This window comes from Pteronotus mesoamericanus, unplaced genomic scaffold, assembly GCF_021234165.1.
Source record: "Pteronotus mesoamericanus isolate MK-2021 breed Mesoamerican mustached bat unplaced genomic scaffold, CSHL_Meso_final scaffold_408, whole genome shotgun sequence".
Lineage (NCBI taxonomy): Eukaryota > Metazoa > Chordata > Mammalia > Chiroptera > Mormoopidae > Pteronotus > Pteronotus mesoamericanus.
Genome location: NW_026555315.1, coordinates 6,436,176 through 6,713,705, shown reverse-complemented (window position 1 = coordinate 6,713,705; position 277,530 = coordinate 6,436,176). Strand labels below are relative to the sequence as shown.

At 53.8% G+C, this 277,530-nt stretch overlaps 10 protein-coding genes across 19 annotated transcripts in view; 5 read left to right on the top strand and 5 right to left on the bottom strand.

The window, feature by feature from the left end:
- Positions 1-3,666, bottom strand: part of C1QL1 (complement C1q like 1) — a 6,171-nt gene extending 2,505 nt beyond the window's left edge. The window contains exon 1 of the mRNA XM_054592930.1: positions 3,070-3,666. Within this exon, the coding sequence (XP_054448905.1) occupies positions 3,070-3,666 (597 nt within the window). The remainder of the gene's footprint in view (positions 1-3,069) is intronic.
- A 40,775-nt stretch (positions 3,667-44,441) lies between these two features.
- Positions 44,442-71,588, bottom strand: DCAKD (dephospho-CoA kinase domain containing). Of its 2 annotated transcripts, none has more exons than XM_054592965.1 (5): positions 71,463-71,588; positions 53,233-53,454; positions 52,614-52,817; positions 49,125-49,212; positions 44,442-45,865 (listed from the first exon to the last, which is right to left on the bottom strand). In XM_054592965.1, exons 2-5 carry the CDS (start codon positions 53,342-53,344, stop codon positions 45,574-45,576), a joined length of 696 nt encoding a protein of 231 aa, XP_054448940.1. In that variant the 5' UTR covers positions 53,345-53,454; positions 71,463-71,588; the 3' UTR covers positions 44,442-45,573. The 2 variants fall into 2 exon arrangements, with proteins under 2 accessions (XP_054448940.1, XP_054448941.1); XM_054592966.1 differs by lacking the exon at positions 71,463-71,588 and adding an exon at positions 63,441-63,493.
- Positions 71,589-71,845: 257 nt separating this feature from the next.
- Positions 71,846-102,721, top strand: NMT1 (N-myristoyltransferase 1). The gene is made up of 12 exons (XM_054593162.1): positions 71,846-72,018; positions 85,696-85,804; positions 89,035-89,179; positions 93,834-93,952; positions 94,466-94,557; positions 95,407-95,523; positions 96,224-96,394; positions 97,264-97,372; positions 99,611-99,781; positions 100,402-100,569; positions 101,611-101,748; positions 102,357-102,721. The coding sequence occupies exons 1-12, from the start codon at positions 71,888-71,890 to the stop codon at positions 102,375-102,377; spliced, it is 1,491 nt and encodes a 496-aa protein (XP_054449137.1). The 5' UTR covers positions 71,846-71,887; the 3' UTR covers positions 102,378-102,721.
- A 5,117-nt stretch (positions 102,722-107,838) lies between these two features.
- PLCD3 (phospholipase C delta 3) lies at positions 107,839-125,995 on the bottom strand. The gene is made up of 15 exons (XM_054593274.1): positions 125,800-125,995; positions 115,761-115,922; positions 115,440-115,668; positions 114,958-115,087; positions 113,821-114,049; positions 113,287-113,488; positions 112,971-113,115; positions 112,195-112,347; positions 110,972-111,115; positions 110,705-110,855; positions 109,834-109,950; positions 108,721-108,887; positions 108,399-108,534; positions 108,142-108,291; positions 107,839-107,977 (listed from the first exon to the last, which is right to left on the bottom strand). The coding sequence occupies exons 1-15, from the start codon at positions 125,942-125,944 to the stop codon at positions 107,889-107,891; spliced, it is 2,349 nt and encodes a 782-aa protein (XP_054449249.1). The 5' UTR covers positions 125,945-125,995; the 3' UTR covers positions 107,839-107,888.
- A 1,640-nt stretch (positions 125,996-127,635) lies between these two features.
- On the top strand, positions 127,636-242,482 carry ACBD4 (acyl-CoA binding domain containing 4). The gene is made up of 11 exons (XM_054592972.1): positions 127,636-127,730; positions 128,093-128,215; positions 128,459-128,579; positions 128,650-128,734; positions 129,015-129,135; positions 129,391-129,477; positions 129,786-129,856; positions 129,935-130,013; positions 130,708-130,847; positions 133,340-134,100; positions 242,466-242,482. Exons 2-10 carry the CDS (start codon positions 128,122-128,124, stop codon positions 133,463-133,465), a joined length of 924 nt encoding a protein of 307 aa, XP_054448947.1. The 5' UTR covers positions 127,636-127,730; positions 128,093-128,121; the 3' UTR covers positions 133,466-134,100; positions 242,466-242,482.
- HEXIM1 (HEXIM P-TEFb complex subunit 1) lies at positions 137,628-140,239 on the top strand. Its single transcript, XM_054592971.1, has one exon. The coding sequence runs from the start codon at positions 138,614-138,616 to the stop codon at positions 139,691-139,693; it is 1,080 nt and encodes a 359-aa protein (XP_054448946.1). The 5' UTR covers positions 137,628-138,613; the 3' UTR covers positions 139,694-140,239.
- HEXIM2 (HEXIM P-TEFb complex subunit 2) lies at positions 146,419-151,890 on the top strand. 7 transcript variants are annotated; one of them, XM_054592973.1, is made up of 3 exons: positions 146,419-146,873; positions 148,425-148,534; positions 150,960-151,890. In XM_054592973.1, the coding sequence occupies exon 3, from the start codon at positions 151,038-151,040 to the stop codon at positions 151,740-151,742; it is 705 nt and encodes a 234-aa protein (XP_054448948.1). In that variant the 5' UTR covers positions 146,419-146,873; positions 148,425-148,534; positions 150,960-151,037; the 3' UTR covers positions 151,743-151,890. The 7 variants fall into 7 exon arrangements, with proteins under 7 accessions (XP_054448948.1, XP_054448951.1, XP_054448953.1 ...); XM_054592976.1 differs by having other exon boundaries at positions 148,422-148,534; XM_054592978.1 differs by lacking the exon at positions 146,419-146,873 and adding an exon at positions 147,482-147,569.
- FMNL1 (formin like 1) lies at positions 177,904-203,611 on the top strand. Of its 2 annotated transcripts, XM_054592967.1 has the most exons (27): positions 177,904-178,249; positions 186,720-186,803; positions 188,446-188,559; positions 189,255-189,328; positions 189,668-189,751; positions 190,082-190,219; positions 190,513-190,530; positions 191,821-191,929; positions 192,499-192,575; positions 192,788-192,881; positions 194,009-194,083; positions 194,381-194,491; positions 196,554-196,703; positions 197,247-197,348; positions 197,505-197,757; positions 198,013-198,297; positions 198,472-198,596; positions 199,259-199,461; positions 199,923-200,157; positions 200,324-200,392; positions 201,053-201,133; positions 201,217-201,346; positions 201,503-201,666; positions 201,943-202,044; positions 202,193-202,288; positions 202,560-202,680; positions 203,197-203,611. In XM_054592967.1, exons 1-27 carry the CDS (start codon positions 178,121-178,123, stop codon positions 203,298-203,300), a joined length of 3,327 nt encoding a protein of 1,108 aa, XP_054448942.1. In that variant the 5' UTR covers positions 177,904-178,120; the 3' UTR covers positions 203,301-203,611. The 2 variants fall into 2 exon arrangements, with proteins under 2 accessions (XP_054448942.1, XP_054448943.1); XM_054592968.1 differs by lacking the exon at positions 190,513-190,530.
- Positions 208,774-216,405, bottom strand: SPATA32 (spermatogenesis associated 32). Its single transcript, XM_054593103.1, has 5 exons — positions 216,393-216,405; positions 211,696-211,750; positions 210,768-210,822; positions 209,456-210,423; positions 208,774-208,987 (listed from the first exon to the last, which is right to left on the bottom strand). The coding sequence occupies exons 1-5, from the start codon at positions 216,403-216,405 to the stop codon at positions 208,795-208,797; spliced, it is 1,284 nt and encodes a 427-aa protein (XP_054449078.1). The 3' UTR covers positions 208,774-208,794.
- On the bottom strand, positions 217,485-256,893 carry MAP3K14 (mitogen-activated protein kinase kinase kinase 14). Of its 2 annotated transcripts, XM_054592969.1 has the most exons (16): positions 256,807-256,893; positions 235,650-235,925; positions 234,375-234,444; positions 232,687-232,897; positions 231,967-232,584; positions 230,917-231,054; positions 225,947-226,076; positions 225,590-225,721; positions 225,007-225,111; positions 223,566-223,729; positions 222,919-223,069; positions 221,290-221,664; positions 220,999-221,105; positions 220,391-220,535; positions 219,428-219,528; positions 217,485-219,118 (listed from the first exon to the last, which is right to left on the bottom strand). In XM_054592969.1, the coding sequence occupies exons 2-16, from the start codon at positions 235,903-235,905 to the stop codon at positions 218,954-218,956; spliced, it is 2,868 nt and encodes a 955-aa protein (XP_054448944.1). In that variant the 5' UTR covers positions 235,906-235,925; positions 256,807-256,893; the 3' UTR covers positions 217,485-218,953. The 2 variants fall into 2 exon arrangements, with proteins under 2 accessions (XP_054448944.1, XP_054448945.1); XM_054592970.1 differs by lacking the exon at positions 256,807-256,893 and having other exon boundaries at positions 235,650-235,977.
- Positions 256,894-277,530: the final 20,637 nt, after the last annotated feature.

The following is a 277,530-nucleotide window of genomic DNA, read 5'->3' as shown; positions in this document are numbered from 1 at the left end:
ATTGACGGGGTCCCTACCGTGCCAGGGGCTGCGCTCTGTGCTATCTGAAAGGCACCAGAGGCCAGAGAGGAGAGCTGCCGCCACTATTCGGTGAAATGCTGACCTCCAGGCAGGCCTTTATAGCACAGCCCTCAACTCGTGTACCCCCCACCTCCCACCTCGCTCAGACTCGTATCTAAGCCCCTGACCATTTGTAATACTCGCCTTCCTGTAGGCTCCGGCCTGACCCCACACAGCTCCCTCTCCTCCAGCCCAAATGATCAATTTCAGGTTCTCCTTGACTCATCTTGTATCCGAGAGGCAGCTGCAGGGAGCTCGCCTCACCCAGGTGCCAGCCCCATCCTAGAGCCCCTTCCTCAGGCTCCTTGGGTCCCCGTGTCCCAGTATCTAGGGCTTGGTCCCATCAGGCTGTGCAGTAGTGACTCAAAGCTATGCCTGGGGAGAGGGGCCCATGGGACTCAGACAAGGACAGACACGGGCCTCACTCAGCACCAGGCAGGAAGGCGGTGACTTCCCTCCTCTCCATCTTGTCCAAGGAAGGGCCAGGGCACAGGTGCAGCTCTGCCTTCCTGAAGGAATTCTAGAGGACTCTCTGCAGGAAGAAAGCCAGGGAGAAAAGCACAGAGCGGACGGCCGCCCCTCGTCTTGAAGGCGTGGGAGGTGCAAGGTCCCCTCTTCTGTTTCCACGCGTTGCCCAGCCCTGTCATTTTTTTCCTCTGCTCACTTGAATGTCCTCTTTCCCCTGACCCCCTCGTTCCCTACACCTGACCTTTTTATTTTCTCTCTAGCCGTGTCTCTTCGACTTGGGGACCCAGGTTCACCATCCTCTTCCCCAACCAGATTGGTTTGAGCCGGGGCAGGTTCCACTGTATCACTCCCTCCAGCCAATGTGTTTGGGGACAGGAGCTGCCAGCCGGGCTCCCAGCCCTCCTCTAACGCAGGAAGCGCTGGGGTATGTTGCTGTGCAGTGATTTCTGTCTCCCCTGCCCAGACCACGGGGTCCTGGAGGGCAAACAGATTGAACCCCTGGAACCAAGCCTCAAGCCTGCCTCCTAGTAGGGGCTCACAACAAAAAGGTGGAATGAGTAGTGAAATTAAATGAGTCTCTGGAAGGAGAGGTCACCAAGGATGGGGGAGAGGGGGATATCCGCCCCACTATTTGTCTTGTTTTTTTGGAGGAGGAAAGGTAATGGTCTGAGTGACTGTTAAAATGCTGGGTGTTTGAAAGCCCTAGTTAAAGCCACCTCCTCTCTTCTACTAGCCTGTGTGGTCCCACCTCCTTGCCAGGCTCCGGCCAATGCCCTGCCCCTGCCGGAAGGGAAAGAGGAGGCTTCTGAATGGGTTTCACCTCCCAGGGATTTCCACAAATGCCCCTGCCCCAAGCACACACCGTGTTTGGGGCCTCCTCTTGCCTCATCTGGGTGGCCCTGCTGCAACCTTCGGAGGTGATGCAGGGTCTAGAGCTCGCTGGTGGTCTGGTGACCACTTCCCCCTCCAGACAAGCCAAGCCCCCAGCCCTCTGAAATCTCAGCTGGGTGCCAGCCCAAACTTTCTTTGGGAAAGGAAGAAATTCCATTGATGAAGGTGACATTGCTGCGTCCCTTATTTGTGATTAATAAGGGGAATCGTGGAGCTGTCTGCAGGATGAGCCCTCACAGGATACTGGGGCCTCCCTTTCGGTCAGGAACCAAGGACAAAGAGGAGAGATACAGGGAGCTTGACAGACACAGTGGGAGAGAGACACCCAAAGAACAGAAGGGGGTGGAGTTAAACCCAGGAGACCAAGGCCAAAAACCCAGGGAGAGATGGATAGGACTGGTAGACACAAGAGAGACAGGCGCAAGAGACAGAGAGATCGAAGAAAGAGGCAAGGGAGAGGCGGAAACCAGTGAATGAAGCAGGCAGTGGGGAGAGAAGTGGCGGGGGCGGGGGCGGGGGGAACGCACTACTTACAAGTACTTGGTGGGCCAGCTTTTTGCTGACTCCCACCCCCAAGCCAGGGTCTATCTCAGGGCAACGCTGTAGTGGGAAGGGTTCCAACAGAGTCTTGGGCCTCAGTCGCAGGAGATTCCTCCCAAACTCCCACTAGCCTAGCCTTCGTTCTGACCTGAGCAGGTCCCCTTCCTCCCCATATATTCTTGGCCCAGCGACCACCCCAGAGCCCCCAGGCCACCGCAATCTGGAAGCACTGGGAAGGGAAGGGTTATAAAAAGGGAAGGGAGCTGGGCAAACTGTTGCCCTGGGCCAGGGTTAGGTCGAGACTGGTCCTGAGGTAGCAGTTGCAAGAAGAGCACCATGCCCTGCAGCAAAGGGTCCTTGTAGCAAAGCCCCGGCATGCTCCACACCTTCCAGCTCCTGGGATGGGGACAGGGAACTAAGAGCATTCCTCTACTCTCCAGGAGTCAGGAGTTGCAGCTGGGAAACCAAGAGGAGAGGGAGTTTGCCCAGCCCCAGGAGGAGAAACTTTCCCCTGCCCCCAGGCCACCTTCTTGCTCCAGTGGCTCTTACACAGTGCCAAGGGGCCGGGCAGCGCCGGGCTTTGAAAAGGGAGTCAGATCGGCCCAGTCGCCCCTTCCCAAGGGCGGGGGATGTATTGCAGCGAAGGCTTTGCGCACTCGGCTCCCTTTGCCTTAGTGCCCAAAACATCTACAGCTCCCCTTCTCGACTCGCGAGCATAGCCGTCCACCTGGGAGCCCACAGGCGCAGCGGCTGCCTTCTCCCGTCTTGCCCTCCCCTAATCTCCCGCTGGTGTCAACCAGACTCCCAGCTCTCAGGTGCTTTTCCCAAGGGCCAGTCCGCGCTCCTGGGAGTCCTGAGCTCTCACTAGCTCGATTTATCTCCCGCATTTCCGTGCCGCGGGTGCCCAGCTGCGTCTGCCCTGGAATCGGCGCGCAGGAACTGAGGAGTTAGGGGTACCAGCCAGCCCCGACCGTCCTCGCATGCCATGCCTTAAGCCAGGCTGCTGTAGTGTTTTCACTTGCGCCCGCCGACTCCGACCTGGTACCCATATGCCTCAGGCTCCTCGCGTTCCCTGCCCCAAGGCCAACCCCGTGCCCCCGCTGGGCCCACCTGGCCGTTCTTGCAGAGGTCAGCCCACATACTGGTGCCGTCGCCGCCGCGCATGAGGACGTGGTAGGTGAAAAAGTAGGTGCCGGGAATGTTGCACGTAAACTTGCCGCTGGTCGCGTCGTAGTTGTTGCCTAGGTTGGTGACCACGTCGTCGAACTTGAGCACCTCGTAACCCTCGTGAGGGTTCTTGAGGCCGGCGTAGAAGGCCACACGCGGCACCGTGGTGTAGGTGGCGGTGCTGATGGCGCCACTGCCCCCAGCGCCCGGCAACCCCGGAAGACCGGTCTTGCCCGGTTCACCCTTTTCCCCGGGCGGCCCTACAGGGCCTGGAGGACCCGGGTCCCCGGGGGGTCCGGGGGGTCCAGGCTTGCCTGTGCGGCCCGGCTTCCCCTGGGGGCCCTGCACCAGCGTGGAGGGCGGGGGCGCGCCGCTCTGCTCGCTCAGGGCGTCGCCCCCGTCGGACCGCACGCCGGCGCCGGGGCCCCGCGCGGGGTAGGGGTCGCACACCATGCGGCAGGTGCCCAGCATCTCATAGTGGCCGTCTGGTCCTCCTGAGCTCACCAGCACGGGAATGAGCACCACCAGCACCAGCAGCATCACCACGCCCGCGGCGGCAGCCAGCAGAGTCTTCCGGCCGGCGCGGAGCCTGGGGAGCGCCGGGCCACCCGGCCGCGCCGTCGGGGCAATGGTGCCGGCGGGCGGGAGGCCCGGGCGGGGAGCCCGCGCTCAAGGGCGGTCCGGCGGGGCTGCGGGCATGGGGCCGGACCCGGGGCGCCGCGCTGCGCTGGATGCGCTGCCGAGCCCAGCCGCCGGGTCCTGCCTCGCGCCTCCCTCCCGCTGCGCGGCCGGACTGAGCGCGGCAGCCGCAGCCTCGCGCCTAGCTCCTCCCGCCTCCGAGCGTGGGGGCCACCGCCCCCTCCGCCCCGCCCCGCCCCGCTCCACCCGCTTCGCTCGACTCAGCGCCCGCGATGGGTGGGGCTGAAGGCGGGACCGGCGCCTAATTGGGCCGCTGGAGGTAGGGCTCCGCCCACATAGAGGGGCGGGGCAGAGGGGCGGTACCGCGGCGGGGAGGACTGGAGCCTGGAGAGGAAAAGAGAGTGTGGGAGCGAGATGAGAAGGGGGCTTCAGTCTGAGAAGAGGCCCCTACAGGGACGGGGAGAGGAGGAGAGGGCCCCCGGGAGAGTTAGCGCGGAGGGAGACCGGGAGAGGAGAGGCCTCAAGGGTCGGTTGCAAGGAAAACCAAGGGAGACAGAAGCGAGGGGGCCACGGTCTGCAGGGGGCGGAGGCGAGGGGGGCACAGAGAAAGAGATTGAAGGGAGGACGGGCGGGGAGCAGAAGGGACGAGAAAGAGGGTCAGGAGGAGGCAGTAGAGGAGGAGGCAAAAGAAGGGGGGAGGGGGCCATCCCGCGCTCAGGACTCGAAGACCGCCACCCGGGAGAACCAGCGGAGATTGCTTGTCTGTCGGGGTGACCGGCGGGCTCCCGAGCACCGACAGCGGCCGCCGCTTCCTCTTTTCTGGCTCCTGGCAGTTCCCGGACACGCCTCCCCCCAGAGAGGGGCGGAATCTTCTGCCCCCTCCTCCCCTCCTCCGACCCTTCCTCACCGAGCTCCAGGCCAGACTAGGCTGCTTTATCCTGGGGGATGGGGGCGCCTCCATTTTCCTCTGATCATTATTTCCCTTACCTTTTTCGGACAGGGAGAACCGGGGGCCCTAAGAAAGTGGGCACCGCCACCTTATTTCTTCATTCTGACCTGTACAAGTGTGACCGGCATCTGGGAGGACAGGCTGAGCACACCCAGCCCCGCGGCCCCTCCTCTCCGTCCCAGCCGTCTCAGCAGCCCCCTAATCTTCTCTCCGTCAGGTTGCATGAGACAGTCCTCTTCCTCAAGTGCAGTAAAGTGTTTAGGTTGCATAAACTGAAATGTGTCTGCTTCCATAAAAATATTTGTCACATTATTGGAGGCCGAGCTCGCGCTGCTTCACTGCTCCTCCTTCACCCTCCTTTCTGCAGCCCACCAGGGGGGGCTCTGCCTTTCTGGAGGTCTCTGGCCACTGCTAGGAGATGACCCTCCTGCCTCTTTCTTCTCTCCTGAGTGGTCCCCTCCCTGTTCACACTCTACCCCTGCTGACCTGACGCCGGGTCCTTATGATGCCCTGGCCCCCACTACTCAAGGCTGAGATTGCTGAACCTCGCCCAGAGCTGGGTGGGTGTCAGGGACAGCAGGACACCGAGTGGGGGGCTGTGAGAGAGGACCTCCCAGCCTCTGATGGCTGGTCCCGGGGTTATAGTGACACCCACGGCCGAGGAGGGAGCTAGAACAATTCGGCAGATAGCACTTCTGCAGGCCTTCGGATGTGTGTGCCAGGCCCTGTGTCGAGCGCTGTACGTATGGGGTCACACGTGATCTTCACACCAATCCATAGAGGTAACATCCATCATTATTCTCATTTTACAGAAGCTCTGGCAAATTAAGAGAGTGCCCAAAGTCACACAACTACTAAGGGGTAGAGTCGGGACTCAAACCCTCAGCCTCGCTCTGTGCTCTTCCAGTCTCCACGCGCGTTCAAAGGGAGGAAGATGTCAGGCTCAGGGGGCGGGGCGCTCCAGGCAGCTAGCGCCCCCCAGGCTCAGGAATAGTAGGCTCCTTTCTCGGCTGTCAGCGGGGCCTCCTGTCCCCCACCGCGGTCTCCCCCAGCGTGAGTCGCCGGAGAGCGACAGCGCTGGTGACCCGAGGGACAGGTGCGCGGTCATTCGCGTATGATTTGTATACCCGCACCCTCTCGGTTCGCACGCAAACGGGTCCCTCCTCCGTTGCGCCGCTGGGGCCCGTCCGCCACCCCCTGCCCCGCGAAGCCCTCCAGAGCCCGCCTGAGAAACTGCGGCGGGCCGCCCGAGGCCGAGGGGGCGCGGGAGCACCCACCGCCCGCGCCCGCCCGGGCGTCCAAGGCGGCCCGCCCCCCGCCCGCAGAGGACGCCTGCTCCCCTGGCGCGGTGTGGCGTCTCTGTCAGCCCAGCCGGATTCTCCCCGCTTCGCTGGAGTGGAAAATAACGGCTTCAAACTTTGCAGAGAGGAGCTGGTGCCAGCACTTTAATTAACAGCCATCTTGGCCTGTGAGCCTGGGCCACCGGCCCGCGTCTCCCGGGCTCTCCAGGCCCTGCCTCGGCCCCACCCAGGTACCGAAGACGGTGCGCCCCCGCCGCGGCGCCGGGCGTCTCTTCCCGAGGGAGACGAGGGTCTAGCTGATGGGGGCGGGTGCTGCCTTGTGGGAGGATTCTCTCCAGCTTAATACCTGAGGACCCCCAACACTCTCAGCCTATCAACCCACCTCCCAAATTCCCTAAGCCTGGCGGTTGAGGATTCTGGAATCGCAGACCCGCGTGCCAATATCAGCTGCTGGTTTTAGGCTGAGGGGTCAACCTGCAGCGCCTCGAGCGTTCTCCCCGCGGGAAAAGGGTTGTGAGGATTGAATGAGATATAACGAATGGAAAGCTTTGGGCTCATTATCTGACCCTTGTGATGTACCCAGTGAATGGTGGCTAAGAACATTATTTCACCTCAAGGCTAAGAAGCCTCTCCATCACCTCAGGCCTTGGGTCTCCTGGTCCTGCCTTCTTCCCACAGACTGCTGTGCTTGGTTGGCACTAGCAAAAGCGGACGATGGCCTATCCCTCACGGTCCAGAGACAGGGCTAGATGAGCGAGGAAGGAACCCTGGAATTCTGGCTCCCCAGCCTCTACCTCAACCGCCTCCAAGATCAGGGATCCAGGTTTTCAGAAAGGGAAAGAGGTGAGCCACGGGGTGAGGAAGGGCAGCGCTACCTGAGGCTAGGATGCACTGGTGCGGGGGCTGAAGGTCTGGCTTGGCTTTTCCTCTGGACAGTGGGAACCGCTCACTCCTCCAGTCCCATTGCTCCTAAATGACCGGGTGTGGGTCATTCGGGTGGTGTGGAGGGTGCAAGACAGTGGGTAAGTTCCGCCCTTACGTATGACTGACGTTAGGAAGCTGGGCGCTGTTCTGTGGTCTGTTGGGGTTCTTTGCAGGAATGTGCGTGGGTGTGAATGTATCAGAGACTGCGATTGTGTCCGTGTGCCCCTGGGCTTGGGAGTGGTGAGAGGGGTGCTGTGCTCCGAGTCACCAGCTGGCAACTCTGCACTCATTTGTTCACTCAGTAAACATTTACTGAAAACATCTAGCGAGGCACGGCCAGGTGGTAGAGGTGGTGTGTCCAAAGTCAAGGCAGAAGTGAGCGGTACCCGCAAGGAGCTCGCTCTTTGGCAGGGATCACAGGAAGGAAGAAATGATAAATGCTATGATAACTATTGCAGCTAATTTTTTTTTTTTTTAGCACTTACTAAGTGTGAGATCTTGTTCTAAAGCATGTTATGTGGAGTATCTCATTTAAATTTAACAACCTGTTATTAGCATGGACTCAAAACTATTACATGGCTTATGCCATTTAATATGAATAACCCCATGAGGTAGGTACTCTTATTTTCCCATTATATCGCTGAGGAAACTAAGTCTTGGGTAGAGGTTTGTAGTGGGCACCATGAAGCACAGATGGAAAAACTCCCTGCTCAAAGGATTCCAGGAAGACTTTACAGGGAAGGTGTCATTTTTCCATTTATCCATCCATTCATCCATCCGTCTTCCATCCATTCTATAAACCAATAGTAAGTGACTGTCCACCATTTTCTTATTGTCACAAGACACAGTGAAGATCATGAAAAGACTTCTGATCTCATGTGGTTTACAGTTTTTACAGTTTAGGGCAGGAACCTGGACAATTAAACAAGCAAATGCTATCTAGATTGACAAGTGAGCTGCTTGGGAATGCGTGGGGTGCTGTAGGAGGGTGCAGCTGTGTTGCCTAAATTCATCTGGAGACAGGAAATCACGGGGAACTTCCAGGAGGAGGTGATGTGTAAACTAAACCCTGATGAAAGGATGGCAAGGTGAAGAGGGCAGCCACCAGAAGTGGAGGAGAGAGGGAGGCAGGGCAGACTATTTCAGGCAGGGGGAACAGCATGTGCTAAGAACAAGTTTGCAGCATCTTATAGGCTGTGACAAAGAATGTATAATCTATCCTGAAGACAGTTAGAAACTACTGAAGGGTGTTGAGTGAGTGATATAATCACATATTTCAGATTAGAAAGATCACTCTCACTATTGTGGGGAGCGGGGATTAAAATAGAGTAAGAGTGTCATAAAGAGCTGAGGCTGGAGGCAGCTGCAGCGGTCCAGAGAAGAGCTGATAGTGTCCTGCTCTGGGTGGGATGAGGGTGGGCAAGGGGCTTTCAGGTTTTTGAAAGATCTTGAAATGTTTACGAAATGAACTAAGAATGGATGGGTGTTGTTGCTCTCACCTGGGTACCGATATGTGCCAGGCACTTGACAGGCTCTATTTCATTTAATCCTCACCGGAAGTCTAGGAAATAAGCCTGTGGGAGGTGAGGACGCTGAAGCTCAGAGAGGTTCAGCAGCTTGCCCAGATCACATGGCTAGTAAGAGGGAGAGTCAGGATTGAATATCAGGTCTGTTGGACCCCAGGTGGAGGCTCTTTACTGCCTGGCCCAGCAGGCACATACCTGGTGGGGAAAGCAAGGAAAGGGGAAAAACCCAGCTTAGGTCAAGGCCAGTAGTATAAAAGGCATATTTTTGGTTTTTGGTTGAAGACACTGGTGTACAGCCCTGGCTTGGGCAGGATGGGGAGCTGGGCACCCAAGAGGCAGAGGCTCTCAAGACCCAGTTAGGCGACCGACTTTCCACGTATGTTTAGGGAAGTCTCATCTCGCTTAAGGGCTTCTCTTTCTTTCTCTGGGCTGGAGAATCACCCAGGATGGCTGGCTCTAAAAGGCTGTGTTTCATGTAAGAGAAAACTCTCCATTGACATCCATTAAAATATTTTAAATCCCTTTATGACATTTAGATTCAGACACTCCTGGATCCTCTGTGGGAAAAGCCTCCATAATTCCAGCCCCCTTTGGGGGAGGGGCATTTGGACAGACTGTGTGGGAGAATGGAAGTGGCGCTGTGACTTGGCCTGGGGGGCCGGGACACACCTCGGTGAGCTGCAGCAGGCTGGGACTCAGGACTCCTGAGTCTGGCCCGGTCTCCGAGGTTAGTCAGGACCCTTCTTCAGGAGCCCTGCCCCCAACCCCATATCCTTAGGTAGAGACTGGAATTAGGGGGCAGAGCCCGAGTACCCCGGTCATAAGCAGGTTTTCTCATGCTCCCCCACCAGAGAGCTCTGGGCCTTGTGCCTGGGGATCCAGAGTGATGCCCTGCTCTGGGCCGCCTCCCCCGCCCCCTCTGACCTGCAGCTGTCTGCCACCCACCCCAAATTCAGCTCCAAGGAGGCAGCTCCATAAAGGCACCTGCCATGGGAAGGGAGACCTCATCCAAGGGGCCTTCTCCCTTCAGCCAAGCCTGCATCTCCCAGCTGCATGTATAAATAATGAGGCTCCACAGTCCCAACAGGAACCAATATAATGGCGGGTGCGCGGGGTCAGCCTGAGAGACAGATAGCAGGACGCGCGAGTGACAGGCAGTGCAATTATGCTGAGCCTCCTGCAAAGGCGCAAAGAGAAGACCCCGCCTGGCCAGCATGGCTGCCTGCTCTCCACCCCTCTCCCACAGGCCTTGACTCTTCCAGACACCCTAGCCCCAAGGCCCAAGCCCCAGCCAACTTCCAGGCAAGGTCAGGGGAGGCGTGGAGGCAGAAGGAGGAGGCATGGGGGGGGGGCGGGGCCGGTGGGCAGCAGCTGGTTTTCCTGGGTTCTGGGGAATACACTCCCCCACCCCAATCTGAGGGTGGGGGCATACGGGAGAAAGCCTCTTTTTCCCCAGGATAATGAGGAAGGCTTTGTTCTTTGTTGGAAACCCATTCTTTCCAGGAAAAACCAAACCAAACCTTTCTTACACTCCCACCCCAGGAGAGCTACAACTTTGGGCCTGGAATGGTCTTAGAGACCCCTCCTTTGACAGACAGGGAAACTAAGGCTCAGAGAGGGCAAAGGCTTGTCCAAGGTCACAGGCCTACCTGAGGCAGAGCCAGGTGGGGACCCTGGGGGTCAGGGAGCCAGGGGAGGAGGAGCTGAGTGCTCGCCCCTGTGCTAGATGGTCTCCACAGGCCCTTGGAGGTGGTAGCGGAGGGTGGGCTCACAGCCAGGTGTGGGGTCACAACTCTAGCTGCGGCGGCAGTGTCCTGGGAGAGCGCAAATCCGCCAGGGTTGCGGGCCGCCCAGCCCTCCATTGTGTTCGGAGAGGGGTCTTTGAGCACTTGAACTCTGTGCGTTTGAGGACAGGAGTGACTGAGAGAGATCTCTGAGAAGACAGAGCAGTAAAGCAGCGGTGCTTAGTAAATAATGTTCACTAAAACCAACCTCTGAACAGGGCCAGCGTCGCGGATGTGCAGCCCCTGCGGCGGCCAAGGTCCCACACTCAGAAGAGATCTGTGCTTGGCTTAGCACTCTCCCGTCACTGCCTTGAAATTCTTAACAGTTTTTGAACAAAGGACCTCATGTTTCCATTTCACAGTGGGCCCTGGATATGATGCAGCTGGTCCTGCCCTGAACCAGAGATACGGTTTGTTCTTGGAGAGACTCCCCTCTTCCCACCCTGCCCCAACCTCGTCCCAAGATGCCCCCAAAAGAGGGCAACATGGAGATAGGAGAAGGCGGAGTTTAATGGGCTTCCTGGGGGTCCCATCCTACAATGGCTGACTGTGCACGTGTGGGTTTGGGGGAACTTGGCTGCTCCTTTCCGTCAGCCTCGATCTCCCCCACAGGCCTGCACTTTGCCTCCCTGTTCATATGTGTGCTCATCGCTGAACCAGGGGTGTGTGTGTGTCCGCTGGGCCCGGCCACAGGCCTCCTGGTCTCAGCTGGAGGGCCCTGTCACTGGGGAGACAGGGCCCCTCTGCCTACTTCGCCCCCTCCCCTGCTAGGGCAGGAGGGGCTGGTGCAGGGGAGGGGTGGAAGGCTTAATTAGTAGCCCCAGCCGGGCAGCAGGCGGTGGGCGCAGAGCAGGCTGACTCTTCCTGCTATAGATCTGCTCTCCGGGAGAGGTACTAGCCGGCTGGCTTAGGCTTTGGCTGGGCTATTTTAGGAATATTCTTAACTCTTCCTGCGCCACTGCCATCGCCGGACCTCTCTTCCAGAGCACATGGCAGCTTCAGACTGTCCTCCTCCTGATCCCTCCTCCCAGTCCCTGCTCTTCCTTTCTGGGAGCTGAGAAGGTCACAGTTTTCTTGGGAGTGGGGCCAGTTGCCTTTCACCAAGGAAGGTTCCCATCTCGGCCGTGTCCCGTGCTCTCTCCCTCCCCAACTCTTCAGAGCTCTGGACGAAGGAGAGCAGATTTGAGCATCGCCCAAGCCCCTTCTTTCCATCTTATGAAATTGGGGTTGTTAGCCCCTCCCCCTCCCGGTGAAAACAGCGCCTAAGTCCCTGTTTTCACCGGGAGGGGAAATACAAAGCCACAGTCCTGCCTTCCACCCTCTGGCAGAGGAGCGGCCCCTGCCTGCCTGGCTTTGATGCCCCAATTAGGGTGTCCACACAAGTAGCCAGAGCCCCACTATGTCATGGGGTTCCCTCTCCCTATTTTGTCTCCCGCTCCCGTGTCTGGCTTCGCAGACAGATCTAGGCCAGGAGAGAGGCATTACCTGTGCAAGCAAAGGGGAGTCCAGCCAGGGGCTGGGAGGGTCCAGCATTAACAAAGCTGAGATTCTAGGCGAGACAGGGAAAGAGATCTCAGTTCACTGGGTGTCAGGGGTTTCTGTGTCCATGCTGCGGCTGCCCTGAGCTGGGCGGTCCAGGACACCTGGGACCTTGGTGCCATCCCTTAAGCACATGCCTTTTGGGACTCGCAGTTGGAAGCTGCCACCAAGTGCTATTGGAAAACTTGACCGATTACTCCGCACAAATGCACAATGGCCGATGGTGCGCCTGACACGGCGGTGGGCACCGGGTATAGAGGGTCAATAATCAATAATTAATCTCCGGCTGAGGAGGTTCACCAGGTGGCCTGGCCACAGTGTTGATGGGCCGGGGCAAGTGAGCCCTTCCCCCAGGCCCCACCTGCCGCCCCTCCGCCCGCCGGGTTTCCACAGCCGGCCCAGCTCCAGAAGCCACGGCGCGGCGGGGAGTGGACGGTGAAGCCAGGTGGAAGTGCTTTACTGCCCCTCGGGGGCCTTGCTGTGGAGGTCACTGAACTGCAAGCCCTCCAGCCTCCAGTTTAGAAAGATTAGATGGATTTAGCAAGGTGTCCTGGGGAAGATTTTGCGTTCAGAGAGACAATACCCTCTAGGGACTCAGGGAGAATTCTGTGTCTTAAAAAGCAAGAAGACCCCTCCCTTTACCCCTAATTGAGAGACAAGCTAGGAGGCAAGAGCCTGGCTGCGAAGGACGCGCGTCCCGTCAGGTAGGGGTGGTGCAGGCTCCCTGAAGCAGAGGCATGGATGAGGAGATTGCTGGCTCCACAGCTTCGATGAGCACACACTGGGGAGCACAGGCTAAGCTTTGGCAAAACTCGGAGCTGAACCCAGGCACCCTGGCCACCTGCCTCTCCAGCGCAGTCCCTGGGCCCCTCCCCGGTACTCCCACCCCATCAGCTTCCCTGCTTGGAGCCCCAGCTGGCGGACGATGTCTTGCTCCTCAGCAGCTGGGATTTGTAAATATTTATAGGAACATAGAACAGATCAGTAGCTGACAGGCGCAAGGAGCGGACACGGGCCCTGCCCAGGGCTCAGTGGCTTCATTCTCCCTTCCCCACAACCTGACCTGATTTGAGGGAGCCCGGGGTGGCAGAGATGCGGGTAACCAAGCAGGGAATGCGGCCAGCAGACTCCACATTCAGAAACGCAAGCTCTGAGGACGCCCGTGTCCATCGTCTCTGCCTCCACCCGCAGCCACCCCGCCCCAGGGCGTGCTCGCACCCCAGTGCCCCTGCGGCCCTGCCCTCACACATTCTTCCAGCACTCGTGCACGTTCACAGTCACACTCGTGTGTGTACATGCACGTTTTCTAACTTCCACATCCACATCGATGCTCACGCTTACATTCTTTGCACACACACCAGCTCACTCAGAAACCACCTGGAGAGCCAGGTCCCAGCCACTCCCCACAGGCCTTAATCACAGGTCCTGGGAGGGAATCTCCCATTTCCTGTCTGAGGTGGTGCGCGTGCGTGCGTGTGTGCGTGCATGCATGCCTGCGCGTAGGGAGCAGGAGGGAGTAGGCACTGAGGTCAGGGGTAAGGAAGAGGGGACGAAGGAGCAGATAAGAGGACTGGACCAAGAGCCGTTCAGGCCTTGTATCAGCCCAGAACAGAAGCAAGAAGAGACAAAGGAAAGGCAGGGAAATGGAGACTGACAAGAGTCAAGACAGATGGAGCAGGAGCTGGGGACAGAGCCCCCCCACCCTGCCCTGAAAAGCTGTCACATTGCTGCTCCAGTGGCCTGGGAGCCCCCCCGCAGATGGAGCCTCTCCCCTCTGGATCTTGTCACTGTGGCTTTGCTTTGCTGCTTGGGCAGCCGGGAGTGGTGACAAGCAGGGAAGACAGTGCCCAGGGCAGCTGGCTGTCTACTCTGGCCCAGATGATAATTCACCCATCAGTGACCATCTCGTCACCCACAGGGGCCCAGATGAGACCAGTGACCAGCCTGGCTGCCCTTACCTCACAGAGCCACTGCAGTGGGGGAGAGGCAACTGAAGCGCCCTCCCCGAAAGGCGGGCAGGGCTAACCGGATCTTGCCCAGACCCCTGGCCTCTGGAGCTGGCCTTGGGGACCTTGCTCCCAGCCACCCAGGACCCACCAGGCGTGGCCCGGAACCAGCGCATGAGGCAGGGCTTGAGGAGGGGCTTGGGGAAGAAAGCCGCTATGAGAAACCAAACATGTTTCGTTGTAAACTTTTTATTTCATCTCCCTCACTGTGCACAAGGATGGTGTCCCCACACCCTGTATCCCCGGATGCTGTGTTAAATAATCATTCTTCTCACCTGAGGTCTGCCTCAGGGTGTCCGTTCTGGGGGGCCGATCAGTCAGTTGGTGCTCTGCAATTTTGGAACAACCATTTCTATAAAATCAGAAAGGCAAACAATAATAATAATAATAATAATAACAACAAGCGGGGGAAATTGCATTGACTGCTGCTTTGCTGTTTGCTTGTTTAAGTCGGTGCAGCTCTCCACCCACGTCCTGACGGATTCCTGCTTTCACAGGCTCAGTCAGGTATTTACTCGACAGCCAATACTCAGCCAGGTGCCGGGTCCTGTGCTGCGTGCTGGGAGCCGGTGCAAAAGCCAGACAAGGTTCTCACTTGCACAGTGTTGCGAGTTGAAGGAAGAAGAGAAACAAATGCACAACAAAGCGCCAGAGGGCCAGGGGAACACTGTCTGAGAGCCCTCCTGGGGCTCCAGGTGTCCTGTTCCTTCAGCTGAGTGCTGGAAAATGATACGGAATCCCTCTCTGGTCCCAGGATCAGTGTTTCCTTCTCACCCCTCTGCTGCCTCTGCAGCGCTGCCCTCCTGGGCCACCAGGCCATCTGAGAATGGTGGGAGGAATATGGATGTGAAACTGAAATCTCAGCTTGGATACTTGCTGGCTGGTGACCTCAGGCAAATCATTCATTTCTCCAAGTCACAATTCCCTTCTCTGTTAAAAAGCAGCAATTGGCGGTGGCTGGTGTGGCTCAGTGGATTGAGTGCCAGCCTGTGAACCAAAAGGTTGCTGGTTCGATTCCCGGTCAGGGCACATGCCTGGGTGGCAGGCCAGGTCTCCGGTTGTGGGTGTGAGAGAGGCAACCGATCAATGCATCTCTCACACATCAATGTTTCCCTCCCTTTCTCCCTTTCCTTCTCTCTAAAAATAAATAAAATCTTAAAAAGTTTTTTTAAACATGCAGTAACCAATATCTATCACAGCAGTACCATCAGCATCAAATGAGGTTAAGTGTACAAAGATGGTGCCTGGCACATAGTAGGGCCTCCCCTCATGCTGGCCCCTTCCCTGCCCCTTTGCCTGTGGTATACACTGCATCCCTCCTCACTGGCAGGGGGAAAAAGCTTGAGGGCGATTTGGGGGTGCAGGAGGACCCCCCAAATCGCCCCCAAGCTTGTCACCACTTTGTCTTCCCTGCTTGTCACCACTCCCGGCTGCCCAAGCGGCAATTTGGGGGTGCAGGAGCGGGTGCTGGAGAGTCCATACACCATGAATCTACGCTTCACGTCGGCCTTCCAAGAAGTCTGGTTTTGCTCAGCGGGGATTTGAGAGGAAGAAGGTAGAAAGGTGTACCTTTGCCTCCTGGACCCCCCGAACCGTCCAGAGAAACATTCCCTTTCTTCACCATTTCCCTACCCTGTGGCTCTCAAGTTTAAAAAAGCACATTGTGTGCGTGTGGTGGCCGTGAGATGGTGGCGATGGCGATGAGAGTGGTGGCGAGGGAGGGGATGGTGGAGGTCGCCACGGTGGTGACGGTGGCGCTGCTGGCGGAGGTGGCTATGACGGGGGAGGGGATGACGGTGTTGGTGGCAGGGGTGGTGGCAGGAACGCATTTCTGAGCCCTCGGGTTTTGAGCGCGTGAAGAGAGCTCAGGTCCAGGTAATCCACTGGGGGCCTCCCGTGCGGTGGGCCCTTTGACGCTCGCCTCATTTCCACAGCAATTCATGGAGGTTATTGTCTCCTTTTGTCGATGAGGACACTGAGGCCGGACATAGCAAGTGGCCTGGCTCGAGCTCCTAAGACAGGGAGAGGTACTTAAACCCTGGATCCTTTGACTCCTAGCCCCCGTTTCTTCTCTGTGCCATGAAGCCACCCACGTGCCACAGTAGGGAACATGGAGACCTGTGGAGGTTAATTGGCTTGCCCAAGGTCATGCAGCAGTTCAGAGCTGAGCCTGGCTCTGTTCTCTGTACTTCTGGGTCTCCGCGGCCTTCCCACCACCGGGGGCCGGGTCTCACCGCGCGTTTCCTCTCACCGCCCTTGCAGAGCCCCAGAGCCCAGGCCTTTGCAGGCCCCTGGGGCAGGCTCTCTATCTGCTGTCCTCCCGACCCTGTGCACTGTCAACTCTAGTCTCCTTCTCCAGCCTCAGTGTGAACGTGACAGACACCCCGCTGCTGCCTGACCCGTTCGACTTGGCATCCCCGCCCCCGAGCCTCGGGCCTGCGCACCAGGCCACAGCGGCTCTGACTGGGATGAGGAGCAGAGAGGGGGCTGGCACCCTCTACCCTCGCCCCTGTCTGAACTTGGCGATGGTGGGCTTGGGAGGCCCGTCACCTTGGTCTCTTCGTCCTTTTCTGGTTCCGGATCTTAATGTCTTACTCAAAACAATGATTAGCTCCACCTTGACCGCCGCCCCCCGCTGCCCCCATGCCTGCCGGGAGTCAGCGAAAAAGGGAAGAGGAGAGAAAATTGAGCCTACGCAGGCTGCATGTCGCCTACAGACTTCCTCCGCCTGGAAGACTTCTAGACTGACCCCACACAGCTCTGCTCTCTCTGACCCCTCCCACTATCCCTTCAACCTCAAACTATGTCTGACTCTTAAGTCTGAGTCGTGGTGATGATGACAGCGGAGGCGGTGGAGGTGATAATGGTGCTTAGCGACAGACATGGTGGCGATGGTAGTGACCGTGGTGGAGGAGGTCAAGGTGATCGTAATGGCAGTAAAAGGAGTGGGAATGAGCCCCGGCCGGGTGGCTCCGTTGGTTGGAGCATCATCCCACACACCAGAAGGCTGCGGGTTCGATTCCTGGTCAGGGCACATACCTAGGTTGCAGGTTTGATCCCTGGCTGGGGCGCATAAGGGAGGCAACTGATTGATGTTTCTCTCTCACATCAATATTTCTCTTTCTCTCCCCCTTTGTCTCTCTCTCTTCCTCTCTCTAAAACTAGGAATAGAAGGGTATCCTTAGGTGAGGATTAGTAGTCACAGAGGTGGGGTGATGTTGGTGATGGTGGAGCTGGTAGCAATGGTGGTGGGGATGGTAGCTCTTGGGTGACCAGAGGAAGGTCAGGCTTCCTGAGGGAGGAAGGTTGATTGGTCACTACCTTCCACTACCTCTTCTCTCACCTCTTTAATAATAGCTACTATTTACTGAGGGTCACCCATAAAACAGGAGCATGCTCAGTACTTTACATGGAATCATTCATTTAACCCTCCCAACAATCCTGTGAGGCAGGTCCTCCTGTTTTAGAGACGAGACGGCTGAGGCACAGAGAGGTGAAGTCACTTGCCCAAGGTCATACAGCTAGCAAATAGCAGAGGCTGGGCTCAGCCGCATCCCCGCACCAGGCCCTCGACGCCTGCCCTCTACCAGCTGAGCAGAGCCCTGCACAGGAAGGAGAGCTGTCCTGTAAGTGTGTGTGGGGGGGGGCGGGGGTGTCTTTAGGTGGCCCCACTCTCATGGGGCTTCCATGACCAGGCCAGGCCGTCCTGACTATCTCCATGCCTCCGCCTCTCTCAGAAGCTCTGACACGGAAGATGCGGATCGTGGGTGTGGGGACTGGGCTCCATTCCCACGGGTGATGGTCACAGAATGGGGGTGTGGGGCTCTCTGCCTGACCCATGCGGGGCCCTCACCCCAGCTCCTGGCCAGGGCTCCTGCCCTTGGGAGTTCCATCCTGCCAGCCGCCCTCCCTCCCAGGATCTCATTATACCCCTAAGAGAAACTGACAGCCTCAATATCTTACTTTGCAAATATAGTTTATTCCTTCAATAAAGCCGCCTGCACAGGGGAATGTTTAAGCCCGCTCTCCCCCGAGATCCACATTTGAATTTCTAAAGTCTTTAGTCTGCTCCTCCAATGGGGCAGCTGGGTAATGAAAACGCAGTGGCTTATAGCAGGGGATTCATTTCCTGTCCGGTCTGATCTCTGCCGCTAGCGCCAGCCGAACGGCTCCCGGAAAGAACCGCTTGCTACCTGGATGCTCAGGGGTGGGAGGGCAGGGAGGTCTTGACTTGGGCATGAGCGCTCAGGGACCCACAGGTTCTCTGCGCCCAAGGGTCCCTAGACACCACCCCTTAGGTGCTTCCCCAGAGGCCCAGCCCACCAATCCCTGGGGGTGAGGCCTCCTCCCAAGTTGGACCCCTTCCCTCCGGGGCAGCCCCTATCACAGGACCCCATGGGAGTCTCTAATTAAAGGACTGGCACGCCCCTCCGGGACTCATTAGGCCCGCTGTGCAGAGAACATTTAATCATTGCTCAGAGCATCGATTGGAAAATCAATTTCTTTGTCTCTCCGCACGCGCACGAGGAGCTGGAGAAGTAGGGGGGGCACTGACCTCCTTCTGCTGCCATGTAAAGTGCCGCACATTTAATCAGGGAACAGAAATCAATTAGCCACTTACGAGGTTGGCTTTAGTTACCGAGTCGGCAGGGCCCGCACCCCAGCTCAGCCGCTGACAGAAGTGAATCTCCTCACACTCCGCGTGTCAGGCAGCGGCATCCCACCGGCTCTCCGGGGGCCCCCTCCCCGTGCCGGGCCGGGCACCTGTCATCCAGACAGGCCCCCAAAGAACCTCAGTGAAGCCCTGGGAAAACTCCCCAAACCCTAAGGTCACAGTCACAACCTCCCTGGATGACCCCCTTCCCCAGACTCTGAGAAGCCACGTGGAGACTTGACACAGAGGCCCATTCAAACCTCAGCGTGGCTTCCTGCTGATTTCTGTGATGTCTGCGCGATTTCTTTATCACAAAATGGGAATAATAGGAGCGCCCACCTCACCCGAGCGAGGTGACAACTCAGTGGCATCATCTGAAGTGCCTATGAAAGAGTTGAAGCTCAAGGAGGAAAACTTGGCACTCACTCCCGCAGGGTGGGCCTTCCAGCCCCGCAGCCACCAGGTCAGACCGGGGACAGTGTGGTGTTAGCTGGGGGGCTCAGGCCTCTTGCTCCCCTCCCCTTCGTGACCGGGAAGGGGGCCCCACGCGCCCACTGCCCCGGCTAGCCCCCCTCACCTGTCCCATTTCCCCATCGCCTCCTGCGGGCCTGACTGAGTCACCTCTGCATCCATCCCTTCCTGTCTGTGCGCCGCCCCCAGCCACACGTTCTGGCTGCTCTCTCACCTGTGAGGGTGTGCCCCCTTGTCCCCAGGCCCACCCCACACAGCTCCAGGGATGCCAGCTTCCCCGGTGACGTTTCACGCACGCGGAGTCACACACACCCAGTGACACGGAGTCCTGCACAGCCTGCGTGCCCCATTACACGCAGCCTCGCAGCCTCCTCCCGCAGGTGCAGGCCCGGGGCTACCGGCCCTCCCAGGCGCTTGCGCACACCCCCTTCTTCCCACACACAGCCGCCCCCGCTGCTGCTCAGAGACCCGAGCACCGTAGCCTGGGGTCACACGCGGGGGCTCATCCCGGCCCACCCGGGGCCCCCCACGCCGCAGAGTTGCACGCTGGTGGCACACGCACTCACACGCACACACATGCGCACGCACACTCGCTCTGTAATAATATTAGACATGCCATTTCTTTTGCATGACAGTTCCAGTGGAGATGCTCAGAGCTGTCACTTGGATGAAAAATAATGCATAATCCTCGTCTTCCTTCCTTCCCTTCCCTTTCTTTCTTCCCTGTTTAATGAGCTCCTAAAAATATTCCTTGCTTGTCTCGCCGAGGCTGTGGGCTAAGTGTGAGTCAAGCCTCCCTACCCCCTCCCATCCCCATTCCCTCCCTCGGCCCGAGTGGGCCGCAGGATGAAGGGTCGCAGCTAGTTTCAGGGCTTGGCTGCGCCAGGCCAGGCAGAAGGGCTCTCCCGCCGGCCTCGGACGACCTCTGGGTCCTGCTCCTCCCCTGGCCTGGCTGGCCCACCTGAGCTGGGGGTGACAGAGGCAGGTGAGGCCCCGGGGGGAGCAGGGAGAAAGGAAGAAGCCCTTCCGGGGTTCTCCAACTACCCTTGGCAACCCCCTCCTCAACTCCCCATCAGTCTCCCAGGAACCGCCGTCTGTCCTCCCTCCCACCTCGGGGGACGGGGGACGGTTAGCCAAGGTCCCCCCTCCGCCTCCTTGCACACCTGCTTCGTTCTGCCGCCCAGACTCAGAGGAGGAGGAGGAAGGGCCTTCCGAAGCCCCCCAGCTTTCACTAGCTAGCTCTGCTGGGGAAACCGCCATTGTCGCAGCTTCCTCCAATTCATCCTGCGAGCCCCAGACAGAGTCACCTCCTCCCTGAAGCCTCCCTCATTCATACGGAAGTAGCTATTTGTTCACTGTACGTATTGACACACTTTAATAACGGTAAATTTACTGAGGAGAGGCAATCGCATGTCGTGCCTGGTGGGACCTTTGTCTCGCCATGGGGCTCTCCACTCTGTGTATTGTTTCCTTATTTACGTGTATCACTCCCACCGTATCTGCGCTTCTTGGGCTGGCAGACCAGCTTGCCTCCTTGGGTGCATGGGTGGGTGGGTGGGTGGGTGTATGGATGGGAGGTGATGTGGAGGGAAGAGCTCAGGGTCATGAGTCAGGGGCCTGAATGTTCACCCAGTTCCTGTGACACTCACTGTGGCTTTGGGAAGCCAAAAGCCCCTCCCTGGGCCTTCGTCCCCATCTGTAAAATGGCCAGGCGGTGTCTGAGGTCTGTTGCAGCCCCGTCCGTCCGGCAACGCTCTTTCCACCACCCCTCACCGTGCCAGATGGGAGAAGCTTGTCGACAGCCTCTAACGCCCCACCCTCCTGTGCGCGAGGGGCTGGGGTGCTGTGGTGAACATGGCCCAGACCTCTCAGCACAGCGACCTCGGGCTTTATTTTCCCAACCTTTTCTCTGCCACCCACCCCTCCCACATCTATTTCTTTGCTCCATCCTCCTCTTCCCTGTCTTCCCTCCATTCTCTGTCTCTTTGGCTTTTTTCTGTCCTGCATCCCTCCCCTTAGTAGATCAGAGCAAGTGCCCTTCCCACCTCTCTTCCTTGGCCTTCCCTCCCCCATCCCACCTGCTCCAGGCGCCCCCCTCCCCATGGGCCCCCCATCTCCTCCCAGCAGCTCCAGTCCCGAAAGGTTAAGCTAATAGCAGCTCCTTTCCCATCAGCTGCTCTTGTTTGCTCTACATAATTGCAGGAAAGTGGGCTGGGAGGTGGGCTCTCTGCATGATAGCGGGCGTGCAGGGAGGGGCTGTGCCGCCTTGTCCCTGGGAGCGGGGCTGGGGAAGGCGGCACAGAAGTGGACGGTAGTCTGGGTGCGGGCTGCCATGTGGGATGAGGGCCGGACAGAAGGCCCAGCTGTGGCAGAGCTGCTCCGAGGAGGGGGAAGGGGGCCCAGACAAGGGCGGTCAGAGACGTTCCTCCCCTGGGAAGAAAATAGCAATAATAGCCATAAGTGACACCTGTCCAACATGTGGTATGTTCCAGGTCCTGGACCAAGCACTTTACTGGCTTCATCTCATGATCTTCACAATAGCCCCAAGATGCAGGCTTAGCTCTTATGCCCATTTTACAGAAAACTGTGCATTCAGAAAGTTAAATCATTCCATGACGTCACACCTTGTTTAATAGCAGAGCCTCGGGCAGAATCTGCTCTCCTATTCCTTGGGCTCAGAGATCAGAGTGTGCAAGGACCTGAGAGGCTACGAGGTCCAACCAACTCGTTGCCCAGAGGAACAGAGGGAAAGGGACTTGTCCAAAGTCACAGAGCAAGTTGTTGCCACAACCAGGCCGCAGATTCAGGCCTGATGCAGAGAGAGGGCTTTGCTCCCGTGTTAGCCCCATCCGCTCTGTGCATGGGGTGCTTGGCCGAGGGGCGACAAGGAAGACATGACAGGCCGTCGCGGGGAGGGTATGGGGCCGGGCGTGCACGTGTTCACGGTGGACGGGGAGCACCTCTTCTCTGCCAGGGAGCAGCAGCTCTGGCCTCCTGGTGGTGTGAGCATCTTCAATAATTCATCAGGGACAGAGCGCAGCCCGGAGCAGCGAGGGAAGGTAGGGTGTGGAATGTCACAGCCAGCGCAGTGAATTCAGGCCAGCGCCAGGCGGGTGGAGGTGGGGCGTCAGCGTGCCTGTGTCCTCAGCCCAAGTCCCCTCAGCTGCAGACTTGGGGCCGTGCTGGCCACCACGTTCCTGCCTCCCGTCTCCGGCCTGGGGGACCGGATCTCTGCTCCAGGCAGGACAAGCTGCCTCTGGTTCTCTTCCCAAGGGATGGATAGTCTTGAGGAAGTCACTCTTTTCCCCGTAAGACTTGGGGGCGCCACAGGCAGAGACTGTGTCTGTACCATCAGACTGGGGCACAGGGCAGAGAGTGAGTCTCTCCCATCAGACTCCTCCCCTTCCAGCCTCTGCGCCTGTGATCTCCTGGCCAGAGAAGCGGCAAGGCCGGCTCCACCTGACCATCCCTGGCCCCAGCTCACAGCAGTCCGCAATGCCGCCCCTTCCTGGCTCCGGCCTGGGTACCCGCCAGACTCTCCTTGCGGTGACCTGCAAGGATCCCAGTTTCCATTCTTCCTTCTGCCTGGCCCCTTAGTGACAGTCAGCACAGCGACCACTGCCCTGTCCCTGCAAGCTAAGCGTCATGTGCCCCTGGTTGGTTACGGCCATTTCCCACCATTCACACCACTACTGGGGTCCCTGATGACAATCCAGGAGCAGAGGTGGTGAGGGGGGTGACTGAGAGATGAACTGGCACTCTGCTCAGCCACGTGGAGCCTCGCAGTAAGGTGGGCGGGTAGGGGGTAGGGACAGAGGGAAGGTATGTGTCACAGCCCAGAGGCCCTGCAGGGGCCAGATCTGATCCTCTATCTGGGCAAACTCTATTTTTTAAAGATTTTATTTATTTATTTTTAGAGAAAGAGAGGGGGAGAAACATCAATGTGTGGTTGCCTCTCACGCGGCCCCTACTGGGGACCTGGCCAGCAACCCAGGCATGTGCGCTGACTGGGAATCGAACCAGTGACCCTTTGGTTCGCAAGCCGGCACTCAATCCACTTCCAAACTCTGCTCGGACACTTCCAGTCCAGGGAACTTGGTGTCCCTGGACGTAGGCACGCTCTTGTGGAAAATGACATTTTCCTGGAACGTACTACATGTTGGATAAGTGTTACTTATGGCTATTACCGCTATTTTCTTCCCGGGGGAGGAACATCTCTGACCACCCTTGTCTGGGCCCCATTTCCCCTTATGGAAAAGCATTTTCCAGGAAAATGTTTTCTGGAAAAACTGTCCTCACTGGAAGCCAGAATTCATCTTCTGTGACTCCCCGTGCAAGCCTGATGCTTTCCGCACTTGTGCCAGCAAGTCTCCAGGCTGCCCAGGGCTAGGCAGCTGCAGCCGAGAGCTGCCGCCCCAGCCTCCCACGGGTCCCCCGGCACCCACATTTGCCCTCGTTGCTCGCCTTGGTGCACGCTCCCACCTCTCGCCAGCACTGGAGGGGGCTGCTGTAAGGGGTGAGGTGAGCAGGCGGTCTCATTTGTATTCTGAGTATCCAAGCTGGACCATGACTTTCTCCCTGTGAGAACCCCATCCTCTCTCCCAGCTCCATCTTTCAAAACTTTTCCAAGCAGCATCAGTAATGGGAATCAATTGATCAATGGGCATACTGGCTTTGAGGCTCGCAGCCCCTCTGGGGTTTTGCTGCGTCCCTAAGCATTTCAGCTCCCTGCCCACCCCACCCCCCATGCCCCATGCGTCACTTCTAGGGACCTGGCCCTGCCTTCCCATCTGCCACCATATCCTAAAAGACCAAGCCGCAGGACAGCTATGCTTTGACTGCGTGTAGCCTGGGACTAGAGGAAGCTCTGGGGCAGGAAACCGAGGACTGTTTTTGAGCTCAGAAGTGCTTGAGTCTTAGGAGGCACCGGCGAAGTAGGAGAAGGGATGTCACACTTTCAGGGCTTGGAAACTGGTCACTTTATCTCAACCTCCAAGCACTGACTACTCAACACCTTCCTCTCAGCACTGACCAGCCAAGTGACCATCCCCAGCAGCACTAACCACCCATCACACCAGCTCCAACCTCCCAACACTGATGGCCCACGAGCCATCTAATGTCAGTGATCTGTCACTGACCAGCCACCCTGATAGCACGATATCAATATGCTAATGCATCCTCTCAATACCAGTCACCCATCACCAACGTCTCTACGCCAACATACAGGAATGACCCTCAGTACAGGTCTCCCCAAACTGACCACCCCTAATTAATCACACCAAACCGCTCTCCGTTGCCATCTGAGACTCTACCCAACAAGGACCCCCCCTCCCTAATCCCAATCACCTATTGCTTCCTGCTGGGCCCTGTGCGGCTCTTCAGCCATCTGCTGGTCGCTGCCCCGACGCTGGCCGGGCACTAACCCGAACTCCCCCAACTCCTGGCACTGTCTGCTCAGCCAGCGGTGGGGCTCTTGGCTTTCCTGTCTCATCCCACTCCATCTGATCAGGCCCTAAGGACCCCCACCCCAGCTGGCACTGACCAGCAAGTAGAGCTTGGCTCGGGGGGAGGGGGGCTTTCCTCACCGTCCTTAGGCTGTTCTTGGAGAAGCCCAGCCGCTGCTTGCCGGCCGCCTCCACCACTGCCCTCACCTCCACCCCAGGCTGTTAGTTTCTGGCAGTGACGGGTAGGAAGGTCGCGGTTCTGGGCTGGATTGGGCTCGCAAGGAAGCCTCAAGATTGCTGCCTTTGGTGTGAGCAGTGGGTGGAAGGACGTGCCTCTCCCTGCCCGTTCCCCTCCAGCAGCCAGGGTTCAAGGTAAAGTAGTCGAGGAAAGGCTCTGAGCTGAGCGGGGGCGGAGGGTAGGATGGACTGGGTCTAGCGGCCGAGTGACAGGAGAACACAGTCCCTGGGAGCTCTGGCCTAGCCCTGCCTAAAGGCAGCTGGGGTCCAACCTTGTTCTCTGTGGAGCCCACCCGGGCTGCTAACTTTTGCGCCGGGGCCCAGGCGACCCCATACTCCAGGTGGGAAACTGCTTCCTGGATTTGGTTGTGACGTGTGTCCGTGATCGGGTTTCCTCATATCCCAACGGGGAGGCGCGGGTCTTCCTTCGAGGACTGATGCTGCCCCAGCTGCCCTGAGTGGGGATCTCTGGGCTCCTCCCTCCTTTCCCGGGAGCTGGCACAGGCCACCGCGCCCTGCCCTCAACCCCCACCCCCACCCCACTGCCTTAACTTGTCCTGAGCTTGTTAGCAATGACTTCTGGATTTTGGACCCTTTTCCTGCTCTCTAGCCCCACCTTGGGGATCCAAGGAGAGTTACCATCTGCCCAGGCGGTGGACCGGAGGACCCTCACACCAGGGCATGAGGGAGGATGGGCTCAGGAGCTGGAAAACTGTCCAGGGCCCACTGGCTTCGGACAGAGGACAGGTACGGGGGAAGCACAGGGGCCCTGGGAGAGGAAGGAATTGGAGGCGAGGGGACAGGAGGCGGACTAGAAGCTGAGATACCTTTCATCCCTTCCACCTGCCAGCCCCAGACGATGGGGCAGAAACTCTTAGGGTGATGATGGAAGGCCTGCCCGTCATCACTAGAACTTTCTGAGCTGATGGGAAGGAGACAAGATGCTGCTGAGGTTCCTTCCAGTTGCAGGAGTCTCAGAGGCCGTGGGTCCAAGGCTGACCGGGCAGCCGCCATGGGCGGTGCTGTCTACTGCGGCCGCGAGGATGATGGGGGCAGTCACGACAGGGCTCCTGGTGGCCGGGCACTTACTGTCCAGTGGAGGAGATGGGACTCTCACCCAAGAAGCCACAGGACATCTGGAGCCTCCTCTGAGCCTCCCTTGGTAGACATTCTCTCTCTCTCTCTCTCTCTCTCTCTCTCTCACACACACACACACACACACACACAGAGACTCAAGGAGATGGTGAGAGTGAGGTTGCTGTACGTATGGGACAGACCACAGGAGGTCAACCCCAGAAGGCTGTCGACAGCTAGGAAGGCTCAGCGGGAGGCAGGAGTCCGTCTGGATCTTCAGAGTTGAACGGATGTGCATTCACGGAGAGGAGACGGAGAAGGTATTCCAGGCAGAGGGAACAGCCTGTGAAAAAACATGGAGGGGAAAACGTGGGGGCCTGGGAGACATGTGCCAACTCCAAGGAGCCTAGAGTGCAGGCGGGAGGGGAAGAAGCGGAAGAGGGGGTGGTTAGGGACCTCTCTTTCAAGGCAGGAAGGTTGTGTTCTGATCCCCAAATCTGAGTGTACGGGTGTGACTGGCTCTGTGTGCCTAAGGGCCTGGTGGGGCAGGGCATTTTAAGTCTCGGTCACCTTGGAAAAGCAGGTATTTTGAGTAGCTGAGCTTTTTCCTCTTGTGTTTCTCCCCAGTTGCAGGCCATACAGTTAGATTCTAGGGTCATTTCTGGGAGGCTGCCTCCCGCCGGGCAGATGGATTGAGGGTGCCGCCGCCCCGGGGCCTCGCTCTAGGCCCTGGTGCCTCTGAGGAGCAGCAGCCCGATGTTCTGTCTCCTGATTTTGCCCTCCTGCCCTAGGCTCTAGTTAAAACTGAACCCCATCCCTGCGGGTCCCAGGGCTCCCCCCGACTGGATAGAAATCAATGTGCAATTTGCTGCTATTTGTAGAAATCCTTTCCCTGCCGGCCCCCAACCCCAGCGGGTCCTGACCAAGGATGCGGCCTCCGTCCTGAGCCAGATGAACTGGCACTCTGCTCAGCCACGTGGAGCCTCACAGTGAGGTGGGCACAGAGGGAAGGTATGTGTCACAGCCCAGAGGCCCTGCAGGGGCCAGATCTGATCCTCTACCTGGGCAAACTCTTTTTTTAAAGATGTTATTTATTTATTTTTGGAGAAAGAGGGAGAGAAACATCAATGTGTGGTTGCCTCTCACGCGGCCCCTACTGGGGACCTGGCCAGCAACCCAGGCACGTGTGCTGACTGGGAATCGAACCAGTGACCCTTTGGTTCGCACGCCGGCACTCAGTCCACTGAGCCACACCAGCCAGGACATACCTGGGTAAACTCAGGAAATATTTCAAGAATCTAGAGGAAATAAGGACAAAGCAAAGCCCAGTAATCTGCATTTTTAAGAAAGTCCTCCAAGGGATTCAAAGGGGGCTGGTGTAAGTACTGCTGGGGAATTCACAGCATTAGCTGCTGTCAGCCTTCCTTCCACCTGTGTGGTCTTATTTACCTTCTCTTTGCTTCAGTATCCTCATCTGAAAAATGAAGGCAATAATAGCTTTGGTCTCCTATGGGAGGATTAACAGAGCATGGGGTTTAACTCAAAGCCTAGCACTGGACAGGCACTCAATAAATGACGGATGGTCCCAGTGACGGAGGGGGGCGGTCCCCAGCACACTGGCCTCCCTGGGGGTCCCTGGGTGGGTAAGCCCGGTGCCTGCCCCGGAGCAGAGTGCCCATGCCCCTCGCTCTGCTCTCTGGAGGCCCATCACCTATCTCCTGGCTCGCAGGTGAGAGACGCTTCTCAGGAGGATATGCAAGGGTGGGTTTTGACCCCTCGGGATGGAGGAATACAAAATTTTTACCCCCTCGGAGTTTCTGAGCTGCCAGCCGGGATGCTGCTTGAAGAAGCTGTCAGATGCTTTCCATTGGAGGGGTCTGGGGGTGCCCAGCAAGACCTGCCCCCACCCCGGTGGCGAGTTCCCCCCGTTACAGGGAAAGCCACGGAGAGTCTGGGGTCGTGGGGGTGGGGGTGTCAATAAGGCAAGTGAGCTGAGTGCTTCCTCTTGGTGGGGGCAGGTAATCAATTTTAGAACCACAGCCCCACCTCTTCCTGAAAGGGGCTTGAGGTGCCCACTGCTCGCCTGCCCCTCGCAAGACCCGGGGCATAAATAGCTCCAGGTGTGGAGTTCAGCTCAGCTTACCTGGGTATCTTTTTTCAACTGTATTGAAGTATAATTTATGTACAATAATATGCGCGCATTTTAAGTGCTCAGTTTGATGAGTTTTGACAAATTTATACACACACAGAACCACCTCCACAGTCAGGGTTCGGAGCATTTTCATCATCCTCAAAAGCTCCCCTGTGCCCCTTCCCCGTCCGTCCCCGCCCTTCCCCCAGCTCCAGGCAGCCACTGCTCTGCCTTCTGTCGCTGTAGATCAGATTTGTCTGTTCCAGGGTTTCATATAAACGGAATTATGTCATGTGTGCTCTTGGTGTCTGGCTGCTCTTCACTTTTCATAAAGTGATTCATCTATGTTGTTGTTTTGTCAGTTTACAACTTTTTATTGCGGAGTAGGATCCTGTTGTATGAATATATGACCATTTGGTTGCCTGTTGATGAACATTTGTGTTGTTTCCTGGTCTGGGCTGCTGTGAATAAAGCTGCTATGAATATGTGTGTTCAAGTCTTTATGTGAATGTATGTTTTCATTTTTCTTGGGTAGATAGCTAAGAGTGGAATGATTGGATCCTGTGGTAATTGCATGTTTCATTGACAAACTATGTCCTGAAGTGGTTGTATCGTACATTTCTAGTATCGGTGTTTGGGAGTTCCAGTTGCTCCTCAGCCTCGCCAACACTTAGTGTGGTCAGTCTTCTCATGAGTGTGTAGCGGTGATTGCGGTTTTAATGTGCGTTTCCCTGATAATGAATGATGTTGAGTATCTTTCTCATGGGCATATTGGCCATTGCATATCTTCTTTTGACCATTTTAAAGACAGATTGTTTGTGTTCTCATTACTGAGCTGTAAGAGTTCACTGGATACAAGTCCTTTGTCAGGTGTATGTACAGCACACACTTCCTCCCGGGCTGTGGCTTGCTTGCCTCATTATTTCCTTAGCTGCCTGAAGCTTGACTCTGCTAGTTCCATGTGAGCAATCTTGAGCGAGTTACTTAGTCTTTCTGACTCTTAGTCTCCTTGTCAATAAAATGGGGACAACAGTAGGCACTACACAGAAGTGCCATGGATTTAACTCAGTTCGTGTGTGTAAAGTGCCTGAACCAAGAGGCTCAGGGCCGCCAGCACTGGCGTTATCCTCAGGCAGTTCATGCCTCTCCTTCACCTCTGCTGGGTCCGGCCCTGATGGAGCCATGTCTGCTTTCTGTTCTCCTGGCTCCTGGGGTCCTGTGAGCAGCCAAGGTAGGGGCAGGGCAGGGGCAGGGTGACCAGCACCATCATTCCATGTGGTGCTGAACCTCTACCCTGGCTGTTGGCCAGACGCACAGATTTGGGGACCACAGGGGCTGGGCCTAGGGGTCCACCATCCTGAAGCTTCAGAGGGAGGAGAAGCGTTTCCGGAACCCATGCCTCCTACCTGTGGACCCACGCTTGGTCACGCACACCTGCAATCCCATAGTCTCCGCATCCACACAAGCATGCGCATGCAGCCCCGTCACCCTCCTTCTGCCACCTGCGCTGACTCAGACACTTACACCAAAAACGAAGCTCAGGGAGCACCTACTCCCAACCCCCGTTGCCACTGATCAAGAGGGTCAGGCTCGCCGGCCAGACCATGTATGTATAATTCAGAGATTTGGCCCAAAATAATTCTGTTCAGGCTCAGCTTCCTGGATAGGGGAGGAGGGACAGCAAGAGCAGCAAGAGAGGTGGGGACAGGAGCCTCAGCCCTGGGTGAGGATCCTAGAGCCTGCCTCTTGCTCCAGGGGCCTGGGCGGAGCCTGGGGAGAGCGGGGGGCTTGACGAGCCCCCTGCAGGGCTCCCCCCAAGTTGAGGGGCCCCTGTGTCTCCTTTTCCCACTCACATCCCCACATCCTCCAACCTGGAAAGACAGGGCCCCCTGCGGGGCAGCCGGGAGAGTAACCGAGTGAGCTGCCCTGCCCACATCAGGCCACTCTCGCCTCCCGGGCCCGGAGCCCCGCCTGCGTGTCTTTGGCTCCTTGACTCTCCCACGAGCCCCCGGTGAGAGGGACACTGCTCAGTCCTCAGGCGTCTTTGTCCCAGGCCTCCTGTCTTCACCTCGCCAATCAATTAGTTAAGTCCACAAATATTTACTGAGAGCTCACCCAGGCAAGGCTGGGTCCTAGGACATCGGAGGGCACCCGGGCTGTGTGGACAGAGGCTCACAACTTGCTGAGGAGGCAAGACGTTCACAGGAAGGACAAGGGCTCATCAGGAGAGGGACGGGCCGCAGGGGTCACGGGCAGGAGGTACAGGAAGGCTTCCGGCTGAAGGCCTGCCTGGATCGGGGCGGCCTGGCTGGCGGGTGTTAGTCGGGGAGACAGGCAGGAGGGAGCGGTGTGAGCTGGATGAGGGGCTAGAACGGACAGGGCTGTCTGGATGTTAGTAATACTGGCAGGTGGAAGTGGGGCCATGGGGTCACGGGTCTGGCCTGGTGTGTTCTTCACCCTTCCATAGTCAACAAGGACAGAGACTGCGCCATATTCAGTCCCTGGGGATCCCCACCAAGATTCTGCCACTAGGTGTTAACCACTCTGCCTTTCAGTCGCCCTGCTTGGGTTCAAATCAGGACGTCGCTACTTCATTGTCCCATGACCTTGGGTAAGTGACTTACCTGTACCTGCTTCCTCACCTGCGAAGTGGGGTTAATAAGAGTCACTGCCTCGTTGTCTCATTGAAGGGATCTGGGAGAAAGGCACACACAGCCCTTAGCCTCACAGCCATCCTGAGGCTCTCGCACGTTCTCCCCGCGCACACACAGACAGAGGCAGCAGTACAGAGTGTCCCCAGAACTCAGGGCTGGTGGGAGAGAGAGCTACTGCCCGAGGAGAAAGGGCTGGTGCTGCCTGATAGAAACCGAGAGGGCTTCCTGGCAGAGGAGGCCTTTGAGGTATGATTCGGTTTGCAGTACCCGACTCTACTCACCTGGCGGCAAAGGCACTAGTGGGCCCAGGGGTACAGGGGCTGTGTTATATGGACCCCAACACTCCCCATGATGCCATGGGGGTCCCAGGGGCTTTCATTTTGCTTTGCTGTGTTTTCACCCTGAAGAGTGAATGTGTGGGTTGCAACGACCCTAAGTTCTGGCAGTGTCCTCCCTCCTTCCGCCCCAATCTCCATCCATCTCTTTGGGCCTCTGGCTCAGTCTCTCCATCACTCTCTGCCTCCACTTCTCTTAGTCTTGCTAATTTTGTCTTTCCCTGAGTCTTATCCGCCCCCCCCCTCCCCGCGCCCCGCTTCCAAATCTCTTTCAAGTTCCGACTCCATCTTCCCTATCCGTCCCTTGCTCTCCAGGGACCCCCCTTCAACTCTCCACTCTGTTCCTGGGACTGGAGGCACCTGGGGCGCGGGCGGGGGTCCCTGCCTCTGAGGGGCCCGCCCCTGGCCAGCCATATCGATCAGGGCTTTCTTCAGAGGGAGGGAGACATCAATGACTCTGCTATAAGCCTCGCCAGCGCTGCTAATATTAGCCCAGGAAGGCAGCTCACTGATGGATTAGGAGAAATTAAGAATTCAAATTCTGTAATTTGAATCGGAGGGCTCTGCTTGCTGACAGCTAATACTTCCCCAGAAATTAATGAGTGAAGGAGGGATGGGAGGGTTGGCCGCGCTGGTTCTCCTCTTTGACAATATAATCCCCCTCATGGTCTGTGCCTTGGAAACCCACATCCCCAAGCAAGCGCTTGCCTGGAGGGCCGGGTCCTCTTTGCCTCAGATCTTATTCCCAGAGCCTCCTGGATCCCAGAAGTTCATGGGCTCCGGCCTCCGAATGCCCAGCAGAGCCCTGAGCTCTGGCCTGCTAGGTGCTCCCGCACAGAGACAGGCGAAGTGAGGCCAGGACAGACAGGCTGTGGGAGACAGTGAACCTTGCCGTCTGTCCATCCCGGCTGTGTGTGGCGCTGGCATGTGTCTGAACCTTTCATTTCAGGACCCTGGTTTGTAAAATGGAAATAATAATTGCCCCCCACCTTGGGGGTATTGTGAGGTACAAGATGCACAGGATGGTTACCTTCCTTCTCTCCCCCTCCCTGCCTCTTCTCTCTGTGCATCTCTGCTGTGTGGTCCTTCAGGACCCCGAGCAACGTCCCCAAGGCCACGCCACGCCCCAGCCTCGTAGGGGGTTTTGTCCTGGTGCGGTGGAGGGCTCCCGAGTCTCCAGGGCCTCATTTCTTCACCATCTTTTCTGCCAAGAATCAAAGTCCCAGGTTATCCCAGGGAGGGAGTGTCCTGTCTCTCAGACCAGATTGTCAGCCTCCCCAAGGCCACACGCTGGCCCGCGCCTGGCACCCAGTAGGTGCTCAATAACCAATACACACATTAATCTATACCTTCTATTCCCTTTGTGCCCGCCACCTATGCCCACCAAGTGCCCTGGAAAAGCTTGCTGATGACTGGCTGATGCTGGAGTCTGCCAGGGCCCGGCCAGTCCCCTGCGCTCCCTGTGCCCATGTCTTGGCGGGAAGGGGGCAGCGGCCACATTCGCTCCTGCTGTGGGGAGCACCCCAGAGCACCTTCTCCCACATGGCAGCTTTTAAGCAGTTTTCTAAAGTGTCATTAGGGTGACGGGGAGTCTTTAGAGAAAGCCAGGGGAAGCCCGGAAGTGGGTCTTTCACTATGTCCTTCCTCTTGAACGCTTAACCTTTGGGACACACACCCTGCCCCTGCCCCCTGGCCCCATGCCAGGCTCACTCCCGCTACCTGGCACCTGGCTGAGCTCCAGCTCAGGCGCGAGGAGGGACATACTTGGCGAGCGGGGCAGATGGGCCCTGCGAGGCTGGGGGCCCACAGGCCCCCACAGGATCGGCCACCGAGTGGTTGGCGGTGGACTTTCTCCAGCCTCCCAAGAGCCAGGGTACGCGGGGAATCAATGGAAATGGCTTCCTTCGGAGCTGGAAGGGAGCTTAGGGCCCAATTGCTCTTTGACAGTTGGGGAAACTAAGGTTTGAAAAGATTCGTAGGCAGTTAAGTCCCAACAATTGGTCTAAAAGGGAGAAAAGCTTTTAGGCACGGTGATCCCCAGAGCAGATAACACCAAATCCCTCTAGAAGGCTCTGCAGAATTCTGGAAAATCAGATGTTCTCTCCAATTCTGCTTCCTCAAGCTAGTGTTTGAGCAAAGATTTACTCCCGGGTGGGCTGGGGCTGGAGGCAGAGAAGGGAGGGCGGCAGAAATACAGGTTTCTAAGTGAGTGAGATCTGCTCTGGGCAGGAAACGCGGCTGCTGGGATCCTGCCCCCCCCCTTACCCGCCCCCGCCCCCCCCCAATCGTTCTTCCCGAACCTGCTTTCCTGGGAAGCCACCCAATCAATTTTCCTTTCCCGCTGAGGCTCACCCAGATCCTGGACGAACCCCAGGGAGGGGTGCTGGGGGGAGTGGCTCAGAAGCATCTGCTGCCCTTCAAGGCTCGGGGCTCCCGCCTGACATTCCCGAGCTGCTCCCGCAGCCCAAGGGCCCTCTGATGCCCAAATCGCCTTTTCCCGGATTCAATTAAAACGGTGTTGGGAGCAAGGCTGAAATAATCACATAATCATTTTCTCCAGTAAAGTTACTAGCTGGAGCTTGATTTAAAAGCCGAGCTGGAAATTGAATCTGAGGGGCAGTGACAGCGAAGGGCTGCAATGGTGGCGGCTCTTCATGGGGACCAGAGGTTCCTGGCTGTGATCATCTCTCCCACCACAGGCAGTGGGGGCGTGGAGCTGGGAATGGAACAGGTGACCTTTCGCTTTGGAGTACGATGCTCAGTCCACTGAGCCACACTGGTCAGAGCCAACTATCTTCACGCTCCAACCAGGGCTCTATCTCCACTGCAGATTTCCTGCCTCCCATGTAGGAAGCCCAGCACCCACCCACAGCTACACCCTCCCTGCCCGCTCTCTCCTGCCCTGCCCACCCCCGTCTCCCATAGTTCCCTGGGAGGGTCCCCCACATCCTCTGCACGGGTCGGGGGACCATGCATGCCCTGGGAGCCCTGTGCATCCCCAGCCGAAACGCCCACACTGGGCTGCACTGGCCTTTGTCGGGCCGTTCCTCCCAGCACTAGATGGGGGGTCAGAATACGTGCTGGGTGCGGCGGCTCACTCCTTTCTTCCATCTTCCCTTTCTTCAGCAAACATTCCCAGGACTGGGAGTCGTGGGGGTGGGAGAAACTACGGAGTTGGCAGCTGCTGGCGGGGCTGAGCCTGGCCCCTGTGGTCAGTGTCCAGCTTCCACACAACAGTACCTTCTGGGCCTTGGGCGCTCCCTGAGCGTTAAGGTGAGATTCTGGCGGGATCTAGTCCCCTCCCTGCACCTCTCAGCCAATTGATACCTGCTCTGCCCTCCCTGCCTTCAGCAGGGTCACCACCAGATCGGGAACTGGCTGGCTGGCTAAGAGAGGAGCCCCTCTTCCAACCCTGCAGAGTCCCCCACCCCGAGAGGGCCCTGGAGGAGACCCAGCCGTGCGCAGGCTTTGCGCCTCCCTCGCCAGTGGCACCAGCCGCCAGGCATCCCGCCCCTCCGGCCCTCTAAGCCCAGGCCTGTGGCCCCAGCGCCCTTCCTGGCACAGCTGGCCTGGTCAGCAGCTGCAGGCGTGAGTCACAGCTCTCATTAGAGCTTAATTAATCAATTGAGTTAATCAGACAGCTGGGATGTGCTGGGGCTGCCGATGGGGGCGCGGGGAGAGAAAGCCGAGGCATGAAGGGCTGGGTCAGGCGGGCCGGGGCCAAGGTCGGCGGCGGAGCCGGGCGGGTTGGCAAAGAGGAGGGTGCTGGCCACGTCCACAGCTGAGGCCTCTGGAAAGGAGGGTGGGTGGGCCCGGTGAGGACCCGGGATGGTCCCTCTGAAAGTGCCCTTTGCTGGGGCCAGAGGCAGAGCCTGGGGAAGGAGGAAGCAGAACCTCTTCCACCCCCGGTTTCCGCTCTCATTTTTAAAAAAAGACTATTTTTTAGAGAGAAACGAAGGAATGGAGAAAGAGAGGGAGAGAAAAGTCGATTTGAGAGAGAAACATCAATCAGTTGCCTCTTACATGCCCCCAGCTGGGGGCCTGGCATGCAACCCAGGCATGTGCCCTGACTGGGAATTGAACCAGTGACCTTTGGGTTCGCAGGCCAGCACTTAATTCACTGAGCCACCACACCAGCCAGGGCCCCTCTCTCATTTTTTATCTCGTCATGTGTGTCTTTGAAAGCTAGTTGAAATCCTTATTTGAATGGAGTGGAGAAATGAAAGAAAAAAATACCCACAAAGGTATGTCCTCACATCCCCAGTAACGCCAGTGACAGAGGAAACCAGACGTCCTCTGGGACTGCAGACAGAGGTCCAGACTCAGAGATAAGAGAGACGTTTGTCTCTCCAGTTGAGCGGCTCGGACTCTGGACATCTGGACTGGGGGGATGGGAAAGGGCCAGAAGGACCAGAGCCAAGGTTGGGCTGGAGTCCAGGAAGAATATTGGGAGGAAGGGAGCACTTGAGCGGAGTTTACACTGTGATTTGCAAAATGTTGTTTCATCTGTTTTTTCTTACACCTGACCTTGGAATTAACTTGGAGGGGGGCGGGGTTGCAGCCTGAAGAGGACAGGAAGGGTGAGGGTGGGAAATGTATTCAGAGAGGGCTCGTGGACATGGACACCCCCCACAGACCCCTCCCTCCAGGGCCTTACCGTTTCCACATGACGACGCGCTAAGTGCAGTCTCGAGTGACCCAGAGTCTGAGGCTGTGAGAAATAAGGGTCCAGGGCCTGAGACACACAGGGAACTCTGGGAGATGGATTCAAGGGGGTCCGATTCTGAAGAGGCTATGAAGGGCTTCACAGAAGGGGTGGCATGGGAGCCAGGCCTCGTAGACGGGTGGGGTTTTATTTATTTAATTGGTTGAGAGAGAGAGGGAATACATGCATATACTCAGGTATGTGTATATGTATTTGTGAGTCTGTGTGAGTGTGCATATATGTGTGTATTTGCGAGTGTGTGTGTGTGTGTGTGTGTATGTGTGTGTCTAGAACAGTGGTTCTTACCCTTTAAGGAGTCATGGATGCCTCGAAGCCTTGACAAAAGCTTAGACCCTTAGCTCAGGAAAACGCACACACCCGGTGCCCTCAACGATGGAAGCCGGGGTGTGTTCCCAGGTCTCCTGAAGCCCATGTGCTGGACCGCATAGGCTTAGGTCTCTTAAAATCCCAGCTCGCCCTTAGCTGAAGAGTCTCACCAAAGTTGTAACTGAGGGCTCACCGTGGTGCCCAGGGCCTGGCAGGTGGGCTGAGGGCCTTAGGTCCTGGGCACGGTGCCTCTTCCCACTCTCTTCCCTCGGCAGGACGACTGTGCAGCCAGAAGAGGGGGAACGGTGGGTCGTAGGAGCTGGGCCACTTGGGCACAGGAACAGCCAGCCCAGGCGCGAGAGCTCTAGGATGCCCGGCCCCTCCCTGGCTCCCAGAGCCAGCGGAAGGTGCCAGGCCGGACCCAGGAGGGCTGCCTCCCGGTCAGCAGTGAGCGTCCTCCGCTTTGCTCAGCAGTGGGCTTATTCACCCCTTCCCACGGGTCCTCGTGCTGAGAGCCGAGGAGCAGGGCCCAGACATCCTGGCCCCAAACTGGGAGCCCCCACTAAGCCATTTCTGGGTTTGCTGTGTGGCTCCCGGGGAATCACACCCTTCTTGGGCCTCGCTCCTACCCTCCTCCTCCAGCTAGAACCTGCACCCAGGGAGAGGGTGGCCTCTAGAGACCCCGAGAATCTGCCCAGAAGGAGCCACCAAAGAGGGGACAGCATCGGAAGAGGCTTCCTTGCCCTCCCTCCCTCCTCTCTCTCTCTCTTACTCACACATTCTCACAGCTTCTAAAGCACACATTCTTTGTGTAAGAATCCCCTCTCCCCCCCCCCCAGCTGAAGTAGGGGTCATGACCACCCCCATTTGGGAGAAGGTGGAGCTCGGGAGCAGCCTTGACTGAGGCCCCCAGCCGGTAGGCAGAGGCACCGGGAATGAAAGGGATTTCCAAGCCCAGCTGACAGGTTCTTTCCTCTCCTCCCGGCTGCTCTGGGTACCAGGGGTGCCAAAAAGGGGAGCTCAGTGTCCACGCCAGGCCGTGCCCAGCAGGACCTGCAGCGGGCCGGCTGAGGGGAGGTCACAAAGGTCACTGCCAACAGTCTGCCTCCCCCAGCGAGTCTCCTGTGGGCCGTCACAGGCCCCCTGAGTCGATAAAATTCACCCCGCACTCCAAGGGGCGCTCTGCCTTGAATGGCACAGGGGTACACCTTGCCCTCTGCCTCGAGTCCCCTCCCCACTCAGAAAGGGAGAAGTCCCTTACCCCGTGGGCTTCTGAGTCTAGATCTCTGCTGGTCCCACATGGTAGCCACTCACCACACGTGGCAACCAAACACTTGGAACGTGGCTAGTGCCACATGTTAAAATGACAATATCTTAAATATGTTGATTAAATTTAAAAAATTAATTCCCGCTGTTTCTTGTACTTTTTCAGTGTGGCTACCAGGACACTTAACAGTGCATATGTAGCTGACACTCAATTTCTATTGGACAGGGCCGTTCTGGACAGCAGCCTCCCCTCCCCCTGGGCAGCGTTTGGTATAATCTCATACAAACTCTGTGAGATGAAACTGAATGTCTGCTGCAATTGAAAATTTAAAAAAAAAAAAAATTTAAACTGTGAGATGAGAGGAATAGGGGTTACAAGCCTTCATTGTGCAGATAAGGAAGGTGGGACTCTGTGAGGTCAGATGACTTGGTCAGATACAAGGGGTGGAAGCCAGGTTTTCCCGATTGTACAACTGAGACCACTTTCCAAGAGATGCCTCTCTCTCCACATTGGCCCCCTTCCCGCAGGCCCTTCTGAAGCCCCTTTCCCCTTCCCACGCTCCAGGAACCTCCTGCTAGAAACTCCCTCCTGACAACCCTGGAGGACGTGCCTATTGACCCTCCACTGCAGCCACAGTCTAATCAAAGCGGGTGCCTTTGCCCTGTTGTTAAAAGCATGCTCCTTTGTACCTGCTGCCATTCACAGAAGTGCCCCAGGGCAAAAGAGGCAATGGCCATTGCTCCCAGGGACACACCCCACCCCCGCCCGCCATCCTCAGCCTGGGTTCCACGCCTTCTGCCTTCTGCCTCCTGCATGTAGAGGAGTGCATTCAATGAGGCTAAGGGATTGTTTCTTTAATTTCCCCCCTGTCCTTCGTCCCTGGAACATGATAAAAATACCCAGCATCGATCTTTTTTTTCTTCCCCTTCTGCCAGGGTAATGTTTACCCAGGTGTCAATCAGGAGAAGAATTTGGCTTCCTAATTTCTCTTCTCCTCCCTGGGGGCTGCGTGTCTCCCTGCCTCACATGGACACTGAGCTGGAATCAAGGTTACTAATAATCCCCCAGCACACACAGACACTGAGAGCACATATATTAAAGTCACATATTGATTTATATTTTCAGGTCCCTCTGCCTTTCTGCCTAGCCTCAGCCTTTCCTTCTTGCCAAGGAGAAAAAAGAATTACACAGCTATATTTATCACCAAGCTGTTTCGTGTAAAGAGCATTGTGTCCGAAGGTAATTCCCACCCCCTCTGCCCTCTTTGAGGATATTTTTAAAAAATAGTGTGGCATCGCCTATTCATAAGCATTTATCTTTTGTTGTCCATTCTTTAACTTTTCTGTGAAGGAAGTGGCAAGATTTGAGGTAGACTTTCTGACTTAACCAACGGTGCCCGCCGTCCCCGAGGGGGTTGCTGGGATTGTCTTGCCAGCAGAGACCATCCTGTTGCTGGTGGGGGTCAGGGCGGGTAGGAGGCTGTGTGGAAGGTGGGGCAGTGGCCTCAATGACTTCTAGAGGTCACCTGCCAGTTCACACAGATCCTCATAATTAGTGGCTCACCGCCTACGGTCCCATTCCACAGTCGGGAAAATCAAGAGGCCTGAGACGTGCGTTTACTTCCCTCTGGGGCTCCATATTCCATGTCAGCCCTGGAGTCCCACCTAGACACCAAGCTCGGTGGGGAAATAAAGCTGTCCTCCAGGCCTAGGTGGCCGCTGCCCTGCGGAGCGGAGGTGGGGCACAGCCGTCTGGGAGGTGGTGGCGGTGGAAGCCAGGAGGAGGCCAGAGTGGAGGTTCTTGTTCCTTAAGGTGATGTGAGGGGAGGAAGGGCCCCCAGAGCTCTAAGCTACGAGCACCTGTCACTCTGTCTGGCAGAGCTGCTATTTAAAAACGCCAAACTATTTGACTCTAGTTCCTTCAAGAGGTTCCTGGAACAGAAGCAACGTTGAGCATGGGAATTCACACGCGAACTCTCACCACCTCCCTGGCGCCTCCCGGAGAGTTTCCTTCCCACTCACATATATCGTCTCCTTTATTACTCACGAGTGCTCTGGAAGGTAGAGGGTGTCAGCCCCATTTTACACATGGGAAAACTGAGGCTCAAGGACTCACTCAGCATCATACCGCTGGGACGAGGCAGGCCTCGGCGGCCATCCGGTTTCCAAGTTCGGCGGCAGCTCCCAGCCTCGCCCCTGCCACAGAGGTCGCCCACGGTGACCTCCAGGGCCCTCCAGCGTCCTTCCCTGGCCCAGCCTGTGGTCATGGCTCTCAGCTCACCTTCCAGCCCCGGTGACTCCCCATCCTTAGTACTGAAGTAACTCCTCTGGTTGCGCTCAGGTGCACCTGGGCTGGGGATCAGAACTTTGCTGGTGGATCCTGACCCCATCCCGTGGCCTGCCAGGGACCATGGGCCACCGGCTGCCTGCTGCCTTCCCTGTGGTATTTTCCACGAATTTGACTGAGTTGCTTCCCACCAGCGTCCTTCCCTTCATTCTGGAACCTGTTCTTTGCAGTGGCAGGACTGAGAACTAATGTCTGTAGGGAGCCACTATGTGCCAACCCAGTGCAGGTCCGGACCTGCTGCCTTCCTGCCCCACAACAGCCCTGCAGGGCGAAGGCAGAGCCCCCTCTTCCGGAGGAGAAAACCGAGAAAGGGAGCAAAAGTGACTTTTCCTAGGTCACCCAAAGGGTCAAAGGTGTTACTGAGATTAGGTCAGGTCTGTGTGACCCGAAGTCCCGAAGTCATGGCTCTGGAGCTCACTCGTTAGCTCTGCTACTGCCCGGCTGTGCCCCTCAGACACTGCTGGTGAGGGCCATGGGTGAGGGGGACGGGGAAGGGGGCGACAGACAGCTCAGGGCGCCGCATGAATCAGCAACGAGGACCCTCCGGGTAACTTTCCCATTGAAAATCTGTTTCCCTCGCGGCCACGGGTGATGTATGGCTAGAGCTGATGAGAAACGTGCAGCGGGAAGGAGACAGGCAGCGCGGGCGGCGCGGCAGCCTGGCGGGGGCAGCGCGGCATTGAGATTCCACGGGACGCCGGGGGCGGCGCAAGCCCTGACACGGGCCGGGTAATTGATCTGGAGGTGCCAATTTGCAGCAACTAAATATTTGGTTTCTGCCTCTGCCGGCTCCGCACTGTGCTCAAACAAACTTCAATTAAAAGTGAAAAGGGAGGGACACGGGGCGGGGGGGTTTCGGCGGGCAGGGTTCCCTGCGGCCGGATCGATGGCGTGGAGCCTGCGGGCTGCGGAGCGCTGCGGCGGCGGCGCGCCGGGCCGGGAGGGGGCGGGACCGCGGACGGGTGCGGGGGCGGCGCGGGGACGGCGTGTGGCTGGCGCCCTGCTCTAGGCACCTGGCCCGCCAGAGGCAGCGCCTCGAGCCTGGAGCAGTGGCTTAACCTCAGCTGGCAGAGCAGAGGTGCCCACTGTGCCAGGAGAGAACACAATACGGCTAGCCCGACCACCCCGCTCCGGACGTCCAACCCTGTGCACCTGGGCGGGAAGGAACCCCAGGGCGCTGAACCCCCTCTTCCAACGCACCCACCCCCGGAACGTTGGTGATGGCCTTGCTGTTCAACAGCATCACTGAGTGTCCTGCCCGAGCGCTGCAGGGCGCCAGGGGCACCGGGTGCCGAGGTCCATCCCCTCTTCCTTGTCTGCCTTCAAGTAGACAGGAAGATTTCAGGAGGAAATGAGTGAGTCTACACTGGGGTTGGCGAAAGGTGAATCCGACCCAGGCTCCACCCCTGGAGGGGTCTGAAGGAGACAGTTTGGAATCCGGGGAGCAGGTAGTGAGATCCTGGGGCTTGGGGAGAGGCCTAGAGAGCTGGCTGCGGCCCGGAGCAGGGGGAGGCATCGTTGGGTCACAGTTGCCTCTTTTGGGGGTTCAGGACAAACACAGCAACAAGACTTACTGAGTGAAGTTAGTCCATAGGGAAATTTCTGTCCCTCGAGGATACTGCAGCACTTTGAGGGAGAGACCCCAGCACTGGGGAGGGGAGCTGAACATTGGTTCTGGGAAGCTGGGGCTTCTCAGGGTCTGCTGGGGGGTCAGCCTGGGGGTGGTTAAGACAGTTCTGAGAAAGAGATGATGTGGGTGGGGGTGGGGCACCCAGGTCCAGACAGATGGAAAGTGGAGGGGATTTGAAGTACTTTCACCTGGGTGAAGGTTTCTCCAGGGTTAGAGGTGGGACGAAGGCTGAGAGGCTGGGAAGGCGAGTCAGGAGGCCACTGTCCGGGCCCACGCTCCTGTGCCCGCGACCTGGAGTGAAAGGGTGGCTGCCCCCTGAGCCCCTTTCTTTCCCTTTCCCCTTCACCCCCTCCGCCCCCCCCCAGGACCCTCTTGGTCCCTGACTGGGTGTGGACGCACAGGTCACCCCGCGAGGGCCCCAGCTTCTAGGTAACCAGGTGGCCCTGCAGGCTTCCCTGGATCAGAGGTGCCATCTCCATCCCCAAACACAGGGCTCTGGGGGAAATTGGCTCACCACTCCCCTCTGTCCCCTTCTACCTCAGGCAGTTGTCTCGTAATGCCCCCCACCTTCCTCATCAGCCCTCAGCCCCCACTTCTCCCGCCCCGCCCCGTTGCTTGGGGCACCAGTCTGTCATCACGGGGAAGCCGAATCCGGAAGCCTCCCCGTCCCCGCTCCTCTCCCTCCCAGCTCCTCCCAGGGGCTGCCGCATTCCCTGCCTCGAGCCCCTTCCCAGCCCGCAAGCTGGGCGCCTCCTCCCTCACATTCCCTTCCTCCTTCCCGCCGCTCCCTGGGCGCTGAGCTGTGGAGCAGAATGATTTCCTGTAATTGGCCAGCAATCTGGCTGCCCGACTTGTTCTATCGACATGCTGGTTAGCTGGAAATTGTATTGGAATCTGAGCGACAGGGCGGGAGGGGAGGGTGGGGAGCACAGAGAAGAGGCTCTTTGGCCTCGGTTGGGTGCAGCTTCAGCTCTGCGGGGTGGGACAGGAGCCATAGCCACAGCACCCCTTTCTGGGAAGGGGTGGGAATGCAACCCACCTCCTTCACTTTGCTCCATCTCTCTCACCATCTGGGGGGGTCTGCCCTGTCCACCCCTCTGAGCCCCTCTGCAGGTCATCATGACCACCCCACTCCCACTCCTGCTCCTAGGACTGGTTCCTCCTGTCCTAACGTGTCTCAGCCAGAAGTAGGGGTGCCGGGCAGGCATGGCCATCCCTCGCATCTGACTTCTAGCCATGGAGGCTCATCGTGGAGTGTCCCTAACTTTCCTCTGCTCTCCTCAAGCAAAGAGAAGCTAAACACCAGAAGAGAGGGCAGCACTCCTAGGTAAAGAGCCAGGTGTGATTAACGGCAGCAGGGCAGGGAGCGGGAGCATTGTATTGCGAGTCCCCTAGGCCTGCCCCCCATGCCTGTTGGTCTTCCGACCCCACGGATCAGCCGCGGAGCCTCTGTGAAGTTCTAGCTTGGCCTCCTTCACAGAATTGGGAGATTTCAAGAGAATAACCACGTGAACATGCTTTGCAAACTGTAAAGCTCCGCGCATTATCCTAGGGCCAGTCTGGCCGGAGTGAGGGGGACGGGTGGTGTGCGGTTGTTTTAGGGCCCACCTGTCCCCTTTATACCCCGCCAAAAGGCCAGTGCTACTGCCACCCTCACTGGTGTCTTCATTGCTTCTTGTCCGTGCCCGCGTGGTAAGGCCCAAGTGGGGAACAGAGCGCGGTGTCCAAGCACGAGGCTGGAGGGTGGGAGCCCCGGGTCTCTTGCCCTGGCGGGGGCCGGGGAAGCTGGTGGGGCGGGGTCGGGGGGTGAGAACACAACTCTCTGCCCCGCAGTGCCAGGCGAGCAACGCAGCTTCTTAATAAGCGCCTGGGGCCAGGCAGTGCTCCCCCGCCACCCCCGCCCGTCGGCGCTCCCACCGCCGCCGCTCAGTGGGCGATCTGAAGAAGGATGGCGGGAACACTACAGGGACAAAGTAACCGCTTCACCAGCTCCCGCCGCGGAGGTCGGACCCCAACCCCGGGCGGGTGCTGCCACCTGCCGGCCAGAAGGGATGACGCCCCCGGGGCGCGGGGCTGGGGCTCCCACTGCAGCCTGGCCCGGCTGCTCCCGGGGCTTCGGAGCCCCGTGAATGGCCTAACCATGGCGTCACCACCTTCCCCAAGTCCCCCTCCCGCGGGAAGTGGGCCTTCTTCTAAGGCCGCCTTGGGCCACCGAGCCTGGAAAGGGAGGCGGTGAGGAAGGAGGCGTGAGGAGGGAGAATGGGCGCTCCAGTGGCACTAGGGCACCGGGCGGACTCGCCGCGCCGTCCAGTTGGCCATCCTCCGAGATTCTGGCACCAGGCTCAGCAGCCTGGGTCAGGAAAGATTCTTTGGAACTTTACAGTCTGCAAAGGGTTTTCACCATCCTCCACTGGGTCCTGTGACGGGAGCATCGTGATGCCTACCTGACAGGAGAAGCAGGGGGCCAGGAGGCCACACAAGCAGCAAAAGAGCCGGGTCCCAAGCCCAGCTCTGCCTCGCTCCGGGGAGGCTCAGGGCTACAGCGCGCAGAATCCTGAAGCCTGGCCCTGACCCGAATCGGATCCCTCCACCTCCCTGGGCCTGGGATCGGAATAATCAATGTCATGTCACCGCTAGGGCAGCGATTTTCAACCTTTTTCATCTCATGGCACACATAATCTAATTACTAAAATTCCGTGGCACACCAAAAAAAAAATGTTTTTCTGCCGATCTGACAAAAAAAAAGTTTTAATTTTTATGATTCATTCAAACTGGACAACTACTGTTGTGTTGGCTGTTGTCATTTTTTTATTTGACAAGTAAGGGAAAAGAGGTCAGTGCCCCTGACTAAAACAGTCAGGTACTGCACGTTTTAAAAACCCTTGCAGCACCGGCCGAAAATTGCTGCTCTAGGGTGTTACACATGTAGCAAGGTGTCCAACACACCGCAGGACCCATGAAGCCATTTTCTCAAGGAATCGGGTAATAGGGGACCCTGGCACCTCCATGGGGGGGTCCACACCTTTCCTCCCCTTACCCTTCCTGCCAGGTCCTTCTGAATCTGGGAAGCAGCTGCCTTCTGCCACTCACCCTGCCCTTGCGCCTGGGGGTTCGCAGTGAGCTAATGAGCTGGTCTCTGAGGTATGAGCAGCCCTGGGAAAGGCGGCACTGAATATGGCCACCACAGCATTCACATTTGTCACACTCATTTCTGGCCTTAATAGGCTGCTGGCCACAGGATCACCACATAAGCAGATCTGCCAGCTCGGGCTGATGTCCACACTGGTCTAATTGGGTGAGGGAAGGAAGATGGAGTAAGCGAGTGTGACGCTGCCCCAGCACCTCCACCTGCCTCACAAGGGAATGCCTGGACCTGGCTGGGGTCCTCCTGGGTCCCCGGAGTCAGAGGGCTGCTGCAATGTCTGGGGTGCAGCCGTCAGTGCGGCGGAGGCCAAGTATAACCCAAACAGGTAGCAGCCCAGTCTGAGGGCTTGAATTCGCCCACAGTGCGCTGGGGAAAGCACGGCAGTGCAGGGCACTTCCGATCAACACACTTTATTAAGCACCAACAGCGATGCAGGCTCTGCACCAGGAACAGAGATAAATAAGACAGTCCCTGCCCTCCAAGGGCTTCCAGTCTAGCAGGAGAGAACATCCAGCTTTTGGTCGATTATTATGCTGTGGATTCAGACAAACATGGGGATGGTCATGTCCTAGAGCACCTAGCCCAGCCTGAGGCTTCAGAGAACCTGAGCTGGGAGTCAGTTATGGGGTGGGGGTGGGTGTGGGTGGGGGTTCCAGATCAGGGAGGAGCATGGTGAAGGCACGGAGGTCAGGAAGTCTGGCGCACGTGGACTACCGAGAGTTCGGGGCTAGAAGTCCGTGGAGTGGGAGGTGGTGGGCAGCTGGGGGGAGCGCTGGACAGATGCCGAGGTGGGGCAGTGGGTCATCCTGGAAGAGGCCTGGCCTCTTCCAACTACTGTATTACCCCCGGGGGATCCTCACTGCACCCCCGCCGAGGGCTGAGTCATCCTAGGGGAGAGTCATGTTTGAAGGCAGTAGCCCTTGGTCCAAAATGATTGGCAATGGTCCACGAAGGATGTTTTGGCCACAATGGGGCACGTGCTCAGAGCCCAGGGACTCTCCCAGCTTTAAACACTGACGAGGGCCATTGTCCCTCACCCCCACCGTGCACAAGTCTCCCACGGTTGCTTTCATGTCTCATGCGGACACTGTTCTGCGGGTGGTTCCAGGAGGGTCCAGGAGAAGAGGGGGAGGGACATCTATTGACAGGGCTGTTTCTTTGCCTCAGAGAGAATGTACCCCAGAGAAGGGTCAGTCCAGTACAGGGCTCCAGCCGAGGGGGGGCGGGGGAGGGGAGAGAGAGAGAAAGAAAGAGAAAGAGTGTGTTGAGGGGGGCTGAGAGGAACCAGGATGCATTCGTAACCTAGCTCCAGCCTCTGAGGAGACCGAGGCCTGGGGCTTCCTGCCTTGCAGTGCCCAGCTAGGGGGAAGGCAGGAGGTAGCGGGTCAGCAAGTAGAGGAGGCTGGCAATGCCGGCCAGACCTGTGAGGACGCCGAGCCTCAGCGGCAGGTACTCCAGAGAGCGCTCCAGCTCGGCGTGCAAAAGGATGACCTGGCGTTTGGTGATACTCCACTCGCCCGAGTTGTCCAGAACGTGGCGGGCCATGCGGGCTTTGTCCTTCAGCGGTAGCTGGGCATTGATCCGAGCCTCTGCGTCCTCGCGGTTCAGGTTGTTCCGCCGCATCAGCCGTGCCAGCTGTGTGTCCCGGTCGCTAAGGATGGGGAAAAAGGGCTGATCAGGCTTTGTAGGCCCTACCCTCTGCCCCCGCAAGTGACAGGGGTGGGCAGCCTCCTCTCAAATCAATTTAGGGTCCCACAGCCAGGGAAGGAAGCCTGGAAGCTCTCACAGGGTCCTGCCACCTCACCTTACTCTGTGCGGACCCTGGTAGCACAATGGGCTTAATATAAACAAGGGGAAGGGCTGTGAAAGCTGCGTTCTGCCACCTGGGAACTCTCTGCTTTGCCATGGAGCTGAGACTTCCCAGTCATACGGTGGGAGGGTTCGATCACCTGGAATCAGCTACACCCTGGACCCCTGGGCGGGTGGCCTCTACCAGAGGCCTGTGCCTGCAGGCTGAGCGTTTCAGTGCTTCCCCTGGAGGCCCGGGCCTATGGGTCAAACACAGATTCCTGGGCCGCCACAAAGACCCTCTCCTTGCCCTCCCACTCTCCCTCCCTCATTTTTAGAGCAAAAGCATGATGCTGAAACAAGTGGCCGCTGTATTTGATGCCACCAACAAAGAGGGACAGGCAAGCCCCACGATGCTTATAGTGGAGCCAGGGCCTGAGAACCGGATACCCTGGTCCTTGGGACAGGATAAAGCCCTCACTGCACTTTAAGACAAACAACCCCCCAGTCTCCCAATCCCAAAGGAAACTCAAAGGATACCTCTTTGGCCCACTCAAATGTTGCCACCTGGGTCCTTCCTCTGGAAACTCCCTGTCTTGTCTTCGGCCATAGAGGAAATGCCCGCTGTGCTCGGGAACAGGGTCTTCTCAAACTTCTCAAACTTCCCTCTAGCTCTGTGGCTGCCTAAGCCTCTCAGCAGGAACAAGGGGAAAGGGTGGCAGCAGTGGCTTTCTGCCATCGGGGCCTCTGCTTTGCCACTAGGCCTGAGATGTCCCAGTTATGAGAAGGGATGACAGATCACCACCAGTTTGGTCTTCCTAGGCGTGGTCTATGCCAAGGGCCTCCTGGGATGTAAAGGCAGACCCTCTAAGGGCAGACATAACCGGAACATTAGCTAGTTCAGTTTCAGTTCCATTCAGAACAAAATGCTTCAGAAAAGCATTTCTCGCTGGCTGATCAGGGAGACCTTTCAGGAGAGATGGCATTGGTAATGGCCTTGAAAAGTCAGTATGACTTCTGATTTCCTTTGTTATGAGGACAGTGTACTGTCAAGGTCATGGGCCTACCCCTGCCTGCTTGAGAACTGTATCTCCAACCTTAGGAACCAATCTCAAGTCTGGGGCTGGAAAAATCGGGGGTGAGAGAACGGAGATGGCGTAGGGCCACCTGAGCACGCGCGCTTCAGAAGGTGTGGCCTCGACCAGAGGGCCTCCCAGGCGGGGCAGACAAGCGCCCCGCTAGGCCTTCCCGGGGCTCAGAAATAGTCCCATGTGGCTAGTTTAAGGTTCGATGCTATTTATGGTAATGAGATTTTTATTACTTATTCCACAACTGGCACATTCCTTGAAAATGTGAATTACCATGTTTTGGTATAATCATGCTTAAGTAAATGCCCCATATTATTTCAAATGCATCAGGGGTAGTGTGATAGTTAAAGAAGCCCATGAGGGGAACCTCATTTTTGCAAAGTGTAGGTCCCTTTTATGAAAAGCAAATAATGCCTATCTCTGGCGTCTCTCTCAAGGCACACACCCACAGGTGCCAGAAGCGGGGCAAAAACAGCAACCAGGACCTTGGCAAAGGTTCTCAGGCTGGTGGTGGGCTGAGGATCCCTTGGAGAACGGACAGTGTCTACACAGCCACAGCTATCAGCCGGGAGCCACAGCAGCCACAGCTATCTCTGCTCTTAGCCAACAGACCAACCTCGAAGGACAGTGCGGGAGGGAGGTGGCAGGGGAAGGCACGGGGTCACCTGGTGACTACAGGTGCTATGTTTCCTTCTGTGTTCTCCCCTACACTCAAGATCCATTCCCCCCCATCCCTTGATACAAAGTTTCAATTGCATTAAGACCCTTAAGACTCCAAGGCAGAGAGAATTCCAAGTCTTCATGGAGTTTGTTTGGCCTCAGTTAATAGTCTCTCAAAAACAGGGAACAAAGAACCCAGGGAGGCTGCAGGTTTCCATGGGGAGACATGGGTCCAAGTGGGAGCTATAAGAAAGCTTGAGTCTCTATGCCAGGCTCAGCAGACTCAGATGGTATTTTTTTTTCCAATCCCCACCTGAGGGTATTTTTTAATTGCTTTTAGAGAGAGAGGAAGAGGGAGAGGGAGAAAAACATGAACCTGGTTGCCTTCAACTACATGCCCTGACCAGGGACCGAATTCACGACCTTTTGGTCTGAGGGATAATGCTCCAACCCACCGAGCCACACCTGCCAGGGCCAGACTGGGTTTTAAATGAGTTTATGGTGGGGAGCGGGTGGGCGGGAAGGGTGACGCTTAGGGAACTGAGCACTCTGGGCCCCATCTCCAGCGTGCTAGAGCACTCCCATGCACGGGTCTCCTGAGAGCCCCCCAGTGCCCAAAACACCCGCAGAGCCCAGCGCCCACCTCTGAGTCTGCTGTACTTGTGGGTGGCATTCAGGAAGCTTCCGGGAAGCAGAGACACTTATCTACTCCCTCACCCCACTGGGACTGTGACTCATTTTCTCTGACAGTTTGATCCTCCTCTGTTTGTCAAACCTGGATTCTAGTTTGCTTCATATCCTCGGGGAGTCTGAGAACAAAGTTCCTTCCTTAGCTGTGCTCTGCCAGCTCCCTCCCTGCAACTTTCCGTCCACAGGTGTTGCCAACGGGAGACCCTGGACAAGTTCTGTTGCCTCTCCCTGTGCCCTGCCCCCAAATTTTCTGTAACTCAGAGAAGTATCAACTAATGACCTGAATACCTCATGCTGAAAGGTAAATTCGGTGAAGTAAGAAGTCTGGATCTGTTTGGAAAGCTGAGGAGGGCCAGAGGAGGGAAAAGGGATCCAGTGAATACAACATGGTAGCCCAAGGCAGCGCCCGGCACCTGGGCTGAAGTGCTTGCAACAGCCAGCAGGGGGAGTCCTTCCCAAATGCTGGAGAAGCCTGGGGGTCATCCCTTTCCACACCTACCTGGGGGCACATCTGGATCAGGCACAGGGGTTGGTTTCTATAGGCTCTGGGTACTGCTGCCCCAGCCCCTTGTGCTTCCTGGATGCCCTGTGGGGAAGGGGCACAGTAACATGGGCTATTTCTCATGTACATGGCTTACTTCAGGCTCCTTTTCAGCCTGTCAGGCCAGACAGTACCACACTCACCAGTATACCACCACCGTGTGCTTCATGTATTTAAGCAGTTTCTTGGTCTCAAACAGCAGGGGGATATCCAGAATCACATAGCGGTATCCTGGAGAAAAGCCGGGAAAGCCACAAGGTCAAGTCTGCAAGTACACAGCGAGGTCTAACTATGGCTTAGGCATGGGAACAGAGGGGAGGCCACTGTCTCCTACCACTGGAAGCTCCCCAACCGAGGGGGAGACCTTCCACGGACAGGCGTAATTCCAGTGTCATTCAGAACAGAATGCTGCAGAAAGTCGTTGTTGACTAGACGAGCAGGTAAGCTCTTGTAGAAGAAATGTCATTTCTACTGGCCTTGCAAGGCAGGTAGGAATTCTGATACCTGAAAATACATGGGTGGAAGCGAGGGTTCCAGGAACGGGGAACAGTGAGGTCCTACCGCTGCAGTTGAAGTGGAGGCCTTGAGCGGTGTGAGGCTGAACTGACGAGATGGCCAGGGGAGGCACAAAGCACTGAGTTCGCCTTGACCTTGGACCCAAAGCATTGTTATTTCTGAGCAGGGAAATGACATAGCCCTAACTGTAGACTGGGAAGAGTCTCTCTGAGTGAGGGCCCTTTCTGCCCTACTTCACTCACCTTTGTTTAAAAAAAAAGTTCTCTCTGAAGAGTCAGGTCCAAGCCTGGTTCCCTGCTGGAGTCCTGCGTAGCTGCCTCTACCAGCTCTCCACTGCGTGGCGGCAGCAGCAGCCCCAACAGGGAAGGGGCTGCTCTTTAAGGAGAGGCAGACCTCCAGCCCGGGACTGCAGGGACAGGCCTGGAGGTGCCGCAGCAGTTGTGACTAACACCGCGCTAACTCCAGTGGGGTGAAAGCGCCAGCGGCCCTCCCACCGCGAGCCAAAGCCAGTCAGGGGCGGCACCCACGCGCACTGTGAGCGGGCACGTCCCTGGGCTGCCCACCCAGGAACTCTGTGGGCTCCACTCCTAGTTCTCTTTATGCCAGTGACCCGTGTGTGGGCCTAATAAGATTGGCAGGGCTCCAGGAGCAGCAAAAAGGAAGGAACGAGCACCACTTCTGCCTAGAGACCCCTGCCTCGCTTGCATGGCGTCCCAATGCAAACACTTCCAACCACAGAGCACACATGGCACCAATTCCAAGAGTGTTACAGTGAAGCTGGCACTCTAGGTGATGCAGGAACAGGGGCGACACCATAGTGGCTGGGTTTCCTGTTCCCCAGGGTCTGCTGCTCAGGGAGCCTTCCGCTGAATGAGGGGCTAGAGCGTGCTCTGCTGACACGCCTGGGTTGTCGCCCCCCACTCACTATGTGACTCGGGCCCCTTAACAAACCCTCTCTGTGCGGATGAATGAAAAGACCACCTACCTCACGGGAACATGGGAAGACTTAACAGAGTGAAGTCATGTAGCCCACGCAGCGCCCCTCACCCAGACCCACAGCGAGTGCTCCGTAAATGACGCTTATGACTGCTGTTCTCTGCGGAGGGCGCCTGCGGTGCTGGCTCCCCCGCGCACCCCCCAGCTCGGAACAGGGGCCAGGGCCTGACTCTCCCTGGGCCGCTTATCTCTCTTCCCTGCTCTGCTCCCACCCCTTCTTCTGCCCTCACTGTCCTTTCTCCTCAGCCCCTCTTGGGAGCCCGTGGCCAGCTCTTTGGTTCACCGGCAAAGGGCTATTCAGCTGTCACATCCCTCTGCTTGATAAGCTCTGCAAACTATCCTGACTGTATTAAGACATCCGTCTGCCTACACAGAGACCTCCCCAACAGCTGGTGATCTTATCTGACGTTTGATTATACCAACTCTGACAGTTGTATTTGTTACAGCCATCAGGGAAAAACTGGGACTGTGGAAGCCACAGCTGTCGTCCCCATTTTTCACCTTATCGAGCTGAAAAGAGCTTTCTGGCTTTTATTTAAGTGGTGGTGGCTGGAGAGAGGGGAGGCTGGGCGGACGACACTGCGGGGGAACTTTGGAGCGGTGACATTATCGGATGCCTAATTTCATAAGGGGAACGCCACCTTCGCCTCAGAGCCCTGCAGATGTACTCGCGCCGGCCTGGGAGTGAAAGCGAAAGGGCAGGAATGAAAGGCAGAGGCTTTGCTCCTGAGTAGGGGCGGGAGGGGTTCCTGGCACAGATGCGAGAGGTAGGACAAAGGAGGAATCTAGAGACTCTCCCTGAAGCGGGGCGGGAAGGGAGAGGGAGGCCCAAGGCAAGCTGCTGACACACAGAGCAAAACTGGTCCTACAGGGAGGATGCCTGGAGCAGGCTCCCACCCCGGCCAGAGCTGGGGGCGTGGGAGGGGGTCAGCATCATGGCTGTCTGTCAAGTCACCTCTTTCCATCTGGAGGAGGGGTCTGGCCAGAGTGGGGTGGGTTCCCCACTCTGTATATGAGACCTTGAGCCTGAGAAAACAAAGGGTTTGGCCATGATCACAGTGCAAAAGCCAGAAGAAAACCTAGAAGCCTCCCTCATACCCTCCAGGAAGGGAGCACTCGGCATCAGGAGCAATAATGGGGAGACAAGCGGCTGCGCCTTCCACAGTGAGACCCAGACTGGAGGCCACATGTGCAAAGGGGCAGAGGCCGTAGGCCAGCCTCTCGCCTCACCCAAGCCTCTGCTCTCTTCCTAACGCTTCTGGTGACTGACCCCATCGTGGGTGGCAAGCATCAGGTCACCCCTGCCCAACACCATCCTGAGGAGCAGGACTTGGACCGTGGCGTATGGCTCAGGAAAGGCTAGCAGTAGCTGCATAAGGTTCTTGCCAATTGACCACAGAGCCCTGCTTTTCAAACGCGCCCCTTCTTTCAGTCCCGGCAAGGCACCTGTTGTCTCTGCACAGGGCGGACCCACCCCTGCTGGCTGAGCCCTCGCCTCCAAGGATTAACCCCTCGAGACCCCCTCCACCACCTGCCCTGGCCATCCTGGGGCCCCCCAGCTCCCTGTCTACAAACTCCCTTTCCCAGGTGGCTCGACCAACACCAAATCTGACTCCAACTGCGCTCTTTTGTGTGGGGTGATGGACAGTCACCAGCGTGCACCCTGAGTCCCCCAAGAGCTCTGCGAGGTTGGCACTATTAGCTCACTATGCATACGAGGGAACAGGCAGAGGGGCTGGCTCATGACAAAGTCAAACAGCTAGAAGCTGTGAGGGCCAGGACTTCAACTTAGGTCTTATGACCCAGTATCCGCCAGCTGTTACTACTCCCATCCCTACTAGAAAAAGCAACTTACTTCCTGGGGATCATGGCTCAAAAGCCTCAAGTGTCTCTTCTCATTAAATTGTCAACCTCCTTAAGAGCTGAGGGATATGTGCTTCTTTCTTCTGGGGCTGGTTTGGGATTCTGCATGGGGGGTGCCAATAAACAGTGTAAACCCTGTAGCCCGGCTATCCAGCGCCCCCCACCCCCCCACCCCCTGGCAACCTTTCTGCAGAGAAGAGCCCTGGCCCTGGAAGGAGAGGGCTTTGCCTGCCCCGGTCTGAGGTCTTGGGTCTTACCCCGAAGGAAGTACTTGAAGGTCTCCTTCATCATTTCCTTGCGGATCTCAGGGTGGGTGATGGTGTTGAGCAGATGTCGCCGCTCAGGCTGGTTAAATATCAGGTCCCCTAGGACCTTTCGATTAATGTCACCATTCTCCAACAAGACCTCAGTGCCAAAGGCCTCCACGATGCGCCGGTGGGCGGGGTATCCCGGCTGCACAACTGTGGCATGAGGAGGAGGCTGGGTCACTCTCTGGAACCTCCTGGCCAACCAGAGGACCCCAAGTGACTAGAAGCAAAATGATGGAGGAACCCAGGGGTGCTTCTTTCAGTTCAAACAAAAATGAAACGAGGGGACGGAAAGCAGTTAAGGAGGAGAGCAAACTGCAGAGTCCCCGTGTTTGTCATGGGGTGAGGGGAAGGAGGGGAGACATCTGACAGGTAGCGGTAAAGAGAAAGCAAGAGGACAAGATGGGGCAGGGAGTGGGATGTCAAAAAGGGATGTCTTCCCCTCCTCAGAGGCCCGGGAAGGCCTTATAGAAAAGGTGAAGGGCCTCATCTTTGTAAGGAAGACCTTATAAAAAGGAGCACAGGGGAGCTGCCATGTGTCGTCCCACAACCTGACCCTCCGACTCACCGTGCCGGGCGATGACGTCGACATCAATCACTGCGCATCCCAGCTGCTGGAACACCTGGATGACCGAGCTCTTGCCTGAGGCAATGCCCCCTGTCAGGCCCACCAGGAACATCTTCCCAGGAAAAAGGCAGTTGTGAGGCTAGAGACTCAGAGGTCGGATAATCACTGGAGTGGGGCAAACTCAGCCGATCAGGACGGGCCACCACAGCCGGAAGGATCTGCCTGTGGGACAAAAGCAGGCCTGGTTAGTGCCGGGAGAGAAAGGCAAGGGAAGGGGACGGGGACAGCCTGGTGGGGCAGTCAAGCCCAGAGCTTGGGGAGCTCTGGGTCCATCCTGAAACAGAAAACTTTTTCAGGAAAGGCCTCCAGTATTCTTTCAAAAACACTCTGTCCTGGTTGGTGTGGTTCAGTGGATTGAGCACCGGCCTGCGAACCGAAAGGTTGCCTGTTTGATTCCCAGTCAGGGCACATGCCTCGGTCCCCACTTGGCGGCAACGAGAGGCAAGTGATCGCTGTTTCTCTCGCACACTGATGTCTCTCTCCCTCTTTCTCCCTCCGTTCCCCTCTCTCTAAAATAAATAATTTTTTTTAAAAACCACTCATAAAGAAGGCAAACTAACAGTCTATAAATTTAGCAAAGTGTGAGGTGGCAGTAACTGACGCAGGCATGCTTCCAATAGGAAGGGGACACCTGTCCCTCTATGGTGAACCCAAGGCACTTCCCAGGTGCCCACAGAAGCACCTCGCCCTCCCCAGCCTCCATGTTCTAGGCTGGGATGGTGAGGCTCAGGGGACGAAACGGACTGCCTGGCCCACCCCAAGACCAGCTCTAGGGCTGTCTGAGTGGCTCGTCTAGAACAAGATGAGCAATCCCTCTCCATCAACCAAGAAGTGGATCAGACGGGAACCTCTACAGCAGGCGGTGGTTCAGCGGCCACTAAGCCTTAGGTTCAGAGGAGAATGGGCGTTGCCAAGAAGGAAGGTGAGGAGAGGGTGGGGGGCCTGGGCGGGGGTGGGGTAACCAAGCACGGTGGGATTTGCAGCTCTCTGCCTGGAGCAGCCACCGCACAGCACAAAGCTTGGGAGCAGGGGCCTCTTCAAACCCAGGTCAGGTCCTCGCGCCCATGCTGCGCAACCCTGGTTGCCGCTTCGAATTGCAGTTTTCTCATCTATAAAATGGGGATGATTGGATCTGCCTCACAGGCTGCTGTGCAGACTGAATGAGAAAATGCTTATCCAGTTTTTGGTGCACTGCCTGATGCAGCAAAGGAAGTGGGGGTGGAGATACGGGGTGGCAGGTGGGGATGGCAGGTTTCAAGAAAAAGACTTTCATGAAGTTATGTCCCCATTCCTGCCATCTCAAGACTACCTAACAACAGACCTTTTTTTTTTTTTTAAAGTCATGTTGCATTACCTGGAGTAAACAGGGTTATTACCATGTCTTGAACTTTGTTCCCAGACCGAAAGAAATTAAATTGAAGGCCAGGTCTTCCTGTCCTTTCTTCAGCATCAAATCACGTCTCCAGGACCTTGAAATCTGTGAGAGGACTTTGTTGTTGTTGTTGTTGTTGTTAAAGAGATTTTCTGTCCTAGTTACACTTCAGCTTATACTGTCCTAATTTGCTTAAGCTTATACTGAAATGATTTTCCTTCCCCGAGGACACACCGAATGGCAGGGGGAGGCAGCTGCTCAGATGTGAGCTGAGAGGACGGGTGGCTTAAAAGCAGTGGAGGGACCAACCTAAAAGTTTAAAAATGCCCCGGCTCATTCTCACCCAGGGAAGCCAGGGGCGGAAAAAGGAAACTATCCACCAGCCTCATCATCCAAATGGAGAGACCTAACTGCGTTATTAAGCCATTTACAAAGCATTTCTTCTCAATCTGAGACTAGAGTCGTCCCCACATGGTCTCCCTCCAGCTTAAAAAAAGAGGAGTTAAGGGTAGAGTTCAGTTGCCCCCCCCCCCCAAAAAGTGTCTACTCCACTGAGGCCTGCCACGGAGAATTTAGCAACGACATTTTTATATATTTATTTAAATTGATTTGAAAGAGGAAGGGGGTGGCGAGATTCGATTTGTTGTTTCACTCATTTGTGCATTCTCTGGTTGATCCCTGTGTGTGTCCTGGCTAGGGATCAAACCTGCAACCCTTGAGTGTCAGGACTAAGTGGCCATGGCCTCCAGCAACTACTCACTCCTGTTATCTCTAAAACAATGAACCTGCTACTCTTCTGTTGAAAACCAATCTGGAACAATGGGAGTGGAACTTGAGAATAGGTTGTAAAGGAGCAAGGAACAAAGGCCAGTACTCCACAGGGTCCCAACCTCTCAACATTAAAAGCCAGCCACTGTCATGGGTCAGTGGGGCTTGGCCACAGTTGGCTGAAAGGGCCTGGAAGGCCATGTGGCTAAGACTACACCCCCTGCCCATGCATGGGACCAGGACACGCTCAAGACCTCCCGAGTCAGCATCCTGGGGATGGGGGTGTCCAGGCGGTTCTGCGGCAGTGGAGCTGAAGGGTCAGAAGGCAGAGGACACTTGCCCAGAGCCACAGCTGTGAGCGGAGCCTGGATGGAATAGGAGGCTCCTGACTCCGAGTCTAGATCCCTGCCCGCCTGTACTCAGGGAATAAAAATTTACCTTTAGGACAAAATAAGGATGGTTATTCTGTCAGCAGGCAAATCAATTCAGAATCAAAGAAAAATGACTTCTTGATCATAATGGTGTTTTCCCCAAGCAGGATAAAGGTGGGGCTTACGGAGAACAAATAGGCAGAGGTAAAGTCCCGGCTCAGCTCTGCCCCAGGCTCCTGGGGTAACCTAACGAGTATCTTCCCTTCTCTGTGCCTTGGATGACCATCTATGGAAAGAGACCAACAGCTGCTTGGCCTCCGTCAGGAAGGCCAAGGGGATGGAGGAGCACAGGTCCAGGGAGGCCCAGGGCCCCTAGCTTACAGGGGTTGGACAAGGACCAGCTGTTCCTGTCCAGCAAACCCCTCCGTAACTCATTCCTTCCACCTGCTGACTGAGCTCCTCTGGGTTTTGCAGCGGATGCCAGAGGCCTCTTGAGCAATCAAAGGAAGACACAGGTCTTGCCCCTCAGGTAAAGTGGAGAGACAGACAGGAACAAATGCAGCCTGCTGACAGGTGAGCAAGGGTAGGCCTATGGAGCTCCTCCTGGGCGTGGGGGCTGTGTGTGTAGACCTACTCACAGGTTTATTCACAAATCTGCCCAGGGAAGGAGCTACCACCAGCAAGAGCCCACTGTCCCTCAAGGTTTATCAAGAAACTAAAGGCTTCGGTTCCAAGCTGTCTCTAAGTCCCACCCTAACCTGTCCCTGCAGCTCCTCCCGAGGCACCCATGGAGAAGTGGCCACCTTCAATGATCCTTGTCCTGCTCTGGCTCAAAAGCCATCATTCTGCAGAATCTGCTCATTTCTCCTTACTCCACTGCCATTTACACGGAAGAACCCCTAAACCTGGCTCTGATCTGAATCCCTCTGGAAACTTCAGAGAAGGTGCAGAAGCCCAGGCTCCAACCCATACAACCAAATCTGAATCCAGGGCAGGACCTCGCATCTGAGCCAGCCAAGCACCAGAAACACTGCTAAAATGGAGCATGGTGGGCTGGAAGTGGGGAGGCCTGGGTCCCAGTCTCTGAACTCTGTGCCACAAAACCACCTGCCGGAAGCCCTCTCACCAGCATAACCCAGGGTGGCAAGTGTGGGGTAGGCTTAGCCCCAAACACCTGCCCGTCTCTGAGCCTCAGTCTCCGCACCTGTGAACGAGGGAGAGACGGGACTTCCAGCGCTAATACCAGCATCAGCTCCCAGGGGAGGCTGCGATCTCCACCATTGCCTTCCTTCTCTGAAAGTGCTCTTCCCAGAGCGGTCGGTAAATGCTCGCTGGAACAACCAAAGAACGACATGACCTTGGTGGCCCGGGAATCCTCCCCGCCAACACCCAAAGCTGTTCACAGAACTGGCTTGGCCGAGGAGGGTCAATACCGAGCCCCACAATGAGAAAGGAAAGCTAATGTCCAGTGCAAGAGGGATGGAAGCCGTATTCCAGAACCAACCCCAGGCCTGGAGTTCGTCAGCCAAGGTGGGGCTCCAACCCCAGGGCAGCCACCTCCAGTCCTTTCCTGCCCCTTACTCTCCGTGTGGTGGAGAGTCAGCAGGGTGTAAGGACAGGGGAGGCTGGAGTCAGAGAGGTGCTGTCTGCGCCTGCGGAGCGGAACGCAGACCTGCTGCGCTCCGTAAACCGTGGCCCTCTCCCTGGGCCTCTCCAAACTGCCTTTTGGGCTTTACCTATTGGGCCCCCATAGCCCGGAGGAGACATGGAAAATCCTTTCAGGGAAGAAGAGTCTTTCTTAGACTCTCCCCTGGCAGTGTTTCTTAGGGGGCAACAAGAGTGGCCAGCTGCACAGGCTTCCAGACAAGCAGCACCCCGCCCAGTGCTGTCTGCGGAGCTTTAACTGCCCACCTACGCCGCCAGCACGTCACAGCCGGACCTCTGCAGTCTCCTGTGACGGAGCCCTCCAGTCCCTGCATTACTTCTCCCAACGCAGCCATGGTCAGGGCTTAAAGGACATCTGATTCCATCACTCCGCTACTTAAAACCTTCCCTGCATTCTTCCTTCTCCACCTTGGCCCATCGCAGAGGGCTCTGTGCCCTGTGTGACATGCTCATTGTCGACCCCCCTCCCTTAATCACTCCTGTGCTTGTCATACATCTGCTTCTGTCCCCAAGGCGCAGGCTTTCCTCCCTCAGGGCCCCTGCCCACCACACTCACCATCTGGCTAACTTCTTTGGATTCATTCCTCATTCATTCCTTCACCCTGCCAGGCACCAGAAACTGCAAAACGAGACCGCCTGCCCCCCCCCCCCCCCAAGCACACATTCTCTGCGCCAGGAGGGGTGGATGATATAAACAACGAGCTCCTGTGGGTGGTGGTGCTAAGTAGGGGAGGGTCAGATGAGGCACAGGAAGGTCTCTCTCAGTGAGGACCTAAAAGCAGCAAGTGAGCAAGTCACTGCTCCTTCCAGAGCAGCCTCTTCCACCCCAGCCTAGGTCAGCCCCTGACACTTCTCACTGCTCCGTTTCCTTTCTTTCCCTTGTGCCCCTCGTGCTTTGTACTTTTACAATATTCATTTCACCATTTTCAACACATTATACAAAATAAGCTCCATGAGGCCACGATCTCTGTCCATTTTGTACCCCTTTGTCTCCAGTATCTAGCACAGTGTCCAATGCCTGTCACTTACCAGGCTGTTGGTTAGGTTACTTGACCTTTCTTCAATTCAGTTTCTTCATCTGCAAAATGGAGCTAATGGCACCTACTCTCAGTTGCTGTGAAAAATAAATGAGTTATACGTGCAAAGGGCCTACCTAGAATAGTACCTGGCACACGCTAAGCATTCAGCCAATGTTCCCTGTTAGTTATGAGAGTGTTTGATAACTATGATAGAATGAATGACTGAATGACCAAGGAAGGGGAAGGGAAATCCTTGGGGTCACATTTCCCTCTCCGTGGCAAAGGGGAGGCTGGGCTGGAACCAAATTCGCAGCCTGCTCCTTTTTACCTCAGAGTATGCTGCTTACTGCTTGTAAATCCCTCCTGGAAAAAAAAAATTAAAACAAAACATCCAATGGGTTAAACAGAGTAAGAAACTGATATTTGAATGGATACTCTTCCTTTCCCCCCTTGGGAGAGCTTGGGACTTAGGCTGGAAGCAGTTCTATTGCCTAGTCAACAGCCCACACCTGCTCATGCAGGAGCAGGACCTGGCTCCCTCATTAGCTGGCAACTTCCTTTCCTCATCCTTTTGCGGCCTCTCAGGATCTCATACTGGGCATGTCTGACCAGCCAAGCGCTTCTCCTTTGAACTGCACTCGAAATGGGGGATGTAGCCATTTTGCTCCAATGATCAATATAATCATTCACGAATAGAGTCACTCCCTGTCTTGGGACCCAATTATTTTCTTGTGGAAGCAGTGGTTGCAAAAATATATTGTTTTCCAGTTAACTAGCAAGTGCTATTTTTAGCTATGGTTTCCCCACTCCTAATCTTGTATTATTGGTTAGAGGTCGCTGTTTAAGCCTGAGTCCAAGCCCCCTTGTCGGCTAAGTCTATGAAGTTGTCACCTCCTCCAGATTGCCAGTCATCTGAAGGTGCCGGTGGGCGGTCTCCCTCTCCCTTTGCCTCTTGCCCGCACCAAGGGGAGGGAGGGAACAGGCCTTCTTCCTGAGAGCTCAACAAGCACTAACCATTGCTCCAGGAAGCGTTAGGTGGGCAGGGAGGCTGTCTGAACTGGGCCGCTATACTGGTGCTCACACAGAAAAAGGACTGAAAGGAATGCCACCTCTCAGGAACTTTGAAGTTGTAGGGGCCTTGGCTGACATCTCAGCTCTGTCCCTTAAACTAGCCATGTGGCCGTGGGCAACACGCCAGCACTGTGGACTTCTAACTTGCGTATAAAATGGGATTAATAGTGACCGCTCCCAGGGGCTTTGTCAGGATTAAATGAGGTAACATATGTCACCGTTACCTCATCTTCTGCAACTCAGCGTGTGGTCAGTCTCTGAAGTCGACTCCATTTCCTTAAGTAGCACCTTCATCCTTGCAAGTGCTCAGGCCAAAAACGTGAGTGTCCTCCTGGCTCCTCCCTCACCATCTTCATCCAACCCATCAGTGCCCCCTGCCAGCTCTGCTTCCCGTCTTCACAACCAGCTAAGACACCCCGTTCCATCTGCCACCGCCGTCTTGCTCCTGGATTACTGCAGTAGCCTCTGAGTGACTTCCTTGCTGCTATGTTTGTTCCCCAACAGCCTATTCGTGATGACCCAGCAGCTAAGCTAGCGTGACCCGTTACAAATGCAAGTCCGATCACGTGACTGCCATGCTCAAATCCCTCCAAAGGCTTCCATGTCATGTGGAGTACAAGCTAAATCCTTACAGAGTCCTACAGGGGCTTCATGACAGACGTGGGTATTTCCTCTGTAGGTATCTCCTGCCACTCTCCCCCTTGACCGTGCCCCTCCTGGCCCACAGGCCATCTTACTGCTCCTTGGCTATGCTAAGCACACTCCCACCTTGGGCCTGGGGACATGCTGTCCCCTCCACATGGAAAGCTCTTCCCCCAGGGGACTGCATGGCTACCTTCCTCCTCTGCCCCATTGTCACCTTACCAGGTTGTCCTGAATATATAAAATAGCATCCCCACTTCACTCTCTTTTCTCCTTTTGTTCCACTTTTCTTCACAGCACATCAACTCCCCTCTGCCCAACATACTGAGTGCCTGGGTTTATTTATTGTGATCTGCCTCTCTCCCTAGATTCTGGGCACAGCTGTAGCCAAGGTGCTTAAAACAGGGCCTGAAAGTAGAAGGCCCTCAAAAGACTTGTTGAATTAATATAGAAAGCATGGAGCAAAATTTCCAGCTCATGGGTAAGCAGGAACTCCACATTAACTATTTGAAAATAAGAACACACGTGGTCTAGAAAACCTGCTATGAGAATCACAACATCTTTTCACATCACTTCCCACCCACACTTCCCTGGGCTGACAGTATCTTGGGCTCACAGATGAGGAAACTGAGGCAGAGTGCCTAGGAAGGTACCCATCCCATTGGGCAGGAACTAGAGTATGAGAGCAGCCACCCATGGAGTGCTGTCCCTGTGTCTGGGACATCCTTGACCCTACGTGCTCAACAGAACAACCCAATGAGGTCAGTTCTTTGATTTATTCCCATTCTACAAGTGAAGAAATGAAAGTTAAAAGAAGTAAGGTATTTGCCCACAGTAGTTCCAAGTGGTCTTCACACTAGGGAATGAGAAGCAGGGATGCATTAAGATTTTTCAAGGGGCACAAATGCAGTTTCAAAGGAATCAGTTTCAACCCAGTTCCACACCTTCTTCCTATGGGAACAGATCAGCCATGGTTTTTCCTGTAGGCTCTCCTTTCCCAGGCCCCCCATTCATACTCACTCACCTCCTGTTGCTTCAAAGAAGGCATAACTACCCACCCACGGCAAATCTTACTAAGGTGCTTTGTCCCACAGTGCAAAATATCCCTGGCCCCACAAAGGGGCAATTCAAAATATCAGTATTCATGCTGAGACTGTGACCGCCTACAGTGACTATGTAATAAATCCTCCTGCTGCCTCGGGTGGTTTCCAAACCTTCGCTTTCAATCAAGTTAAAGGAGGACCTAAAAGAACTGTCAGCTGACAGGTCGTTAATAAATGATTTCCATGATAGATCACTGTGATTTTTTGGCCCATAACTCAGAAGGTGTCCAAAGAATTGAGTAATACTGCCACAGCAAAATGCCTTTAGTTCCTGTGTATTTATTTACATGAACCAACTTTTTCAATGCTTACAGCCATGGAATAAAAAAGCTGTGCTGACTGTAGCAAATCAATGCGGATGAATGCATGGACTAAAACAAGAAGTTCCACCCAGCTTATTAAGAGAACCATTTCATATAAAACTTTTTATGTTTAACAATGATCAAAACTAATAATGTATTTTAAATTCTAAAAACTCAATCTCAAGGAAAATGTTTACTATGACAACACAAAATTTTCAAATGTTTTAATTTTTGTGTGTATTTTTGTTGCAGATTAGTAGGATGACAAACCAAAGGCTTTCAAGCATAAAATCGATTATACTAGATAAAAATTCTGTGGAGGAAATAAAGTAGAAGTATGAGTTCAAGGGTGAAAAAGGAACAATGTAAAACTCCAACTGTTAAAAACCGGTTTATATATATTTTTTCCCCCAAAGGATGAGGGAAATCAAACCAGTCTGGTATTTAGATTCCACTGAAGATTTAAATTCCTGATGTAACAGTTTTATTTTTAAAATGTCAATATTTACAATTAACTACAAATCATATCCTTTAAAACTACTGAAACTTCCAGAGAAAAATTTTAGCTACCTAGAAATGTGTAAGTGTGTTGTTTTCAAAACAAAGCTAAGCCCACGGCGTGTCTGCCTCCCGCTACCAGCCCTAGTCTTTTCTTCTAGTCGTAAAGGCAAGGAAAGGCTCCGAACCCTTTAAACATTTAATCCAGGGCAAATTTCGACTGCTCGAGATAGACGATTTCGCGGGAATTCAGGGCTCTGCGAAGAGGAAACCACCCAAACTGGCCGGCCCACTTTCTATTCATCAGCCAGCTCTCTGCAGCATTTCACCGTTTTCCAGGCCTATGCTTGCGTCCCGCCAAATCAACTTGATTTATTTACGTAAAACCAGCTCCCCCATCCCATATTCAAAGTCTGCCATTTCCTCAACTTTAAAATTAGAATTTAATGTCAAAGAAAATTTGGGTGATAATTTTCCCATAAGTGAGAGAGAAAAATATTTTAAAACTTCATGAGCGAACTCAACGCCAAAGGTGCTAACGCCACCACTTGCGCAAGGACGAGAAGTAGGTGGTTCGGCCGCCCTCTTACCAGCCCCCAGGGTCTGCGGGGCGGGGTGGGGGGGAGTCTTCTCTAAAACTTTGCAAGTAGTTTAGCCTCCGGGGGAAGAGAAAAGCGGAGGGGAGCCTGCCAGGAAAGCGAGGATGATCACTTAGGAAAGCGAGGATGATCACTTAGCAAAGCAGCAGCTACCTAGCCTAGCACTTTACACCCATCCACCCCGAGACAGGTATCACTCTCACTTTTTCAGATGAGTAAATTCAGAGTCGGAGTGGTGCCCAAAGTCAGAGAACAGGGAACGGCAGAGACTGGATTCAAAAATCAAATTTAGGCCTGATCACAAGGTTCTAAAAGTAACGTGGTTTTGATCTGAAATTGGGTTTGAACCCACTTTTTCCTCCACTTTCTACTCATAAACCTTTCTCCACAGCTGTAAAACAGGGAAAATAACATCTCGCTTAGTAGGGCTGCTGCCGAGGCAGTGAGCCGTGGATGTAAAAGTGTTTGATCCAGTGGCTGCTACATAGTATGTGCTCAATAAATTGTAACCAAGGGCTGGAAAAAAAGGCGCGTATTCTAGACCCCACCACGCAGCACGACTGGCGCGCCTCGGGCTGTGGCTCTGCGCGCCCAGGGCCCGGCCCAGCAGCGGGACGCAGGCCAGGTGGCCTACAGACGCTGGAGAAAACAAAGCAACCCCCGGAGCCGCCCGCCGGCCCGCCCATTTCTCGGGGCTCGGGCGCTATCACCCACACGCCCGCGCGGCGCGCTACCTACCCGGGGCCTCTGACCCAGCCTGGGCCGCCGCCGCTCTTCCAATCTCAGAGACGCTTACTGAGTGACTACCGGTGGGCAGGCGGGGCTTCGGGAAGCACGCACACCGGAAGTCCACTCAGCGGAAGGGGCGGGGCCGGCAGCTGGGCGTGGCCGGGTAGCAGAGCAGCCCAGGAGCACTGGCCGGGGGCGGGGGGACCTTAGTGTAATTCCTCCCTCGGAACCAAAGCCTTCCCACGCGGGAAGCTAGGGGGCGACTTGGAGAGTACTAGCTTCAAATCCAGGCCTGGCCATCATTGGCTGTGCAGCCTCTGTCGAAAGTAAGGACAGCTGTGCTACTTCACTGAGCACCCTTTAACTGACAGAGCCTTAGAGCACTCTGTAGGAATGATCTCATTCACTCTTAACAGCCCTAGAGGTGGATGCTGTTGCTATTCCCACGCAAGAGGAAACTGATATTTAGAAATTAATCAGTTCGCTCTTACAAAGCCACTTGGCTGCGGAGCTCAGATTCTGTTCATAGAAGCCTATCAAGTCATTTAGCCTCTCATCCTGTCTCCTGTAATAGGGTGCAAGTAATCGCTGTGTCGTTTGTTGAAAAAATTGGAAATATAGAAGCCCCCCCCTTTATCCGCGGTTTTTGCTTCCATGGTTTCAGTTACCCGTGGTCAACCTCAGTATGAAAAATATTAAAGTAAAAATTCCAGAAATAAATAATTGATAAGTTTTAAATTGCATGTCTCTGAGTAATGTGATGAAATCTCATGCATCCTGCTCCATCCCACCCAGGTTGTGAATTATCCCTTTACAGCTTATTCACACTACCCACCAGAGTAAGTCACTTAGCCAACTCAGATTAACTGTCACAGTATCACAGTGCTTGTGTTCAAGTAACCCGTATTTTTTATTTTATTTCTTGCAGCGAAGAAATATTGGCTATTTTATTATAAACGGCACCACCCAAGAAAACGGGAAGCTAATGCTCAAAAGCCCAAAACTCCCCAATGGTGTATAGGTTGCAAATTATGTAGGGCACAATCACAAGACACCATAGGTTATGGGATTTGGGGTCATGCTGGGAGCTGATCACTCGAAGGTGAAATAAAGGTAATAAATCATTCCTTCAGGTCTTGAGAACAGTTCTCATGTCCATTCCAGCATTCCTCTGTCTGGTTTCATGGTAAAGTAGCCAAGGTCATTGCACCTTAGGGCTTAGGAGCTGAAACAACTTAGATCAAGGTGTTATCTTTAGCCCTGGCTGGTGTGGCTCAGTGGACTGAGCACAGGCAAGCAGACCAAAAGGTCGCCAGTTCGGTTACCAGTCAGGGCACACTCCTGGGTTGTGGGCCAGGTCCCCAATTGGGGGTGTGCAAGAGGCAATCAGTCGATGTATATCTCACACATCAATGTTTCTCTCCCTCTCATTCTCCCTCCCTTCCCCTCTCTCTAAATGTAAATAAATAAAATGTTAAAAAAAAAAAAAAAAAAGATGTTCTCTTCAGCCTGCCAGATGTCTGGACCTTGTAACCATTAGTCAGATCCAGGCTACGTTCTTCTGCTGCCTAAAGGGTTGCCGATTATCCCAGGGAAAGGCTAGATTTCTAAGGGGCATATATAGAGAGGGATATAAGTGATTTCTAGAGCTAGGATTTAAAGCTAAAATTAATCAGGCTTCAGGCTTAGGTCTAGTATGGAGCCTATCTGATAGTTAAAATGTTCAAAAAATACCACAAGGGTCAGAGCATTAGAAAGCTTAGGTGAAGCCATCAACTAGGACAGATGAAGTGCTCTACACCGGACCTCAGCTCTTACTCTGTAGCATCCTCACCACTTAGGCTTCTACTATCCGGTCTGCAGTTTAAATGATATCCTTTGACTCCCACCTATGACCCATGCACCATTCATTGAGCTTATTCTACATTTCCCCTTTGCTCTCAACTTAAGCTGTATTTCTATTTTGTCAGAGAATGTTCTTCAACTCTTATCTCTGTATTTGTTTCAGTCTTAGATTTATAATTAAACTTATTCAATTTTCATTATCTCTTTGGCCGAAATTTTCCAGTCATCTCTTAGATTGGATGAAACTTGACCCCTAGTAGAATCCTCAACAGGAGTTCTTGAATATAAAATTTCTTGAGTTCTGAAAGTTTAAAACTGAAATGCTTGGCTCACACTTTTTACCCGAGTTTTTAAAAATGTTTCTTCACTGTCACTTTCTGTAATCCTGTCAGGTAGTTGATGCCACCTGATTTTCATTTCTTTTTTTAAAATAAGTTTTTATTTTTCAATTGCAGCTTATGTACATTAGTTTCAGGTGTACAACCCATCTAACTGATTAGATATTTACATAACTTATGAAGTGCTTACCCTGATAAATCTAGTGCACATTTGACACCATAATACTTAACAATTATTTAATAATGGCCTCAAAGCCCAAGAGTAGTGATGCTGGCAATTTAGATACACCAAAGAGAAGCTGTAAAATGTTTCCTTTAAGTGAAAAGTTATGTATGTATAGGAAAAAACAGTATGCATAGGGACTGGTCTATCTGTGGTTTCAGGCATCTACTGGGAGTGTTGGAAAGTATCCCCCACAGATAAGGGGGGGCTACTACACATAAAAGCATCTAATGGTGCCTCATATACAATAGGTAGTCCTTAATTAACTCCTTCCCTGACTCCTTGCCCTCTCCCTGTACTTCTGCATTCTGCTTCCTTTAAGGTAAGAATCAGGTCTACCTTCACCCTTGGTATCCCCAGTGCCTAGCATAGTGCCCAGCATAGTAGGGATCCAGTACACTGAGGAATAAAATAATTCACCATCTTTCTCTGCTCATTTCAGTCACTGAGACCTTCCTCCTTGACAGCAATAGCACTGGCAGGCACTGCTCAATAAATAGGATCGCAACTCATGATCAAAAGGCCCATTTGGTCCAAACACCCTTTTGGTGTTCGAATGTCCTCCACATCATCTTTCCTGTCTATACTTGGATACATCTAGTGTCAGGTAACTCATTCACTGATCTTTGAGACAGCTGCATGCCGTCTTCGAAGTCCAGTCCTGTCAGAAAAGTCTTCCTTAGGTCTTCCCTCGTTCTGATCCATGAGGTCATGCAGACCTAATACCTATCCCACAGAACCAGATCTGGCGGCTCAGCCCCCTTCCTGGATCAAAAGGCTTACAGATAACCTAGCTGTGTGGTTCTGAATCTTTCCCCTACTCCAGGCATATCAGAGGGATACCCAGATTCCCATCAGTAACCACGGCTGGCCATGGCAGGGATAGGGACACTCCTGTCCGCCCCCCAGTTATCGGGGTCTTCCTGGGGCACGCTGTCAGGAAACCCCCGCAGATGACGCAGCCTTCCCCAGACAATGCCTCACAGCACTGTGAGCTACTGGTGTACGAGTGGGGTTTTGACTTCAAGGTCGGCATCCTTGTGGTCCAATCTGTCAACAGCAGCTGCACCTGGCTACGGGACGGTCCCCCAGGAAAGGCTGCGGGGCTGCTGCAGGGGCTGCTGCCCAGGCGCCGCCTCAGCACCGAAGCTCTGCCTTTGCAGTTTTGAGGTGCTGCCATCAGGGCTTTTTCAGCGCCAACACATGTCCCCCATCACTCAGCACGGCAACAGTGAACTCCGCGCTGCTTCTAGCTGCTTACACGATCTCCCTTCATCCTGACAGTGACCTGCCTCTCAGTCACCTCTGTGTCCTTAGCCTCTAGCGTGATGCCTGGAATACAGTGCTGCCCCAAGTTGTGTGTGATGAATCCGGAGAGATGACTTCTTTGACTCCTGGTCTTTGACTCTTGGTTCTTAAAATTAAACTTACTTTTCAGATGTTTATTTTAAATAAATATTAATGTGCAATTAAACTTATACCGTACCTCACAAATACCATTAATATTTATCCTTTATTAAAGAGCTTCAAAAGAATAAAACTCCCAAAGGTTGTCACTAACTAGAAAATAAAACTCTTTAGCATGAAACTTAAGGCCTTCTGGAACTTGGCCCCTGGTCACCCCAGACATGTCTCACCATATGTCTCGCCACGTTCCCCCTTGGGAAAGGCCAAGGAGGATGGTAACTCCGTTACTGCACCAGACTTTGCTAAAACACTGGGTTCAAGTCTGGCCTCATATTAAGTAGCAGTGAAACTTTAGGCAAATCATTGAATTTATTGTTTTCTCATTGTAACGCCTGCCCTGCTCATTGTACAGGGTCAAACAAGGCAGTTGATGTTAGGGATCAAACAAGATCGTGTGTTAGTGCATTCTGTGGGCAATAAAGCATGGTACAGACAAAAGGGGTGACTATACTGTGTTCCTGCCTCGACCCTTTGCGTGTATCATTTCTGCACCCTGAGGGCTTTATCCCTTCTTTCTCACCACTCACTCATTTACTCATTCATACATTAATTAATCCAACATATATTGAGGGCCTACTGTGTGCTGGCCCAAAGGATACAGGGGGGAGGAAAATCCAATCTGTTCTTTGCCCTCACAGAATGTAGGGTCTTGTGGGGGAAAATGGTTACAAAAACTAAAGCTGGGACTTAAGCTCAGCAGTGAGTCCACAAGGCCTGCCCTCAGAAAGTATAACCGGGGGGTGCAGGGGGGGCCGTGGTCCAGGATTTAAGCTGTCTCCAAGGCCATGTTCAAAGTCTGCTTTCTCCAGGAAGCCTTTCCTAACAACGCTACCCCACAGAGCTGCACCCTTCGCCCTGCCTCCAATTTCAATGAACTTATCTATCCAGCTCATTTCATCATATCCAGTCAGGCCTTGTTACAATATCTTGTTTTCAAGTGAGCCTGGTTTTCCGGATTTCACGGCAAGTGCCTTCTGGGCAGGGAATGTGTGGCACGCTCTCTTACAAAGCACAGCATCAGGCAGAAGGCTGGACCCACTGCGCTCCAGGCTCGTGGGTCAGGGGATGTCCCAGGGAGGAAGGGCACCCTTCCAGAAAGTGAGCTCCAGGGGAGACAGGAAACAGCCTAAGACATCTCCTCATCCCTTATTTCACGATTGAGCCTTCCAGCCCTGTACTTCTTCAGAGGCAAAAACCTCTTTCCCTAGGACATCCAGTCGGCCCCCTAGAGTACTTACTTTCTCCAACAAAAATGTGATCGTATCTATCCCCAGCTAACAATCATCAGTGGTCCTGAGTCTCCTGGGCACAGGCCAAACTCCTCAGCATGGCATCCATACCCCTTCATGGTCTGACTCCTGACTACCCGCCAGCCTCGACTTCCAAATGCTCCTCACACTCTAAGCTCCAGTCACACCATTCTTGTTGTAGCACCTCACTCTCAGGCAGATGGACTTTCATACCTTCAGCCTAGAACATCCACCCCAGTTTGTCTGCTTCTCCTATGAAAGCTCAGTTGCCTTTTCCTCCAGGACCCCCTTCCCCACATTGGGTCCCTTCTGCTACATCCTGTGCCCCCCACTCTCCCATACACTATTCTGCAACTGTCCGTCTGTGTGCTGACCAACTCACGGAATGAGCCCAGTGGGGACTGCGTTGTTCCAGCTCTAGCTCCTGACATTATGAGAAAGTTTTTCTTTGATTATCAACAGTAGTGATACTGAGTTCCTGGGAAGGGAAATAATTTATAGGTATTGACTGTCCCAGATGCTTTACGAAGTGTTTTGCATACACTGTCTCATTTTACAGATGACAGTATCGGGCTCAGAGAGGTTAAAAGACTTGCCTAAGGTCACTCTTGAGGCAAAGACAGGGCCAAGATTTAGAACCCAGGCAGTCAGGCTCTGAAAGCCCGTTCTCATAACCACTATATTCCACTGTCCGCAATAACAACCATGAAGGGATAATGGAAGTATCTACACCAAGCGCATATTCCAGAATCTGCAGAATTTCACAGGCATATCCCTCAGTCGCCCTCTGGGCCCTGCTGTACCCTACCCACTTCCTTCTTATAATGCCCCTGCCAGAACAGGTGGGTAAGCAGAGCCAGCAGAGCTAGATGGGAGAATCCTGCTATTCCCGTGTGCTGAGGTGCTCAGAAAGCTGGGAAGGTTTACTTTGGGAAAAATAAGAATTTTAGAGAATCCATTATTAATTGTAGAAGATGTAACAACTACCTAGAAGGACACAGGATTATATGTTTCTACATAACCCCATAAAGCAGAACTCGGCCAACTTTCCACCAATGACAGCTGGCTGAAAGAGGAAGGCTGTCTCTTATGAGGGAGTGGAGAAGAACAAATATGAGAACTTGTGGAACCCCAGGAAAGCATTTATAGACCAAATTTAGGAAACTCTGTATTGCACTGTGACTGTCAACTCAAAAGAAAACTTAGGCACCAAAATCATAGATGATAATATTCACTTATCAAGTGGTCATTTAAAAAAAAAAAGTCACATATACTCGATTTATTTTTAAAAACATAAAATTTACATTTTATTATAGAGAAATCATGGATCCTACAAAATCTAAGTGAGGATTCTAACTTGAAAAATCCTGAGAGAGAGGGAGTAAGAGCCTCTCTTAGATCCCTTCTAATTCTGAACTTCTCTGAGGTGCTGGATTCCAGAATTTTGGGCGTATGTTTGCATTCTGAGCTCAGTTACGGTCACACTGCCTGCCTACCTCCCAGGAAAGGCTCTCCACTGAGCAAAAACTGCTTGGTTTGCAGTAGAATGCAAGGCAGAATGTCTTAAGCCCTGAACAAGAATGGCAGGGTCCACAGAAACCAGCACCTTCATTCCCTCCGTCGGGTTTTATTAGCCTTCACTTAACCTCTGTGTATCTGTGAGAAAGAAAATACAAGGCTGGGAATTCGGATACCAGATGTGGATGCTGGTTCTGCGACTAGATTATCACTGTGGTTTTTGGGGTTTTTTTGTGAGCATAATTTTCTTCAAGTCCCCTTCCCTACCTACTTCACAAGGTCACGTGAGCCACAACAGGTGAAACTAACACGTGTAAAGCTTTACTGTTATTATCTCTGACCTCCTCCACTCGCTGGCAGCTGCAGGTAAGGTGGCCCTGGAGAGATGTGTGTAAGTGACAGCTCTCAGCCTGAGCAGGTGTCTTGCCTTCCAAAGTCAAATATAAATAATTGGAGATTATCTGACTTGGATCACATTTACTTCTGCTCTTGCCACTGGTATAAAAACTAAGAGCTGGCAACACTGAGCTCTGTTTTGTTTCCCTGAGTCAGACAGGAGCAGTTTCTTACCGTGGTGAAAGTTTCCCAAAAGCAAAGATCATTTCCCGTTTTGGCCAACGAGTGCTCTGACGTTAAGAAGTTCCCTCTGCTCGCCCCCCACCACAACCCCACCTGAACGCTGTCTCCTCAAAGCTCACGTGCATCAGAGCGCACTTTCGATTTCCAGCAGAAGCTGCATTTCCCTGGTTTGCAAACTATTCATCTGAATAAAGTTTCCAGAAAACCAAACAAAACTCAGGTATGATTAGTCAATCACAGGGATGAGACCCAAGAGCTTGAAACATTCAGTCAAAGCTAAAAATAGATTAAGACGTTGCAATTACCTTCTAACACCTAATTTCCTTAGGTAGATGCATGAGACAATGGAATTTGTGTGGTGGAAGAGAATTAAGCAGGCCTAAAGGCAGACAGATTAAGATTTATGTACTGATTTTGCCACTTACTAGCTAGGCGACCGCAATTTACCAACTAACCTGGGCCACACTTCTTCGCCTGTGCAAAAAAGGGAACGGAGCCCACATTCTAGGCTTGTTAAGAGGATTAAATACGTTCTAAAATCTTTACCACAGAGTCTGGTATGTAAGTGCTCAATTAAGAGTAACTGTGGAGAGGTGCTGCGGTCAGTGAAAGGGACGCTGTGTGCGGAAGAGCCTCGTGGACCGGTACCTGGAGGTCCGAGAAGAGAGAAGGGCAGTCAAGCCTCCTGGCTCTGGATCAGTGCTCGGCACACCACAACCCAGCGTCTCTCGTGAGGCCTGAAGGAAGGCGGCCAGGAGCCATTCAGGCTGCCGGTGGGTCGCGCCCGCGGGTCTCAGGCTCTCTTACTTACCCGGGAATGATAACAGTCCTTAACGGCAGTCAATAACGGTTCCCCTATGGCCCGGGAACTAGCAAGGGTAGGCGGAGGTCAAAGCTTGGACTTAGGAGCCTCCACGGCCGAAACCCTAAACGAGCATCGAACTACAATTCCCAGCAGGCTATACGACCCGGGGGGTCGCGAAGGCTCAGCCCTCAAAGCGCGGCCGAACGCAGAGGGCTTCCCGAGTATTGCTGGCCCCCGACCTAGGACAGCCTCCCCTCTTAATTTCTGGGTATTGTAGTTCACTTTGTTCCGGTTTCCCGGGAATGAGCCGCACCTCGTTGCGGCTCCCTTCGCCACCAAAACTACAAAACCCAGAATATAGCGCCAGTTCCCCTCGTCCAATAGGAGCCCCTCATGTAGCCAGGTTTGGAGGCCGGTCCTCGGAACAGAAGATGGCGGACGAGAGTGAGACAGCAGTGAAGTCGCCGGCCCCTCCGCGGCCGCAGATGATGGAAGGGAACGGAAACGGCCATGAGCACTGCAGCGATTGCGAGAACGAGGAGGACAACAGCTACAACCGGGGGTAACGAGATCCTCGGAGTTCAATTCCTGTCCAGTCTCCCACACCCTGGGTCTCCGGGGTGCGGGGAAGTCGCCGGGAGCTCAGTGTAACCCCACCCCCATATTCTTATTGGCTGAGACGTTGAGATCCTGCCCGGCGATTGGTTTTTGTCTCTGTCACTTACCAGGGGTGGGTACTTAATATATTAAGGGCCGGAGACATTCAGTACTTTTATTATATAAAAGTTCTTCTCTCTGCGTTTAAGACGCGTCCTGGGGAAAGAGCCTGTAGGATGATGGTTTTAGATGGCACAACACAGGTCAATGTAACAGTACAGCTCAAAGGGAATGTTACTTATAGAGGTGTTGTGTGAACAACGTGATCAGCAGTAAATGAGTAATAAAACATTTCGTTACAGTCCGTCTTCAGTGAGGAATTCGCCAGCTTATACAAACCATAATTATATTGTAAAATGTCGCTACCATAGAATCTCAAAATATAAACTCACCTTATAAACCCTGCATAATTACTGTATAATAATGTTTTGATGTATACAGTGCCTGTTGCTCCAAATAATCCATAAGTTTCCTGAACAATATATAATTAGGTCTTCCAACATATTGGTTCTGTTAACTTTGCGAAGTAGCCTCAAGCTTCAAGAAATTGAATGATGATGCCTCTTGAGTAGTGTTTGGAAGTGGATTTAACACTGCATCTCCTATACTTTAGGATCTTGCCTACTAGTAACTATTTGTTCCTTCTGCAGAAAAAATGTTTCAAGTGTTTTGAGTGTTGAGTGCTGTTTCTAAATCAGTTTTTCACTCTTGAAAGCCACACCCTATCATTGCTCTTTCTTCACTTTGTTACAGTGGCTGGAGCTGGCGCACACTCTTCCTATTTATATATTTACATATGTGGGTTTTTTGTTTTTTTTTAAAAAAGATTTTATTTATTTATTTTTAGAGAGAGGGGAAGGGAAGGAGAAAGAGAGGGAGGGAAACACCAATATGTGGTTGCCTCTCCCATGTCCCCAGCTGGGAACTGGGCCTGCAACCCAGGCATGTGCCCTGACTGGGAATTGAATTGGCAACCCTTTGATTTGCAGACCTACTCCTAGTCCACTGAGCCACACCAGCCAGGGCGTGTATGTACTTTTTTTTTTTTAAGGTAAAGTCAGCAGCGACTGCTTTGAATGTATAACTTCTGCTGAGTTCGTGGTCTGATTTGCATAGCCATCTTGTCATTTGCAGTATTATTGGTATTCCTGGAGGTAAGGTAGAAGGGTGAGATCTCTGGATAAACTTTTAAAAAAATCCTGCCATCTTGTAGAGATGAGAGAACATAGAATTATTACAGAGGTTTGTAGTCTACTGGTGATGAACCCTTAGGTTAAAAGATCTTTTATATTCTTTTTTAAAAAATTGTTTTTTAATTTATTGATTTTAGAGAGAGAGAAACATCAGTTTGTTTTCCCACTTATTTATGCATTCACTGGTTCATTCTTCTGTGTGCTGTGGCGGAAATTAAACTGGCAACCTTGGCATATTGGCAGGATGCTCTGACCAAAAGGTAGAGGAAAAGGAAGCTTGTCAAATTTGATTTTATAAAACTGTGTTGTTTTACTGTAACTCAAAACAGATTTAATGTGATAAAAACCTAGTTTTGAAGTTTGAGATTCCTAAGCATGGAAGGGTGAGGAAAGGAGAAACTGAAAGAAGGAAAAGTGCAGCCCTTCTGAATGGAGATCCCACTCATAAATGAGAGCTGTTGAATTCGAAGGTCATTTCAGAAGTGAAAGTACGGTTTCTTTGCTCTATGTGTCGTTGCTTTCTTTTTTTCTGCTAAGCTGTTGCTCTGACCAGTATCTATAGCTCTTTAATGGGTTTTGTTCTCTATAATCTCTGAATCATTTTGCAAAACTGCTTGGCAGAAAGTACTGTTTTATTAAAGTACAACAAAGTGGTAACCCTAGGAAACTTTGAAGGTGTTTCTTTTTTCGGTGACTTTTGTTTTGTGTATGGTTATGGTCTGGGTGAACAAATTAAGTTTATTAGCATTCTGAATCTAGAGGTCTTTATAATAATTGAGTTTGGAGGTGGCAGGTGAGAAACAGAGGACCCAGCCTAGAGGGTAGTCTAGTTCTGGCCTTTAGACCCTGAGGGAGAGTCAACATTTTTCCACTGACAGAGTAAACGGTTTTGGGAAGAAGGTGTGTGGCGCTGTGGGAAAAGCGCAGACTTTGGAGTCATTCAAACCTTGTTCAAAGCTAGTTCTGACTTAATAATCTTACGACCTTGGGAAAGTTACTTAACCTTTAGTTATAGGGATTAAATGAGATAAAGTCTGGAATACAGTCTTCCTCCTCCCTCCTAGTTTTTCTTCAAATCCCCTACTTTTCCCAATTTGCCTCCCTGCCCTTACCACATAGGGTGTTTTTTGTAGCTTTTAGCATAACTAGTTAAGTAACGTGTGTGTCCAGTCCCTGCCTCACCTGGGGTGGCTGAGAACAGGGTTCATGTCTTTGAAATGCCTGGTACTTGGTGTGCATTAATGAGTATTTGCTGGATGAATGAAGGGCCAATGTTAAAAGTTTTTAGCACAGTGTTAGTGGAGTTTCATTTCTCTTCAGGAAGGATGTGGGATTTTTCCTATACACCTTCTTTCCCCAAATAAGTTTCACTGTAAACCTTACTACAGCTTTTGTGAAATACCTACAGAAATCAAGGATCCTTGAATCCACTGTGGAAGTTTTCCACTGCTTTTTGGCTTCTTGAACATCTTCTTATGTTATTTAAAATGTTTTCAAAAATTACATAAGAGTTCAGTGAGACTATCTTCTTTTGATGCTAATGATTCTAAAGTATAATAAGCAATTAGTTAATGATAGTTCAAACTAACCCTTATTCTCTTAGGCTTTTCTTTCAGGATGAGTTCATAGTGCTTTACACTAATGAAATGAGCTACATTCATGCAGTTGTTCTGGTTTCTTATGTTCCTATATGTATAAGTTTAATTCTTGACTTTTCTTGTCATGTGTTTCTTCCCTAATTAAACATTTGGTGAGTATAAGTTTCATATGTACATAGGAACACATGTACACATGCATACTATAAAACATGTGTGTATAGATGTATCTGCCTGCAATTTTTCTGTCAGCTGTTGCTTTAAAAATTCACTGAACAGAGGAAAGGAGGGCAACAGTTTCACCCCAGGTACTTGCCTGACATAGTCAGCTACCCTGAGCAACAGAGAGGAGAGTCAGACCAAGATGATCTTTACTCCTCATCCTCCTGCAGTTCGTGATTCATCTGTAAGGTTTAATTTGCTTGTTTTTAGTGAAAGCCTTTCCAAGAATTATCAGTAAAGAATAAACCTTAATCAGCTGGCAGATTTTTTTTTTTTAAACCTGTCTTTGGGGGTATTTGTCTTGTGACTTCTCCTGGCAAAGATTGTATCAGTCACTTGGGGTGCTTCCAGGAAAACAAGCTGCAGGAGACATTCTGGGGAAGGGGGGTTAATGTGGGGGTGGTTGCCACAGGTGATGGGGACCAACCATCTTGTTACTGGCTATGTTGGCTGCGAAATGGCCCCAGTTGTTACCAGAGAAATGGGACCTTGGTTCTTGAGTTCGGCAAAGAAAAAAATTAAGATGCGGGAATTTAAATTGTAAGAGAAGTTACAGAGGTAGCAGAAGTGAGCCAGCTGGGCTGCGTGGGCTCAGGAAGCAAGTTGCAGAGGCAGAAGGAGGGCCTGTGGAGCTCAGGAGAGAGAGAAAGGCCAAGATATCACGCCTGGGGGAGGAAGTGGGGAAGGGAAGCTGCCGGCTGCTTCCAGAGGGAGAGTGTGCTCAGCTGGCAGGTTTTAATTTTGCAGTACCAAGTAGGTAAAGTTTATCTGGGTGTTTGGAACTGGAAAGCACCTTTAAATTATTTTGTTCCTAGGACTCTTTTGGAATTTATTTTTGCAATGTCATCAACACCATTGAGAAGCTGGTAAGCCATGGATCAAGAACCCTTTGATAAGGGATGTCTTCTTTCCATCCTGTTCTCTCCTTCCGTGGCGACAGGTTAGGATGGGTTCTTACAAGTGTTCCTCACTTCCTAATTAGGAGTTACTGTCCCTTATGAATAAACTGAAGAGAAAAGAAAGGTCTTTTTGAAAGGAATTCCATAAGCTATCCTTACTTGCTTTTTTTCTTATTGTTCAGATTCTCCAGGAGTGGTTCTTTCCATATTTATTTGATGGCTTATGGCTGCATCTAGCTCTTGGCAAGAAGAAATCTTTCTAGTTTCTTTTTCTTAATCTCTCCCTTCAGCCTTTAGTTTTTCAAAACTAGATCAAAGCAGAAATGAAAAGAGAAACCTCATCACTCATATCAAATAAGTGTTCTAATTTTATTTCCCAATTAAGTGGCAATTAAAAAGAAACTAATCAAGAGCTGCTTCAAAGAGAAGAGACTGGAAAGCAGAAGAAATGAAAAATAAATGAGAGCCTATTTCAGGGAGGCTGCTGCTCATGACAAACCAGTTTTGCTGATTTTTCACATTGTTTAATGCGCTCCAAAATTTCCCAGCTTTACTAAGTCTGCAGTTAACCCCTTCCCTGTGGAGTCTATAGAGTTTGGAACCATAGATTTAGTAACTTTAGAAGGACGATTCTTTAGCCCTTCCTTTTTAACTGTGTTCTGAAATCTCTATGCTGGTAGCCTCTCTTCTAATTCCTCAAAGAAGGTGCTTTTTTGATTGTTGCATGTAAGCCACACTAAACATGGTGTTTTCTATTGAGAGCATACACACACACGTGCACACACAAAAGAAAGACACTAAAATTCTTCAACAGGGCTAGTCCTTCAAAATTCTTTTCTACTGCCACTTACTTGCTTACTTTGAGAGGCGGCCGAAGAGGATTCACTGTTAAGTGTCCAGTAAATGTTATCTCTTATCTCTTGCTCTTATTACTGTGTGCTGGGCACTTGGACAGTGTGCTGAGTAAGCCCTTTGCATGGATTATCTCAGCTAGACTTCACTTATAATTGGGTTAGCTTTTGTAGTGAGGCTTGGGATTTGCATCCCCACCTCTCCCTGCAACGGCCTAAAGGACTCTTTTTGAATTTAGGGATTTCTTTTCCCTCCTGTACTGACTTTATCCTGACTGGAGTGTGAGTCTTGTCTTTACATGCATTCCGGAACCCACGGACTTACCCTAACTAGGAAGCCAGTTGATGATGGAGGTGGCTGACCCCTTTAAACTCTCCTGGATGGACCAATATCTTTTGCAGAGGGCATTCTAGGTTGTGAAATTCCTGCCAGCATTGAGTCATTTTTCAAAAACTTACTAAAAAATGGTCTCTAAATAGCATTTGATTTGACCTTTGAGTTGTCACGTTACAGTCTAGCTCACCCCACCAACCCAGAGGGTGTGGAATTTACACTTCTGTCTCATTCCTGTTCTGTTGAGTATTATTATCAGAGTTTTTGTGACCCTAAAAAAAACAAACCCACAGTAAAACGTTCTCCTCTCTGACAGGAATTGGCTTGTTCACCCTCAAAACTGTAGCTGACTATCCAGGAGGGCAGAGGGTGACAGTAAAAGCAGTCTTTTGCAATCCCTTCCCACATCTGCTGTTCTTTTCACAGGCCTCCTAGGGTATCTTGATGGCTATGTTTTTATTTTCCCTGTCATGAGGATTCACAGGCAGTATTTTACGTAAATAACTGATCTGTGGCAATTTGCAGAGTTTGCGTGAAGTGACCCTGCGGTCACAGCAGCAGGGAGGGTAGACAGCTGATACTGATTCATACCATGTGGCTTCTACCTGGGCACCCTTGTAAATGTCGCTTCGGGCATCTCTCTTTGGGCCCGCTGAGTACTAACAAGATTGCTGTTGAACGTATCGTCCTTTGTGAGTAAATTGATCTGCAGACGGACGTCCTGATGTCTAAAAGAATCAAAAGGATATTAGAGGCTAGGATTCATTTAGTAAGCTTCTCTAGAAATTTTGAATTTTAGTCCAAAGAATGAATTTCCAGTTTTTAGGAGTAGAAAGCAAGTGACTGAAAATTGTGAATTTTATTTTCTGAACTCTTTTTTTCCTGTTAATCTCATAATCAAAGATAAGCCTGTGGTCTGTGTTTAATAAGACATTGGAACCATTCGATGTAGTTACAGTGGAGCTTTTTTTGTTTTAACTCTCACAGGCACAGGACAGGTCCTAAGGAGGGAGAAGACAACAAATAAGAAAATTGACATGAAAGTTAGTCATTCAAAATCTTAACTAATAGCTCAAAAGAACACAGCATATTCACTGCTTTCATAGAATATTAACACAGCTGTCCTATGAAAACATTACTAATGATGTTTTCTGACCCTATTTTTTTTAACATTTTTTTAAAAAGATTTTATTTATTCATATTTAGAGAGAGGGAAAGGGAGGAAGAAAGGGAAGGAGAGAAACATCAATCGGTTGCCTCTCACAGGCCCCAACTGGCAACCTGGCCCACAACCCAGGCATGTGCCCTGACTGGGAATCGAACCAGTGAGCCTTTGGTTTGCAGGCCGGCAGTCAATACACTGACCCACACCAGCCAGCACTTCAGAGTTTTATTTTAGTCTGTTATACCTGGAAAGCAGTAGTCTAGCCCATATTTATTGAACTGTCTTTGTAAAAATTTTTTTTATTGATTGATAGGAGAGGAAGGAAGAGAGGGAAGCATCAACTTGTTCTACTTATTTATGCATTAATAAATAAGGTCGCTGCTTGTATGTGCCCTAAGTGGGGATGGAGCCCATGTCCACTCCAGCCGACTGAGCAGAAAGCTCGCTTTCCCATTGCCTTTAATACCCACTCTTCTCATACCCAAAAACTTGTTTCAGGGCCCTGTGTGATGAACCAGTGTTCTTTTGGCTTTGGAGATTCTCAGGTAAATCCTCACAGGAAAGGAGACTGTGGTGTTGGGAGAGGGATGGGCCAGGTCTTCAGAGGTTGGTGGCTTTCCCCTGGGTCCTAGTTGGTTGGTTGGTGACCAGTTTGCTTCACGTCTTGGATTTTGGTTTCCTCTTCTGTAAACAGGTTAAGCCAGATAGTGCTAAGATTTCTTCCCCTGCTGGTGGCTTAGCTCCCACAATAACAGCTTTCTGTCCCTCGCCACGCACCTTCGAGTGGATTTTGTCATCCAGTGGCATTGAGAGGAGGCCCATGTTATGACCCTCGCTGCTGGTGTCTGAAAGTTTGCTGCTCCTGTTGCTCATCGGTCATCCTGCCCTCCCCTCCTGCCCACTTAGAACCCTGACACTGTAGTCTATTTTTAGAAACAAGTGCTGAGGTTCATTTCAGTCTCCTCCCCCAGCCCTAACTTTCCACCCAAGCATCTGTAGGATTTCTTTCATGTTTGAACTTAGAGTATTTTGGCCTTCACTAAAAGATGACATTTCTTCATTGCTCTTCTTCTGTTTCTGGGTCTGTCATTCTGCTAATTCATCCCGTGTTCACTAGGTTGTCCGTTAATGACTTGGGTTGATCAACTTTACTTTAGAATGTAATTTTCAAATTTTTTTTATGTGAACTCCTGCCTCCTTTTCCATTGCAGGCACACACCAATCCCCTCTACCCCTTCAAAAAAAGAGAAAAAAAGGTAAATTACACTAATTCTCTGCTCATTATTTTGGAACCAGATGAACCAAAGTTGGATTTTGATTTGCTGTATTCCAGTGTACTGGTCGATCTCTTTGGAGTATGTAAAGGTGACTGGCAGGCTTAGAGAACTCTTGAGAGATTTCTGTGTCAATTTGCAGAATCTCAGCATGCCCTTGGTGAGTATGGACTTCAGATCCTGTTAAAAAATGATGTCGAATTCTTAGAGAAGAGCTAGCCTGGCTTCTCTGGGGTCCTCTGGTTTGGTTCTCCCCAAATCCAAATTGAGGCCATTCTTCTGTGAAATGATATTGGCTTCCTAATGCTTCTTGAAAACCTACTCTCAAGGTCTTGGAGCTTGGTTTCTTGTGAATAATTATAATCACCTTAAAAGCTAACCCTAGCGGGCTCCTTGGAAATTCATCTCTGAGTCTGGGGTGTTGACTGGAAGACCATGGTGAGCTCATAATGTGTTCTCATGGATATGGCTCACTACCTGGCAGCTCAGTAAAAATGACTTTTTAAAAAAACTTCCCTTTGTTCTTCAGTTGTCTCTGTAGGCTTGATGTACAAGTTGAAACAGGATTGTTCCTCAGTAGCTGCATGTGCAAAGTGAAGCCAAAACAAAGAAATGGTTTAGTTTGGGTCTTGGAGTTTGCCAGGTACTTGTATTAATACCTTTATTTGTATTAATAGTTTATAAAAAAGAACAAGAGTTCAGCTCAAGATCCTTCTATAAAAATGGGGTTGTTGAGGAGATGGCTCTAGAAGTGTTTCCACTGAATATAAAGATCAAGGCAGGAAGGTAGTTTTTTAGTGATTTTGCACACTTGTAAAGATGTCTAAAGTTGGAGGAAGTAATTTCTTCTCTTTTCCTTATGTGAAATTGCGGTTAGTAAGTATCCAGTTGATTAATATATAATGGTTATTCACCTTGACCTTTTTGGTTCTTTTTTCCATAGAATTATAAAAAAACGATTCTTATGATAATTCATATCCAGGGACCAGAGAATTCATTCCATAAGCAGAAATGAATAAGGATTTAAAAATTGTATCAACAGTGGGATGCTGGTTTTTCTCCTAACATCAACCAATTTCTAAACATTGTAATTCTGCATATAATCCTGAGATCAAAGTGAGAATATCTCTGGAATCAAAAAACCACGTAGAGTTGTCATAAGCTACAAATGGCCCTGTGTGTAACAAAATTGAGTTATTAAGAGAAAAAAATTACCTTCGGGGCATAAATGACTTATGGTTCCTATTCTTTTCATGGCCTTGGGGGTTTTGCTGAGCGTCTGATTTTCAGCAGTTCACATTAAAATCCCATTCACCCCTCTGAATGTTATCAGTCTTTCTTCCATGTTCACGTTATGCCTTCTATGTCTCATTAATATAGTATGTGGGAGGTTGTGCTTGCAGGTGACTTCATGACCTTACGTTTGCCCTAAAGTAACCTCCAGCCTTCACTGGATCTCCCTGACTTCAGACTTTGCATCAGGGATCTGAGGAGAGGCCCGGCCAGATGGGTGCGGGCAGTTATTCCAGGGTGGGGAGAAGTAAGGGTGGATGAGCTAGACGGGCGCTGAGTGTCTGGGCCTAGGGAAAGGTTGGGCCTGATGGCCTCCAGGCTAAGAAGATGCTGTCTCTGTGGGCTTTCAAGCATGGGAGGGACACGTGGAAAGCCATTTACGCAGAGGTGTGTCCCAGAGCTATGTAGACTTTAGGATGGTGCAGAAAGGTGAAGTTAAGGAGACCCAGCAAGAGCTGGTGGTAACTGTAGTCCACATGTAAGGCCACGGAAGCGGGTGCTCCTCCTGGGACGAGGAAGAGATTAGCCGAGGTGGTTCCACAACAGGAAGTGGCAGCGTGTGGTTGCAGATTGCCTTCTCCTCACATGCTGTGAAGTTATAATTAATATTCATAATCACCCCAAGTCATTTCAGGACCACAAAGGCTTTCTGAATTATAAAATGAAGCTTGAGGTATTTACCATAATGTATGGAAAACATGTTTTATACTGTCTTAATTCTTGGAAACTGTTCTCTAGAGTATATGGCTAAAACAACGCTCTGAGCTTAGCTGATCCTGCAGATTCAGGTTTACTGTACTCAGATTGGACTCCGAATTTTGACTTTTTTTTTTGCTTTCAAATTGTTGTTCTATTGTCCACCAAATTGTAAATTCTTCTTCAAGAACCATGATCAGGTAATTATGAGAAGTTATAAAATATACAAGAGACGATTATGGTTCATAAATTTTACTAGTCAATAACAGGGCACGTCTGAACTTTAAGGGAGAGCGAAAGTTTCTTGCATATGAAGTTCGGCCTTACCTTGAAGTATCTAGGGGTGAAGTGTAATGTCTGTAACTTACTAGGAAATACATTAAAGTGGATGAATGAATGGATAGAGGGATGGGTGGACTGTCATGTGATACAATAAATATAACAAAAGAACCTATGTTAATTGCAGAATCTAAGTGATAGGTGTGTTTACCGTAAAATTCAACTCTTTTCAACCTTTGAAAAATTTTATAATATGTTGGGGGGAAGCTCTGCTATTTGTACTTAAGACTACAAAGTCATGTTAGGTGCCTTCACATTATTATCTCAGACAACCCAGTGAAGGTGACATTAGCTCCATTTTACAAGTGAGAAAACTAAGGTGCAGAAATGCTGAATAATATGCCTAAGGTCACTGAGCTAGTGGAAGCCGAGCTGAACCTGGAATCCAGGTCTGCTAATTAAGGAGCGGCCATGTGGTGAAGTAAAAATAACACCCAGTGCCCGTTAATAATCATCTTTGGAACCCAAGGCTCAGAGAAGCAGGCTTGTTCAAAGAGGCATTTGAGCCACCCTGCACCCCCCGGGCTGCAGACAGACGTGCTTGGCCCTACCCACCTCCCTGCTGCTCCGTCAGCAGTTCCTCCTCCTAAAGTAGGACTAGTATCTGAATGGGTCAGAAGGGTCTCTCTGAATCGTTGACCCCTCACAGAAAAAATTAGACTGAAGGAACTCTGCCTTCATTGCACCTCTAATTACAGGTAATTTACTCTTTTTTAAGTCCCTAACGTTACATATTTCCAGCTGCTGTGGCCCACGAATATATCTTTATTCAAAAGATGTAAAATCCAGAGAACGTGCAGATACCTGAAGAAGAAAAAACCATTTCAGTCGCTGATTCATAGAAGTTTTGGGAAAAATTAAAAGTCATAAAGCTTAATACTTCTGCTCGCTGTGCAGAGAGAGGTGGGGCCCGCGAGTTCCCGCCGGAAGCCGTTTTGCCCCCCACGGCCACCTCCAGGTCTTCAAGACCAAAGAGCGCCAGCAGTGCTGGGGACCGCGCCTGTCGCCTTCCCAGAGGTTTCACGTGCACTGACTGGAAGGCGGAGCCCTTGGATGAGCTTCCCCAGTGGGGACAGGTCCAAGGTGCACCTTCCGGTCTGGGAGGTTTTCACGTCTAAGGGACCCCATCTCTGAGGAACAGGAGAGAGACCAGAATGCTCTGAGGGAGAGAACAATCCAGAAAGAAACCTCAGGTGAAATGTTTGCTGTCAAGTAACCCCAAGTGGGACTTGGAGGTGGGAACAGAAACCTCAGGAAATGGGTCAGAACTCAGGTCGTCGTTCCGATTCCTTCCAAAGGCCCTTCTCTGCGCCCTCACCTCTGCACACAGAGCGTTGTTTTCCAGAAACGAGCATTGCCTTTCCTTACCCCACCCCCCAGCACAGAGATGTTGCCTCTTCCTTTCCAGAGAAAACTCCAGTCACCTCGGGAGCTCTATCCCCCATGTAATTGGAATATATATCTGGAAAGTTACCGGAAGTGAACTGGGGAATCCCTGCCTCCCAAACAGAGGTTGGCCGTGGAGGCTCCACTGCGGGCTGCCGCCAGCCTGGGCTCCTGCCGGAACGGTGGGTCCCCCCGGGGGCTTCAGGCCATCCTGGCGCTGGCGCCTTCCCCCGGCCCGCACAGGAGGGGCCGCTGTTAGAGTGGACGTGCTGGTGAAGGCAAAGCGGAGGCCACAGCAGGCAGGGGCGGGCCCTCCCCTCTGTGTGCGCCTGGGGGCAGCGGCGCGGAGGCCCGGTGGGGGCAGCTTGCAGGGCTTTTCGCCTGTGTGCCTGCGCTGGAGGGCGGCAAGGAGGAGCGGGCGAGTGAAGCGCCCCTTGCGGTCAGGGCATGGGAGGGGCCTCTGGCGGAAGTGCCGCGTGGTCCGCAGGAGTCGGGCTTCTTACCTGCGTGGATGAGTTTTGCTGGAACTGATACTCGTGCTGGGAGACGTGGACCTGACCATGGTCACAGGGGAGGGGCTGCTGCCCACGGTGAGCCCACTCGCGGTTGGCCAGGAGGGAGGGGTAGCTGAAGTAGTAGCCGCAGTCTGGGCAAGAGTAGGGCGGTCTTCAGGTTGGCGTGTCCTCGCGCCCTGGCTTGAGCACCGCCTCGAGTTCCAGGAGAGCTCGGGGCAGGCAGCTTTGTGCTTTGGGCCAGCTGGCGTGCGGGACCATAGCCACTCCTTGGGAGACACTCCCATGTAGCATCCCTTTTTGTTTGGACTCTCCTTCAGCCCTTCTTCTTCCTCATGCCCACCCCGGGGTCCTGTGACCTTTCCCTCCCCACTGCTGACAGTTGCTGGGCTCACCCTCTGGATCCTTGGCCTCCTGGCTCTGAGTCTCCGCTGCACCTGCAACGCACGATAAGAGCGGGTCTAAGGCCTGAAAATCCAAGAGGGAGCCCAGATGAGACGTTGGACCCCACAGCATGAGAAACCAGTGGATAATGATTAATTTTGACTTTTTAATGGGAGAATTCCAAGGAGGATGGCAGAGTGGTATCAGTCATTACCCGCAGACTGACATCGCCACCCTCAATTTAGCCATAGCAGAAACAATGACAGCAGTGATTAGGAAAGCAGGCTGCAAGGTGGATTTTCAGATCCATCAATAAAATGAAGAAAACCCAGACTCAAAACTATTATCCTAAAATCAACAGGAATTGGAACATTTGGAAGCAAATGAAAATGTCGAAGAAACAGGGTAATACATGATTTGAGTCTCAATAAAGACATTAAGAGATAATGCAGAAAACAGTAAAAAATGGTAGGAAACTTAAATGTGGCTATGAAACTTCTTGCTGCATTCACTGGGTATGTCACAAAGAAGGAGAAGGGCATGAGGAAGTCCCCTTTACCACGGCTACGCTCACATGCACGTTTCATATAGTCTCTTTGTGGTGGGAATGGCTGGGAGCTTCGCTTTTGCCAAGATCCCTAGAGCTGGACTCTGCCTGCGGTGATAGCCAGCCTCAACCAGCCGACAGGTGTCCTCAATCTTGCAGGCCTGATTTAGGCGTTTTTTTCATGATTGTTTGACTGTTCTGGACACAGTACAGCAATGTTAAATTGCCTTTTTCCTTGTTGCTTCCTCCCTTTCCAGTACTGCCTTGCGCCGTATATCCAGCTTGGGAAACTCATTAAAATAGTGCATTGGGAGGCTGAGAATGGGTGTGGGGAAGGGTTTGCCAAAGACCACTTTTGGCAGTCCTTTTATTTGACTTTATTTTTTTTAAATTGGTTTTAGAGAGAGAAACATCGATTTGTTGTTCCACCCATTCGTACATTCATTGGTTGATTCTTTGTGTGTTCCCCGAAGAGGATAGAACCTGCAATCCTGGTGTATGAGGACACTGTGTCACCCTATTAAATTTAGGGCTCTAAGGATGTATAGTAACAATTATCGTTGCTCTTTGGTGCCAGCATCCTGACACTCTGAAGAAAATAAACATATAAAAGCAAGAATAGAAACAGCCCTTTCAAACAAATAAGACTATCTTTGCACAGCGCCCCCTCCCTGGGAGCTGATGGGAGTGGGGAGGAAGCTGTGTCTGTCTTCTGGTGTCCTCCAAATGCCCCTTCTGGGAACCTGGATTCTCTAGTCCGCTTCTGAAGCCAACAGGCTTGATGAAGGAAGGCCTGGCTCCACACAGAAAGCTCTTTGTCAGTGGAGCCCAAAACAGATGATTTAAAAAAAAACCAAAAAACACCCTGCATCAGTATTTACTTGTTTTACAGTGGTTTGAGTCCAGCCAATGACACTGGAGCCAAAAAGAAGAAAAAGAAACAAAAAAAGAAGAAAGAGAAGGGCAGCGAGACAGATTCAGCCCAGGATCAGCCTGTAAAGGTAACAAGGACACTCTGTTTTCTAGTGACTGAGAGTCGATTTTTCAGATGAGGGAGTTTTGGGGTAAATGTAACGGGACGATTTAGATTGACAGTCTCCACTGGTATTCCTTCAAGATGGAGGAGTTGTCGCCCTCTGCTCCCGCTAGATCTAGGTGAAGAATCTGCTCTCATGCCTTAAGACACAGCAGGCTAGACACCGACTCCCAAGCACAGTGTCCCTGAGAATGCACAGGTACCTCACTGCATGTGGTGCCGCAACAAGGTGCCAGATTGCCAGACAGAAAGTAATGGCCTTGTGCCAGCCCCTGATGCCTAAAGCTGGAATTCCTAGCCTTTTCCATCTTTTTTTTTTTAAGATTTTATTTATTTATTTTTAAGACAGAGGGTGAGGGAGGGAGAAAAAGGGAGAGAAGTAGCACTGTGTGGTTGCCTCTCGCACACCCCTTACTGGGGACCTAGCCTGCAATCCAGGCATGTGCCCTGACTGGAAATTGAACCAGTGACTCTGGTTCACAGGCCGGCGCTCAATCCACTGAGCCACACCAGCCAGAGCAGCCTTTCCCATCTTAAGTCCCCTCCTCTGTTGTGGGAATAGAAGCCTATTTTTTTTAAGGCAGACCTTTATGTATTGCAAGCATTCTTTAAGTGAAGTAGTCATGGTAATGAAAACCAGGAGTCTCTCAGTCAGTTTCTGAGTTCTGCCAGCTGAGAACCACTGACCTACCCAGAGTTTATGACCTAATACAGACCTGAAACCCAGAGATATGAGAAAGGATTGTTTTTTGTAAATAGAACTACATTTAAAAACAAAAAACAAAAAAACCCTTTTATTTCAGGTTAAGTACTTTCCTCTTTAAAGAAGGCCCTAGGGGAAGGTCAAAATCTATCCATACTTTCTCTTTTAGAATTGCCTCCCAAATGGTTTGTAAGCCTCACAAGAAAATCAGTCTCACTTTAGTCTACACGCACTTTGCTTCATTCTCCATCTTCAGTCTTCTTACTGAGATACAGCTTCAAGTAATTTTTTACTTTTATCAATATCAAATCCCCTATGGAAAAAAAGTACCACCCTTATCGACCACAGTGTTGGCCAGGTTCTTCCCGGGCACTTGAGTATCCCTACGAGGTAGGCGAGGGTCTTCCCATTTTAAAGACGAGGCGGGTGGCTCACCGAGGTCTTTCAGTCAGGAATTCTAGTCCAAGGCTGTGCTTTGGCCTTAAGGACTTCTGTTTGTTTGTCTTTTGTTTTTTTGTCTGGGAGTGGGTATTTGGATGACTCCAGGGGGATTTGGGCTTGAGCCTGTATCAAAATGGTTCCCTTTGAAATTAGAAAATTTTAACAAAATACCATTTATATAGCTCTTCCATTTTCCTTTTTATAAGACTGATGCAGTTCATTGCAGAGAATTTGGGAAAAAAAGTAACAAGAGGAAGAAAACAAAAATCACTCATAATTCTGTGGACAAAAAAGAGGCCACATACTAAACCTGACACGCTTAGGGGAAGTCTGCATGATGGGCCTTACAAACTTAGACCTAAAGTCACTACATAAGATGATCTGAAATGAGAACTCTCTAACCAAAACAAGCCAGGGCGGGGAGTTACATCCTGGGCCAGTATCTTACCTGACAAGGTCAGCCTTTACCTTAACTGAGCCTGCCTATTATTTTTACGCATCTGGGTAACATACCCTTGGAATGTCAGGGTAATGTCATTCCATACCCCATCCCATCCCTCTTCGTACCAGAGCAGAGACCACAAAACCCCTCACTGTTAACTGTGTTGTTTGTTGCTAACTCTCCTATACCCACAAACATGAAAGACGTATGTGTCTTTTCATTTTACTTTTTATCCAGTCCCAGAGATTTTCCCGCTTTGCTTTCTCCCACCTTCCTCATCTATTACCCAGGAGTTCACGCAACCCATTAGGCTTCCTCCCTTGATTGTACTATATAAAATAAGGTACAAAACTGCCGTTCTCTCTAGTGCTTTCTCAGTCCATTGAGATTTTGCTTCCCCGCCAATTGTCAGTTTGACTCAAATAAACTCATAAAAAATTCTCTGCGGGTTTAAACGTTTCTTAATCGACAGTCCTGCCTCCCAGGAGTCAGCAATGTAAACATGTTGGTTTATAGCCTTCCTTTCCTTCACAATCTAAACGAAAAAGAAAAGCAGTAGTAAAGTATTAGAAAAAATTATGCCTATTTTATAATCATAAGCCTGAATAAGACCCAGAACCAATAAAGAAAACTTGACAAATTTAAATTTCTCTGTAAAAGTCAAAAGATAAACAGTAAACTGGGAAAATATTTATAATACATGAAGCAGTCAATTTAAAATAATGAAATGAGTTGGCAGTTCACAAAAAACATAAATGTCCAGTCAGTGTATGAAAAGATGATTAAACTCACAATGAAAGAAATGAAAATTAAAGCAACATTTTTTCTCCTAGATTGGTGGAGATTAAGGTTTGGTAAATCTAATGATAAGAGCCTGGAGAAACACGTGCTGTCCATTGGTTTAATAGCCGCTTACTATAATTTCGCATGTGCATATCTGTTGACCCAGCAAGCCTCCTTTCTTAGACTTTATCCTGCAGGAATACGTATCCAAATGAACAAAAATAGATGTCCAAGAAAGCTCATAACAGCACGTCTGTAACACTGAAGAACAAAACCACCAAGATGCCCATTGGTGGGGGTTGGCCGAATATGCTATTGTCCATGCGTGATACTTAGAATGGGCAGTGTGTGTAGCCACGTGGAAAGGTCTCCTAGACGTAGTGATTAAAGAAAAACAGTTTGTAGAATAACACTTCATGATCCAATTCTAGTTTTTGAAATTGTGTGCTTGGAACCTGCAGGCAAAAACATCTGAAATTCCATTTGCCTCTTCTCTCTCTACTTCTCACATTAAGACTGTTGATGACAAGGGTTACATTTGAGGAATGGGGTTGTTGGTTTTTTACTTTTTTATATGTATCACACATTTCTGCATTGTTTGGGATTTTATACTGAGCATGTGTTACTTCTGCCAGCAAACATCACAAGAAAGGGACAAACCCTGCAGGAAGGACCCGCATCATATTGCTCGTTGTCCACGACTTTCTCCAGTTGTGCAATATGTGATCTCTGGGATTAGAACAGAGGAACCCCATACCCCTGTAATTAATCAAAAGTGCTTATTTACAGAATGGGCCTTTTCTCTCCCCAACTTTGTCTTGTCCAGATGAACTCTTTGCCAGCAGAGAGGATCCAGGAAATACAGAAGGCCATTGAGCTGTTTTCAGTGGGCCAGGGACCTGCCAAAACAATGGAGGAGGCTAGCAAGAGAAGCTACCAGTTCTGGGACACGCAGCCTGTCCCCAAACTGGGTATGTATGAGCTCTCCTCCCCAGTTGAGGGCGGGGGCAAGGCATGTGCCTTAACTGTGCTAAGGGGCCACGCTGAATCTGTGGGGGAGGACAGGAGAGCCCTGGAGTGCCTTGGTGGTGATTTTTAAAGGATAGTCTTGAAAGTGCAGTGTAGGAAAGGCTGTTGTTCAGGGACCTTACCTTTGCACAGTAGCACACACTGTGAACAATTAATGGTTCTTTCAGTCCATCATCACTGAGCATAAACCTACGAAGAAAAACAACTCATCGGCACACGACGAGCGGGAATGTCTGCCTGGGGGTCCATCATTTCACATAGACCCTATAAAGAGACCACCTTGTTTATCTGGGCAGATGTTTGAGCCTGGAATGGCCAAGTCCCCAGTGCCTTCCCATGGTCTTTAGCCAATGCACACTTACTAAAGACAAAGTAATTTGACATTTTGCTTAACAGTGATGATTCAGCACCTGGAATACCATGTATAGGTTTGGTTGGCACTCCTTAAGAAAGCTATAATGAACTCTTAAAGGGTGGACAGGCAAAAAACCTAAAAGAATTCCAGAAGAGACTGGACACAGCAGAGTCAGAGGCGCCCGCTGAGGCCAAGCCCCAGCTAACCCTGCTGGCTGCCGCCAGAGGGTCGCTGCCGACAGTTTCTGGTGCCGTTGCATCGTGGTTCTGGGCCCGCTGCTGGCCCAGCTCCTGTTTACTATGTGATCGGGAAAGTAAGTATGGTGACAGAAACCGGTTTTCCAGCCCCAAATGTGAACGACCTTCAGGATGTACATGTTTCTGCCACCCTCCAGAAACGGGGTGTGACTTGCCTGTCTTTGGGGGAGGGCGGGAGCGGGCCAGGCGGGGCCAAAGACTGGTGAGGGGCAGCTGTGCCCAAGGAGATTCATCTCCGGAGGTGGGGCGTGTGCAGCACAGAGCCTTGCTACTCAGGTGTGGTTCTCAGACCGGCAGGGTGGCATTGCTTAAGAGCTTGTAGAAATGCAGAATCTTAGGCCCTGCTCCAGATCTTTTGAGTCAGAACATGCAGGGGATTTGTGTCCACTTTGAAAGTTTCAGAAGGTCTGCTCTAGAGTGATGCAGTTCTTAGTCACAATCCAGAAATAAGATGAGGTACGCCCCCTACAGGCAAAACACTGCCTGGATCCTTGTGAGCCTTGAATCAGCAAGCAGGCACTATTCCAGAACCCTGTCCCAACCCATCGACCTTGTCTGTCAGGCTGCCCTGATCACCTAGGTCCCAGGCCCACTGGCGAAGTCCTCCAGCAAGGCTTTGGGTCACTAATGCCATTCCTAGGGCATTACTAGTAGCCGATCCCAGTGATCCCTCCATCTCTTTACAGGGAGCAGGAAGAACGCAGAGCCACAGGCCCTGCCTCTGAGTGAAATGCATGGAGGGGCATTCTGTGGTGACTCCCAGACATCTTAGCCCAGTTGTCAGAAGGGGCCTGTGATTTTGGTTTGATTCTGTTTTTCATTAGGAGTTTGCAAGTGGGTAGTAGCCCCATTTTTTCAAAGACAATGGGACCTGGGGATGGGTGAATTAGGTAATGGGCTTCTGTTCCTCCTCAGTCTGGTTATCCTTTGTTCTTTGCCTCAGTTTCTCCGTCTCTACTTACAGAAAACGCTGCAGTTTTCTGCAGTTTTTGTTTTCAGAAAGCTCATGAGAAAGCCGCACAGTTGCTCACAGGGGCCCTGGCACGCTCAGGAAGGTGCAGCGGTGCTCAGCGCTGTTGCCTCTGCACGCGCCATCTGTGCAGCGTGAGCTGCAGGAGCGCAGTCGCTCTGAGCATCTGATCGGTCTGCCTTTGAGGTCCACAGCCAATCAAGGCAAATGCAGGGCTGCTTTGCTTCACAGCCCGCAGGGAGTACCACATTTCGGGCGTCAGCTGGTCTGCGTGGCTGAGGTGCCACCCTCATTCTGCTTCTGAGTACCGTTAGGGAAGTGAGATTCCCAGCTTCCTGCTTTGTATTTTCCATTTAAATGGGGCTAATGATTTTAAAATTCAGGCATATCAGTGAACCATGTTTTCAGTACTCCTACCTTGTTGGGAAAGTTATAATTAGATTGTATTCTGCTAAGGAGACTGAGAATTCTTTAGAAGTTTAAAATCATCCTACATTCCCTATTTAAAGGCTTTCTAAACAGCTAGTGTTTTAGGTTGTATAACAGTTCTGTGTGCTCCCAAGTAAAATTTTTGTCTCCCTTTTCAGATCATGTCACTTTACTTTTAAAAAGCCACTTGTGTCCATTTCATTTACCAGCTCTTGCCAGAGAACTGGCGCACTCTCAGAGTCCATGAACACGTGGCGAAGGGGAATGGAAGTGTGTGTTGCATGTAGGTCCTGGTAACCAGCCTTAATGAAGAGAGTTGGCCTTGAGATTATTGTAATACAGTTGTGCATTGCATAATATTTTAATCAACAGCAGACCACATATACAGTGGTGGGTCCATAAGATTATAATGGACCTGAAAAAATTCCTGTCCCCTAGTGACATAGTAGCACAGTGCATTGCTCCTGTGTTTGTGGTGACGCAGGTGTAAACAAGCCTGCACTGCCAGTTGTATTAAAGCATAGGGCACGTGGTTATGTATAGTATGTAATACTTGATGATAAATAACTGTTACTGACTTCTGTATTCACTATACTGTTTATGGTTATTTTAGAGTATGTTCTATTTTTAAAAAATGGCTTGCTCTAGAATAGTATGCGTGTTACGCTGACAGCAGCTTTACACATCCAGCGTGTACAGCTCTGGGTTCCATCATTCTCTGTTGCACCCGATATGATGTCTTGCTGTTTTGTGCAGTAACGTGCTATACAGGCTGTCTCTTGGAACGGCAGGCTGTGCAGTAGAGCCTAGGGAGGGAGCCGGTTAGACCACCTAGGTCTGCACTCTGTGCTGTTTGTTTGATGAGACACTCACCTAAGGACACACTTCTCAGAGTGCATCCTTGGCTGTCAGTGGTGGGTGACTGTACAGTGCGGGAGACACTCCTATCTTGTCCATGGAAATCACTTAGGAAAATAATAACAAAAGATTCTTAAGTTAAATGTATTTTGGGAAAGGTAAAAGTTCAACAGGAAACTGGGAACATTTAAATTAGATTTAGATTAGATTAGATTAGATTAAGCACCTACGTAAGGTGGGAGTAGAAATCCTTGGTCCTTCCCAAGGGTCCAGCCCTTGGCTCTGTAGGCTCAAAAAATTTTACAAGGCAGTGAATTGGCAGTGGATTGACTCATATTAAACTAATTTGATTTATGAGTAAATTAAAAGGTCAGTTTATAAACTAAGGAAGAAAATACCACCTCTCTCCCAAGCAAACCTTTTGGGCAACCAGACTGTAAATAGGTAGCCAGCTGCTTCCTTGCTGTGTATCCCCATCGCTGCCTGTAGTTTCCAGTTTGTGATGCTTAGCGTATTGGTAAAGCCTCATTTCTTGAATATTTCCTCAGAAGAGGGTATATCTTGTGGAGCTGAGGACCTTGTCTTTTCCTGGCTGTATTCTAGTGCGCGGTGTCTGATGTATCTTGGGGACCAGTAGATGCTGAGTGAAAGAGAGTTAGGTGATTAGTGCTGGTGGCCCTGTCCTCAGCTCACAGCCTCAGGTTGCCATTCCTACCTCATCTGCCCCGCAGCTCTGTTACTGGGAGGGTCTCGAGCTGCCTGTTACACATCAGAATGGTGTATGTGGGCCAGGAGTCTGAAGTCAGTAAAAGCCTGAATTCAGTGTCTGGTGTATACGGTGTCCTATATTAGGAGCAAAGATTATACTGATGGGGTCCTTTTTGGAGACTCAGTTTTCAAAATGTGCTAAACATTGCATTCTTCCGAGTGTGAACATGAGTGAGCTCTGGGTAGTAGAAACTAAGTAACTCCTGTGGCCAAAATTAAGTGGGTGATTTGTCCAGCATTTATCAAATGAATCTGATTGGGCCGTGAGTGGGAGTTGGGGCTGTGTCTTCTGAGCACCCCAAGGACTCCCCATGCGCTCCACGGAAGAGTGGTATTGGTCCCGGGCGGGGACATGGTGTCAGAGCCCAACTTCCTGGCGGCACCGTGTGGACTCAGGGATTCGGCCGAAATGCGTTCGCAGGACTCCGTGAGCCCCGAGGCCCACGTTGGCAGCAGCACTTCGCTGGCCCGCATTGCTGAAGGCCGAGGCTGGCCGGGCCAGGACCCAGGCTGGCGCCTAGATGCCATCATCTGGTTCCAGAATGGGCCCAGGACATTGTTGTTGCTGCTGACACAAAGGCATCCTTGTTGCAACTCCTTATAAATCCGGCCAGTTCGCCGGGCCGGGGCCATGGCAGCACTCTTTGCACCAGCAGGAGGCAGGAAGCCAAGTTAGTCAATTGTCATTCCGTAACCAGAGGGAGACGTAACAGGATTTCCAAAAAATCAACCACCTTAGATCCCAGGGATTGTTCTGCGGCTTTGCCATGAATTGGCCCTCAGTTAGGGGCCAAGGGTAGCTGGAGAGATGGTCTGCAGTTGCCAAGCACAGAGTGTTCTTTAGCGGGGGGCGGGGGGGGCTCCTGGGGCAGGAGGGATTTGTTCTGATTGGTTTTGGAGCTGAGCCCCTTCACTCCCTGGGGGACAGGGGCGAGGCTCATGGCCGTGCTCTTCTTCAGGAGAAGTGGTCAACACCCATGGCCCCGTGGAGCCTGACAAAGACAACATCCGCCAGGAGCCCTACACCCTGCCCCAGGGCTTCACCTGGGACGCCTTGGACCTGGGGGACCGTGGTGTGGTGAGTAGGCCCGGGCAGGCCCCTCCCACCAGGAGCCCCGCAGTCGCGCAGGAGCAGCCCCCTCAGGCCCTCGTCAAGGACTGTCTCAGAGCTGAGCCGACCCCCAGCGATCGCCTCTGGGGCCGGCCCAGGGCCTCGCAGGCACAGCACTTGGCTCCTCTCAGTAGCGCCTCGAGATGGATGTCCCTTCTTCCTGCTCCTTTTTTCTTGCCCGTCCATCCATTCGTTCCGTGTCTCAGTGAGGGAGTGGTTGGTTAGTTGGATGACATTCTTGGTCGTCTGCCACTTTTTGTACTTAAGTCTGCCATTCTCCCCCTTGGTGGCTCAGCTTTCTGTTACAAGTAGGGTGCTCATTCCAAAAGAGTCCTGCCATGCCTGGGATGGAAAGGATTCATGAGATTAAACATAGTTTTTGGTAGTTTGCTTTGTCCTTCTGCAAACTTGGAGCCCCAGGGCATTAGGGTTGGCCCCATCTGGCAGAATACCTCTAAGGCAGCACCTGTTTCTCTACAGCTAAAAGAATTATACACCCTCCTGAATGAGAATTATGTGGAAGATGATGACAACATGTTTCGATTTGATTATTCCCCAGAATTTCTTTTATGGTAAGTTGCAAGGGCTTTCTTGTGGTTCTCCGCCGAGGCAGAGAGGAGTCTCCACAGGGCATCAGAGTCTTTATCCCCGCTGAGCTAGCCTTTGGATGGCAAGTCAGAGTGTAATTTCTGAGTTCTTGCAACTGAAGGAGGCTTGCTCCCAGTGGAACTTAGAATAGAAACCTTATCTGAGACAGAATGACTGGGTGAGGGAGACTTTGTGGAATTGTACCCAGGAGAAAACATCATCTGTTGGATGGTGGCCTTATGTAAGAAGGGAAGAAGAGAGGAAAGCTACTGAGACTTTTTTTTAATTAAAAGAGAAAAGCCATCTTGTATGCAGCCCCTGAGTATGTTCGGTTGCGTGGAGGTGGCCTCGCCTGGCTCAGCCATCCATCGTCCTGGGCCACACTCAGTGTCCAGGAAGGTGGAGGCATGAGGCTGAAATGCGGAGGGGCTGCCTGATGGAGGAGGGAAAAGCAGGACGGGAAGCAGGAGGAGGGGAGTGAGGAGGGGAGTGACAGGGCCTGAGGGCGTACTGGCTCCACCCACAGGACCCTGGGACTCAGAGCCGAGGAGGCCTGACCTCTGGCTTAAGCTATCAGAGTGAGTGAGCGTAAAGAAATTGGTTGGGTGTAAAACCTCAGTACGACAGTCTTGGATTGGGTGGGTAAGCAGGCCACGAGGGCTGGGCAGCAAGAAACGGCTGTGGCCCCATTCCATTTGTGTCTAGGAGGGCTTGCCCCTCAAGCGAATTTAAGGGCTAACCCCCAGGAGGTGGGAGCAGGAGGTTAGAACCACACTCAGCTGCCCTGCGCCACCAGCAAGCAGCACTGCAGCGGCAGCTCCTGTCTCTTCCAGGGCTCTCCGGCCGCCTGGCTGGCTCCCCCAGTGGCACTGTGGGGTTCGAGTGGTCTCAAGTAGGAAACTGGTCGGGTTCATCAGCGCCATCCCAGCAAACATCCACATCTACGACACGTAAGCGCCGGCACCATCTCCCCACGCCTGCGTCCCCACCATCCTCGGCCTGGGAGGGACGGGAGAGAAAACAGGCCCCAAACCTTCCTCAAAAGGCAGAGGGAAGGTCCCGTGAAGGGAGGGAACTCAGGCCCTGGGAGTAGAAAGTCATAGTAAGACCCACCTGTTTTCACTCCGAATTGTTGCCGACTCCCTGGCCTGGGCTGGAACAGGGCCACCCTGAGGGCCAGCCCACTGCCTGAACCGGGAGCTCGGTGTTTGCGCTCGCACCAATCACATGTCGGTGCGCTCGAGCAACAGCGGAGCCAGTGCCACTCTCGATCAGATAGTCACGGGGCCTGGGAGGTCTTCGCTCTCCCTGGAAACCTCAGAACCGCCTGCCGCAGCTTCTGGGTCTACAGACTGTGGGTTCTTGGTGGTGTCAGAACCTGTGCAAATCCTAGAATAACCCTTGCCTTGTGAGTTTCCCTGTCCGCTAAAGGCCAGACTCCCCCAGCCTGTCCCAGTGGGCTCATCAGGGAGATGCTGGCAGTGCCTTCAAGTAGGCAGTTTGCTTCAGCCCCACTCAACCTTTAGGGGTGGAGTCCGTGCTGAGGGGCCAGTGCTGCTGCCTGGCGGTGGAGCAGCGGGAAGGGGCCACGTGCTTGGAGGGCTTGCCTTGACTGTTAAAGGCCTTGTCACTTTTTTTCTCCCTCTTCAGGGAGAAAAAAATGGTGGAGATTAACTTCCTGTGTGTCCACAAGAAGCTGCGCTCCAAGAGGGTGGCTCCGGTCCTGATCCGCGAGATCACCCGGCGGGTCCACCTGGAGGGCATTTTCCAAGCTGTCTACACGGCCGGAGTGGTGTTACCGAAGCCTGTCGGCACCTGCAGGTAACAGTCTCCTCCTGCGTGGCCCTGGAAGTGCTAGCCTGTCCCCGTCACTGAGGAGCGGTGTCACTGTTGGTCACCGCTCTGCCCCGCCCAGAGCTCGCCTGAGAGCTGCTCGCTGCTCCGGTCTCTGAGAAGGAGGTTGTGGGCTCCCTCAGGAGCCAGGAAGGCAGCGTGCAGGAGTGGAGAGGTTTGTAGGGACCGCAGCCCGGGAAGTGTGTGCCCTGTGCAAAGGAGCTGGCCAGTCCAGCCCCTTCGTTCCTGCCACTTGGAAATAAGGGGTCGAACTGCCAGGGTTTTGTTTTAGTGTTTAAGGATGAGCCCAAATCTGGATTTTTATGGTAAATGTGCGAAAGTTTTAAATGGTTGGCTTAATTTTGTTTAGTATTGTGTGGGCCAAAGAGAGCATGTCTGATCCCTGTGTGACCTGACACAGTGGATCCCTGTGTTTCTGACTCAGAAAGCTGTTTGAAACAATCACAGTCTGTACCTCAAGAACTTCAAAAGTAAAACCACCAGGCAGATGCCGTGGAGGAGGGAGAAGGAGGGTGAACACTTAAGAGAACTGTGCCTCTTTTCCACTGACTTGATTCTAGGAGTGGGGAGTGCCCTTCCCAGACAACTGCTGTAACAGGAGTTGCTTTTGAAATTGAGAAATAAAAATAGGGAGAGAGAAAATCCAGGAAGGGCTCTGGCAGCTCTGCATTCATGGCGGGGGGTGGGGGGCATGGTGGGGGTCGAAAGGCTGGCGCTGCCACTGGCTCAGGAGACTGTGCCACTCATGCCACCTGCTGGCCATCTGGGAATCTCCATCGTCCTCTTAATGGCACTTACCAGAATCCTCTGAGGACAGTACATTCGTGTCCCCACAGGTACTGGCATCGGTCCCTGAACCCACGGAAGCTGATTGAAGTGAAGTTCTCCCACCTGAGCAGAAACATGACCATGCAGCGCACCATGAAGCTCTACCGCCTGCCAGAGGCCAGTGGTGCTCCAGGGCCATTGGGGGGGGGGGGGGGGGGGCGGCTGTGCCTGTCCTCGGCAGGGAAGGCGTGCCGCTTTGAGTGGAGCGGGGGACAGAAAACTGACTCAGCCCATAGTTTCCAGGTTCCTAGACTTTCCATTTCCATTGTTTCTATTGCTTTTAGCAAGGGTTTTATTTTAGTTTGACTTTCTCCATTCTCCTGCGTCTGCGCCTGCGCCTGCACCTGGGCGAGCTTTCCCGTCATCTGTTGATAGGCCCAGAGGACACCTCTTTTCTGTACTCATAGTCTAAGTGAGCTTTAATAGTAAGAAGAGTCCACTCACTGAACAGCAGTACCTGCCCGAGCCCAGTGTAAATGAGTCCTAGGGCTTCTGCTGCCCCCTCTGCCACGGCAGGCGAAGGACGGATGGCCTGGGCGTGTGAGGGAAGCCCAGGTTTCCAACTCCAGTACCCCCACCCCGACTTCGCCGTTGAAGAGCTGGTCTGCCTGGAGTGAGCTGGTTTCTATTCTGGGCCTCAATTTGCCTAGTTTCCCAACAAAACAAATGTTCCACGTTCCCCAGATGCCTGGCTTCCAGGTCCTAATGGATCCAGGTCACTTCCCTCCCTCAGAGCTCTTGCAGGCGGTGCTGCTCGGGTACTGGGTGCCTGCTTGTCAGAGGGCTGCCCCGCTGGACTCATCAGCCCCCCAGCTGGACCTGTCCCTCCAGGATTGAGCTAATCCACCCGTAGACTGGGGTCATTAGGGTCCCATTTTGAGGGATCGCTGCAGCACAGTTAGACACAGCCCCAGTAAAAACAGACTCGAGGGGCCAAGTTGGGTGTCTTCTTTCTGTTGTTACGACAGTGTTGCCCTGATTCCCGGGCGGGCAGAGCGTTCCTAAGGTGCGTAGCACCCAGAGGGTGTCTCTGCGTGTCTGCGCCCGTGGGCGAAGAGCCCTGGCACGGCTGCATTTTCAGTCCAGGACTGAGGTGGCATTGTGGGAGCTGCCGTGTAGCAACAGTCAGGAAGTGTTCCCTAGAGACATCAGGATTAGCAAGGAATTTTGGCAGCGAGAGGTCCTCGAGCTGCTGTTTGGAAAGCATTTCCTGTGCCGAGAAGCAGTTACATCAGGCAGTGACTGAGGTGTAAAGGCTGTAGCTCCCCTGTTTGCAGACTTGGCTGCCCCACTTTGCAGAGTGAGTCTTTGGGGATGTTCTCCCAGCCCCAGCATTCACCTCAGAGCCTCACACAGCTCTGCTCCACTGAAGCGTTCCTTAAGAAAAAGCAGTTGCGGGGTGGGATTCTGGTTTGAGATTAAATTCCAGGAGTCCGGTGCTTTTCTCCTGAGTTTAACCTGCATGAGTGTTCTGTTGGGGGACTGCTCGCGCAGCGGTGTCCGCGTGGACAAAGCGAGCGCCCCGTGCAGATCTGCCGGGCCCGGGGGCTGCGCAGGGCCTGCGGCCGGGCCTGTCTGTGAGAGGCTCTGAGCCTTGAGAGGGACCAGTGCGGCTGAGGCCAGCTGCCTCTCCGTGGGAGGAGGGCATAAGGGCTCAGCGAAGAGGAGCCGAGAAAGGCTTCGCAAAGCCCAGGAGCAGCACTGGGCTGGGCCTGCCCAGCACGTCCCCCGGGTAGTCGGGGGTTTGTCTCCATCCTGGCACCATTCACATTTTGGGCCGGGTAATCCTTTGTCCTAGGGACTGCCCTGGGCACATTGGCTGTTGTAACAGCATCCCTGGCTTCTACCCATTAGATGCCAGTAGCACATTTTGTGACAACCAAAAATGTCTTCTAGTATTATCGGATGTTCCCTGGGGGGTTGTGGGGGCACAACTGCCCCTGTTGAGAACCCCTGGACCAGAGGGACAGAAAGCGCAGCAAGAACAGCCAGCCGGTCCAGGGGTGGAAGGTCCTGTGCTCTGTGTTGAAGAGTTTGGCGCGGGAGGGCTGTGGTGTGGGTTTCCTAGGAAGACGGCATAAGCCATGAGAATAAGAGGTTGAAACAGCAGCATTAACTAGGATGGAAAGGGCCAAAAGACAGTGGAGCAGCAGGCCTTGTGCCTGGTGCATGTGGACGGGGGAGAGGGTCACCCCCCAGGGTGACCGAGGGGTCAGTTTTGAGGGCTGGGTGGGTAGATCTAGGGTCAGGTGGGAAAGGGGACAGCGTGAAGTTTTTGGTGCTTATAGGACCTGAGAGGATCCAAGATGCTCACAATCAGCAGCACATCTGATACTGTCTTTGCCTTCCTTCCAGTCTCCCAAGACACCCGGACTGCGACCAATGGAGAAAAAGGACATTCCAGTAGTGCACCAGCTCCTCACCAGGTACCTGAAGCAGTTCCACCTCACGCCAGTCATGAGCCAAGACGAGGTGGAGCACTGGTTCTACCCCCAGGAGAACATCATCGACACTTTTGTGGTGGAGGTGAGTGGGGAGGGGTGGTCTGGACCTCTGACCGGTCACAGCAAGGCAGCCTCCTTCCGTGCCTGGGCTTCCTAGGCTCCAGGACTAAAGAACCAATAGGCAGGAGTGTTGGCACCTGGACTTCCTTGACCATCCATGCTTGGTCCTCCCTAAAGACAGGAAGTTGTAGTTTGCATTCGCTAAAATGATACCCTCTGGACTTGGTGTGAGCCCTTCTCCCTCCCCCCACCCCTCATCCCCATTGGTGACCAAGAGAACAGAGCCCCTCTTAGCCAAGTAAGCCTGCAGCCCCTGCCCCTCCCAGCTTGAGGTGGTGCCGGCCAAGCATTTGGGACAATTTGAGGGAATGTGAACTGCAAGGTGTGCCCGGCAATGTGCAGGTCAGGAAAGAAAGCTGGCGGATTAAGCCCACAGCCTGGCCTGGATTTTCCTCCTGGCTCTGTCCTCAAGTGCCCCGGCCAGTGTATTTTCTCCTCCCTGCATATCCTGTTTCAGTTTCCACCCATTCTTTTAGCGGGGCACCTGTGGGTGGTGTGGGGGCAAGAGGGAATATTTTGTTCCCAGACTGCAGGGTCCCTGTGCATGTGTGACATTGCTTCCTTTTATTGTCTTTGCTTCAGAACGCAAACGGTGAGGTGACAGACTTCCTGAGCTTTTATACGCTTCCCTCGACCATCATGAACCATCCAACCCACAAGAGTCTAAAGGCTGCTTATTCTTTCTACAACGTTCACACCCAGACCCCTCTTCTAGACCTCATGAGTGACGCCCTTGTTCTCGCCAAAACGGTGAGGAGCAGAGTGGAGGGAGGGGCTGGAAGCCCGCGGGGCAGGGGCAGGGGCAGGGGCAGTGGAATGGCGGTGAGCACAGCTCAGGGAGGCAGCTGCCGTGGGCTGGGGGCTGTGAGCCTTCCAGGCCCTCCTGCTCCCCTCAGGGAGGACCCAGCCGTTCTCGGCAGCGAGAAACTAGGAGGGAGCAAGGAGCATCCACGTGAAGTGAAGGCATTGAACTCCTCCTGATTTATTTCAGTGAGTTTCGTTCTCACGGGAGGCGCTGCCAAGGAGCCTGAATAGCCAGGCCTGCTCGGGCAGGAAAGGGGTTCTCCTTACGTCTTCCCCAGCGTGGGAATGGGGAGATTGGTCTCTGTCGTGGTGAGTCATGGAGCTGCTGACTGTAGAGCATGGGGGGAGGGGTCCAGGCTTCTCACACCGTGAGGTCATCTTCAGTCAGTTCTCCGCTGTGGGTCCTGCCTGTAGTGAGCCCAGCCCACGGCGAGCCAGCTGGGCAGTGGGCGCTCCAGTCCCTGCCCTGGGAGCGCTTCAGGTCGAGGTGGTAAGATACAGGAAGTGGCTTCACCACAGCCTCAAAGCAGCGTGTCAAGTGCCATGAAATCACAGGGTGTGCACCGAAGGCCTGAGAGCCAGGGTGTCCAGGGAGCGAGGGAGCAACGCAAGTGCTGACAGGAGCAGCTTCTCCAAGAAAGGGGTGCCGGGCTTGGTCTGCAGAGAAGACTCTGGAGGTTACTAGAGTGTTTCAGGGAGAGTCAGCAAGGAACAGCAGGAGCAGTGGCCTGGACGCCGAGTGCACCAGTGTGCTTGGAGGGACACTGAGGAGAGGCCAGGCAGGGTGGCCGCAGAGTGGCCTGGGAGCCCCCACTAGCGAGTGGGCCCTGGCTGGAGATGGGGGTGAGCATGGAAGCAGCTGGGGCTTCAGCAGGAAGAGTGCGCCCATGGCCGCCTGTAGAACAGTTGACGAGATCGGAAGGGCAGGGAGGCGAGGTGGCGTTTACCTCTCTTCATGGGTTCTCTGTGCTCCCTGCTGTTGTGCAGAAAGGGTTTGACGTGTTCAATGCACTGGATCTCATGGAGAACAAAACCTTCCTGGAGAAGCTCAAGTTCGGCATCGGGGACGGCAACCTGCAGTATTATCTTTACAACTGGAAGTGCCCCAGCATGGGGGCGGAGAAGGTGCGTAAGCCGCAGGCCGCTTGGCCAGGGAGCTGTGGGGCAGCGATCCCGCGTCGGTCTGGGCCCTGGTTAACTGGGTTTGGCCCCCTGAAAAGTCCCCTCCCTCTGACGGCCGGACCAGCAGGGTCAGGGTGCCCTTTTAGCAGCTGGTATGAGGGCGGCAGAGGGGATGGGCTCCAGAGCCACCCAGAGCCATGTGAGCCGAGTTGCCCACCATTAGCCAGAAAGTTTAGGGTTGAAGACTTTTCCCTCTGCTGGGCTGCTGCCTGCCTCCCAGCACGACCCTCCTCAGCCCTTCCTCCACCTGCTCCAGAGGGCAGCCCGCGGCTGTGGGCGTGGTCAGCAGTTACAAGAGTGAGTGACCGCTGGGGGGGCCGGCCGGCGACTGGTGTGCTCGAGATGCTGGCAGTTGCTCTCCAGAAAGGACGTGATAAATGCGTGAAGCCTGGAGCGGAGGGTGAGCGTGAGCCTTGGCCCACTGTGCATCTGCTCACGTGGCCCGGCGGCAGTCGTGGGCTGTTGTTTGGCACCTCAGGTCTGAGTGGGGAATCGGGAGAGGCCTCGGACTTCCGTCACTCAACTCTGCCTCTCCCCGTTGGCTCTCCTAGGTTGGGCTGGTGTTACAGTAACCAGTTGCCAGTGAGATTCTGGATAAAGCCACTGAGAATTCAAACCAGGAAATGGAACCCTACCACTTGTTGGTCCACTTTTCACAAACATGAGAATCCCTGGCAAAGGGAACAGAAGCGAACCGGCTTTACCAAACAGCCACTGAATTTGACAATTGTATTGTGATGGCGTAGGCTGCGTGATGTCACCTCTGGCCGTGTCTCTGGTCTCCCTGTTTTCCAGTTAATCACATCCTTATGCAGCCGTGATCAAGGGAATGTAACTGCTGAAAACTAGCTCGTGATTGGCATATTATGGAGTTAACGGGTGAATAATAAAAATATATATATTATATATATATAAATATTTTAAATATCTTTCATGTTCCAAATGTACAAGGATGTTTGGTCTCTAATGAAAAGCTGAATCCGGATCATTCCTCAAAATTAGAATCAAGGACAGTGCCGTACATACACATTGGTACAGTGACTGACTTCCTTCTGAAAGCAGGCACTGGCTTTTCTTGGGGGAGCAGGAGAAAGAGGATGTGGGGAATTTTGCCCAGTTCCCCTTCTCAATCAGCTGGGGTGATTGGCTTGGAGAAGGCGGGTGAGGCGGAGGGACTGTGCCAAGCTTTGAGGAGGGCTCAGGTCTCCCAGGCTGCAGGTGGAGTCCTGGCCGGGGCTGCCCCTGCTCAGAGGCCGGCCTGCTGGCCCTGGGCGTTGTCTGCGTTCAAAAACTGGGCGGCAGTGACGACCTATGAAAGCAGAGTTCATTGAGTCCCTTCCTCCATCCTCTTGGCCTGCTCCCTGTTGGAAGTTCTTCTGCCAACTCTTCAGCCAGCTGTTGCCAATCTTATAGGCACGAGTACCCTGTGAGGTTGTTTTTCCACTCCCACGGGTGACTGGCAGTTTGAAGGGGACCTTTGACCTCCTTGTAGCATTTGAGACTTTGAGGAGACCACGTCAGTGTGATCCCTGTTTAGCTCATCTTAGAGCAAAGAGCCAGCCCCCGATGCCCCGGGGCTGGTTGGGTGAGGAGGGTGTGGGGCCGATCCCCAGGCCCCTTCAGTCCAGTCCCTGGCCTGTGCCTTCCAACCCCCTGGCCATCTCTTGTACGCCTTTCCAAGACACACAGTGTTCAAGGAACGGCAAGGAGCGGTGGTTAGACACCGATCTGAACTTGGCAGCAGACATGATTGTGTGTTGCCATCGTCCGAGTGTCATTTTCACTGGTGGTGGTTGGTGGGCGTTTGTGGTGGTGGTCACGGTTCTTGCCGCTGCCCGTTTCCCCACAAGGAATAGGGCCTCCAGGCACGAGGCTGGGCAGGCCTTCCCCTTTCATGCTGGCCGAGTGGCTTGGGAGGGGTGGGGCCGTGGGGTTGTCAGCAGCCCACACCCGGCCTCTGTGTGACTTTGGCTCTAGAAGAAAGTAAACGGGTGGATAGTGTGGTGTGGGGTTTCCCGGCTGCTGGCGGGGGAGGGAAAGGAAGCCTCAGTCGGGCGGCTGTCTCGGCCTGGCCTCGCCCCCTGAAGCCAGGCTCTGCAGGCCAGCAGGGCTGTGTTTCAGCCTGCACGTTTTGCTGAGGTTTGCCAGAGGCTAATTTTGCAGTCCCCAAAGCTGGAGGAAATTGTGTGCTTGGGACAGGGGCTGTGCCACCTGCTGGGACATTGCCCGCTCTTTGCAGACCAGATTGGATTTTCATAAGAGGCCTCTAGAGGCCTCCCTTTTCCTGTTGTCCCTGTGCTGCAGCCTGCAGGCACCAAAGATCATGGCTGACCTTTGACTCCTTGACTCCAAGATACCCAGACCAAAGAAGCTGCTGTTCTTAGCAAGATACTCACTGCATTCCGCAGACAGGAGGAGTCGAGAAGCGGGGCTTGCCTTCCATCCTTCAGATATCAGATACCACCCCGAGCAGCTCGCTCTGCTCAGGCTCCTGAGGATATCAAAGAACAAAGTGCCCGACTCTTTCCCACCCCGGGCAGGACCTGGAACTCGGAAACGCTCCCTGTCAGAGGCTGGGTCTGCTCTGGACCAAGTCCCAGCCCGAACTGCCCCTGAAATGCGGGGTGCCGGACAGCCCCTGGAGTGAGCTTTGTCTTGGTTGACCCAGGTCATGGAATGGAAACTGAGGCCTGTGGCTGATCTGGAAGAAACAGGTCTCCTGGAAAGGCCTCAGTGTCTCCCTCCAAAACTGCGTGGCCTGCTCCTTGGACTCTGTGGTTCATGGTGGGGGCCCTGCCCCACCCTCAGCATAACCCCCCAGGCTCCGCGAGTTGGCTCGGTGGCTGCGTTATCCTCCTTTTTGTCCAGACAGCCCTTGGGTTCCTCAACTCAACCCCTTCCAGGACTCCAGGTCTGAGAGCTCAGAGAGAACCATTGTTCGGGGCCCCAGGCCTCCCCACAAGGAGCCTTGCAGGATGGCGGAGCCACAGCCGGCTAGAACCAGACAAGGGAAGGACCTGGGGCCTCCTCCCCTGGGACCGGCCCCGGGCGGCTGCTGCTGGGGAGCCTCCCAGGCATGGCCCTCCCTCTGCGCCACCAGCACCCCTTGCGGGCACCGGGCTTTCCGACTCCCATGTGTCTAAATGTTTCTCCCCTGCCTTTGCATTGACCCTGCATTTGACCCCAACCCTGTGGCGAATCCCCATGGCCTCCTGCCTCCATGTAGGGAGGGAGCTGGGGAGGAAGGAGGCCCGGGCTCTGGACGAAGGTCTGTCCAGGGCTTGTTACCCCACACGCCTAATTTCAGAAATGCTAACGTCTTGTTTGAAGGCTGGCCCGCGCCAGGCCACTTCAGACCTTGCCTGCACCTCCTTTCTAACTGCCATTGCCCCTGCCCCCCCACTTGCTGGCTCGCTGAAGCCTCCGAGTGGGTGTCCCAGTGGTCGTTAATCCTTTGCTCAGAGATGACCAGCATTCAACCAACCCAAGGGATGGCCCAAAGGCCTGGAAGCCCTAGGGCACTGCAGCCCAGCGGGGTGGGCGGGGGTAGCTGTCCGACCAGGGAAGGGGGCCCGGAGTGGATCTCTAGCCAGTGCCTAAGCCTGGACAGGAGACCCAGGGGGTGGGTTCTGCCTACTGCAGAGTGAAAGCAGCCCTGCCAGTCCCTGGGGAGGCTTCGCGGGACAATTTCGTTCAGTTAAATTAAAAAACCCTGGTGGACTGCAGGCAAGGTGCTGCCTCTGGGAACAGGGAAGGGGGAAGCTTCGCCTTTTTGTCTTGGCTTTCTCTGGGCTGTGGGAGGGGCATCCATTTCCAGGGTGGGGGAAGAACTGCATTGTTCCGCTTGATACATCTCACTTGTTTCTAATAAAGGAAGCAGCTGAATAAACTCCTGCCCTCCTGGTCCTCCTTGCTCAGCAGGTGGTGGTAGAGCAGCTAGAGTGTCCCCCCCCCACCCCATTAAGGGCCAGAGGGCCCCCTCCCTGAGAGAGAGCGCCCTGCAGGGAAGGCTCTTGGGACCACCAACAGGACAGCTTTTGAAGACACATGGCAGGGCTGCCCTTTCAGGGCAGACTGGGCTGTTTTCCCCCAAACCTCTGCCCACCATTGCAGAGCTGGTGCTGACCCGGCTTCACTCCGCGTACCGGGAGCAGCCGGGCGCTGTGCCAGCACCCAGCACCTTGGCAGAGGCGTCGAGCCCGGGCCGGGCTCCTGCCACCCAGGGCAGATCGGCCCCTCAGTCCCAGTCAGCACCTTCCCCTTCCCCTCGTTCAGATGCCACGTCTCCCGCTGGGCCCGGGGCCGGTGGGTCTGGGGAGCCACCAGGGCTGCTCTGAGCGCTGGAGCTCAGCAGGCCCCGCTGCCCTCCCACCGAGCCGGCCTCTGGGAAGGGCCCGAGGAACTGAAGGTATTTTAAAATATATGTATGTATACTTTTAAAAGATTTCATTTATTTTTTTAGATGGGGGGAAGGAGAAAGGGAGAGAAACATCAGTGTGTGGCTGCCTCTCATGCGCCCACCACTGGGGACCTGGCCCACAACCCAGGCATGCGCCCTGACTGGGAATCGAACCTGCGACCCTTCGGTTCGCAGGCCGGCACTCAGTCCACTGATCCACACCAGCCAGGGTATGTATTTTTAATATATAATTTTTTTATCCTCACTGAGGACATGCTTACTGGTTTTAGAGAGAGAGGGGAAGGGGAGGGGGGCATCAATGTGAGACAGAAACATTGCTCCATTACCTCATGGGGGCCCTGACCAGGGATCAAAACCTGTGGCTTTGGTTTACAGGACGATGCCCCAACCAAGTGAGACATGCCAGCCAGGGCGCCCTCTCAAACTGCTCATTCGTTCCCTGACCCTGTGCTCCTTTCAGGCTCCCATGGCTGGTGCCCCTGAGCCCCTTTCCAGGGACCTGGGCCCGGAGCTGCTGTCGAGCTCTGTGCTTGCTCAGTGTTAGCGTTGTTGCCTGATGGGACCCAAGGAGCCAGGGCTCCACATTTAATCCCAGAAAAACGCCTTTCTGACCGGCGTTCCCTGGATTCTATCATCGGCTGTCTCGGCACGCTCTCCTAGCATCTTTGGAGACAGCCCGCAGCAGCCTTTGCCACCAGGCCTTCAAATGAAAGGCTGCTTGGCAGGTGGAAGGTGGGCCCCAGGTTTCTGGGATCTGTGTGCCCTGCCCAGTCTGCAAAGTTGGGGATCTGCATGAGGCCCCTCGGAGTCCTGCCCCCACCCCTTTAGGGCCCTAAGAGTTCTGTCCTGGTAGAAGCCCGTCCCCGGCTGCCACCCCATTTAAGGCTCCTTCGGGGGTTGGTGGGACAGCTTGTGACTGGTGCCCTCAGTCTTAAGGTGCGGGCAGCAGCTTTAAGCTAAGAAGAGGGGTAGGGGCTATTTGAGCGGCAGCCCCTCCTCCAGTGCCCCCAGTAGCCCTAGACAAGTTCACACCCTACCTGCTGGAGGTGGAGGCCCGAGGGGCTCTGCCCCCATCCCTCCCCGTGGGCTGGTTGAGGCTTCGGGTGCTCGGGGTGGCAGTGGTAGAGGAAATTTCCTTCTTTATTTTTAAAAATAGTCTTGTTCTACCTACCGTCCTCTCCAGGGCTCTTCTAACACGAGCTAAAACCTACTTCTCGGTGTCCCCCGGGCTCCCAAACTCAGCTTTTCTGGCTTCAACCAGAGAAGGGAGCTCAGGTTCAAAGGCTAGAGCGAAGAGCCCAGGAAAACCTGATGGAGGGGTCCTCAGGGTGGCCAGTGTCAGGCTGGGGGCCACGGGGTGTGGCTCAACGCCTTTCAGGGCGCCGATGGGATGAGGGCACCTATATCCTCCCCAGGTCTCCGGGCGGCAGCAGGCCCGGCTCTTCATTTGCTCCAGTGCAGGTGGGCCGAGGACGCAGGAGCTGGGGCCGTCCTCAAGGCTGTAGGGCGAAGATGAACCACCCGTTCTTCCAGAGGGGCTGCGGCAGAGCCTGGTGAGCAGGCAAAGGGGGCAGGCTGGGCCTCCCACCCCCGGGGGGAGGCGGGCCTCTGCCCGGCAGGCGCGCCTGTGTCGGCAGAGCCCCGAGGCCGGTCCGCCCGGCCTTCAGGAGTGCTGGGTTTGGATATGGACAAAGAGCGTGGCTGGTGACAGCGAGGCCCCGTCCTTGGAAAGCAGGTGGATGTGGCGGTACCCTGTGGGGAGGGTAGCCAGATGTCGGGGCTGTGCAGGGTGCAGCCCACACCCCACCCCGGGGGCTGATCCCAGCTGGGGCCTGGCTCAGGAGAGGCTCTCACGGGAAGTTGCCAGCCCGAGGCCCGGACCCCTTTCCCTTTCCATCCCCACCGGTCCCACCCACCTTGCTTCAGGCTGTTGAGAGGCAGTGTAAACTGGCCCACAAAGTCATTGGGGGACGCGGTGTCATAATCTTCTACCACGAACCGGACCAGCACCAGCTCCGGAACTCGCAGCTGGAACTGCAGGGTCTGCCCCCAGCGGGGGTTGAAGCCTGGGGCACGCACAGGCGTGACGGTCACGGCCAGCGGCCCCTGCCCCCCGCAGCGCGCTGCCCTCTGCTCACCGCCCGACTCTGTTTCCACCAGCACGCCCGCTCACCGTTGTTGAGCACGTAGTTGGTCTCCTTTCGAGCACAGTCCACTGGCACCCCATGGGTCTCAATGCGCACCAGGGGGTCCACGATGGAGTTCGGCTTCTCCGCATTCAGCTTGGGCAGCTGCTGTGCGGTCAGCACCTGCAGGGGGTGAAGAGGGGCTTCAGCCTGGACGTCCCTGGGGCCCCTGCCTGCCCTCGGCACCCACCCAGGACTCACACCGCCCTCCCACCACGCAGGCCTCCGCTGCTTCCTCCATGTCAGGCCGGCCCCCCCCAGGACCAGGGCCTCCCGAGCCCAGCGCGGCGCCCAGCCCAGGCTGCTGACCTGGATGGTGAGGGTCGTTCGGGGCGGGCCAGGGCACTCCGGGTCAAAGTCGGTGTCGGGCCGCCGCAGGCACTCGGGTTTCAGGATGTAGCCGCACTGCCCATTGACGAGGAAGCGCCCAGCGTTGAGATCCATCTCATAGCCCGGCGTCTGGAAGTTCAGGGCCACTGTGGACACAAGGGGGTCAGGACGGGGCTTCAGTGGCCCTCTCGCCGCTGCCCTCTCTCCCAGACAGACCTGCAGGCAGAGGACTTGGTTCCTCTCCAAAGAGGGCCCAGGGCCCTACGGTCCGGGGAGCACTGCCCTGCCCCCACCGTGGCTGGGAGCTGGGGGAGCATCATGGCAGCCAGGCGGTCCAGAATCCATTGTTCCCTGGTGTCACTTGAGGCTGGAAGGTGGGGCTGAGCAGGGCATGCCGGAGAGGCCCCCAGAGCCGGGGCCTGAGGTTTCAATAAGGTACCCCAAGGGGCCACACTGCCCTCCTCTGGAGGGCTGAGCATGGTATTGCGAGGGGCACGTGTGCATATGTGTCAAGGGGGCACATGGGGGTGGAGAGGTTTAACTTCTACATACCCTGCTCACAATTTTTTAAAAAGGTGTTATTTTTTCTTTTTAGAGAGGGGAGGAGGGAGAAAGGGAAAGAAACATCAGCTGGCTGCCAGTGGCCTCTCGCACGCCCCCTACTGGGGACCTGGCGTGTGCCCTGACCGGGATTTGAACTGCAACCTTCCAGTTCACAGGCTGGTGCTCAATCCACTGAGCCACACTAGCCAGGGCCCTGCTCAATTGTCATTATCAACAAAACACTTTTGGCTCTGGCCTGATAGCTTGATTGGTTAGAGCATTGTCCCAATATGCCAAGGTTGAGGGTTCAATTCCCCATCAGGGCACATGCAGGAATCAACCAATGAATGCATTAAGTGGAACAACAAATCAATGTTTCTCTTCCTTCTACTCTCTAAAATCAATACCTAAAAATTAAAAAAACACAAAGTACTTTGTTCCCCCTCCGGAAACCTGTGCAGCCCTATCACTGCCGGGGCCTGCCATGACACCCCGGAAGCCATCCCACAAAGCATTACTACCCCCGCTCGCTGCTCGGCGGCCCCTCACCCAGCTGACAGCCTGAGTTCCACATCTCCTGGGGGCTGTAGTTGGCGGAGTTCATCCGAAGCCCCAGTGGGTAGACACGGGTCAGCTGGCGGGCATTGTGCCGGACGAAGCTGTTCCCTGGTGGGAAGTTGGGGTGGGATTGTTACAGGCTCCTGGGGTATCCCTCTCCTGGAGGGTCCGTAACCCCTCCCCCAAGTGCTGAGACCTGCTGGGAACAGGCTGAATTCCCATCCCCAGCTTCCCCTGCTCCAGCTCCTCTTCTCTGACCCAGGGGGTGGGGGAACCTCAGGAGGAGGTTGCTGAAGGCCAGGGCAGGGCAGGGTGCCCCTCCCGCGTTCCTGACTCAGCACCTGAAACACCTGGCTCCAGACTGATACCGCGCCGCTCCTTACTTATCCCACACACACCCTCCAGCCACACCGGCTTCCCGGAGCCCTTCCTGCATGCCAGCCTCCAGGCCTTGTGCAACCTGGTCACCTGGCTGCTTCCTCATCCTTCTGCCAGCTGTCTTCTCAGGTGTCAACTGTCCAGGAATCTTTCCCTGATCTCACCTGGGCTCCCCCGTCCCTATCAGGGCCCAGCTGATCACCCCCACATCATAATTACCCAGCTCTGTCTGGCTCCACCAGTAGGCTGTGTGCCCGGCGTGGGCCGGCAGCAGGCTCCCTCCTCCCTGGGCCCTCTCCCCACCATGCACGTGGGGCCCGGTGCTGGGCCTGTGCTGTGCACCGATCCCCTGATCCCCTCTCTGGGGCCCTCCTGACCTCTTTATTGCCCGCAAAGCCCTCTCCATTTCCTTTCCAGACCATCTCCAGGATACTGGCCCTCCCCCGCCCCCCACACAAGAAGCCCGCAGTCCCCCAGCTCCTACCTGCCTCTCGGATGAGCTTCTTGGCCTTGCGCTCGCTGAGGGAGCTGACGTGGCAGGGCTGGGACAGGGCAGGGGCAGGGCGCAGGGTCCGCAGGCGAGTGGCACAGCAGTACACAACCAAGGCCGACAGTTCCGGGGAGATCTGCTTGGCCTAGGAGACGGGCCTCAGGGCGGGTCCCCAGCCTCGGCCCCTAGTCCTCCGTCCGTCCCTCCCTCCCCTGCCACCTGCCCCAAGCTCTGCAGCAGCACAGAGCCCACCCCACGCACCCCGCGCTTCTGTTCGACAGCCTCCATCTCCTCTTCCTCCTCCTCCTCTTCCTCGTCCTCCTCCCGGTCTGAGAGAATTCGACCGTCCTCGCCCCGAACACCTGGCAGTTTCTTCCCCTTGACCAGGACCCGGCCCTTCAGCTGCTGTGGAGGCCAACATGGGACAATTAAGCCCTCTTCCCCTGTTGGCCAGGTGGCCAGTCATTCGCCGCCACTGGGTGAGAGGCTGGCTGGGGGTGCGAGGCCAGGAAAGGGACACAAAAATGGGTGGTTTGTAATATTAAAAAAACCCGGAAACAACCTGGAGCCATCAATAGGGGACAAGTTAATGAGGTTCCTCCAAACATTAGAACACTACGCAGCGGCCGTTAAAATGATGGAGGCAACTCAGGACTGAAAGAGAGGTCACCTTCTTCAAAAAAGATCTCAATGAATGAAGTATAGAACATGGGATCACATGATCATCTTTGTGTAACATTTGAAAGAGAAGATGGCTATGGACGGGGGTAAGTATGCATGGGAAAATTCCGGAAGGATACACGAGAAACTGCGGAAGATGGTTGCTTCATGTGGAATAGGGTGGGGTGAGCTCCAGTGGAAGAAAACCCATTCTCCACTGTATTCACTTATGTACAGCTCGATTTTTTTTTTACCATGTGTGTTTTTGTATGCTAATAAAAAATCCTATTACACACACACAGGTGGATCAACATTTTTCACATATTTGGGATTGGGAGTAGGAGGAGAGTTTTCTCAAGGAGGCGGATAAAATGCTTAGGGGTTTGGAAGGAGAGCAGGCAAGACCACCCCTGGCCAGGGCGCTGGGACAGCTGCTCCGGCCACGGGAAGAGGTGGTTTAAGCTGCGCTAGAATTCTAAGCAGGTGGTACTCGGCAGGCCAGTTGGCTGGGAAGGGGGCGCCAGGTGGAGTTGGGGTCAACCAAGGCCTTCGAGGTGGGATGGACGAGCTCGCAGGGACTCTGGGCAGCGAGGCAGAGCAGAGGGGTTGGCGCCAGGTCACGGAAGGCCTTGGATGCCATGCAAGAGGGTGGGGTTGGGCTAGTCAAAGACAGAGGGCAGGAAACTAAGACCATGAGGTGGCAGGTGTCGGAAAGGAGGGGCAGGAGAAGGTTCAGGCAGAGAGAGGGGAGGGGCCTGGACCAGGGCGGTGGCATGAGCGGGGGCGGCCAGTGGACCGCAGACAGACGCGTCGGGGGGCGTTACCTCTGGGGATGGCAGCTCTTCAGGGTTCTCGGAGTCCAGGGCCTGTGTCACCAGCATGTCCCCCAGGATGGTGCGGAGGTGGCGAGCCATGACAGACTGCTGCTCTAGCCCACAGTGGTTCTCAAGGGACAGGATGACAGGGTATGGGGACAGCTGTTGGGGGGAGAAGCAGCAGCTCGGAGTCACTCGCTCCTTCTCGCCTCCTCCCCTCGCAACCAGGACCCCTGCTACATGCAGCCCCCACCCCCTTTAGGACAGGCAGGCAGAGGCGGGGGTCGGGGGGAACTGAGTCAGCGGGGCATGGGGCACGCACCGGGGTCGGTGTGCGCGTGGAGGGGCAGAGGTCAGATATGGGCAGGGGCGGACCGTCCGGGAGGCTAAGGGTGGCTGCAGAACTGGTTTGTTTTTATAAATGCTCTTTGTATGTTCATGGCATTGACTGCATCATGATTACAATGCAAACTTTTCCCCAGTTCATTTGTTGGCAGTAAGATTTGTGTAGCTTGACCAAAACTGCAGTTTTACGTAGACGCCATGTTAGGTCTCTCTTACGGCTTACTCTTTGGGAATAACGATGGAAATGTCCTTCCCTGCCCCAAGGTTTTCTTCTGGAGAAATGGTGTGACTTTAAACATTTACTAAATACGAGGGTGGGAGAAGGCCTCTCACTCAGCTTCATTCTGCCCCACTGGCCAGCCGCCCCGGTGGCGCCCGGTGAGTGAGTGGCTCTCTGGGCAGAGGTTTCTTCTGGAAGGGCTACGGGTGGCTGGGCTCACCGTGAAGGCGTGGTCACGCACGACCTGGACCACGTCTCGGAAGAGGATCTTGGAGGTGAGCGTGTGGCCGTGGTAGATGATGGGCTCCCCTCCTGGCCCCTCCCAGCAGTCCAGCTCCACGCAGCGGCACCCCTGGGCGAAGGCCCTGCGGACGGACAGACGGACAGGCAAGGCATCATGCGGATGTGGATGGACAGATGAGAGAAACAGACCGAGCCAGGTGGGGCCCAGGAAGCCCACAGCCCGACTTGAGCTCCATTTCCCCACCAAACTGGGCTCCTGGGGGTGCTCACTGCCCCATCCCTCCCCTAGGCACCTAACGTAGGCCTCGGTGCTGCTGGGGCCCCCAATCTGGGAGTCAGTCAGGTAGGTGTTGTGGGAGGAAGAGATGAAGTAGTGGGCGAGCGGCTGGTCCATGTCCTGGAACACGTGCTTGTGGGCCTGGTCCAGGGCGGCGCCCTCGGGCGACAACAGGTACATCATGAAGCCATCCAGGGTCATTAGTTCATGCTGCTTGGCTGCAGGGATGGGCAGAAGCCAGCATCAGGCTGCATCGGGGAACCCTGTACCCAGCCCCAAAAGCCCCCAAAGTTCACTCCACTTAATAACGGCCTCCTGACTACTGACTCAACTCTACAAAGCTATGCCATTTAATCTTTAGCCAAACTCTGTGAGAAGGGACATTAATATTTCATTGTACAGATGTGGCAGCTGAGTCTGGGGAAGGCAAGGCAGTCCTTCCGAGATGGTACCCACAGCCAGGAATAATCAAGCCCACTTTGCTGGGAATCCAGAGCCGTCAGACACCACGACCTGCTGTGCTGGCCCCAACCCATCCGCCAGGCCCCACCTGTCTCATTGAGCTCGTAGGTCTGGATGAGCTGCTGAGCATGGGCCAGCGTGGCGCCGTCCTCGCCCTGGTCCTCCAGGAACTCCTGCAGCTCAGGGGCACTCAACACGCGGTCCTCGCCCGAGTACCGGTGGAAGATCTCCTCCAACTCGGGGCGCTTCAGCAGTCGCAGCAGGAACTCCTCGATCTCAGCCCCCTCCAGCCGCTCGTTGTTGGAGCGGTCACACTCCTAGGAGACGGGGAGAAACTCAGAGGCGGGGACGCCCTGGGAAAGCTGGCCGGCACCGACACCCCCGGCACCTGCCCTGGCCGCAAAGGCAGGTGTCCCCCGTTTCGCGGTGGAGAGGCTGAGGGCTGGCGAGGGCTGGTCGCACTCAAGCACACACAGCTGGTGACCTGCAGGGCTGAGGTGCCACAGGAGGCCTTTCGGGTTCCGCGCATGTCCTTCTGCACCGTGACCTAACCCCAGAATCAAGATGCAGGAGGAAAAATGGCGACCCTGGGGCAGGACTGAGCCCCTGTGCCACACTTCCCCCTCCAGTGTTCGCGCCCAGGGCCAATGAGGGTCCGCACGCAGCTGCTGGACCAGGGTACAGGTGCCATGGCTCTCCTCCTTTTCAGCATCACAGGCCGGTCACACAGTCAACAAGCACACAGGAGCCTGCCACGTGCTCTGACTGGGCCAGTGACACAGAGCCCAAGCCTGTGCACCCCGTGCTTGGAGTAGAGGTGCCACACAGGCCACAGTGGAGGCAGGTGCACACGCGCACCTACGAGCCGGCTCCTCCCTTTGCTCCCGTGTGCGAATCACACATGATCACCTGTGCAAAGGGTGCCGTGTGAGCTTAGAGAAATAGAAACTACAGCTTCGCTGCTCAGTTGGGAGGGCGAGGAAGCCCAGGGTCGTCCTTACCCTCGGGGTCTGCCTGAGGGCAGGAAGGAAGCTCTGGGCCAGCACGGCCACCCTGGCCTGTAGCCTCAGGACAGGGCAAAAGGGCAGGTAGGCTCAATGTGGCCTTTCTGCTGCGCGAGGCCCTATCTCCACAAAAGCTGGATGGAAAGGAAAGCTGATGACTCAGATGGCCAGGGGAGGGCAGGGAACAGAGGTCAGAGGTCAGCGTGGTGGCAGGGGCCCACCTTGAAGAGGCAGTAGGCGTACATGTCATTCATGTCCACATTGAGCATTCTGAGCAGGCTCTTGATCTCCTTGAAGCTCATCTTGCTGTCCTGGTTGGAGTCCGCCCGGTGCAGATAGGAGTGGATCCAGGTGTGGGTGCTCAGGAAATACCAGCAACAGGCTTGGCACTGCCCCCAGCTGACAGGGAACTGACAGGCATGTCCCCACCACCTGGCCCTGGGGCCTCCCCAGTGTAGGGGCCTGTGGGCTCCGCAAGCACAGTGGCAGGCTGTCCCCCATGGGGCTGGGGCTCCTCAGAGTCAGAAGGCCGCGCCACTGCCCTCAGTTCTGAAGACAAGGGACTGGGGACTCTGGCTCAGGCTGCGGACCTCCGAAGGATAGGGCAAACCTCCCCTCGGCCTGGGGTCCTCCAGGGACAGGGCCGGCCTCCCTCCACCCCACCCCTCGCCAAGGCCGCCCGGCCCCGCCCAGGTCAGGATATTGGTCCAGGCGCTCGCGCTGGGTCATGGCGTCCAGGCGCGCTCGCAGCTTGGCCAGGCCGCGCACCCAGCGCTGCGCCTCCTCGGCCGTGGGCGCCACCAGGTCCAGGTTCTTGCGGCGGCCCTTGAAGGCGATGGTGAGGCAGCGCTCCGGAGCGAAGGCTCCCCCGAAGCGCCGCAGGCCCTCGGACTGGTGCCCCTCGCGAACGGTGTCGATGTGCTGCACGAAGACTGCGGAGAGCGATGGCCACGCGGCAGGGTCAGGCGGCGGCCCGGCAGGGCGCTGTCCCGAGCCCGCCCGGCGCCCGGCCGCCCCAGCTCACAGATGTGCTGCGACGGCGCGCGCGGGATGCGCCGCTGGAACCACACACTCAGGCCGTCCTCCTGCAGCCGGTACAGCCGCTCCTTCTGCCACTTGCGCGAGCGGATCTTGCAGAGCCGGGAGCCCCGCAGCATGGCGTGCACGTCCTCATCCTCTGTCAGGCCTGCGGGTGCAGGGGTGGCAGGGCGCGGTAGGCGAGACGGGAGGCCGGGGTGCGTTAGAGCCTGGCCCTACCAGGACCTCCTTCCGCGCTTCCCCCAGTGGGGCTGTGGCCTCCCTCCCTGGGCGTCTTCAAGCCCATGCAGGACTCTCTCCCCGTAGTGGAACATGCCCTTGATACTGGGTTCGACCTGCGGCTTGGTGCGCCACACCCAGGTTCCCCTGGCAGCTGTGCCACTACCAGGCCCTTCCTCTCTGCAGTGCCCTCCGGAGGCCCTTCAGCAGAACCACCCCTCCCGCAGGGCGTGGGGCTCAGGTCTCACTGCCATCCCTTCTGCCACCCTCCTCCGTCATGGCCTCCAGCCTTCAAGCCCGGACTATGTCACCTCCCCTTTTCACAGGATATGAAACCCTGACCATCAAGAAAGCAGTGTCATTATCTAACCTAAATCTCTTGCTGCAACGCAAGCTCCTCACTTCTGCTTTCCAAAGAGTTGGAACTGCAGAGGCCACTCTGGCTCCAGGGCCACAGATCAAAGCCTCCAGGGCCTGCCTTGGCTGGCCAGGGGCTGACCTCCAGGGGTCCGCCTTGTGCCCCGGCGGGCCCAGCTGAAAACAGGGTCTCCTGTGACATTTGGCATTTGCCCAGCCACTGTCGCAATCCCATGTCACCCCTCAGCCCACATATGTTCTCCAGTCACAGTGTCTACTTTCCCTAACAAGACAAAATGCTTACAAAGCACCTACTGCTCACGCCTCAGAACCTGCTCACGTGTTAACACAGGAGGGAACGGGCAGAGAAGATTCGGGCACCTTCCGGAATTCTAAGGCAAGGAAGTGGTGGAAAGAGGCTACAAACCCTGAGGTCAGGCTCCAGAACACTTGCCCTTGGCCGCTATGTTGATCTCCTACCCTCAGCTCCTACCTTCTTCCTTCCCTGCCCCCACCGCCACGCTGGGCAGGACAGGCATGAGAGAGCAGACTTTAATTAGTTGTTTACTTTACATTCGATTTATTTGAACTAAAAGAAAAAGATCGCTCATTTCTCCTACCCACTACCCACCCCGCCAACCACCTGCCCCCACCTCTGGCAACCACCAATCTGCTCTTTGTAGCTATGAGCTTGGTTGTTTATTTATTTTTAGATTCCACATGTAAGAGAGATCATATGGTATTTGTCTTTCTCTGTCTGACTGACCTCACTTAGCATAGTCGCCTCTGGATCCAGCTGTTGTGAATAGCAAGGTTTCGTTCCTTTCTACAGCTGAGACCATGCATATATATCTATCTACCTCACATCTTCTGTATACACTCATCTATTGATGGACGCTTAGTTTGCTTCCTTATCTTGGCTGTTGCAAATAATGCAGCAACGGATATGGGGGTGCATATATCTTTTTGAGTTAGTGTTTTCATTCCTTTTGGATAAACACCCTGAAATGTGAATGCTGGATCATATGATAGTTTTATTTTTAATTTTTTTGAGGAAGCTCCATACTGTCTTCCACAGTGGCTGCACCAGCCCTTACGTTCCCACCAGCAGTGGACAAGTTTCCCTTTTCTCCACATCCTCGCCAGCACTTGTTTCCAGCCTTTCTGATGACAGCCGTTCTAACGGGTGTGAGGTGATACCTCATTCTGGTTTCAATTTGCATTTCCCTAGTGATCAATGATGTTGAGCATCTTTACATGCACCTCCTGACCATCTGATTGGGGTTTTTTGTTGTAAGTTGGGGTTTTTTGGTTTGTTTTTTTTTTTTTGCGCTATTGAGTTGTATGAGTTCTTAAAATACATTTTGGATACTGGCCCCTTATCAGATACATGATTTGTAAATATTTTAGAAGGAGCAGAATTTAAAGTCAGCGTTCCGGGGAGTCAGGTCCTAACTGCCACCTCCCAGGAACACAGCCTTGGTGGCACTAACCCGTGACCGCTCTAAGCCTCGTGCTGGCCATTCACTCATTGTGTGAATCAATGGGGCGCCAGCTACAGAGACGGCTGGGGCAACGTCCAAGACTCAGTCCAGACGGTGCCCTGCCTGGCGGTACCCCGCCCTGCTTGGGTTTGCCTCCCCGGAGGTCAACACAAAAGGTTTAGGAGCCTGGGGACAATGGAAGAGGTGGAAACTGGGCAAACCGTAGGGCCACACCCTTTGGAAGGAGTCGGGCAGCCGGGGGTGGATGAGGGCCCAGGATTTTCAGAGAACCAAAATCTGGATTTGTATGTGAGGCCTCCAGACTTTTCCATGTTGGCAACTAAATCAAATTGAAACAAACAAAAAGCCCAAAACGCTACTTTGTGAGCCAAAGGAGAAGGGACTGTGGGTTTCTCCTCCTCCCTTTATTTTAACAAGCCCCCCAAACTGGGTTTGGCTTCAGGCTTTGTGGCCCCAAGGCCCCCCCCGTCCATGCCCCCCGGCTGCAAACTCTGACCTAAGGACTCAGGTCGAACTCCCTGGGCCTTCCTCTCACCCCCTCGGGGCCTTTGCTGTATCCCCCTCCCTTCTGTCCCTCAAGGTCCAGCTCAGACATTACCTCCTCTAGGAAGTCTTAACAGCATGTTTTACTTTAATTAAAACAAACATCCCACCTAAACTGTAATTTCGGTGGACTTGAATAAATTCAGGGGCGGGGTGAGACCTAGCATCCTCACCTCAGTGCACGGCCTGGAAACAGGCTTGCGGCTCGTGTGTCCTGAAAGGTGGGGACAGACGGGCAGACAGCCGGGGCACTGAGTGCGCCTGCCCCCGGCCCTGCCCCTTCCCACCGAGTTCAGAGCAGACGCCTCGTGGGTCTGGGTTTCCCAATTGTGGCCGTGCATCGCTCTCACCTGCGGGAGGCTGCAAAACCCACGGGCCAGGTTCTCATCAAGCAGGTGTAGGTGGGGCCCGAGCCTCTGTGTGTTTAAGAATCCACCCTGTGACTTTGAGGGCACCTGTGACTGAGAATCAGGGCATCGGGGGCAGGAGAAGTCTGCCATCCTTTGGAGGCCAAGATCCCCCTTGGGGCCAGCCGGTGGCCCCAGTGGCTCCAAGGGGTTTCTCAGGGTTTAAGCTGCGGCCCTCTGGAAGGGTCGGTGCCCACTTGGCGCCCTCTAGCCGGGAAGGGGAGATGGAGTGTAGCGCGCACCAGGCCAAGAGGCTCACCAGGCCCTCAGACCCCCACCCCCGCATCTGGCAACCTCTGAATTCTCTCCTCCTGAGAAACGGCGGCGGGGTGGGGGCAGGACAGCCAGGGAAACCTGCAGGGCCACCGCAGCTGAGCCCACCCATCCTCCGCCTCCCCAGCTGCTCGGAAAGGGCCCTTCATTTGCATGGCTACCAGACTCTGCAGCGGCAGCCACCTCCCCTGACCTGGCCAGCCCTCGATGCCAAGCCCGTAGTCGTCGGAGGGCGGGGTGGAGAGGAGGGGCGGGTAGTGAATGACTAAGGCCAGAAATGGAGGTGAGTCACTGAGGGCCTGCTTTGTCCAGAGCCTTCTGCAAACAGGACATGGAGACAGGCAGCCTGCACTCTTGACCAGCCTGCAGCCGGGACAGGTTCCCACGTTGAGGGGGTCCCCGCTTCCGGCCCTCACCTCCAGCTGCCCCATGAACCTCTCAGGGGAAGGTGTGACATTCCAGTCTGTCTACCCAACAGGCACTGGCCCTGGGTCACACTATCTGCTCAGCCACACCCCCAGTGGAAAATCCAAGCAGGATGAGGGTGCAGGGCCAGGTTGGGCCAGGTGCTGAGTCTGTTTCCCCAGGGCTTGAACTTCTGAACCTTGGGGCAGTAAGGGGTTGGGGATGTCAGACAAAAGGGGCAGGACCAACAGAGGTAAGGGCGTGAGGTGAGGAGGAGGGCCTAGGCGCCGGGTGCAGATGCTGGGAAGTTCCTGGCTCTTTGCCTGCTACCCAGTAAACACTTATAGGCCCTCCCAAGCCCAAACCCATGTGTGTCTCCTCCGTCTCATTCCTGCCTGCTCGGACCAGGTGCACAAGCTGCCTGCCTCCTGCAATTTCTGTGGGTTCTCTATCCCTACATCTCTGCCTTGCAGCTGGGCTGGGCAGCACCATGACTCCCTCGACTGTGGTGGGGGAATAATCATGAAATAAGAGCAGTAAAAATGAGGACAGACAACAGCCAGAATGTGGAAACCAGCCAGGTGCCCTTTGATGAATAGGCAGGCAAAATGGGGTGTTATCCATACAGTGCAATATTATTCAGCCATAAAAGGAGCAAAATACGATTTATGCTACAACATGGATGAACCTTGAAAACATTATGCTGACCTGGCTGGGTAGCTCACTTAGTCAGAGCATCGTCCCAATATGCCAAGGCTGCGGGTTCACTCCCAAGTCAGGGCACATACAACACTCAACCAATGAGTCCATAACCAAGTGGAACAAATCAACTTTTCTCTTTCTCCTTCTCTCTCCGCCTTCCCCCTTCTAAAATCAATACATAAAAAATAAAATAAAATAAAAATTATGCTAAGTGAAATACACCAGACCCAAAATGACAAATATTATGTGATTCCATTTATATGAAGCACCTAAAATAGTCACATTCATAAAGACAGATTATGTCACTTTTACTTCAATTAAAAAAAAAATCAGAGACGGAAAGTAGACTAGAGGACCAGGGGCTGACGGGTGGAGGGAATAGGGAATTACTGCTTCATGACCACAGAGTTTCTGTTTAGAGTGATAGAAACCTTTTCAGAATAGATATCACAACACTGTGAATGTAAATAATGCCACCGAAAAAGCCACTTAAAAGTGGTTACAATGGCCGATTTTATCTTATATACATATTTTAACACAATTTTAAAAAAATATTGCTGTAGTATGTCAGAAACCATTGTACTACATTGAAATGGGTGAATTCTATGGTATGCGAATTCCAACAAAGATGTCAAAGGGGCGCGGCGGAGCTACCTTGTCCAGGGTCGCAGGGGGCTGAGAGGTGAGGCTGGAGTGCGTGAGAGTTGGGGAGCCGCCACCCCAGAGCTGCACGTGGCTTCAATGACCCAAAAGCACATAAAGCGCTCCGTTTAGGGCCTAGCCCACCGCAGACTCTCAATAAATGAGAATAAAGAAGGAAAGAAGGAAACTGAGGTAGTGACCCAGGAGGGAATAGGGATCAGGGACCAGGTGTCCCACTACGTCTGTCCTCCTCCGTCCCATGGCCCCCAGCGGGTCCCTTTTCCTTCCCAGTTCCGTGTTGTCCGCTGGGGCTCAGACACCTCCCTGAGCAGACGCTGTATCTCAGCCCCTAGAGAGGGGCTGGGAGGCGGTGAGGGGTGGGCAGGCCCTCGGTCTCCCAGCTGCCGCCTCCAGACGGGCTGGTGTGGCTGCGTGGAGGCTGGAGGCCTGAGCAGCTCTGTCTCGGCAGCCAGAGCCAGGGGCAGGAAACGGCCTCAGTGGCAGAGCCGGAAGGGTTCGTGGGGAAGGCCAAGTCCATCGCTGACCCCCGAGTCCCACCCTTTTCACGGATGGGCCACTGAAGCTCCGAGAAGGCAAAGTCGTGGAGGCTGCCAACGGTGTGGGCCACCCAAGGAAGGGATGGACGCAGGGGCACGCAGGGCAGAGGCAGGGGCCAGAGCAGGCAGGTGGGCGGGGAGGAGCTGTTGTGAATTAACGGGGTGCGTGCACAGAGGGGTAGGATGCTAGGAGGCAGAGAGCAGGGTGTGAAAGGAGTGGCAGGTATCCAGTGAGAGTGTGTGCAGGGTGCTGTGTACATACAGGGCGTGTGCACTGGTGTGTGTGTATGGGGTTGGTGGGAGGGAGAAAGGTGGGTCAGCTTGGGGAGGAAAACAGGCGATGTGTGCGCGCGCACCAGTGCACACTCAGGACGGGCACGTGGGGCTCCAGCAGGAATGTGAGACATGCAGGGAACAGTGACAGCAGACAGCTCCATGCCAGGGGGGCGGGGGGAAGAGCAGCCTTCCCTGGGGCCATGAGGGCGAGGAGTCCCAGGCACCTTCCCACCCAAACCCTCTAGCCAGCAGGCAGCCCCAGCACCTCAGGGACCGAGCATGTCCCCCTTGCTGCCACGCCCAGGGCCAGAGTCCAGCAGAGCTCAGAGCCCGAGTCTACAACATTCCTTGGAGAATCAAGAAAGTCAGGAAAGGCAGGCGGCACTTCTCCTGTGCCTGGGCCGGGCACGGTGAGATGGAGACGGCAGCACCCTTCCTGGCCAGGCCGGGACAGGCACAAAGCCTGTTTGGAGACAAGGCTGTGGGAGAGGCTCCCTAGCGCTGAAGAAGGAGAAGGGGCTGGGGGTGCTCACAAGGCGTGACAGAGTCAGCCCCCAAGTCCTGCCCGGATGCTCCCGCTTAGCCAGCAGGGATGCCTGCCCTTCCCGCTACCAGGCCAGGCACCCGCGAGCACTGGGGGCTGCTCTGAAGACACCCCCTGCCACCCCGGACAGCCCCACTCACCCCGCAGGAGACATCCTGGGCAGCCCATCGGCAGAGCCCTCCTGCCCTGTGGCACCTGGCAGTGCGTGCGGGCCGGGGAGGGCAGGGCGCGGCGTTCTGCCCACTCAGTGCTCTGCCCACTGGGCGGACCGCGGGCAGGGCGGGGCTGTGGGGCACAGAGTCAGAAAGGGGTTCTGGGAGACAGGGTTGTCAGATACGATTCAGGGCGCCCAGGGAAACGCGAATTTCAAATAAACAACTAATTATATTTTAGTATAAGTTGTCCCAAATTACTGGTCGGTTTTTGAAATTCACATTTCACCGGGCATCCTATGTTTCATTTGGGAAGCCTGGGAGGGCACCCCTGGGAGCTGGCAAGGTCACCAAGGGCGAGAGGCCCTCCCCAGGAAAAATCACTCATTCAGTCACCGTGTTCGGAGTTTGGCCCCTGGGCCAGGCTGCCTGGGTTCACGCCCTCTCTCAGCTACTTCCCAGCTTTGAACCTCTGAACCTGTTTCCTCATGTGCAAGATGAGGCTCATAGTACCACCTGTGTCCTGTGACTGTGAGCCTTCAATGAGCAAGTCTGTGAAATGTCTCAGCATAAGTGTTACAAAGGTGTTGATTAGTATCCACTCATCCTGGCAGCAAGGAGTCATTCTTGAAACCTGGGCCTTGGCAGCAGGCAGGCCGAGGCTGTGTGGCCTCGGGCCAGCGACTTCGCCCCCTTGGCCCCGAGTTTCTTCTCTGTTCTGTGAGGGCGGCGGCAGCAGCAGCACCTTCCCCCGGGGCTGCCACTGCCGTGGAGTAAGTATGATCTGGGCTGATGCAGCCTTAGCACTGGCCTACACCCAGCCTGGCCTGTTGATGGCGCTCACTGGTCCCTCCTCACTCTTCAACTACTCCCTCGCTTCCTGGGGACAGGCCAAGCCGGCAGCCACCCTGGGGCAGGGCTGGGGGAGGGACCCCTGGCTCCACAAATGACTCCCACTCATCATGAATGGCCGTTCCGCCCTCCTGCTCCTCATCCTGGCTCCATCCTGGCTCCCGTGTGGTCCTAAAGGCCCTTTCTTTTGGGGGGGTCCCTCTGAGCCTCTGACCCCTGAGCCACTCCCTGTCCTAATATCTCCCGTGACCTGTTCTGAAATAAAATATGTTCTGTTAGCCTAAGGGGTGTGGCTGTGGCCGTGAGGGTCATATCAGGCCTACCCTGGTGGTGAGTCGAGGCCTGGGTGTTGACAGACTGAGGGACTGGGCCCCAGGACACCTGGGTTCCCTCTCTGCCCTGTCCTGAGACTCGGTGAGGCCCAGGGAAGGGGCATTCCCCACACTGGACATTCCTCTCTCAGCAGTCACTCAGCAGGACCAGGCAGTGGTGAGGAGGGAGGCGGCCAGATGACATTCTGACACCCACATATTTTGACAGCGTCACTGTGACAGAGTGCCCAGAGCCCCCGTGCAGCCTCACGCAGCCTGGGCTCCGCTGTAATTGTTTGTTTACAAGTGTCTCCTGCCACTAACCGGTGCACTCCCTGAGGGCAGGGCGCTCATCTGCGTGGCCCCGGCCCCTGGTGCCGGGCCAGGCTCGCCGATGAGGCCCAGCGAACGTGCGGGGAATCAAGAGGCAGGCAGGTGTGCAGGCCGCCAGCTCTGCCCTCCCCTGGCAGCCAGAGGCCCTGTGAGTGGCTGGCTCCTTGGGCTCTCTTCAGTGGCACTTCAGCTCCCCGTGGCTTTCCTCCTGTCCCCAAACCACCACTGCTCCTCAGCCCAGAGAACGAAGGACACTGCCACCCACCAGAGACACCTGTCCAATCCCACCGACTGCAGAGCCCAGCCCAGTCTAAACCCTGGGCGGTTCCGGAACCCATCTCAGCTGCACCAGCCCAAGTCTGTCTGCCCAACCGACCCCTCAGCCTCCCCGCTCCTGGTCTCTCTGTTTCACCCCTGCGTTCATCCGAACCAGCCCTGCTGGGCACAACTCCGGCCCTCCAGAGAAAGTCCCTAACGCTACAAGGAGGGGCCTGGGCGATCGGCTCTACCTGCCTCTCCCCTTTGCCTCGCTCCAGTCTGTGGCTCTTGGGGGCAGCCAGAGCCCTCGCTGGTTCCCCAGCCTCTCCCTTACCCCTCCCTTCCTAGTCTCCTTTCTGTGCTTCATTGTCTGACCTCCTTCCCGATGCTCAGCTCCCTAACGGCCAGGACTGTGTCTGTCTTATTCATTGCTGAAACCCCGGGGCAGAGCATACCGTAGGCACTCAATGAATGTTTGTTGAATGCATGCGTGACTGATGGCAGGAGGGCAGAGATCACGTCGTAAGTCTCCATAAGGAGAATGCCAGGCATGTTGCTCAGAACATAGTGCTCAATACATTCGGATCGAATGAGTGGCAGGAAGGAGCAGTAAAAAAACGGGGGTAGAAAGCAGTGGCCAAAAAAAAGGCAAGACTGGCGACTGGGACCCCTAAATTCTGCCCCAAGCTTCACACAGGTCCCCCGGGCAGCCCTGTCCTTCTGTTCCTTCAACTCCGCACCCCATCTGTCCATCGTTTACTATTCTACAAACAGCAGTTCCGATACCCCGGTTTCAAGGCACTTTACATTTTACAAAAGACTCACACATATGCCCCGTCTCTCAAGCCACTTAACCACCAAGTCAGTGCCTCCTCGCCCAGACTCTGAGGGTACCGGGGGCGGTGTGGGAGGACACAGCCCACAGGCCAACCTGTGCCTCTTATTAGCTGTGTGGTCATAAACAGATTCCTTAACTCCTCTGGGTCGGTGTCCTCATCTGTGTCATGGGGATTGTGCCATCTACCTGTCAGGAAGGCGAAGACTGAATGCCCGCCACATATGTGACCGCCCAGTGCTGCCTATCTCTGGAAGATGCTTAATAAGCCACACATTCCCTTCCCACAGGGATTTCTCCCAAAATCTGAGATGGGAACTTTGGTTTCTGATACTAAGGACTGTGTTCTCAGCAGTTAGACCAGTCCTACCAGTGTCTCTGCAACCCCCCTGGGGGCTGCTAGGTTGGAGGGCTGGCTTGAGAGGTGAGTCTCTTCCCCAGCTCTTAGGCCCTCCTAAAGGCGGCCAAGAACCTGGGACGCCCTGGGACCCTCGCAGACCCTAGAAGGCACGGGGTGTTGGAAAGGTGGACGCCCCGAGCCTGTTTCCCACTCCACCCTCCGGGCCCTCAGGAACCCCCAACCGCCCAGACTCTCACTCCAGCACGCCCCGCGGCCGCCTCCTGGTGGGAAACAAAGGACATACTGGGAGCCAAGCTTGGGCCCGGGGACCTCGGGCGACCGCAGGTGCGGCCCCCAGATGGAACGGTGCTGGCATTCCACACCTCGCCATACTACCCACGATCCCCTGCAGCCTGGGAAGCCCCCTAACGGTTCGCCGAACACCCCGGCCCTCCCAGGCTGCGCCGCAGGAAGCAGTCCGTGCCCACCCGAACCGCCCCCGCCGGTCACTGACCCATCTTCTTCAGCGCTCGCAGCCCGGGCCTCCTGGTGCTGCCGTCCTGGGGTGCGGGCGGGGGCGGGAACGCGACAGACGCTGCGACCTGGGCCGGCACCGGGGGCTCCCGGCGCCGGCGGCTCCTCCAGCGGCCGCACAGCATGCCTCGGGGGGCCGGGGCCCAGGCCGGGGCCGGGCCGGAGTCTGCGCTCGGGAACAGGGCAAGGGGACGCCGCTCCGGCCCGGCCCCGGATCCGGCTCCGGCTCCGCGCGCGGTCGCAGGCGAAGAAACTTAGCGGCGCCGGGAGGGAGTCGGGAGGAGTAGGTGTCGGGAGGAGGCTGAGTGGAAGGGACGAGGTTCTGGGAAGGAGGGACACGGCGGGGGGGGCGGGGCCGAGGACCGCGCGAGGGAGGTGCGAGGGGAGGGGGCGGGGACTCCAGGCCCCGAGTTGGGCCCTCCGGGGAGCCCGGAGAGGGGACGGGTTCGAGCCCCCTTGCCCCGAGCCTCCGCGTTCGCCCTCTGCTCCTGACTCCCCATTTGCCCAACAGATCCCAGCCTCATCGGTGACCGAACCCTCCATTACGGGCATCGGAGGGGGCGAGGGTTGTCCTCCCGCGCAGACACCGTTACCTGGACTCAGTGCGGACTCGGGACCCCTCCCCGCCCTCTCCTTCTCCAGTCCCACCGGGAGGCCTCAGAAGGGAGCCAGGGAGAAGACGGGGTCTGCAGGGCGGCTCGTCCCGGGCCAAGGGTAGTGGCTCCCGGAAAGCGGATAGGGCCCTGAGAGCAGAGCCGGGCAGCAGCGCAGCCCGAACCGTAAGAGTAGAGGAGCGGGAAGTGATGGGTGGGGGCGCAGGAAGGCTCTTGCTGTGACCTCATGGGATTAACCCTCTCCACGCCCGGCAAGTTGCCAGCCTCTCAGCGCCGGCCAGATGCCGACCCCTTGGTTGTAGGAGTCTCGCGAGGTTGACTGGTCTGGACCCTACAGTCGCTGGCAGAACTGGGTTTTGGGGTTCCAGGCTTGGAGGGGTTGGCACCCTCGCCGGGCGCGTGACCGTCCCGGGACAGCCGCTGCACGCTGCGTAGATGTCTGTAACATCAACCCGTGGTTGAGCGTCGAGTGCGGGTTCTAGTGATAGTGTCTAGTGTACACTTACCATATATAAAAACCGCATGCGTGTTTGTTCAGGAAGGATGGGATGGACAGGTGACTGCGTGTGCGCGCACGTGTGAGTTGTCTGTCACAAGTGCCCTGGGTCGGCGGCGAAGATCTGGTCGCCCGCTGCCACTCCGCAGCGGCCAAGAGCGTGGCATCAGGACGTAGATTCCCCAAAGATTTGCCCCAGGCTCTACCCCATTCTCAGACACCCTCGACCCAGTGATTCCACACGCTGGTTTGGGTCCCCATCCCTCTCTGGATTTTCCTTCTGAATGTCAAGTCTTCGCTTCTACACTTTTGATCCTGCAATTCCTTCCTCCAGAAGGACCTCCCTCCTTCTTCTCCTGGCTTAAGCCTTCCCAAAGTCAGCTCCGATACTCCTCCTCCGGAACTCCAGACGCCAGGGCAGGCTCCCTGTTTTATCCACAGCGACTGGTGTCTGAAAAGACCTGGGTTCGGCTGACAGACGTGATTCCACCAGGGGGCGCGAGTACTCCGTGTTACCTCACTTTGTCCACCAGGAGGCGCTTCCGCCCGCCTCTAGCAGAGCCGGGGAAGGATTCGCCCCGCCTGATTGGGAGGGGCACAGCTAACTATTTGCATAATCTTGAAAAGGCCTCGCTGAGTGGCTGGGGGTATAAAAGCCCAATCTAAAACGGGCTCTCTCATTGGCTTAAATTCCCCCTCGCCCCGCGTCCCCATCCTGGCCACACAGGGCCGGGAGGTCAGTAGGAAGCCTTCGGCTAGTGGCGAGAAAGGACCCAGATTACGGGCAGGGGGCTCTGCGGGGTGAGTGCCGGGCTGTCGGGCCGGGGTGCGGAGGCCAGGGTGGGAGGACTGTTCGCCCGCCTCACTCCTCTTGGCTTGCCCATTTGCCCGTCCAGGAGTTGGAGATGAGCATTTAGGGGGGCACCGCGACCCCTTACCACCTGCCTCTCCACCCACCGAGGTCCTCACCACCCGCTCCAGCCGCACCAACGCTGCCTTGGGGTAGAAAAAGGAGCCTCTTCAGCCACAGCTTCTGACCTCCCCGGGTATCTCAGGCCTCTCGAGAGCTTAGTTTGCCTCTCTGGAAAGTGGATCAGTGGCTTCGGAGCTGCGTGCCTGGGTGGCCCCCGGAGGCCTGCTCACATAGAGGCTTGTTCTTGCAGAGTTGCCTCAGTGCTCGGAGCAGTTGGGTATGGGTACCGAGAAAAAAATTCCAGAACCGGATTGCCAGGAACAGTTTCAGGCCGCAGTGAGAGTCATTCAGAACCTGCCTAAGAACAGTGATGGTGAGGGCACAGGGGCCTGCATTTGGGGGTCAAGGTGGCTGGGGTCTGCCTTCCAGGAGGCTCTGTTCCCTTCACTTTTTACAGACAAGTCTCTGCCTGGGCCACTTGGTGGGTCCCCTTGCCTCCTGCCCCTGGTAGACCCCTCACCATCTCTGCCCTGTCCTAGGGTGGTCCTCCCCCCACCTCCATCCTCTTGGAGCTGGGGGTGATGCTCTGCCCTCCACTTCCCAACTTCCTGCCCAGGCTATTACCGCCCCTCCTACGAAGAGATGCTTCGATTCTACAGCTACTACAAGCAGGCTACCATGGGGCCCTGCCAGGCTCCCCGGCCTGGGTTCTGGAACCCCATTGGACAATATAAGTGGTGAGCTCCCCACCGGCCGGGCAAACAAGTCTCAGCTGTCAACCAGCTTCTCATAGCTCTCTGTCCCCAGGGATGCCTGGAACAGCCTGGGCAAGATGAGCAGGGAGGAGGCCATGTCCGCCTACATCACTGAGATGAAGGTGGTGGCACAGAAGGTAGGGAGGAATGGGCTGTGGGCTCCTCTCTGTCCCTAGCTCCCGGCCAGGTGGCCTGCCCCTCGTCCTTCCAATGCTGCCCCCTATTATGTTTCCTGCACATGGACACCGGGTCGGAATTACCACCTTCACGCTGTCCCCTCAACCCTGTCTCTGGTCTCCGGGCACAAAGCGGAGGATATGATGGCAGGAGCAGGGTGGAGGGGGCCCAGCTCAAAGGGATAGGAGGGCAGGAGCGGAAGGGACCAGCTGCTCCCCCAGTAAACTTTATTCCCTACAGGTGATTGATACAGTGCCACTGGGTGAGGTGGCAGACGACATTTTTGGTTACTTTGAGCCCCTGTACCGGCTGATCCCTGACATGCCGAGGCCCCCAGAAACCTTCCTAAGAAGGGTCACAGGTCAGGCCCCCAGGATGGGAGCTCTGCAGGTGCTGAGTGAACTGTAGTAGGTTCAGGCCGAGGGGACTGCTGAGCTGGAGGGAGGCCTGGGGACAGAGGGCTTCAGGTGATGTCCCAGTAAGGAACCCAGCCACGGGCCCTGAAGCGGGGAGGGCCCTCAGACAGAGTCCATGGCTAGTGGGAAACAGAGGTCTGATCTCACTGGGAGGTGCCAGCCTCTTCCCAGCTGCATCCCTGTTTACTATGTCTGTGCAGGTTGCAAAGAGCAGGTAATGAATGGAGATGCTGGGGCTGCCCCGGAGCCTCCCTGCTTCCCCAAGGAACCAGCACCTGCAAGCCCAGGTCAGTGGCTGGGAAGGAGGGGCAGAGGGCCAAACGCAGGCCAGGGTTGGGGAGGCCTCCAGGTAGGTGAAGGGGAAAAGGCTGGATGCCAGGCTGTGCCCATTATACCTCATGCCCACAGACAGAGACCTCCTGTGCTCCAGGGGAAGCCGGGGGGAAGGTTCTGGGATTCCTCTTCCAGGGCCTCGCTCTCTGGGACCCATCTGTGCCTCTTGCAGCAGAGTCTGTATTCCCTCCGCCCCGCACTGCACTGCTCCCCGCCCTCCGTAGCTTTCCTCTTGTTACTAACCTACCTACCCCCTCCCTAGAGTGTCAGCCACCCAGGGACCTGGACTCCGAGGTTTTCTGTGATTCCCTGGAGCAGCTGGAGCCTGAGCTGGTAAGCTAGCCTCCCCTTCCCACCCTTCTGTGCCCTGGCAGCTCTCGCTGTTCCCCTTGACCTCGTAACTCATCTCAGCAGGTCTGGGCGGAGCAGAAGGGCGCCCCTGGAGGAGAGCCTGACAGCAGAAGCAGCCCTGTGCCCCCAACAGAGAAAGGTGAGCCACTGCTGACCCTTAACCTCCTTCTGCCCTTCCCCATGGTTCCAGTGCCCCAGACCTTCCCCTGGCTGCCCTCTTGGGGTACAGATGAAAGTCCAGCCCGGGGCACTGGAGAGAGCAGCCTCTGCCTGGCAAGGGTTGCCAAACAGCCAGACGCCGGCCTGGATGGGCAAAGTCCTCGCCCAGCCTCCTGTCCCTGAGGGCCCTCAATCAGGAGCCATCAGGCACTAAGGGCAGCCGGGGCAGGAAGTGCTAGTCCCCCACATAGTTACAGCTACGTGGCTTTGGGAGTCATCCTCTTTCTCTGGGCACCCCCCATTTGGGACTCTCACAGGGCAACAATGACTTTCGCCCTATCCCCTTCTATAATTTCTGGTGTGCCATGTCCCATAAAGGGCACTTTTCATAAATACTCTTTTGAGCCAGCAGCCCTGTGAGGGAGATGACATCGTCTTTTAATCTTCAGATGACAAAATGAGGCTCAGAAAAGTTACCGACTTTCCTAAAGTCGCACAACTACCCTTGGTAGCCTGTTACTCAGCCATGTGGCTGGACTTGACAAAAGTCACACTTAGTCCAAGGAATGGCGCCCTGCTCTTACTCTTTCTTGGACCTGCCCCAGCCTGCCACCAACCTGCCCCAAGCCGAGTTACCTCCTGAGTCCTCTTCCATATGCATCTGTTCCCCACAGAGGGGTTGAAAGGCAGCCTGCCAGGGCCCCAGGAATTGGACACGTGGCTGGTGGGGACAGTTCGAGCACTGCAGGAGAGCATGCGGGATGTCCAGGGGAGACTGCAAAGCCTGGAGAGTATGCCTGGCCCCCGCAAGCAGGTGAGCCCTCCCCCCGCACAAGACCCAGGGCAAGTTTGGGGCAGAACTCTGAACGTCTCTCTCCTGGCTCTTCATCCAGCCACTTCTTTGTCCCCACATCTCCACCTGCCCACGCTCTGGCCTCCTCCAGAGAATGGTGTGACTCTCAAGCAGGTAATCCAGGGGATCTGAAGTGCTTCCTCCCGGAAGGGAGGGAGGGAAGGGCCCTTTTCTCTTGCCCTTACGTCCCTTTGCCTGAGGAGACAGTGAGCAGAACTAATTCCAGCAGGATGTGTCTGCTCTTTGCATTGGGGCTGGGGGTCCCTGTTGTTCTTCAGTTAGGACTTCTGTTCCCAGATTTAGGGTTCCCCACCAAACAATTCAGCCCTTGCATCCCCTACTCCATGCCCTCAACTCCAAGATCTGCTTGCCCCTCAGACCTCAGCTTCTCCCATTTCTGGGGTCCCAGCTGTGTGTCAAACGCCATTAGTTGCATTATCTCACTTAACTCACAAAACAACCCTATGAAATAGATGTTCACTTCCCTTTTTCAGATGAGAACACTAAGGCTCTGAGAGGCTGAGTAACCTTCCTGGTGGCGCACAGCCTGGAAGAACCTCACAGAGCGCTGTGACGGTTAGAAGAGATAATGCATATAGGTGCCTCGCCAGTGCCCAACACACACACACAGACGTCCTGGAATGCGGTTCCTGGTTGTTATTAGTATTATTATTAACATTGAGTGGTGGAACTGTATTAATATTATTAAGTGATAGGGCCTAGGTCTGTCTCCCTCCAAAACTAGCACCCACTATTAACTCTGAGTGGCTGTGCTCTTGAGAAGCCTGGGGTGGTGGGGCGGGTGAGGGCTGAGTTGCTTGAAGGGGGGTCACTTGGGTGACTCCGATTACCCCTGGCGCAGTGAGTGTCAACCAGGGCGGCAGGAATCTCCACACATCCATGGTGGCTAACATTTCAGCATCCCTCCCCCAGCTTTTTTTACTTTCTTTACCTTTTACTAATTGTATATGCTGAACATTTTAAAGATTTCCACCCTGAAATACTTGGGTCTGCATGTCTAAAAATAAGAACATTTTACTACCTTATTTTATCACACAATAAGTCCTTCATGTCATCAAACAGCCAATCCAAACTCAAATCTCTCCTTTCCCAGCTGCTCCGTCTGTCCAGCCCAGGAACACGTGCAGGTTCTGGTTCCTTTGACCTCTTAAGACCCTTCTCATCAAGACCAGTCCACTTTCCTTGCTATTGACTTGCTAATGAGACTCAGCCAGTGGTCCTGTAGCAATGTTCCATTTTTTGGGGGGGCGGGGGGGTCTGTCTACATCCTCGTGGCTAGTCTACGTGACCAGGTTTCATCAGAGGTGAAGTCCTTCACCCCAGGGGAAGCGTATCTGGATGTACTGCCATTAATGATTCTAACATGGATCACCCACATGGATAATGGGATGACAGTCCAATCTCACCATTGTGAAGTCATGTTTTTCTCTTCGAGCCAGGGAATGGCTGGTTTCCTGTTCACACCGTTTGTCACATGGGTGTGGACAACAGTTGATAGATGATCCTTGTCTAAATCAATATTTATTTAGTGGTTGCCAAAAAAGTTTACCTTCCAATTATTTTATTCCTTTAAAATTTATTGGCTGTTATTTTTCTGTAGTTTCCTTGATTATCCAGGATTTCCCTGAAATGCAGTGCCTTCTGAAGAGGCAGAATAAGTGCTTAATTCTCTTTAATTACCTCTTTTTAAAGCAAGGAGTTGATTTAACAACTCAGTGGTGACAAATTTCCGACTTCCTCTTTTTTTGAGTATGATTGTGGACTCCTGGATTTAAAAAATTCAGTATTTCAATCAACTGCACACATGACTCTTTTCCATGCTCCGATTATTACAACTTTGGTCAGTGGCGAGACCCTTTCAAGTCGGGTCCTATCATGACCTCATTAATCTTTAAAAGCTTCCTTGCTTTCTGGGACAAGGTGTCCCACGTTCACCTCTGCCTTTCCTTCTTCAGACCTGGAATCAACCACTTCTCCAAGGAGCCCTGGGTCTTTTTAGCAAAGAATATTTAGAGACTAAAATCTGAGCATTCGGGCCCTCATTTGAAATATGTGTCACATCCTTCACAATATGGGGTCTTAAGGCCACTCCAGCAGGGTCATTGCTTTGTGGCCCAGAGGAAGCAGCCCAGCAGTCAGTCCCTCTGCCCAGCAGCCCCTGCATCTCCAGCCCTCTTGGCACCTGGGATTGATTGTCCTGGAAGGAGGACATAGGAATGAGTTGGAGCTAATCTGTCAGGAACACACTAGGAAGCCCAGGATCCCTCCCCTTCTAGTGGTACAGATAATGCGGGGCTTCTCTGACCCAGTCCCCGCAATCTTGAGGAAGTAGAAGCTCCCACTGAGATCTGCAATCAGGTCCCTAAGGAGGGGCCAGTCGGTGCTCAGGTGTGGGCTGGCCCCTGACTCTCTCCCTCCCTCCCTCTTGACAGCAGACGCCCCCATCCCGTGCTCGTCCTTGGCCCCTCAGGATCTCGGGTCCTACGCTGCTCTTCTTCCTCCTGTGGCCCTTCATTGTCCAGTGGCTCGTCAGACAGTTTCGGACCCAGAAGAGGTGACTCTCAATGAAGGAGTCTCTGCAGCCAACGGGGGAGGCTACGAGTCCCGTTCTGCCGTGCCCTGAGAGCCTTTCCAGGGTTTAGGAACCAGCATTAATCCCCGCCCCCACACCACCACTACCAATCAGTGTTTGCCTTGGCACCCCTCCTCTGTTGGGGGAGGGGACAAATAAGACCCCACCTTTCCCGGCAACATCACAGGGCGGCTTCTCCCAACCCTCCCCCGACCCCAACCCATCCCAGGTTTCCCCGGAAGGTTGCTTCTGCGGTCCACTTCCTAGGTTCTGGGAGGGCCCGTGACTCAGGGGCGGGGCTGCCGTGTCTCAGCCTCTGCCCTCCCCACCCCCTAGGTCACCTGACTCTTCTCCTCCCCAAGCCTCTCCCTGTGGAGGTTTAGCTCTTGGGCAAGTTGGGACTTGGGCCGGGTCCTGGGATTGGTTGGCTGGGAGGCTTTGGGAGGGAGGCCAGGAGGCCCCGACAAGCTGGCGGAAGGCAGAGTGAACAGGCCCCGGGGGAGGGGCGTGCGCTCCTCCGTTTGCTAGCCTCTTTCCCCACAAACACTCAGGACGTCTTCGCTGAAGATTCAGTTACAAATGAATGTTTCACTAAATAAAATAAAACCTTAATTTTCTGCCGTCAACGAAGTGAAACAGAAATCGAGTTTGGAGCGCATGAGGCACAGCCTCTTGCCTGCTTCCCACCACCCACGTCCTTTCGGACAGCACAAGAGGCTGCTGGCTGGTGTTTCCAAGGGAGGAAGACTGTCCTCCGTGGCGAAGTTTGGGGAACACAGAATCCGGGGTCTTAAGGAAAGGCGGAAGCGGAAGGGAGCGGGGGTGTTACGAGAGGGGTGGGGCTGGGGCGTTGGAGGGGAGGGACATGGCCACACCCGCCTCAGGGTCTGGGCCAAGGGCTCAGCCCTACCTCGCTCCTCCCTGTCGGGGGCCCTACGGGCCCAGGCCGAGCTCCGTCAGCACCGGAAGGACGTCTGCTCTCTGCTCCCCGCTCCCTGCGTTGAGCTTAGGGTTGGGGTCCAGACATCCTGGCCCCAGAAGTACACATTGCTCGCTTACCCTTCAGTTGCTCGCTCCCGGTGCCCCCTTCCCATCCACCCCGTACTGGGCCTTTCCCAGGGAACCTTCTTGAAGGCCAAGACCAAGTGGGAACCTTTTCTCTCTCCCGGCCCTCACGCATGGGAGCAGGGAGCCCCCGCAGGGATGGGCAGAGCGCCGGCGTGGGCACAGACCTTTGGGTGATGCTGTCTGATGGCTGCCTGGGCACGGAATCCTCAGTGCCTGGCAACCTTGGCTTCCTTTGATCGGCACCAACCCTGCTGTCTAGGCCGTATTGGCGCTTCTCAGAGGCCACTGGCCAGGGTCTCTACCCGTGGAGGGCTGTAGCAGCCTTGAGCCCCTGTAACTGCCACCCCCCCAAGCCCCAGGGCCTTCCTACGCCTGCGTGAGCAAGAGGCAGTTCTGAAGGCCCCTCCTTGGAGATCTTTAAACTCCTGAGTTACCTGGGTCAACTCCTGTCCTTGCCAACTCTCCCAGGCCTGGCCATCACTTGCCCCACTGGAAGCCACCATCACTCTTTGTCCTTAGTCCTTTTCTCAAGGCAGTTACCCTCACAACAGACACATGGCCCCGTGGCTCACAGTTGGCCCTGCGTTATAAGCAACAGCAAGGCCGTGAGAGAGGGACCACACTGGTGCTGGGGATCCAGTCTGGGGCTGGAAGCCGGCTCCACCACTTGCACACACTGGTTGTATGACGTTGGCAAGACTCTGGCCCTGAGTTATCTTGTTTACAAAATAAGGATGATCCCTATCGTAAGGCAGTCCTGTGGTCGGAATGATGAGGGCATTCGAAATACCTTGCAAAGGGTAAAACGCAGCTAATGGTAAGATGCCTGAGCTCCTGTTTGATGGAATTCCAGAATTCCACAGCCTAGTAGCCTGGGCTCCCCTCCCCAGTGTGACAAATAAGCCCATATAGCTGAGCCCTGTCCAGTAAACAGGCTGGGCACAGCTTTACCTTCCAAAGCCCCTGACTGAGAACACACACTAGGCCTCTGGAGTCTGAAAATGTGGTAACAAATTGGAGGTCTGCCTCCCAGGGTGAGGGGCAGCTCTTGCTCCTAAGGAAACTTGGGTGACTGATGAAGCAGCACAGAAAGCGGGCTCTTCAGATCGACTTGAGTTCTTGGAAGCTCAGGGAAAAACAGGCTGGGATGGTCAGTTTCAAAACATCTGGCTGTACCCCAGAGGCACTCCTGCTTGCCATCTCCATTGGGGCACCCATCGCCACTTTCTCACAGAAGCACTCTTGAATTCCCAGACAAGTCCTTTCTTTGAACGTGATGCTTGCTCTTCATAAAATGCCCTTCCTTCGTACCACTTTGCCTGAAAATGATTCAGCCGTCAGAGACAGCCGGTAAGTCACTTCCCCTTGAAACCTGAATGCAATTCCCAACTCCTAAGCAGCTTGGCTCACAAACTCTGCCAGATTTTCGTCACCTGCCATTTTGGCTGACTGGTTCGATGGCCTCTCCACACAGTCCACGAGCAGCAAGGGTGATGTTTATTCATCATCATACCCTCCTAACAAATCTTTGCTAAATGAAGAAGTAAGGGCCTGACTTAGGCTGAAACTGCTAGGAATGTGAAGGAACTAAATACAGAGTTCTTGAGAAAGAAGGTAATTTTGTTTGTGACAGAAAGGAAAATGGCAGGGAGGTCACAAAGACCCCACACTAGCCAGAATTGTCATGTGACCTTGGATGAGTCACTTCACTTCTCTGAATCTTAGAGATTTCTTATCTCTAAAATGGAGACAGTAATTCCTATCCTTACGCACTGGGCTGTGGTAGGATCAAATACTTTTGTGGTAAAAGCACAAACAGTGTGGAATGTGGTTGGAATGTCAGCCATTGCTATTAAGGAAGGAATAGTAAGAATGGGTCACTAGGTATGTGGTAAAAGGGAGAAGTTAAGATTAAACCGGATTTTAGGCCTAAATTATTAGGGCCAAGGGTTTGGGCTACTCCTAAGCCCTGTCCTTTGGGCAGATGCTTAGAATCTAAAAAATGTTCTCAAGGAGACCAAGTTTTCTCCCCTTTCCCCATGAGTCTACCCCACAGTCCTGGGCCAAAATCCCCTGCCCTCGTTTCTGGGCAAGGCCTCCTCCTTCCTCTCTGGCTCTGCTTCCCTCCTGCTGATGCCCAGTGATGAGGAAGAGCCTCTGAGGGTGATATCCCTTTCTCTGCCTCTCTCTGTTATTTAAATTCAGGATCGATTATTTAAATTTATTATTAATTTCAAACCCCTTCCCAACATCAAAGTTCATTAGGTGGCGTGGACTTCCCCGTCCATCTCAGGAAATGCTCCAGGTGGGCTTGGAAGTGAACAGACCAAGTCATCCCCAAGAGGCCATTTTCTTCGGTGGAAGCTGAGGCCCCAGGGTGACGCCTTCCTGCCCAGGGTTTCCAGGGAGCTCCGGACGCACACCCCGCGTCTCCCGGTTCCCAGCCCAGGAGAGAGGCTCAGCCTCAGCCCACCATTTTGCACTGGTCCCCGGGGCGGCAGCGGCCCTGAAAGGCTACACTGAGGCTCGGACTCGGTCATTTTCGCGCGTAGACCTAGAGGCCAGTCTGAAGGTGGACGTCACTCAGGACTCGAACCTGCTTTCTCATCTTCTGAGGCCTAGTTCGAGACTACTGTACTAACGTAGTCACACTGTCCCTTTAAGGCGGCACTTTTTATTCCTCATTTGTTTACTTCTTCATGCGCTTTTCGTTTTTTGTTGGGTTTTTTTTACAAAATGTATTAAAATATCCGTCCGCAAACGTCAGCCCCAGGCACTAGCCACACACTTTGAAACCATTTCTGTAATATTAAGAATCGAGAGTTACCATCCCTGAGCCAACATCTCTCTTTATTAGATTTATTTAATTATTTTTTTTAACACTTTAGGGACTACTTTTTAGGAATAAACCATTTTTTGCTTTAGTTAACAAATGTTTATGACCTTCAGAATCCTTCCATTCGGAACAGAAAACGATATCAGGATTTAGGACGCACCTTTTCATGGAAATATCCTCTGTGTACCTTCATGGACCATGGAATCTTCTCGTATTCCTGAAACAGAATGGTATGGTCCAGAACCCGCCTCATCTTCTCTGTGATTGGCATTCCTTCCTCCGTGATACGTGTGATTCTCGACCAATTGTCGCTCACGTTTCTCAAACGAGGGATAAGGGATGAAGGGAGGTGGCCTGGAAGACGCCCCCTACGCGTTCTGGGATTGGCTACGTCGCAAGGCGCGTGAGGACCGCGGGCCCGAAAGCTGGGAACTACGAGTCCCAGCTTCCTGCAATGGGGACCCCGTTACGCATGCGCGGAGGCGGGGCGCACAAGCGTCTATATAAAAGCGGCGCAGAGGGCTGGGAAGCAGCAGTTGGAAGTTGGCAGGTGGAGAGACAGGTTGGGAGGGGAAGTTGGGGGAGGAGGCGGAAGAGGAGCTGTCGGAAGGGGGAGGGAGGGAGGAGAGGAGGAGGCGGAGAACTGAGCTGAGCTGAGCAGAGCATCGAGCCAAAGGGGAGATGAGTTTGTCTGTCCTCGGATAAGGCTCCGGCCCGGCCTAAGGAACTGGAAGCTCGGGTTGGAGCGACACCCGTGGAAGTGGGAGGAGGTGGCTCTGGGACCTTAACCCCTTGTGGGCTCTGCGGCAGGGGATTTAACCCTTTGTGGATCCGGCCCCTCGGCGGCAGCGTCATCGGGTAGTTTTAACCCCTTCGGGGCTGGGTTTAACCCATTGGACTTAACCTCATCTTCTAGCCCACCAATTCCACTGTTCGTGGGGGCGCTCTGCGGGGAGGCTTGAGGCCGACCCTCTCCGCACACTACGTACTGTTCCTGCTGCTGCACCCCTCTGGACCTGCTAGCTGGTCGCGTTGTGGCGCTTAACCCTTTACTGACTTAAGCTCCCCCAAGTTGCATTGGGAGTTTGCTGACAGGACTGGCTAAAGACATCACTGCGGGAATTACCGAAGTGGACTCTGTCGGACATTTTTAAAAGAAAAGAAAAACCTCTTTTTCCTCAAGGACTTACAGCCAAAATTCTTCAAACTTCAAGAAGAGGACTGTTAGCCATGGCCGAGCCACTCTTGTCGGAATATCAGCACCAGCCTCAAACCAGCAACTGTACAGGTGCTGATGCTGTCCAAGAAGAGCGGAACCCCGATCGCCCCCCAGGCGCTGAGGAGCGGGTGCCAGAGGAGGACAGTAGGTGGCAATCGAGAGCGTTCCCCCAGTCAGATGGCCATCCAGGGCAGGAGGGGGAAGGGAGCCTGGAACCCCACTCGCCGCCTCTGCAGACCCAGGTCTGTCCAGAAGCTAGCTGCCTGGGAGCGGACCAAAGTGGTCAGAATGGAGATGAGTTGTCCCCTGGCGGAGCACCCCCGCCGGCAGCAGGAGGGGAACCGAAGCCTGAGGCCGAACAGCTCGCCCAGCCTTGTCATGACTCCGAGACCAACAAGTTGGGGTCTCCTGCCGCTGTGGGCGAGGAGTCGTGGAAACAGCAGCAGAGACAGCTAGGCAAGAAGAAACATAGGAGACGCCCCTCCAAGAAGAAGCGGCACTGGAAACCGTACTACAAGCTGACCTGGGAGGAGAAGAGAAAGTTTGACGAGAAACAGAGTCTGCGAGCTTCGAGGATTCGAGCCGAGATGTTCGCCAAGGGCCAGCCAGTTGCGCCCTATAACACCACGCAGTTCCTCATGGATGATCACGACCAGGAGGAGCCAGATCTCAAAACCGGCTTCTACCCCAAGCGGGCCGCCGCCAAATCTGATGACACCAGCGATGAAGAGTTTATGGAAGAGGCGGGCGAGGAGGACGGGGGCAGCGACGGGATGGGAGGAGACGGCAGCGAGTTTCTCCAGCGGGACTTCTCGGAGACTTATGAGCGGTACCACGCGGAGAGCCTGCAGAATATGAGCAAGCAGGAGCTCATCAGGGAGTACCTGGAGCTGGAGAAGTGCCTCTCGCGGATGGAGGACGAGAATAACCGGCTGCGGCTGGAGAGTAAGCGGCTGGGCGGCGACGAGGCGCGTGTGCGGGAGCTGGAGCTGGAGCTGGACCGACTGCGCGCCGAGAATCTCCAGTTGCTGACAGAGAACGAACTGCACCGGCAGCAGGAGCGAGGACCGCTGTCCAAGTTTGGAGACTAGACTGAAACTTTTTGGGGGGGAGGGGGCAAAGGGGACTTTTTACAGTGATGGAATGTAACATTATATACATGTGTATATAAGACAGTGGACCTTTTTATTATGACACGTAATCAGAAAAAATCTCCCGGCTTTGGTTGGTTTGGTAAATTTAGCTATGATGTAGCTTGCGTACTTTCTCCTGTTCTTTAATTATGTGAAACTGAGGGATGCTTTACTTTTCCTTTTAGATTTTTTTTAATGTGTGAGTAATTTGACCAAGTTATAATGCCTTTTCTGTTGAAAATCCTCTCCTTAAACAGAGCTATAATGTGGCCAAATCTGAGAACCATTAAATTCATTCTAGTTATAATAAATTTAATATTTGTAAATGTTATCTAGTTTAAGTGTGATTTCTAGGGCTAATAAAATATAGTACTGATTTATGCGATTGCATTGGGGAGGGGGTAAAGAAATCATTAAATTTGTTTGGAAAAAAATTTTTAATGGAAGACTGAAATTTGCCGATTTTCTCCTTGAATGGATTTTAGCGTGCTACAATATACAGTTCAGGCAAAATATAAAGATTTAAATAGCTTCAAACTTAAGTGTGCTTGCTTTCTAGTGCCTTGGTTTTCTTTCCTGATGTTGGAGAAATAAACCAATGTTGGGTGTTTGGAGAACAGAAAGTGACTACAATCAGAAGCTTTAAATTTAATTCTGCTTCTCAATAGCCATTTGAAAGTGTTAATAAAAATGTAAATCTCATTCAGCAGCTCATGTGTTAGACACATGAGAGCCTCATTTCATTCCTACAAGCGGGTTTTTAGTAATGTTCCCCCTCCCACCCCCAACCTTCCCCTTGATGCAGGAAGGAGTTCCTGGATGCCTGGAAGAGGCTCTTAGTAAACCTACTGCTTAGCCCAAGCTATGATTGGACAACATCCTGGGGCAGCTCTTGGCGTTAAGATGTTTAGATGTAGGGGATATTGGATTTGTGGAGGAAACAGCTGTTTGGGGCATCCCAAGGACTTACCCTAATTATCCAATATAGGTGGCTCCCTATGCCAACAAAAGGAACAGGAGCTGTCCATCTTTCTATGAGGGTCAAATTAAAACTAGAAATGCCCTCTCACTGCAAATCAAACCTAAAGCTTCTGGTTGAAGAGCTCAATTAACTCCTTGGGGGCTGAGTGGTTACCTTGCACATATTCCCCATACAGCCGCTATTCTATCTCCTAAACTGTGCTGATAGCAGCAGTTCTTGAATAGTCCTACTCTTGAAAATGCAGGGAGGCCCTGGGAATTAACTTCTGCCCCCAAAATCAAAATAGTAAGAAATCATAATACTGTTCCCTCCTGTCACCATGGATAGAAAACCCAGTCCATCTCCACCTGCCCAGCGTTTCCTTAGGGCAATTGCTCTACTCAAATCTCTAGCACAGGGGTTCCTTAACTTGGGGTCCACAAACCCCATAAAATTATGTATAGACTCATGTTACATGTACATTTTTCTGGGAAAAGGGTTCAAGACAATCATGAGATTGTCAAACTTGCTGAAAGGTTTAAAAACCCCTGCAGGGAAAGGGAAGAAAGCCTCCCATTGAGAAGCTTCCTTCTGCAGCTAAATGAAATAGAGGTGGTGGGTACTTCAAGAGTGAAACGCATCTTATGATGCAGAAAGATCGTAACAAATCAGTGAATCAAAGGAAATTATGATGGTCAAGACCGACTCAGGGCCCTCAAAGCTGGACTGAGCTGGCCTTATTCTGGCAGATGGTTCACTGGAGACAATGTATGATCAATTTTCTTTTGCCCTAAACATTACATTAAATGTCTAACTTGAAATAGTTTTCTTCGTGTTTTTAATACTCCTTCTGCTATGACATCATGCAGCAGTCCCAGAAACGCGGCTGCTGGTGGAAAAGCAGCAACACTGCCCTCTGGCTTTACAGTGCAGAGCAGAAGCCTCTTTTTGATTGCACTAGGATGCAGCAGTGATAACCTCTGATGATTTCAGAACCTGAGTAAGAATCTTGCTTCCTTTACTTGTTTGTTCCCCTTGGAGGGACTATGAGCACATTTATCATCACGAAAAACAGTGTACATTTTACTCTTAGGAGACAAATACAGTCCAGTTTTTAAGAATTATACAAATATTTGGTTTTAAGTAACTCAAATTATTTTACCTTGAACTATACAACTTTCTGAATTCTGCTTTAACAGGCACTGGCGTTCTACTGTATTTATTGCATTTATCTTCTTTGGTGAAGTTTGTGAGAAAGATGAATTTTCATCAACACTTCTACACTGAAACACTTGACTAGCATATTGCTCTCAGGGCAGAAGGCTCTGAATTCCCTGTATTAACAGGGGGCTGTAATGACAAATGATCCTCAAGTCCACTGTAGCCTTTCACTGAAGTGCTCCCTGCCAAACATTTCAACTGAGTTGCACAGAAGACCATACTTACACATTAGCAATTTCAGTTTGTTCCCTTTTTAATACTAGGGCCTGGATATCAAGCTAGGGCAAAGCATTTCCCAAACTTTGAGAGAGCTGGCTGAACTGCGTAATTCTTTGAGTAAGGAAAACTTTTCCAGGGCTACCCTATAACATAAAAAAGGCTCTTAGGAGACAAGTCCCTTCAGATTTCAGTTTGGAGGGAAAAAGTCAGGGAGTTCCAGACTGGTTTAGGTCTTAAAAATAGACCCAGTATATCTGAACATGGTAACAATTACACCAGACTAGGAGTAAAGAACCAGGGACCCAGTCACACCTTTAACGTATACTAGCAGTGCAATCCTGGACACATCTCTCAAACTCTCTGAGCCTCATTCTTCATTAGCAAAATGGGGCTATGCCTACTTTACATTAACTGTTATAAGGATTAAATGAGATAGTATGAAAATATGCTACACAGGCATACAGCAGGTGCTCGTTCGATTAGTATTTTTAAATGTTCACTTCATCCAGGACTTATAAAAATACAAACTTCTTATAAATTAAAAAATCCTTCGCTTGGGGAAGTGCAAATAAATATATTTTATCCTAATGACTTCAAAAATAGAGAAACCACACAGTGATTCCAAGAAATTAAAAAAAACAAAAACAAAAACACAACCCAAGAGTTTATCTTCAGAGTCAAGAACGGGCTACACCCTTGGCCAGGCTGCTCCGCAGGTTGGAGCACCATCCTGTTCACCAAAAGGCTGTGGTTCAGTCCCTGGTCAGGGCACACACCTAGGTTGTGGGTTCAATCCCCTGTCGGGGCACCTATGGGCAGGAACCAATCAATATTTCTCCCTCCCTCCCTCTTTCAAATTAATAGACAACATAACATTGAGTGAAGATTTAAAAAAAAAACAACAAAAACCCCACCACCAAACTGGTTATATTTAGTCAAACATCAGGTCATACACTACACGTGGCCCCCCCGGCCACTTACATGCAGGACAGCTGACAACAAATATTCACAACAGCGTGATAGAAAAGTTGGCTAGAGTAAAGATAGTACTTGCACCTAGTAATGAGGTACTCTCGTGTGTGTGGGTTTTTGGTTTTTAAAATAATTTTTTCACATTTGACAGATCACTGGAATAGAATTCCACTTTACTGTTCTTTCTCACATAAAGTATAAATCACTGATGTTAGGACGAAAAGTAATTTTTAAAATAAAGAAAATGTCAAATTCAGGACCTGAACACAGTGGGGTCTGCTGATCAAACTGCAAGTCATACTTTGCAAGTGGGACAAAATCTGTGGTCTAGCGAGCAAAGATTCAATCTTTGGCCAATTTCTGCCAGCTGTCTTTGAGTGTTGGAAAGCTGACAACCTCATTCGATTTCTTGTTGAAAAAAGCAAATGCTAGGTTTAGACAGATCAATGCTGTAGCTCTCACAAATCCTCTGGATTAAACTTTTTCTTTTCTTCCTTTTTTATAGAGGCAGTTCAATTATTAAAATTCATTCAAATGGTTGAGATGCCACAGGAAACTCTTGGTCTTTTGAAGCAGTGTGATCTTTCGATACAGCACCAAGGAGTTAACATTGGCTTACACATTTTTTTTTCCAAGAGCAAACATTCAGAAGGGAATTGTAAACACTAGTCTGAAGTCATATTCTATTTGACACATTCACTGACTCTTTGTGAAGTGTTAAAAAGCCCTGGGTCTGCAGTGAGCAAAAAGAATATTCCTGAAGGAAAATGTGGGAGCTTTAGAGTACTCTGTGCAAAAGAATTTGAGAAAATGACAGCTGCTCTTGTAAGCTACTCAGCTGAACTTGTCCTAACCTCCCTAGTCAGTGGAGAAGGCTAATCTGAACTTCTGAAACCTGCCTCAAAAATTCAATTCTGCATATATGGATAACTCCAGTACAACCTTCAGGCAAATGTCAAAGACCAAACTGGAGGATGGAAAAGGATGCCTGAGGATGTCTGAGAAGTTGGTTCTACCCTCCTCTCTAGTTATTACTAAAAGCGTACTTAATAAAAACAGTAAACATTAAACAACTTAGACAAAAGATAGGGAAGAATGGTGAGACCTAAATACAAAAAATAAAAAAATGACTGTGGAAATCAAATGGTTCAGAAGCATCTTCATCCTGAAGAGGACTGCTACAAAGAATCAGTGAATCCTGCTCACAAATAGCCACTAGTCCCCAAGAGTGGACCATCAGGCAAAAGTAAAATGCCCAGAACTTCATGGTAACAACTGCTTGGTACCCTGACAAACTGACCCTCCTTCAGTTTATTTGAACGGGCATACTTTGTACTGCCAGGGGCACATTTCAGTAAGGCAGGTCTCCCAAATAACCTTTGAAGCAGAGGTTCTCAAGTTTCCAAATAACAAAGTTACAGCAAGTAAATGTTTAGACAGCTACTGAAGAATAGTTACTCCTCTATTTATGAGGGAGGTAGCATTGATACTATTTTCAAATTAGGCAACTGAGGCATACCCAATAAACTCAATAAAAAATAAAAAAAGGAAACTGAGGCATACACAATATAGTCTATTGTAGTTGTAAACTACAAAGCAACTCATCTGAAAGAGGAGGAAGTCAAAGGCCTCACTGAATACTAGATGAACAATAGACTCAGCAACAAAAGTTTGGCCTAATCTTCAGGTTTTGGCCTCTAGCCAAGCCAACCAAGTCAGTGGTGTAACACACACAGAAACAGAACTTGGGAGTTCCTAACCTCCAATCCTATGTTTTGTTGAGTAAACAAACTTGTTTTATTCCCAACTTTTCTTATCAAGGAATGGAAGGCTTATTGGTTAACCTTAAAGAGAATAAACTTCCATTTTTATAAATGAGTACCAAATTTCTGTCCCTGGTATGCTTCACTTAGTAACGTCCAAAGGTTTAACTAGATTACTTAAAAATGGAGAGTGAATCACAACAGTCTGAGCTCCTCCACTCAATTCTTGACAAAGATAATCTTCAGATCCCCCTTTCAGCTCCTATGACTAATTAAGTCCTACCAAGTTAGTGTCAACTTTTCCTAACTTAAAATCTCTTGATCTGAAGAACAGTGTAAAAATGAACATGATGTTAAGCCAAAAATCAGTCCACAGTATGAATTGCATGTATTGGTTTCATTTAGGACTAAGTGGTTCAAATTTTGGATTAAGAACCAGAGTCAATGATGATCATATCTTTACAATCCAGTTCTAAAACTTTCTCTGAAAATACACGGTGGGTGGGGGGAATAAAGTTATGGAACTGTCACTCACAACTTTTTACAATTTTTACTTTATTAATAGGAGGAGCAAGGGTTTGGTTCTGAAGAACCTTTCAAGGTTCTTGCCATTAAAGCCAAAGGCTCAGAAATGACGACCATGGTTGGAGCCTCATTTTGATAAGACAAGGTTGTGGGTTCGACTCCCCAGTCAGGGCACATAAAAGAATGAGTTCGACTCCCCAGTCAGGGCACATAAAAGAATGAACAAGATACCCTCAAAGACAAAGTTCACTGCCCAGTCACCCCCTTAACTTTAGGACCTACCTACACATAATTTCTACTAACATTTTTGCACAAGAATTACTAAGCTATCCCTGAGCTATAAATCTCCCTGAATTGAGATTCCCAGCAGTAGGAAACAAGATAGTTTAATCCGTAATTCAAGAAAAAATTTCACATCAAACTTCAATCTTTAAGAAGCTACTACAGCTGTAAGGCAAGGCTGAATATTTATTTTTTTCAGAGCAGGTCTCCCCTACCTCCAAGCTGCAATTTCTATTTTAGTAGCATCTAGGATCTACAGAAGAGATTTTTAATTACTTGGAATTTCAGAAGAGGTTTCCTAGTAACAATGCACCAGTGGCAAAATACTCCCCCAATTAATTTAGTTTGTGGGAGAAAACTTCTTTAAACTGGAAAGAATTTGTAGTCTTATAAAGATTACACTGGCATTCGTTCGTTTCTTTTCCTCTAGGAGGGCAGACATTCCTCCAAAAGTTTTGGTAGTAGTTATGGCTCAGATTTCAAAATGCAAACAGATGTGCCCGAAGCATCTGAAATGGGCCACTCCCCTTTTATTCCCAGAGCCATGGCAACTCTTAAGTTATTTTGTGTTCCAACCCTGGTAAGGGCAAAAACTCATACCCCTTTGGTGTAAACTTTCAAGGCAAGTGGAACAGCACACTTTTGGAGTTTCCCCAAAGTGGCTGGCGACGTGCGAGGTCAGGTCGTTCAGAGACGGGGCGCTGATAGGATAAACCTTGAAGACAGGAGTGCTCAGAGATCCAAGCACTGGGCTCGGGAAGGTTTCCACGTGCCTCTACCCAGCGGGTCCCGGGGGAAATTAGGAGTTGTTACAGTAGCAAGAAGGCTGCTCCGCAGCCTGGGCCGCGGGACAGCCTCGGTGTATGGAGGAGGCAGGGGATGACGGTGGGTGCACCGGGCTCTCCGACCTCGGAGCCTCCAGCTGACTGCCAGGCCAGAAAGACGCGCGGTCAGTGCTGCGACCTCCACCCTCCCCCGCGGCCAGTCTTTGGAATGTGGCCTCTTCCCCACCTCGCCCGTCGAAGTTGGGGAGGGGTTCCCGCTACGCTGGGCCTCGCCGCCATACCCAGGCCGGATGGGGCTGGGAAAAGAACTTCGCAGAGCTCGGCCGCATGATCTGCGCCCCAGGGGGAAGAGAGCCGAAGAGAGTCGTTTCACCCGGTCTCTCCCCAACTGGGGTCTCGGGAAATACGCGGTAATTACCCAAGAACCCCGCCCTCTGTGAGAGGCGAGGCTGCGGGGCTGCCGGGACGGTTTGAGGACCAGGCCCTGCCGGAGAGACTCCAACCTTCACCCCCTCCCTCGGCCCCCGGTCCCACATCCCGCTGTCTCCCGGCGTCGCCACTGCAGGCAGCCCACTCGGCCCGGCCTCTCCCCACGCCCGGACCACCCCCCATGGGGTGCTCTCACTGTGCAGCGAGTCCCTCCGCTGCCTCCTCCCAGCCCAAAATGGCGGCGGCGGCCACCGAGCCTTCTCGTCGCCTTCCTCTAGAGCCGGGGATCCCTCCGCGCCCACAGCCCCTCCCCCCTCGGCCGGATCTACTTTCTGCCTAGTAAAGATTAACGCCATCAATGAACTCTTTAATTGAGCTTGGAAGGCGGATTCCGGTTGTGCTTCCGCACGGCAAACGGTAACCAAAACTGGGATATTGGCAGGCGAGTTGACCAATCAGAAAAGGCAGAGATGATCGCGGGACAACTCCCGCGCAAGGGTAGGTGGGTTTTGAAGTTCTCTGCGTGGCTGTTGACGTGACAGGATTTTGGTTCGCCTTCCCAGGCTGGAAGAACTGCAATCCCCAGCAGGCACCGCGCTGTTGGGCCGTTCCCTTCCCCCAACCTTAGTGCCTGAGCGACTTGACCAGAGCGCTGCTGCAGCTGCATGCAGCGAGAGGTAGGGCTGAGGCGTTGGGAATTGCACTGACAGGCGATTGCACAGAAAGACACACGGATGTAGTCGTGTGCATAGCCCTTGGCAGCAAATAGGTCAGTTCCGCCTTTGCAAAACCCCCTTCCCGAACCGTTTCCTCTCTTCCAAGGAATCCATCCTTATCCCAGTTGGGTTTCCCTCCCAGCTGCATGTCATGCGAAGACCTCTTCCTCTCGCCCTCTGTTTCCCGTCCTGAGAGGAAGGAGGGAGGCAGGCCAGGCCCTGTAGATGAAAAGGCCTCCGTCCCAGGCTCGGCCAAGGCCCCAGGCGTGTTTCTTGAGGCACCGACTTCTGGAGCCCAGCCTGGGGAGCAGTCAGGGGCTGCAGTTAAGACTGAGGCCTCTGGAAAGGGCCCCCTCTGGTCGAAGCCACGGGTCCCGTCCGCCCTGAGCCTCGCCAGGTCGTTGCGGGATGGATGTGGGCCTCCGAGGCAGCCTCCTTTACCACGTAGGTCAGTGGAGGAACAAAGCTTGGTCCCACCTGCCTAGTAGCCACCAGCCCGAGCCTCAGCGACTTCCAGGAGGAGAACAATGTAGGGTGTGAGCCTGGCCCTCGGGCCTGAGAAGCCGACTGGGAAGGGCGCTTCCTTATCCCCTTTTGGACTGGGAAGGGCGCTTCCTTATCCCCTTTTGGCCCCTCGCTGGCTCGAGGTGTGAAAAACAGGGCGGGGCGGCAGCCTTCGGGGCCTGCCTTTGAAAAGGAGGGTGTGCAGGTCTAGTTACAAAATGGCTGCTGCTGCCTCGGTGAAAAATTCCCGGGCAGCCAGGCTTCCAGAAAATTCTCCTTCAGGACTTAGGTTTCTGTTGTTATTTAAAGCAGGTGTCACTAGGTGAAGGCATCTGCGGAGAGATTTGGAGCAGAAGAAGGTGGCCGCTCTGAAGCAGACCCGCTGTGACGCCGAGTCAGCAGCAGCCCTGGAGGAGGCCAAGGTAAGCCTCGCCCTTCCAACCCGGAGGGCCCGTGCGGGGGATCCGGTGTCCGGGATCCTGGCTCCTGGCTCCTTGTCTCAGGTGTGTTGGCAGATTTGGAAAAGCAGTATTTTTAAATGAGCCCCTACTATGCGTTGGGCCATATTCCAGGTACTAAGTCTGGGCTCTCTCATGACATCCTGGTAGCCCTTCTAGGTAGGACAACCTATTTCCATTTCACAGAAACTAAGGGTCTGAGAGCTGAAATACCTTTTCTAGAATCATGCAGCCGGCAAGCAGCAGATCCAGGGTTTAAATTTAGGGCCTTCTGACGACAGAACCCTGCCTTGCATTTGGGCCAAGTCTGAGAACCAAGTGTGAAGCAGGGAAAAGGGTTTGAGCACTTGGTGCATAATTTGGGTTGGGGTGGGGTGTAGGATATCACCCAGGAGGGACGGAGAGACAGATTGTATCAGGCCCTCAGAATGTCACCTTCCGACCTGGCAACAGGAGCCCAGACGCTCCCACTCATGCTCACTCTCACAGCCCCGACCTCGACCATTCTTCTCCCCTCGTCCACAACGCCCTATTGGTGAGAGGGAACTCGGCCTCTCCGACTCACTGTGCCTGGCCACTTCCAGTGTTTCCCAGACTTATTTCATTTGGACTTCATGGCATGCCAGGGCTAGAAGGTTCAGAGAGGGCGAATGACTCACCCAGGTCACACAGCTTACCTGCAGTAGTGGTCATGGTGGTAGAGGGACAAGCCTTTAGGAGGGAGGCAACATGTGGGGCTGAGGGGCAGGGCTGGCTTGGGTGAGGGGAGAGATCATTAGGGGGCGTTTGCTGAGGGTTGGGGTCAGGTGAATTACAGTGCACACAGAAACAAGCCACCCTGCCTCTGAGTTCCCAGAGGCCTGCCTCTTCCACGTGGGGCCGATTTCTGTCTCATTTGGCTGAAGATGGTAATGGAGACAAGGCCTGTCGCTCTTAATTGATGATCTCCCTGCAGGTGAAGTAACAATACAACACAACACGTGCACGCCAACATGCCTCCTTTTCCCTACAGTTCTCTTCGTGGTCTCCAAAACGCACGTAACATGCCTCCAGCTCTTCCCCTACATCCCCTAATACATACCCTATGCTTGTATGGAACCATGCTCAGATGTGCATGTTGTGCATTATAAAACAACATGCTAGTGGCAGTAGTTATTATTAGAGTTCCCCAAACCACAAACTTAAGCAACTCATTCCCTAGTCCCCACTCAGTACTCCCACCCTCAGCATGACAGAGATAACCAGATGCCCTGAATGCACACTCTCTTGACAGAATCCTTTGCACCTCTTAGATAAGTTCTAGAATTCTCTCAGCTGTAGACTGGAGATTGACGTTTCTTCTCCCCAGTTAGGACCTCTTTCCTGCCCCGCATGTAGAGGAATGATACCAACGTCTGCCTGGAATAAATGCACTCCATCTTCTTTACCCTCAAATGACAGGAGAGTCTTGTGTTCCAATATCTTTTGGATCCCACTCTCTTATGGGCTTTATGTCATTTAACATGTATTTACTAAGCACTTACCTTGGGTCAGGCATAGGGACACAGTGGTGAACTGAACAGACAAGACACATTCTTATAGGAGAAAGAAAAATGGTAAATAGTAACATGCTAAATGCAACATGGATGTTAACTGTTTATGTGATAGGGAGTCAATGGGCAGGGGAGGTGGGGGGCTACTTCAGATAGGGGTCAGGGAGGGCCTCTCTGAAGAACTAATATTGGAACAAAGCCCTAAAGAATGAAAAGTAGTCAGCTATCCAAATATCTGGAAGCAGGATCAGCTATGTAATTTGTGGAGCTCAGTGCAAAGGGGACTTTATTCTAAAATTATTAAGAAGTTCAAGCCCTGGCTGATATGACTAAGTGGATTGAGTGCTGGGAGCAGTAGCCTGGGAACCAAAAGGTTGCCGGTTCGATTCCCAGTCAGGACACATGCCGAGCCAGTTCCCCAGTTGGATGTGTGCGAGAGGCAACCAGTCGATGTTTTTCTCCCTCTCTCCCTCCCTCCGTCTCTCTCTGAAAATAAATAAATTAAAGTCTTTAAAAAAATTCAAGACAATGACAGCAGAGTATTAAGCAAAGCATGGGGCCTTTCAGATGGGGAGGGGCATTGAAATTACAGAGTGAAATGCACAGGTGAAATTTCTGCGCTCCTTGTGACCAAAGTCTCTGTGACTTTGCTTGGGGCATGTTGGGGGATAAAAGAGTAGTCAGTAAGCCCTAAACAAATAAATGGTCACAGAAGGGTGAGCTAGAGAGGGACCAAGTGAGCTGGGTAGGGGAAGGTCGGCTTCAGGCAGGGAATGGGGATGTGGAGGGGTAGGGAAGGTTTCCACTACCGGGGACAGGCTGGCTGTGATCCATCCTTCTTCATGTTCTCTTTTTAGACCACTGGCTCTCCTGGGAGCCCAGGAACACCCCCTGAGCCTCATGACCCTGGCAGTTCCCTACCTCTGACACCCCGGATGGAGAGTCTTTCAGAGGAGGAAGACCATGGTGGCCTGGGCCGCAGTAGTAGGGGTCCCCGAACCCAGAGCCCAAGGGGCTACTCAGTGGAGGCAGTGCTGAGCCGGAAGAAGCACCGCCGGCGGCCTTCAAAGCGCAAGCGGCACTGGAGGCCCTACCTGGAGCTGAGCTGGGCCGAGAAGCAACAGCGGGATGAGAGGCAGAGCCAGAGGGCCTCCCGGGTCCGAGAGGAGATGTTTGCCAAAGGCCAGCCCGTGGCACCCTACAACACCACCCAGTTCCTGATGAATGACCGAGACCCAGAGGAGCCCGATCTGGATGTGCCCCATGGGGCCTCCCACCCAGGCTCCAGTGGGGAGAGTGAAGCAGGGGACAGCGACGGGCGGGGCCAAGTTCATGGTGAGTTCCAGCAGAGGGATTTCTCAGAGACCTATGAGCGCTACCACACAGAGAGCCTGCAGGGCCGCAGCAAGCAGGAGCTGGTGCAAGACTACCTGGATCTAGAGCGGAGGCTGTCCCTGGCCGAGGAGGAGACGAGGAGGCTGCAGCAGCTGCAGCGGTGCACCAGCCGACAGTCCTGTCACCTGGTTGAGGAGCTGGCTGCCGAGGTAGAGAGGCTCCGGACGGAGAACCAGCGGCTTCGACAGGAGAATAAGATGTGGAACCGAGAGGGCAGCCTTGGCGGCAGGGAGCCAGGCACCTAGGAGTGGCCCCCAACCCGGTTAGCCCGAGGGGACAGTCCATTTTATACACACGCAGGCCAGCTGGGTCCCAAGTTGGCAGGTGACCAATGAAAACCACTCTCAGCACCCCGGTGCCCCCTGAGAACAGCTTGACTTACACCTTGTCATTTCCACAATTTGTTCTTTGATGTCATTTTATTTTTCACAGAGAAAATAAATGGTTTTGGTGAAATCAAATGTAAGTGGCTGGGATTGATTTTTCTAGAACTCTGAAATTCAAAGCACATTCATTCCAGGTAGGTTTGGGACTTGGAGCCCCAGTGCCCCCTTGCCCTAAGCCCAGGAGGACAAAAGACATCTGCATTGGGGACCTATCAAGATCGCCAGGATGGCCCTGGCCAGTGTGGCTCAGTTGATTGGTTAGAGCATTGTCCTGTAAGCAAAGGATTGCAGGTTCGATCCCTGGTCCAGGCTTGTACAGGAGGCAACCAGTCAATGCTTCTCTCTCGCATTGATGTTTGCATCCATGTTTCTCTCTCTCCCTTCCTCTCTCCCTGAAAGAAATGAAAAAAAGTCCTTGGGTGAAGATTAAAAAAAAAAAAGATTTCCAGTGTGCTGGAATTCTGCTGTGTCAGGGACAGTCAGACTGCTCTGAAGGGTTTATAGCAGGGGGATGCAGAGGTGAGAGGGGGCTCAGGTGGGACCTGACTTGAGATGCCAGGTCGCTGGGAGGAGCTGGGACTTGTGGGGAAGGCCCAAGGATTTTTCCCCCAAGCCCCCTGCATTCTCCCCATCTTCCCCACAGTTTAGAGGGCTGGGCTAGGTGAGGTCTGGGAGCCTTTTGTCTCCTTGTCCTTGAGAGCCCCCAGCACCCACACCTCCCAGCCAGGGGCTGGGCAGGTTAGTCATTCGTGGGCCCCTTACCTCCTAGAAGGGCACTGACAAGTAAGCACTCAAGGGCCATTTTCTCCTGATGGAAAATCAGCCCAAGAGGCAGAGGGGAGAAGTGAATCAATTATTAGCAGAAATGGAGGCCTGGCTTTTCTGGGACCCGCCGCACATCAGTCTGTGCATCCTGATCCCCTTAGCCTAGTCACCTATGTGGTTCATTCCCTCTGAGGTGGACCCCTCATCTGTCCGCACAGAAAAGAGAGCTGAGACAGCCTGGATGATGCAGATCCCACCAATGTGCCAGCAATATCGGGCTCTGAAACAAAGCTCCCCCTTGGACCCGCCCTTCTGCAGACTCCAGCCCTCTTCCATCACCCTCCCTTGTTGGCCCACGGAATGCCAGGCTGCCGTGCTCCAGGAGGACATTAGTCAAATCACCAGTGAGCCTGCATGTTGGCTCTGCCTCTGCTGCGCACAGGGAGGAGTGGAGGCCTGGCTTAGTTCCCTTTCCAGGAAAGCTCATCTTCACAGGCTACATTGGGCAAGAGAAGGGCTCAGGCCTGGGACCTGCTGGATGGAAATGTTGATGAACCCTGTATGCTGCCAGGACAACTTTCATTTCTGCCCCGCCACACCTAGGCCTCACCAGCACCTCCTACAAAGAAGCAGGGCAAAACCAGATTCTAGAAAGGGGTGGGTTTCAAGAGAGAACAAAATCTCCCTTCCCTGTGGGTCTGCCCCTGGAGCTCTGGTGGAGGGTTTTAGCCCCTTTTTGTTGATGTGGGGGCACCTCTGTCACGAAGGACCAGAGGAATGGTTGTCCCCACTTTGCAGGTGGGAAACCCAAGGCTCAGAGAGGGTGTGGCTTTTGGGGCTCCAGGAATGCTGATCCGAGGCCTGCCTTCCCCTGTGGAATGCCAGGCAGGGACCCACAGGCCCCCGGGCAGGCTGGGCAGCCCCCACTGCTGCTGCATTCCTCAGCTGGAGCCTGAGGGAGAGGGAGGGGGAAGGCCATGGGCCAGGAAGAAGGCTGTTTACCTGGAGGGGTGTGAGTGTGTGTTGTGTGTGTTAGTAACTAGAAGGGAAGAAGATTCCAGAGGGCTGCTGGGAGGGGGGGGATGGGTGTGGGTGTTGGGGGATGGGCGTGGGGGTATGTCAGGAGGTGGCTTGGGCCAGTGTGTCCCTGAGTAGGTAAGAGCTTCACACAGGGGAGGGGACAGGTGAGAAGTTCTTGGCCCAGAAGCTGAGAAGCCTGGAGACAGAAAAGTTGCCAGCTGGTCCTCTCCACCCTCAACACACATGGACCCCCCTCCATTCCCCTCCCCACACGCAATGGCCAAAGGGCTCTTGGTCAGGGCTATATCCGGGTGGGTTAATATTCCCAAGGCTGGTGGGGGATAGAATGGGGTAGGAAGAAAACAAAGGAGAAGGGTGTGAGCTGAGAATGTGTCAGGAGGGGCTGAGAGATTAGTGAAGAGTCAGTGCCTCATCCGCCTCTGGTTCCCTGACCCCAGGGCCTCCCCACCCCACCCCCACTCCCCGGGGAGCTGGGGAGCCTCCGGGGTCCATCCTGGAGAGAGGCAGCTCAGCTACTGGTGGTGGCCAGGCCCCAGATCATTTTGCCTCCCCCTTGACCCTCTCCATTGCCTGGTCCTGAGGCCTGAGCTTCTCCCTACCCACCACAGTGACATAAGCTCCAATTTACAGCCCCCCTCCTTCAACACACATACCCCCTCAGGGGGGAAGATGGGTTTGGACATACTTCCCTCTTTCCCCAGGCCTTTCTAGAGCTAATGCCCCGTGCCTTACTTCTCTGGTGTTCATTTGCTTTCCAGGACTTTCTTAGTCACCTGGGCCAGGGGAAGGAGTCCCGGAGGCAGATATTTCACAGGAGTGATTGCAGAAGCTTCCCATCACCCCTGCATACTCTGGCCTGGGATCCTCCTTCCTTCTTCAGCCAAGACTCCCCCCCACTCAGGTGGAAACTCCTATGTCGGTGGACAGATCATGCCTGCAATGGGGTCAGGGAATGAGGAGAGGCAGTAGGATGGACAGAGGAGCTGAGGGGGCAGGAAGCAGTGGGGAAGGAGCTTTGAGGTGAAGTAATTCAATACGAGGAAAGAGGGTGACCAGGCCCCATTGCCACTGTTGGGTGCAGGCAAGAATGGCACTGTCCCTTTAAGTGGGGGTGCCAGTCAATGCCCTCCCCCAGCCAACCCAATTCATGGGCACACTGAGCATGTGCAGGAGCTGTGCAAACATAGGGGAGGGAAGTGGGGGGATAGATTCCGGAGGGAACTCCTCACCCCACTACTTCCTGTAGCTGCCCCACTCTCCTTCCTGGGTCCGACAAAGGAGCCATGGTGCTCCTCCATTCCCTTCCCCCTCCCAGACTGCCGTGGGTGCTACCCTCTAGGGGCACTGGGGCCTGCGAGGGGTGATGGGCAGGTCCTCTCTGCCCCGGGAATTCTCAGGCAGCCCCCCTGCTGCCCAGAGGTGGCACACCAACTCGGCCCAGTGACATCCTTACTCCCCTAGTGTAGGCAGTGGGTGATCTTCCCACTGCTTAACACGTTCGATTTCATTCCATTGGTGCCAGAGGTTTTAAAAGATGCGTACACCCGTGATGACTCTCTCTCTGAAAATTAAAAACAGCTACAAAGATGAGGTCCCCGCCCCCGCCCCCAGGAGCTTCCAGTCTATAAAGTCTGAGAGGAAGCAGGCAGCTCAGAGGCTGAACGAAGACTGCCAGGTCCTCCTCCTGGCCTCCCGCCTCAGCCTCTCCTTCACCTTCCCTCCCCAACTTGGCACTTGCTCAATCTTCTTATTCCTTTCATCTCTTCGCCACGGGTACCCTTATTTTTAATTGAGATGAAATTCACCTAACATGGAATTGACCATTTTAAAGTGAACAATTCTGTGGCATTTGGTACCCTGACATTGTGATGCAACTGCCGCTTCTATCTAGTTCCAACAATATCACCCCAAAAGGAGACCCCATACCTATGAAGCAGTTACTCCCCATTCTCGCCTGCCCACAGCCTGGGCAACCACTGACCTGCCTTTTGTCTCAGCTGACTTACTTATTCTGGGTATTCTGCTGGTAGAGCCTAGAGGGCAAGGCTGGTCTCTGGGGGCCTGCGTCAGAAAAACACAGACCTCCCGAGGGCCTAAGAGGAGGGAGGGCCGGACCAGTAGTCTCGAGACCTGTGATCTAACCCACTTCTGCTTCTAACTCAGGCATCTCTTCTCCTCCTTTGTTCAAAGGTGGTGGATGGGTGGGGGGCTTCAGGCCAGTTCAGGATCCTGGGCCCTCCAAAGCCTATTCCTGGCCAGGGGGCTCCTGTCTGGAATTGTGTTTGTGTTACTTGGCCTGAAAAACACAACATCGTGATCCTCTTGGCTCTTCCCTGCCAGATCCAGGCAGACAGGGTGGCCCCGGGCACATACCGTGGGGTTTGGGGTCAGAGGCCTGAGATGAAGAAACTTTGGCTTAGAGAGGTTGAGAAACTCGCCCAAGGCCACTCAATACCTGTAGCAACCGGTTCTGGTTATGTTTGAGCTCTTGACCATCATGTCTCCTGCCTTCAAGGAGATAAGTTAAGGATTTAGCCAAGTGTCAGCTGTATAGGAGGTGATTTCAAATGGAAGCAGTCATAAATTTTACTACTTTCGGGACATTGCATAATCGTAAAATGAGTGACTCCATTCCAAGGTGTCTTGTGGGAGTTTCTCTCACCCCACCTTACCGTATCTTTTGGAGAGTTTCCACCTTGTCCTCTCCACTGGCCTCCCTAGAGTGGCAGCTTTTGTGGGGGATGGAAGGGGCTGCTTGGACCTGAATGCTTAGGCAGGGGGTGTGGAAAGTATGGCTCCCCCTCCCCCAAAGGAGGAGATGTTATTTGTTGCCTTCCCCTGGGGCTCGGTTCTCCCATTTCCCTATGGCTGACTGGTCACCCCTGCACCGCCCCCCCCACCAACAGGCCTTTGTGGACCCAGGGACTGGAGGGGACTGAACAGACTTTGCCTGGCAGGGGGAAGGGCTGAGCAGCTGCTCCCAGTTGGCCACTGTGAACTGGAACTGGCTGCCTGTGGGCATGGACATTCCAGAAACCACCTGTCCCAAAGATCTCCCCTTGGACTCCATCCAAGATGCGACGCCCAGATCAGCCCTCCAGGCCTCTGCTATGTCCTGCCTCAGCACTACCCTCTCCTGCATCGTCCTCACCCCAGTGGCTCTGAAAGGAAGTCCCCAAGGAGACTAAGTTGTGAGGAGGACATTGTGAGCCACATGGACGTCCAGAGCCCACCTCTGCCATAGCCTATCATTCCGAAGAGAAGGAAGGGAAAGGAGTCTCCTTGGGCCCATAATCTACTGTGGCTCCTACTCCTTCCAGTCCCCTCCCTGGGGTTCTCCTCAGGCCCACACACCGCCAGTCAGCCATTCGGGCTCCTGTCACAGTGTGAGGACGCGGGGAAGCTGCAGGTTCCCTCGCAATGGCACCCGGAGCCAAGCGCTGTGGCTGCTGGGGGCGCTGGCTCCCTCCCTTACTGGTGGGTCCCCGGGCCCCACTCTCCTTTCTAGCTAGTAGGCCTTTCTTCCTGTGCTTCTCTGTCCCACTCTCAGCCATTTCCCTCTTGGGCCTTTGAAAAAGACAATCTTTTTTCTCTAGGCCCCTGGGCCAACTGTTCTCACTTGTTATTCACGTCAGCTGTGTTTGCAGCCACAGGCACCAGCCCCTCCTTGGATGCACCCCACTCCCCGGACCCCCCCTGAACAACTACAGCTTCCCCGGCCTCCCTGGACAATGCTCCTCAGCTGCCTCTCCTCCCTCCCTCTCTGGGCTCCAGATGCTTGAGGACTTTTTTATTTTTTTAATCCCCCAAATGGCTACACAAGTGTGATCCTGACACTGTTGAAAAATTCTTTTTGCTGTGATTTGAAATTCCATGTTTATGATAAACTACCCTCATGTAGGCATTTGTGAGTTTTCTATTCCACCACTTCTCTCTCTTATTGATAAAATAATCACATGTTAAAAATTATTATAGCTATGTAATGTGCTTTAATATCTGATAGCTCTATTCTCTCTCCTAACCCTTCTTTTACCAAAGATTATTGCATAGTCTTAGATTTAAATTTTTTTCTAGAGTACATTTAAAAGCGGCCTGTCCAGATCCTCCTGCCAAAGCATATCATTTTGTTACCAGACGGGGACCTGAGCGGACCTACCCCGGGCCAGCCGTAGTGTGTGGGTTCTTGACCTTGTGCAGGGAATATTTCACAACACGAGTCTAGGTGACTGTGAGGACACGTTTATGAAAGCTGGGGACAGTGAAATAAGGAAGGGCTTTGCATAGAAGAAGCAACGGGAGAGCCTCGGCCGGGCTGCCTGAGCTCACTGGGAAGTAGGAGGAAAGGGGGGCCTTCGGAACAGGTTCAGCGGGTGAGCCTGGGACAAGCTGCCAGCTGCCCGCTGCCTTAGCATTTAGGAGATGCGTGCTCCTGGGGCAAGAAGTAGGGGAAGAAGGAGGGAAAGGAAATGGTGGGGGCTGCTCCCCGGAGGGAGCGTGCGTGCACCCCCCACTCGCCAGGTCCTTGGTCATGAGGCTTTTATCTCTCTTTTGCCAGCGGCGGGGAATCTCAGGGGAGGTCTCAGTAGAATCTCAGTAGAATCTCAGTAGAATCTCAGGAGAGGGTTTCAGTAGAACAGTCAGCAGTTCTCCAGGTGCGTCCTTCAGGGTCGTGGTCTCCACTGATTGGTCGGTGACAGGGCAGGGTCTTTAGTCCTCGCAGTTGGTCCTGGTGTCACCCATCTGGTTTTGCAGCTTTTCTGGGCCTGGAGCTGAAACACAACTGAGGCCTGGTTGTTGTCTCCAGGGAGGGAAGGTCAGGGGAGGAAGGGCCACCCTGGGGGCGAGGTCATTGTTTTCCCAGCTTTGCCCCTGCCAGGCACTTCTGGGGTGGGGGAGGGAGGGGTGGTGCTTCATCTGCACTTGGCTGTAAATTGCTCAACCATTGTGTGGGCTGACTCAGTTTCCCTGTTCCACTTGGGAAGGAATTTTCCTAGCTTTTTACTACCCTGTCTCATTTGTATCTTTATATGTGTGTTACGTGCTGTTGAGTTGGCTCTGACTCCTGATGACCTGGTGAATGTGCGGTGGCCACACTGGCCTGTCCTCAACAGCCCTGCTCGGCTCCTGTAGACCCACGTCTGTGGCTGCTTGTATGGAGTCGCTCTGTCTCATAATAGTTGGTCTTCCTCTTTTCCTGCTGCCTTCTATTTTTCCCAACATTACCGTCTTTTCCAAAGAACTCCACATTCTCACGATGTTCCTTCAAACTAGGACAGCTTTTAGTTTTGTCATTTTTGCCTCTAGCAATGTTTCAGGCTTCATTTGCCCTACAACCTACTTGTTTGTCTTTCTGGCAGACCGGGACATCGGTAGATCTCTCCTCTAACACCATATTTCAAATGAATCCTTTTTTTCCTGTCAGTCTTCTTCACTGTCTAATTTTCACATCCGTACGTTGTAATTGAGAATAGGAGGATGAGGATGACCTTAGCCTGGGTCTCTAATGACATCTCTTTGCTTTTTTCTACATATATAGATATAGATATTTAGCTATGCAGGTGTAGACAGAAATATAGGTATCCTGAAAGGAAGCATGTGAGAGATTTCTAGATGTTACCTAATTTGATATCTGTCTTTAGGCTGCATTAAATATCTTTCTAAATCTGTACTCGGTCTCATATTCTAAACCATTTTTAAGTGCACAGCCGAATGGCATTAAGTACATTCACATTGTTGTGCGACAACCGCCGGCATCCATCTTTAGAACTCTTGTCTTTTCATCTTTCCCAACTGAGATTCTGTGCCCCTTAAACAATAATTTCCCAGTGCCCCTCCCCCCAGGCCCTGGCAGCTACCATTCTTCTTTTCTGGAAGCCTTTTGATATGATTGCATCCCTGCTGCGTTCCATCCAGCTGGAGTGCAGGTTCCCTCTCTATGCAGAAATCCTTTGTCCAATAAATTACTGCTTCTCAACTTGGCTGCCTATTGGAATGACCCAGGAAATTTTTAAAGTTCTGATGTCTGGGTGTCACCCCTAGAAATTCTGATTTAATTCTTCTGGGGTATAGTTTGGGCACTGGAGTTTTTACGGTGCCCCAAGGGATGCTCCTGTGCAGCCAGGGCTAGGAACCAGAGTTCCAACTCTTCCGAACGTTCTCTCGGCCCAGCGTGTGCGGCCCGGAGTCCCATGTGTGGGGTCCCCCTCCTCTGCCCCAGCCCTAGGAGGGCTCCCGATGGCACAACCTCTAGTGCGCAGCTGCCAGACAGGGGTGGAGGGGGGTCAGCGTGTTCGAGGTGCCCTGGTGGCCAGACAGGGGATAGGCAGAGCCCAGGTTAAAGAGGAAGGAAGAATTTCCGCCACCTCCGGAGACTCCTGGCCTGCATCACTGGTTGTCCCCGGGCCCATGAGGAAGGACAGGAGGTGAGACCAGAACAACGCTGAGGGCATTTTGGAAATCTGCCTGGCAAAGAGCTGTTGTTTCATCACCACAGCAGCGCTACCACCCACACACTGTGTGTGACGGTGACTTCTACCCACACGGGCAGGGGGCTCTGATGGGGGGTTTACCCGGGCCTCCTGCTGTTGGCATCTATCTATGTGCCAAGTGCTGTGTGTGAGTCTGCAAGGCACTTCACAATCAAAGGCTGTTTTTGCTTCCCTTCCGAGTGCCTTGATGAGATGGTCCCCTGCCCCACTCCTTGCTCACCGGTGAGGAGGTAGGGAGGGAGGAGGCCCCTTGGAGGGTGGGCCCGGAGGGCGCTCCAGAGCCATCTGGCCTCGCCAGCGCAGAGACTAAGAGCGCAGATTCCAGCATTGGACTGCCCAGGCTCACACCCTGCCCGCTTCATCCTGCCCACTGCTGCTCCCCGCACGCCGCAGGACAGGACCGTCCCCGCTGTCTGCCTGGACCCACATAAAATCCTCCATCACTGTCGAAGACGCCATGCCTCAATGGGATCGCCAACAGCACCATTTGTTAGTCTTCTAGGGCTGCCGTGACAAAGTAATGTGAACTAGGGGGCTTCAGAATGTATTGTCTCGCAATTCTGAAGGCTAGGAGTCGACGTCAAAGTGTGGGTGGGGCCATGTTTCCTCTGGAACCTGTAGGGGAAGGAGCCTTCTTTGCCTCTCTTAGCTTCTGGTGGTTTTCTGGCAATCTTTGGCATTCCTTGGCTTTTAGGTGTTATCATTCCAATTCTCCATCTTCCTTCTCAGTGTGTTTGTTTCCATGTCAAATTTGCCTTATTTATTTATTTATTTATTAAGGATTTTATTTATTTATTTTTAGAGAGAGGGGAAGGAAGGGAGAGAAACATCAATGGGTGAGAGAAATATCGAACAGTTAGCTTTTGCAACCCTTAACTGGGGTCCTGGCTTGCAACCCAGGCTTGTGCCCTGAGTGGGAATTGAACTGGTGACCTTTTGCTTTACAGGCCAGAGCTCAGTCCACTGAGCCACACCAGTCAGAGCAAATTTGCCCTTTCTATAAGGACACTAGTGCTATTCGATTAGAACCCACCCTAATAAACTCACTTACCTTGATGACCAATACAAAAACCCTATTTCCAAATAAAGTTACATTCGGAGGTATTGGGGTTAGGACTTCAACATATCTTTTTTGTTGTTGTTGAGGGGGATACAATTCGATCCATAACACTGGGTGTTCGTGCTGTGCCTGGCACAGTTCCAGGCACTGGGGGTGTCGCCGTGAGCTCAATGGACGCAGTCCCTGCCCTCGTAGAGCCTGCCCTCTCTTGTGGTCTTTTAACCTATAGCTTCTTATTTCATACAAACTCTTGTTTATGAATCACTCTGAGCTTTCATCCACATGAGTTTATTTGGACGATATGATGCGATCCCCATTTCACAGATAGGGAGGCTGGGTTTTGGAGAACTGAAGTGACTTGCTCAGGGTCACGTGACTACTGGGTACTAACACAAATAATGACGATATTCAGCACTTGCTAGATACCAGCCAGGGTAAGCTTTGCACACTTCATCTCATTTGATCCCCACAAACATTTTTCAGGGTGAGGACACTGAAGTAAGTCGCCCGATGTCTTGAGGCTAATAAAAGATTGCACGGGGACTTGAACCTAGACGGCCCAGTTTCAGCCCCTATGCCCTGAGCCACCACCGTACAGCTTACTGCAGGTAGACACAGCCGTGAGCCTCTTCCTGCTGCTCTTTGCTCCACACCTGCAAGTCCGACCCGATTACTCATGGACCCTCCAGGCCTAGCAGAGAGCCACCTCTTTGTCCTACTTTGTCCAACTTCTCTAAAGCTCCTTCTCCCTTCTTCTTTCCTGTCCCTCTCACTCTAGACAGAGGTGCTTTTTCAAGTGTTTAATTTATCCTACAATATTATAGACATAAAACAAGCAGCCATGAACCCACCGCTCAGTTTAAGAAATAACAACACTGTTCTTTTTTTTAAGATAAAGAGAAAAATCTTTTTTTTAAAAAAAAGATTTATTTATTTTTAGAGAGGGAAGGGAGGGAGAAAGAGAGAGAAAGAAACATCAATGTGCGGTGCATCTCGCACTCCCCACACTGAGGACCTGGCCCACAACCCAGGCATGTGCCTCACACTGGGAATCGAACCAGCGACCCTTTGGTTTGCAGGCTGGCCCTCAGTCCACTGAGCCACACCAGCCAGGGCTAACAACATTGTTTTTATTGCTGAGGCCCCCGCACCATATCACTCCCCAACTGTATTTCACTCCCTAGTGGGGTACCAGATTGTGACAAGCATTTCCATGCATCTTTAGAAACTCAAATTTGCTTTTGACAGACAGTAAGGAATTTTTTAGCTTGATTCTTTAAAAAACATTTTTTATTGATTGATTTTAGAAAGAGAGAGAGAAACATTGATTTGTTATCCCACTTATTTATGCATTCGTTGGTTGCTTCTTGTCTGTCGAACCCACAACTTTGGCATATGGGGATGACTAACCAACTGAGCTACCCAGCCAGGGCTCGGCTTGATCCTTGACAAGGAGACATAGCAGGATCTGGGGATCAAGGTGGAGGAGTATCTTGAACTGAATCTATTTTGAAAATATATTATGATGAAATATTTCAGACACAGAAAAGCATATAGAATAATGGAATGAACCGCCTGCTTAAGAAAGGAAACATTAAAAATGTTCCCCAGGGTTTTCCTCCCTGATCGCATCCTCGCAGTTGAGCCACCCACCTGAATTTGGGGCTCATCATTTCGAGATGACTCTTGAGGGAGGAGCAGGGATATGCAGTCAGGTGGAGGTGGAAAAAGGAGTAACTAGCAGAGAGAACAGCAGGGCAAGGAGTCAGAGGAATCATTGTGGGCAGAGCGTATTGGGCACGGCTGGCAACCCGGGGACCTGTGGAGGAGGTGGGGGGGGATTTGGGGCGGTAGAGAAGCAGCCAGCCCCGCTCTTCAGTCATCTTTGTCACCTGAGCATCTAATCCAGTGGGTGGTACAGATCGGCCTTATTCAATGCTAAACTGATAAATGAGTGAACAAATAGCTGCTGAGTTGATTTCAGCCTTCCTTGGTGGGGTGGGGTGCTGGTGGCAAGAGGAATAGAAAGTCTGAACAAGAATGTTTTTGAAGAGAACCGTCATTTTGTTCTCACAAGGCGCAGCACACCACCACCTTCATCAGTGTTGCCACAGAGAGAGACCTCGCTTTATTTTTGTTTTTTGATTTATTGATTTCAGAGAGAAAGAGAAGAGAGAGAAAAAGAGACTGATTTATTGTTCCACTTAGCTATGCATTCATTGTTTGATTCTTGCACGTGCCCTGCCGGGAATGGAACCCGCAACCTTGGCAAATGGGGACAACACTTTAACCAACTGGGCCACCCAGCCCGGGCTGAGACCTTGCTTTAACGGGTGTCAGTAAGAGCAAGAATCCACTTTGTGGGCAGGCGTGAGATGATGGGATGGACTAGAGGCCTTCTCCCAGCTTCGGTGACACTACCAGTGTCATTCACCGGTGTCACTGGCTCTGACTGGAGGTATGCAAATAATCAGCTTCCCACAGAAGCAGGACCAATTTTTCTTTGTTAAAAACAATCCCCAAACCTGTGTGTCCCCTTCCGTGTGTTCGTCATTTGGCCAACTCTGCTCCTGGCCGTAGAGGCAGCCCCTCCTTTGCAGCCCTAGAGGCCCCTCTCAGAGCTGGCAGTGCTTACGTGGGTTTGAGTGGCGAGAAGAGCTTTTCTCAGAGGCTGCATTCCACGTGGGGCCTACCAAACAGATAAAAGGCGTCTGCAATTAGTGGCATCTCTTTGCAAAGAATTAATGGGTTGGAGCCTGTTTATTCTCTTACCCTGTGATCCTGTTTGACCAAACCTTGGCTTTTCTGTCCCAGGAAGTGCACAAATGCACTAATGGAAGAAAGACAAATGAATTGAGCTATTTTATAAATATATCTTTAAGGGTCTTGGAGAAAGAGCAAGTTATTAAAAGGTTTTGACAGTATGAATCGTAGACATTTAGGCCACCACATTCTGCATTTGCAGAGTTCTGGCTCCAGAAGTCATCTTGTTTCTTCTCTGTGCCCTGTAATATTTCAGATACAGAGTGTAGAGTGAGGCTGGGGCCTTCATTATTGCTGCCCCTCCCCAGCCCTCCCAACTTAGGCAGGGTGGGGAGCAGAGTTTGCAGTGTGCCCTGCACGTGGGATTCAGCATGGGAAGATGTCACATTGCACCCTGACTCTGCCGCTTTTACCGGCAGAGCAATCCTCTACTCACCGCACATTTGTTGAGTATCAGGCACTAAGCTGGTGCTGGAAAGGCAAAGATGAAAGACCCAATTTCCCTCCCATCCTCTTTTTAAAAAAGATTTTATTTATTTATCTTTAGAGAGAATGGAAGAGAGGAAGAAAGAGAGGGAAAGAAACAGATTGACATAGATTGATCGGTTGCCTCTCGTATTTGCCCACCCTGGCTGGGGACCGACTGACCCCACAACCCAGGCATGTGCCCTGACAGGGAAGCGAACCCGTGGCATTTGGCTTTGTGGAAGGACTCCCAGCCAACTGAGCCAAACCAGTCAGGAGCCATTTTTGCTTTTAATGCTGAAATATGTCAGGCAATCAGAAAAGCATGAAGTATACAGAATAATAAAACGAACACCTATGTGAAAAGCCAGCTGGATTAAGAAATAAAGCTAGAAAAACATTTGAAGTCCCTGCGCATACTCCAGTTCCTTCTCTCACTAAAATGGAAACCTCTGTTCTGCATTTGGGGTTATCATCCCCCTGCATGTCTGTTAGCTGCACTACCCAGGTACAAATATAGCGATAGCTACTTTTAAAATTTCTATGAATCATAGGAATCAAATCTTTTAATAACTTGCTCTTTACTCAAAAACACTTTAGGATTTATTTATGTGATACAAGTAGTTTGATTCATTTGCCTTTTTTATATTAGTGTAAACTCTTAATTGAAGCATAACATTTATACAAACAAGCGCATCAAGTCATAAAGCACATACAGTGCAGCATAGTGAATTTTCGTAAAGTCAACACACCCATGTAACCACACCCAATAAAGAAATAGAACACTTCCATCACCCCAGGGCTTTCTGAGCCTTGCAGCAGTAGTTTATTCTTTTTAATTGAAATATAGTATTCCATTGCATTAATACATAAATATACTTAAATGCATTAATTCTTTCTGCTGCTGCTGGACTTTTCTGACATTCCCAGTTTCTGGTTGTTACAGTTAGTGCTGCTATAGAAATCATTTTATGTGTCATTTGGCGCACATGTGTGCCCATTTCTCAGGTATATATCTAGGAGTGAAATTGCTGGGTCATCCTGTGTACATATATTCAGCTTTAACAGGAACTGCTCAATGGTTTTCCCCTCCACCGACCGGATAGAGTTTGCACTACATCCTTGGCCAACACTTAGTTTTGTATCCTTTTTTAATTTTAGCTGTTCTGGTGGGGATGACCCTCCCTTTTTAAAGTTAAATTTACTATGCTAAGCACTTTACATGCATCTTCTTATTTTACCATCATGTAACCCAATGAGGAGGTTAGTGTTGTTAACACTGTTTTGCAGATGAGAAAATTAAACTTGAAGAAGTGAAGGCACTTCCTCAAGGCCACATGGTGAGGGCTAAGAGCAGCGGCTTGAGGCTTCACTGTCCCCATTCACTGTGGTCTGAAGCCCAGTCTGGTAGGGGTGGGAGACCCATGAAGACAAATCATTGGAAGCTGGAGAGACAAATGCAGTAACTGTGAAGTGCAAGGGTGGCCCCAAAACTGAGTGAGACCAACCCCAGTGGATGAGTCAGCAGGGTCACAGAGGAGCACTGGATTGAATGGATCTTTGGACAAGTCATCTTAGGATAACAGTACCCATCTCCAATGGTCCTCATCTGAGGATTCAAGGTGCTGGCAGTAGGTAAAGTTGTGGTACCTTGCACAGAGCTGGTGTTCAGTGAAGTGTTGTTGAAGGAATTAGTGAATATATAGAAATGGGATGTTCTGGCTCAGTGGATTGAGCACTGGCCTGTGAACTGAAAAGTTGCTGGTTCAGTTCCCAGTCAGGGCACATGCCTGGATTGCAGGCCAGGTCCCCATTTGGGGGCATGCAAGAGACACATTGATGTCTCTCCCTTTTTTTCTCCCTCCCTTCCCCTCATAAATGAAATCTTCGAGGAAAGAAATGAGAGAACCTCATACAATTATGGCCCTTCCTGGAGCCAGGGGGATGGACAAAGTGACCTTTCATCCTGAGTCTGGGAGGGCCAGGGCTGGGGTCGGGGGTCGGGGGTGGGGGGGCGGAGCTGGAGTAAAGGGCCAGCTCCACCTTCCCAGGAAGGGAAGACCCGCCCACCAGTCCACGCTAGCCCACTCTACTGACGAGGGGCTGTGTGACCAACTCTTTCTGGACAGGGAGAAATAACTTCACAGGGCACCTCCCCACCCCCTTCAGCACACTGTCATCCTCGCGCCTTCTCCGATCTGATCTCTGGACCCAGCCGAAAGGACAGGAGTCTGGGAGCTACAACTTTTAGAGAAGGGCCCAGGCAGGCTGGGGGTGGGCAGAGGTGTGTGTTTGTTTTGAAGGCCTGGTGCAGCTCAGGAGGTTTAGAAAGAAGAGGAGGAGGAGGAGGGAGAGGCGGAGTAAAGGGGGAGGGAAAGAAAAGGGAGGATTTATGTGCTACCCTGACGCTAGGGCCAAGGACTGAAGCCTCTTCCTGCTTAGACTGTCCCCTCCTCCACCAGGCGTCAGGCAAGGGAGTTGCCTTGGGGTGTCCAAGGTAGCGGGGGGAGTGCGGAAAAGCTGAGAGCCTGGGAGTGGAAAGCTAGACCCGGGCAAGGATGAGCGAGGATGCTTACAAACCCTGGTGGGCTGGGTTTTGAAAGACACCCTACGGGCCGGGCCGAGCAGTTCCAGGTTCCGCTGAGCCTCGGCCAAGCGCTGCCAGAGCTGGCTCAACAGCGGCACCTGCTGGCCAGAGCTCTCCCTGCGGGGCGGGGTTCCCCCTCTGCCCCAGGAGCCCAGCGGGTGAATCACTCAGGCGGCCGCTCCAGCTGCCAGATCAGAAAATGTCGGTGGCCGAGGAATGTCCCCAAAGCGGCGGGCCTCGGCCCTTCCGGTCGCCACCTGTTCCCCTAATTTTGCCCGGTACACCCAGGACACCGATCGATGGTCCGCTCTGGGCCAGTTCGGGGCCAGTGCTGGGGGAAAAGAGCAGGAATCAAGGTCCCCAGCTTCAGGAGGTTCTTAGTGTGGGTAGTTTTTTTCTTTTTTTTAAAACTTTATTTGGGAAAAAAAAGATTACAGTAGAGTTACAAGAACGATGCAAAGATCTTCCATATACCCCTTACACGGATTCAACACTTTTAAGAAATGTATCCCATTTGTGCTCTCTCTTTATATATATATTTTAAATAAAAAATACATAAATATTTTAATAAATATTATATTTATAATAAATACATATAATGTATAAATATATTTATTTAAAAATTAAATACATATAATGTATAAATACAAATATATACAACATATAATTTGCATATAAATACATATTTATGTATAAAATATATAATTTATTATATGTAATATATTATATAAACTATATAATTTATTATATAAATTATATATTATTACATATTATTATATAACTTATATAATATATTATAAAACATATTAAATAATTATTTATATTTATATAGTTACCTTTAATTTATATAATTATAATGATATAAATTATACAGATTATGAATATAATTTATATTGTAAATTATATAAAATAAATTATATATTTTATATAATATAAATATATATTTTTTCCTGATCTGAGGGGACGTGACAACAGTCGTGCCCATTTACCCATAAATACTTCAGTGGGTATTTCCTAAGAACAAGGACATTCTCTTGCATAACCACAGTAGACTTTTCAGCTTCGGGGAATTTAATATTGTTACAATACCTTTATGTAATCTACTGTCAACACTCCAATTTTATCAATTGACTTAATAAGGGTCCTTTAAGAGTTCTTTTTCCTTCTAATACAGGACTCACACCAGGGTCACACTTTGCATTTAATTATTATGTTTCTTTGGCTTCTTTAATCTGGAGCAATTTCTCATCTTTTTCATCTTTCATGGCATTTTTTAAAAAAGATTTTATTTGTAGGCAGAGGAGAAGGGAAGGAAAAGGAGAGAAACATCAATGGATGGTTGCCTCTCGCACACCCCCTACTGGGAACCTGGCTTGCAATCCAGGCATATGCCCTGATTGGGAATCAAACCCAAGACCCTTTGGTTGGCAGACTGATGCTTAATCCATCGAGCCATGCCAGCCAGAGCTCATGATGTTTTCTTCAAAGTAGAGAGACCCCCTTTACTCTTTTTTTTTTTTTTTTTTATCCTCACCCAAGGACTTTTTTTCCCCATTACTTTTGGAGAGGAAGAGAGAAAGAGAAGCATCCATTGGTTGCCTCCCATAGGCACTCAGACGGGGGATTGAACCCACAGCCCAGGCATGTGCCCTGACTGGGAATTGACCCTGCAACCTTTTGGTTACAGGACAATGCTCCAACCAACTGAGCCACACCAGCCAGGGCCCTTCTTTATTCTTCTGAATGCTCCTGGTTTGGGGTTTGCCTGGTGTTGTTTCCTTACTCATAGATTCAGGCTACGCATCTTTGGTGGCAATATTGCACAAGTGATATTATGTTCTTGGGGTGGGATTCTTCACCTTAAGGATTCATGGGACTCTTCTGAACTTCTAAGGATTAATCTCTGAGTTATCTGTAAAAACTTTAGTCAGATTTTCAACACAGGTTATGAGTAGCACCATTAATTATGTGTGTGTTTTTCTCTCTGCTGATGGCCGGCTTAGGCTCTGCTCTCAGTTTCTCCCCTCCTCTTCCTCCTGCCACCAAACTTGCCACTGAAATCCAGCAGCTCCTGTTGAAAGCATTATTCTTTTTAGAGGCCACAAGGGACAGACTAATTGCCCAACTCAATGGTCTTCAGAGTCTTTACCCTCTTGACCTCCTCTCAGACCACGGGACTGGCCCTTCTCCCTGAAGCCTCCAGGGGCCAGGCTGCCTCCCCAGTCTCCGCCCACCCTCCCCCGCCCACGAATGACGGATGCTGGCTGGTGCCTGCTGGCTGCTCTGGGAGCGCCTTGCAGGAGGTGGTTCATCTGGGAAAATCCACAGGTGCTGGTCTTTCTTTTGCCCCCGCCCCCAACCTGAGTGGAGACATCCTCCCAGTTTCTGCCCTCAGATGGGGGCAGAAACCCTCTTCTTCACCAGCTTAGGAGGGGAGTCCTGAATCTCCACCCTCCTGTCTGGGCCGGCCTATGTGGCTACCCCTTAGATCTCAGGCATCACAAATGGAACTGTTCACTTCTCTCTCAGCCTGTAATTCTTCCTTTGTCCTTGTCCCCATTGTGACCCACCATCTCTTTGTCACCTCCAAACATAAGCTGTGTTTCACCCTCATATCAGAGCCATGTCTTCCCTTTCAAACATCACGCCCTTCTTTTCTTCTGCTTCTCTTTCCTGACCTGCGTTTTGCTTTGAAATCCCTATGTGGTCTTCAGTTCTTCCTTCTCTTGTTGATGCCTCAGCTGATCGTGTCCCTCTCGCCCCCCTCACCTGTCAGTCACCCGGCCCAAGTCTCATATACTTACTCACCGTGTCCACCAGGACCTTGAGGATTGGGCCTGTGGACGCTTCTGGACTCCCACCCTCCCCTTCTAGTCCCATACCCCTCATTCCTGTCATACCAAATCTGTCACGTTTCTCCCAACAGGCCATTGCTGCTGGACCTTTGCACATGCTGTTCTTTCTGTTTGAACGGCCATTCACATTGTTTTTCCATTCCCACTAATTTGGTCAAATGCTCAAATGTCACCGTCTCCGTGAAGACTTCCTGACATCCTCAGGCAGCTCCGCCTTTACATCTGGGCAAGCGGAGCCTGGCCCTGGCCCCCTCCAGCTGTGACCCCCCCCACTGAACAGCGAGCCCCCGGAAGCCTTGGCTCACTTTCTAGACCAGTGCTGTCCAACAGAACTTTCAACAATAACAGAAATGTTCTCTATTCGCACTGTCCAATATGGTAGCCACTAGCCACATGTGGCTATCAAGCGCTTGAAATGTGGCTCAATGTGAATGAAACTGAATGTTTAATTTTATTTGATTTTAAATAGTTCAAATCAAAATTTAAATAGCTACATGGCACTAGTGGCTACCATATTGGACAGCACAGGATCTGATCGTGCCTTCGGTACCTGGGATCTCAAGGTTCCCAGCCCAGGGTCTGCACAGGCTGTGTCCCAGGTTTATTCTCCTGAGGGCAGACTGTACAGCTGATGTACATCGTCCTAGGTGTGCAGGTAGGTAAGCGTGCACTTGTGTGGTGTGGAGTGTGGTGAGGCTAGAACATGGATTTGTGGCCTGGTGTGTGTGTCTATGTGCATGTGTATGTATGAGACTGTGGCCCCTCTTAGGGACAGAGCTGGGGGTGAGAAAAGAAGGGGATGCAATTCTCCAACTGTCATGTTCCCGTACAGAGTCATAGAATTTTTTTTAAGGTTTTATTTATTTATTTTTAGAGGGGAAGGGAGGAAGAGAGGGAAACATCAATGTATGGTTGACTCTCGCACGCCCCCTACTGGGGACCTGACCCACAGGCCAGGCATGTGTCCTAGACTAGGAATTGAACTGGTGACCTTGTGGTTCGCAGGCCAACACTCAATCAGGGCTAGGATTTTTTATTTGAACCCAGCTTTCTGGGTCCTCTTGAAGGTATATGTGCCAGAGTAAGAGGATGGAATTTATTTATCTTTGTTGGTTTGATTTATAACTTTTAAATATTTAGATGAATTGTATATAAGTGGGCTCCAGTTGACTTCTGGCCCTGGACCCACAAATGTGAGGAGTGGGGCTGGAGTTAGTTTCTCCCTCCGTGGTCCCTGTGACCCCCGAACCTCCCCGCAGGCACCCCTCCTAGGCTGTGAGCTTTTCCCCACAGGCTCCAGTCTGATTCTTGTCTGTTTCCCCAGTGCCTGGAAAGCTGTCCACCCACCATGAATTGTTACTAAATAGTGAATGAAGAGGTTCAGCTGCTTGCTCAGAGCCTTGCCCTGATCTCCGCTTTGTCGCAGTGGCTTCTGGGTTGACTGGCCAAGAAGGAGACCTTTGAAAACTAGCTGTCCCTAGTCAACTAGGGACAGTAGGGAGAGCTGGGCCCCCAGACCTGGGTTCTTGTCTCTGCTCTGCCATTTTCTTGACCTCGGACACCTTTCTGAGCCTGGGTTTCCTCATCTGAAAAAAAGTGGTGTTAATAACACCACCCTCAGCGTGTTACCATGAGGATCAAACTAAATGAGACTCTCTCACAGGCATATGCCTGGTATTTAACAGGTCTTCCATAAACGCTCCTTCAGTCAGCATTCATTAAGTACCTACTCCGTGCCAGGACCCACGCTCTGTTCTCCATCGTGGGTGCCCCCTATCGCAGAAGATAGGCCTGGGTACTCGCAGGGGCTCCCTCGGCCCACCTTTTCCTCTTAGCTCTGCAGCGCTGGGCACCTGGGAGCCCCATTCAGTTGGCTACTGGCTGGATGAGGCCTCATCTACCCTACTTTGTGTCGGCTTCTGGGCCCTGAAAGGAAAAACCATGTTTTTCACTTCTGGCTGGGTTAACAGTGCTGATTGAGAAAGACGGATGGACAGATAGATCAACGAAGATAAGAGCTGTTGTTTGTGGCCTCTCAGCTCAGCCCGACACCCCGGAGCTTGAGAGGGGACCAAATGCCTCCGTGGCAGAATGTTTCGGATATTATGACGACTTATTCTGCGATTTAGATTTAGTGTGAACCAACGAGCTCACCCCCACCTCCCTTGGCTGTCGCCTCAAGGTCGAGAAAAGCGAGAGGGCCCGCTTGGGTGTGAATCCCAGTTGTGCCGTTTTCTAACTGGGTGACTTGAGTTACCTCATCCTTAGCAGCCTTAGTGGGCTCGTTAAGAAAATGGGAACTGAATAATCTCCAATTCACAGGGCTGTGGTTTGTAACTCACGCTTTGGGTTCCCCCTTCCCAGACTGTTACCCAAACTCAGTCATTCGGTCTTTACCCCTTTGACCTCAGAACTGACTACTGCCGAGTTTGTGTGACAGCTACTCCTCCCAACCCCTCGCAGGCTATTGGGGTGTCTTCATCACCGTCATCATCGCCATCATCATTGTCACCACTTCCACTTTAGGGCGCTACGTACTTACAACTTTATGCATAGTACTTTTTGCTATTCTATTCTAGATATTTTCCCATTTGTATTAGGAATCCTTCAACCCATGACTTTTTTAGAAGTGCATTTTGACATTTTCAAATGCCTGGGGTTGTCTTTTTGATTATTAATTTCTAATTTAATTCTGTTGCTGTCAGAAAATGAGGTCTGCATGATTTTAAAAAAATTGGTTCAGCCCTGGCTGGTGTGACTTAGTGGACTGAGCTCCCGCCTGTGAACCAAAGGGTCACCGGTTTAATTTCCAGTCAAGGCACGTGCCTGGGTTGTGGGCCAGGTCCCCAGTAGGGGGCGCGTGAGAGGCAACCATATATGGATGTTTCCCTCTCTCCTTCCCTTCCCTTCTCTCTAAAAATAAATAAATAAAACCTTCTAAAAAGGTTGGTTCAAATATGCCTTATGGTCTGATATGTGGCCACTTCTGTAAAGGTGTGCCTGAAAACAAAAATGTGTTTGTCCATTATTGACTAGAATATTCAGAATATTCATTTGGATTAAGCTTGTCAATTGTATTGTTTAAATCTTCTGTAATACATCCAGACTGATTTTTTTTTCCATCTGTTTAAACTACCAATTCCAGAGGGAGGTGACTTAAATCTCCCTTTGTATTGGCGGACTTATCTATCTTTTCCCAATATTTCTGCTTTGTGATTCTGAAGCCATGTTATTAAGTACACACAACTGCAGAATAGTTATATCTTCCTGAGAAGTTGAGGCAGAAAGTATCCTTCCATCATTCTCTGTGGATTGATTTTTTTTTCCAGGTTACCCAAGGATATCACCTTCTGGGCACCCTCGACTTTTGTAAAGGGCAGATTGTCTTTGATCCAACCTTCTACCATCTGAAGACCCAGGTTTTGTCTTGCTCCTCTCTGGATTTGTGCATTTAGGACTTTTTATTTTCTTGCCAACTCAGCCTTGCACTGACAATAACACACACATTTTATCTTTTATCTAGCACTTTTTAGCTGTTTCATATTATCAGAAAGGTTTCTCTGAAAATAGAGTCCACCGTATTGCCAGACATAAAAGTTTCTGCTAAGTCCTTTACATGAAATTTTATGTGCTATTACAAGCAATTCTATGATATCCTGTCCTAATTTTTTTTGGAATAAGAGAACGGAGGCTCAGGGGCTTTAGGACTGGGTTTGGACGCTGGCTCTGACATTTACCAGCCGAGTGGCCTTGGGAGATCGGTCACTCAAGAGGGCACTGAGCTCAGAGAGCACAGCAACGAGGTCTGCCTTGCAGGGCTGATGTCCAGCTGCAAAGGACACATGGAAAGTGCCCACCTCTGCACCTGCCACAGTGCTGCTGCTTGGAAGACATCAATAACCTTTGCTGTCTACAGGGAAGGGACATGTGCTTGGTATTAGAGGCTTGTCCTCTCTTCACTGAGAGGTATTGATGAGGATAGTTCAAGCGTCTGCTTGAGAGCAACCTGGGAGACCATAAAAGGCACACCTCTCGACCCTACCTCTTGTGAGATTCTGATTCTGATGTGTGGCCAGCTTTGGGCATCTGTGTCGTGAGGAATTGTCCATACCGTCCCCCTGGGCTGCCCTCCGGGGGGTCACAGAAAGGATGGTGTAGTGGGGCTACTGCCTTCACCTACCACAAGTTGCCAGGAAGAGGGATAGAGCAGCCCTCCTTGGTCAGACAGCAGGCAACTTGCTTTTATTTCACTTTAACTTCTGGATGGGTAATACATGCATATGGCCCCAAAATCAAAATGGTGTAGAAAGAAGTGGGTTGGGAAGTCTTGCTCCCACTGCTGGATTGTGCACTGTGGCCCCAGCACCTTACAGGCTACCACTTTCATTACTTTCTCTATGCAAAGTGAAGCAAATATCAATATTTATTCTTATTTTCACCTCCCTTTTCACACAATACAGAGATGGGGCCTGTCTCTGGGATGCAGGAGGACGGCGTGTGAGCTGTCCTGGGAACGCCAGGCCTTCGGCCTTTGACCTTGAAATCTGGAGGGCTCCTGCAGCGGGAGGGCTTTTGGGTTTGGGGCCGAGGCGTGACCAGGGCCTGCAAACAGGAGTGGCCCTTGAGCACGGGCTCCCTGCTTAAACCTAATCTTCTACTCTCCCTCCAGCCAACATGCAGGCCTGTTCTCTTGCATTCAATATTTAAGTCCTGGGCGGGGGATGCAGGGACAGAAAAGATGAAACAGCCTCTGCCTCGCAGAAAGAAAGAGACAGATCAGCACCTGCCTTGCAACAAAGACTTTCAAAGAGGCCGCACTGCATGTCATGAGGCCTGCTCCGGGCCTCTGTGAGTGGGGACGGAGGAGACAGGCAATCTCACGCGTTGCTGGGGGTTGCAAACGGATGAAAACCTCTTGGAGGGCAATTCCATGAAAATCTATCCAAAATTTAAAAGCTCATAACCTTTGACCCAGCAGTGTCGTATTTATGCATTTATTTTACAGACACACATAAGTGCAGACATGTATATGTACTAAGACATATTCTGCAGGCAGCAGGGTATCTCTAGGAGGGGAAGAGGGAAATCAACTGTGACACACCATGTGATGGGAGACTATGTAGATTTTGTAAAGACAGGTGTGTTTTTAAGTGAAAATAGCAAGGTGCTGCGCAGTGTGCAGTGTGTGCTATCACTCGCGTCAAACACAGACACACACATGCACACACTGCCTGTATATACCCGAACTATCTCTGGAAAGGTACATTAAAATTATTTTTCTTTTTAACTGTGCACACGTAGTACCTTTTATCTTTATTTTTAAAGAGGCACCAGCTGAGTAATGGTGGGCAGGAAGGGGGAGGAAGGAGATTCCTGGGGAAACCTGCTCAGTCACCTGACCTCTAAGTGTACCCAGTGACTGCACAATCCCTGCATTGGAGGTGACAAGGGGACAACAGTCCAGAAATGTCACCCACGCAGTGACTCCATCTTCACCACTGGAGGCCTCGCCCTATCTTGACTGTCATACTGCCTATGCCCAGCAGGGGGAAGCACAGACCTACCAAAGCATTGGTTCCAAACTTCACCAAGCATCCCTTCTAGGATTTCCTCCTCTGTGGACCCTTTTGGTAAAATACGCTCTGCCAAGCCAACCAAATTTCTTAAGTAATAATTTATTAAATCCCCTCCCCTTTTTTGGTAACTCACAGTTCTGATTAGTACCAGGGAGAGACATCGTAGGCCTGTTGGGCTGGCTGTTTTCCACACAAGAGGTCCCACCTAGCCCAGCCTGATTTCCACCCCACCAGGGGTGAGGAGGGGGTTGGCGATGGCCTGAGCACTTCCAGGGACTGAGGGCACAGGCTGGGAACTATACATCAGAGGCTCCCCACCCTGCTCGGATTTTCAGCTGCGGGCACAACTCCTGCCATTCTCTAGAGGAAGGAAGCACGAGCACCTGGCACCACAGGCTTGACTAGTGGCAGCTACCATCCCAGATGTGTTTAGAGTCTGTCCCTTGCCAGGCTGTGAGCAGCCCCAGGACAGGGACTCTTCTCATCTGCCACAGAACCTCCAGGAGTGAGCACAGTGCTGGGCACACAGCAGGTACTAAGTAAAAAATTGTTGGTAAATGGAAAGAGACAGCCATTGAGGAGATCAGGGACTAAGTTCTTTAAGAAGATAGAAAGCGGGGTGGGGTGGGGAAAGAGGTGCTAGCTAGTTTCAAGGGCAAGAACTCAAGGGCAAGATTCTGGTCTGTCTTCGGCTGGGGGTGAAGGCGGTGGGGGCAGAGTGGATCGCCTTCTTAGCACGCCCAAGGAGAATTCTGCTTAGTCTTGCCTTATGGGTCCCTGGCTGCGACAGGAAATAAGTGACTGCATCTCTCACCTGACTGAGGTCCTGATGACCTTGGTAGGAGAAAGGTTTACATCAGGGCGACCTAGGGGAAGGGCTGGCTCATTCCAGGGCCTTTCTTAAGATTCGTTAATTTTTCAGCTCCTGTTTCAATTCTTGTCAGGTGTTTTTTGTTTTTGTTTTTGTTTTAAATTTGAGAGGGAGGGCAGAAAGAAGAGGAAGCTATGGGCGGGGGGGATACTTATGGCCACTGTCCTGGCCTCGAGAAAGTCCAGAGCTCATTACTGGGTCCTCCCTCAATGCCTTGGTAGTACGAGGAGGAACCAATTGGGGATCCCCGCAAATTAAATGGGGTACAAGAGGCGCAACCAAAAGAGAAAAACTTCAAGTTCAGCCTGGATATTGTGTCAAGACCTGGGGTTCCTCACCCCGCAATGCTCTTTCATCCTCTGGTTCATCCTAAGTGAGAGGGACAGTGGAGCGTCAGGGCAGCAGCTCCAAGACAGTGTAGATTTTGAAGGTGAACAGCGAGGAGGCCTGTTTTTGCTTTTGATTAGCTGTGTGCTCTTGGACAAGTCACTTAACCACCCTGAGTCTCCGTTTCCCCATCTCTCAAGTGAGGCCATCAATATCTATCTTCCGTGGTCATTGTCAGGATTAATGAAAGAAGACCTCTGGAACTATTCCTGTAATTGTCAGACATCAGAAATTGTTATTCTTCAAGATGAGAGGCTACCGTAGGTCCCTGGAGATGACAGCGTCAGGGAGGTTTTTCCCCCTCTGCAGTGCCCGCTCCTTTCCCAGCCTGGATGCGAGCTTTAATCCTCCATTCCCAACCCCCACGCTTCTCCTTGAGCCTGCCTTGGTGGTCCTCAGGTTCTGGAATTCTGCCTTTTTCCATTCTAAAACTACTGGGGATGCCGGCACAGGCGCAGAGCTGGTCCACGGTGGGACAGGTGGCGGGGGTGGGGGGTTTCCGCCGGACTGGGTCTGCGCCCTGCTTTGGGGTTCTCATTTGCAGATGGTTCCCTCTGGTCCTCAGCTCTTCTCTGGGCTAAACAGAGGAGAGAAACAAGGGGTGGGGGACCTGGAAGGGGGTTCCCACCTTCTCATTCGGGAACCCGAGAAGGGGACGCAGCCCTTGCGCTCCAATGCTGCCCTTGTTGCTCATAATTCTCCACTCGGAGGTCTGCCCCCTCCGGCTCCGAGCCGTGACCCCATTCACCTAGACGCCGCCAGTTCCCCGGCTCGGAGCGAGGCAGAGCCTGCGGTTCTAGGACCCGGAGGCGCTGCCTTGCGCGCCGCCGCCTCTGCCTAGCCTCGGTCGCCTCCCGCTCCGGCAGGTGAAGCGGCACTGGCCGCCCCCTCTGCGGCAGGTGAACTGGGTCGGCAGCCCCCTCCCCGCCGCGCCATGGCTGCGGCGGACCCCTGGCCGGCGCCCCATGTCCGCCCCCTCCCTCCAGCCCGCCCCCGTGGGGCTGGGTGCGTAGCGGCGGAGGCGAAACGCGGTTTGCGCGCAAGGGGCGCGTTGGCAGAAGTTAGAGACTCGCCGAGGGGGGAGCCCGCGCCGCAGCTTCCTGCCCCCGGCCCAGCCCTCTGTCCCCGGCGGCCTGCTGCCTGACTTCCTCCCCCCACCCCGCAGCTCGCCGCCCGGCTCCTCGGACGGGGCCGCCGCGATGGGACGCCGCGCCCCGGCCCCTGTGCGCCGCTGAGCCGAGCTCTCGCGTCGCTGAGCCCCCACCGCAGCTGCCAGCCGCTGCTCACCTCGCCCCCCAGGCCCGGAGCCTCGTCCCCTGACCCCCGGAAAGCTGGATTTCCGAGGCTGGAAGCGCCTGGCCGGCTGGGTGGGGACCACTATGGGCAACGCGGCCGGCAGCGCGGAGCCGCCCGCGGGCTCCGCCGCACCGTCACCCAAGCAGCCCGCGGCACCCAAGCAGCCGATGCCCGCGGCCGGAGAGCTGGAGGAAAGGTTTAACCGGGTCCTGGTGAGTGTGACCTGGCGCGCTCAGGGCGCGGGCTGGGGGCGGCAGGAGCTCGGCACGCGTCCCCGCCCCCGGGGGCTCAGGTACCGCTTGGAGATCCTCGGCCCAGTGGCTGCCCTCCACGGGGTGGGACTGACAGTGGCTTCTTTCAGAGTGACTTAGCACCCTCCCCCCAAAACTTTCTTCTTCAATCTCCCAGTCTCCCTCCCCAAGACACCCCTGTCCCCCCAACGCTCTTGGCTCTAAACTAAAGGTATAAACAAAAATGTCCTGTGAGGAAGTTGGGAGCGGAGCGTGGAAAGGGGTTCCCGGGACACCTCCTTCGCCACTGCACACAGGCCCAGATGCCAGGTGCGGGTCTGGAGCATGTGCTTGGATCTCAGGGTCAAAGATGGAAAGGGTTGCATTTTAACCTTCTGGGAGCTGGAGACCGAGCTGAGGTGTTTGGTCCTGATTTGTTGGTGCATAGGCTGCTGGGAGCTGGAGCTGGGTTGGCAGATCATGCAGAGGGGGTGTCTGTGTTTCTAAACCCTGATTATATCCGGAAGAGGTTGCCTGTGGGTCCTCATCTTGGGCATCACCTCCAACGTACTGAAGGGATTAAGGTTAGGAAGGGCGGGGTCAGGATGGGCTGCTCACTGTGGCTTGGTGTGGAGCCGGAGTCTGGAAACACCCGACTCTGCCTACTGTCCCTTTTCCCCTGGGGAACTGGGGGCTTTGAGGAGGGACCCATCAGCTCAGGCTGAGCCTAGGGGCCGCCAGGACGTGCTTGGTGGTTGGGGGCTCCAGAGCACATTCAGGGTCCCCGAAGACCTGCTGGAAGGCAGAAGTAAGGAACAAGGGCCACTCCTTCTCACTTCCCTTTCCCGCCGCAGCCCTGTCCCAGTCTCCCTTGTTGAACTAAGTGCCTGGGGGCCTGTCTACTGTCAGCCCCCTTGCTGGACTCTGGCTGACAGGCTGACAGGCTGACAGGCGAATAAGGCCGAGCTTTCCCCCAGAGGCACCTCCCAGTCGGAGCAGGCTGGTGCTGCAGAACCTGCGGGTGGGGGCCCAGAAAGGCGCAGGCAGCCGAGCAGTGCTGGCTGGTGGCACTGCTTAGTTCTTATCCCTTCTACCTCCTTGACATCATTTCCCCTCCCCTGGCCGTTAGGCCCTTCTTGCCAGATCCTCTGTGCGGCCCCTCCTAACAGTTCCTGGATTTCTTGGCTGCTGCCCCCTCCTAGGAGAAAGGCTAGGAGGGGTTTGGAGGAGCTATGGGGTGGGGTCTGGTCTATCCTTGCGAAGGCACTTTGCTTAATTAGAGGAGAGGGAGGGACTCTGAGGGACACCTCACACCAGGCTAGGCCCCATCACCCATTCTTCCACTTGCTCCGCCTTCCCCAAACCCATGGCCTGGCAGAGCTGAGTTGAACTGAGCAGATGGGGAGGGGGAGAATGAGGGAACTGCTGGGGGGTCATCTGGGGAGCCTGAGCCGCTGGCTGATCCCTGGACTTCCGCCAGCCTGACTAGGGGCACCCGGGTCTGCCGTTCCCCCCAAGTGTGTATCTGCGGATGGGGATGGGACCGGCTCTCAGGTCCAGGGAGAGGTCCAGGCCTTCTCTGTTACCCGCTCTAATGAGGAGGAGCCCTGTGAATAATTCAGACCAGTGGAAAATCCAAAAGTCAAATGGTGAGGTTCTGATGCATGTGTAGGACTTGATTGCTCTGCTGGCATTTTGGCCTTTGCGTCGATTGGCTGAGTCTGACACTAAATGCCACTGGGAGTCCCTAAGTAGCAGGGTGTGGAGGGTGGAGGCCCCAAGATGGGTCTTAGAGGGTGCCCTGGGGGGGAAAAGGGGGGTGGCGGCTGGGCGGAATCTAGCCCTCAGGAGCCTTCGCGTGTTCACACCTCGCCTTCTTCCTGGGGAGGGGTCAGCCTGTGCCCCATCCTGTAGAGGCAGAGTGCCTTCAACTCCAGCTCACTTGGCTAATTACTTGGCTCCTCTCACTCCCCACCCACAGGGGCGTGGGCTCTGCCATGGGGTGACAGCCTTGCTCCCTCCTGGAGGCTGCCCGGGGCTCAAGATCTGGCCAACCCCACAGGCCTGGCCATGCAGGGTCCGCCTTCCTTGGGGCACCACCTCTGTGGCCGGAGCTGGGCCCTGTGCTTAGTGAGCGTCTAAGAGGCGAAGAACCTCAGGCTGCTGAGAGTGATGGGCCACCTCCTCAGAGACCCCCAACCTTGATGGCGGAGCACAGGCCCTGCTTGGAGTCTAGTCACTTGGCCCCAGCGAACCTCTTCCTTCCACTTAAGCTCAGCCTCTTCATCCCTGGTAGGGAGTAGGGTCCTAAAGCCCCAAACCACTCCTTGGCTCCTGGCTGTGTGACCCATCTTGCGGATGGGGGGGTGCCCCCACCGTGGCCCACAGCCAGGAAGGAAATGAGGGAGCTTGCTCTCCCTTTCCCCGTGGGCAGCCTTTCTCCCATGCATGGGTGGGTGCTGGGGGCTACTCTTTCAAGAAGGCTGTAAGAGAGAGGGGTGCCCCTGCTTAAAATGGGGTTGGGGAGACAGAGCAGGTTGAGCCAGGGTTTCCGGCTGCTGCCTTAGCCACAGCGGAGGAGTGATGGCTGCCCAGCAACATGGGCCTGTTGCAATGGCGGGGAACCAGCCCGCCAAGCTCTGTGCTCTTGCCCCTCCTACGCCATGCCCGGGCCTGGGCGTCCTCCAGCCCTTGCAGGCCTTCCCCGGCCAGGGTTAGGGTTTGGGATGGTGAGCACTCTTTCCAGGCCTGCTAGAAGGGCCGTGCTTGTGGTCAGGCACAGGATGCCCCTGGCCTGTCGGGGCAGGGGTGAGCCTGTAACCTTGGGGTGATGGGATCAAGGGGAGGTGCCTAGGATGTCATGCTTAAGGCCAAGAGTGATGCTGGTACCCAAGGGGAGGTGGAACCGCTTGGAGAAGAATTCACGCGACGGGGCCTACCACCCTGGCGTGCCCTTGGCCTGTGCCTACAGTCCTGGGCACTCCGCCAGGCTGTGTGGAGAGGTCAGGACAGGCCCGAGCGGGGTGCGGAGGCTGGGGTCCTGCTTTCAGCTGGGCGCCCACCCTGCTGGGGCCACAGGTGGATATCTCCAATCTGTTGGCCAGTGACAGAGACGCTGTCTCCTTGACCAGCCCCACCCTGAGGCGGGGCAGGTGAAGTACGCAGGATGGAGTCGCTTAGGCCCTGTGCCTCCCGTCTCTGGGGCGCGTCACACAGAGGATCCCCATGGAGCTGGGTCCTGTGGTCAGATGTTGGGCTGGGCAGAGGCTGTGGGTTGACATTCCTAGCAGGCAGGACTGGCACACGCTGACCCTGGAACCCAGGGATGTGGCCAGCATGATTCACAGTGACATCTGGGGCCAGTTGGCAAAGAGCTGGGCAAGATGGGCAGGAGCAGGTGGGCTGCTCTTGGGGCCACCTCTGCATTTTTCCCAGGGACACGGAGCCCTGGAAGGTGTCTGGGGCCCCCTGCCTCTGAGGGGGGTTACTCGCAGGAAAGGCCGAGTAGCTTTCTGCGCTTTGGGGTCATGAAGCTTGGGGGTTGAATTTTGTCTCTGCTGCTCTGCGCTTCAGTTTTCCTCCTGTGTAAAGAGAGAATACTAGTGGTAGGGCGGACCCCCCAGGACTGTAGAAGGGATGGAGTAGAGTCGCAGGGATTAATACAGTGTTCAGCACGATGCCTGACACAGAGCGAGTGCTCGGTGAATACTCCCCACAGCGAGGAAGGGGATGAGGAACAAGCCTGTCTGGTCCCCTCCATCTGGAAGCCCTTCAAGGTGAAAGGGCCCAGCTCTGCCCCTCCCCTCTCCCCTCCCCCATCACCAGGGCCAGCCAAGGCTGGTGTTTTTAGCCATCAGGGGCCAGGCTGCTCTCCCCGCCCTTATTCAGGTCAGCAATAGCAGGACCTAGACTGAAAGCCTGGTGGCCGGAAACCACGAGAGGGAGGGCCCACCTCTCTCGGAGGGTGGGGCAGCGGTGTTAACGGCAGCTTGGTAGCCGTGTGCACATGTGGAGGGGGTGGGGAGGCCTCCACTTCCCTCTGAGAGAGGGTGTGCTTGGGGGGGGGGGTTCCCCAGTGACTAAGAGCTCAGTGTGGGCAACAACAGGAAGCGTAGGGTGCTGGGTGACAGGAAGTGGGGCTGGCTGTTCCTGGTTCCTCAGACAGGGGAATGGGGCCAGGCTGTCTGCAGAAGACCCTCGGGGGCCAGAACCCACAGTTTTCATAGTCCTCAGTGCTCCTTCTTCAGAGGAAATGGAATCTTCTTACCAGCTTGGGAGCCAGGTCTCCTTGAGCGAGTGACTTATTCTCTCTGTGCCTCAGCTTCCCATTTGTGAAACGGGGATTGTCATAGTATTGATTATGTAGGCTTGTCGTTGAGTTTTAAATGAGTTAATAGATGTAAAGCACTTAGAATTGAACCTTAGAATTGAACCTAGCACGGAGTGTTTGGGGAGTATTTATTATTGTTGTTCTCCTACCAGCCTGGCCTTACGGGCCATCCCGTCCACCCTGGCGCCCACCCCTGCTGGCCCTTGTCCCTGCTTTGGGAACCCTTCAACCCTGATGGGAGACGCTGTTAGCTTTTTGGGGTTCTCATTCTGGGTTACCCCATAACCCTCTCCTGTAATCCTAGGATTTCTTATAAGAGCCCCAGAAAATCTGTATGCCAGAATTTTGTTAAGTGGGTAAGATGGATTGATTTTGGAGATATGCTGAGAACTCTGAAACCAAGGTTGAAACCAGATAGATCTGGGTTGGCGGGAGCTGGATGGGGAAGAGGGGACTGGGGGACAGGGCCACTTCTAGGCTCATCAGGCTGTGGAACTGCCGCAGAGCTGATCTGAGACAGGGTTGGTGCCCAAGTTCAAGGGCATATGGGGCTTGAAGGGCGGGCCTCAAGGGAACAGGGTGGGTAGGTGGATTGGAATGAGTCTCAGGTCAAATGAAAGTGAAACTGGAGGGTGTGGCTGCGTCCTGATGTAGCCAGAGCCCTTTTGGTCTCCAGGGACTCCCCCTGATGTCAACATGGGGGGGACGTGGTACGAACCTTGCAAGGGGCTGGTCTTGGGCGAGCGAGGCTGGAGGGCCCTCTGGCACTCAGAGAGGGAGGGGCCGGGAAGGAGGAGGCTGCTCCCCACACATTCTAATAGAAATATGGGGAAATCAGGTCCTTTTCTTAGCTATACACCAGAAGATGAATCCTATCTCCTTCTCTTTCTGACCCAAAGCATTAAGGGCAGCAGGGAAACGGGGCTGAGAGTCAGTTCACTGTTGGCCAAGCCTTGGAGACAGATCTGTTTTATCTGGACGTGTCACCAGCTTCCACTCACCCCACGATCCCTCACCTTGGCATCAGAGATGAACTCCCCCCGCCCCCTCCCCCGTGTCTGTGAAATGCCTCTTCCTTGTGGGGCCTCGCCAAGGAGTGTTATTATTGGACCAGAACACAGCTTCTCACGGGGGTTTCCCAGGAGCTCTGTGAGCCTATGAGGCGGGAGGGACATGTGCCCATTTTATGGAGGCGGAAGCTGAGGCTCGAGGAGCAAAGAAGCTACAGGGCTGGTGGGCCCAGAGCGGAGTCTCCCACCATAGCTACCCCTCCCCGCTTCCCCTCACAGGAGGTGTGCAAGTCCGCACACCTGGACTCCCCTGTCCTTTCCAATTCTGTGTGAGCTCAGTGAGCCCGACTTCTTGTCTCCCAGCGCTCGACCCCGCGTGCTGCCTCCTTGCAGAGGGCCCTGTGTCTGGGGGTCTGTTCTTGTTTCACATGATGGCCTCATCCCCCTCAGGGTGGGTGCCATCCGCTGGCCCTTCTCCTGCTCCCTCGGGTGCCCGTCTCCTCGGTGGGTACAACCAAAGAACAGCTGCTAATTAGCGCTCGGCGCTGTCAGAGCTATTTCTGATTTCGGAGCCTAAATTTAGCCTGACTGGCAGGCTGGTATGCGGGCCCGGGGGCCTGAGGAGGCCCAGGTGGGGAAGGGACAAAGGGGCGCCCTGTCTTCCACCGCTGTCCGGACAGGCGTGTCAGCCCCGTCAGAGGCCGCCCCCTCCCCACTAATAACCAGGGCGCTGGTTCCCAGTCAGCTCTGGGCTCAGAGCCCACCAGCTCCCCTCTCACGGGCTTCGTAACTCGGGCAGGTCACCCACTGGTCTGTGCCTGCACCTGTAAGATGGGAATCGTCACGGTGCCGGTGATGATGGTGACGGCGGACGGCGGGCAACTGCGGACAGGGCTCAGAGCAAAAGCGGGCTCCTGCAATGGCTGGGGCCATTGCCGTGGTTAGTTGCTGCCTCTAGAAGTGCCGCTGGGATCGGTTCAGGAACCAAACAGGTCCCTGGGGAGAGTGAGGGCCCAGAAAGACCCACTTCAGACGTGGCTCTCCCCTCCAAGGCTCCGCCACCCCCCACACTTCCCCCACTGCCACCTTCCTCTTCTCTGGTCCAGGCCACAGCTCTGGTTTCCCTGTTGCTGCCTTCTCTCTCTCCCTGCTTCCTCCTTCCCCCTCAGCCCTCCCTCCTCGGCCCTGCCCTGCCCTTGGTCTCTGCAGGGTGGGCATGGATCAGGAGGGACCAGGTCGGGGGGAGAGGAGAGAGAGAGGAGAGAATGGTACCAGGGAGGTCTCCCTGGCCCAATAGGACCCCCTGCAAAGCCCCTTCCCGGAGAACCCCTCCCAAGGTGGCAGGGGCTGTGCTGGCTGCTGTCGGGGTGGGGGAGGTGACAGATGAGACAGCAGCAGTTTCATCAGTTGGGGCTCACTTTCACAATAGGGGTGAGGAATGATGAATCCCCATGCCCAGCTGGGCTAGGGGGCTGGTAGAAGGGCGGTTTCACCTCTCAGCTGGAGCCCCAGACAGAAAGCTTGGGCAACCGGGGTTGAGAGCTCCCAGCTTCCAGTTTGGGGCTGATCAAAGGCAGTGATTTGGGGGATGAGGTTGGGTCAGAGCCCCAGAACGAGGCTCGCACCCCAGAGAGGAAGCTGGCTGAGGAGCCTCAGGTGGGGGCAGCCCCCTCTCTGCTCCAGCCGGGGCCTCCTCTCGCGGCAACGTGAGCGGGTGCAGGGACTTCCTCTCATATCACCTGAGAAGACTTGGAGCTCCTTGAGGGCAAAAAATGTCTTTTGGGGGTCTGACATGGAGTCGACCCTCAGTAAACCTGGGGTGTACTGAATTGGGGTGAATCGGTGTCGCCCTCTGGGTCTATCGGGAAGAATGCTAAGTCCTGTGGGTCCAGGGAGCCTGGCGTGCTGACAACGCCTGGTGGTCCCGCAGCCCAGGGCGGGACCCTGTGTGTGTCCTGTGGGTAGGAAACTCGACAGAGACACCGCACCCGTGTCACGTGTTGCCTGGGGCCTCGGCAGAGCGGTGCTGACGATTCTTGGCTCCCGAGGGGAGTCCCAGCCCGCGCCGCCAGCACCGCAGGCCCGGTGCTCCCCACGTCCTGTGGCTGGGTGGCCTTTCCCTGGAATCCCCCCACTGCCCCCACAGCCATGATGCACCTGCTTGGAACTCCCTGCCCTTCTGACCTCAGCTCCCGAGGCCTGTCCCTGCCTCCTTCCTCCCAGAAGTGACGTCCTGTGAGGGGCTGCCGAGGGGTGGGGAAGAAGGCTGCTCTCTGCCACGTTGCAAGACGTTTTCTTTTCTTTTTAATTATATTTTATTGATTATGCTAATACAGCTGTCCTGACTTTTCCCCCTTTGCCGCCTCCCCCCAGCGCCCCCCACTCCCTCAGGCAACCCCCCGCAACATTGTTCATGTCCATGAATCCTGTGTATAGGTTCTTTGGCTACTCCATTTCCTATGCTGTACTTTACGTCCCCAGGGCTATTTCGTAACTACCTGTTTATACTTCTTAATCCCCCACCGCTTCCCCCATTCTCTCCCTGCCCCTTCCCATCTGGCAACCATCTGGTAACTAACTCCTTTTCTGCGAGAAGTTTTCTGGTGTTTGTGGGACCTGGTGCTCTGGGCCAGGATTGTGCACAGTTGGTACCTGGTGGCCTGGGGCCACGCTTGGGCCGGCTGCAAATGGCTCCCCTGTTAGCTTCTCACCAAACGGGAGAAAAGATGATACCCCTTCTCGCACATGGGGAGGTGAGCCCAGAGGTACTCGGGGTCCCAGGAAGTTAGGCTGAGAGCCTACGCTCCTGCCCGCACGGCAGGTGCTCGGGGGAGGAGGTGCGAGGAGACAGAGCTCAGGCATGGACACTGGGCACACTGGGCACACTGGGCACATTGGGATTCGAATCTCAGGACCGCTCTCCAGATGTGGAGCCCAGGGCAAGGCGCTCCGCTTCTGTGCCTCAGTTTCCTCATTGGCTAACGCTACTCACTCCCCAGGCTGGGGGTGACTCAGGGAGCTGGCCTGTGGTGGGTTCCCTGAAGATGCCCGTGTTCCCTGTCCCCGCCTTGGGCCCAGGCTCAGGGTCTTTACCTTGTCTTCCCCGCCCCAGAACTGCATGAACTTGCCGCCGGACAAGGTCCAGCTGCTGAGCCAATATGACAACGAGAAGAAGTGGGAGCTCATCTGTGACCAGGTGGGTAAGGTACCAGGGCTCTTCTGCCCCTGGGACTCCCTGCCTGGGCCGGGCTGGGGCTGGCAGGGGAGGGGTGCCGCCATGCTGCCCGCAGGACCAAGACCCAGCACAGCATCTGGGGAGGGTGCCGGGGTGCTGGGGGTGCCGTGGGACTCTGGAATCCCCCTCTCTTGGACAGAGGACTCCCTGGGACCTTGTGAGTCCTGAGCAGGGCTGGGTCTGGGCTGGGTCTGGCCTTTGAAGAGCTGGCAGGGCTGGACCAGGCACTAGCCAGTCTGGCCGGGGCGGCATCAGCCTCCTCCTTCTGAGCGTCCTGGAGCAGCCTCTGTCTACCCTTCAGCTCTGGGTGGGGGAAGAGACGGGGGAGCCCCAGAGTTGGACATTTTCGCTTGACTGGGGAGACCTAGGCAGAGCGGCGCTGGCAGTTCATAGCTCCTGAGGGGAGTCCCAGCCTGCGCCGCCAGCACGGCAGACCCAGCTCTCTGTGGTCTGGGAGGTGGGCAGGATCCCTGTCCTCCGTTTACCTTGGGTCCCGAGGAGCTGCCATCAACAAACAGCTCACCAAGGACAACCAGTTACGAAGCAGTGGAGCAGGGACTAGAACCCCTGTATCCTGGTGCTCAGTCAGGTGCCTGGGCTTGCCGCTTCCTGGCTCACTGGCTGCCCGGGCCCTCCTGGCGTTTAGGGCTGCTGTCCATGGTAGCAGAGGACCCCTCCCACTGCCAGGGCAGGGCAGGGCCTTGTTGCGGCAGTGATTTAGGACACAGGCAGGCCGGCCTGTGGTGATGGAGGCTGGGGGTAGGGAATGGGGAGCAGGGAGTCTCCCCTGGGAGCCAGGCCTAGGCCTTCAGCTGCTGCTAATGGATGGGAGGAGCTGGCCAGCTGGAGTCTGGGGGTGGGGATAGGGAAAAGGCTGGGCCTTGGGGAGAGGGTGGGGATCTGCCACCAGAGGCTTTGAGGCTGGAGCAGGGGTCACTGCCACTTGGCCTGGCAAGTCCTGGGTTGGGGCTCAAAGGCCAGGGAGGGGTCGGAGGTGGAGAGCTGGGCAGGTCTGAGGGGTCTGGGTTGGGAAGGGTGGCAGCCCCTCAGGGTAGGAAGCCTTCAACATGGCCCCCACCTCGTTGTGTGAGCGGCTGCTGGAGCACCGGGCGGGGCTGGGGAGTCAGGAGCGCAGGAGGTGGGCCCACATAGAGGCACCTACCACCCCAGTGGAATAGGCAGCTGCGGTCGTGTCCTGAGGAAGGGGCCCTCCGCCTGCCCCTCTCCTAGGGTCCCTCCAAGTGGTCCTCTTCCCAGCACTCCCAGCCGGATGTGGGGTGGGAGGATGGGGACGTGGGAGGGTGCCGCCTACTGGCCTGAGCCCCCTCCTCCCAGGGTGGGGTGCACGGCAGGCTTGACCCCTCCGTACTCCACGCCAAGGCTGTGCTGGGGCTGTGGCCTCTGAGGCCCCAGTGGGGAGGAAAGGCTCGGCCCAGGGCCGGGTCTTTTAAAGTGAGCTGGGCGGTTGGTTATGCCTTTGGTGTGTGTCGCAAAGGCCTGAGGCAGCCTGGGACGTCGGGTCAAAACTGAGAATGGGACACTGGGATGAGGGCTGGTGGCTTGCCCTGGTTGGTTCCCTGTACACCCCCTCCCGTCCCCCCAGGAGCGGTTTCAAGTCAAGAATCCCCCCGCAGCCTATATCCAGAAGCTGAAGAGCTACCTGGAAACTGGTGGGGTCAGCCGAAAGGTAGCAGCGGATTGGATGTCCAACCTGGGGGTACACGCTTCCCCCTTTTTCTCTGTCCCTTTCCCCTGCACCTTCCAAGCTCTGGCAGCCAGAGTGGCTATGTGTGTAAGCTTTCCTGTGGTTGTGTGGGTGCCTGTGTGAGTGCGTGTTCACCGGGCCTGAGAGAGCCCTGGGCAGGCACTGTCGCACGTCCGTCTGCAGAGGCTGAGAGTGCTCACACGGGCACACGTGTGTGTACACGCACAGGTACACGCGCCCTGTGCGTCTGTGCATGGATGCGCGTGTGTGTACTTTTGTGGCCACAAAGGGATGTGTGTGTACCCTTGAGTCCATGTACAGGGTGTGTGTGTGTGTACCCCATGCGTCTGAGTATGGACGTGTGGGTGCCTTATATCTGTGAACCCAGGGTGCCTGTGTCTGGATGTGCATGTGTGTGTACCTGGGGTGTTCATGTTGGAATGTCCATGTACCCTGTGCCCCTGAGCACAGGTGTGTGTGCGCGCGCCACATGTCTGTATGGAGGTATGTGTGTGTACCCTGAGTGTGCACGGGGGAGTATGTGCAGCCTAAGAATGCTGACTCGGTCCGGCAGGTGTGTGGAGGTGGTGGGGGAGGCTGAACGTGAAAGGCCAGTTGCACGGGGAGGGCTGGCTGCTGCCTCAGGGATTGGTGGGCCTGTGGGAGGCCGGCTCCACCCACCAGACTCCCCTGTTCTTGGCCCCCAGTTTAAGAGGCGAGTTCAGGAGTCCACTCAGGTGCTGCGGGAGCTGGAGATCTCCCTGAGGACAAACCACATTGGGTGAGCCAGCGCTGGAGCGCCCCGTGAGGGCCTGGGAGAGCTCCGCCTCCAGGCACTCCCTGGGGCTTCCCTTGCTGATCGCCCCCGCCCCCCCTGCACAGGCAGTGCCTGCGGGCCACCTCTAGGGCGGGCGTCCAGGACAGCTTCCCTTCCTCCTCTCCACCCACCGCTGGAGACATGGCTGGGCTGCGGGTCCTGCCGGAGCCCCCTACCAACCCCAGGCATCACTGGGTCTGAGGGGGGCCTGCTACCCAGTGAGGGGGGTGCGGCCCCGGGCCCTTGCCTGCTCTGGGCAGGACCTCCTTCCTGGCTGGGACTCAAGGAGCCCTTGCCCCGCAGGTGGGTGCAGGAGTTCCTCAACGAGGAGAACCGTGGCCTGGACGTGCTCCTGGAGTACCTGGCCTTTGCCCAGTGCTCTGTCACGTAAGCGCCCTGCCCTTGCCCTCCTGCTGCTCCTTAGGGTCTCGCTCCACCCCCGAACCGCGCCGCTCCTCTGGTCACTTCCACGCGGTGCAGCCACAGCCTATCCTGGAGCCTGCACTTGGCCTTGAATGATGCCTCTTCTTGAAGGGCTGCTGTGAATAGGGAGGGATGTATCTGGGGGTGGCCAGCTGGGACATGGTGTCTTACTCTTCTGTGCCCCGTTCCCCCTGCCCCCAATCTCGCCTGCAGAACCGCCTCTCCCCGCAGTTCCCCCCGCCCCTCTCTTCCGCGCCCTGCGGTGCTGGCCTCCAGCCCCTCTCTGACCCCCAGGTACGACATGGAGAGCACAGACAATGGCCCCCCCAGCTCAGAGAAGAGCAAGCCCCTGGAGCAGTCCGTGGAAGACCTCAGCAAGGGCTCCCCCCAACCCGTGGCGCTACAGCCCAAGAGTCGCCACCTGACCATCAAGTATGTGGGCCCTGTGGCGGGGTGATGGGGAGAATGGAGAAATCACCCCTAGGCTGCTGTACTCAGCCAGCCTCTCTCTGGGTCCTTGGGGATGTGGGAGGTGTAGCCTGGTATTTGGGTTTCAGAGTAAAGGCCTTAAACAGAGCCTGGGACATGGGTGTGTTAATAAGCCATCAGCGGTGGGCATGTAGGGGCTGGAATCTGGGTGGGTCTGGAATAAGGAAGGGGTTTCTGGGTCAGTGGGACCCCTGTTGTACCCACCTAACACCCACTTTCTTCCATGCGGCCTCCAGGTGCCCCCCTTCTCCCCGGTAGGTAGCTGTCTGGGGACAGGTGCATGCCTGGTGGTCTCTCGGGTGGGGGGTGGCGTGAGGCCTTCCACTGATGCCCCTGGGTTTAGCTGCTGGGGAGAGGCCACCCTGCCTAACTTAGGGCCCAACTTTGGGAGGTGGGGAGAGGGAAGGAGACGGCCCTGGAGCCTCACGCGGACAGTCAGCTTCCTCTCTTCCTACTTTGGGTCTAGGGGACTAGCTTCCTATTAAGACCCAAATGCTCACAATATGTTTCTTTGTTCATTCATTTATTCACTGAACAAGCATGTTTAAACACTTACTATGTATCAGGCATGGTAGCAGGTGCTCAGGGGACTGATTTCCCTGTCCTTGGCACTCCCTGGTCTAGTATGGGACCGTGTGTGACAGGGTGTCATGGAGGTGTGAGTGGGAGCTCTGAGAAGAGGGGCGGCCACTGCCTGGGGCATCAGGAAGGCTTCCCAGAAGAGAATGCACTGGACCCCTGTCTTATGATAAGGGCTTCACAGTCAGTGATGGGGACAGGGAAGGGCACTCCAGGCAGAAGGAACAGCATGAGCAAAGCCTCAGAGGCATAGTTGGGCAATGATGAGAGAAGGGCGATGTGGCAGGCCGAGGGAGTGCGTGGGCCTCACGGTGCTGTGGGATATGTGATTGAACTGTCAAGAAGACCTGACAGGAAATCACAGCTGGCAAGTTCTGCAACAGTGAGAAAATCACATTTTTTAACAAAGAGTTACCAAGCTCAGCATGTACTGCATGCCAGGCACTGCTCTGAGCTCATATCATAGTCCCAACAACTCTATCGGGGAGGTGCTATTATTATCAGTCCTGTTTTAAAAGTGAGGAAACTGAGGCACAGGGAGATTGAGTAACTTGGCCAGTAATTGGTGAGCTGGGATTTGAAACAAGGCAGTCAGAAATCAGAGCCCCACTCTCAAGATGGAAGATAAGCCCATGGGGCCAGAAGCGCCACCTTGTGGAAAGCATTTCTGTGGCGGTTTCCAAGCGCTGACTGTCTTACAGGCTCCCCATCCCTATGGCACAGTAACCCTTCTGAATGCCAAGTTGCCATTAAGGGTCTTTGTTTCCCTCCCCCGCTCCTCACACTGTCCCCTGCATGCCAGGCCCCAGGCCTTGGGACCGAGGATGCCTTCCTGCCCTCAGCCAGCCTCCTTGGTTGGGTAGATGTGCCCCCGTCTTGTCCCAGAGGCCATCTGAGTGGTGGGGGGGCCCGCGAAACTGGGTTTGGGACTCTGACATCTGCTGCCTCCTCTGCACCCCACCCAGGCTGACCCCGGGCCACAGCAGGAAGACCCTGCGGAACTCGCGCATCGTCAGCCAGAAGGACGACGTCCACGTCTGCATTATGTGCTTGCGTGCCATCATGAACTACCAGGTTGGTCAGCCAGGCCGCTTCTCACCAGCGGCCGCCTCAGCTGCTGGGGTTCCAGGACCAACCATGCCCCCACTCTGCCCCCCCGCCCCGGAGAACCTGGGGACCTGGGCTGTTGGCTCAGGGTCTTGAGGCTGACAGCCTTGAGGGGAAGCCCAGATTTCTGGCCCTTCCTGGTCAGGCGCCCTAGGGCACCCGGGGCCTGATTGGGAGCCTGGGTATGCCTCTCGTGGGGACTTGGGCATGCCCCCCAAGAAAGGCTGGACGCCGGGCCCACGGGGAAGTTTCCATGGGGAACAGCTCTGGGTCATTTCATTCGGAGGAGTGATTAGTGACACTGTGTACAGGTGCTGAGTCCTGACACTGACTTTTGAACAGAAAGGTATTTAAAAAGAGGGCTAGGCTGTGGCTGCCGTAGGCGAGGTTGTGGGTGGATACAAAGAACTTCCTAATCCTGAGGGCAGTTAGAGACCAGAATGGTCCAGCGCTGGCAGTCCCAGAAGGCCGGGGCAGGAGGGCACCGGCAGTCCTGGAGGGCTGCCTGGAGCTGCTGACCTCTCCCCTCTCCCCAGTCCGGCTTCAGCCTCGTCATGAACCACCCAGCCTGTGTCAATGAGATTGCCCTGAGTCTCAACAACAAGAACCCCAGGTGAGGTCCAGGCTCCTAGCTTTCTCTGTATCTAGCTTCTCCTGCTGCTTAACCCCCTGCCTCCTCTGTTCCCCCTTCCCCATTCTCAGGACGGGTTCACTCCACCCCCCCACCCCCCATCAGCTCCCCTGTCCGCCATGTGCCAGGCCCCTGCTCAGCCTCCCTGTGGGGCCTGCTGTTCCCAGGGGACAAACCTGCCCTTCTCTCCCCAGAACCAAGGCTCTGGTGCTGGAGCTGCTGGCGGCTGTGTGCCTGGTGCGGGGAGGGCACGACATCATTCTTGCAGCCTTTGACAACTTCAAGGAGGTACTGGGTTGTCCCTGTCCTCCACGTTGCTCGGGACCCTGATGCTGGCATTTGTGGCCTCTGCTGGGGGCAGCTGGGGGTGTTGGGTGGACATTTGGGGGACTCAGGGTAGGGATGGGGAAGCTCTGAAGAGAAGGTGCAGAGCCGGGTAGGGGCACTGCCTGGGGCGACAGGGACAGTTACGGACATCTGCTGGACCTCTGGCCCTCAGCTCTGCCAGATCTAAATTGGACTTGGTCTACACATCTCAGAGTTGCTGACTGGTTAACTGGCTCACGAGAAGTAAATGCTTGAGAACATGACACAGAAGGCAGCATGCGGCATTCATTCCTTTAATGAGTATTTGTTGAGCACCTACTGTGTGTCAGGCACAGAGTGGGACTTGAGATACAATAGTGATCAGTGAACAAAAGAAAGAAGGCAGGGACCCCCGGCCAGCGCGGCTCAGTTGGTTGGGAGTTGTCCTGCAAACCGGAAGGTCGCCAGGCCGAATCTGGACTGGGGTACAAGCCGGGGCTGCAGTCGGGGCTCGCGTGGAAGGCAACCGGTAGATGAAGTTTCTCCCCCACCCCGCCCTTACAAATTGATGTTTCTCTCCCTTTCTTTCTTCTTCCCTTCCCCTCTCAAAAATGAAAAATTAAAATAAAATTTTTAAAAAACTTTGAAAAAAAAAAAGAAGGCAGGGAAAGACAGATGATAAACAGCATAATAAATAAGCAAATGACATGAGAGAAAATGATGAATGCATTGGCGAAAAGCCAGAGCAGCCGCTGGGGGAGGGAACGGGTTGCAGGGTGGCCGCCGAAGCCTCTTTGACAAGGCGAGACTTGAACAAAGCTGTGAGGGGAGCGAGGGGCCTGGCCTGGTGGCTGTCTCAAGTAAGAGCGTGCCAGGCAGATGGGTCAGCAAGTGCCAACGCCCCGAGGTGGGGATGTGCCAGGTCGCCAGTGTGGCCGGCGTGGAGTAAGTGACGGGAGGGCTGTGGGAGATGGGAGAAAGTGGAGCTTTTGGGCAGGAGAGTGGCCTCAGATTTAACTTGAGAGGAGCCTATAGAGGCCCGAGGGCAGTTGGAAGGTGGCTTAGGAGGTGGGCCACTGGGCCCTCAGTGACAGCATTCTCCCATGCAGGTGTGTGGGGAGCAGCACCGCTTTGAAAAGCTGATGGAGTATTTCCTGAATGAAGACAGCAACATTGACTTCATGGTGAGCTCAGGAACCTGGCCTGGGCCGGGCCACTCGGGTGCCAGGGGCAGCCGGGGTCTTGAGTATCTGTCCCTGCAAAGAACAAGGACTGATGGTTGATGGGGGAGGGGTAGATGTTAGAGATGGGAAGGCTGGAGGGAGGAGACGTGGGCGAGAAATACGAGTAGGGACAAAGGTGGGTTAGTGGAGTGAGAAATGTGCAGAGGGAGGAAGACTTGGGAGGCAAGTGGAGGGCAGAAGGCACTGAGGACCTCCCACCCTGAGGATCACAGACCTGCTCATGTCTCCGCCCCCCAGGTGGCCTGCATGCAGTTCATCAACATTGTGGTACACTCAGTGGAGAACATGAACTTCCGTGTCTTCCTTCAATATGAGTTTACCCACCTGGGCCTGGACTTGTACTTGGAGGTGAGCCCTGCACTCTCCCTCAGACTTAAGCATTTGCCCATTGCAGGGTATCGCTCAGTGGTTGGCAGCATGGGTGTTGGGGTCAGGCAGACCTGGGTTCAAACCCTGGCCCTGCCACTTCCTAGCCCACGTGACTTTGGACAGGTCTCTTCTCTCTGAGCCTCAGTTTTCCCATCTGTAAAACAGGAGAATCTTAGAGATTATAATGATTCTCCATAGGATGGTGCCTGCCACATAATAGGTGCCCAGCCCATGGGGCCAGGCACTGGAACAGGCTCCAGGTGGCCCTGGGTCTGGCTCTGGGAGCACATATGGGGAGTGCAGGGACACTGGGCAAAAGGGAGGGCTGGCTCCCACTGGATGGGTCCAGGCCGTGGAGGAGTTCTGTGCCCTGGGGAAGGCGGACAGAAGGGCTTGGTGCTTCCTGGCTCGAGCAGAGAGGCTGCAGCTTTCTTCTCCGATACCTTTGGGAGGCTTCTTAGAGGAGCAGAGCATTTGGGATTGGATTTATTTTATTGTTTTACATTTTTAAAATTATTGTTATTCTATTGTAGTTGTCCCACTTTCCCCCCTTTGCCCCCCGCCGCAGCCCACGCCCCGCTCCCACAGCCAATCCCCGCTCTGTTGTCCATGCCCATGTCATCCACACACGTTCTTCGACGGATCCCTTCCCCTTCTTTCCACCCTTATTCCCCTCCCCCTTCCCTTCTGGCAGCTGTCAGTCTGTCCCATGTTTCCAAGTCTCTCGTTCTATTTTGCTGGTTTGTTTGTTTTGTTCATTGGATTCCTCTTATAAGTGAGATCATATGATACTTATCTTTCACTGACTGGCTTACTTCACTGAGCATAATAGTCTCCAGTTCCAAGCATTGTCACGAAAGGTCGGAGCTCCTTCTTTCTTTCTGTTGCATGGTATTCCATTGTGTAAATGTATCACAGTTTTTTAATCCACTCATTTACTGGTGGCACTTAGGCTGTTTCCAGCACTTGGCTATTGTAAATAGCACTGCTATGAACATTGGCATGCATAAGTTCTTTTGAATTGGTATTGTGGGGTTTTTAGGATACCTTCTCAGCAGTGCAATTGCTGGGTCAAAAGGCAGTTCCATTTTTAGTGTTTTGAGGAGATTCCATACTGTTTTCCACAGTGGCCGTGCCAGTCTGCATTCCCACCCACAGTGCACTAGGGTTCCCTTTACTCTGCATCCTCAACAGCACTTGTTGTTTGTTGATTTGTTAATGATGGCCATTCTGACGGGTGTGAGGTGATAGCTCATTGTGGCTTTAATTTGCATCTTTCTGATGGCTAGTGATGTTGAGCATTTTTTCATATGTCTAGGGGCCACCTGTATGTCCTACGTGGAGAGGTGTCTATTCAGATCCTTTGGCCATTTTTTAATTGGACTGTTTGTCCTCCTGGTGTTGAGTTGTATGAGTGCTTTATATATTTTGGAGATTAAACCATTGCCCGATATATCATTGGCAAATATGTGCTGCCATACAGTCGGTTCCCTGGGATTGGATTTGTTAAAAACAGGATTAACTGCAGGCTAGGGTGCTATATCTACACAACGGAATGTTATTCAGCCATAAAAAGGAATGAAATACTGAAACAGGCTACAGCATAGATGAGCCTTGAAAACTTTATGATAAGTGAAAGAAGCCAGACACAAAACAGCCCATAGTGTGTGATCCTCTTATATAAAATGTCCAGAATGGGTAAGTCCAATAGAGACAGACCGTAGATTGGTGGCTGCCAAGGGCCGTGGGAGGAGGGAATGGGCGGTGACTGCTGCCGGGGACAGGGTTTCTTTTCGGGGTAATGAAAATGTTCTGGAATTCGACAGTAATGCTTGTACAATCTTGTGAATATACTAAAAACTACTGAATAGTACAGTTTAAACTAGTGAATTATGGTATATGAATGATGCCGCAATACAAAATAAAGGGAAAAAAAAGCAGACTAGGGCTCAGCCCCCTCCCTGTGGGCTCTGGGGGTGCTGGGAGGCCTTGGGGAGATCCCGCGCCCCCAGCCTCACCCTCCCTTCCATCTGGGAGACAGAGGCTTCGGCTCACAGAGAGCGACAAGCTGCAAGTGCAGATCCAGGCGTACTTGGACAATGTCTTTGATGTGGGCGTGCTGCTGGAGGACACTGAGACCAAGAATGCTGTGCTGGAGCACATGGAGGAGCTGCAGGAGCAGGTGACCCTGGTGAGAGCCGCTCCTGAACTCAGCCCAGGACACACAGTAGGCCCACGGGGCCCCGCACCGGCCTCAGGCACTGACTGGGCCTGAACTGGACAGGCCTGCCTGGTGCCTGAGTGTGACCTTGAATGTAAACCCTAAGTCCTCCGGGGCTTTCTCAGTGAGTGTTCCTGGAGCCCCCGCACTGTGCTGGACCTCTGGGGAAGGCAGGCCCCCCCTCTTCCAGGGCTTGGACCCCCTGGGCCAGATGGCGGGGGTGGGGGGTGGGGGTGGAATGTCAAGCCTGAGGCCCCTCCCAGCTCTGTTTCCTCTTCGCCTACCTCCCCCCATTAGTGGTACCTTGGATTCCCCTCCTGAGAGAACTTCAGTGGCCTCAGCGCCTCATCCATTTGGGTTCAAATGCCAAGCTCGGCCCACCCGACACCCAGGGCTGAGCACGTCAGGAAGCCTCCCCCAGGCCCCCAGGCAGGCGTGCCTGATGCCTCCCCCTCACTGGTGGTGCCAGTGCCCGGGAGCGGGTGGGAGCTCACCATGTGTCGTGTGCCACAGCTGACAGAGCGGCTTCGGGACGCGGAGAACGAATCCATGGCCAAGATCGCGGAGCTGGAAAAGCAGCTGAGCCAGACCCGGAAGGAGCTGGAGACCCTGCGGGTGAGGCTGGGGGTGTGGGCCGGGCCGAGGTGATCTGGGCTCCCAGGAGAGATCATTAGGGGCTTCTAGGCTTGATTCCTCCCTCCGCCCTGGCACGAGGAGGCGGCCCAGTGCCAGGTCTGTGGGTGGCACTGACCCCTCTCCTGGGGCTTGCAGGAGCGCTTCAGCGAATCCACTGCCATGGGCGTCTCCAGGCGTCCACCCGAGCCTGAGAAAGTGCCTGTCCCTGCCCCGGCGAGGCCCTCGGCCCTAGAGCTGAAGGTGGAGGAGCTGGAGGAGAAGGGGTTAATCCGTATCCTGCGGGGGCCTGGGGATGCTGTCTCCATTGAGATCCTCCCAGTCGCTGTGGCAACTCCAAGCGGCAGTGACGCCCCAACTCTAGAAGTGCCGCCGGGTTCCCCCAGCCCAGGTGAGCAGGAGCTCCAAGCTGGGTGGGGTAGGCTGGGGGAACCAGGGCCAGGAGAGGGAGCCCAAGGACACCACCTGCAAGACGAGTTGGGAGAAATAGGTTTGGGTTGTGGGCGCTCTCAGGTGGGTGTGGATGGGTAGGACGTGGGACCAGTGCGCATGCGCGTGCGGCGGGGAGGCGGAGACGAGACCACCCAAGGCAAGAAGTTGACACCTCCCTCTTCTCCCAATTCTCCGCATTCCCTCCCACCTGCAGCAGAGCCGCTTCCCGGAGCAGCAGCCCCGCCCCCACCACCCCCACTGCCCGGCGGCCCCTCCCAGCCGGAAGCCCCACTCGGGGTGCCCCCGTTGGCCCCACCCCTCCAAGGCAGCTCGGAGCCCCCACCACCTCCACCGCTACCAGAAGGCCTACCGTCCCCACCACCGCCGCCGCCGCCACCACCTCCTCCTGGCACAGATGGGCTGGTGCCTCCGCCACCCCCACCGCCTCCGGGAGGTCCCTCTGATGCCGTTGGAGGACCCAGCCCAGAAATGGGCCCCGGTGAGTGGCCCACCCAGGGCTGGGAGTAGACGGAGGGGGGACCCTGGTCTCAGTGTCCTCTAGGACCCTCTCCTACCACCTCCTGCCAGCCCTGCCAGGCCTTGCTGGGCCCGGTGCCCTCCAGCTACCCCACCCCGTGCAGCCCCAGTACTCACCATTCCCTCCTCGTCCCAGGAGTCAAGGCCAAGAAACCGATCCAGACTAAGTTCAGAATGCCACTCTTAAACTGGGTGGCCCTGAAACCCAACCAGATCACGGGTACCGTCTTCACTGAGCTCAATGACGAGAAGGTGCTGCAGGTGAGTGTGGCTTTGCTTCTTGCCAGGTTGGGTGCCAGAGGAGGAGGGGACTTGCCTGATCATGCTGGGCACTAAGAGTGGTCACCTCCTCCACCCCATTTTACAACGAGGACATGGAGGCCTAGGGATGGGCATCAGGCCCAACTGGATTAGTGAATCTCATGGCAGCGAATCCGGACTCCCGGGGAGGCTTTCCCTTCCCTCCCTGCTGAAGGGCACTCCCTCCTCCAATCCTGGCCGCTCTCTCCTCCTCTCAGGCCCCTCTCCACCATCTTGCCACAGACAACCGGGGCTTCAGCCCTTCCATTTCCACTCTCAGTTTTTCAAAGGCATATGCTCTCTGGCATCCAGGCCATCGCTCAAGCTGTTCCTCTGCCTGGAATGCCCTTCCTTCCCCCATCTGTCCCTGGCCAGTCCAGCTCTTCCGTCAGCTCTAACTGCTTGGAGCCCGGGCCCTCTGGGTTGGGTACTGCGCATCTTCCTCCTCAGCGCTCCCTGTATCCCCCATCAGGACCTGCAGGCAGGCTCAGTTACTGGTTTGTTTCTCTGCCAGGGGCCAGGCCAGGGCAGGGTAGGTGGCTCTAGGACCGAGCACGGTGGTCAGTCAGGAATGTACGAGACCACAGCCCACCCAGCCCTGCCTCCTCTCCCTGCATCCTCAGGAGCTGGATATGAGTGACTTTGAGGAGCAGTTCAAGACTAAGTCCCAAGGTCCCAGTCTGGACCTCGGTGCTCTCAAGAGTAAAGCAGCCCAGAAGGCCCCCAGCAAGGCCACACTCATTGAGGCCAACCGGGCCAAGAACCTGGCCATCACGCTGCGCAAGGGCAACCTGGGGGCTGACCGCATCTGCCAGGCCATCGAGACGTGAGTGCCTCTGCCTTGGGCTTGTGGGCGGCCCGGCCCTTCTGCTAGTCCAGGGCTGTAAAGGGAAGAGCCTCAATTATGGGACAGAGCCCACCAAGCTTTATATCAACCCTGGTCAGGGACTAGGGTGGGGAACCTCGTTCCCATTTTCAGGCCAAGAAACTGAAGCTGTACTGTGTGTTCATGCCCAGACTGAGATGTTCCCATTCCCTCCTTGCCTCCTCGCACAGCTGTGGGCACTCAGGCTCAGGCATTTACAGCTGGGCATCTGCTCCTGATGTATGATGGGAACCCTAGGCTTCCCAGTTGCCAACTTCCCTTGACTCCTATCTCTTGTTCCTGGAAGCTGTTGGCAGATAGCAAATGCTGAATTTCATTTATTCAATCAAGGGAGGGGTAGGAATAGTTCTGGTCTCAAGAACTGGTGGGTGTGGAGCAATACCTACCCCTCTTGCCTCCAGGTACGACCTCCAGGCCCTTGGCTTGGACTTCTTGGAGCTGCTGACCCGCTTCCTGCCCACGGACTATGAGCGCAGCCTCATCGCCCGCTTCGAGAAGGAGCAGCGGCCAATGGAAGAGTTGTCAGAGGAAGATCGCTTCATGCTGCGTTTTAGCCGCATCCCGCGCCTGCCAGAGCGCATGAACACGCTAACCTTCCTGGGCAATTTCCCGGATACCGTCCAGCTGCTCATGCCGGTGTGGGCGGGGCAGGCAGGGCTGTGTGGGTGTGGCCTGGGTTGAGGATGGGGAGGAGCCCGCACCAAGCCTGGGCTCCAGGACGGCATTTGGGTGTGCTTGAGTTTCCTGTCGGTTTGCTGCTACACAGCCCCAATTTACCTGGCCTCCCTGTTCCCTCTCCCAGCAACTGAATGCCGTCATTGCAGCCTCAATGTCCATTAAGTCCTCTGACAAACTCCGCCAGATCCTGGAGGTGAGTGAGAGCCCCGGGCAAGGGTCTGGGAGGTAGGGTCCCCGCTTGACCCCTTGCCTGTCCTGGGACATGCTAGGAAGGCCCTGCACTGCGCATCTAGGATGCAACAAATACAATGCTCCCACCTCTCAACGTATAGACTCAGGGCGGGGGCCATGCACAGGGTGAGGGCAAAAGAATAAACTCTCAGAGTTTATTCTTGTGTTACTTATTATTTTATTCACATGTGCATACAGCTGTCAGCCTACTTTTGCCCCACCCTCTAGACAGCGTCACACCTCAGACCCAGCCTGAGGGTTCAGCCCCCCTGGGAGTTACTGTGTAATTAGCAGGGTGCCCACACCTGCCCAGCAGGGGCCAGGGAACCAGTAGAAATGGCTGTGAGAAAGCTGGCGACTCCGCAGCCTAGGAGGAGAAGTTGGCAGCACAGTTTTGGATAGGAGTAGCCGAGGACAAAATTGGGCGTGCTCTGGTGTTAGCCGTGCACACGTGTCAGACACGTACACGTGCATGGTGGACACGTGCCATGGATCTGAGGGGTCCATGTAGGACACTGCAGTGAGGGCTGAGTTTGGGGCTTGTTCTTTGCCACCTTTTCTTCTGCGCTTTATGCTTCAGGGGAAGCCCAGTTCCCTGCTGAGCTCTCCCCGCCTCTCCTAGATTGTCCTGGCCTTCGGCAACTACATGAACAGCAGCAAGCGTGGAGCAGCCTATGGCTTCCGGCTCCAGAGCCTGGATGCGGTGAGGGGCGAGAGAAGGGGTCCCTTGGCTTGGGAGATGGGGGAGGGCTGGTGGCCTGTGGCTTATAACAGGTCCTCATGCAGCTGCTGGAGATGAAGTCGACCGACCGAAAGCAGACACTGCTGCATTACCTGGTGAAGGTCATTGCTGAGAAGTATCCACAGCTCACAGGCTTCTACAGTGAACTGCACTTCCTGGACAAAGCAGGCTCAGGTATGGGTGGGCAGTAACCCCTCTCCATCCCGTCCTCCGGAGGGGCTCGCCCTGGGGATTGATGTGGGTTGGGAGAAAGCAAGGGGCCCACAGGATGTAAGTGGACGGGAATGCTGCCTCTCTGATTCCCTGCCTCTCTACTGCCCCGTCCCCCAGTGTCCCTGGACAGCGTCCTAGGGGATGTGCGCTCCCTGCAACGAGGCATGGAATCGACCCAGCGGGAGTTCGTGCGGCAGGATGACTGCTTGGTGCTCAAGGAGTTCCTGAGGGCCAACTCGCCTACCATGGATAAGCTACTGGCAGACAGCAAGACAGCTCAGGTGGGCTGGGGCTGGCCAGGCCCCGGAGGTGGCGGGCAGTGGGGGGGGGTGCGGGGGTGGGTATGGAGGGCAACCGAGGTAGGATTGAGTTAACCAAGGCTTGGAGTGGCGTGGCCACAGCTGGGACACTTTGGGGGATGGAGCAGGAATGAGAGGCCGCCCGCCAGGAGAAGCAGAGATGAAGTGGTTGGCGTCTTAATGGGGGGCGGCGGGTACAGAGCTGTGGCCAGGCTTCGAGGGGGCCGCACGGACGGGGCTGACAGGCTGTGTCTGCAGGAGGCCTACGAGTCTGTGGTGGAGTACTTCGGAGAAAACCCCAAGACCACGTCCCCCTCCATGTTCTTTTCCCTCTTTAGCCGCTTCGTCAAGGCCTACAAGGTATGTGCTTCTGGTAGACAGGCTGGGACCGCGGCGGGGCACTACGGCCCGTCCCTGTGGGCAGAGGGAGGGATGGGGGCCGCTTCTGTCTGGGGAGCAGATAAATGAGGGAGACCTCAGCTCACGGAGACCTACCTCGGCCCCTCAGAAAGCTGAGCAGGAGGTGGAACAGTGGAAGAAAGAAGCAGCGGCTCAGGAGGCAGGCACTGAAGCTCCGGGCAAAGGGGAGGCCCCAGCACCCAAGGTACGCAGCGGCCCCTGAGCTTGGCCCCGGGGAGGCAGGGATGCTGGGTGCCTTCGTCCTAAAGACCCGGCTCTCCTCCTCACCCTCGTTTTCACGGACAGCCCTGCCCAAGGCGAGTAGCCTGGGATGGGAATGGGTTCCTTCCGCTGAAGCCCGCCGTGGGGGCTTGCTGTGGGGGATGAGACGGACAGGGTGTGGTGGTGTGGTGGGGAGGGGTCCTGAAACCGCAGCCACATACCCTCCCTCCCGCCCCCCCCCCCACCGTCCCCAGTCCCCGCCCAAGGTCCGGCGGCAACAGATGGACCTCATCTCTGAGCTGAAGCGGAGGCAGCAGAAGGAGCCACTCATCTATGAGAGTGACCGTGACGGGGCCATTGAAGACATCATCACAGGTGAGGGCTCGGCCAGGCCTGGCTCATACTTGGTCTGTCCTGCTGTGCTGTCCTCCATCCACCTCCCCGCCCTGGGGGTCTGGCTGCCTCGCTGCCTCTTTGCTACTTTTCCTGTCTTTTTCCTTTTTCCTTTCTCTTCCCTCTCCTCCCTCCTAACTCTCAGTGCTCAAGACGGTGCCTTTCACGGCCCGCACTGGCAAGCGGACATCCAGGCTCCTCTGTGAGGCCAGCCTGGGAGAGGAGATCCCCCTCTAGCTCTCAGGTACCTGCATGGCCTGGTCTGATTCCAGAGGCTGCCCCTAGCCCCGAGGGCCCTTGGGGGGACTGAGCCCTGTTGCCCTCCCCTGGGCCATGCATGCTGGGATGTGTTTGAGGGGGTCTGGTAAACATAAACAGGCCCCCTCCCCAATGCACACAACCTGGGTCTCTGGAATGGGAAGGCGGTGCCCTGGAGTGGTGCCCAGCCCTGGCAGAGTCCTTCCTGAAGGGTAAATATCTCTGTCTCCCCTCTGCCAGACCTTCGGAACCAGCCCTACATCCGCGCAGACACAGGCCGCCGCAGCGCTCGCCGGCGACCCCCTGGACCCCCGATGCAGGTCACCTCGGACCTTTCCCTGTAGCTGCTATTTCCGCAGGTGGACTTTGGGGGTGGGGGAGGGGGCTAGCCAAGGCACAAGGAAGGGGGTCCTCAGCTCGGCTGGGCCGGGCAACCCCTCTGCCGCTGGCCCCTGCTGTGGGCCCACCTCAAATGGGGTGGCGCACCCTCATCTTGCTACAGGGGGCAGGATCGCTGGCCCTCCCCCAAAATGCTGCTTGCAGCACTCCTCTTGCCCCAATAGCCATACTCTATTTAGCCTCAGCGGGAGACTGGCCTGTAACTTATCAAGTGCAACCTCTCCCCCACCCCGTCTCCGGGGACTCTCCATGAAACTTATTTTTATACGAGATTAATAAAGATGTTTGCAAAAGATCTGCATCCGCTCTGTGCCCCCCAACTATATTCCAGCCTGTTTGGTTCAGCAAATGCTTTACTTGTACAAGCTCTTCATAGTGGGTATCTGCAAACAGGCTGGGGAAGGGGAAAAGGGATGGTTTTGCACTAGAGTTGTCAGGGAGGGAGCCAGCTTCGAGGGGCGGGTATCCTCTAGCGGTTTGCCCGAGGACCCTGCGGGAGGTGGAGGGGGGCATGGAGGGTCCAGCCAGTTATTAGGGTTAGAGACGCTGGATTAGCGCCCCCTCAGTCCGCCTTTGTGCCTACCCCATCCTGTACCTACCCGTCCCATTTCTTACCTGGGTACCGCCCCTATCTTCCTGCTCCACCCCCGGCATGGCCCGGCCCCGCCCCCTCCGGCCCCTCCTCCCAATCCTCCAATCATCCACACCCCCCACCACGCAGCTCCGGGGGTCCCCTGCCCAGCGTTTTCACCTCGGCTGCGGCTGCGCTGTCCCTGGTTAGTCCTGAGCCTGGGGGAGCTGGAGCTGTAAGACTTGGGAAATCGGAGTTCGGAGCTCGGAACCAGGTTAGGTATCTGCGAGTAGGGGCTGCACGAACCTGGGGTGCGGAAGTCAGTAGGAGAGAAAGGAGGGGCCGGTCCTGAGAGCGGGGCCTGAGTGAGTGCCTCCTACTCCCGCGGGTGCCCCCAGCCCCACCAAGGGGCACACCCGCTTTGTGCGGTCTGTGCAACAAGCTTGCCAGCTGGGCGTTACAAAGGCCGCTGAGCCGCGCGGCCTGTCAGAAAAAGTTGAGGCCGTGGTGACTCCTCTCAGTGCAGCCTCGGACCCGGGATCTGCCCTTGCAGCCTGGGGTCAGCGGCAGAGCCCGCTGCTTCTTGGAGTAGCAGCTTGGAGGAGAGAAGTAGGCAGCCGCCTCAGACGCAGTCTCCACCACTCACTCCCCCCGCCCCTGCCCCCATCTCACAGGTGGGGAACCCAAGCAGGGCAGGATGCCACTCGTGTTTGGCCCGGGGCTGGTTGGGGCCCAGGAAACTGACCCAGAATTCAGGGCTCCAGTCTCTGGGGTAGGAACATCAGGGGACCCCCGAACGGAGCAGAGGCTGCTTCCCACCGTCCTGGGCCCTGAAGCTGGATACAGCTGTGCCCAGCTCTTCACCTCCTGCTCTGACTTGTAGGGCACAGAACCCTGCCTCAGCAGCTTGCACAGCCTCTGTAAGAAGACGGTCTGCAGGCCTCAGGGGTCACAGACTTGGCTGTTTCTCACCTGGCCTGGTGTCAAAGAGCACGGGGGTGGGTGAGGAGGAGCCTCCCTCGAGCCAGGCCCATCCCATCCTACCTGCCCTGCCACTGAGCACTGTGTGAGGCGATGGCTGTCAGTGAAGACACCCAGGAAGTCTTTGAAACCCACAGATCCATCACCTGGAAAAAGAGAGGAGGGGGTGCTGTGGGTGCCTGCCCCTGCCAGGGACACCCCCACGTAAGCATTAGGGGCTTGCCAGAAGTTCCAGGTGTTAGAGAAGCCAGTCGTGCCTCTAGCCAAGTGGCAACCCTGGCAGAAAAAGGGGAGGCCATGGTGACCGCAGAGAAATAGTCCTTGCCCTAGGGAAGTCCCAGGTCAGGATGAGGATTGACACAGCAGAAATGTCTATAGGTTATGGGATGGGCATATAGACCAGGGCAGACTTCCTGGAAGAGGAGACTTTAAAATAGGACCAGGCTAGGGATTGTGTGGGCAAGGGAGGAGTTCTTGAGGGCGAGAGGTGGCAGAGGGTGAGGGGCCAGAGAATGGGGTACCCACCATCCACGCCTGCCTGCTGCAGAGCCTTACGCATCCCCTGTGGGCTAAGCTGGATACCAGCGGCGCACAGGGTGGCTTTGATGCTGCGCACGTCCACAGTGCCGGTAGGACTGGAGCTGAACAGTCTGAAGATTTCCCAGAATGCTGCAGGTGGGAAGAGGGGTGGGCAGCCAGGCGAACTGCACATGTAAGAACCCTGAAATCTGTCCCTCCAGCTCAGATGGGACTGAGGACTTGGGTCATTTCAACCCCGTGGGCATTATAACTTTTAATATAAAGAACAGTGGCTGCTGTGTATTGACAGCTGTTTAGTGCCCATTCAACTCTCTTGGCCAAAACTCACATTTGGACATGTTTGTATGGAAAACATTCAAAACTCATGTCCAAAGTCACACCATCAGCAGGGGCAATGCTGGGCTTTGTACTCCGACAGTCTGGCTCTGGAGCAAAAATGCTTTGAGGCTCAAGGAGCCCTACTGGCACCTGCCACATAGCAGGCACAGAAAATTATTTTTAAAAGATTTTATTTATTTTTAGAAAGGGGGAAGGGAGGGAGAAAGAGAGTGAGAGAAACATCAATGTGCAAGAGATACGTCTATCGGTTGCCTCTTGCATGTCCCCAACGGGGGACCTGGCCCACGACCCAGGCATGTGCTCTGACTGGGAATCGAACCAGCGACCTTTGGGTTTGCGGGCTGGCATTCAATCCACTGAGCCGCACCAGCCCGGGGACAGGAACTCATCGATGAATAAAATGATTCTGCTTTGCAGGACCTCTGCCAATATCAAGGCATGATCTTTACGGGGCACTGGGGTCCCCAAATGTCAAAGGGGTTTCTTCTACCCCAACTGCCATAGCCCCAGACCAAACGGGTGTAGGGGACTCAGGTTCTTCTTTTCCATCGTTTCCCCCAATAGTCCTTTCCCTTCCATCTTCCATCCTGTTCCTCCATCCATCCATCCATCTACCATTCAAATACCTTCCTAATCACCAGTCCGTCCTTCCCTTCATCCTTCACACCACACACACACATGCGCCCGTGAACCCTGGGGTTGTATCGATGAGCATATCAGGCTGACACGGAGGGAAGGTTCCAGCACAATCGCTGTTTTTCTCGGTGATCCCAGTCTCTGGGCAGGCAACCCCCTTGGAGTTCTACTCTGAGCACCCCTCATTTTTCTCCCTGCCCCCAGCCACAAGGCCCTCACCTGACACCTGCTGGGGTGTCAACGGCAGCAGGTTCTTGTCTGCAAAGCTGCCTCAGAGAAAGAGGATGGAAGGGCCTTGACACATGCTGCAGAGAGGCGCCAGGGCCAGGCAGACCTGACCCCAAACCAGCGCCCCACACCTGGCCCCTGGGCCCTGCCCTCACCTCTGAGACCCAGCGCCTGAGCCTGACTCTGCTGAACGGGTTGCAGCTGGGCCTTGGAACTCCTTGGCCTTCCGTGAGGCCTGCTCAGTCCCCATGGCCGTGGCAGCTGCTGGCTCTATCTGGGTCAGCAGGGCTGTGTGCTGCTGCAGCCTCCCGTTCTGTGTCCTGCCGGCCGGGCTCCCTCCTGGGTCTCGCATGAACAGCCTTCGAGGCTTCTGTGGAGGCCTTGGAGGCGGGGAGGAGATATTCCCGACGAAATTGCTGGGACTCCAGGGGACCCAGGACCAGGCCTGTGGGTGCATTGCTCCACCTCCTCCCAGGACCCCCCCCACCAGCCGTGTGCACCCGAGGTCCTCTATCCAGGGGGTTCTGAGCACAGTAGCCTGTAGTAGTAGTGGACCTTCCCCTAGTCCTAGTCACCTGCACATCCTCGGTGCCGACAGGGGCCTCTTGGTCTTCTCTCTGCTACCTGAAAGGCAGAGCCACAGGCTCTGGGGCTGGCCCAATGCCCCAGGCCCGAAGCTCCCGGGGTGGCTTTGAGGTGGATTTTAATGTCTTTTGTCAGGGGCGCCCTCTCTCTTGCCATAGGTATGCTCCTCTCTGCTGGGCAACCTGCTGCTTTACTCTTTTGAGTTTCTGACCCTCTTAAGGCACCTGAGTTTGCACCTGTGCCCTGGAAGCTAACGCAGGAGGCATAGGTCCAGAGGAGAAAGCTGCAAGCCCCAGGGTCTTGAAGTCAGGGCACGGGGCGGGGGTGTGGGGTGTGGCCGGAGGTGGGGCTGTGGCCTGTCTTACCGCAGCTGCCCTGGGAGGAAAGGGTCTCCTTCTCCAAAGTATGCAAATTCACGGACCACATGAAAGGAATAGCCTAGGAAGCCTGGTCCCCACAGCTGAATGACAGCTCTGGCCCAGCCCCTCCCTGGACACTCACCTCCACGTGTCCCTCTCTTCCCTCCGTCCAGCCTGCTGCCCCTTCTTCCTGTGGCGCCCAGCCCATTCTTACCTGACCACCCCTTCCCTCCTTCCACTCTCCCAGACCCGGGGTACCTCCCTTCCCAGCCCCCGTCAAGGCGGCCCGGCTCTCCAGGCTCCGCAGGCCTGGGCTTTCACTGGACCGGGAGCCTGGGCCCAGGCGGGGGTCTCGAGCCGGCCAGGGTGCCATCTCCCCTTCTCTCCCCGCCTGACTTCTCTCCCCACCCATGACCATCCCTGCTCTCGGAATCCCCCTCCCTCCTTTGCTGCCATCTCTCTCCTCTTCCAGAACCTTCTCCACATTGTCCACGTTCCCTTGATTTGGGGAGCCTTGTGCACTTGTGTGCATGTTTAGTACATGCCTGTGTTGATGTGTTTGAGTGCACGGCATGGGTGGAGTGCGCTCTGCATGAGCATGTGCTATGGGAATGCCTGTCTATATGATGTTCTGGTCGGCCGGTGGTGCGTGTCCGTGCATAGGAGTCCGGGTTGCAAACACTATGCCACGTGGCTGGGGATGCCTGGAGGGCCATCCCTTCGGCTTCATGCTTTCCCTCCTTCCAGCCCCCGCACACAGTCCCTTCCCCCTGCCCAGCCTTCCCCATGGAGAGAAGCAGGGAGAAAAACTCCCGTCAGACTCGCCCTCTGGCCTGCCCAGCCCCACCCCCGGGAGCTTCTCTCCTCAGATGACCCCAGCGTGTCCCTGGCTTCCGGCCCAGGAAGCCCTGTTTTATAACCTAAGAAATGCAGCCTCCGGCAGGGCACCGAGTCTTCCCCGAGGCGGGCCTTGAGTCCCTGGTGCGGTGTGGGTGCCTGGACAGGTGCGCGTGAAGTGGAACAGAGAGGGCTGGTGCGGCCCTCGGGGGCAGGTGGGGCCGGGGTAGCTAAAAAATGGGGGGCCTTCCTAAAAAATTGTGACCAGGACTCCGCCGCCAGGCCAGCTCACTGGCCCAGGAGCATCTGCACCAAACGTCTGAGCGGGGGGCCGGCATTGGAGGCTTTATTGGTTTTGTTTAGTCACTTCTCTGGGGGAGAGGGGGGCGACAGCTTAAAATGGATTTTCAGCAATAATGGGCTCCCTTTCTTGGTTCCTGGCACCGAGCTGCAATGCAAAAGAGAGAGTGTCACTTGGGCCCCGATGGGAGGGTCAGGGGAGAGGGATGTGCCCAGAGCCAACGCTGAGGAGGGTGATGGGTAAGAGGACCTATTCCTGCGGCACATGGATGGGCAGCTAACGTTCTGTCCTGGTCATTTGTCCCTGGGAAGCAAGGGGAGCTGGAGGGCCGTCCCCTCTTTTGCCACTCGAAGGTGTCCTGAGCCCAGGGCTGATACCATCCGGTTCTCAGCAGGGCAGTCGCTCGCGGGGGCATTTCCAGCGAGGGAGAGGCTGTCCGTCCTCTGGGTGAGGCTAGACTGGCCCTCCCCAGTTTGAACCCAGGTCCCTGCCTGCGCCCTGGGAGCGCTCACTCTCCATGGTCCCCAGGCGACCTCCGGCCCTGGCCCTGGCGCTGCACCTCAGTCCACCGGAACCTTGTTTCCATCAGCCTTTATGAGGTCACCGAGGTTGAGACATCAGAGCCCACTCCAACCACCGCCCAGCCCCTCACTCAGCGGTTCCCCGCCCACGTGTCCTAGCACAGCCTCCTCTTGCGGGGAGCTGCGTGCCCTTCTCACTTACTCTTTCCTGTCTTCTGCCGGTGGAGAGGACATGGCTGGCGTCTGCAGAAACTTCACTTTCCCTTCAATGATAGCCCTGTAGGGCGCCAGCCTGCTGCAGTCCAGGTAAGGGGGAAGGAACTTCTGGTCTTTCTGCTTGCAAGCCTTCTTTGGCTCCCCGGCTTCCAGCAGTTTCTCTGGTGGCTTCTCTAGCAACTTAGAGAGCCTTTCCTGCTCTGGCTCCTCCTTGGCAGGCCGAGTGGCATTCTCCATCATGGGCGCGGGTGCAGGCTCCGCGGCCTTTGCGTGGGGAGCTTTCATCATTTGCCCCAAACTGGGCAGGCCCGCCTTGCTGGAGGAGGCGATGGCCAGGGAAGTTGCGAAGTTGACCAGATCTTCTAGGCTGATGGCCGTTGCGAGCTCGGAGGAGGGCGGGTGGGTGTCCGGTGGCTGCCCGGAGCCAGTGTCCGAAAGCTCCGGCTGGGGGCTGGGGTTCCTGAGGGGCTTCTCGGAGCCCAGGGTGTCCTTGGGGACCGACTTCTGGTTCGGGCAGCTGGCGGGCTGGGCTGTGCTCTCCTGGCCAGGCTGCCTGCTGGCCTCCCACTGCAGGCCCTGTTCGGAGGCCTGGATGTGCTTGTCCGCCCAGAAGAGGTGCTTGGAGGTCTGCACGCGGATGGAGTGATGGGTGGCAGACGCTTGCTCCTCCTCCATGTGACTCGGGTAGCTGGAGTTCGACCTGATGCTCCACTGGCAGGCGTCCCGTGGCACCGGCTCGTCCGTGTAGGGGTGGACGGGCTCGATCCTGTAGGTCTGCTCCTCCGGGTCTGCACCTGCACTGCAGGCCTCCGGGTTGGAGACCAGCGTGGCCTCGGACTTGAGTGTGGGGGCCAGGCACCACTCCAGCGGTGGCACAGCCTTGTCCTCCGCTGCTGTCTCCAGTTCCAGGTTGACGTCGTGTGGGGACTCCAGCTCTACCGATTCGTCCTCCAGCTGAAAAGTTGCTGCTGAAAGCTGAGGCGCCCCTGCCCCTCAGGCCCTCCCTAGCACCAGTTCCCTGCCCTGCTGCCCCTGTATCTACCCCCCAATTCCCCACACTTGCCTCTTTGCAGAGACCTGCCTGGGGCAGGAAGGCGGTGTGAGCGCGCGTGCGTGAGTGCGCGTCTGTGTGTGTGTGAGAGAGAGAGTGTGCGAGCATGCCAATGCTGGCCTGGTACTAGGGCCCCAGAATTGTCAAGAGTAGGGGCTGGTCAGAATTTAGGGAAGGTGGGCCTGGCCTCCGAGAACCCTGCCCCTTGCCTACCACCTCCCCACAAGAGGCGGCCCTCCACCATTACCTCTGTCTCATCTTCCTTTTGTGTCAGCTGGAGCTGGTGTCGGCCTATGTCAATCCTAAGACAGAAGGAGACAGTGGGTGTCAGGGCTCCACGGGGCTGTCATGTTGACTTCAGGGGGCAGGGGGGTCTCCGGGGCCCACAAGGCCTCCTGCCTTAGACAGGGGCCGGCAAGACGCCCCCAGCTTCTCTGCTGTCCCCATTCCCACCCAAAGTTCTAGAGCTGTGTTCTCAAACTTCAGTGAGTTGGGAAACGCAGGGAGAGCTTGCCAAGGCGCACCCCTCCCCCTGCGAGGAGGGATCCAGTTGGCTGGAGGCCAGGCCCAGGAACCTGCATTTCCATCGAGCATCCCAGTGACTCGCTGCAGCTCACCTGCACCACCAGCGCCCAGAAAGCGGCTCCTTGCAGAAGGAAGAGCCCAGAGCACTGCCCACCCCGCATCCCAGCCTGCTCAGCAGATGTGAAAAGAGGAGGGCTGTGTGTGGGGGGCGTGTGCGTGCGTGGAAGGGTCCCTCAGTTTTTGTCGGCAGTGCGCTGGCAACTTGGTCCTTGCCTTCAAGTCCTCGCCATGTGGCCCCCTCGCCTTCCTTAGGAACCTGCTCACCCCCAGCTTGGATGGTGCTGTCCTTACAGCAAGGTGGACCTACGGGGTCAGGTCCCACCCATGTCCCCGGGTGTGCCCCTCTACCCCTCAGTCTTCCTCCAAGGCCGGTGACGGAGGGCAGAAGCCAGAGAGGGTGGCACCCCTTGCCCCCGCCATGGTCTTTTGGCCTGGATACTCCCCTTGGGGGGATTTTGAAAACAGGCAGGATGGAGGGAGATCCTGGGTTGGGGGGGATATGGAAACTTGGCAGCGGTGGCAGGGGGTAAGGGCTGGTGGTCCTGGAAGGTGGGGGAGAGCTCCTCTGATGATGGGGGACTGGTTCTCACTGTGTGTCTATAATGTCCACCGAGTCCTTGGTACAGCAGGGAAATCCATTGGCACCTGGCAGAGAGAGGAGGTGAGGGCAGAGGAGCGGCAGGCGGGCACTGATCCCTGAGGGGCTCTGAAGCTGGGCTGGTGGTGATGCTTCAGCTCCCCCCCCGCCCCCCTTCCCTCTCCCATGTCAGCCCTCATGTGCCCCCTCTCCCTAGCCAGCGTTACCAGTCCTGTCCTTCACGTCTGCTCCCCGCCGCTTTCCACGCTGCTCCACTCTGGCCCCCCCATTCCGGGTGAGTGCCAACAGTACTTCCACTTATTATCACTAACCCAGGCATTGTGTTGAGCACTTTCTGTGCTTTATCTCATGGATTCAACACAAGAGGTTCATCCGCCTGAGATCCTTCAGGGATCATTCAGGAAGTCAGCATTGGAACGCAGTTCGGACTCAGGAGATGGAACTGCCCTGCCCCGCGAGCCGTCCTATCGAGGAGCCTGGAACTGTGTGGGGTTCCCTGCTGTGCCCACATGAACCTTGCTCATCTCCCTCCATTCCTGCTCCTCTGTCCCCTCCTCCGCTTTCTCTGGCCAGACTTCAGATCTGCCACTCACTCCGGCCCCTCGCATCCTGAAGTCCACCCTCTCTTTCTCTGGCTTCTCACCCCATCACCCTGGGGTCAGCCAGCATTCTCTCCCCAGGCGCTTGCTCTGGGGTGATGCTGACACGGATCTGGTGAGTTATGGGCCTGGATAACCCTCCGCAGAGGAGGCCCCTCCCACCCTAGGTCCCTCCCTGGAGGCTTGTATCTTGCATGTCCAGGGGTGAGGGGTGGGAGGCACCAGGCTGTCCCATTCTTTGCTCTCCAGGGGAGTAGACAGAGGTTGATAGCAAGGTTATCATGGCAGTGAGCACGCTGGGTCCTCATGAGCCTGGAGCGTGGCAGGAAGTGACAGCCTTGGCTCTGGCTGAGAAGACTTGCTCCCAGGATTATATCAGAAGGATCGGAATGTGCTGTGGCCTCCTCCTAGGGACGTGGAAGCTGAGGAGGGTCCTTGCATGGCTGGCCCTGGGGCCGGGGTTGGGCGCGTCCGTGTTCAGCCTTGGGTCTCTGGATCGGCGGGTTGCTGGGCTAGGAGTCTGTGCGCCACCAGGGACAGGCAGCCGTCTCTTCAGAAGCCTCCGTCTCCTCAGCGACCGATGACCGCGGCTACTGCGCTCCCTTGGCTGTCTCCCCACCTGCCTCTTCATCTCCAACCCCACCAAGTGCTGCTCCTCCCCAGGCTTCTGACCTCACAGCCTTCCTTGCTTGTTTACAGAGTTTCCCTGGCAATTGAATCAACATCCGCAGCCTTAACCCTCCTATGAACAGCAAGTGGGTGTGGGCAGGAGGAGAAATAGTTATGGTGTGAACCTCACAACGGCACTGGGGCTTGGAAGCCAAAGTCTGTGGCTGACGAAACTTGGGGCTTCTGGGACATGCTGTAGTATGTGAGATAACTTCAATTTCCAATTTCTGGTTGTTAGAATATAGAAATGTATTGATCTTGTATCTTACAACTGTCCTGAAATCCTGTTCTAGTTTTATTTATTTTTTTATAGATTCCAGAAGGTTTTCCACATAAACAGTAATGCGTGTGACTCAAGACAGTCTTACTTCTTCCTTTCCAATCTGGATGTCTGTCTATTTCCTTTTCTTGCCTTATTGAACAATCTCCAGTACAATGTTGAATAGAGCGGAGGGTAGACATTGTGCGTTGCTCCTGAGCTCCGTGGGAAAGCATTCAGTATTGTCACCATCAAGCGTGATGTCAATGGTCATTTTTCTCAGAGATGACTTTTATTGGGTTGACAAAGTTCCCTTCTATTCCTAGTTTATTTAGTTTTAAATTAGGAAGGGATGTTGGATTTTTGGTTTTTCCGCATTACTGAGATGATTATATGGTTTTTATATTCTGTTCACATATTATGTCATATATAACATGAGTAGTTACATGTTACTCTGTTAAGTATTTTTATGGTAAAATACATTGATTTTTTAAAAAATGTTAAGTCAACCTTACATTCCTGGAATAAAGCTCATTAGGTTTTTTTATACATTGTTGAATTTGATTGCTAACTATTTTTCTTTTTTCTTTTTAGAATTTTCATATATATGTTCATGAGGTATTCTAGTGTGTAATTTTCTTTTCTTGTAATGTCTTTGTCAGGTTTTGATAGAAAAGTAATGCTGGCCTCATAGAATGAGTTGAGAAGTAGTCCTTTTTCAATTTCCTGAGTTTGTGTAAAATTGGAATTCTTTTTCTCTTTCTGTTTGGTAGAATTCACACGTGAAGCTTGTGAACCTGGGCTTGGAGTTTCCATGGAGAAGGTTAATTACAAACTCAACTTTCAAAAATTGATACAGGGATACTCCGGCCTATCTATTTCTTTTTTGTTATTGTGGTAAATATATATAACATAAAATTTTCCATTTAAACTCTTTTTCCCCCCTCACCTGAGGACAGTTTTCCGTCGCTTTTAGAGAGAGAGGGGAAGGGAAAGGGGTTGAGAGAGAGGGGAAGGGAGGAGGAGGAGAGGCTCCGGTCGGAGCGGAGCTGGAGCTGTCCCCGCTCTGGAATTCCCACCTTGTGTCCTACTGTGAAGATGCTCAGGGCTCACCCCTTCCTGCAGCCCTTCCTTCCAGACTCCACCTCACGGCCCTGGGCTAGGGGCTCCTTTTCTAGTCACCCCACCCGGCCCCTGCACACCTCCATCTGCGTGTGCGGCCTTTTGCGCATCCTCAGTTAGAGGTGGGGAGGGCATGGGGGTCACTCGCTTTGCATCTCTGATGCCCTGCACAGAGTCTGGCACAAGGTGACGCTCAGCAACAGTCTGTGCAAAGAAATGAATTCCTTCCCCTTCTCACCCTGCCAAACCCTGCGGTTTATCCTCCACTTCTTATCTCGGGTTCACACCCTGTGCACTCACACGAGCACGGCTGATGCGGTTTTGCGCGTCCGACACTCTTCCTTTGCAATCTCTCATCTCTTTATAATCCCTCTCCCTGATTCATCCTTCATCCTCTCACCCAAATGAGAAACCTGGGCCACGTGTGCCCCGCCTCGCTCCTCCAGCTTCTGCTCTTCCTACTGCAGCGCTGGCTGCGCACGACCCCTCCCCGACTCCTACTGCCGCTCTCCTCCCGTCCTGACACCAAAGCCAACACAAACCCCGGCCTTACTACCTGCTGACACTCAGTGCTGAGTGCTTTACGCACATTCAGCCCTTATGGTGCTTTTCTTTATCCTTGGGTGTCTTCAGGGAGCTCCTGAGAGGGGCTTCCATTTCGTTTGCTCTTCAGTTGTGGCCCGCTGGAAAGCTGTGGCCTGGCCAAGTCTTCCCCTTCATCTTCACTTTATTCTATTTCTTCACCCACCTTCATAACGCTTAGATTTATCAGAGTAGTTTGTCTTTGGATGAAGTCAGCTGCTCTTCCATTGCCAATGGCTATGCTTGCTTGTAACACTCTAGCAAACAGCTGTTTGTTGTTTATTGCCCTGGTACAATTTTGTGCAGTCTTCATCCAAAATCAAAATAAATGCAACACCTTTACTCTTCCTGGTGTCTTTATCTTTCATTATAGTAACTTTCACAACTTTGCCATGCTTGGAAAATATCCGGTATAAGTCATTGCTGGTCAGGGGACAGTGCAAGTTGGATATACGCACTGTGCTTTTCACTTGGGGCCAACCCACCTCTCTTCCTCAGGTGGAGTGGGCCGGGAGAGCTCAAGAGCGAGTCCTCTGCTCAGCTGGGGCTCAATCCCACCTGTTCTGTGCGTCTCCCAGCGGAGGCGGTGTTGTGCGCTGGGAAGGGTCAGGCGCTGCAGATAAGGAGGCTGCAGCAACGCCTCTTCCTGGCTCTCCTTAGTCCCAGGCGCCTGGGGTGGCGCCGGGGGTGGGCCCGGGGGGCAGGCGCTTTTGCTGACCTACATTCTAACTTTTAGTCAACTCATCTGACCCAGGGCCTAGCTGGCATAAGAATAAGCCCTGAAGGAGGTTCAGTAAATGTTGCATAAATTTGTTATCCCAAAAATCTGGGAAAGGGGATCAGCTGCTCTCTGGTTGTTGATTATTCGTCCATTTTTTATAAATGCTGGTCTATGTCTTCCTGGGAGAGAAGGTCCTCATTGCGCTGGGGATGAGACCCCATTATTAGAAACCGGGGAGACCCAGGGCCCTGAGGGGTAAACATCTTTCTTCCTTGGTGCTCATTAAACATTTGTTGAAGTGGATTGAGTTTTGCTTTCTGCAAAAGTTCCAAGCCTCAGCCAGGGACAACTGGAGTCATTTTAGCGGTTATCTGCGGTTTGGGTAATTCGTGAGTCGTTTCCCAAGCACAAGCCCACGGCTGTTTAGGTGTGCCCAGAACCGCTGGGCAAAAACCCTCTGTATCGGCGGCCTTAATCCCAAGGTGCGCCCCGTGCCCGTGCACATGCGCGCTCGTGCACCGCGTAGGGCCGAGGCTGGGTGTGGGGGTTGGGGCAGCAGCTGCCCCCGGCGGAGATGGTCGGGGATGGCGAGGGCTCTGACTGGGGGTCACCTTTCCTCAGGCGCCGGGCCCGAGGCCAGCACCCTGCTCCCTCCGCGCCCCGCCCCCTCACGTTCACATTTCTCCGCCCGGTCCGGCCCTGTCGTCCCTCCCCGCCGAGCGCCCGCCCGCTCCCACCTGTCACCCCCATGCTGACCGAGGAGGCTGTGTCCCGGCAGTGGGGAAAAGGGTGGTGGCTGGTGCCCCTCCGCCTCCAGTATGCTCTTTGGTTGGGGACAGTGGGAGGCGGTGGAGATGTGGGGGACGCCCGCGTCTGTGATGTCGCCGGCTCTGTGACGTCTCGGCAGCGAGTCCCGCGGGCCGGGAACAGCGCTCAGGATTTCCGGCGCGTGGGTAGGAGCGGCCTCTGGGGGCGACCTCCGCGGAAGGCGGCCGCACCTGGCTCGGCAGCCAGAGCGCCTCTCCGGAGACCTCGGGCGGCGCTCGCTCCTCCGCAGCAGGCGTAGGACGGCGAGGCCAAGCCTGGCCTCTTCCGGGCTGGCCCTTGCACCTGCTCTGGGCGCCCTGGCACAGGCCGCTGCCCTTTCCGTGTACCCAGGGCCCCTCCAAGGACCCACTGAACCTTCGGCCTTTACCCCAAGGTGTGCACGCGCACACACACACACTTGTGCGCGGCTTCAGGGGCTGTGGAGCCAGACGAAGACAGGCACCCCGTGAGCTGGTGGCACCCACCCTGACAGGCCCCTGTCCCGTGACCAAGGTACCCACAATGAGAAGCCATTTCTGACTACATGCAGGCATTCGGGAGGTGGCGGGGAGGGCAGGGAGTCCAGGCCCCTTCCCAGGTCTGTCTGGCGGAAGCCTGGCCTCAGGTGCTCCAGCGGTGGGTGGTGCAGGCCTTTTCTGGGCGCGCAGTGCGCCCCCCTGTCCAGACCTGGTCAGTGCCCAGGCCTTCTCTTGGACGTGTTCCTCCCCTCTGCCTGGCAGTGTCCGGCAGGGACATCCCTGCTGCCACCAGGTGGGGCATCTTGCCTAGCTGGTCTGAATGGATAGCTCAGAGGTGGGGCTGGAAGCACCCACTGGGAGGGATGGCAGGAAAAGCAGCCCCAATCAAGAGTTGAAAACTGCCAGTGCCCCAAACAAGGGGCAGACTTGACAAGGGCCCACCATGAAGGCCAAGGGAAGCAGCTCCTGGGGTCTGAGTTTCGGCAGAAGGCAGGAGAGAGCGGAGACAGCCACGGTCCGGATATGTTCCTTTACCCCAAACTTTATTGCTTACGGAGGTCTTTACAACGCAAACCCTGCAGTGCCAAGGCTGCAGTTCTTCCTGTGTGGGGGGGCCGGGGCCTCTCCCTGGGGAGCGGTATGGCTCCATGGGGACAGCTGGACAGAAGGCACCTTGGCAAGTCATGGGGACAAGCTTCTCCCAAGGAGGAATCTAGCAGGTCCCCCAACCCCCAATGATTCACAGTTGATTAATGCTACATGAGTCTCAATCAGCTTCTGTCCCCTCCCCCAAAAGGCTGGACTGAGGCAATAGAGAGAAATTGGGGAGGGGGGCTCATCTTAAAAGAGATTTGGACATTTGAAAGGGTCACATGCGTGGAGACAGGTCGAGACTTGAGTCCCTTCGCCCCATCTCCTCGTCTGCTTGTGCTCATGCGGAACCACTGACCTGCCCTTCTGGAGGGCAGGCAGGAAAGTGCTTTGAGGTCATCAGAGTGCAAAGTGCAGCTGGCAGCGCCCCTGTGACCAGGGGCAGGGGGTCAGTGAGGGCACACGCCTGTACTGTGGCTTGGGGGGCTGGTGTGCAAGACGCTGAAAGCCGTGGCTCGGGTGACCGTGGCGCCCGCACCTGCCTCTTCCCTTCTGTTGATCCCGCCCTGTCCTCTGAGGGGCGCCTGTCGGGACAGCCTCACATTACTCGCCCTTCACTTCCCCAGACGAGGGAACCGAGTACCAGCTAGCCAGGCGGTGCTGGGCCTGCAGCTGGGGCGCAGCGCCTGCTGCGCTGCGGAAGACGGGGGGCCAGCAGCGAAGGGGCGTGTCTTTGGGGACCGAGAACCATATCACTGAAACACCTTCTTCGGTCCTTTGCTGATGCCGAGCCCAGCACAGGACCTGTGTGACAACGCCATGAAAAACGTGGTGTGTCCTCCCACGGAGGCTTCCCAGCGTCAGGCGTCCCTACCTCCCTGGCTCTGCCTGAAGGGCTTCTAGGTCTAAGAGGGGTCGACGGCCAGGCAAGGCTGCAAAGGGGGTCAGAAGGCCCCCGGTTTACCCAGGGTGGGCACACCGCTGCCTGGCCCTGTCCTGGACTGGGGTGTGGGTCTTTAGACACTCGACCCCTCACTCCTGCCTGGGGCCGAGGGGCTCGCTCGCCCCTCCCCGACCTGGGCTGGACCTCTCTCCTCTGACTGCCAGTAAGTGGTCACCGATGCAAAGGGGTCAGGCCAGGCTCTTTGGACCACGGCAGAGAAGACCCTCTCTGTTCCCCGTGGGAAGAGGCCTCCTGCCTTCTTCTTCCTCCTCCTCACGTGGGCACAGGGTGTTCTCTTGGTGGGTCAAGCAGGACATGGGTGGGAAATCCCGGGAGACATTTTGCTGGTGCCCACTTTCTCCCTGGTCCCACTGCTGAGGTCCCTGGGAGCAGCCCGAGCCTGTGTCTCAGTGGCAGCACTGGGCACCGAGAAGGACGGCTGCTTCTGGCTGCGTGGAGCCGGCGGCAGAAGACGGGGTTAGGCTCTGTTCTCCAGCTGGCCGTGCTTGACCCTCCAGCTCCAGGCGAAGCTGCCGTCTGGGGCCAGGGTGCACTGCAGGTCGATGCCCGAGTCTGGCACCTCCATGTCATAGCGCACAGGCTGCCCGTCCTTGGTCACCAAGCTGAAGGCTGCAGCTGGGATCTGGGGCAAAGGAAAGCAGGGGGCCTGAGACAGTGGCTTGGGGCTCAGAAGCTCCCTGGAAGTACAGCGCGGAGACATGACTCCCTCCAGCCACGCAGGCTGCCCCGAGGGCGCTACCTGCCTTTTGCCTGGTCCAAGTGTGGGCCCTGAGAACCCCTCAGTTACCACTGCCAGTCTTGCTCTGAGCCCCGGGGGGCATTTGAGGCCAACTAGTCTCTACGGGGCCATTTCTACTTATTCCTCTAGTTGGACTGCACAAGGTGCACTGGCTTCCGGGACTCTGTTCCTAAGCGTGTCCCTGCCCCTTACCTGGCTGCTGATGCCAGTTGCGATGTCTCCCACCTTGACCCGATGGAACTCCCGGATGTGTAGGTGCTCGCCATTGAGGGACTGTATTTGTACTTTCACACCTAGAAGGCAAGCAAGGGGACTGTCAGGAAAGTGGCTGCTGGCGCTCCAGGTGCCCTGAGCAGAGGGAAGTGGGTTGGCTGTGAGGACGCTGCACAGGTGATACTTAGTCTTAGGTTAAGGTTAAACACCTGCTAGCTCTTCCCGGCCATTTTCTGCCAACACCAGAATCTGGCCTGCACAGAGCAAAGAGCTAAGGTTGGCTTCTATGGGGAAGTAGTGCCCCAGCATGCACACAAAGCAGAAAGGAACTGGAAGCAAAGATTCCTAAATTAGACGGCAGGCAACTGAGGCTGTGATGTTTCCTGAGCTGGCGCGGCCTCTGGCCTGTCGGTGCAGGCTTGAGACCATGAGTCACACTGGCCCCAGGGAGGGCCAAGGAACTGCGAGCTGACGAAACCCTTGTTCTCTTGAAATCACAACATAACTTATGCAACCAAGCTTGGAAACTAGGTTCTATGTATGTTCTTCTCTCCAATTCTGACTTCAAATCCCAGAGAAGGATTCCAGCAAACTTGTGGCTAAGTTCCTAATTTAAATGCTCGTGGGGCCCTGTTCTTCCTTGTCCCTTCAGAAGATACTCATCGCTCAGTTTCTTGACTGCAGGCCAAGACTCTTGACTTCCGACTTCTGAGACCAGCGGCAGCCCTCGAGGGGCATGGTCCCTCTGCCCCGCCGGGCAAGGGTTGTTGGGGCCTTTGCTCTAAACTGACCCAATGGCCAGGTGCTTCAAGTTCTGGCTTCCAGATGCCTTCCTCTCCCTTCCCCTGTGCCAGAGGAAGGGAGACAGGAGCCTCTCGGGCTACCTAGTCCCCCGTGGAGCAGGGGCTGGGGGCTGTGGAGCAGGTGGGGGTTGGACTGTACCGTTGAAATAGCTTGGCGTGTCGGTGGGCCGGCCCCGGGCCAGCACCATGTTCCAGCTGGAGCTGCGCGCCTCGGCCTGGCTGCTCCACGAGTGCACGCCGGAGCTCAGGGTGTCCCGCGAGCTCTGAGAGGCCTTCGATGGGTTCTGGAACAACACAGGTGGGCATGGACTCAGGCCCTGGGCTTGGGCTTTGGTCTGCTTTGGGGCAAGGGGCCCTGGGCCCTCCCCTGCGGTGAGGAACTGCTCTTGTCTGGTGCTCTTGTCTAGGCTGGTGCATGGCTCCACTGGACACTTGTGGGGCTAAGCGGGGAGCTGAGGTCTTGGGGCCCCCTGGGCTGGCAGAAGGTGGGGAGTGTTCCTGTGGGAGTGTTCCCAAGACTCTCCCCCCACCACCCCCGGAAGCCGAGCCATTCCTTCTCTCCTGGGTGTGCAGGAGATGGCCTCACTCTGAGAAACCCGAACTCCCTGCCCCAGTGAGGACGCCCCCGGGAGGAATGGTGATCCCACCACCTCCCTTCTTTACCCACTCCATGCACACAGCCCTTTCACCAGCTGGACATGAAGCCACCCGCTCCGTGCCCTGGCGCCTGGTGCATGGCTGACTCACCTTTTCACTGTCATCTGACAAGGAGAAGCTGTCGACGCTGAGGCACGAGAGAATCTGCTCCTGTTCCTCCAGAGAAAACGGCTGCGACAGGCTATTCAGAAACAGCTCTGCAGAAGAAAGCAGGAGGTGGGTGTGAACAGCTGGGAAGGGCCTGGCTGCGTCGTCAGGGCTCTTTCCGCACGGACTGTAGGAGCCGATCTCTGGGGAAGGAGCTAGAAGGAGAACCCACGCTGGCTGGAAAGAGGAGGAGGCCCAGGTCGTGGTGGGGCCCAGGGGCCATAGCGCCCGTACCTATTTCCAGCTGCTGCAGTTCCTGCTCGGGGAAGGTCGCCTTCCGTTCTGGCGAGCTGGGGTTTTTCGTGGGGGCTGGGTCCAGGGAGGACAGAGGCAAGGGTTCCCACATCCCAGACTCCTCCTTGCCCCAGTTCAGGCTTGGACACTTGTTTCGCTCTGGGGGGTCTGGAGGTAGAGGAGGTTGGAGCTTGGGGGCCCCGCCTGGGGTGTCCTCGGCTGGCTGGGGCCCCAGCGTCCCTGGGGACAGCTCCCTGGGCAGGGCTGGGAGGGTCTGGTGAGGGTGGGCTGGGCTTGGTGGCGGATGGACTTGGTGTGACGGCGGATGTCTTGGCTCTTTATATTCTCCCCTCCAAGGGCTCTTCAGGCCTCCCACTAGGAAACAGAGAGCACAGAAGGTGAGGTGGACACGGGCCGGCACAGCCCCGGCTGGGCCGGGGACCTTCCTGCGCAGCGAGGGAGGACTCTTGCCTCACTAAGGGACACGCTTTAGGAGGGCGGCGTATGGTCTCCAGAGGAGGCCTCTTCTGCTAGATGGCCTCCTATAATGGGAACAGGACAGTATTTCTGGTTTTTATTCCATTTTCCCCCTGGGTAACAGAAGCAAATTTAAAAGTGACAGAATTGGTTCCAGAGAAGGACTTTGTTACTATTCATAGTTGAGAAGATTTAAAAACCACTCTGGGGTAGCACCAACTAAGAGCTCCCAGCTAAACCAGCCCCCTTGACCCTCGGCCTCCCTCACTGCCCCCTCTCCGGTCAGGCTTCCTGATGGGGGCAGACAGCGCCGGGTCATCCTTTTAACTTCTGCTTATGTTTGCAGGCGGGACTACGCAGGTGTCTCTCCTGTTGTATTTATTCCCTCTTCATTCCCCCGCCTACCCCTCAGGTAGCATTGCATTACATTCAATGTGTCATTTTGGGTTTGATCTTGTTCTTGCAAAGTGTTTCTTGTTTCTATTTATTTTTTTAATTAAAAAAAAAAAAAAGGCACTGTGCTGCAGGCCTCGCTCCACGGGGCCTCTTTCCACCCCGCACTGTGGGGGTGGCCAGCCAGGCTGCCCTGTGACCGGGGAGTTGCTGCAACCGCTGCGTGGTGCTCCGTGGGGCATCCCCCATCCTCGGCCTCTCTGCTCCCCCAGGGAGGGTCCCCCACCACCCCCGCTCCCCTCCCGCAAACAAGGCTACAGCGTGTGTCCCAGCGTGTCCCCTCGTGGATCTGGTGAGAAGTCCTTGGGCGGCCCCCTGGGTGGAGCGTGGCTCATGGGGCTGCCAATGGCTGCCTGGGTGCTGCCAGGCGCTCCCAGCAGAGCCGGAGGGCTCCTGTCCCATGTCCCGGCCGACACTCGGTGCTACCGACTTTCCCTGATCAAATGGCTGAAGCGTGACGGCTGGCTTTGTTGCACATTCTCTGCTTACTATGAGCTGGAGCCCCCTTTCGGTATGACCCCGTTCCCCCTCTGCACAGGATGACGCACTTTCATTCACATCGCCTCAGTCTTGCCAGCGAGTCCGACGCTGGCGTCACCGCCATGCTCTACGTGGGAAACCGAGACTTGGCAGGTGGACTGCCCTGCTCCTGACCACTACGCGGCCTTGCGGCCCCTCCCGCCGGCGCAGGGCTCTTACCGTGCTGCAGCGCCAGGCTGACCTTCCGCCACAGCTCCACCGCCGACGCACGGCGGACGGGCTCTTTCCTCAGCCCCTCCTCGAGGGCCTGGGCGGTGAGGGGGGCGCAGGAAGGAGGGATCTCCCTCACGGGCGGAGGCTCACTGGCAATCTAGGGGTCAGAGGGCAACACATGAGGCCTGCCTCCCCTCGCCTCCCAGCACCCGGTTTCTGTCCTTGCTTCTCTGGCTCTCTCCACCCCCGCGGGGCTGGGGTTGGTCACCAGACTGGAGGGCCGGGGGGACAGTGTGGGCTGGGCCTCTTCCAAGAGAAGGGAGAAAGGGCCCAGGCAGGACAGGCCGGGGCCAGGCGGCAGGACGCCCAGGGCCTCCAGGCCCAGCCTGTCAGGAGGCAGGCAGAGGTGTCCCGGGGCCAGGCCCACGAGGAACTCAAGGAGGCCCCTCACCCAGGATCTCCCCTTGGGCCCTCAGATTTGGGGGGCACGTATTTCAGCCAGGATCCCATGTGTATGATGAGGCCTCTTCCTCTTCCCCGCTCCCACCTGCCACTGAAGAGCAGCTAAAATGCAAGGCCACCTCAAGCCTGCAGCCGGGGCCCCGGGGCCCGGCTGGCCTTTCCTCCTGGCCGTCGCGGGTGCTGCCACTGACCTTGAGGCAGAGCGGCCCTCGGAAGTACTGGGTCCAAGGGTGGCAGCCGTTGAGCATATGTAGCATCATGCAGCAGCTGCTCCACACGTCCACCTTGGTGTCACAGGGCTTGCCCATGACCACCTCTGGGGCCATGTGGGTCTCTGTGCCGGGGATGTAGTCCCCTGCGGAGGCGAGGACACAAGAAAATCAGCCGCGGCCTCTGACAGGCAAGAGTTTCGGCAACGCCCGCCCTAGTCCCTTCCTGAGATGCCTTGAATTTGTCTCTGTCAAAGTGCGTTAAGTAGAGATAAAGCCTCCATCTCAAACCTGCTGGGGACGAGCTGAGTCAGGGGTCCTGCTGGGGACTGGTGCAAAGCATACGTCCTCCAAATATGGACTCTGCCCTTCGGACCTAACCCCTGAAGTGCTTTGTAAAACTGGGGAGGGGCCTGGACTTTGAAAATTGGTTGGAGAAGACTAATTAATGGGATCGCGTTCCTGAAATTTTAGTAAGTGAAAGAAAATAATAGAAAACTTATGTGCATAAAAGACTAGAAGATTGATACCAGGTGTAAACAGTATTTTTTTTCTGGTGATCTATAGTTTTTATTTTTGCTTAGCTCTACTTTCTGCAAATATATTAGAAAAATTATTTGTGTAATAAGAAAAACACGAGGCATTTTAAAGTGGAGGGCAGGCATCCACATTTGACCGACATCTTCAGAACCAGCATCACAGCCCTTTAACAACAAACAATCACTTCTGAAAGGGGTTTTTTTCTTTAATCTTAATGAAATCATTTTATGTTTAATGCTATAAATAAAAAAAGCAGGGCACAAAATTGGGTTATAATGGCCTTCGCTATGCACAGAAAACAAAAAGATCCCGAAGGAATTATGTAAAATATTCATGATTTTCTCTTGGGCAAGAGGAATGGTGAGAAGTCTTTTTTTCCTTCCCTTCTATACCACTTAACTCGGTAGTTGCCAAATATCTTACAATGGGTGTGGATTATTTTAATCATCAGAAAAATCTAAGTTAAAACCAGATATTTCTCCAGCTACAAAGCCCAGGCCTTTGTGCCCCCCGAAACTGGGCTCTCAGCGTGCGGAAGGCCGAGGTCACAGGCTGGGAGCGTGGCTCGCCTCCAAAGGCTGGACGAGAGGGATGGAGCCCGGAAGCCCCCAGGAGAGGCCCCGGGACCTAGGGTGGGAGTGTAGCCTCTCCGGCCTTCTCTGTGCGACAGGAACATCAGGAATGAGCAGCTGACCGGCATCACTGACAACAAGAGCCTTATATGCTACCCCAGGGTGGTGCGGGGCTGAAGTATATTGGCAGACACAGAGTGCTCACATCTCTGATTGCCGCTGTGGACGGTACAGGAGCAGGCACAGGGCTAATGCTTGCTAAGGCTGCTGGCTGTCATAATCATGGGGAGAGGCGGGGGGCAGCTGCCTACCTGTGAGCAAGGAATTCCCCAGGCCGTCGGGTCGAAGGCACACAGCATGGCCAAAGTCACAGAGGGCTGCACGGCTCCCATCATTGGACAGGAGCACGTTGTCAGCTGCCAGGCCACCCCAGGGAAGAAGAGGAACAGGTGAGTCACCACGGGCCCCGGCCCAAGCTGGACCTCCAGTAAGACAATTCTCTGGCTGACCCTGCAGGGCAGCTGCTGCTTCTGATTAGTTTTATTAGTCAGGGAGGACGGGGGGAGGGTGTCAGCTCGGGCTCGAGGCAGGCGGCAGGCAGGAGTTCCAAGAGCGATGGCGCAGAAGCAGTTTACTCCTGGGGACGCTGACACTCAAGCTGCCCCCGCCCTCCCCCAGGGGTCACCAGTGGGCAGGGGCTCGATCTGTAGTTTTCTGTGGGTGCCACCCACTGGAACTGCAGTGCCAGGCTGCGGGCTGAGAGAACACGTCCCCTCCCCACTGGCACAGCCCTGCCAGCCTGACTCGGGCCCTGCCCCTGGAGGTGACCGGAGAGGCCCAGGAGATCGGGCAGGACGGGGAGAGGGCGCAGCCCGCCAGGGACCAGAGCCTCACCTTTGACATCGCCGTGCAGAATCCTGCGGGCGTGGAGGTATTCCAGCCCTTCCAGGGCCTGGCCCAGGTAGTAGAGGGCTCGGTCCTCCGGCAGACAGCCCTTCTGCTTTATGAGCTGACCCAGGGACCCACCTAGGAGACCAAAGGCCAGTCTTTACAGGGGGCTCTTCCAGGCCTCCAAGCCAAGAGCAGGGTCCCCGGAAGGGTGGGTGGTAGAAAAGCAGGCCTTTCCTGCCAATGTCACAGGGTCAAGAGGTTAAAAACGGATTGACTGGGGACCGAGGTCAACGTGGGCAAGACTGGGGGAAACCTTGGCTCTGAATTTTGAGGGAGAAAGAGTGGGACCTAGCTCCTCACCTTCCAGCAGTTCCATGAAGATGTTGACCCAAGGACCCTCCTTCACTGCTCCGTACAAAGGGACAATCCTGGGCGAAGTCAGTCCTGCACATGACGTCAGCTCCTCTGCCCGAAACATATCAACTCGCACCTGGAAGGGCCCAGAGGTGGCCGCGAGTCAGGGTGAGGGGCCAGGGCTGGCTCCCTGTCATCCTGCACAGAGACTGCGGGTGTTCCCCGTGATGATTCTGAGGCCAGGCGAGGCCCTGGTGGGCCTACAGGACCCTCAGAGGCTAAACTGTGCACACTTGGGGCCAGGGGCAACTCCCAGGACTTGATTAAAGTTCTGCAGGGCTGGCCTGTACAAAAACACAAAGACCTGAAGTCCTTATCCAGGCTCCTGGCATGCTGCCCGCCCTCAAATCTGCCAAACACAGGATTTTTCTTCCTCCAACACGAGTGTCTGGGCATTTCTAGGCCACAGGATGTCTCGTTCATCAGCACCCACACCACTCCTCAGATGCTGGGTTTCTGACTTATCTAACGCCAGCGTGGGTGCTGCCAAGATTCTGACTCTGAAAATGCCTCAGGGTCCTCGGCACTCTTCTCTTATGATTGTCTTTTTCCTTTGGGGACCAAGACGTCCACGTAGACGGCGCAGTCCTGTTTATTCTGTTTGCAGCTGTTTCCCCAGCATCTGGGCACAGGACAGGCTCCTAGGGAGGGGTTTGGCCACGGACTTTCCCGCTGTGCATTGGCAGGCCCAAGAATACCCGTTCCCTTTTGCAGCGACCCGTGCGGTGCGGCAGGAAGAAACAGACCCTGGATACCAACATCCTGGGCTGAGACCCCGGCTGAGCCACTTCTAAAAGTAGATCAGTTCCCCTAAGCTATGCGTTTCTGTAAGTGAAAGGCGGGGGCAGTGGCATCTGCTCCTGGGCAGAGTGAAGATTTGAAGGGATGATAACCAGCCACCCGGCCTGGCAGCCAGCGGGCGCTAGCTTCCCACCTCCTCCCCCCAACTCAAATAAGAGCAGCTTATCAAATGCTTAGACTTCCTAAATAGACTTGTTCTCCCTTGGCTGCCCGGGATTCTCATGTTCGCCTTAAGCGGTACCACCAGGGGGCGCCAGTGGTAGCAAAATCAGCCTGGAAGAAATTAGTCAGGACTGGGCAGTTTTCTATGGAGAGCTGCTGACTTGGCAAACAGGAGCTCCGCGATGTGGGGTTTTGGGACTTTCACCTATCAGTGGAAAATGTCTCTCTTCTGGTTATGTAAAGAATATCTGGTTTTGTTAATCAATTCGCATGAACTTTGACTCTCTGTCAGTGTTTCCAGCTCTGAACCTGAATTGGAACTAGTTTACCAATGGGACTTGTATTAGCAAATGTCTGTAACCTTAACTGCTCCCGAACTGTTAGCCAAAGCACCTTGGGGCATCACAGAGAACTCAGAAGGGCACGTCAGGATATTTTCACTTTTGAAATAACAGCAATGACGTGCATCTGCAGGGCACGGTGGAAACTGCTCGTGCGAGGTAGTTCACTTTCAACGCTAGACCAGGCAGCCTCCTTTCTGATGATCTAGCTTTAGGAAACTAGGGTTTTGGAGGTGATGGTGATAAATACTTCAGGCAAAGCATGTGGAGCAGGAAACAAAGGTGGTGATGGTGTCCAGTCTGATTTCGAAGTTCGAGAAGTGGCATGGTCCCCAGAAGGAGGACGTCCCATTGGTAATTATGGTTGTTTAAGAACAGAAGAAAAAATTTGCGTTCAACTTATGTGTAGTATTGTGTGTGATTCAAACGGCTACTAAGTTGTTAGGATAAAGACATTATTTGACCTAATTACTTAATACATGGAACTGTTAGGTCCTTGTTATGGCCTGGGGCACCATGGAAAAATTAAGAGCCATTATGAGCTGGGAACCAGGAAAGTTTGGGAACCTCTGCTTTCACTTTCAAGAGATCCCTAAGTCCTCTAGAGTGGTCCAGCAGTGCTAAAAATGTTGCCACTCATCCAACCAAGGGGGTTGAAGGAGACCCTTCAAAACACAAGCTGCTTTGGAAATCTGTGCCAGCTCAGGGAACGGAGCCGAAAGGGAAGTCCTGAGCGAGCGAGGCCGTGGGGAGGACACGGGGGCCATGTAGCCCAGTCCACTGCCCCTCTGGCCCGCCTACCCTCTCTGGACTTCAGTGTCCTCATCTGGAAGGTGAGGGGCTGGACTGTGATAAGGATGTTAATGAGAACTAATGTTTAATGCACACTTAGCACATGCCAGGATCATTGTTTATTTACATCCTACAATAGCCTGTAAGGTGATATTATCTCCTCAGAGCAGGTGCTTTGGGACAGCTGGCTTTAATTGGCTAAGGCCACACTATCCCGGATCAGTGGCAGAGTCAAAAGGAGACTCCCAGAACTCTGTGCTTGAGCCAGATGTTCTCAGGTGAACAGTTCTTAACCCTCTTTGCGCCATAGGCTCCTTTAAAAATCTGATAAATGACACAGACCCTTCCCCACCAAAAATATGTATGTGTCCATACATGCCACACGCACAGACACACAGATGCGCGCACATGCACTTTAGAATAAAGTTCCAGGAGTTCATGGATCCTGTGAATTCACCCACTGACTAGGATGAGAACTTCTACATTGGTTGGTAAAAAGCACTAGCGCAATGCGTACGTACCAGTAAGGAAATCTGTCCATGATATCCTTTTATATGAAAAAAAACATGGTACAGAATAACCTGTAGGGTGCGATCTCACTTTAATAAAGGAAACAGCTACATGTTTATATATATATATATAACAAGCCTAACAAGATTTATATCAAAGAATGGGACTGGGGAACAGGGAGACTTTTGCTTTTTGGGTATCATTTGAATTCTTTTATAATGAGCCTGTATTTATTTGCAATTGAAAGAGCAAACAAAACCTTAAAAAACAAAAGACAAAAACTCTACATTAAACCCTGGACTTGTGACCAGTCAGCATCTAGCTCGGGGCCATGGACGCTCTAGAGGACCAAGGAAGTGCGGTCTGGGCCGTGTGCTGGGTGCTCCCCAAGGAGCACTGAAGGGCATGCAGACTTGCTCTGACCCTCGTGCAGCCTGACCTCTGATCCCTCCCCCCATCCTACCCCCTCAGCAGGGGACTGTTTCTTGGGTCTTCCAGCCAAATATCCCGAAGGACCTCACTGCCTGCCCTACCCCCTCCCCGGAGAACATGGAAAGGAGGGGCCGCTTGCGCAGCCAAGGGCAGCTGTGTGGCTGCCCACAGGCCGTCCCGCTGAGACCGTGGGCAGCAGGGGAGCTCCAGGAGTGGACGCTCTGGCGAGCCCCAGCAGAAGCGGAAGCGCGGGGCTGGTGGGGGGAAGTCAGGGTAGCGCTTGGAGCTTTCCTGGCTGCCTTGGGGAGGTGAGAAATGGAGTATTTGTCCTCTTCTACTATATTAGGGTTGTTTACCTTGTTGCCTGGGACTCTGAGAACTTTAGCAGGAGAACAGCTGAGAAGCCCGGTGACTAAGCTCCCCAGAACTGGCCATTCATCGCCAGGGCACTTCGCACCCTCTGCTCTCCTCCCACCGCCTCTCTTCGGGGACAGCTGAGCCTTCTCCGGTGGCCTGGGGAGGGAGCTGTGGCTGAGGAGGTCAGGCACGTGGCCTTGGCATCCCAGTGGAAGATGACCCAGGCTGGCAAGAACTCCGCACATGTTTTAGTCAGTGGGGGTCGACGAGGGTGGAGCTTGATTATTTGACACAGTATGTCTGAAGTTTGGGGTAATACCTACGGATAGTCCCCTCTCTCGTCCTATCACCCTGAGGCTCAAACTCTAGAACTCTAACACCTTGGCCCCTGTACAAGCCAGGAAGCCAGGTTTATTAACATCAAAATCTGTCTTCACCCCTTAAAGCTGCAGGCACCTACTTGTCGAGATGCCCTGACTCTGCACAAGGCCCGGTCTGGCTATTAGGTCCCTTTCCACTTGGCGATCAGAAGACCTTTGACAAAAGCCACTTGAAAGCAAGGTCCTTCTCTGAGCTGGTTTATTCTGCCTTGCCAACAGGCCCAGGAGATGGCCCACAAAAGGGTTTCTGGTTTCTGGCCTTGGAGGTCCTGGATGCTGGCCTGGGGCCAGGGAAAAGGTGGCTCCCAGGCAGGGCGAGCTGAGAGTCAGAGGGAGGAGACAAGGTGGCCACGCCCTCCCGGTTTGCGGGTGTGCGGCTGGTGGGCCCGTGTGTGACTTGACAAGGGGGGCCTCAGCCCCAGGCCCAGCTGTGTGGCTCTGGGCAAAAGGCGCAGGACTCCCTCTGGTCCCCAGTTCTAATATCGGGCAGACGAGGGAGTGGAGAGGTGATTCACGCCTCTGCCTCTAAGCGAAATCCTAGGAGCACAAGTCCTTCTCCCCTCCTTCCCTGAAAGGTGGTTCAAAGGTGGGCTCCAGTCAGACAAACCTGGGTCTCTTGCTATGTCTCACTGCCTCCTGATGTCTGTTTCCCATGAGCTATTGCTCCTGGGCGAGAGCAGGCAGAGTCCGAACGCAGGCCACATCAGGCTCCCCACACGCACGGCCTCCGCCAAGAGGCACCTGCTCAGCAGAGGCTCTTGCTCTTGCGATTACCTTCTGGTCCAGGTGTGGAGGGGCCACTACGTGGGTAGGGGTTTCGGCCCCACACGAATAACGATCCGCCCACCTTCCAGGTTTACTAGCCCCTGGCGCAGCATCCGGGGTGGCCCAGGTGGCACACACACTCTCAGATTCCCTCTCACGTACGCACCTGCCAAGTGCAGCTCCCGGGCTGGGATGCGTGATTGAAACGGCCCCGGGGGCTGCTGGGACAGCCAGGCTCCACTACCCAGTTAGACTCATGGCCACCCTGTGACCGTCCTTGAAGGAGAGCAGAGGGAGAGCGACAGGCCCCCTGGCTTCCTGCTCCAGCTCCTGGAGCTCGGGCATGTGTTTTTTTGTTTTGTTTTTTTTTGCATACCTTTTTGACGGCACACTGGAAGCCCGTCTGCTTGTCCTCCATCCTGTGCACCTCGCCGAAGGAGCCTCTGCCCAGGCAGGGCTGGCGCGTGGCCCAGTGGACCTCCTCTCGGTACTCGTAATCCACTGGCTTCAGTTTCTGGAGTTGGCAGGAGAAAGGCCAGTCTCAGCGGCTGAGGCCTCAGAGGGACGCGCAGTTACAGTTGGGAAGGCTGTTCTTGCCAGGCCGCGGGGGCTGAGCCCGCACAACCCCAGACACCGCCCTGAGCGGGGGCTGGGAGGGCGGGACCCAGAGGGGCTTATGGGGATGAGGCGAAGGTGGAGAGGGCCTTGCGCTGCCCGAGGGAAGATGGCCCTCCTGCTGAAAACCCTCCCAGGCTTGTGGGTGTGGGACAGAGATGGAATTCTCAACAACCCTGACAATGAAAAAATGTAACTCAGTGGCTAAAAGGTCGAAGAAGGGAAGGACAGTGAAGGGGGCAGGTGCCAAGGGACAATGTCAAAGATGGATGGAAAAAAGCCCAGAAATATAAGTGTGTGAAATCCCTTAAAGTTACAAAATTATCTAGTAAGAGAACTAGAGAAAAAAGGGGAAAGAAGGGAGTAGTGCAGAGGGGCAAAAGCCTCACGTTTCGTATTGGGGTCACTGGCTAGGCTCGGAGGTTGACGTTTGCTTACTCCTGCTTCTCAGCATATGTATTATTTATATAACACACAGACGCTTCAGCAGTAATGAAGTATAACCAAACAGAACTAAAAATAGAAATGGCTAAAAAGACAGAAGAGTGAGCCCAGAGGTTGAGTGCGGGGGTTACTGCTTTTCATCCACAAGAAGTAATTCGCTATGATTTCATTTTTTTAATCACACGCATGAGTGATTTTGATAAAGAGAGAAAATTATCCCCCTACAGGGTGGGAACTTGACAGCGGGCCTGGCGGGCTTCCAGCGAGGCCCCTTCTCCCACAGCGGCCCCCCCCACCCTGATTCCCAGCTGCTGCCGTCGACCTAGGACGTGGTGGTATGTGTCCACGTGTTCGGAGGGTCACTTACCTCCGTTAGCAGGACCCCTTCGCTGTCCTCAGTTTTGGGGCTGGGCTCCTGGGGCCTGGGGCCCCGCGCTGTCCACGTCTTGGCCAGGCTGGCCAGGCTGTGGGGCTGGCCGGAGCTCACGCTACCCTGCAGAGCGTGCACCAGGTACTCCTCCACAGAAAACTTCTCAGGAGTGCCATGAGGCGGGCAACTGGGCTCTGGGGGAGGGCCCAGCAGGGGCTTCTGATTGTCCACACAGGCCAGTTTGCCCAGTGGGGGGCCAGGCAGGGGCTGGGGGCTATCTACACAGGCCAGTTTGCTCAGGAAGAAGGACTCCAGGGCGTGAGGTTTCCAGGGCTGCAGGGGGTGGAACGGGAAGGGGTGGGGAAGTCTGCCGTAGGGGAAGGGGTGAGCGGGCTGGGGCAGGGGGCCTACATCCTGGGGGTGGTGCAGTTTCCACACGTGGTTTAGACATTGCAAGGGGCTGATCAGTTTGTGGAGTTCCGATCGAGGCAGTGCTGGGCGTAACCCCTCCCCGAGTTTCTTAAAACAGAGTTGGCCAAGGCCTGGCTCCTTCAGAGGCTTGGTGAACTGGGGGGCACTTCTAATATACGGGGTGCCGAGTGGGGACTCGTCCTCCTGCGGGAAAGCACAGGGGTTAGGACACAGGCCCCGGGCCAGGGCCCAGGTGCTGTCCCTAAGGCCCCAGGGTCCGGGGCGGGGGATGACGGTGGGTCTCACCTGCACAGGGACTGTGCAGCTCTCCTGCTCGGGGGTCCTGGGCAGGGGTCTGGCCAAGGCCACCCCCGCCGGAGCCAGGGACTTTGAGCTCTTCTTCTTGCGTTTCTTCCGGGCTTTGCTGCGACGCTTCCCCTTCCAGCACACACGGGCCATTTTGCCCTCGGTTGCGTGGGCCACATTGTTGGGGATCTGATCCAGGCTCTCAGACTGGCTGTCAAAAAGGGGGCAGATGTGCGCTTTGAGAGTGAGGAGGCGGGAAGACACAACCGCTCAGGTAACTGGGGTCAGAGCCATAGACAAATCCCAGCTTACTTGGTGCCAGTGGGAACATGCGAACGCTCCTAAAACCCCGGGAACCTCCGTTTTCTCATTTATAAAATGGGTGTAGTATTTTCTGCCATGTAGGTGCAGAGTTTTAAAGAAACAGCTCACCTAAAAAGCTAGCCTCAGTGCCTGGCCCCTAAGGAAGCTTCCAGTAGACAATATTACTATTGTGACAGGGTGCACGCTGCTCTCCTGGACACATACACCCACCCCTGTGCTCCAAGCTGGGCTGCCCCTGCAGGTCCCGAAAGGGACTCAGAGAGTCACACTCCATGGTGGCATTCTTAGCTCTAAGTGACAAGAGTTTGTTTCTGCCACCTCCAGAAGAAGGGACAGTTGAGGTCGGTCACCTCTGATACCTGGCGGCCATAGGAATGTGAGGAGCCACAGGAACAAAGGCCTCTTGCCTGGGCTGGTGACCGGGAACCAGGGGAGCCTTGCCTTCTCTGATGGCCTGAGGCTCCCCACCACCAGGGACCTCACTTGGCTCTTACCCCGGCCGGACCCGGCCTCAGCCTCACCCGCCCCCCTCCCATGGCCTCATCTTCTGCCTCCACAGAGGAGACAGGCCCTCCCCGGTCCTGGGCGGCTGCTAGAGGCCTATGCCCTTCTCTCAGGCAGCTGAAAGAAGTGGTCCATCAGAGACCCCCTGCCCTGGGTGAAAGGCATCAGGGGTAGTGTAAGGAATTTGACCAAACACTGAGCATTTCAGGGTTCAAGGGTAGCAGCCCTCCCACAACTTTTTGAATGACTGGCAGTTTCCAAATTCCAAAGATAGAAAAGTCCGCCTCGTGGTAGATGAGGAAGTTGTTTCCAGGTTCAACTTTCAGTTGCTGAAAGTCATTGCTGGGGACAGGAGCCTGGGAACAGGCTGGGCCTCGCCTGGCCTCCTGCCTTTGCGGCCACGGAGCCGTGAGCCTGTCCATCCCCCCTGTTTGCAAACGCATGTTCCTCCCAGGGTGGGTCTCACAGGAGAAGAGACAGGGTAGGTTTCTCCCACAGTTCGAGGGGCCCCCCAGGCCTGCACTTATGGTCACACGCCAGTGAAAAAGTGACTCGTGTTCCCAGCACCCTCCCTAATTGATGGGAAACGAGGGGGAGCAGCAAGGGCTCCGAGGAGAATAAAAATAAAATGTCAAGCCGATGTGACCCAGAGGCGTCATCCACACACTGTGCAAGGCTTTCGAAAAGCTTATTTGGCTGAGAGAGCAGCTCAGCCAGGAAAGCCTGGGCGGCTTCCAAGCGCTGCGCCACAGGTGCTGAAGGAGGGAGCCAGGGGTCACTGGGGAGCGGCTGGGCGAGCGGCTGGGGGCGGGCGGACGCTGGCTCAGCGCTCTGGGTCCCGCGCGAGCTCACCTCCTTACCTGTACTGTTTCGACCCAGCGATGAAAATCCGCTCTGAAAAGGTGGGGCTGAACTCTTGGCTATTCTCACCTTTGAAGGGAAGAGAAAGGGGGTGGACAAGCAGAAGGGAGGAGAGAAGGAACGGGAATTCAGCACTTAGGAGAGAGGCGTTCTACAGACGCCCTCTCGGGCCGCCCCGACCCGCGCCCGGGGAAGACCTCCCTCTGTCTGGTGGCCTGCCTCTTCGCCCATGCCAGCTCCTCTTAGGGACCGTCTCACCTCGCCTTCCCAGCTTAAGGGTCGAGAGCAGAGGGTGTGCCTATGATATGGGGTCACAGGGCAGCCACCTCACTTCATTTACTGTGAAACTTAAGTGAGGTGATCTATACAAAATCCTCAACACAGTGCCTGGCACATAGAGCAGCTCAATAAATACAAGCTATTACATATGTACACATACATGTATATGTGTGCTTCTGGGTGCATTATTCCATTACGTCACTCACTCCATTTCAGTTTTTATTCTCTTATCTCTCCTCAAGAACCAGACAGAAGGCAGTGGAAGACGAGAAGGGGGTATGTGGGCGAAGGCACCCCAGCTGCCTGTCTTTGCCCCCAGAACCCTCATGGGCTGGGGAAGAGAGGAGACTCCTGGCCCGACCCAGCCCTCCCGGGCGCTTCTCAGGCTCTGGCGGCAGCCGTCAGTTCAAGTCATTTTGAGGTGCTGTAAGTGGACGCAGAGAGGACCGGGCCAGGCTTCGTCCTGCAGCTGCCTGTGGCCTGTCCACTTGCCGGGCAGGACCCAGAGCAGGTGCTCATTCTTAGGGGCACGGCCCCCCGGAGGTGGAAGAGAATGGAGCCCCAGAGGGGCTTTCCAGGAGACCTGGCCTTTCCTGTCGCTGGCCTCTTCGGAGACGCTTAGGCTGCCCAAGGTCACAGCAGAGGGCCAAGGGCCTGCTTGATGACCCGGCAGAGAGTTCCCAGGACCTGCAAAGCCCCCAATTTCCTGCCTCCCAGCTCTCTTCTCTGTGCTGGTTACAATGGGCAAAAGCCCCCATTCGCCACCTTTCCCTTCTTAGGCCTCGCCGCTCATGATCGCTAGAGCTCTGCTTCCCGCGCGCTCCTGGCTTAGCCCCCCCGCCGTGTCTCGTGAGAACCATATCGCGTAGTCACTCTGCTCTCCCTCCTCCATGGGGGACCCTGAACCTCACCTGCGCCATCCACCCTCGCACAAGGACCGCAGCCCCCTGCAGGCCCACCCACCTCGGCAACGCCCCCCAGCCCGGGCCCCTTACATTCGGCCTGGGCGATGATGGAGATGGCGGCTGGCCCCCCCTTGGAGCCTTCCTTGGCTGTGCCTTTGGTAATCACGTCATTCAGGATCTCCCACTTCCCGCAGAACACGGGGCTCTTCTCCACGGCCTCGGGCTTGCTGACGGAGCTCTGGTTCTTCCCCGCGGCCTGGGTCTTCTCCTTGGCCTTGGCGAGCTCCTTCTTCTGCCCGACCGCCGCGCCAGGAGCGCCTGGGCAGGCCATTTCCATCACTGCCATCTCCCAGGCTCACGCTCGCCCTGCGGGACAGACCGATCACAGAGCAGTTACGCACCCCAGGGAGCCCCGGGTCTAGCTTGGTGGCGAAAAGTGGGGGGACATGGTCTCTTTACGCCACTTGTATCTATCCTCCAAATGTCCCAAAGGCAAGGAAGTCCAGCCCTCAGTACAGCTACAGGTGGTCTGCTTCCTGGGGCCTCCACACTGCTTTATGTTTCTCTCATGGTACACTGGTCCCATGAGCTGTGAGCCTAGTCCGACCAGCACCCACCACCAACAGGCCCCCTTCATGCTGCCACCAAGGAGGCTCCCAGGCCACGAACTCCAGGCAGCCCTGGCCCTCACATCTGGGTTGGCTCTTTCTTGCCTTTATAAACAATGGCTGAATCTCCTGTTGTTTGTTTTATGGCTAAGTTTGCTTCCCCAGAGGAGGGCGGTGGATCCTGTATTCCAGAGCCATTAGTCACAGCACTGACTGCTGCAGCCTTGCCTTCTTAGAGGACATGTCTACACCGTCCACAATGGCTTTGCTCCAACAGGAGAAAATAAAGGTTTTGTTCCCTTGCAGGAGATAGATCGATGTATGTATATGTGTGTGCATGTGTTTGCATGTATACATATATGAAATCTAATCAAGTCTAAAAATCAACACACAAATGGCAGCGCCAGCACTCGGCTCCTGTCCCAGGAAGCATCTGTTTGTGGCTCTGCAGAAGGATCTGTCCAGAAGGGTCATGCTTCTTCTGTGCTATCTAGTCTCATTTGCTGATAACCTCTCCTAGGTATCATTTTTCTTTCAGGCAACAATAGTAGTGGAATTCATATTAGAACCTCTGTCGCCAACCTGCACCTCTAGAAATATGAGGACAAAGCACGAGAATTCACCTCTCCCTGGGCTCCGTCTCCACCAGCCCCGTGTGTCACCAGGAAGCTGCAGGTGAGCCCAGTGGGGCAACAGTCTGTGCAAACAGCGTGTGGCTAGGACTGCCACGAACAGAACAGTACCAACCCGAGATCGTGACCATTTGGGAGCCTTTGCACAGACTGAGACTGTGAACTCCCAAAACCCTGAGAAGGCACCAAAGGCAAACAGGACTTTAATGCATGCTCTCCGGCCCTGGCTGGTACGGCTCAGTTGGTTGGAGCATTGTTTCATGTACCAAACGTCACAGGTTCGATTCCCGGTCAGGGCACATAGCTAGGTTGCGGGTTTGGACCCCGGGGTCCCGGGTTGGGGTGTGTACCGGAGGAAACCGATAGATGTTTCTCTCTCTTTCCCTCTTCTTCTCTTTCTAAGATCAATGGCTGTATCTCAGGCAATGATTTTAAAAAAGTGCTGGCTGGTGGCAGTCTGTCTTAGAGCTGTCACTAACAGATGCAGCCTCCCCTGCTGGAGCCCCACGCATCCTGAATCACAGATCACGCCTCCGCTTGCTCCTGGGGCAGGAAGGCGGACCATGTGGATGAGACCCAGCCTCTGATGCCTCTGGCCTCTGGCCCTATCGAGCTTAAACGAGACAGTGGGAAGCTGGGGCACATTAGGCTGAACCTTCCTTCCGACTCGGCCTCACCCCAACGGCTACGGAGGACTGAGCCAGTCTGACTCGGGGGGGTGAGGGCCATGGGTGTGTTGGTCCCTACTAATTGGATCCTTGCCTCTGTGCCTTCAAGGGCCTCCTAGCTTTGAACTCGGAGTGGTTCCGGCTCTCAGCACGAAAGCCTGGGTTTGGTCCTGAAGGCGAGATGCTGAGGAGGCTGAATGGGTGACCTCATTGTTACTTGAGGGCCTTAAGAAGTCTGGGGAGTGTCCTGACTTCAATTAGGCAACAGCCCTCCAAGGCAGGCTGTTTTCCGTGTGACCATCCTTCCTTCCCAGCCCGCACCTCCTCAGCCCCTGCCACTTCCAAAGAGGGATTGGGTACAGTGCCTCCTACCTTTCCCAGATTCTTGACCAGGGGAATTGAGATCTTAAAAACCAACTCACACCTCCCAACCTAACAGTCTCAGAGGTCTGCTTCCAGGGGCCTCCACACTACTTTAACCCCCTCATTTTCACTTTAAGAAACTGGCTAAATTTGTCAGCAACTTGCCCAAGGTCACCCAGATGGCGTGTGGCGGGGCAGGGTCAGGACCTAGAACCCAAGCTCTTGGCTGTGCTGCCTGTTCCCCACGTCTTCTGGTTTCAGGCAAACACCGGCGGGGGCGGTAGGGACTAGAGTCCTCCCTGGTCCCAGGGCTCCTGGGGGCGCAGCGAGGCACAGGCGAGACAACTGACGTTGGCTGAATGAGGGACTCAAAGGACGAGCTTCAGGACAGGATGACCCTGCGCGTGGGGGACGAAGAGAGTTCCATATGACGAGGGAGGGAAACGAGGCCACATGGTCGATGGCTGTTCCCAGGGCACCCAGCCGTTCAAGGTCTGGCTGTGCCGGGGCCCCCGTAGCCTGCCTCTGCTGGACATGGCTCCCCCTGAGCTAGAGCTCCGCTGGAGGGACTGTGGGGGACCCTCTTGCCCCCAGCAACCCACTTTCACCTCGGCGGTTAGGCGGGTCACTGGCCAGGGTCCCCGACCACCCCCCGCCTCCGTCCACGAGCACAGCAGCTCCCCTGCCCCGGGGAAGCTGAGGAGGAGGCAGCTGAGCTCAGGGCCTTTGCACTTAGTCCCCCACATGGTGACTCACGCTGCAGCCTGGTAGGCCGAGAGAGGAACAAGAAGGCCGTTGAAAAGCTAACCCAGCAGCTGGCAGCTCAATCTGTGAAGGGCACAGGGAAAAAAGGCTGACCCTCACCTCCCAGGGGCACGAAATCATTGCCTGGGAACTGCAGACTTTTCCTGTGGCTGGCTTTCCTGGGCCACATGACCATGACTCAGGCCCTCACTGACAGACACCAAGTTCAAGAGGCTATTCTCGGGCCACTTCAGCCTCACGGCAGCTCTTTTACACTCTCTCTCTCTCTCTCTCTCTCTCTCTCTCTCTCTCTCTCTCTCTCTCTCGCGCGCTCTCTCTCTCTCTCTCTCACTCTCTCTCTCGCTCTCCCGCCCCCTACCCTTCCCTCCTTCCAAGTTCTGCATTACACGTGGGGCTGCTGGCCCGGGCCTTCCCGGCCCTGGGTTTTGGCCCCTGGCCTGTCAGCGCAGCTCACAGCCCCGTAGCCCTGCCACCTCTTGTCTCTCCTGCAGCTCACGGACAGTGAGGGTAAGCGGGAGCCAGCTGTGTCTCTGCCCTTGAAGGCAGGTTAAAATCCCAATCCATCACTCGGCCTGGACTCTCTCCCCAGCTCCACGCATGCCTCGAACGCATTCGGGCCCCTGTTCTCTCACAGCTGAGGACGTAGGTGAGTGGCAGCAATCGCCAAATCCACTCAGCTCAATCACAAGGCCGTGAAAACAAAAGTAGAAGGGAAAGGGGTGGCGTTCATTCAGTATTCTTTGAGGGCCCGATGTGTGTACAGGGCCTGTCTTCTGTGCCACCTCAATGGGCCCCTGGGGGAGTCTGGGGGTCAGAAAGACTGGGATGGACTCAGGCCACCCCTTGGGCAGATGTGTATAACAGGCTTGCTGTGGACAAGGCTCCTGGACCCCGAGACTCAAACTTGGCTCCCTTACCGGGTGGTAACGTCTTCTGTCCAAGACGCATAGTTCCCAATGTGGGTTCAAGGGTGGCTTCAGGGTGGTCTGTGAACCCCAGAAACTCTACAGAGTTTGAAGTTTTTTTCCAGGGAAGAAGTCCATAGCTTCTATCACATTCTCCAAGGGTCTGACACTCCCCTGAAGGCTGCTGTATTTCCCCAAGAGATCAAGGCCAGGGTCAAGCGCCTGACACTGGCTCTGCTCTCCTGCCCAGGGAAGCAGCAGGCAGCTAAGGCAGCAATTTTCCAACCCGGCTCCAAGTTGGAAGAACCAGATGAGCTCTTAACATGCACTTGCCCTAGACGTACTGAATCAGTCACTGGGCGTTAGGCCCAGAACCTGTTCTTCTGACAAGTTCTCTGGATGATTCTGGTTCCAAGGGGTCAGGAACTGTCACTTCACTCCCTCTCTATACTGTAAGGCTGTACTGTCCAATATGGCAGCCACTAGCCCCATGGAGCTATTTACACTTAAATCAGTTAAAATGAAATAAAATTGAAGAATCAGTTCCTCAGTTACCCTGGCTACTGTGTTGGACAGTGCAGTTAAAGAACATGTCCATCGCTGTAGAATGTTCTACCAGGCAGTTCTGGTCTAAGGCTACAGCAGCAATGTTTTCTCAACAGCAAAATTTCTGTTCCTAGGATTCTGAGACAGGAATGGGGTTTAGATTAAAAATAAATAAATTTTTTATTAACTGGAGGGTACAAAAATAATGTTTTCAATTTTATCTTCAGTGTTGATAACCTCTCCAAAATGTATATTTCATTTCCCTGCTTCAGTAAGCATGGTAAAAACACCAGACTAGGAACCAGAAGGTAAGGGTTTTAGCTTCGGCAACTTAAAAAAGAGAAAAGCAGTGGGACCATTTTTGGCCAACGATGTCACTCCTCAACCCCCAATACCCAGAAGAGCTAGAAGCGCGCAACTGATATGTAACTCACGTTAGAATCAGCTGCTCTGCTAAAGAAGGTGGGTAAGGGTCATGCACACTTAGCTTCCCTTTGCCCTCCAAGGTCCTCCGTGGACTCCTAGGTTTCCAAGAAAAACAGTTTTTGCAAACCAGAGGCCTAGGAAATCTTTTTGAGGCTCCTAGTTCCCCAAATGCCACTGATTTGTGGCAATTATTTGTGGGCCAGATGACTCCAATTCAGAATGGTAATTGTCAATATTTACTGAGCACCTGCCATTATTACTTTCACTTTCAGATGTGAAGACTGAGACTGAGAGAAGCCCAGCAGCCCACCCGAACTGGCTCACCGTCACAGCGGCAGAGGTGGCCCTGAGCCCACGCCGCCGCCTCCGGAGCCCACACGCTAAGCCTCAGGAGGCCGCCCAGTTTCTTCCCTTAGCATCTCCGGGGTTATTTTGAGGACTAAATGAGGTAGAGTGCAGAAATGCCGATTGTTCTGCCTGGCCAATAGAAAATGCTAAATGGAAGTTTACTCCCTTACCCTTCACCAGGCCCCTAAAGGCCGCCACTGAGACTATGGGACTTCTCTGTTTCAGCGCCATAGAGTCAAGGAGTGGAGCCTTGCGCAAGCCATTCAGCACGCTAAGCCTTGGTTCCCTGTATATAAAGGAGATAAAAATCTCCATCTTACAAGGTCATCTTGAAAATGTCCACTGAGGGGCCAGGGCAGACCAGGGCAAATCCCTCTCATGACTATTTCATCTGGAAGTAAAATCTGTCCTCTCTGAATGCCCAGAGGGGACAAATAGCAGAAGTAGAATGACTCAACTTCCTTAATAAGATATTAGTTGAAAACCAATCTTATTCTGATGCTTCCTCTTTTTAAGCTCCAGCTTGCCCGGCCACTAGGCCACATTGGGCCAGTCTCTGCCTATCAAGAACAAGGCGGCCGTTCAGGAAGGGGAACCAAGGGCCAGTGCCAGGCAGAGTGAGCTGGTCTGGCAAAGCTGTCACAGGGTCAGGCAGACCCGGACGTCCCCAGGCACCTCAGCTCTGGCCCCCTTTCTGCCCGGCCGCCCTTCCCAAGCCCCTCCCCCAGCTTCTGTTGTAGCCAGCCGGCTCCTTTCATTGGTCCACACAGGGCAGCAATGGGCGGGCCTCAGATTCTGTCCTCTGCTCTCCCTGTTGCTCCCATAGAGAACACCTTCTCTCTTTATTACCATCTGTCTGGACCTCACCTATCCTTTATAACCTATCTTGTTGATGAAGCCTTTCATGGTGGGCTCCTGCATTCATCCAGCAAGTGTTCAGTAAGTGTCTGCTGAGAGCCCGGGACAGTAACAATCCGACTAGTCATCGCACGTCTTCCATGTGCCGGGCACATGCTGGGTGCTTTATCTACATTACTGATGAACCTCACAGGGACCTTGCAAGGCTGGTATAATATCACTCCCATTTTACAGATGAAGAAACTAAGTTTCGAAGCTATAAATTACCTGCAGAAGTAAACGAAGCCCAATTATACAACCAGAGTGTCTAACAAGGGGTTAGGGCTAAAGCTAGGGCATACCTGCCCCTTTTCTCTGGGACTCAAGGATCCTCGGTTCCTTTCTAGAATAAATGCTTGTTAGCAGAGGTACCTGTAACAACCAGGAACTGAGCAGTATTACTCCTCATGTGGATACTACTACTCTCATTTTTCCCTCAGGATCTACCCACTGTTGGTGATAATTTCTTAGCCGGTGGCCACACAAAAACTAAACATGAGGGGTTCATCAGTAAGGGCTGAATCAACAAAAAATTGGTCAGGTTCTTAGTTGACTGATACTAGTACATGTTCCTGGGGTGCTATGATTTTTAACTTGATTAGGTTTAACAGATCATTTCATTTCCTTAAAACAATTAAAAAGAAACTCATACACATCACACACATATGAACAGGAGTTCCACGAAAGATGGCGCTACCTTCATTGCAAGAACCATCGAAAATGTCATCCCAATAAATTCAAGAAAAAGGTCAAAAAAAAAAAAAAGAAGGAAAGAACTACTAAAGGATGTGTTTTGACAAGCAGAGAAGAACTGGGATGGAAGAAACAATGGTAGGCACAGGAATCAGTATGATATGCTGGCCAACTTAATTAACAATTGAATTTGTAAAACAATTAGTTTGAACTGTTTTAAAATGGGTTCTATATAAATAAGGAAGAAGGGCAGAGTGGACTGTTCCATAGATAAAGAATAAGAGCTTTGTCTTCAATTACATTTCAAATGTTTCTACTTCATTAAAAAAAAAATAGTTATATACATATGTTAAAATTTAAGAGTAGCTGTGTAAATAAAAATACAATTCAGAGTTTCCAAACCAGAAAGGTAAAGAAGGAAAAACAGAAAACTGGATCACTCCAAAAAAAAAAGGTAAGGAGAGGAAGAAAAAAGCAAAGAAAAAGGACAGTAAGTATGAAAGGAAATGCCAGTTAAGGTGGCAGAGATAGGTTGAAATATTAATGTGTCGTTAATCATAACAGACATGACTAGATTAAACCCATCTATTAAAACAGACAATCAGATAGGATTTTAAAAGATCCAGCTAGACGGTGACTAAAAGAGACAAAACAAAATTATACAGAAAGGTTGAAAATAAAAGATGGAAGGAGATATCCAGGTCAATACAAAAACATGCACTATTAATATCAGACAAAATACTTAAGACAAAAAGATACAACAATCACTTATATGAACATCCAATAAAGAGCCTCGCAGTCCAGAGATGGGGGTCAGGCTGAGGCGTCATGGATGTGTAAGGTCTGGGCGTCAGGGGGTCCGAGCACGCATTGCGGCTGCCGGGTGCTGGGCTGTGTGCTGAGCCCTGGCGGTACGTGGAGGAAGAAGATGCAGCCCCTTGGGGAGCTTACCGTGTACCAGGGGAAAGAGACAGGCAGTCAGAAAATTACAGCACAGTATAGCAATGCAAGTGCAGACACAGGCTCGCAGCAGGTGCGGTGGGAACGCGTGGGGAAACATCTGGCCCAGCCTGCTGGGTGCCGGGACAAGCTTCCTCACAGCAGGCGATGCCCGTGCTCAGTCTCCACAGTGAGCAAAAATTTCCCAAGAAAAAGGAGAGGGTTTTTCAGGAAGAGAGGTATTTCGGCCGAAGTTAAGGGAGTTCTACGTAGGAACCACAAACAGCTCGAAGCTGCTGGTGGGCAGTTTAGGTGAGGAAGCCAGAGACGAGGAAGCCAGAGACGAGGCTGCAGGCGGAGTTCAGATAAATAGAAGTGTGCTTGGTCCTGACATACCCCCAGGGGCTAAATTCTCAGGAGAGAGAGAAAGGGGTATAATTCAGGGGCAGAGTGTCAGACGGAGGAACCTACCGGGTAGGGGCAAATGGTGGGTGCTGTGGCATTAAACGAAAACCCTCCCATTGGGACAGGATCTCCCCCACCTCCCTGGCCTACGGGCCGACAATATCGCGAGTGATAGGCATCTGGGAGGTTTAGTTCTTTCCCTCAGGTGGAGAGACGGACTGGGCGCTGGGGCCCAGACACAGGTCTCGCAGGGAGGAGGAGGGAGCACTGTGACGAGACTCAGCTCGAGGAATCTCAAAGCCCCTCACTTGCCAGCTTGAGGCCTGCTTCCCAGGAGAGCGATTTCTGCACAAGCATTTCCCATTAAGGAGGCTATGAAATGTGAATGCGCATTAATCATTAAAATCTTACAGATCGATTACAAGAAGAAAACTGCCGCGTCCACAAAAACGCAGCCTCGCTGCCAATTCCATAGGTCAAACTGCCCGGTAAATGAAATGTACGACCGCTCTTCAACTCCCACCCGCGACTGTCCGTGTGGGCCAGGCCCACACGTGCAGGAACTCTGTGGCCAACAGGCCCCTCCAAATGTTTAAGGCGATCATCTGACACCTATCCTATTAGCATAGGTTTTACCCACTTCTGGCTCCTCCCTGACACCCTTCCATCCAACAGTGAAGCTGAGCTAACCTTAAAACGTCCTGTCCAGCAGATAACCTCAAGCTCAGACATCTATTGGCTCTGCACTGCTTACGGGCCCCGTGCCAACTCTGTGGTCCATGATGCCTGACCACCCTTTCCCTAAACACAAGGCTTGGCGATGGCCAGCTTGATCTTTCCACACCCTGCTAGCTACTCGGATCTACAGGTCTCCTGAGGAGCGTGCCACGTTCTTGCGAGGGTTGTCCTGCCCGCCCTGCTTGTCCTCCACAGGCGAAGCTCAGGCCTTCCACCTCCAGGAAGTCCCCCCAACAGCGCCGCTGTGCGGGCTCCTTTTCTGACTGCGTACAGCACTGGGTGCCCTCACTTTTCTCATCCTCGCCCTGGTCCTTAATCACACCCTTACTCCCTTTGATTCCCAAACAAAATAATGCAGATGAAAGAGCCCTGGAAAACAAGGCATTATGCCAAGAGAACATAGCCATTTCTGTGTGCGCAACTCAGCTTTGCAAGCCAGCTGTGGAGCAAATAGTAATACGGAAAAAGATGCACAGAGATGTTCAGTGTATTTTTATAACAATAAAAATCTGGAAAAAATGTCTAATTTTAGGGGGAGGACGATTACTAAATAAATCCTGGTACATCCATTAAAATTGCTTACAAATAATTTTTAACAAGGCAGGGAAACGTTAATGGAGTGCACTGTTAACTGGAAAAGGGTACGGACTTACATCTCAAGTGCGATCCCGCCTATCCTATGTCTGTGTGTTACCTCCACACTTCCAGAAATGCAGACACCTACCACGGACATGCAGTGATGCTTCTCTCTGGGAGGTGTTCATTATTCTTTATACTTTTAAAATTTTCCCACATTTTTTTCTCCATGAACATGTTATTCCTTTTCTCAGTGTTCATTCCCCCCTCCCCTGCCAGATGTTTCCAAGTGCTTTAAAGATACAGAAAGGATACACAGGGACACGTGCAAGTCCTTTCAACCCTCCTCCCATTTGTCTGAGGGGATCTGTTACCAGTTTCTTGTAAATACATTTCTGCAGAGAAGTTTCTTTTATAGTGTGTGTGGGGGCGGGGGAAGCTGTAATGAAAAAGGGGGTCTCTAGGTGGGATGAGAATTTAGGAGGCACCTGGCTCACCTTTGTGAATAGGGGTTAATAAGTAGGTGACGACTGTTCCCCCTCTATGACTGTCCCCCGCCCCCCCCCCCGGCTGCCCCCGCCCCGCCCCCACTCACACAGGAAGCCTCACCAGAAGCGCTGTGGCTGGCTGGTGAGTTCTGGCCACTGAAACAGAAGGCCGGAGACGGGCAAGCTCACCCCTCCAGTTCTGGCTGTCATTTCATCACCTTTCTTGTTCTCCCCTGGGGACGGTGGGTTTTATCGGTATGACTCAAAGAGTAGGAAAGTGGTCAAAGATGGCTCTGCCAGCTGTCTTCGATTCTGGCAGCCACTGCTCCCCTGCTTTTATTTATAATCATCCACTGACGAGCGCACACATTGGTGATAGGTCTGGGCTAGTGCTGGGCAGAAGAAATGCGTGGGCATGAGTGGCTCGATAGTGAGTGGGAAACAGCGGAACTGGACCTGAGAGGAAACCGCCCGCTCCTCCCTGGACGCTTCTGTCAAGGGGCGGGACCTGAGGGCCGGTCCCGATCCAGGGGAACTGGAAGGGGCAAGATTTTCTGGCTGGTCTCTCCTACTGTCCTTATATAATAGCTGGCCCTGCTTTCAAACGACATCTTTGTTTTCAAACACAAAAGTAATAGCTGCTCGTTGTAAAAATTTAAACAATACAAGAGTAGACAGAAAAAAAAAAAATCCCTGTACTGTTCCCTCCTCCCCACAACAGAAGACACACTAAGTTTGGTATAAATCTTTTAGTTCCATTACTATACATGTACAAACATATACTTTGGGACTATTTACGAGATTATACATACATAATGTTCTATAGGTCTAGGTGGTAAATTCCTGGAATCGAAATTTCTGGGTGACCCTTTTCTCAGTGGGTCCTCTCTTCTCTCTTTTCTATGTGTCAGGAAAGCAGGCAGCACCCATCAGGCAAGGGCAGATGGTTCCCAAACATTATATTGGTTATTTGCCAGAAACATGTCCTTGCCCTCAAGGTGCTTACAATCCAACTGGGGAAAATGGGTGGATGGATAAATAAATGATAAAGGAATCAAATTGATCTTGAGATCAGAGGGCCCTAGAAGTCATTTATTCCAATAAATCACTTAATAATCCTGAGGGAAGGCCATCCAGCTACGTGACAGGATGGGCTTGAGGTCAAAAGATCTTGTTTACATCTCAGTGTCTCAGCCCTCTGATGTGTGCCCACGGGCAGGTCGCTAATCTGTGACTCAACCAGCTCTTCTGTTAAATGGGGATCTTGAAACCTACATAAGAGGGTTTAATAGGACAGTTAAATATAAGAAACAATGTTTACATGCCCAATACAGTGCCTGGCACATAGTGGGTGTCCTAGAAGCATTAGCAGAACCTCCGCAGAGAGGGAAGCTGCTCTGAGAAGAGCAGTCTGCCAAAAAGCCCTGGTCTCTGCAAAGCTGAAACGCACCTCCCCCAGCTTTCAGCCAGCGGCCCTGGTGTCCGAAGGAGGATCTGGACCAAACCCCCTCAAAGAACGAGGCAAGAAACCCGAGAGCAGAGGGACAGCAGCGGTCAGGAAGAAAAGGACAACCTAGGAAGGAGAATGTTCTTTGACGAACATCGCACGTGTCACCCGGCTTCTCTGTCCACTGGCAGTGCCTTGGCTCTGATGGACTGAGGGGTGACCCGCCGGTGCATCGTGAACCAGGCCCTAGATGCCCTGGCAGCTAGAGCTCACATTAGTTGTCCTGTGGACATCTGTGGGTGTTCTCAGCCATCTGCTGCTCTGTGTATACACAGTTAGGTGCGAGTTGTCAATAATAATAAAACTAATAATGACAGCTATTATTGGTTGCTATGAATTAGGTCATGCACGCATTGTTTCTTGAATCCTCACAATAACTCTGTGGGCAAGGCACTAATATTATCCCCTGTATATGGAAGAAAACTCTGAGGCTCAAGGTCAAGTAATCTGTCCAAGGACGCCCTGCAAGGAAGTGCCAGAAACAGGATTTGCACACGGGACTCTTTTCTGTCAAAGCCCATACTCTCAGCCATGACACTGCATCCACTTTCAAATGATCTAAGTTTTAAAAATTGGGACCCAAACGCAGACACTGCCAAAAGCCAAAGGTTTATTAGCGAGAAACCCAGGGACTGACCCAAGAGGAAGCAGCTCAATTAGGAAGCATAACGCAGCCAGCCTGCATTCTGGGAAAAGCAGCTGTAAAATGGCAGCAGAGAGCAGAGACTCTGGCCGGACCGGACACACGGCAGGCCCTGCTGCATCGTCTGTGCTCCCGAGCCCACCCAGCGCAGCTGGGCCCATCCCAGGGGCCAGTTCTATGACAGACTTTGAATTTGCCATTCATTTTATAAAGCCTGGTTCCAGGCTTTTTGAGCCTATTTTACTGGTTTTTGTTTCGTTTTTTAAAAAATTTTATTTATTTATTTTTCAGGAGGTGGGAAGGGAGGGGGAAAGAAAGAAAGAGAAACACTTGAGAGATACACTTACTGGTTACCTTTTGCACATCCCTAACCAGGGTCCTGGCCCGCGACCCAGGCATGTGCTCTGATTGCGAATAGAATCAGCAACACCTTGGTTCGCAGGCCGGCACTCAGTCCACTGAGCCACACCAGCCAGGGCTGGAATTTTTTTTTTTTTTTAGCAAAGCCTTGAGTATCAGCTACTATCTTCATAAATATGGTCAGTACTCGGCCTCCAGGCCCCTGATTTGGGCATCATATAAGCTTAAAAAAAAAAAGTGTGACAATGGCATTTTCAATTTAACATTTTTTTCTACAAGGAGGGCCAATAGCATATAGGAAAGGTGCCACCAGCGCATCCTTGATCCACAGAGACAGTACCGCAATTGGTATGCAAGAGAATGGGGGAGGGAAAAATCCAACCATACACGCTTCATTTCATACAACAAGCAACAAGGAATTTCCAATGTATGTTATATTAAAAACGTTGAGTGTTACTGAAATCTACAGATTGGGGTACTTTTGTGTAACTGAATATTCTGGGCTGCAGTGTATATTGGTCAATAATGACCAATTTCCAAAGATTACAGTGCCATAAACTGCCCTAAACGTGACATAAAATTAGGCCAGACACAAGCAGCCTTCTTTGATGAGTCAAAATGTACTTCTGGATCTTGCCAGCCTGAAGTCATCATTACAAGCAATGTTTGGTTGTAAAAAAATGCTCTCCTTATGTAACCTTTCCGCCTGGCTTCTGAGCAAGAAGCAGCTCCCTGGGCTACGGGCAATCCACGGTCGCCCAACCGCTCCCCTGCTCTCTCAGTCTGCGACTCTGGTTTTCCCAGGTGGGACTGGCTTAAAGCACGGGCTACCTGTGTTCGGAGAAGATGGAGAAAGACAGGCTCAGCCTTCCTGTAAGGGAGGAGGCTTCAGGTTCATTGCAGTCACTGGTGACTGGTTCTGAAATTGAGGAACTAGTTTGAGGAACTTCAGAACAAACAAGAAACCCAAACACCTCAGCCTTCCACCGAAGACTCCCAACACTTGGCGGCACAGGGGAGGAGGCGCACGGCCCAGCCCTGCCCTTGGGCGGCGGAGCCCTGGCCACGGCCTTGTCGCAGGTGCTGCCCTGCGCACCCTCTGACTGACCTGGCCTGAGCGACCAGCCTGAGGACACGAGCAGCAGGGGCGTGTTGGACATGTCCCTTCACAATAGAGGGTCACATTCTCGTCCTCCCCCAGGGGGGAGAAAGGGCTTGGAGCCTGTGGTGTGACGCAACAGTCACAGAGGATCTCAGACCAATTCCTCGGTAGACGAGGGAACCATGAAACAGCCCGAGGTTCTCTCATCCTCTCTCAGGCCAGCAGGGCCTGGAAGAAGGAGTGTGGTTCTGGCCTTGCACTTTCACTCAACAAAAAAGCTCAGCCAGTGGCCACCATGCCCCAGCTGCTGTGCTGATCTGAGATGTGTGGTGACCGCGATAGACAAGGTCCTTGCCCTCACGGAGCTTCCACCGCTGGAATCCTGGACAGGCCCTCCTGGGATGCGTCACTAAGAAGCGCTGTCATGGGTCAGGCCTCTGCCTCTGAATCTGCCTCAGAGCGGCACTGAGCCCCGGCATTTGCCCTTCCGGTCGCTGCCCTCTCTGTTCGAGCCCGCAAGGCGGGGATGTCAGCTGGGTCTTTAGTAGCTGGCTACTCATTATCTGCTGCTGTTCTGAACTATGTTTTAGCACATTTCTACCAACGGTGCCTACACGGCTGCAAATGACTCCTTTCCCTCAGAGGGCTGACGTTTCCAGATTGCTCTCAAGCACCCATTCCAAGCTGACAAGTGGTACGAGGCCCCAGGATGAGAGAAACACTAAGGGTATTCCTTCCCCGATGCTGACAGGATGGGGACGGGGTGCCCTGACGGGTTCTGCGGGTGACAGCCAGTGCTGGGTCAGGCTGGAAACGGGGCCATTGGGCGCAGGGCCTTCCTTGCTCCTCTCCCGCTCCCCTAGTCGCAGTTCACGATTTAGCACCTCTAACGTGCCTCCTTCCGCGTCCATCTTTCCCCTGCACGGGCAACACTTCAGCTGCCCTCACCTTCATGCCCTGGCACCGAGCAGGGCCTGCCACCTTCGATGCACCTGACAAGTGTCCCCCCAATGAAAGAATGGCTGACACACTCCTGAGGAATAAATGAGAGCCAGGGGCTCTGAGAGGCGGGCTGGCCTGGGACACGAGTGTCCAGACTGTTTGATCATCTGGAGAGCTAGAGGGGAGGAAGCCAGCTCCCTGCATAAGGTGTCACAGCAGGATGTACTGTGACTGCGCGCCAGCAAGCAGGTATCATGCAAACTGGCTACGGAGCCACTCTTGTCCTTCCCTTTCCTGCATGCTGACCTAGAGACCCAGTTATTTCCACTTCCTTGAGACTAGACCCTTCTGAACTCAATGATATCCATCTGGGCTCAGAGCTGGATACACACACTAGGTGGGAGGTGGTGTACAAATTTCTGCCTTTGACATTTGTCTCTAAAAGGAATTTCCGCCTCTCCAAGTTCAGCATTTGTCTGCTGGGACTATTGAGCCTGGTTTCAAGGAGACTCGTTCATCCAACTCACTTCTCGGGCCAAAGGGATCTATTTCTAACCTTGGTTGGCAAAAGCGTCCTCACTGGAGGCTGCCTGGCCCCTCTATCTTCCCGAGCCTCCCACCTGACCCTGGTATTGACTAGTAGCTTGATTCTGGTCCAGTCAAAGAAAATGTCACCGTCAGCAGGTGGGTGGGAGGTGGACCTTGGCTCCAACAGCTCTTTGTACTCGCAGGGGCCACCATCCAGACACGACATCATGCTTTGTCCACAGGAAGAGCCTCTTCACTGACAGGAGCCGAGGGACCCAGCTGGGATGGGGCTGACCGCTCTGGCCCCGCTGGCCACCTGCATGCCACTGGCCACATGTCTCTGCTTCACAGGACAAAGACACAGAAGAGCTTCTGGCGCCCAGTGGGTTTGTTCCCTTACAATCAATCATTCCTTTGAACGCCCACCTTAGGTAAGATACTGCTTGGCCAAGTAGGAAAGTGCCGTACAGGTGTGGGTAACCTTTGAGACTTCTGGGTAACCCTGCCCAGAATTGTATTTTCTTATCAACCTTGACCTTCTTTTAGTTACACGAACTTCATGGTATAAGACAGTGCCAAATAAATAGCTTTCTGTTTACTTTTTCTTAGCCCCAGAGCAGCTGCCGCCCTGACTCCGCCCTTCCCAGGTCTGCCAGGACTTGCAGAAAGCCTGAGAGGGCCGGGGTCGAGGGGGGAACAAAGGAGAAACAAAATGCAATTCTTCTGTACCGTGGAGGTGCAGCACGGGGAAAAGGGCCTGGACTTTGGTCACTTTTAGTCATTAACTAGCTGCTTGGCTTGGCGCAACTCATTTGGTTTCCTTGGGTCGCCATTTTCTCTTTAGTTAAAAAAAAAAAAAAAAGAGCATGCAACCAGTAATGATCATTTCCAGTGTGTAATTCTAACAGCGCTTTCTTGACAGAGTGACAGAGTAGGCGAGGCCTTGGGTCACTTAGCCATGCCTGCCCGAAATGCCTGCTGGTTAGGCCAGATGGATGGGGTGCGAACTGGGGGCCAGGGAAAGCTTGTCGACCACTTGCGAGGGAATACTAGTTCTTACCCTGCAGTTCCAATAAAGTGAAGCGCGCTTTATGGGTGACCCTGGACGTTGGTTACAGATGTCCCTGACTATCAGCAGTCAGGCTCGACAACAACTGCACTGATCTGGAACACAGTCTGAACAAATTCTTTGCCTTGATGGATACCTGGTCATGGCTTTAGAGGTTAAGAGGGTCAGCAGAAGCCACAGCAACCGGACACCGCGAGAGGGCTGGCCGGGAGTTCCCCTGCGGCTTCTTTTTGAGTCCAAACAGTGGCTCCGAAGTGCAGAAGTGGTGGCAGGCTTGGAGTTCCAAAGCTTCTGGAAATGCACGGCGTAATCTCGCTTTTCCGATTCCTGGAGCTCATCAGAACCTCCAGCTCAGGTGGTGAAAAGCAAGGCAGGTAGAAAACGGTTCCCCAAAAGGCCTTTCCCACCAGAGCACGGTTTGTAGCCTCTCTGCTCCCTGCCAAGGGGTTCCCCAGCTGTGGAATCAGAGCTCCGCTCCCGCTTCTTTGCTGACTGTCACTGGAAGCTGGCCATTTCCACCCACGAGGTGGCTGGACGCAGGAGTGCAGCGACACTGCTGATCTGGGCTCTGTGCCCTAGCCACATGACCCCATGCCAGGGGATCCATCTCTCTGGCAGTAGGCAAGCCCTGGGAGCCTACGTTGGCTTCTGCGTCCCTGCCCCCAATGCCCTTGGCCTGGAACGAACATGATCTTTGGCAGAGAGCTTCTCCACCAGGTCAGCTCAAGACTTCCTCCGACTGTGTTGGGTGAATAAATCGCCTGTCACCTCCACCCCGGCACGGGTGACTCACCTTCCAGAGAAAGTACTCTGCTCACCTAAGCAAAGCTGCCTGGAAAATGACGAAGGTACCTATCAAATGCAGTGTGGGGGGCCAGCCAGCTACCGAGCTGGGTCCAAGCACACTCTGCCTCTCACCTCCAGCCGGAAGTCAAGTGCGGAGCTGCCACCCCAGGCCTGCTGGTTTCATTTTCATCTGAACACGATGCCTGACATCCGGTAATCTATTTTTTCTAAAAACTAGGTTCACTTTAGAAATGACTCTTTGGCCATCGAGACAGCTTCCCCGGGAGAAAACAAAATGTTATTTAAAGGGAACATCAGCCTGGTGGAGCCTATATTTTTGTTTTGTATTAAAAAGAAATAATTTAGAATGTAATGTGAACTGTTTCCCCCCACCCCTTGATTTAAAGGGAACTAGGCAAGTCTCTGACCGCAGGTCCAGGGGTGGCACCAGTGATAAGTCGACAGAGGCGTATTTAGGAGAAGGAAGGGTGGCGAGCTGGGGGTGCCACGTGGTGGTGGGAACCTTACTCTACAGAGCCAAAGTTTCCTCCTGGTCCCCAGGGCAAAGAGGAACAAGTCCCTGTCGACTTATCTTTTACACAGTGTTTTCCTTTTCTACCCCCAGAGTTAAGGTTGGGACCCACCTCGCCACATGGAGGACTCAACAAAGCCCTGGAAAGGCCCCGCTCTGCCTGTGGCTCGGAGGCCTGGGACGGCCGAGGGTGCCCACGGCTCAGAATCTCCCGCTCTGACCAGGCTGAGCCCGGGCCTTCTCAGGCTCATTTGGAGGGTGGTGAGGGCAATGTCCAGTGTAAGACACGGAGGCCCTGGAAGCTAAAACCTCTTGATGGAAGAACTGTCCCGCTGGAGGTCCTACTGAGAAAATGACTCTGCCCTGTCAGGCAGTCTGATCCATCCTGACATCATCTTACAGAAAACGGGTCTAGTCGATGTGGTAACTGGCAACCACCACTACTGCTATTACTACTACTACTATCACCAACAATGTTTACAGCCCGACAACACCACCATTTGTGGCACATGCCTGGGTTGTGGGCCAGGTCCCTGTTTGGGGGCGGTTGGGGGTGCGTGCGCAAGAAGCAGCCACATGTTGATGTTTTTCTCCCTGCTTTCTCCCTCCTTTCCTGTTTCTCTAAAAGTAAATACATTTTTAAAAAAATCTTTAAAAAGAAATGTGAGTTTAGATTCTGGGCATAACATTGATTTCTTGAGTCATCTCCTCCACTGTATTTTTCTTCACCAGGCTTTATTTTCCTGTCTTTCCTTATACAAATATTGTGAGACAACACAAACAATAGCTACAAAGTACCATTATTCTTGACGCCATATAATTTCAAGGGATTTAATGGGTAGGGCAAGGGATTAAAGAATATACAATAGCAAGAAGGCAGGGGAATCATTTCAAATAGAATACAAAGAAAGGCGCACAGACCACTGAGGAAAAATGACTTTTCTCTGCGTTGTCGCTCAGGTGGTCAGGGCAGCCCACGACGTAGGACTTGTATCCAAAGCACTTCAATGTCTTGCTCAGCTCCACTGAAATGTCCTGCTACACAATTTGCCCTGTGTTTGGCCTTCCATTTCTAATCTACCGCTTTCGACATTTCAGTCAGCACCACCAAGTACATGCGAAGCCTTCACACATGCCTCCCTTCGCTCGCCGCCCCCCGCCCCCCGCAGACGCTCACTCCCACTCCTTTTCCTGCGTGTGCGGGGCCAGGGGGGCTGGCTGATCCTCCGAGATCCCCAAATCCACTCGCAGGGAATCATTCCCCTCCCCATTGATTTCACACCAGGGCTATCAAAAGTGCCCATAATGCTCAGATGTTTCCAGTTTAACTGAAATACTAAAATGGGGCAAACAGGAAGCATCAGACACAACTGCGGTAGTGACTTATTAATCATGAAAGCAGAATTTTAGTTGCATTTTAACCTTTTGCCAGGAAAAAAAAACACCCAGCTCTGAGACGATGAGAGCTGTTGGTACAAATACGTTGCCTCTCTGTGTATCAGGCTGACTTTTACTTTTAATTTAGAACTGAATTTGGTTTTCAGGTTTCTTAACTAGCCACCCAGAAAGACATCCATCAAGTCAACCAACATGAATCTGTCAGCTCTTCGTCTCTGCAGTCAGGCCTGTTAGGAAAGCTCATGCGCTGTCCATTGAGACAGGAAAAAAATAGGAAATTCAAAGTGACTTCACAGGCCAATGTGATAAGACACTCTTAAGAGGGTGCCAAGAGTGAAGAAAACAACCCAGGAGGAAGGTTTGCCTCATTCACGTCTCTGCAGATCTTTCACCAGACCCCGGCCAAGAAGAACTGTTATCACGCACAAAACAATCACAACAGTTGCTTGGAGTTGGACAACCAATCAGGGCAAGCCTGCTTCTCAACATTAAATGATATACAAACACTCCAAGCATATCACAAAGAAGTCAGTGTTCAACGGGAGAACCAAAATGAGGAAGCAAACCTCCATCTGTTGAGGCGAAACGGCCAACGAGACATTTTTGTTTGATAGATGAAGGCTCATTTGGCAAGGTCTCTCGTCTGCGGTGCCGCTCCCACAAACGCTAACAGACAGTACCAGGGGCAAAAAAGCCCCTTTAAAACTGCTCCTTATATTCTTAAAACAGAAGACGACCTAAAGTTTAGCACCTGATTGCTGTCTGATTTCGCAAAAGTGTGAGGACACATACCTGGATACATATTTCTAAATTTAAAGTCAGAGACTGTTACTTTTATTTTGAGAACTCCTGAGAAGTTCACCACACCCTTCAAAATAAATGAGGATGTCCTAAAGGTGTCTGAGAGACTCAGAGGTCTGGCATCACTGCACCATAGGAACTGACTTCGACATCACTTCAAAAACACCAAGAGTAAATCCAAACACATCATAAGCAAGACAAGCACCTGGCCACCTTTTTCCCACATTAAGAGCATAATTCCACACCAAACACTTCTCCCTCTTTTTCTGCATCGAAGTCCCAGGATGTGGTCCTGGTCCAACACAAGGAGCATGGGGAAGATTCCAGCAGCCCCGGCTTGAGTCCTCACCTTAAGTCCTAGCTGCTGGGCTTTAGGCAAGATGTATACCGCCCCCCTCCTCAGGCGCTTTTCCTATAAAACAAGACAGGGCTATCTATCTTGTCACGCATGTCTGAAGGAAAAAGGAGGTAACAGGTATGAAGATACTTAGTAAAAAACACATCACTAATGTTAAGATGCTATCTCCTTCTAATCTTTCAGAACAACCATGTTTCTAGGCAAGGGGTTTTCAACATTTTTCCTGGAATAAACTTCCGTTTGCTCTTTTGAATTAGGCTCTACCTCTCATCATTTCATTTCACTTGCTTTTACAGTTCTTAATCAAGTCACTGGTGTTCACGCTCTCCATTTAACAAAAACTGATTTCTGTTACATGTACTCCACTCATCCTCTCTGCGAACCATGCTCATTCCCCATTTCGTCATTCAGGACTGAGAGCAACATTTTAACTTTAATAAGGAAGGAAGGAAACACTTAAAAAAAAAATTACGCGGCACCGGGGAGGCTCCTGGGCAGGTGAGACTTCATGCACTGTACATACAAGTGGCCTTTTTCTGCCTGGTGCCCAGTGGCTGCAGGTTGCTAGGGGCCACATAGAGCTTCTAAGATGGAAATATATTTGAGCCGACAGATAAAAGTCCCGAGTGGAGTGGCCAGAAGGATTACAGAGGAGTCAGGGGAAGCGGGAGGATGCTGCGAGTGGCCAGCATGCTCCGCTGAACGCCAAGGGCAGCCTCTGCTCCTTCTCCCCGCCTCCGGGTGTGCGACCGAAAACTTCCTAGGGAAGGCCAGAGGGTTTCACTGGCAGGGCAGGTGGGAGGGCGCACGGACAGGGAGCACTTGTACATTAAAAACCTGCCCCGAGCCTAGGGGAGCCCCTATCCTACAGAGCACCCAGGGAACGGGGAAGGAGGGGCAGGCCCGGCGCTGAGCACTGGGGAATCGGGATTTTGGGAAGGGGAAGCAGGGCGCCCCCGTGCGCGATTCTGACTAGCGTGCGCCTGCGGGGGTGCAGGGCGATCACGGCGCGCGACCGTGGCCCTGGCAGCGTGCGTGAGGGCGCGCCGGTGGTGAGACCCTAGGGCCGAGGGCCCGCGCGCGAGTGGACTCGTCTGATCGGCCGCGCCGCTGACCCCACTATTCCAGGGCGGCGGGCCAGGCCGCATCCCGTTCCCGGGCTGAGGGGCGACCCATCCCCGGTGCTTCCCGCTCCGGGACTCGGGGTCCCGCTCCGTCACCTACCGGCCGAGCGACGATCTCCCGAAGCAGCGACTGTCGCGCTCCCCTCGCCCACGATCTCTAGCCGCCGGTCGCCGATCGCTGTCCTCCGGGCCCACGGTCGCCCAGCCCCACGGTCGCCCCGCCCCAGCCTCGAGCCCCACCTCCTTATCGCCTTCCCGGCCGCCTCCTCGCCACGCCTCCCCCTACGGCGGCGGCAAATTCGCCTCGGTTCGCGCCTCCTACCTATGGCCGCACCTCGACCCATGGCCCCGCCCACTACACCAATCTAACCAATGACCTGGCGCGCCTCAGTCTCCGTCGTACCGCCCCTAGCAACGATTGGTTAGCGAGGCCTCGCTTCCAGAAATGGGCACTATTTCCGGACAATGTTTATAGTAAAGACTCTGCTGGCGGGACGGATCGACAGGAGGCGGAGGCGCCCGGGGTTTGGTCTAACCGCACAGGCGCGCTTGGCTTCTGGCAGTTTTTTTTTTTTTTTTTTACGGGTTGCGTTCTTCTGGAGGTTACGGGAAGTAAGAATCACTGTGCGCATGCGTGGGCACTCCCAACCTTGGACTTCAGTTACCTTGGAGACGGCGAGGCGCTTTCCCTGCTTGGCCAATCTCTGTTCCCTCTTTGCCCGAGGCCAGGACGGCTAAGGCAGGTGGGGCAGAGGAGGGGGCGCTTGTAAGGTGGTGGTGGTCAGAAACATTTTTTTATTGAGCAGTTACTCTGTGCTCCGCGTTGTAGAATGCCAGAGCACTAGTAAGACAGGTTCTAGTTCTTGCGACCGAGAAGCGTGGGGAGCCAAGGGCCTACACAGGTCAGATCTCTGTGTTGAAACTCAAATCTAATGAGAGCAGGTGGATGGTGTGGTGCAACCCCACCCCACAGCCAGAGAAGCAGCGTGGTGCCAGCGCTGCGCGAAGGATCTCGTCTGTGGGTTCACAGGTTACAGAGCCAGAGAGAAGACTGTAACTTGACCTGAAGTCTGAATATGCACCATGGTGTCAACAGTGTCTTTTTCTGAAAGTAGAGGTGGGGGGCGAGGGGGGCCGTTAAGGAAAGTATGGATTTCCCCCCCTAATATTTGTTTATCTGTATTTTCAATGAGCTTATATTTTATTTGTAATAAAGAAAAAAATCCCAAACTTGTATAAAGTATACGTTTGTAAAATGAAAAAGATAGGTCCCCACTCGGCTCCATCAGTGGTCCACAGCAGGCAAGTGTGACAACTGGCTCTAGTAGTGGGAGTAGGTATGCTCCATCCAGAACTGTTTTGGGAGTAAGGATCCCCTCATCGCTCCAAGTATTGGAGCAAAGAGCTGCTCAGCACCACTTTTCAGACAGTCCTTGGTAGTTCGAGGCCAATTTCTGGAGATCTCCCTTGCTGGGGAGTAGGGAAGACCCTTCACTGAGGCAGGTGCCCAAAACTCACAACCTAAGGGCCTCACCCACTCACTCATACTGTTCTTTGTTTGGCTGGCCAAATGTGTTTTTTTTTAATTTGAATTTGAATGCCTTATAGAGCAGAGCCTGCAGTTTCCCATAGCCCCTGCCCCTGTTGTCTTACACCCAACATTTAACCTTCCGTCCTCTGTCTGACCCCTGAAGCGTTCCCCGTCGTGGCCCTCATAGAGCCTTGCTTTGGAGTTGAACAGTCTCCAGTGCGAAAACTGGCTGTGCCATTGATGGGCTTGCAAGAGGGTGGGCAAGAAAGAAACTGGTGACCCCTAAAGCTCCTTCCAATGCCAGGGTTTTTCATTTCAGTGACTCAGGAAGAGGTGGAACTTGGCTGGATTGTGGGTTCCAGGTTGGTATCGGCGAGCCTGGAGGCCGGGTTTGCCTCTTCCACCACCTGTTCGCCTCTGGGCGTACCACTTCTCAGGAAAGACAGGGCGCAGGGCCAGAATCTGCAGATGCTCCGTGGCTCGCCTTCGCCTTTTCCCTCTGTCACCATTCCTTTTTGGGGATGCCCAGTACCTGCATACTTAACCCCGCTTCCCTTCTCTGGGTCCCCGCCTGCCCTCATCCACCCTCTCAAGATTATCTGCCTTTAAATCTATGTGTTAACACTAATGTGTATTAGTGGGAGAGAGTGAACGTGATGACTCAAAACTGCAACTCCCGAGAAGGAATTTCACAGCAGGCAGTAGAGGAGGAAGAAACCACTACTGGCCAGTGAGGAAGGTAACATGGGATAAGAAAGGTCTTATAATTTCAGTTCTTTTTCTCAGGCCTTTCCGAGCCCCACCACGTGTGGGGTAAGGTGAGAAACAGCACAACCTGCACTCTGAGTGAGGACCAGGGAATCTCTGAGCCTTGAAATGCTTATGCCTTCAGAGCTTCAGAGCAAAGTTACTTCCTCCCAGTTCAGCCAGTTAAGCCACGGACAACTTGAGAAGGCTTCTGGCCCTGAGTCACTTGTGCAGCCTCAGCTCTGCTTTAAGTAAAAATAAATCAACAGGTACTGGGTGATTCACACCTGGAGCAGTGATCCAGGTCCTCAGCACTCAAGTGGTTCAAGTATTTTCAATGGTACCCCACCTCAGTTGTTCAAGTCTGGCTGTAGAAGGGTAAGACTATACCCGTCCAAAAAGAATAGCAGCTTCTGTTTTTTGAGAGCTTACAAAAAATAAACTGGACACTTCTAAGTGCTTTTTGTGCATAATGTCTGAATATTTACTCTAGACCAGGGTTTTCCAGCCTGGCACTATTGACATTTTGGATGGGATGCATTTTTTAGCAGGGGTGGGGGTAGCTTTGATGTATGTTGTAGGATGGTTAAACGTATTCCTGGCCTTTGCTCACCAGATGCCACCACCCCTCCAAACCCAGTTGTGACAACAAAACATATCTCCAGACATTGCCAAATACCCCCAAGGGAGCAAAATTGCCCTCAGTGGAGAACCCTCGCAGTCTAACCCCATAGAGTAGGTTCTATTACTAACATCCCCACTTTACACGATGAGCAAACTGAGGCTCAGAGAGAAGTAACTTTCCAAAGGTCATTTTGCTGCAAAAGGAGACCTGGGATTCGAACTAGGTGTGACCCCAGGGTCCCTGCTGTCCTATATACAGGATTCTACTAAGGGACTTTGGGCCTCAAAGAGCCAGTTGCTTGTCATTTCTGTAGGACAGTCACAAAGAGTGAGTGAATTTTGTGCATCAGTGAGAGAATGCTATCCTTGGATCCGTTTTCCCTTTCTGTTTCCTTTGGAAGATAAGAAATTATATTCCAGTTTTTACTGCCTAAGCACAGTTCATGGTGTCTGTCTATGTTTAGTGAGAGAGTGGCTAGTAAATCATCTGAGTGTCTATGGACCAAATTCCTGTGAGATGCTGAAGTTACACTTAAGAACTCAGATGGGAGGCTGAGCAAGGTCCGAGGTGACGGAGGGCTGGGGGTGGATGTTCCTGAAGGAGAGGTGGCTTCACTTTCCCCATCGGGGTCCTCCCTGAGGCTGCAGCTGTGGCACTGTCCCTGCCCTCCCTGGCTTGGACCTGCCCCACTGCTGCCACGCAGTCTGGAGTTACGTGGAGGGGCCAGGGAGGCAGGGGAGAAAGCGGACTCAAGCATTGGTGTCCTAGAGCTCTCTTCTTACTTTGCGATCAGTGGCATTTTCATGTGGGTAGCTTGACATCGCAAATGATGGGAGTATTTACACCTCAGCAATTGGCAAACAGTATAAAGCAGGGCTGCGCACCCTCAACCTGGTTGTTAAACATTTACCAGCACGCCACTGCATGCAGATTCTGGACCCTGACTGTCCCCTGATGTGGGTGAGAAGAAGAGGTGCCAGTCGGAGTTGCCAGGGTGGGGATCTCTGTGGGGGCACTTGGCAAAGGTGACTTTACCAAGACCAGGTCCTGGACAGACCTGCCTGAGAACCTTACCAACTTTGAAGCCTTCTTAGGGGGCCCTGGGTTAAGATTTGACTCAAATTCTTCTCACTTCCCAATTGGTTATCCCCTTCTAACTCATCTCCCTGCCTCCGGTCTCCTCTCCACACTACCCTCAACCCTTCTGGTGGGTTTAATCCCCCTAAGAGACCACTTAGGTGTTATGTTCCACCCCCCTCTTCCCCCCAGCTGCTCCCCTTTAAGCTTCGTTTTCTCAACCTCCAAATGGGATCAAGTCTGCAGTCTAAAAACAAACCAATAAAGAAAAAAATCCTCCCCCTGTCCTGGCTTTCCCTAACACTGTTGGCCCGACTTTTTATTTCTCTCTCAACTCCCAAACTTCTTGGTCCTCCTTGTGTCTGTTTCATCTGCCACTTGCATGTGCGCTTTACAGCCTGGTTTTTGCCTACCACTCCTCTCCCCGTGGACAGCCACTACTTCTAACGGCCTCCTGGCCAGATGACCTCACCTCAGCTCTCACCTTCAGTCAGCCACAAATGTGATGCTTTGAGCACCTGCCACGTCGGGCTCTGGGGAGGGAATGCGGAACCTCCAGACCAGTGCCTGCCCTTAGGGAGCGTCTGGCGCAGTGGGTGGGTGGGTGGACCTTGAACAAGTGACTGCTCAGGAGGGTGTAAGTCATTTCAGGTGATGCGGGCGACGGGAGGGTGGAGAGAGGGTCCTGTGTCAGGCAGGGCCCAACCTTGGAAGCAGAACTCGCGCTCAGTTTTTATACATGGAATTAGTTTTTTCAAAGCATGAACAGTAATAGCTCTTTTTCTTTTTAAGGACTTTTAAAAATCCTTACCTGAGGATGTGTTGTATTGAATTTAGATAGAGAGGAAGAGGGAGGGAGAGAAACCTTGATGTGAGAGAGAAACATCAACTGGTCACCTCCCGTACCCCCAACCTAGGTATGTGCCTTGACTGGGGATAGAACCCGCAGCCTTTGGTGTATGGGATGACACTGCAACTAACTGAGCCACCTGGCCAGGCCTATACCTGGAATTTAATGCAAGGATTGGTCACACAAAGGACAAAGAGCTGAGAAGCTGCGCAGAAGGAGATGGTGATGTAACCAGGAATCCACTACTACCCTAGGGTGGAGGGACTTCAGGGAGACAGCAATGCTATCCATGGTTGGAGGCAGGGGTCACCTGGAAGAAGATGGAGCCACCGAGGAGACGCAGTCACTTCCATAGACAGCACTCAAGGCTGGGAGGGGTGAAGATTCTGAATTCTCCTGAAAAAGTCCAGCGATTGTTAATAGAGCAAGTACTGTTTGCGCGACATCGATGTAACCCGGCAGCCAAGGAAACTGGCCTGAAGCGCGTGTGTGTGAACAATGACAACTTCACCATACTAGTCAGTGGGGGCGGTAGCTGAGTGAAATGTGTACTGTGTGGCCATTGCATTCAAAATGAGCAAGTAGGGCAATGGATCTGCATCAAATTTTGTGTTAAGCTTGAACATTCTTCCAGGGAAACTATTCGGATGATTCAGTAGTTTTTTGGGGATGAGGCAATGAGTGCAGCACAAATAAAATTATGACATAAACGCTTCAACGATGGTCGAGAATCTGTTGAAAGTGATCCACGTTCTGGAAGGCCTGCAACAAGCGGAACAGCTGAGAATGTTGAACATGTACAGGCTGCAATCAACAAAGATGGTGACTGACAGTGAGGGAACGAGAAGCTGAACTGTGTCTGAGATTTCGACGCAATATCTTGGCATGAAATATCTTGTGGCAAAATTCGTTCCGTGGCTTCTGCAACCAGAGCAGAAGGAACATTGTGCTGCCGTTGCTAATGACTTGATTTAACTCGCTACCAATAAACCAGATTTCCTCAAGAAGGTCCTAACTGGAGATGAATGGTGGGTCCATGGCTATGACCTGGACACTAAGGCCCGGTCATCGCAATGAAAGTTGTCCGGCTCTCCACGCCTGAAGAAGGCGTGGCGAAGGTGCGGCGAAGGTACGGCAAAATCGCAGCCAGATTAAGACCAAATTAACTGTGTCTTTTGATTGGGAAGATATTGTCCATCACAAGTACGTCCCTCCAGGCCATACAATTAATAAGGAGTACTAACGACCTCAATGTTCTTCATCACTTGCAATACGACGAAAACGGCCACAGCTCTGGGCAACTGGCGACTGGCAGATTCATCATCACAACATACCCGCTCATGCATCATGTCTCCTGTAGAGTTTTTTGGCAAAATATCAAATCACCCAGATGATTCAGGCTCCCTACAACCCAGATTTGGTGCCCTGAAACGTCTGCCTTTTCCCAAAACTAAAATCACCTTTGAAAGGGGAGAGATTTCAGACTGTCAATAAGATTCAGGAAAATATGATGGGGCAGCTGATGGTGATTCCAACAAAGGATTTTGCAGAGTGTTTTGAACAGTGGAAGAGATGCTAGGAAAACTGTGTGAGGTCCCGAGGCGCCCACTTTGAAGGGGACTGAGGCATCATTGTCCTATGTACAATGTTTCTTGTTTCATTTATTCTTCAATAAATGGCTCGATTTTTCACATTCCATGGCTGGATGCTTTCTGGACACTTGGGGGACTTGGGCGTGGGATACAAAGGACAAGGTAAGAGAGACCCTCAAGCTGGCCCTGCCGGCTGTGGTCTGGGTTGCAGAGGGCCTTGGAGGCCATACTTAGTAGACTGAATTGGGGAAAAGACAAATAACCTTTCCCAAATGGAGTTGTAGAGACATTTCTCTGCAGAGTGAATGGGTTGTGGCAGGGCGTGCAGCTACAGTTTAGGGGGACAGTTGTGAGGCTTTGCAGTAAACCGGGTGAGGGGGACGGAGGCTGGACTAGCCCAGTGCAAGGGGATGGGGTGCCAGGACAGATTAGCAAAACACAGAGAGATTCAGAAATGGGAAAATAAGTCGGAAAATAATACAGCGTATGGATGGAGGCTGGGAGGGGTGAGTGTCACTGCTGCTGCTGAGGTCTGGCACCACAGAGAGAGATCTGGAAAGAAGTGTCAGCTCTGGACACAGCGTATCCTTCGGGCTGTTGACTTCCAAAATGAATGCCTTCATCTCTGACCTCTAATCTGAATTCTGAACTAGACTTTCCAGGGGCCCAGAGAGCATTTCCGCTGCTAACCGCCTGTCATCTCCAGCGTTGCGCAGTCCCCGAACGTGTTCCTCGCCTACCCCTCTCTGTTAAAAACAGCACCATGAAGCCCAGGAGTCTTCGTTGACTCCTCTTGCCCTCTCACCCCAAGCCCTGTTGATCCCACCCTGCGGCGCCCTTGTGTCTGTGGCCTCCTGGGTCTCCCGCCCTTTCTGCCCGTGCCCTCATGGTGTCTGGCCGTTTCCTCTTGCTTCCTGTCACTTCCATTCCGATCCTTCCTGTTCTCTGTTTTGTCGCTCCCTCACTCAAAACTGGCAGGAGCTCCCCATGGCCCGCTGACAGGTGCTTGCTCGTCACCCGGCTCTCAAGGCCCTCCCAGGCCAGCACCAGCCGACTTCTTGTTCTCACTTCTCACAGCCTTCCTGCAGACACCCTGTGGTACTAATTACTTACCATCGCCCCAGACCACTGTGCATTGTGCATCCAGACCACAGACCACCGTGCAGACTGGAATGCGCCCCTCCGCCTCGGTCTGTCCAAGCACACCCATCCCTCAGGGCCCTGAGGAAATGCTTCCTCTCCAAGCATCACATTTCTTATTTAACCCTCTGCCTTATCTCCCCTAACAGGCAGTCGGCACCTTGTGGGCAGCTTGTAATCACCACGTGGTGGGTTGGTACTCAGTAAAAGCACATTGAACCGAATTGGCTACAAAAATCATCCCTCTGATCGAGAACCTACTGTGGCTTCCTATTGTTAAACACTGCAGAAGCCTGCTCTTATGGCTTCCCAGGTTTCATCTTAGGTATCTGACCTTACTCTTCCACTGTTTCCCCAAATATGCCCCACGCTCAATTTCAACTCTATGAAAGATGTAAAAAAAAGTGTGAAGGATGTAAAAGTGAATAAGATACATCTTCCTCACCTTCCCTTTCCTTACTACCAGGTGGATAAGCTATGCATACTAATAGTGAGTATGTTGTTAGTTTAAATTCTGCAATATCGTTCGCTCATGGGTCGCCTTGTCTTTCCTTTAAGACAGTAGTCTAATTTTGTTCGTATTGGTAACCTGTGCAGTTTTAAATGCTTCCCCCGACTCCCTTGCAGCTAGAGTGGCCATGTGACAAAATTCTTGCCAGTGAAATGTGCATGGAAGTCCTGGGTGGGGCTTCAGGGAAAACTTGCTAAAGAGGGCCAATCCAGCTGGCACAGGCTCTTTTGTTTTATCATCCTTCTTCAGTGTGGAATGTGGATCCACTGCCAGGAGGTGTAGCAGCTAGTGTTGGAACATGGAATGATAGCCTCATTCTCCGAAGGAAGAGCAAAAAGCTAGATGGGCTCAGAGTCCCTGATGGCCTCATAAAACCAGGATACAACCAGGGACTGCCCATGCCCAGCTTCTGGTGACATCATGAACCCACTGCAGTTGGATTTCTGTTACATGCAGTACTGACTGGTATAGTGAGATTTGTAAAATGTATGTAACTTGAGAATTCCCAACAGTGAAAAATGGCCCCAGAATGAAATCACTCTGTATCAATCCTTAATATGTAAGGAGCTTTTGATTATGAGGGATTGTGTAATATGTGAAAACGGTAAAGAGGGACAGGTCTGTAGCCCAGGTTAGTTGAGAGCACCACTCCTATTTTCTAAGGAACCTCACCTGGATAAAGCTGTGGAAAGAGATGAATGACTTAATGGGCTGGGGAAGATGCCAGAAATGTCATTCAAGGACTACGTGACTTCTTTGCTGATAGGCTGATTGGGACCAGGATGTTTTACTCAATTAAGATAAAAGATGCTCAGATTAGGTAGAGGGAAAACCCAGGTGTTTAAATTCAGCGATTAGAACAGATGCCAGCCAGTGCTTTCAGAAAATCTGTGTCATCCTTACAGAACTTTCCTATAAACCGCGGCTTCCCAAAGAGGGGCACGTGGTCCTCAGCGGTGTACACACAATATGTGGTGGTCCACAGCACTAAATAACATTGGATCTCATGCTGAGAAAGTTCTTTCCTTTCCAATTATTTTTTTTACATTGTTTATTCTTCGAGCGGTTGTGTGCATACGTACACATGTCAAAAGAATGTGCTTTTCCCACCCTGGCCTAGTTTCTCCTCCTTTGAGGAATTTTTACTAGTTTCTTGTGTATTTTTCCAGATATGTTGTATGCATTTACAAACACATAAATTCATATAACCTCTTTTTAAAAATTAACAGAAGCATGCTGTACACCATGTCTTTGCGCCTTGCTTATCTTACTTTACGTATTAGTGAGCTCCATATAGTACATACAGAGCTGCCTCACCCCCCTCCATTGTATGGCTGGTATGTGATTTATCGGGTCCCCTTCCTCACTCTCCTCCATTGTATGGCTCGTACACAATTTACCTGGTCCCCTCCTGGTGGACTTATTCAATTCCAACCACTTCCTACTATAAGAATCGTTGCAGTAAATATCCTTGTACCTATTATCATTTTGAATATTAGTTAATCCATGCACTCAGCACACATTTATGGAGCAACTATTATTCGCCAGGCCAGCTCTAGGCACTGGGGACAGATCTGTGAACACAGCGGACCTTGCACCACGGAGCCACCAGCGAATAAATCCCAAGAAGCAGGTCAGGCTTTTCTTCAATCCTTCTAATAAAGTCAAGAGGAAACTCTCACTTTGGTGAGGAAATCTCACTTTAGTGCCCAAGGTCTTTAACACCTCTCTCTAACTCTTGGTAATCACTTTAAGATAGTGTTAATCTTAGGATTAGAATCTTGTGGGCCACAGAGCCTTGCTAGAGTCTAATAACAGTGTTTGGTTTTTACTGGATTTATTTTTACATAGCAAATGATACTGATATTCCATCTATTGTAGCATCGAAATATGAAGTTTCCATTCAAAGTATGAAGGTCGTTTTCAAAATAATTTAAGTTAAAAAAAAAAAAAAAAAAGGAATTGCCCTGGCTGGTGTGGCTCAGTGGAGTGAGCCCAGCCTGCGAACAGCCTGTGAACCTAAAGATCACCCGGTCGGGGCACATGCCTGGGTTATGGGCTGGGTGCCCAGTTGGGGGCGGTTGGGGAGTGTGAAAGGCAACCGATCAATGTCTCTCTTGCATGTCAGTGCTTCTCTCCCTCTTTCTCTTTCTCCCTCCCTTCCTCTGTCTCTAAAAAAATAAATAAATAAAATCTTAAGGAAAAAAAATGTGAGTCAATTTAAAGGAATGTTAAGTAAATAACATAGGAGGAATTTGGAGGTGGAAAAAACCCAGCAAGGTGATATTTAAATGACTGAGGTTAGGAAATTGCTGACGTAAACAAAGCCAGGAGAAAAGAGGAGGCCCTGTATCTTGTAGCTGGTGTTTATTTTTGTATCCTCACTCATCTTTGGTGTTGAATATTTCTTCCTTGGCAGCTTATTTGGTTGTCATTTATTATTTGTATTTGCGTGAGAATTCTGGTGCTTAGATTTCATTGAGTTGTGGATCATGAGAGGGTTTTGTTTTGTTTTGTTTTTTAATGAACTGTTATCAATAAGTATTCTTTCAGAAAATCTCTCTCCTGGATTCCCCAGATGCTCCAGCCTCGCCGTCACCGCTGGCTCTGCAGAGATTCGGAGCCGCCCCCGCTGGGAGCGCTCAGGCAGCTCTCTTAGTCAGATTTTCATGATCTGGCTGAGGCTTGCTCAGTGATTCTCTGAAAACATGAAATGATGAAATAGCCCAGCCCAAATAGGCCTTCGAGGAGATTTCAAAGCCAGAACCTCCTGAACGATCCCTACAGCCAGCAGTGGGCCTGTAATTACCTACAGCTTGTTAGCTGAAGACAATGAGCTTGGTAGTTGGACATGGAACTGTCAAGCAGGTGGTAGTAAGTTGTTAGTGCTGCTTGTCAGCTGCGGTCAGAGTGTTGGGGGTGCCTCAAGGCGGCGGGCAGAGGACACTGGTAGGAGAGAAGAGGGGCCAGGATCCAATGAGGGGACGGGTGGGGGTGGGGCAAGCAGACGACAGGCACCAAAGGAGCCTCTGGGTGCTTGGAATAGGAGAAACAACAAAAAGTAAGGCTATCCATTAGCAGTTAAATCTTTGAGCTTTGAAATCTGATGGAGTTTAACTGTGAGTTATTAACTACTAAGGACCTACCACGTACCAGGCACTGATTTCAGAATTTTTTAAAAAGATTTTATTTATTTTTAGAGGGAAGGGAAGGGAGGGAGAAGGAGAGGGAGAGAAACATTGATGTGTGAGAGAGACATTGATTGGCTACCTCTCACACGCCCCTAAGTGGGGACCTGGCCGCCAGCACAGGCATGTGTCCTGGCTGGGAACTGAACCCCTGGCATTTCACTTGGCAGGCTGGCACTGAATCCACTGAGCCACACCAGCCAGGGCTTAAGAATTTTACAAGTACAAACTCATTGGTTCTCACACTGTTTGGCTCACTCTTACCATTTTTGTTAGACCCCCAAAGAGCTTTTGTTTCTGTGGATTATGTCTGGTGGTATGATGTTTAACTGGGGACAAATCAGGATTTCTGAAACTAACAATATTTCCGCCCTGGCTGGTGTAGCTTGGTGGATTGAGCACCGGCCTGTGAACTAAAGGATCACTGGTTTGATTCCCAATCAGGGCACGTGCCTGGGTTGGAGACCAGGTCCCCAGTAGGAGGTGCATGAGAGGCAACCACACATTGATGCTTCTCTCCCTCTTTTCCTCCCTCCTTTCCCTTCCGTCTAAAAATAAGTAAATAAAGTCTTTTAAAAAATAACTGTATTTTCCAAAATAAAAAAAATATATTTAGTTAAAAAGGGGGACTCTTTAGGCCCTGGCCAAGTAGCTCAGTTGGTTAGAGTGTCGTCCCGATACACCAAGGTTGCAGGTTCAATCCCCAGTCAAGGCACATTCAAGAAGCAACTGATGAATGCATAAATAAGTGGAACAACAAATTGATATTTCTCTCTCTCTTCTTCTAAAATCAATCAATAATTTTTTAAGTGACTTTTAAAAATATGCGTTTGCAACTCCTTTTGATGTCTAGCTTAATTAAAGACAGCTGGATTCATACATCTTCTGCATTCAATCTGTTGTGATGTTACACATCATATGGCCTCTGGGTAAGACTGTAGAGCAATTAAAGTAAATAGTGTCTTACTATTACTATGAAAATAGTGTTGACCTATGGATGCCCCGAAAGAGTCCTGGGAACTCCTGGGGATCCCTGGACCATACTTTGAGAATTGCTTTGCTAATGCATCTAATTTTCCAAACAGCTCAAAGAGATAAGTTTCTAATGATCATGATTTTACAAATGGGGAAACTGAGGCATGGAGAAATTAACTTACTCAAGGGCACTTAGCTAGAAAGTGGCAGTCAGAATTCAGTCGGCTTATAGAGATGAGATTGAGTTGGTGATTGTCACTTACTAGACGTGTGATCTTGGGGGAAATCGGCCTCTCTGATCTTGAGATATTGCCATTTGATTAACCCATTGTCATCTCCTAGGTTGGATTAGACTTGCCTTCCTTTGTGATGGGCATCCTTAGCATCCTCTCTTTTTTCCTGCCCGCTTGGCACTGCATCCCACCCTACTGTGGTGTTGTTTAAGTGTTCCCCTTGGACTGTGCACTCCAGGAGGTCAGACACCACATCTGCCTAATGACAACGGTCTCATTGGGGTCTGGAACAGGTGCTGGAAAATCTTTGCTGAAGGAAGAAATGAATAAATAGATGCAGGAGGCACGGTGCCATCCATCCTGCTCGGAAGGCTCCGCGGCCCCGGGGAGGGAGAGAGGAAGGAGGCTCAGGGAGGAGAAGGGGACGGCGGGGCACTTGTACACACTTGCCCAAGCCTGTCACATCATCCTAATCACAGAATTAATCACAGACCAAGAAAAGCCTCCTCCGAAATTCTGCAAAGCGTTCTGATCATCTTTTTGCCCAGAGTCACTTCTACTCAATGTGACCGTCACTTGGCACTCAGAAACTCTGTGGAGCAGTCCCTCTGGATATTCTTTATCCTTCTAGAAAAATCTGCATCTCCCCTTGTGCTGCTGAGGGGTAGAATGGGGGAGCCCTCTGCTTTTTTCCTTTATATCCTGGGCTTTGCGTGTTATCAGCAACCTCCCTATCCTTTTCTAGAACAGTTAAACCTTTTAATCTCACCACCTCTAGAAGGGGCCAAGCGTGAAAGAATGGTGTTCTTCTTGCTCCAGTGCTCCACGCCACTTGGCACCTCTTTAATGGCCTCTCTTCCGAGGCTGGAGACCCTGGGGAGAAAGCAGCCTGGCAGGTGGGAACGTGCCAGGGAGATGGAGGCCATGTCTCTGGGCTGGAGCCGCTCAGCTTCCTCTTTCGCTATCTGTACGGTCCTTTCCAGCAGTGACCTTCTAGGATTCTCAGAAGCCCCTGAGGAGAAGTGTGATTGTGGGGGAGGGAAGGAGGCAGCGCGGAGACCATCAGCCAGGATTCTGCCTGGAAGGTCATGAGGCTGAGCTCCGCACCAGAAACCTTTAAGAAGATGCAAAACGGAACTGAGAAAACAGCCAGGAGTCCGCTGGGCATGGAGTTCCTGGAATTCTGCTTTGTGTGTGAGCTTCCAGGGCAGCCACGGCACCGCTGACAACAGGAGATGAGAATGGGAAGTGAGAAGGTGGGTGGAGATGGGACCGCCAGGCCTGAGAGCTCTCCTAGGCACTGCCAGGCCCGCAGACCGGCTCCGGGTTTCCTCTGGGAGCTGACCTGAGTCTACCCAGAGCCGCACCCATGAGGGGGGCAGCTGCCTGCCCGCTGTGTGAGAGGCCAGCTAGGTCACAGAGTCAGGTCCTCTTCCCACCCAGGATCAAGCTGTGTGCCCACCTGTTCTGGAGCAGGCAACCACACATAGAGGCTGTTATCTCTAGAAGGCCATCTCTAAAACATGACCCTCACCCAGGAAGGAACACCTGACCCCACGCCCACTTTTATGATTTGGTAGTTGTCATCCTGGAAGGCACTGCGAGCCTGGCCTGGGCCACAGGGCTGGTGGGTTTCAGTAGGAGGGCGGAGGAGAAGAGAGCGGGAAAAGCAGCGGAGCGGGGGGGGGGGGGGGGAGTGGGGGTGAGGTTCTTAAGGAGCAGGTACACACTGGGATCAGAGCGATGCCCTGAAGTTGCAGACAAACTCATGGATCCCATTTCCTCCCTCTACCCAACATTAGTGCAGGCAATCCTGCTAAAATAAAAATCAAGTGTAGCCGTGGTGCATTCCTGACTTCCCGCACCGTGGCGCAATCACAAGGGCCTTTCCCATGTCTGTCTCCCGTCTAACCTGCGGGCTCCTGGAGGACACAGGGCGGGGTTGCGCCCACCTCTGTATCCCTGTGTCCTGCACGGGACCTGGCACACAGGGAGGGCTCCATAGGTATTACACGAATGAATGAATGCATGAATGAATGCATGAATGAATGAGTAATGAAGCTGCAAGTGTGGAGCCTACAGCCGGGGCGGGATGTTGTTGGGAGGAGGCATTGCAGCCTGAAGGAGCTAAAAGCAAAGGCCGATGGGGGAGGGGGGTAGATGCACGGTTCTGCTGCTACTTTGTTTTAGGGGCTTAGGGCAGCTCCCTCCCCCTCCTCCTCCTCCTCCTTCCCACTTCTGCAACAAGCTGCCCTGGTCTCTAAACTCTTGGATAAGGTGGTTCAACCATCCATTCAACAAATATTTATTGAGTGCCTGCCCTGACAAGCCCTGGGTTCTGAATAGTTGGGAAGCAGACAGACGTACACATTGCCTGCCTCAGGGAGCTCCCAGTCAAGTACCAGTAAATAAATAATTATAATGAGCTGTGACAAGTTCTATGACCTGGTAGGCCTCATAGAGCTAGGGTAGCTGTGTAATTCATTATCCTAATTGGGACACTTTTCACTGAGAGTTACAGCGGTAGTTGCGGGCTGAGTTCCCCAGGAAACAGATGCTGAGAGTGAGATTTGCGTGCTGGAAAATCACGGGGATCGACCCCCGTGGAAAGGAAGGGGCAGAAGCCACATCGGGCAGAGGGAGAAGTTGGAATGTGACGCAGTCGTCACGAAGGCCTCCGTCAGCCCCACAGAGCAGCCCAGAGCGGAGGTGGCCCCGCAGCCTCATCCCCAGCTCGTACCATCATGATGATCCGTCATTGGCTACTGGCCGCCTCTGGACGGAGGTGTGACCTCGGGTGAGGCTGTTTTCTTCAATCCCCAAAGAGGGCTGACAGCTGAAGGCATCTTCTGGCAGCATTCCTGACAGCTGGGCGTTTGGGTGGTGCCTCACAGCATCTGCCACTGGGGCACCGATGACAGCCATGGGCAGACAATAGGCGTAAACCAGGCTGTTGCAGGTGCCCGCAGCCGGAGCCTCTGCTGGGTCTGCTGGCGGGAGCCCTGCGTCAGCGCAGGGTGGCGGAAAGCGCCAGGCAGCAGGAGCAAGCCCAGGGCTGGTCCAATCTGCAACCTTTGCATCCGTAGCTCTCCTCCTTCCCCGCGCCTGTTTCCTTTGCTTTTTAGGACTGTTTGTGACTTCCGCATGCACGGCTTCATTCACTTCATGTTCATTCTATCATTTAATTTGCAGTGAGTGGGTGTCATTATCATTCTTAGCCCCGCATCCAAACCATCAGGGAGGCCTTTCACTGTCACCTCCAAAACAGAGCCCCAGACGGACTATTTTCTCCACCTTTGCCACCTCCACCCTGGGTGAACCACCGCCGCCTCTCTCCTGGCTGCTGGCAAGGATTTGGTTGTGAGCCAAAGTGGCCAAGAGCGGGAAGCTGCTGAAAAGACGGCTGACAATGTGAACGACAACAGAAAAGGACAACAAAAAGAGGACACTGAAGGAGCCCCAAGTAGAACGCAAACACTAAGAATCTTCAGGGAGGCCATGTTTGCTCTGAGAACAATCAGCACATGGCTGAGCACATGAATATCCTTAGTGTTGAGAATGTTCTCTCTCAAGAGTAAACTGCGAGGCAGGGCAGCACAGTGGTTAGCAGCATGGCCCCGACCAGACTGTAACCAAAGGCCAGCTTCTTGATTTCTCTATGTCTCAGTTTCCTTGTCTGTAAAAGTGGGTGATGATAACAGAACTATTATAGACCGTCATTAGGAGAAGTGATGATGAGTCACATGGGTAGGACACTCAGAACAGTGCTAGGGGCAGGCGGGAGGTGCCCTGCCAGGGCTGGCTAGTGGTGGTACCTTATGAGCTGCTATCTTGCTCATATTCCACATGGCAGATGTGGTTGTGGTGCCCCTTCTAGTCCCTGACTTCTTTTTGTTCCTGTCTTTCTCCCCCACTCCCACATGAAGTTGCGTATCCATTCAACAAATATTTATTGAGTGCCTCTCCATGGACCAGGCACGGAACCCTTGTTTTATTCTTCTACATCCCGCAAGTCCTTGAGCTAGTGAACAGGCTGCCCTGGCCTTGCTTTTGCTAGAGAGGGGAGGCTCTGTCTCCTGCCATTTCTTGTTGATGCAGGGTCACCCTATGAAAGGCCAGCTTCTGTGGGCCTCAGCTCCCACTCTCCTACCTTTTGGACCTTCCTCTTGGATTCGAAAGGGCGTAGCGGGAAAGGAGGCCCTCAGCAGCTTGGAGCCTGCTCTCTCACGTGGCTGCAGTCTCCACGTGGTCCTGACCTTGGCCGTGGCCTTAGGTACTCCTGGCCTATGCCTCCTCTTCTCGGATGTCCCTCCTGGTCACAGGAAGGCCCTGGAAGAGATGAGGGAGAAGTGAACCAGAGGGAGCAGGGCGCAGAGCAAGTGGGAGAAAGGGGTGGGGCCAAGGGAGACCGGAGTTGAAAGGGAAGAAGGGTGAGAGGTCGATGATGGCCGAGAAGGCTGATGATGAACGAACATACTTGATGCCTTCATTCACATAGTTGCTCTATGAGGCCAGGACTATTTTCATCCCCATTTCAAAGGGGAGGAGTCTAAGCCAAAGATGGCTTATGCAACTTACCCAAGCCTTGTGGCTCATAAATGGCAGAGCTGAAATTTGAATTCGAAGGTGACCTGGAAGGGGAAGGGTGCTAAAGTCACACAGGGGCCCTGGTTGGTGTGGTTCAGTTGGTTGGAGCATCGTCCCATAGACCTAAGCATTGCGGGTTTGATTCCTGGTCAGAGCACATACCAAGGTGGGGGGTTCGATCCCTGGCCGGGGTGGGTGCAAGAAGGCAAACGATGGCTGTTTCCCTCTCGTATCGATGTTCCTCTCTCCCCCTCGCTCCCTCCTTCCCTCTCTCCCTCCCTCCCTCCCTTCCTCTTTCTCTCTCTCTGAAAGCAGAGGGAAAAAATTCTCAGAGGGGCACTCTGAGGGCAGGCACCTGGCATATATCTGGCAGCCGAGGACTAGTGTTGAATGGGTGGTGGTGCAGGGGTAGGGGCTGGAGGCCGCGGGCTGGCTCTTTGCAGACAACATCCCCGGTGTCTGCTGGCGCTGTCCAGTGAAAAATCTGACCTTCCCACACAGTAATTCCTCAGCCGCTTTGGCGAGAGGGACACCTAGACTCACCAGTTCCGTGTCGGCTCTGCCCACACCATCTGTGTGAGGAGGGGACGGCTGTTGTGTGGGCACAGCCTGACATCAGTCACTCCCCTGGGACCAGAGATGAGGAGGCACTTAGGCTTACTTTCCTCCGTCGCAAACTAGGTCCGTTGTCATGGGATCATCGTGAGGATGAAATTGCACAGGGGCTGAGCCCTGCCAGGCAGGGAGGCGACAGACAGTTATTATTACAGCCCCTGGTCACCAGCTCTGCTGCGCTGATGGCTGAGGGGTCTTCATGGTTGACAAAGCCCTTTCTGCTCCTTTCTCTGCCTCCCCTGGACTCCCTTAGCGGGTGGGCAGGCACTGCGGAACCTCCCTCTCTGTTTCGTAGAGGAGCAAACGAAAGCCCAGGAAGTCAGAGAGGAGGAGGAGGCCCTTCTGAGGCCTGTAGGGGGCCTGCGAGGGTGTCAGGAAGAGAGGCCCCCTCGGGGTCCCAGAGCCCAGTGCAGCCCGCCCGCCAGCCCCTCCTCCCTCCACCATTGGCACAGCGGGGATCTGTTGGCCCGTATCTGGTCCCCATGTCCCTTTCCAGCAGCAGCCTGACCTCGTCCACTTAGAAAAAAAACAGGAAGCTGGGCTCTGCCAGGAATCGGAACACACCCTTCCTCAGCCCTGGGCTGCGAGGACACTGCCGTGGTGGGGGGCTGCAGGGGCAGGGCGTGGGGCAGGGCCTCGGTAGCCCGCGCCAGGGTGCCTGGGCCTCTTGCCTTGCCGTGGCGCTTGGCTTTACAGCTGGGTCTGCTCTGGCCTGGCCTTGCGGAGCTTGCCAAGGGCCAACAGGGCTGAGCAGGGTGGGGAGCCAGGACGAGAAGCTCCACGGCCTTCCTCTCCTGTGTGGGGGCAGAATTCTGAGGCACCAGGGCCGCGTAAGACTTTTACCTTTGTGGGCCTTTCCCTCCATAAAAAATATTAAAAAGGATATTATGCAACTGCATTGGTATAAAGATGAATATAAGCCAAGCTGAATTTGTGAGTATATACTCATTATTATTTTATTCCGTTTATCTTCTGATATTAAAAGAAATTAAACTGGAAACATTTTCATGGGCCCCTAAAAGTACTCCTGGCGCTTTGCTGTCCCACAGAAGCCGTGTCCCCCCTCCCCATGACCGCCTGTCCTGTCACAGGGGTTAACGCTCAGACAGCAGAGGTGAAAGCCTGGCTCAGCCTAGGAATAAAGCCTCGCCAAGCCTCAGTTTCCCTTTCTGTGGAACGAAAGCACCTGCTTCTTGATGCTCGTACGAGGTGATCCTGCGGTCTGGCCCAGAGCCTGCCTAAAGGGTCCCTATTGTTTTCACAGCCTAAAGGAGACCACAGCAGCTGCAAGGTACCGAGGACGGGGTTTGGGGACACTCTCGGGACTCCTACATCTTTAACTTTTTCCTCTTTTCCTGGACCCTTCAGAGTCAGACCGAAGGCCACAATGAACTAATGAATTGTGTGGGCCCAGCCCACACGCCGCTTTCATGCTGTCACCTTCTCAGTCCCCTAAGGAGTGTCCTCTGTGATTATTCACCCTGTTTGCTCCGAGAGGATACTGGCCATCAGAGAGGTTAGGTACCTTGTCCAAGGTCACACAGCTCGCAGGGACAGAGCTCGGAGAAGAGTGTAGATCTGACACACCAAGGTGTTCGCGCCAACCAGCGTGTGTCTGTGGGGGGGACCTCTCGTGACAAGGTAGGTGACAAGGATTGCAGTGACTGTGGAAAGGCCTTGCTGGGGTGTCCTGATGAGGGCTCACAAGTGCAGCAGGTCTCTAGCTGCTCCCGCAGGGGTCCCTGAGGAGCTGGACGCTGCGCCGTCCTGGGTGCCCTCGCTCCCCTCCCCGCTCCCTGAGCTCCTCCTCCTCTTTACTAGCTGTTGCCTTCCTGGCAGCAAAGGCTAGTCACCACAGTGGCTTAGGAGAGCAGCCATGTTTTATGTCAGAGTCTAGAGTCATCTTTAATTTTAAACTTTTTATTGGAAAATAACTTACCATCTTCAAATATATACAATCTCGCAAGTAAAAATATACTGAAAAGCTCGTGCTCACGTTAGATTCCTGGAAAGAAGACCAAGGCCCCAGAGGAAGTCTTTGCCCACAAATACTGCTTAAGCACAAAAAGCAACTTTTACGTAGTGTCCAGAGAACTCTTCTTAAACACCTTGAAGGAGAGATTGAATTTCCGGCTAGCAAGGATGGTTGGAGTTAGGGTTATTTCTGTGATGTTCCTGACGAAAACTTTCCAGCTCCCCTGGCAGAATCAGGCCACGTTAGGCTCTCGGTATTTCGGTACTTCCTAGGAATCTGAGCTGGGGCAGGATAATAAATGTTCTCCTCAGCCCTGTACCCGTGGCCTCTGTGGGCTGGTGGCCTGAGAAGTCACTGGCCTAGCGTCTCCTTTGCCAGAGGAGGATGAGTGGATGGGTGGGGAGGACAGGTCACCCAGTGGGTAGGTGCTAAGACTGACAATGAATCCTCTTCTTGGGTCTTAATGACCCAAATTTAATCCTGTCGCTGCTCTGCCTGAAACCCCCGAGGGCCTTCTCCGGCTCTCCTGATAGAGGGGCAGGCTGGGCAGTGGACCCAGGCCCAGCAGGGTAAGGCCCTGCCCGCTGGCACCAGGCTGATTTGTCTCCAGCTCTCGCTCCCTTGCTTCCCACCACCCTGGTTGAAGCAGGTTCTGCTGCCCATCGTTCCCCGTCCCAGCCCCCTCTCGGCCTCCGTCACAGCCCCCTGCACCTGGAAATGACCCATTTATTTATGTGCACAAATGTCTGAGTAGAGTCTTTGAAGAGAGCCCTGCAGTGTTGTAAACCCCACGAGGGCGAGACCTGTCCTGTCTTGCTCACCGCTCTACACCCAGCGCCCAGCTAGCGCCCGGCCCAGGAGAGGCACCAGGAAATACTTGTTGACGCCATTATTGCACTGAAGCATATGACAGTAATCCATAATAATGGTTTCAACAAACACTTATGAGAAGAAAGGCTTAGGGGTCTGAGAGCCTGGGGTTCGTGTTCCATCTCAGGTTTGTCATCTTCAAAGCGCAGATAATAATTGGACCTCGCTCGCTGGGCAACTGTGGAGAGAATGAGGCAATGCGCAGAAATGCCTGGAGGGGCAGAGCTCGCGCTCAGCAAACACCAGCGGCTATGATGAGGGTTCCCTCTCGTGCCAGGGATGGGTGAGGGTGAGGGCCCAGGGCCCTT

Bases quoted from the DNA above. Each gene is read 5' to 3' on its own strand.
- DCAKD (XM_054592965.1), bottom strand. From the start codon at position 53,344: ATGTTCCTGGTGGGCCTGACAGGGGGCATTGCCTCAGGCAAGAGCTCG. The intron at 52,818-53,232 runs GTGAGTCGGAGG...CTCATGCCACAG, and splicing joins CGACGTCATCGCCCGGCACG to TTGTGCAGCCGGGATACCCC. The intron at 45,866-49,124 runs GTGAGTGTGGTA...CCCCATCCTTAG, and splicing joins CACACGGTGGTGGTATACTG to CGACCGGGACACACAGCTGG.
- NMT1 (XM_054593162.1), top strand. From the start codon at position 71,888: ATGGCGGACGAGAGTGAGACAGCAGTGAAGTCGCCGGCCCCTCCGCGG. The intron at 95,524-96,223 runs GTAAGCGCCGGC...CTCCCTCTTCAG, and splicing joins AACATCCACATCTACGACAC to GGAGAAAAAAATGGTGGAGA. The intron at 99,782-100,401 runs GTGAGTGGGGAG...TCTTTGCTTCAG, and splicing joins TCGACACTTTTGTGGTGGAG to AACGCAAACGGTGAGGTGAC.
- PLCD3 (XM_054593274.1), bottom strand. From the start codon at position 125,944: ATGCTGTGCGGCCGCTGGAGGAGCCGCCGGCGCCGGGAGCCCCCGGTG. The intron at 113,116-113,286 runs GTGCCTAGGGGA...GTCCGTCCGCAG, and splicing joins AGCACCGAGGCCTACGTTAG to GGCCTTCGCCCAGGGGTGCC. The intron at 109,951-110,704 runs GTAGGAGCTGGG...ACTTCCCACCAG, and splicing joins GAAGCTCATCCGAGAGGCAG to GGAACAGCTTCGTCCGGCAC.
- ACBD4 (XM_054592972.1), top strand. From the start codon at position 128,122: ATGGGTACCGAGAAAAAAATTCCAGAACCGGATTGCCAGGAACAGTTT. The intron at 128,580-128,649 runs GTGAGCTCCCCA...CTCTGTCCCCAG, and splicing joins CCCATTGGACAATATAAGTG to GGATGCCTGGAACAGCCTGG. The intron at 130,848-133,339 runs GTGAGCCCTCCC...CCCTCTTGACAG, and splicing joins TGCCTGGCCCCCGCAAGCAG to CAGACGCCCCCATCCCGTGC.
- HEXIM1 (XM_054592971.1), top strand. From the start codon at position 138,614: ATGGCCGAGCCACTCTTGTCGGAATATCAGCACCAGCCTCAAACCAGC.
- HEXIM2 (XM_054592973.1), top strand. From the start codon at position 151,038: ATGGAGAGTCTTTCAGAGGAGGAAGACCATGGTGGCCTGGGCCGCAGT.
- FMNL1 (XM_054592967.1), top strand. From the start codon at position 178,121: ATGGGCAACGCGGCCGGCAGCGCGGAGCCGCCCGCGGGCTCCGCCGCA. The intron at 186,804-188,445 runs GTGGGTAAGGTA...CCGTCCCCCCAG, and splicing joins GGGAGCTCATCTGTGACCAG to GAGCGGTTTCAAGTCAAGAA. The intron at 197,349-197,504 runs GTGAGGCTGGGG...TGGGGCTTGCAG, and splicing joins AGGAGCTGGAGACCCTGCGG to GAGCGCTTCAGCGAATCCAC.
- SPATA32 (XM_054593103.1), bottom strand. The intron at 210,424-210,767 runs GTAATGGTGGAG...GCAACTTTTCAG, and splicing joins AAAAGGAAGATGAGACAGAG to CTGGAGGACGAATCGGTAGA. The intron at 208,988-209,455 runs GTAAGTGAGAAG...CATGTGCCGCAG, and splicing joins CCGGCAGAAGACAGGAAAGA to GAATAGGTCCTCTTACCCAT.
- MAP3K14 (XM_054592969.1), bottom strand. From the start codon at position 235,905: ATGGCAGTGATGGAAATGGCCTGCCCAGGCGCTCCTGGCGCGGCGGTC. The intron at 221,665-222,918 runs GTAAGAGCCCTG...TCTGTTTCCTAG, and splicing joins CAGCCTGGCGCTGCAGCACG to TGGGAGGCCTGAAGAGCCCT. The intron at 219,119-219,427 runs GTAAGGGGCAGG...CCTTTGCCCCAG, and splicing joins CAACTGGCATCAGCAGCCAG to ATCCCAGCTGCAGCCTTCAG.